Genomic DNA, 237,342 nt, shown 5'->3' with positions numbered 1-237,342 from the left:
ACGAGAAGCTGGATATGAGTCAACACTGTGCCCTTGTTCCCAAAAAGGCTAACAGCATATTAGCCTACAGTAGTAGGAGCATTGCCAGCAGATGGAGAGAAGCGATCATTCCCCTCTATTCGGTACTAGTGAGGCCACATCTAAAGCACTGTGTCCAATTTTGGGCCCCTCACTACAGAAAGGATGTGGACAAATTGGACGGAAATAATCAGGGGGCTGGAGCACATGACTTACGCGGAGAAGCTGAGGGAACTGGGCTTATTTAGTCTGCAGAAAAGTGAGGGGGGATTTGATAGCAGCCTTCAGCTACTTGAAGGGGGGTTCCAAAGAGGATGGAGCTTGGCTTCTTCTCAGTGGTGGCAGATGACACAACAAGGAGCAATGGTCTCAAGTTGCAGTGGAGAGATCTAGATTGGATAGTAGGAAACACTATTTCACTCGGAGGGTGGTGAAGCACTGGAGTGGGTTACCTAGGGAGGTGATGGAATCTCCCTCCTTAGAGGTTTTTAAGGCCCAACGTGACAAAGCCTGGCTGGGATGTTTTAGTTGGGGATTGGTCCTGCTTTGAGCAGGAGGTTAGATTAGATGACCTCCTGAGGTCTCTTCCAACCCTAATCATCTATGATAACCTATTCCAGGGGGTCTCAAACTTTTTTTTCCCATGGACTGCTTGAAAATTGCTGAGGGTCTCGGTAGACCACTTAACGATCTTTCCAAATGTTGTTTGTACCGTTAGCTAACTATTGTAAAGTGCTTTGGATAAAGTGCTATCAATAAAAAAAAAATTAACTTTTTTTGTTCTACAAATAAAAGCACGCTCATATTTTAATATCAGGAGTCTTACCTTTCTAATGTGATGTGCAATGAGCTCAGCCTACACAAGCTACTCAGTGTGTGCCCCTCTCATACTGTGAATTTTTGAGCCTGATGAATAGTTATTGTGTCATTAAATGCAGAGGAACGTGGACTTTAAAGTTACTTCAGCTAACGAAATGCCTCCAGTGAATTAAATGGGGCCATATCCTATCCTGCTTTCTCAGTTTTTGTTCAACTCTGTGTGAAAGTTGATGGGACATGGAAAAGGATGTTCAAGCTTCTATAAAAAAAATAAAAATGTGCTGGTTGCTATTGAGATTGTCCATCTACAGTCTGCTCCAAAGCCCTCTTCAGTCAATGGAACTACCGCATATCAGACCTTGGGCACAGATGAACCTGCAGACAGCCAGAACCTGGCTCCACATACTTTGCCAATCAGACAGACTGCATAAGCTTGTTGGATCCTGCTCCTTGGGTGCTTTTGTGGAGACAGAAAGGGGCAGTAGTTCATTCAGAATCCCTCCCTCTGCCCTGCCGGTCATTCTCACTGTGGTATAAATTGTACCCCAAACACAACAGATGGTCCTGGCAGAGGTCTCATCCAAGATGGCCTGCAGTTCTGGGGTACAAGCTGGGGGTGTCTAGGTGACTCTTACCTATGTCCTGCCTATTTTTTATAGCAGCTCACCCCTTGGTGGGAATGGAGGGACTGTTCAACACAGACCTGGGTCAAATGATCAAAGGTGGCAGAGTGGATTGGCTCCCTGGCCCAGGAGAAGACTGGGACTTTCTTGTCTCCCAAGTGCCCAAGAGCTCTCCACCAAAGGGACAGTCTCCATATCTGGTAGATTGGGAAAGGCACAACCTAGTCCAGAGGTGGGCAAACTACAGCCTGTGGACCACATCCAGACCGCAGGAGCATCCTGCCTGTCCCTTGAGCTCCCGACCAGGGAGGCTAACCAGCCCCCCTCCCCTGCAGCCTCAGCTCGTCGTGCCACCAGTGCTCTGGGCAGTGGAGCTGGGCTACTCTGAGCAGTATGGTAAGGGGTGGGAAGCAGGGGGGTTGGATAAGGGGCAGGGGGTCCCTGGGGGCAGTTGGATAGGGCAGAGGTTCAGGGGGGCAGTTAGATAAGAGTGGGAGTCCCAGGGTGAGGGGGTGTGGATAGGGGTCAGGGCAGTCAGGGCAGAGGGAGCAAGGGGGGTGGATGGGGTCCCAGGAGGGGGCAGTCAGGGGACAAGGAGCGGGGGGTGGGGGTTGGATGGGTTTGAGGTTCTGAGGGGAGCAGTCCAGGGCAGGAAGTTGGAGGAGGCGGGGCCCAGGCTGTCTGGGGAGGCACAGCCTTCCCTACCCAACCCTCCATACAGTTTCAGAACCCCAATGTGGCCCTAGGGCCAAAAAGTTTGCCCACCCATGCCCTAGCCTCTAGCGGCTACTGCTGACAGCCTCTAACCTTATTTGAAGATTTGCACGTGAAGGGATGAAAAGCAAAGCCTGCTGCTGAAGTGTTAACAGCGCAGCACAAGGGCTCTTCCTTACAGAAAGCAAAATCCTGCATATGTACAACTTTCCACAGCTTCTCCATTCAGCTGCACGTTCATCAGGTACCCACATATGTCCATGCTGGCTGTTGGACTGCACCATGCCATGGGCTGTGCGTTGTCCCAGAGGTACACAGTAAAGGGGTTACTGTGACACAGCAAAGACAACAGACTATTCTGTACTATGAGCACGGCTCCCAGGGGAACTACTTCATTTACACTCATCCTACAAAAGCAGCAAAGAATCCTGTGGCACCTTATAGACTAACAGACGTTTTGGAGCATGAGCTTTCATGGGTGAATACCCACTTCCTCAGATGCATGTAATGGAAATATCCAGGGGCAGGTATATATATGTGTGCTAGCAAGCAAGCTAGAGATAACGAGGTCAGTTCAATCAGGGAGGATGAGGCCCTGTTCTAGCAGTTGAGGTGTGAAAACCAAGAGAGGAGAAACTGGTTCTGTAATTGGCAAGCCATTCACAGTCTTTGTTCAATCCTGAGCTGATGGTGTCAAATTTGCAGATGAATTGAAGCTCAGCAGTTTCTCTTTGAAGTCTGGTCCTGAAGTTTTTTTGCTGCAGGATGGCCACCTTAAGGTCTGCTATAGTGTGGCCAGGGAGGTTGAAGTGCTCTCCTACAGGTTTTTGTATATTGCCATTCCTAATGTCTGATTTGTGACCATTTATCCTTTTCCGTAGAGACTGTCCAGTTTGGCCGATGTACATAGCAGAGGGGCATTGCTGGCATATGATGGCGTATATTACATTGGTGGATGTGCAGGTGAATGAACCAGTGATGGTGTGGCTGATCTGGTTAGGTCCTGTGATGGTGTCGCTGGTGTAGATATGTGGGCAGAGTTGGCATCGAGGTTTGTTGCATGGATTGGTTCCTGAGCTAGAGTTATTATGGTGTGGTGTGCAGTTACTGGTGAGAATATGTTTCAGGTTGGCAGGTTGTCTGTGGGCAAGGATTGGCCTGCCACCCAAGGCCTGTGAAAGTGTGGGATCATTGTCCAGGATGGGTTGTAGATCCTTGATGATGCGTTGGAGGGGTTTTAGCTGTGGGCTGTATGTGATGGCCAGTGGAGTCCTGTTGGTTTCTCTCTTGGGTTTGTCTTGCAGTAGGAGGCTTCTGGGTACACGTCTGGCTCTGTTGATCTGTTTCCTTATTTCCTCATGCGGGTATTGTAGTTTTGAGAATGCTTGGTGGAGATTTTGTAGGTGTTGGTCTCTGTCTACAGGTTTTCCCAATAAAGTAATGTATACATTGAAACCTGCCCCATGTGATTTACTCACTCTCTATAATTAAGGATTCCACTAACCCAATCATTATAAGTCCTGCCAAGGAATTAAGAGGCAGTTTATGCACAAACTACTGGATGCAGGGCTAGGTGTCTCCAGGGTCTAAGGTGCCAGTTACTCAAGTCACTGTGCAACTGCACACAATTGAAGTTAAATGGTATTTCATGCTACCACCCAGTGTTTCCACATAGAATAGCAGACAACATTCAACACAAGGATTTTTTTTTGTAAACCCACAATATCACATTCAAACCAGGTTTAATCAGGGCTGCCCGGGGCGGGGGGAGGAGAAGGCAAGTGGGGCAATTTGCACCGGGCCCCACAGGGGCCCCAAGCGTTTTTCAGGGGCCCTGGAGCGGGGTCCTTCACTTGCTCCGGGGGCCCTGGAAAACTCTTGCAGGGCCTGGGCCCCCGGAGCTTCCGCTCTGGGTCTTCGGTGGCAATTCAGTGGCGGGGGGTCCTGGAATGGAAGGAACCCCTGCTGAAGTGCCCCGAAGACCCACGGCGGGGGGGTCCTTCTGCCCCGGGACCCGCTGCCTAAGTGCCGGGTCTTCGGCAGCAATTGAAGACTCCAGGCCCCCTGAATCCTCTGGGCGGCCCTGGGTTTAATTCATTGCTGGTGCTCAACTTCAAATGAAAAACACTGGCAGAAAAGTTTAAGGCGCAGTGGGAGGCAGTGGAGAGGATGGCTCTGGGTCCTGGAATCAGTGTGTACAAATATCTCATATTTAAGTTGTGACCAAAAATAGAGAGACTTTGATGGCCTCATCCACTATTGAATTTTGAAGTCTCCAAGGCAAAATGGTATTTTAGGGCCAGAATCTGTCCTCCCTCACTCAATATAGCTGCTTGCAGAGTAAGATACTGTGCAACATGAATGAGGAGGACAGACTCTGGTCCTTACTGAGAGCTCGGTATGACAAACCTGACAGTTTTTTGTCAGTGATGGCTCTTTTTACAGCAGATGTATAACATGTCTATTTTATAGCCATCATACATTGATATTCCTTGCAAGCCCATTTAACTGGACAATAAACTTATTGGCTAGCTGTTTAAACTCTGTGTCCAGCTTTTACTCAATACATCCAGCTTTCCTTCATACCTGACTAAAATGAAAGCTATTTAACTTGGATCAATATTGTGAATACAGGAGCAGCAGATCCTGATACCTTTACTCACACTGAGTATCCCCTTACTCTGTGAGCAGTCCCATAGGAATCAATGGGATGATACCACTGCCATTTCGCATTCTTTTAAATCAGGCTCCCTTAAGGTGTTTTAAGTCAAGAATGCCGAAAAGAGTGAGAAATCCAAAAATCCCAAGTTCCTTTTGAAAATCTTGGTTATGATCTTGGCCCCCGCCTCCTACTCAGCAGAGCAATGAGGAGGCTTGTGAGGGGTGCTGATGAGTAGGTTGGGGGAGTAGGGGCACATGACAAAATCCATATAATGTAACAAGCCAAACTTGAAACACTAGCAAAAGATGAGAGCAACTATAACATAGCCATTTGCAGAAAAACTTTCCCATTTCTAAGCAAGATTTTTACATCTGGAGTCAACATAGCAACATAATACTAGTAGGCCTCCACAGAAGAGAATTTCTCTTGCATCTTAGCTGGCTAGGCTTGAAGCAGACTGTGTCTTACTAAACGGTCATGCTAATCTGTCCGCATGTGATCACAAATAATTAACCAGGAGAAAGGCCACCAATGTCACCAATACAAGATCTCTGCTCCCACTTTTTAAAATTTATATATTTGGAAGCGGTATTTTCAGCTGGTGAGCAAACGATTTGCTGCCAGTCTGACTGTCAGATGCTCCTACACAGTGTGTGGGGTATGTTATTCCATACCAAAAATCAGCCATACTTTTTCAGGCTTGTTTTAGATTAAAGGAGATGAGCAAAAAAAGAAGGAACAAAAGTAAATTCTCCAAGAGGGAGTACAGTGTGTGTCTCCTCTGCCACAGGTTGCATCTCAACTCAACACGGCAGTTACTCCACACTGCTCCTAGGTATTTGAAAGTATAATCCACAGAAAACTAAGTCATGAGGTATGTTACTGTAAAGTCCACGTGACATCATTAATACTCTACACATGTTCAACGTGACCATTGAGGCAGTGCGGGCATAACCAAATTGCTGAAAACAAATGCTGCTGCTGTACTAAGGCATTTCTGTTCCCTGATAATGCTCTGTCCAGGTATTTATATCAAGACCATAACCAATCTAGGCAATAAAAATCTGATCCAAAGCTCTGTGAAGCCAAATAAGTCTTTCTATTGACTTCAATGAGCTTTGTATCAGGCCCTCAGAGAATTCTGTAGGCAAAATACAGAAGGATTTGTATTCTCCAGCTCTTCCTTTACTTATACTACTTGAGTGTCTAAGGAAGAAATCGTTTTCCATTGTTAACACCATCTTCCCGTTGGGTCATTAGGACACTGTCACGGAAAGGTGAATGCAAAGAGATAGTACTTCATTTCTACTCTGAAGGTGGTGGGATTTTTCTGGGATGCAGGGGGAAGGGAGGGAGCTTCTAATTTGCAGAAGCCAAACTAGCAAAATCTCTGGAATGAAGTTATATGAGAAAAATGATTATTGTGTATGCAGTGTGCTAGTCACTTCACACAGCCGTGGGAAAACAAGGCTCTTGCTCCAAAGAGCCTTTATGAGAATACAATGGGTAAGTGGACAAGGGTTTGGAAATCAAGGCAGTGTGTTCCCCGCTCCTTTGTCCGTATGTTCACTTCTTGGATTGCGATCTCTTTTGGGCAGACACCTGTAATGTTTGTATGTCTGAAGTGCCTAGCATGCTTGTGGGAGCTGGAACAACAGCAATTGGGCCCACAGACAGAAAAGTGACAGTAGAGCTGTCAGGATGGGCTTCCTCTGTCCCCAATCCAGCTGGAGCCAGAAACCACCCACGCCCCCCAAGGCAGAAGGAGGCAGAGCCAGCAAGTAGCTGCTCTGAACAAGGGGCGTCTTGAAGACAGGCTCTTGCTACTACTTCCAGCTAGGCCTAGAGAGACTGACATATCATATCTTCAGGAGATTGGAGCTGCTCAAGCAGCAGATATCTGACCAGCCATGACAGACTCCTGCCTCAATAAACAGCTGGAGACACCAGCTCACTGTGCCTTTCCTAGGAAGAACTGTTCAGTATCGCAGAGTGCTGGCTGGCCATTAGAACAGCCCCCAATAACCAGCGAGAGGAAGGTGCAAAGGAGAGGAGGAGGACACTGTTTAGACAAGGTAGTGGTATGGAATTGGCATGGAGCTAATAAGGAATATGTCTCTCTCTCATGTGGATCACTTTGCTTATTTGTTGCTCTCCTTTCTCTAATCCTCCAGGTGTAACTCAGAGCTGGATGAAATTTTTCGTTCAAACCATTTTTTGACAAAAACTGGCCTTAAAAAAAAAAAAGCCAGAATTTTTTGTGGAATTTTTGAAAAAGAATTTTTCAAATGTTTTGATTAAAAAGAAACAAAGCAAACAAAAAAAATACAACCCACATTCTTTTTTCAAAGCCAAATATACCACCCCTACTTTATCTTCCTCTCCTGCCCCTCCTCTTCCAGTGGCAAAAAGGGAAAAAGGAGATACAAAAAAAACCTAAAATCCCTCAAAATTGGGGGGTTTTGGTCAAAACATTTCCATTTTTTCATGAAACAGATTTAACTTTTTCCAAACCATCACAAGTGTCAATTTTGTCTCCTTTCTTCTTTGGGTAGAGACCTGTCTTGTTACCAGTTTGTAAAGGACCTAGCACCCAGTGGGTGCTAAATAAATAAAAGGACATCAACCAGAGTACATGTATATCTCATAGTCATTTATAACATTTCCCTGGTACCAGGCATGGCAGCCTCTCTGAGCAGCAATGTTAAAATTTTCCTGTATGTGTCCATGACCTTCTGGGCGGAAGGCCTTTCAGCTGGGTTCTTCTTCTTACATGCTGCATGGATGTCGAACAAATGGAACCTGACAATATCACTCCCTTCAACGTGGCCCAAGAAAAAATTGGAGACATCAGGGATTTTCCATATGTCCGTCTTCTCATCGTATGGAGGCATGAGGTCATCTTCAAATGGCACCTCCTCCCCATAAGGCCAAAGCTGTTCAGGAGCTACAAACTCGCCTTGGAGCTCCCGATGGCCACACTTCACCAGCCTGCCAGCACTCTTGTTCACAAGAGGCAAGGCATCCAAGTCATTCACCAGAACATGAAAGTCACTTGTCAGCAGATATTGCGATAACACCTTGTCCAAGTTATTGGAATCACACATTACCAAGGTGCCCAAAGGACTGTTGTGCAAATAATGGATGATGCTCACATAGTCTATTGCGAGCATGAATCTGCGATGCCAAGTATTCAAGCCCTTATATCTGGGAAGGTCCAGCATTTCATTCAGGCTCTTCAGGGAGCCTAACGGGTGATACTGGGTAAGGATTGTGAACTGCTTCTCGCAATAGCCAAGCAGTCTGACAACATACTTGCTCTGGAGAGACTTCATCATCTTCAGTCCATGAAGAAAATCTTCCTTCAGCTCTGAGTTGGCGAGCTGGGAAAGGGATACTTTGTTTTCCTTCCATTCAGAAAGAAAGACCTAAAAACAAAGCAAGAGACAAGCAAAACATTTGGAACCTTTTCATACTGATCAGCAGAAGCTATTATGGACCTGCAGGTAACGGAACATTGCGAGCTATACATTCATGAGACACAGTGCCGTTAAAGGAACAAGTTACACAATTACAAACTAGACTTCAACTGCTACTGAAGTTATTAGGTGAGTCTTTGTATACACCTACATGTTACAGCGGAGTTACTGCTAGCTACACAGCACTGACGTGATAATTCCTGCATATAGTATTTAATGATCTCTTATGCTCCCCTCATGAGCATATGACATGGATTAAATGCAAATCAGCCACTAAATCAAACTGTCTACAAGAGAGAACTTATACAGACCACTCTCTCTCCTGCCACCCTTACTCGATCTGAGAGCTTGCCTACACTACTGCTGCCGGTCGATTTAAGCTATGCAATTTGAGTTACGCTAGTAATAGGGCTGTCGATTAATCGCAGTTAACTCACGTGATTAACTCAAAAAAATTAATCGTGATTAGTCGCACTGTTAAACAATAGAATACCAATTGAAATTTATTAAATATTTTGGATGTTTTTCTACATTTTCAAATATATTGATTTCTATTACCACACAGAATACAAAGTGTATAGTGCTCACTTTATATTATTTTTATTACAAATATTTGCACTGTAAAAATGATAAACAAAATAAAGTGTTTTTCAATTCACCTCATACAAGTACTGTAGTGCAATCTCTTTATAGTGATAGTGTAACTTGCAAATGTAGATTTTTTTGTTGTTACATAACTGCATTCAAAACCAAAAGGATGTAAAACTTTAGAGCCTACAAGTCTATTTAGTCCTACTTCTTGTTCAGCCAATCACTAAGACAAGCAAGTTTGTTTACATTTACGGGAGATAATGCTGCCTGCTTCTTATTTATAATGTCACCTGAACGTGAGAACAGGCATTCACATGGTACTTCTGTAGCTGGCGTTGCAAGGTATTTACAAGCCAGCTATGCTAAACATTTGTATGCCCCTTCATGCTTCGGCCACCATTCCAGAGGACATGCTTCCATACTGATGAAGCTCGTTAAAAAATGTGTTAATTAAATTTGTGACTGAACTCCTTGGGGGAGAGCTGTATGTCTCCTGTTCTGTTTTACCCTCATTCTCCCATATATTTCATGTTATAGCAGTCTCGGATGATGACCCAGCATATGTTGTTCATTTTAAGAACACTTTCACTGCAGATCTGACAAAACGCAAAGAAGGTACCAATGTGAGACTTCTAAAAATTCTTACAGCACTTGACCCAAGGTTTAAGAATCTGAAGTGCCTTCCAAATCTGAGAGGGACAAGATGTGGAGCATGCTTTCAGAAGTCTTAAAAGAGCAATGCTCCGATGTGGAAATTACCTGAACTACCAAAAAAGAAAATCAACCTTCTGCTGGTGGCATCTGACTCAGATGATGAAAACAAACATGAGTCAGTCTGCTCTACTTTGGATCGTTATCAAGCATAACTCGTCATCAGCATGGACATCTGTCCTCAGGAATGATGGTTGAAGCATGAAGGGACATCTTCTAGCACATCTGGCATGTGAATATCTTGCGACGCTGGCTACAACAGTGCCATGTGAATGCCTTTTCTCACTTTCAGGTGAATTGTAAACAAGAAGCAGGCAGCATTATCTCCTGCAAATTGTAACCAAACTTGTTTGGCTAAAGTAGGACTGAGTGGACTTGTAGGCTCTAAAGTTTTACATGGTTTTATTTTTGAATGCATTTTTTTTTTGTATATAATTCTTCATTTGTAAGTTCGACTTTCATGATAAAGAGATTGCACTACAGTACTTCTATGAGGTGAATTGAAAAATACTATTTCTTTTGCTTTTTACAGTGCAAATATTTGTAATAAAAAAATATAAAGTGAGCACTGTGCACTTTGTATTCTGTGTTTTAATTGAAATCAATATATTTGAAAATGTAAAAACATCCAAAATATTTAAATAAATGGAATTCTGTTACTGTTCAACAGCGCAATTAATCACAATTAATTATTTTAATCACTTGACAGCCCTAGTTAGTAACATAACTCAAGTCGATGTAGCTTAGATCTACTTACTGCAGGGTCTACACTATGCTATGTCAACGGAAGACGCTCTCCTGCCAACATTGCTTCCACTTTTTGTTGAGGTGGAGTAGAGAAATTGATGGGAGAGCATTCAGGTTTGAGCGTGTCTTTACTAGTGAAGACCAGCTCTGAGAAGCATCAAAATCTGCAAGCAGTGTTGTTGGTTTCAGTGGCACTTCTTGCAGAGAGAGTAAGTTACCATTCAGTGTAAGTGAGGCAAAATCTGCCTCTATGAGATCATCTCATCCATATTCTGTTTATGCCATCTATAGTCATCATAACTCTCTGTGTTTCTGTAATAATTAGCTACTATGGAGACAATTATCGCAGAAGCAGCATAAGCACTGATAATCAGCCAACAAACCATGTGAACTTTTCCTCTTGGAGATCCACCTACCCAACATGATACTAACCTTTTTCACAGCCCCTTCACCAACACACTTCAGTTTCCTGACTTCCGTATTTATGGCTTCACAAGACAGCCATGGCGAGCAATTTTTCAATGGTCCTAATCTGAAGTACCCAAACGGGCAGAGGCTTGAGTCCACGTCAGGCTGCCTGGTGGTGACAGAGAAATTGTTGAGATGCAAGTACAGAAGAAAATTCAGGAGCAGCACAGCGAGAAGCAGCAGCACCAACAAGACTGGAGGAATTTCCCTTCGGAGCAGCTCTTCTTTAACGTAATGGAGTTTTTTGTCCATGTTGCTATCTTCTACATTCTCTGTAATAGACAAACACCCAGTAAACACAACACTCTTTTGCAACAAAGAAAGACTGGAGACAAATGTTTGGGGGACTTTTTGCAAAACCCTCCCCCTCTAGCCACCCAAATACTGCATAAGATCTTTAAAGAGACACCGTCAGTGTGAAAGTCAGCTGATTTTAAAAAAGCATTAAAAGGCACTTCAAGCTCTACTCCTGCCTCCGCCTCCCCTTGTCCTTTTTTGTGATTTTTACAAACATAGGGCCCACTCCACAAATCTGCTTTGTCCAGGAAATGAAGGCGCTCTGCATGGACCCAGGGAGAGGAAAGCAGAGGAAGGGACAAGGAAGGACTGATGCTGTCATATTGGTGGGGTGCATTCCTCAGTGCTGAGACCACTCTTGGTACTGGTGCACTGTGGGGTATTCCACCACATCCAGTCTGCTACTTCACACAAAGAACTGCTGACAGGCTTATGTCTGTGAAATTGAAAGAGATAGGGACACAGACCACTTGAGTGGGGGACAGGCAGTAAAATTAAAATCCTAAGCATCCAGGGCCAGTATGTTCCTGAGAAGAGCAGAATCTGACTATTAACAAATAAAGAGACTTCAGATTATTAATTCCGTGAACTTTACAATCAAAGTGTATCTGAAATACACTCTCCTGTGCCTACCAGTCACAGAGCAGAGCATGTTTAGGTCCTGCTGCAAGCCCCTTGTAGTCCCTGAACCTAGGCTGAGCCCCATTCCACTGAGGTCAAGGGGGCCTTGGACAGGGGCCTGTCCGAACAGATCAGTGCCTGAGACTGCTGTTACCTCTGCAATATGACAATAGGAAGCATCGAGGGAAGGACAAGGGAGGAAAGGTGGATTGCAAACATTCAAAATACCAAATCAAGTCTATTTAACTACCCCAGTGCAGGAATCTAAACCTGAAACTCCCAAACATTTATTAACAAGTCACCTCAATAGTGCAAAAGGCAAATCACTTCCCCCAAACTGAGGGCCACTACACAGGTCAGCCAGGCCCCTCTCCCTGCCCCATGCACTTGGGAAGAACTCACGGCACCCCACTGGGTTTGGGTTTCTTTGGGATCCATTAGACCCATGCACCTACTGGTACAGGCTCCGGCTCCGGCTCCTCCCGTCCTGTCAACAGGTGAGCTGGTGTCTGTGCCGCGCCTGGCAGGGTGCTCCCGCCCCGGCCCTGCATTCAGTGACGGCCGGACATTAGGGGACCCCTGGAGAGAGGCTGTTACTGCCAACCGAGGCGTGTCGGCCCGATCGGCGTGTGTCACCCCCGCGAGCCGGCGTGACTCCGGCGCAGGCGCCTCACGCTGCGGGTCGGAGCGGGCACTGCACAGAGCTCGCGGAGCCGGAGCCGCCGGTCCCCGGGCCGGGAGTTACCTCAGCTGCCTCCCGGGCCCTGCCCCAGCATGCACCGCCCCGAGCCCGGCTCCGGCCTGCTCCGGTATCAGGGGGAGCCGGGTCCGCCCGCCCGGCCCGGGGCCCGATTCCGCTGCCAGCGCCCTCCCCCTTCCCCGCACAGCCCGCCCCGGGGGCGGGGAGAGCGGAGTCCCTCCCGGCGGCGCGAGGATGGCGGGGCCCGGCCTGGGATGTGGCCCCTCGGCCACCCTCTGGGTGGCGGTGACCGCCCTGAGCGCCGCGCTGCTGGCGCCCGGCCTCACCCAGCCGCACGGTAATGTCCCCCCGATCCCCCTCCCGCTCCTTCTCCCCCCCCGGCTCCTGTCCCCCCCCCGCTCACCCCCCGCCTCACCCAGCCGCACGGTAATGCCCCCCCGATCCCCCCCCGGCTCCTTCCCCCCCTGCTCACCCCCCCCCGCCTCACCCAGCCGCACGGTAATGCCCCCCCGATCCCCCCCGGCTCCTGCTCCCCCCCACTCACCCCCCCCGGCCTCACCCAGCCGCACGGTAATGTCCCCCCCCCGATCCCCCTCCCGCTCCTTCTCCCCCCCCGGCTCCTGTCCCCCCCCCGCTCACCCCCCCGCCTCACCCAGCCGCACGGTAATGCCCCCCCGATCCCCCCTCCGGCTCCTTCCCCCCCCCGGCTCCTGTTCCCCCCTGCTCACCCCCCCCCGCCTCACCCAGCCGCACGGTAATGCCCCCCCGATCCCCCCCGGCTCCTGCTCCCCCCCACTCACCCCCCCCCGGCTTCACCCAGCCGCACGGTAATGTCCCCCCGATCCTGCTCCCCCCCGCTCACCCCCCCGCCTCACCCAGCCGCACAGTAATGCCCCCCCGATCCTCCTTCCGCTCCTTTCCTCCCCTGCTGCTTTCCCCTCTCCCCCGCCTGGTTTGAGCCCGCCCCTGCCTGGCCTGAGGCGCCCCCCCCGCCCGTCTCCCGCTGGCCTGAGCTCCCCCACCCCCCGCCTGTCTCGAGTTCCCTCCCCCACCTTCCTGGCCTGAGCCGTCCCCGCCTTCCTCGGGTTCCTTCCCTGCCTCCCATTTCCCCCTGGCCTGAACCCCCGCCCCCAGGCTGGCGCGTACCCCCATTCTCCCCCCACCTGGTTTTCACTCCGTTCTCCCCCCCCTCCCCGCACGTGTGGCCTGCCCACCCTCTGGCCTGCTCCCCATTCTCCCCTGCTAGCTGGCTCGCTCCTGCCCAGTCTACCCCCTATTTCCTTCTCCCCCACACCTGCAGTTGCCATATGTCCCAGTTTTATAGGGACAGTCCTGCTATTCAGGGCTTTGTCTTATATAGGCACCTATTACCCTTCCACCCTGTCCCAATTTTTCACACTTGCTATCTGGTCACCCTGTCCACACCATCCTGTCTGCTCCTTGCCTTCCCCCATCACTTCATTTGCCCTCCCGTTCCCTTTACCCCTGCCTCCTATACTTTGCCCCTCTCAGTCCCTGCCTCCTTCTCCCTATCTCTGTCTGTCACTCCCTCCCCACTGGAATTTCACACTCCTCTCTCTCACACTCACACACACATACCCCCACCTACCCACCCTCTTCCCCCCAACTCACTGTCTCTCCATCATAGGGTGACCAGACAGCAAATGTGAAAAACTGGGGTGAGAGTGGAGGGTAATAGAAGCCTATATAAGAAAAAGACCCAAAAATTGGGACATCTGGTCACCCTGCTCCATCACTCTCACTCTCCTACCACCTTGCTGTGTCCCTCCCCAGTTTCTGGGGTATTCTCTGTTCTCTGCAGTAGCACTCCCACCCTTGCCTGGATTGGGCTTCACCTCTCCTCCCAAACATGTTTTACAGCTAGAAATGCCTGCCTGGTTTAGAGCAAAGCTCTTTGCTTGACCACAACACAGACGAGCTCCATTGGGATCATCTCCACCTAGGCCTGAACCTGCAGATTACTGCATGTGGGGGGGCCCCTGCTTCTACATATAGCCCCATGGGATTTTGTAGTAGAAAGAGAGAAGCTGGAGCACAGGGCATGGTGTAAAGCCTGAGGCTTGAACCAAAGTCAGCAAAAGCCAGGCCCTGCCATAAGCAAAGGCTTGCTTACAAGTTCACTGTCTGGTACATGAACTTGGCAAAGACATGGTGAGCCATTGCTATAACACAGGCATTCCTAAGAACAGGGTGGATTTGATTTAAATTGATTTAAATCACTAGTCAGGAAGACTCAATTTAATCATGGATTTCTACCTAAAAGTGCATTCTTGATGGTTGTTATAATCTTAATACATATTCTTTACAACTCAGATAGATGTAGGTTTCATTTTTAGATGGTACACTTTATGTATTTTTAAAGTAATTTATTTTGTAAACTTTTCCGATTAGTTTTACAGCTATATCGGAAAATAAATGAATGATTGGTTATTTCATTAACCAAAGGTAATTGAAGCAGATATTTATGAAGTCACTGGGAGATGAACTATCTCCAATTCAACAGGTTAATCATTACTATTTGGAGGATTTTCTAGCCATGCTGTATTAGGAGGAGAACATCACCAGATAGACATTTAAATTGTTTTATTTAATTAAAAACATTGCGTATTCTGGATTTTTTTCTTCAACAGCAAATTTACAGTATTTTAACAAAACAAGCATTTGAATTTAGTTAAACATTCAAGTTTTTTTAAATCAGATTTGTTTTTCTTTAAATTGTTTTTAACTAAAATAGTTAAATGAAATATTTTTAAAAAATTGATTATGTCAGCCAGGTCAACATGAGAAACTTAAAATATTGGCTTCTGTAGCTAAATCAGTTGTCTTCCCCTTCATTTTCCTGTTTGTTCGTAATCTGAAAAAGAAAAACAAGCTTTCCTGCTTTTTCAGGACCAAATGATTTCTCAATTTGGAATGAATTAGTCCAAGGGAAGGAAATATTCTTTCTACAGTGGCAGAAGAAGCTATTGCTGTTAAAAGTGAGATTATCACTTCAACAGTCCCTGAATCCAAGTATTTAAGTGATTTCCACGAGTTCACTCATTTAACTTTCTTTAAAACATCATTAGCAAATATATATTTCTTGAATGGTTCACCCTTAGCTCTGATGTTTATTATAGTTGGCATTATGGAGGGATGGTTGCTGGATGTCCATGTCATAGCCAGCTCCTCTTCTTCAGCAGTTAATGTTTGATCCTGGTACGGAATACTGAGAATATTTGCAAGAAAATGAGCTGGGATAGTGCGTATCCCATTCGTTTTTTTAATGCTTGTGATTTAACTCTGTCATTGCATATTTCTCTTCTTAAGATCTCAGTTCCTTCCAAATTTCAACAGTGTGAACAATAAAACAGCTATTTCTCTGCATTCTATTTCAGGCTACCGAAATAGGCTTCAGGCAGCATGTGTTCAACATCTCTCTTAAACCCAATGTTGAGAACTTTGGCTGTGACAGTGCCATCTATTTTTTCACGATTTTGTTCACAAACTGTCATCAGATTAGGCCAGTTCTTCATATAGTGCTCAAAACAGTCCACTACTGAGTTCCATCACATGTCTTGTGGGCAAGTTAGTTCCTCCCACTTTTTTCAGAGCAGCTTCTGCAAAGTGGTTGTTACAGAAGTATTTTGCAATTTCAACAACATTGGCCTTTATTTCTGGAACACTGAAGTCTTTGGCTAGGAGATTCATCGAATGAGCACTGCAACCATATGTTATCAGCTTAGGACTCTCTTCTAAATTTCTTCTCATCTTGGATACATTTGCAGCATTGTCTGTGACCAAGCTGCATACTAGACATTTGAATTTTTTTTCACAGTTTGTTTGTAAGTATTCTGTTCTTCTTGTAAGTATTCTGCTGTGTGTGCATCTCCTGATGTATCAATTGTTTCTGTAAGGAAGACATTCCCTTCTTCTGTTGTAACACAAGTACATACAACAGGATCATTGTGGACATTACTCCACCCGTGAAGACTTACGTTAACAATTTCACCCTCTAGACCTTTTGCACACTGCTCAATTTCTCTTTCGTACACTTTATCCAGCAGTTTCCTGCGACATCTGCTCTGTTGGGTGAATTGTATACTGGTCTTAATGATTGAACCATGTTAATGAAGTGTTGGTTTTCAATCATAGGGAAAGAAGAGTTTGTTGCATAAGCAAACTGGGCAATTTTTTCATCAGTTACCTCTTTTGTAATCTGCTGGTTCTTATCTCAAAGTTATCTATGGTTGTTTCTGGATGATGGAGATTTTTTTTTCTCTTTTTGCTACAGGTGATATACTGTGACTATGTGACATACATGATGTGACTGAAACACTATCATTGGCAGATAACTCTGAAACTGTATAAAATGATGGTGATCTTGAAGGTGGATAGTCTTCAAAATCCTGTATGTTGAGGATGGAGTCTCCTAAACAAAATAAGTCAATGCAGTTATTTAATTATTATTACCATACTGCTCATTTAGTATTATTCATTGCAGTCACTGATACTCAGAACGACTTTAAAGTGAAATTGTAAAATGAAGACCTGCCTATTTCAGCTATTTATTTTTTTATCACAACTGCATCTAAAATAATAGTGCCATAGAGTAACAACTATATATTTTGCTCAAACATGAGAATTCTAGACTAGTCCAGAAGGAAGACAGGCAGTCCTTAAGAAAGAAGTACAAAATAAAAAAGTTTACCAACCTGAAGATCCTGCATGTTCAGACATGTTCCTTTCATCATCTTCAATGCAGCTTCCTCCTGAGAAGGAACACTTCTTATGATGTTGTTTCATTTGGGCAATCTGGCCTTGCATTTCTTTGTTACACTGTTTGCATTTTGCATGCATGCCTGTCTTACCCACAGGTAGAGGAACTTCATTAAAATATTCCAAACTTGGTCTCTTTTATGGTCTGCCGCCATTACAGTTTTCCCTTCTAGTGAGAGAATGGTATGGTAGATCTCAAATCAATGAAGGCTATGCTCAGAAAGACCTCAAGACTTCTGGAATATGCTGCTCAAATAGTTTCACTTTTGTTTCTACTGTCTGTCCCTCCCTTTTCACATTTATCTCCAGACTTCTTCTCCTTGTCCAGATCTATTCCGCCTGCAACTATCTTCTATTCATCAAACTTTTTGAAACTTTGCACTTTTAGAGAGAGGTAAGGGATTGACTCTGTGTACTCAGATTTGCTGAGGGACAATAGGTTTGAGGTCTGTTATTTCTTACCTCTATATATTATTTAAAAACATGTTTTCTCTTAATGAGCATGTTATCTCTGGAGACACAAATCTACTAAGCACCTCTGATGGTATCTTCTAGACTGAGCACTGAGTCCCATTGGGTAGATAGAAAGATTAACCTAAATAATCTATACAGAAGCCCCTGCAACCCCATAAAATTGGGTCCCTAGTCCATGAACTATTGGAACTAATTTACAAAACTTCCTAAACATTACATGAATATATTCTCATACTATAGAATTAGAATTTATAATCCCTATTCCATGATGATATCTTTGAGCTATAATGTATCTTAATTAAAACTATCCTTAGACAAGTTTTTCCTCAAAAAGCATTTTATCAAAAAAATCAGATTTAAATTTAAAAAATCTGCTTTTTTTTTTAAATCACTGACTTTTATCCACCCTGCCTAAGAAGTACTTGGCACTGGGTATTCATATAGACGCATTCCAGAAGGCTAGTACAGGTACACCCCGGCATAGAGTTGTGACATATATACAGTCCTGGGAGATAGTACAGGAATACATCAACCCCAAGTAAGACAGGGACGCCAAGGCAGGGTGTTGGATGAAGATGTTTTGCTTAATCCAGGTGGTACAAGGTGTAGGGTCAGGAGAGTAATACGTAACTTGTTTGTATCAATGTTTGAAAGAGAAGTCATAGGAGGGGCACTTTTGTTCTGCCTAGGGGACAGCAGAAAGGCCCACTGCTGACTGAGCTGGTCCATTGTCACAGGCATACATGTGTTACTGTACATGTAGAACCTATGAGGCACTAGAACCATGCTTCGTCGGCAATAAACCTGGCCAAGCGCCTTTGCCACTGCCCCAAGTCTGTGGTTTTTCTGGATAGTACTATCAAGGTCTACTGAGCCAGCTATCTGCAGAGCTGGAGCAGCACACAGCGAGAACACACACATATGCCAGCTGACAACAGGTTCTATGCAGTGACAGGATGTGAAGTAACTTGCTGGATCAGAGCCCCAGAGCTCATCACTCAGAAGAGATTCCATCCCCACGCAAAACAAAATGGGACTTCGTATGTATGTTGGGTCTGTCTTCTGATGATTAGATTACTGGATGAGAGCACCCAGTTCGCGAGGAGCAAGTACTACCCATGCACTATCCCTCTCTCCTGCCCCCTTGCTACATCTGTGGGTATGTCTATACTGAAACTGAAAGACATGTTCTTAACTCGGCATTGCCTGCTTGGGTTTTAACAGCAGGGAGGACGTGGCAACATGGTTTTTAACTTGGGCCTAACTGCATTGCATAGAGCACAAAAATTCTCACATCACTGAGCAACATAATTAAGCCAACATGACCCACATTGACAGCACTAGATTGATGGAAGAATTTTGCTGTTGACCTAGCTACTGCCTAATGGGAAGATGAATTAAGTACAGTGATAGGAGAACCCCTCCCGTTGCTGTAGTGATTGTCAACACTGAAGCACTACAGTAGCTCTGCTGTAGCATTTGAAGTGCAGACATAGTCCTGGACCTAGCTATCTCACTTAGGGCTGTGAAAAATGGTGTGACCTATGTGACATAGTTAGGCCAACCTAGCCGTCACTGTAGACACAGCCAAGTTGACAGAATAATTCTACCACGTCTTGGAGAGATGGGTTCTGTATATTGATAGATAAATCCCTTCTTTCGATGTAGAAAGTGGAACAGCTTCAGCGCTGTATCTGTGCCCCTGTAGCCTTCAGTCTATATGCCAATGGTGAGCACTCTTGTTACCTGCCCAGTCTGATTCCCCAGTGGAATAATAGTACTCCGGAGCCACGCTGAGGTGAAGCAGGGCTGGAGAGATGGGGTCTTTCCCATATAATTTCTGTGGTGCGTAGATTCTCAAGTATGAGCCACCATCAATAAGTGAGGATTGGTAAGGCTGCAATATAGTTTCTACTGAGCTGTCATCTGTTAACAAAGTTGCTTTATGTCCTGAAGCGTGTTATGCAGACTTTCCCCTTTCAAAATGTTAACATATGTCTTTCTCCACTTCTGCATCAGATTTATCCAGAAGGAGACCCTTAGGGCTGAAAATTGATCAGGCTTTACTGCTGGTACACAATGAGTTGATGCATGAGAACTTGACAGTCTCCTGGCTTTCTGATTATTGTTACCAGGTAAACAGCCCTCTCCCTTTGTATGCTATGTCAGGTTTTGTTCTAGGGGAAGGCAAGAATGTGGCACTGGACCCAGGGTTAGATTGCAGCTCATGTAGACAATCCTGAGCTTGTGGGCACAATCTAGCTAGCTCAGATAGCAGAGCAGTGAAGCCACAGGAGTGTGAGCTTCATTGTGGGCTGTACAATCCTGCCCAGAACCCTGGATAATTACTCATGGGGCTAGCCCATGCTGCAGTGTGTGCTGCCACACGCCTTCACCGCTCCAGCACCTGCGCTAGCTAGATTAAAGCTAGCAGGGTTGTGTCTGCATGAGCTACAGTCACACCCTCTGACTGCAGTGTAGACAGACCCAAAGACTTGTTCCCCTAAGGGATTGTGGAAATACTTGTGTTTTGAAAGTCCTGATTTTTTGTTGTTCAGTTTTTTCAGCTAGTTATTGGGTGGGCAAAGGATCCATGGCATAGATGGTGGGGAAAGGTGGACATCTTCCATGCTCCCCACAGCCTCCAAAATTTCCCCCAACTCCTTTATCCCTCGTGAACCCTGACCCCGTTCTGGACCCTCAGCCAGTGAATCACAGATACCTGTGCATCCAACGAAGTGGGTATTCACCCTCGAAAGCTCATGCTCCAATACATCTGTTAGTCTATAAGGTGCCACAGGACTCTTTGCTGCTTTTACAGATATCTATGGGACTCATACCCTCAACTATGTCTTGAGGGAAAGAGCAGCAGGATGCAAAAAAAGGATAGGTCTTTCCTTTGGATAATGAGGTTGTCCGTAGTTACTGTACAATTATAAGGATTTCTTTTTAAGTTTGAAAGGTGTATAAACCTTCATGCTTTAGGGCATAAGCTAACCATGGATGACTGGTGAGGGGTTAAGAAGAAAGCTCTCTTATGGTCAGGTTATTCCATAATTACCTCCTTCAGGCTTTCTTATATCTTCCTAGTGCTAGCCCTGTCAGAGACAGGATATTGGGCTAGCTGCTCTGATCTGATATGGCATTTCCTGAGTTCTTAGTGGAGTGTGTCTGGTGTTTTTACATGATTAACTTTCCAGTATTTTAATTTATTCCTGTTTTGTAATTTGTATTTAAACTGTTGGGTTTTAGCCCTTTTGAAAATCCCACCTTGAGTGCCTAACTTTAGGCTCCTATTTTTTAAAATCTTGGCCAATAATTCTTCCTCCAACCGCAGCTCACAGAAGTGTTACCTGCTTGCTGTTGGACAAGCCCGGGCTTCCTTTGTACTTCTCTTTGAATTAAAAAAAATAATAATTTTGCTCTTCCTTGTAAAATCAAGTGGGTTTTTTGTTTTTGTAATCCTTCATCTGTCCTTATTTTCTAGTGCTTGTATCAAGATCTGGTGTCCGTCCCAATGAGCAACACACCGGGAAAGTCCAGCATTGTAGCAGTTGCAGTTGATTCTCAGCATCCAATCACCCTGCATCTCAACGGCACTGGGGCAGGCAGAGAGTTTCCCAGGTTTGTAACTGATCTGAAGATAACGTGTTGAAATAACCCACTAATGCTTATATTTTCTGTCACTTGCCAGCCACTGTCCCTAAAGTCTGTGGCCTCCTGGCCACAGTTATTACTGAGCACTTGGGAAGCTAGATTTGCAATTTAATCTTCATAATACCAACAGTATAAAAATATAATTTGTTACGATAGTGCCTAGCTTGTCCAATCACAAGTTGCACCCCATAGAGCTGTGTGCTGTGCACACACATAGAGACAGAGTTTAAGGCCAGAAAGGACAATTGGATCATGTAGCCTGGCCTCCTGGATATCACAGGCCACTAGGCACCCTCACACTAAACCCAACAACAAAATCAGACTAAAAGTCTATGAAGTCATGGTTCCCACTACACAGTCAATAGCGGAAGAAGTCATGTGACATATGAAGGGTGGAGTGGGTCAAGGGTGGGCTGGAGCATCAAATGGTACAGTAGGGGAAGCCAAACCAATGCTGACAGGAGAAGGGGCTTTGAGAGCTGCTCTGTGGCCAATCAAGGAAATGGCTGAATGAAAAGTGCATTGAAAGCACCAAATCAGGGAGCAGGAGCCAAGCTGCAGTAACTATGGCAACACAGCTAGAAGATCTCACCAAGTAGGAAAAAAGAAAAATCTGGGCACAGAGTGGGGCTTTTTCAGCCCATGTCTCCTTTTGTATGTGCAGGGAGAGGTGGTCACTGCAGCCCCGCTGCAAGGGAGAGCATGGGCCGTGTTCTTCCCAACATGCCCCTACCCTTCCTCCCATAGCCTTGTTTTCATAGCCCTTCCTTTCAGCCCACCTCCCAGCTGGCCTACCCTGTAGCCCAGCAGTGCCTTCCACAGTACCTGCAGGCAGTAGCGATGGCACAGCAAGTCCCAACACAGGTTCCTTTTCCGTCTCCCTTTATTCTTTGCAGGATCCATTATCACTTTGGAGAATTTGGAAACTATTCGCTTGTGGTAAACTTCGGTAGTGGCACCAAGATGATTTCCTGTAACATAATCATCAACGAAAGTCCTGTCAACAGCCATCTCCGTACGTAACGCCTTATGTTCCCCCTTTCCTTGTGTAAATCAAGTTGTGGGGGGTTTTTCTTTCAGGAAATCATCTCATTGAAATTTGCTTTAGCCCCCTTCCTAGCAAATCCTTGAGCCTAATGAACTCCCTGCATCCACTCCCTGTGCTCCTGCTCCCATGCCACAGAGCATCTGTTATCCATTTGGCCTGAGCAGTTAGCCGATATTCAGGAGTCTTGCAGATTGTTCCTATTAGGAGGAGAAATTGATGATGGAGTCAGGTATTTCTTTGATGTGATCCTGTTTATTTATAAAGAATATGCATAGTCTAATTTTTCTGAACACAGTAGGAATCAAACAGCATGAAGCAGTTTCTTGGCTTAGAGTCCCAAGCCTCTTTCAGCCAGCACTCTACCCAAACATTCTCTTTCTTAGCTTTTTTTCAGGGTCATGCTACAGGTGCATCTCTGCCTGCATGTACACTTCCTTGCTACCTTCTCCAGGACATTTTGTGTTTTTTTTCTGCTGCTTCTAGGACACAGACATGCAGCTGCAATCAGATCAATCCCCTACCTTTGTCATGAGACCTCTGGGAAACCCCTTGGACTATATGGCCCAGGCTTGCATGCGGCCCAGTCCTTGGGGGCTAGTTTTCCATTGTTTTAGCTATTACTGAACAAAGGGCCATTTTATTTTTCCCTTATTTAGTCTGAACAGAAGGCAGCTATCAGACCCAACAGCTTCAAAGTGGTATGATTGCCCAACTCCCATCATAACATATCTCTGGATTAAATACAGTGCCTCCAGTAATTGTCTCCGCTACAGTTTTGTCCTTTCTTCTTTCAACTCTGCCTTTCCCTTACTGCACAGTTTGATTTCTCTTCCCTGATGGACTCCCTCACTTACATCCTTCATAGCCCCTTCTCTGGCTTCAATTCGCTCTTCAAATCCACTCCTCTTCGTGTCCCTGCCTCCCTTTTGGCCAGAGATTCTGCTACTTACTTCTGGGAAAATATTGACTCTGTGTAGTGCAGGCTCTTCTCTTTCCCTTTCCTCTGCCAGCCCTGCAATGCCACCACCTTCCCACACTCCGCTACCTGCTCCTTTCTCAGACATTGTATGGTCTTGCATACCTTCTTCCTCCAAACCCTTGATCCTCTCACTTCCTTACCTCCCTAACAGCTGCCTTTCTTCTTCCACTCTTACTTATCCGTGATCTCTTCCTCTCATCCACCTCCTCCTCTTAATATCATCTGTTCCCGTGAATGTCACCAACGAACCCATCTGCATCCTTCATTGCTTGTTAGCTATGCCCTCCTTCCCAGCTTTCTATGAAGTTTCCTGACTCCATGCTTGACTGCTCTTCTGCCTGCGGTGTCTACCCTTTCCACTGTCCTGTCAGTTTCTGCTCTCCCTTGGTGCCAGGGGCAGGCCACACCATATCAAAATGCTCCAGTTGGTTGTGTAAGACTGTCAAATATGTGTGCAGGGTTGTTTCAAAGCACATCAGACTTTTTTCAGTGATGTCTGACTCAGAAGCATCCCAAACAAACAGTGAAAGCTGGATTCAGGAGATACCCAGTGGCACAGCCAGCTGCCTTCCAGGTCTCTCCTCATATGGGGAGGGGGCAGGATATGTGTATATATATATATACACACATACATACATACATACATACATACACGCTTCCATCTCCTAGGATGCCTTACCCCAGCCCAGGACCACAATCTGGCTGCCAGGAAAGACGTTTGCCAGGGCTGGATACTGCCCTGAGCTTTTCCTCACCATGGAGGCGAGAGGAGCTTTCCAGCCTGCCCTGCTCCTGGAGCACCACTTGTGGGCCCTAAAAGCAGAGCTTGCAATGTTTTCTCCCAGAATGCCACTCTGATACCCCTTTCTCTTGCTCTTTGACCTTGATCTGTCACACAGGTATGTCTCCCAGCAAAATGTGCAGTGGCATAATGCTGGCCCAGCTGGTTTCCCTCATACCTTAAGGGGCGGGTACCCCATTAAAGTCTCCCGTGGGCTTCTGTCCTTGGCCTGCTGCTCTTCTCCTGTATCTTACTATTTATTTATATACGTTACATCAGCACGCAGAGGCCTTGACCAGGATTGGGCCCCATTGTGTGCAGTGCTGTACAAACACATAGCACAAACCAGTCCCTGCTCCGAAGAGCTTACAGTCTAAACAGACAAGACAGACACACAAAAGCAAAACATTCAGAAGGTATGTGTCTGCGTTCTGTTTTAAGATTTAGATCTCACTTCCTCCTCCTCCCAAAACACACCCACCCAGCTGGTTCCTCTGCACTCGGTGCGCTCTGCTTCTGCCACAAAGCATTGGGTTTGTTTGTTTAATCTTGTCTGGCCGCCTGTTCTGTTTTATATTAATGCCTGTTGTCTCTCTTCTCTGTGTGTCCCTCCCAGAGCTGTTTCAGTCTCTAATCAGTATCCTTTGCAGTAGGTAATTCTTGAATGTTTCCTATTCCTTTAACTCTAAAGAAACTACACCTGTGTGAAGAAGTGATTTTTATTTTATTTTTTTAATTTCCTGGCCATACCAGAAATTGGGGTGGGTGGGGGTTAATTTCAGGTTGAACAAAACATTTTGTTTTATTTTTGAGCCTTATTAAATGTTTTTTATTTTTAATAAAATTGAGGTAAGTTTTGACATGAAAAGTCATTTCAGATCAAAAAATTGAAATGCTCCAAAAAGGTCAAAGTGAAATGTTTTATTGTTTTGGAATATTTTTCGATTTTGGGGGGGCAAACAAATTGGCAAATTTGTCTTAAATTTATGGAATATTTCAATGCCCCCGAATTTGCATTTTTTTGTTGAAATAGTTTTGACCAAACTGTTTCCCTCAGCTCTGACAGAGACATTCCCCATACTTGCAAATCCATACGTCTTTGACTCCTCTACCTCTTTTACTCCTTACGTTCAGGCTGTTTCTAAATCCAGGCAGTTTTTCCTTTACAACATATGCCACTACCACTACAATTATGATATGTTTTGCCTTGGTTATTTTTATACTGGAATATACAGTCACTGGGTTGCAGTCACCTTTGGTTTTTTGTTTTTTTTGCTGGGGCTTGTGTTCTCACATAACAATACCTAGCATTTTCATCACTAGAACTCAAAGTGCGTCACAGTCTTCAATGTGTACAACAGCCGTAGGGCTGAGGGAGGGAAGTATTATGCCTGTTTTACAGATGGGGAACTGAGGCACAGAAGCTAAGTGACTTGCCCAGTGTCACACAGGAAGTCTGTGGCAGAGCAGGTAATTGAACCTTGGTCTCCCAAGTCCCATGCAAGTGCCTTAGCCCCTGGCCAATCCTTCCTTCAGGCTATGGTACCACTCAGTGAGGTTCCTGTAGCAAGCTGTCGGCCTGATTTCTCGCTGAGTTACTCCAGTTTTACACAGGTATAACGCATTGATGTATCAGGCCCAGAATGCCCATTGTTTTTGTTACCTCAGCTCTGAAGATGTCGTCTTTTCCTGCAGCTATCCTGTATGCATTCCTCATTTATATGGGAGTTCTCAGTATCCTGACAGTGGGACACGTCTTCATGATGTAAGTGGATGTTGTTTGTGAAACATTCCTGTACATGTTAGAGACTCTCTTGGGGGGTTTGTTGTAGATGAAAGGACACTCACTGTTCTTATTTATTTGTATTGCCGTAGCACCCAGGAGCCCCAGTTATGAACCAGGGCCCTTTGTGCTAGGTGCTGTACAAACACAAAATAAAAAGATCCTGCTGTCTCATGAGTACAGACTGGGAGCTGGGCTGTCTTACAGCTGGAGTCTCCTGTTCATTGGAGCTAGACTGATTTGCACCAGCTGACTATCTGGCCTTCAGTTTGCTAAGGTCCAAGCTCTTGATTTACGGATAAGAAATTTATTCCATAGATTAACTGCTGACTGAATTTAGTAGAGCTACTATGAAACAAAGGAGTTAATGCAGGACTGGGTGGCTCACAATATTGGCAATGAAACACGGAACCTTTCACCACTTCTGGTCATGTTGGGTAGTGTCTGAAAGTCTGAACAGTCTGACAGCTGTTGGTGCTAGAGAGACAAGGTGGGGGAGGTATTATCTTTTATTGGGCCAACATGTGTTGGTGAGAGAGACACACTTTTAAGCTTACACAAAGCTCTTCTTCAGAGCTCACTCACCTTGTCTCTAATATCCTGGGACCAGCATGGCTTCAATAACACTGCATACAGCTGTTGGTACTCTCAGTCCAGGGCTGGAGTGCTAGGTGTTTGCATTTCAGTTGGTGGCTGATTGATACTGCTCTTACTGAAGAGCTAGCTGTAGCATATTAACCAACTCCTCACTCTAGAATTCTCTGCAGCTCAGTGCTGGGCCCTGTGCATGGGGTGGAGTGAAGAGACATGCATTACTGCTGCCTGTGCTATGTTTTTTTTCTAGGGATACCTTCTGCCAGGCTGTCATTCTGTAGGCTTTCACCAGCTCTAAAATCACTCCCATGACCGTATTATATTTGTGATGCCTGAATTGTAAATGGAGTTTTATTGCCTCTCATGTAATCCTCGTTTGCTGTATTTTTAGCTGTTCTATCAGACTGTGGCACAGGAGCTGGGATGAGAAATGAATATGAGAATGTAGGCCTGAGTTCAGGAACGTACTGAAGCATGTGATTAAATCCTTGTTGTCATCCCAGGGGACCCCGTTCTGTATTTTGCTTCAGGCAGCCCAACAGTTCAGGCCAGCGTCATTTAATCATCACACAGTTATCAATGCTGATATCCTCCAACTAAATCACAGTGTTGCAAAGTTTAATACAGGGAATGTTTCCATGTGCTTCCAGTACTACGGAGTATCTAGGGCCCTGAATCAGGAAAGCATCTCCTGTTCAGAACAGCAGTTCAGCCCCTGGTTAAGACCCATTCCAGTCAATAGGATTGACGTATGTGTTTAACTATAAGGGCTGAAAAATCTGTTTACATAGCCATCCGTCTTGTGCACTGAATGAGGTGGTCCTGCGTGTAAACGAAAAGGGGGGCAGAAAATCTGAGCATGTGGTGATTGTACCATAGTGTGTATACACAACAGGGCTGAATTAAGATTGCATGAACCACCTTAATTCTGGCACTTTAACTTTTGTGTGTTTGACTTTGCAAGCTTAATAACATTGTACTAATCCAGGGAGGGGACTAGGGATGGGGGTAGATGTTCTCAGGGTCTGGTTTATGTTGCTCCAACATGATTTGATAGCATGTGTTTGTTCTGAATAAGCAATAGAATATGATTTTTTTTTTACTGTTCTTGGTTTGCAGCATTGATCCAATCAGGAATTGGTTTTACAAGAAACTGCACCCAGGAGACACTGATCATCTCATTAATTCTGTGAGTAGTTAGAATGCGTTAAATTGCCGTCCATGTTTTTACACTGAAGCGTTCACACGAACTAGGCCTTTTTGAGATTCAGTAAATTATCAGCCACATCCCCCTCATGAACAGGTTCCTGGGCAATCCTTGAAGTGTGGACAGACAGCTGTCTTCCAGGGCTGGCCAGAGGATTCAGGGGGCCTGGGACAAAGCGGGGGAGTGGACATAAAAAAGGCGCCACCCACAGCGGCACTTGTACGCACCAGGCGGTGCTCCGAGTCTTCAGCAATGGCGGCAGCAGGGGGTCCTTCACTCGCTCCGCATCTTTGGCAGCACTGAAGGACCCACCGCCGAAGTGCCACTGAAGACCCAGAGCGAGTGAAGGCCCACCACTGAAGTGTCGTCGAAGACCCGGTCCACTGCCGGGTGAGTAAAAATTAAAAAGGAGCCTCTAGCCAGGGAAGAGATTTTCAACCAGGGCTCACGGGGCCCCTGCAGGGCCCGGGGCCTGGTGCAAATTGCCCCACTTGCGCTGCCCCCTCTCTCCCGCCTTTCCCCAGACGGCCCTGCTGTCTCAATCTGTGGGGAGCGCTGGAGAGGGCTCAGCACCTATGGTTAATGTATGTGCAGTGGATATATATAACTCTCAGGATACATCTACGCTGGAGCTGTGGGTGTAACGTCCAGCTCAGGTAGACATATATGATTGCGCTAGCATGCTAAACGTCGAAGCGCAGCTGTGACGGGCTAGCCTCACCAGGTACAATCCTGTCCGAGACCCTGGTTGCGTACTCACGGCAGCTAGCTGCTAGCCTGTCCTGCTGCCCTGGCCACACTCCTATTTGTAACAAGCCAATTTCATCAGAGCTAATGTGCGTACGCCTATCTGAGCTGAAAATTACACCTCCAGCTCCAGTGTACGTGTACCCTGTCAGTTACTGCACATCAGGTGTTTTGCGTCTCTTGCTAGTTTCGGTGCAGGAAATATTCCACTGAGAGAATTACCCTGTTGTGACGTGGACAGTGTCAAGAGAGGAAAACTCTGCTGGCTGCTTCCAGCACTAGAGGCAGTTCTAGGCACTCTGAACTCAGGCCTAAAGTTCTGTGATCAGACCAGGGCCTGCAAGTGCTGCAGAGGCTGTGGGCCACATTCTACGCTGTTAAACACTTGCAGATGTGGAGTACAGCTGTTGGAATCACTCTGGATTTACACTGATGTAAATGACATCTGCATCTGGCCTAGTGTACTTTGCCCACACAGGATGAGCACGCTCCAGTGTTATGCTCCCCAGTTATTCTCTTGGGAGTCTATTGTACATGGTCCTCATCACTGGTGGCGTGCTGAGTGCATCAGTTTTATCCACACAGCACCCCATGAGGCAGAGAAGTGTTATCCCCACGCTATTTATGTAGAACCGAGGCACAGGGTAGATTCAATGACTTGCCTAAGGTCACATGGAGTGTATGGGCAACACTGGGATTAAACCCAGCTGTCCTGAGTCACAGTCCAGTGCCCTGCCCACCAGTGATTAAAGAAGTGTGAAGTGTGAAATACAAGGAATCCCTCAGTGGGGAATAAAGAGAGAAATGGGAAGAACAGAATTAGTTATGCTGTGTGAAAATGTCCAGTATCTCTAGGCCTCAGCTGGCAAAGCCACATTCCCCATATGGTCAGGATAGCAAAGGTGTCGAGGCAGTTGCTAGCTTTTCCTCTTGTGTGGTGTTTCTATTCCAAGGAGCTCGGATCCCCAACCAGAGCAGATTCCACAAGCAGTAATGTCCCAGCTACCACGTGGACCGTCTCCCAGCAGCGACTGCGCTCCCTTGACATATTCCGAGGGTAAATTGCAGCCTCAGAGGCTTCTGTACCACTCGCTATAAAGCTCCTCTAGGTTTGAACAAATGTAATTATGGCCAGAGTATGAAATCTTCACCCCCCAGGGATGGTAGAATGTCATGGTATTGGATTTGGGTTTATATGTATGGAGAAGGAAACTGCCTATTAATAGAGATGGCTGGAAATTATTTTTTCCCATGAAAACTTGAGTTTGCAGCAAATAATCAAAAAACAGAATATTTTGGCTGTAAACCAAAATATTTTTGATTGGTAATAGTGTCCTAGTGCCTCATGGGAGTTGTCGTTCTGGTGCCTCATCCTCTTCTATAGAGTGGCTCTTTGGTCAGACTACATCTTCCATCATGCACCATGGTCTTCCCTCTTGGATAGTTTAGGCCATGCGTCATGGCAGTCTTGTGACCCTGGTGCTTCATGGGAAATGTAATCTGGATAGGAAGTTTGCCGTAGAGGAGATGGGGGAGCATGAGGCAACTGAACTATGACTCCCGTGTGGCACTGTGGGGGCATTTCAGAATCAAAATATTTCACTTTTAGGTTGAAAACTCTATTTTTTTTTTTCCAGGCATCCAGGATTTCAACAAAACATTGACATTTTCCATGGAAAGCAGACACTTTTCATGAAAAACAGTGTGTCAAAAACTCAGTTTTCCATCAAAAAACAGTTTAGATGGAAAACTTTTGACCAGCCCTACATATTATGATAACTTCTTCCTCTCCCTCCCTATGAGAATTGTTCCCTGTAGTGCATTTACTAGTATCTGTCCTGTCTGGTTTTGATGAGCCTTTCACCAGTTCCCTTGACAGACAATTCCACAGGCTGCTAGATTCCCATTGCAGGAAGTTTTTCCTGGTGTCCAGCCTCCATTTCCTTTTTCCTGCGTGACTTTTAGTTAGATTTTCCTTTATTGTACTCAGTCATTCTCTTCCCTCCAGGAGGCTTACAAGTAAAAAGACAGCCTCGCTGTTCCCTGCCCTGCTCCTAAATTTCCTGTGTGGCCTTGGTCAAGTTTCTTAACTCTGTGTTCTGATTTATCTGCTCTCTACAATGGGAGGAATGATGCTTTTCTCTTTTTCAGGAGATGGGGTGGGGGCTGAGGACTTGCTAAATGAAGTTGATGGAGTACATGGAATTACTCGGACCAATCTGTGCAATCTCTGGTTTAGAGATCTGACAGCCCCAGGGAGTCCATTTAATGGGGAAGAACTGCAGGATCCTACTTCCTGGGTTTCCTGAAATGTTTATAATTGGGCTGGAGCAATGTGGGGAGCCAGCTTTGTGAACTTATATGGGAATATGAACAAAAATCACACTCAGCATGCTTTGTAATGTGACTTTCAAGTGCTCTCTCCTTCCCTCAGTCAACATCAATTTCCTCTGAATGAAGGTTGTTCACTGATCCCTCAACAACATGCTTGGCTGTTGTGTTTACAGGCTTGCTTGATTGAAAAATGCTTTAACTGGTAAAATATTAAGTGCGTGTCTGTTTCTGACACACACTATTGTTCCTGTGTTCTCATTATTTTTTTGTGTCGTTTTAGGCTCTCTCTCATAATTATGGTATTTGTTAATTACGGAGGAGGAAAATACTGGTTCTTCAAACATCAGAGTTGGAATGGTAAAGTATGGTTCATACATGTAATACAGACCTTAGTCACAGAAACGAACATTCAGGGCCAGAGCCTCAGCTAGCGCACATAGGTGTAGCTCTGCTGACTTCAATGGCTCTATGTCGGTTTACACCAGGAAAAGATTTAACCCCCAGTATCTAGCAGGAGAATAGCTCAAAGCACTGTGTGACTGTTCCTGGTATCAGACAGTCTTGGGAAGGCTCTATATTGTCACATAACCTTTTTGCTTACATCTTTAACACAGCCACACATTTTGAGTGGCTGTGTTCTTATTTAACGCTTATGGTGGTAGGACCTAGAGGTGACAGCCAGGTCATGGTCCCATTGTGCTAGGTGCTGCATAGATAACATTAATGGCAGCCTTGCCCCAGTGATCGTGCTTGATGGTCTCGTGTTCAAACATATTGTGCAGTGCTTATTCATGGTAAATTGTGACGGTCCCATGGCAGAAGTCTTCCCTGTGACACAGCCATTAATTCCGACAGTGTTTGGGCAAACAAACTGAAGGGAAAGTGAAGCAGATACAGTCAAAGGAGTAGTTATTTGTCAGTATCTTTCAGGATACTGCTTAAGAATTTGGTTTACTGAATCACTACAGGCATTCTGCAGTTCCTCCGCAGACTTAGAAAGGAGGGTCGTCATGAGTGCAGTCTTTCAAGGCAATTAAAACTTGTCTATTGATTCCTTTGTAGGCTTAACGCTGGCAGATCTTGTGTTTCCATGGTAAGTGTTTGTGGTGAATATTATTATTTTGTATTATTGTAGCGCTCGGGAGCCCCAGTCATGGACCAGGGCCCTGTTGTGCTAGGTGCTGTACAAACACGGAACATAAAAACAGTCCTTGCCCCAAAGAGCTTACAGCAAAGACAACAGACAGATACTGACGGACAGACAGGGAAATATAAGGAAACAGTGAGACAGTATTGGTCAGCATGATGAACTGTGATCTGAGCACACCAAGAGCTGAACCATTGTCAAGATGAGCAAAAAGCAAAAGAGAGTTTGAAGGAGGATACTCACTGAAAGGAATAAATCATAGAATCGTAGAATCTCATGGTTGGAAGGGACCTCAGGAGGTATCTAGTCCAAACCCCTGCTCAAAGCAGGACCGATCCCCAGACAGATTTTTGCCCCAGTTCCCTAAATGGCTCCCTCAAGGATTGAACTCACAATGCTGCGTTTAGCAGGCTAATGCTCAAACCACAGAGCTATCCCTCCCCTGTGGTAGACTATAAGGGCCACACAGTGGAATGCTGCTAAATTGCACTTCAGTGCACTTAAAATCCATTGGAAAATTGATTTTGAGGTGTATTGTGTTTGCTTATTTTTTTGTTTTTTTAAGCACAGACCAGTGAGAGTCTGCTGCTATGCCAGGAGCAGGGCTAGTCTGAGTGATGTGTTATATGCCCTATGGGCTAGTACAGGGGTGGACAAACTTTTTGGCCTGAGGGCCACATCTGGGTATGGAAATTGTGTGGCAGGCCATGAATGATCACAAAATTGGGGGTTGGGGTGTGGAAGGGGATGAGGGCTCCAGTTGGGGGTGGGGGCTCTGGGGTGGGGCCAGAAATGAGGAGTTCAGGGTGCATGAAGGAGCTCCGAGCCGGAGCAGGGGGTTGGGATGCGGGAGGGGGTAAAGGCTGCAGCTGGGGGATCGGGCTCTGGGGTGGGGCTGGGGATGAGGGGTTTGAGGTGCAGGAGGGCGTTCCAGGCTGCAACCGAGCGGTTCAGAGGGTGGGAGGGGGATCAGGCTGGAGCAGGGGATTGGGGCGTGGGAGAAGGTCAGGGGGTTCAGGCTCTGGGTGGTGCTTACCTCAAGCAGTCCCCAGAAGCAGCAGCATGTCTTTCCAGCTCCTATGTGGAGGCGTGGCCAGGTGGTTCTGCACGCTGCCCATCTGCAGGCGCCACCCCCGCACCTCCCTTTGGCTGCAGTTCTTGGCCAATGGGAGCTGCAGAGCTGGTGCTTGGGGCGGGGGCAGTATGTAGAGCCCCCTGGCTACCCCTACGCATAGGAGCCGCACCGAGTCACAGCACTGGAGTATGTGCGATTAGTCGTGTTTCCCCTGAATAGACCCATTTCACAGCTGCCTGCTTTTCTAGGTTTGTGTTTATCATGGGCACCTCAATTTCGCTGTCACTGAACTCAATGCTGAGGCGGAGATGTTCGAAGTGGAAACTGCTGGGGAAAGCTCTCTGGAGGAGTTTCTTGCTGTTTCTAATAGGCATTGTAATCGTTAGTCCCAATTATTGCCTTGGACCTTGTAAGTGGAGAGAATTCATTTGTTGTTTGCTCGTCCTTTTTGGAATTTGTAGCTTTCGTTTGAATGTGGCTGTTATAGAATGAATATATGATCAGTCCCACCCCATGGACCGACTGTCAGTAGAGGGCAGTTCTGTGCTGTCATAGACCAAGAATGGCGAGCTGTTCAGCTGTGCTGCATAATGCCGGCAGCCGTCTGGCTTAGGGCTGTCTCCTTACTGATATTCATACATTATAAAACCAGAAGGCACCATTAGATCATCTAGTCTGACCTCCTGTGTAACACAGGCTGGAGCATTTCATCTGTTCAACCATTTATTTGAGCCCAGTAACTAACTGAAGCGTATCTTCCCGAGAGACATCCAGTCCATAGGAGACTGGGACCTCCCAATTCTTGCTTCTAGACCATCACGCCCTCCTCTTTGTATCCTGAGAATAACAGCTGTGCTCAGACTGTGAAGTTGCAGGGGAGCGGGAAAGGAAAGCCTGGGGTAGGAAAAATTGTGCTTAAAGGAAGGGGCGCAATGCAAGTGTGTTGCTTGCATTTCATGGGACGGTCCCACCCTGTGCCCTTCTCCCTCCCTGTGCAGTGAGACGGGATGGGGAGGAAATATCCCCCAAGCTGTGGAAGTGGGGCACAAAGTGAGTGCATCACGCACCTCCTCTGGGACCATCCCACCCCACAGGGTCCTAGAGCCCAGCCCTAGCCCGGAAATGTACACAGCAGTGAAACAGCCCTGCAGCCTGAGTCGGCTCGCATGGGTCAGCTGTGGTTTTTTCTTTGCTGTGTAGACATTCCCTGCAGTAGCATGAGTACATGGGCCCTAACCCAGGGGCGGCCAACCTAAGCCTGAGAAGAAGCCAGAATTTACCAATGTACGTTGCCAAAGAGCCGCAGTAATACGTCAGCAGCCCCTCTCTTACGTCGTGTGTGTGTTTCCTGTAGTGTCCTGGGATAATCTGCGGATTCCAGGTGTACTCCAGAGACTGGGATTTACCTACCTTGTGGTTGCCGTCTTAGAACTCGTGTTTGCTAAAGCTGTGGCTGAGAATGATACCTTGGTGAGTGATCCTTGGATATAGCTGGCTTCGATGATGCCTGAGGGGCAGGCTGTAAACACTCGTAGGATACACAGCACCGTCACATTTGCGTCTTGCACATGCAGTCTGTTGTTGGATGGTAGCCTCTCCTGTGCCTGCCACTGTAGTCCTGTCTCCAGCAGCTCTTGTGTGGTTTTAGGAGCCATGCTGCACAAGACTAATATCTGTTTAACTGTACAGAACAGCGCAAGGGGGTTGCTCAGGAACTGAGCAGACGGGTGCATTTAAACAGCTCTGCATGGCTAGCACCAGCTTGGTTGCCGTGTAGAGGATTATAAAGGTCCTTACAAATTGACTCCTTCCTGATCTGCAATCAGTGCCTCTTGGGCCTGGTCTACACTATGCGTTTAAACCGAATTTAGCAGTGTTAAACCGATTTAACCCTGCACCCGTTCACACAACGAAGCCCTTTATATCGATATAAAGGGCTCTTTAAACCGGTTTCTGTACTCCTCCCCGACGAGGGGAGTAGCACTGAAATTGGTATTGCCATGTCGGATTAGGCACAGGAAAATGGAATAGACCACAAATAGACGGTATTGGCCTCCGGGCGGTATCCCACAGTGCACCATTATGACCGCTCTGGACAGCAATCTGAACTCGGATGCACTGGCCAGGTAGACAGGAAAAGCCTTGCGAACTTTGAATTTCATTTCCTGTTTGCCCAGCGTGGCGCTCTGATCAGCACAGGTGGTGATGCAGTCCCAAATCCAAAAAGAAAGAGCTCCAGCATGGACCATACGGGAGATATTGGATCTGATCGCTGTATGCGGAGACAAATCTGTTCTATCAGAGCTCCATTACAGAAGACGAAATGCCAAAGCATTTGAAAAAATCTCCAGGCCATGATACAGAGTCCACAGCACAGTGCTGTGTGACAAGCGTAACGGAAAGCCAAAGAATCAAATGGACGCTCATGGAGGGAGGGAGGGCGTACTGGGGACTCCAGCTATCCCACAGTCCCCACAGTCCCCGAAAAGCATTTGCATTCTTAGCTGAGCTCCCAGTGCCTGAAGGGTCAAAAACATTTTCCCGGGTGTTTCAGGGTATATGTCGTCAATTTACACCCTTCCCCCCCACGAAAGAAAAGGGAAACAAAACGTTTCTCGCCTTTTTTCAATGTCACCCTATGTCTGCTGCATGCTGCTGGTAGACGGGGTGCTGCAGCGCTGAACACCAGCATCCCCTTCTCGATGGTAGATGGTACAATATGACTGCTATCCATCAGCAGCAGCAGCCCGTGAGTGCTCCTGGCTGGCCTCGGTGAGGTTGGCTGGGGGCGCCTGGGTAAAAATGGGAATGACACCTGGTCATTCCTGGCAGATGGTACAGAACGGCTGGTAACCGTCCTCATCATAGCAACTGGAGGCTGAGCTCTATCAGCCTCCGCATTTCGTGTCTAAAGAAAAGATTCTGTATTGCCTGGACTATCATAGCAGCTGGAGGCTTCCTCCCCCTCATTTTATCTCACTAAAAAGTCAGTGTTTCTTATTCCTGCATTCTTTATTACTTCATCACACAAATAGGGGGATAACTGCCACGGTAGCCCAGGAGGGTTGGGGAGGAGGGAAGCAACGGGTGGGTTTGTTGCAGGGGTACCCCCTAGAATGGCATGCAGCTTATCATTTCTGCGGGATCTCTGGGGCTCTGACACGGAGCGGCTGTGCTCTCTGGTTCTCTAGTACACTTGCTACATATTCTAGGCAGGACTGACTCTATTTTTAGACAAAACATAAAGAAGGGAATGACCCAGGGAGTCATTCCCATTTTTGTCCGTGCGCCCCCGGCCGACCTCAGCGAGGCCAGCCAGGAGCACCCATGACAGCAGCAGACGGTACAAAACGACTGATAACCGTCATCTCATCGCCAATTTTCAATTGCAGATGGTGCTATAGCTGGTAACCGTCTCTGCTACCTTGCAAAGGCAAATGAATGCTGCTGTGTAGCACTGCAGTACTGCCTCTGTCAGCAGCATCCAGTACACATACGGTGACAGTGACAAGGCAAAATGGGCTTCATGGTTGCCATGCTATGGCATCTGCTAGGGCAATCCAGGGGAAAAGGGCGCGAAATGATTGTCTGCTGTTGCTTTCACGGAAGACGGATTGAGTGACGACATTTACCCAGAATCACCCGCGACACTGTTTTTGCATTGGGATCTCAACCCATAATTCCAATGGGTGGGGGAGACTGTGGGAACTATGGGATAGCTACGGGATAGCTACCCACAGTGCAACGCTCCAGAAATCGACGTTAGCCTCGGTACATGGACGCACACCGCCGAATTAATGTGTTTAGCGTGGCAGTGTGCACTCAACTTTATACAATCTGTTTTACAAAACCGGTTTATGTAAAATCGGAATAATCCCGTAGTGTAGACATACCCTTGGATTCCAAGGGTGCAGAAAAACACAGGTGTAATTTTCAACTCTTAATTCAGTCCACTGTCCACTTCAGGGCTCCAAATGCCTCCCTCTTCTAGAATTGTCGCATGTCAGTCTGAGCACCATCCTCTGGGCTGGAAAGCGAGGCACAGACCGGGCAGCAATGCCCTAAGAGTGCAGGGCTTTTTTATACTCTGCGAAGATTTTAGCAGAAACACACTAAGCATGCTGGGATGTGACCCTTTCCAGTCATTTACAGTGCTTTTATTTTAACCCTTCTGTTCCCCACCTGAGCCAAGCAAGGGTTTAGTCCATGCTGAATCCGGAGTTTCAAACATCACCCTCTTTACATAGCTAGGATTTGTACAACAAGGAAAAATGCCTTGTTTTCCTGTCTGTGGCTCACAATCTGCTGAAAGGATTTTGCTCAGACTTTCAAAACAAAATCACTTTTGAAAGCAAACCTGGTGAATGTCAGTTTCAGACATTGTGGGTGTGTGAAAACAATGTTACAATGGAAAGCCTTGCAAACTCTGCTGTTATCACTCCCAACCATCTGCAGTGCCAGGGGCTGTTCAAAAGTGAAAGGTGTCTTTTCCCCAAAGACTCAGTGATCATTTGCCAGTTAATATTCCTTTTCCTCCCTACCTCTCAAGCTCGAGACCCCGTATTTTGCCCTGCGGGATATCCTGCTCTATTGGCCGCAGTGGGTTTTCATTCTGACACTGGAAGTGACTTGGCTGGGTTTGACCTTCCTGTTAACTGTACCTGGCTGCCCAAAGTAAGTTGAATGCTTGGAGTCCTTCTTCTTTGGGTACTTTGTGTGGGTCGGGTTATTCTGCTACATAGGGACCATGTTTCAGTCTGACTAGCTCTGAGTCAGTAGGAAAAGGGGGTTTCTCAGTGAAACATCCCCTTCCCCACTTTGCAGTGAAGTAGTTGGCTTTATGTAGAGGACATCTTTATTACTCACCTAGGTAAGAAACAGGTTTAAAATCTCCCTCTGAGGTTCTCCTATGGTCCCCATCACTGTAGTGTCTGAGCAGCTCACATCTCTCTTGCATGTCTCCTCCCTGCACCCATGGGAGGTAAGGAAATGAGGTGCTCTCTTCCTGAAAGGACATCTCAAGAAGCCAGTCTTTTCATATGTGCTGAGCTTTCGGGCTGCTGCTGTTGATGCTTGCTGTCTGCTGCGGCTACATCTCTTCCACAGCTTGTGTGCTCAAGCAGATGAGGACCTCCCCATCACACACACATGGGTCCAAGTAATGACTCCGGGCGTTTCTAGCTGCGACAGCCTGGAACTCTCCATGCTCCTAGAAGTGCCTGGGCTTGTGGGATGCTGGATAGGGGCTGTACTAGGCCTGTTCAAAGTACCTTGTTCAACCTCTATGCCCCTTCTCGATGAGCTGCTTTCTTAGTGCAGTCAGCATTGGAGATGTCCTCACCTGCCAGTGCTTGATCCCCAGCCACCAGCCTCAGGCGCTGACTAGCCATGTGTGGCCTCTTCCTGCCATTCCCAAGTACAGTCTCTGTTTGACATTGGCTGTGGGTCTCATAGTGTCAAGGTGCTGGGTTCTGGGGGATTTCTTGTTAACAGCACCTGGCTGCCCACCACGGAGGTTTCTCATCCACTTATTTCCAAGTGGCTGCAGCCTGAGGGGTCTCTTGGAGCTCCCCTGCGTTGTGCTTACTGCTGTGGGAGTCTGTGAGCATTTCCTTGCCTGGCGGCACTGATGCTGCATTGGTTTGTTCTGTATTCAGCACGTTGTATTCACCCCCGTGCGTCAGGCCAGAGGAAGACTCTGCAGCATAAAAAGCTGGGCTGAGTTCCACAGTGCGTTGTACCTTCCCAGGGGCCCAAGAGCTGGATCTGCGTTAAGGGCAAGGTTGGGCGGTCCTGGGCTTTGGCTGCCCTGGCGCTACAGCTTGTTGGCGGTTGATCTTGTCTTGATTAGCCTGACTCTGGCGCTTGTCTAGTTTGGCTGTGGGAATTGGCAGTTACAGAGCGCACTGGTGGTACCTAGTTGCCTGGAACGCAGAGCACCTGACATTGGCTAGTGTCTCTTCTGGGCTGCCCTTGCCCTTGCAACTTGTACCGGGAAGAGATGTAGTTTGGTGGGTGACCTGATTGCCTGTGGGGGTGAGTTTGTGCTTCAGCAGATCCCTAAAGAGCAGCAAAGCATAGCCTTGTTCATTCTCAAGCCTTTCAACAGTACAGTGCTGCAAAGACCCATGGCCTTTTGCTTCCTTTCCAGGGGTTACCTTGGCCCCGGTGGCATTGGGGATTTTGGAAAATATCCCAATTGCACCGGAGGAGCAGCTGGTTACATTGATCGCTTGCTCTTGGGAGAAAAGCATATTTATCAACACCCATCATCCAACGTGAGTGGTTCTTACTTGCACGTAAACCATTGACTCACTGCAGAGTGAGGTTCTGTGTTTAACATGTCAACAATTTTAATATAAAATTAGCTAAAGTTTTCAAGGAGAAAAAGCTACTTCCTTCTTTAAATGCCAACTCTCCCACCTCATCTGGGATGTGACAGCTAAGACAGGCTCTTCCTTGCTTAGATCTCTCTGAAACTTAGTTGACAACTCTGACGGTGCTACTGTGGGAGGTGGAGAGGCTAGACTTGGGAACTGCTGTGGATGGGTGGGGCTGGCCTATCTGCAGCTAGGCAAGTTCACTGGCAGCTCCTTTACATCAGCAGCACACTGGCCTGGGGGCAGTAGGGAGAGAGTTCTGCTCCAAAGCCCCTTTCCTTGGGCTGTGTTCTGAGGGGGGATTGTAGCACAGCGTAAACAGAGCGAGTTCCATGTGAAGTCTAAGTCTGGCATTGATAACAGTCAAGTGTTGGGAGGGCGGGGGAAATGGCCCTGAGGGGAGAAGGAAGTTCAGGGCTGGGTGCATACCTTTTTAATCCTAAATCTCTTTCCACAAGGCGCTCTACCAAACAACAGTGGCCTATGATCCCGAAGGCATCTTGGGAACAATCAATTCAATCTGCATGGCGTTTTTTGGACTTCAGGTACCGTCTTTGCTTTTTGGACCTACACTGTCAGCAAGCCTTCATCCCTCAGAAACAACGGAAGGCATTTTGTCAAAGGTGGGGGGAGGGGGAAAAGAGCTTTTAGAGCTGGAGCGGCAGCATCTTCTCAAGAGTTAAGGTTGCAGTCACAGGTCCATTATAAACTAGCCAAACCCTCTGAAAACTTCTTGAGTCCAAGTTGGCAGGGCAAAAGGGGGCATTTGGCAGAGGCTTTATATCAAAATTTGAGGTACACTGACCAGCGTTTAAAAAATTGAGGTTTAAAAAAATCAGGTGTTTTGCTCAATTCTTGAAACCCTGGTTTGTCAGATCTGGGGAGGCCTGGAACCATTGTCCCAGTGGTTTGTGGTGAGGCCTGACAATCATTGGTAGCAGCTGGTTGCTCAGGGGTTCTGAAAATAAGCCTAAAAATGGACTTGGGCCATTAAATTTAAGCTCATACTTGGCCTGTGGTGTTTCCATCACCCTCCTCAAATGCACTTAGCGTGGGGAGTGATCTTGTAGTGGCTGACTCTAGATCTGTGTATCTGGACTTAGGTGTAATATCCAACCGCCGTAGTCTGTCAGGTAGAATGGCACACTGCATATCCGTTGGAGGAAAGGAGTTCTGCATTATGCATAGGGTGGCATTAGTTGTGTACATGAGTATGAGTTTGAGGAAGTGGCTACATGGATTGTAGGTGGCTGGATGTTGGAACTGAACAGGAGTGTGTGCCATGAAGGATATAGGAGTGCCTTTGTGTATAATGGTATATAGATGGCATGGCATGGCTATTTAGGTTGGTGAAAATGTTATATTTTGCTTGCCTTAATGGGAACTGCACTTGAGCAGCCTTAAAAGTTGTTTGTGTGGTTACTCATATGGGGTAGAAATCAGAACATTTTTGTTGCTTCTCCTAGAAGAGTTCCTAATCTCGGTCTTCCAGCAGCTTAGCTCTCTGAGTGGTTTAAGCTTCTCAATTCTACAGCAAGTGGCTGGTGGAAAATGCCTGGTATAGTAGGGTAATTTACTGGTTTTTATGCCTTTGTTTTTTATAGGCAGGAAAAATATTCTTGTTTTACAAAGACCAGCACAAGCAGATAATGAGTAGGTTTTTTATATGGAGTGTAGTCATGGTAAGTAACATCTTTTCTTACTGTAGTTTAAATTACTCATTAACACCACATCTTTTCATGCAGTGCAAGCTTTCTGTTTCTAAGGTGTGCTGCAGTGAAAAGTCATATAAACTCTAAACACGTATTATTTCAGGGGATTATTTCTGCTATCTTGACAAAATGCTCTAAAGATGAAGGGTATATTCCTGCAAATAAGAATCTGTGGTAAGTAGAGACATATAAGTCTTTACTATTCAATGTGTGTGTCCATGTAGCTGGAGAGAACGTATTTAACTGTAGCAACATCAATCCATATTGAATGTTCTCTAAATATCCTTTTAAATTCCCACTGAAAATATGTAGGTCAATCTCTTATGTGACAACCTTGAGCTGCTTTGCCTTCCTGCTTTTATTGCTGATATACTACCTTGTGGATGTCAAGAGATGGTGGTCAGGTGCTCCATTTTTCTACCCAGGTCAGTAAACTCAGGCATATTTAGTTATCTGTGATGTAATAGGTGGCTCAGTCCTGTCCTCATCAGTAAAATTAACATTCTGTTGCCATGTCAAGCAGCAAGAGCTGTTGCTAAACTGTTTCCCTTCAAGAATATTTTTGCAATGAAAAAATCTTTGATTAAAAGATCCTTCAACTTTGATTTAATTATAAAACTACACTCTCCACATGTTTCTAGTGCTGTACAGACATTAGCTAATGAAACTGCTGTTGGGAGGCAGGTAAGAATTATTAATCACTCTTTAGCTGTGAAGTCAGAGGGGTAAAGTGACTTATTCAAGGCCACATGGCAAGTTACAAGACAGAAACAACATTAATGCTTAGGATTCCCTTTCCCATAAATGCTCTGCCAGCCCCTGCTGCTGCAGCTTGCTCTTACAATGCACTCGAGTATAGAATTGTTTTCTTTGTCTGTGTTTATTTTAAGGAATGAACTCGATCCTGGTCTATGTTGGGCATGAAGTATTTGAGAACTATTTCCCTTTTAAGTGGAAGATGAAGGACAGTCAGTCCCATGGGGAGCACTTGGCTCAGAACCTGGTTGCAACATCAATCTGGGTCATCATATCGTATTTACTGTACCGGAAAAGGATATTCTGGAAAATCTGATTGGATCCATGACAGGCTCTTCTGGGGCATAAGAAATTAGAGCTGGACTCCCCAGAGATGATGCCATTTCTGGAGGGATTCATTATTAAAAAGGACTCGTGTGTTCAGTTTACATTTCTAGGGAAACTGGAATGAAGACATTCTGGTGACTAAGGGACAGTATCTTACTGGTTAGCCAAAACACAGTAACCTGCATGAGCTGTGTTGTCTGCCTGTCTCTGTATACAGTATTCGGTTTTGGTGCGCAGAGTGCTGCTGATCTACCCTCAATAAACAGACCAACATACTGGATAGCCCTTAACAGCTGAAAGTTTTAAGACAGTTCTGATAATTTGGAGCATCTTTCATAAAGGGAATGGATATAGATACTCTGGGTTATGGTTGTGTGTCTGACACATTTCAAGCCATTACAAACTGACTTTATATGGACCATATAGATGACACCAGAGCAATGGCATCGTTTTATCCACAGTAATTAGATTTACTTCAAGGCCTTTAACTGTCTTTCAAAGCAACACTGCATTGTAGTCAATGGGAACCGGATTCAGCCCCAGCAGGAAGATGGACAGACTAAATAATTTAGATTGAACATCAGTGGCATAAACAAAATGTGATGGGGTGACCGTCACTTCCAGCCCTGCCCATCCTACTTACCTTAAAAAAAAAAAAAAAAAAGTGCTTCTTTCCAAATGAACTTAGCTGCAATTCTCGCACTATGACTCTAGAATAGCTATGGAAGCTACACAAACATTACTTCACAAAAGAAGAATTTTCAAATTTATTTATTTATAAAAATCTGTTTGATCTAACAAACAGAGAGAAAATGAGTTTAAGTATGAACTTCAGTTTACATGTACTCTAGGACACGCAACTAGGACTGAGTCCCACAACATCATGAATGTGATTAGCTTAGAACCGTCCCATTGCAACAGCAGTGTTGTGTTTGGAGTATATAATACAGCCCTCTTCGCTTTCTCAGCAAGACACCCTGCTGCACTGTCCACTCCACTCAGGCCAGTGTCTGAAGTAACAGTATCTTCTCATTAATGCAGAATCTGTGTAACACCACCATCAGATTCTCCCCGCAGCGCGAGACTTGGCGCTCCATAGCCAAGCGGAAATCCTCTTTCACCCCTTTAGTTATTCCCCGGGTTACTGTGTGATGCCTGAAGTCATCAAGGAAACAAAAGATGACAGAGGAGAATTACTCTGAGCAGTAGATGAGGCCTTTATACACAGAGCACTTCTGAAATAAAAGTGCAACATCTACCTTCCAGATCTGAATTCATCTGGGAAGAATTGTTCTCTATACTTTCAAATGTTCATTTGCTTACTTGAATTTTAAACAGTTTTGGGATTTTTAAATGCCTTTAGTTTAATGCTTAAAATCATCAAATGTCACTTGTTTTAGCTAGCAGGCATGTCCACGCACTGTTCCGTGCCCCACCACCACCACCCGTGCTTGTCCTGCATGGGGAAGGAAATCTCTACCAACAACACTTCCCCATTCTGATCACTGTCTCTGCAGCTGGGGGGCAAGGATGCAAAAGAGACTAATAAAAGTTTGAGTTCCCTCCCCAGCAGCAGCAGGGAATTGGACCTGCGCTGGGCTTCTCAAGAACAGCAGCATGAAGCTTATTGGGCTCGTCTGTTTCACTTCACTACTGCTAGTGGGGAAGTTCAGTGGGTGCAGAACTGCACGTACAAGCCTGGGGGAGCTGATCAGACACTTCTTCTAACCCTAGAGGCAGCGAGTGCCTTATGTCTGGTGTCAGAGTGAGGTCAGAGCTGCCAACTTCCTCTGGAGTTGTCTATCAGCTTCCAGGCAAGGATCAAAGGTTTCTTTTGATCACAAGTCCAAGACTCGTACTTGGAAAAAGCACAATGGTTCTAGTACAGCTGCAACCAAAGTGGTTCTAGCCAGAGCAGGTCGTATGATATCAGACTGCCATTTTAAGGTCTGTTTTTGCTCCAGCCCCTCAACACTCACTTCCATTCCACAACTTCAGAGCCCCAACGTCCTGAACTGCTGCCGGCAGAGCACTGTTCTGTAACACTGGGATTCCAAGCTTTACTCTCACTGGGCTTTTAGCCTGGCAGGGGTCCAGGACTGGATACAGAGTTCCTGATCTTGCAGCATTAGTCCCTGCTCAGGGAAGAGGATGAGGGAGTTGCTGTTTAGCAAATACCTCAGCACAAATGGGCTCTGAGGGAAGAGTCCTCGTGGGGGAATCAGTGAATTGCTGGCGTTCAGGGAGTGGGGAGGAACTAGCAGCAACTGCAATTAAAGCAAGAGTGGAAAGAGGCAGCAAACCATACATACCCGGAGCTGGGGCAGGGATCAGCTAAAAGGAAGGATCCAGAAATTGAACCCCCAATGAAGCACTGTCCTAAACCAAAACCAGCTATTTAAGTATTTTATCTCCTACACTGAATCTTTGTATCAACAATTCGCTCCCTCTCAAAGTGAAGAGAAAACTTCCCTGGCTCTTAAAGAAATTAAAAATCAAATCTATTTTAATACTTTACACAGAACTAGCACATGCCACATGTAATGCCACATGGTTCTGCTAGAGCACAACTTAAAGGGAACTAATACCCAGACATCAACTCTTAACATAGTAGGAAATGACTTTGAGATGGGTATCTTGTTAATGGGAACCAGGCACTAACATGCTAACAAGCAGTGCTGAAAATAGAGCTCTGTACATTCAGCTTATGGGACAATTCTGCTTTCCAGTTTCTCAAGCATTGGTAACAGCTGTGGGTTGCACACTCTGCTCTCATCTAAGGCCAGGGCTACACTACAAACCTGTATCCGTATTAGTACGTCGCTCAGCGGTGTGAAGAATCCATACTCCTGGGCAATACAGTTATACTGACCTAATGCTGCATGTAGACAGGGCTATGTCAGTGGGACCTAGGCGGTAGCTAGCTTGACAGAAGAATGCTTCCATTGACCTAGTGCTGTCTACACCAGGCATTAGGTTGGCTTCACTACATCTCTTAGCTACATCTCTCAGGGATGTGAAAAATTCACGCTACGCCAGTGTAAGTTTTCAGTGTCGATCAGCCATCAGGAACACAAAATATCAATACAAAGCTTGCAATACTGAATATTACTAGCAGCATGTGGCAGAAGCCAGTGTTCCTGACTTAACAGCAAGGTATGCATTTAAGAAAATTCTCAACTGCAACCAATTTGGTCACAGAAAAGTTATTACAAGTGGCTCCAATGGGGTAGTAATAAAGTCTTGAGAAGCATTTTAATAAGTTGACTGGACTTCCGTATCATCTGATCAGAATCCCTGTATTTTTGTTTGAACTCAACAGTGATTATTAAATTGAAGAACACACACATTTGGCAACTTATGGAAAAAAATAAATGTTACAGTTGTACAACGTGGTTTCCCAAAGAATGTAGGCACAAATGAAAAAAGAAAAAAAAAGTCATGAATAAAAGTACTGAACAACAAAGAGCTGAAAACCATGGGCAATAAAAACATGTTGACAAAACATAGCACACCATGAGCAGGGTTTTTCCGCTTGGTACCTGTCAGCAGTCTGTATGCTGGGCTGTAGTACAGGTATGAACTCCTGCTGCAGTAACCCCATGGGAGGGCTAGAAGTCCTTTAAAAAACAGCAAACAGCAGCATTCAAACAACCATACTGGCTCCCCCTTGCTGCAAAACAACTCTCCAGAAAGATACAGAAGAGAACTGGAGGGAGATCACAGCACGGCCAACTGTCCAGCTAAAGTAATAGGAGGTGACAAGGCCTTAGCCACCTCTACCCATCACTCTAACACACCCACAATAGACCATTCCAGGGCTTGTCATGCCACAAGTGGGTGGAAATACAATCCAATGTATAGCAGTGCTTTCCCAGATGTTTTCCTCAGCACCCATAACAGTGATTTTAGTCAAGAGCAGCAGGAGGAGACCATTTTGGAAAGCTGAATGGGAAAAGAGAGGATGCTGTAGCAAGAAGAGTGACAAGCTGTTGATCCAGATGTCCGCTCTGTTTTTAAGCAGTACAATGGGGAGTATCAGACAATTTACTTTATGCAATGGAGAACTGAACACGTGTCATTACTTACCTGCAATCTCTCTTCTCTGCAGATTTACATCTCAGCAAATTACCACTCGTAGGCATTTGCTTGTTCACATGGCAATGACAGGAGCTCCCTTAGCTCAATGTTCTATGTGCTAGGACATCCAAGAGACAGCTCTGCGCCCTCCTCCCTCCCAGTGAGGAATTCAGGCTGTGCCAGTAATCTATTCCTTTTGGGCAGGAGGCAAAATTACTCCATAATAGACAGACATTCTTTAAAATGTATACATTAGCAATGCCAAGCAAGAGAATGTTGAGCCATTAGGGAGCAGTAATCTGCTGAGGTAGATCTGCAGAGACCAACAGTTACAGGTTTACCAGAGATACCCAACAAAGCAAAGCCCCATTCCTAGAAACTAAAAAAAGCTGCAAAGATGACTCAGAAGGAAAAACAGTGCAATCAAAATGGCAATACGCTGTGTGCTGTACATACCTTTAATAGCAAGAACAACGCAAACCTTATCTTGGTATATGGAGAAATAAGATACTGCCTCAAACAGAAGGAAACAGTCACAGAGAAGAGAGTTTTGGGGCCCATGATGTCAGGCAGTGTTTGTATAAACTTGAGAAGCAAAATCCCCTTTGGCCTGAGGCTGAATGGAAGCAACGTCGTTCAAAAAACGTGCCGAAAGCACCATGGGGCTGCTTTGCACATCTCTTGAATGGACACAGAGCAGAGCTTGTGGCCTGCAGTAGAACACCAGTAGACCTGCCAGGCTGTAGCAATGAGATGCAGTCAGAAACACAGTTCTTTCCCAGTACATACTGAATTGGTGTAAACTAAAAATAGCTGGTTTTAGCATTCTCCAGGTAAAAGTCTATGGAGCTTTGGCAGAGTTTGTGGAGAAGGGCTTTACTGGGGTAGTCTGATGGATTGGCTAAGACAGAACACTGTCACCAGCGTTGCAAGGAATTCAGAATGCTGGCATCAGCTGCTCTTTGAAGAACTGCATTGGGCACAATGGCCTCAAAGTTCCCTCACTCTATGGGCTAAAGTCACCGCCACGGGGGAAAGTGCCATACCTACATGTAACGAACTCACAGGTATCAAGTGGAGCTTTCAGCAGCTTAGTTAATCAACATTCCATTACACACTGGACTTCAATGGGAGGGGATGCAAGAGAAGAAATGCACAGTGTCCCTCCTGAACGGAACAAAAGGTGACGACTACTCTGGTGTGATACATTTCTTCTGTAGGGCCATGCTTTTAGGATGCAAGCACCTTTGCCGTGCTATGAGCTTGGAATCATCATGAAGAGTACTGCCCACTAAGGCTGCATATATGCCCTTCCTCATGCAACTGAAATGTCATAGCAAGATTATCGAGGGATCCACAGTCCTATTGACTGATACATTACTTCCAGCAGAGGGACTCCTACAAGCTGGTCAAACCTGTTGGCAACAGTATATTTCCTTTCCTGCAGGGCAGCTAGCAATGACTTGTGGGCACTGTCCAACTCCCCACTTACAGAGCTTCTGAATAAAGAAACATCTTGTTCGTCCCTGCTTGCTTATGTAAAAACACAGTGAGTCACAAAATCATGTCTGTCACAGATGGCAGAGACTTACTAGACTGCAATCAACTTCAGATGAATTCATGTGATGCCTCCTTTGCTATTAGCCACTTTTCAGCCAAATCATTGGCATCTTCAGTCTAGGGCATGAGCAAGGCTGGCTCCAGAGCTGGAATGCTGATGATGACGGAGTTAGCTATTTTTCTGTCTAAAGCTCTTAAGTTCTTGAGGAGAAACTTAGCTAGACCACCAAAGAGCATTCACTCTCCAAAAAGTGTGCCCTTTCCCAATGCCCAAGCCCTTTATTTTCTCCAGGAGTCAGGCTTTAGGCAATCTGACTACATGGGAACGCCACACATCCTCTCTCCCTAGAGCTTGTGTGGATTTGTCTCAGCGAGGAGAGGATTATGATAATCAACCACAGAAACCCAACTCCTCGTGCCATTTGGATGCCAGAAGGTCAACATTACGGAAACCTGCACTCAAGGAAGAGCTTCAGGTTCTTGTTAAACTACATGACTTGCTGAAGGGAGCACGTAGAAGGTGATATGTCTATATGCACCAGTTTGAAAAAGTAACAATCCTGCGAGTAAACTTTGGCTAACAGTTACCAAACCAGGTGAAACTTTATAAAAGAGAAGCTTTCTGTGCAATCAACTTGAAGGCTGCAAGCTCAGGACAGCAGGGCTGGGGAACTAGAACCTAACTTGACAATCAAAGATTCAGAGAGGTGGCCAGATCAAACTGCATAGCTACAGAGAACAAAGTCCTTTAAAAAAAAAAAAAAACACACACAGACTAAGCTCAACACTTTAGTTGAAGCAATGGCTTGCGTAATGAGGATTCTGTCATGCACCATTTGTTGGGTGCATAGAGGCAACAAGGATGCTGAAGTCTTGGTGCAGAATGGCATCAGACACAGTTTTAACTTGCAGACTTTGGTGCAGTGGAAGGGGACCTACACAACGTCTCCTGTCAGATCTGTGCCCTCCAGAGAGACGCTGACAGTCTCAGTGCCTGCAATGGCATCTTGACGTGGACTCTTTGGAGACTTTTTGTGCTATCCTTGTAGCTGAGTTAGAAGAATGATCAGAATAAAGCTCTGAAGAGCTCTTCTCAGGAACTGAGAACTTATAGTTAAATCCGTGAGCACATCTGACAGTTCAGCCAGTTTATTTCCTTTCTCAAGCAGAAGACTCCAGGCATGCATGTCAGAGAGACACAGTATGACCACACTCATAATATTTTAAGTTACTGGTTTGCTTTGCCACCTGAAAGACATGAGAAGGAGTCAAAGATATCCAGAATTGTGCTGAGCAAGAAACTCAATGTATCAAGCAATAGGTACAATGCTTGATATCAAGAGATGCTCTGGTGGATAAGAAGCAACATGGCATAAAGCTCCACAAAGGGCAGCCTGTGGGCAGATAAATGAAGGTCCATAAGGAGAAAGCAGGATGGGGGGCCTGTAGTTTGCTGTCTGCATAGGGGGTGGAGGCAGAAAATGCTGGAGAATTCCAGAAAGGATGGTTCTAGCCCCTGCATGCAGCCAGACCTATTGGTCCTGCCTCAGTGCTCCTGGGAGAAGGGCAGACAGTCAGGGAAAGGACAGGAGAATAAAGGTGTTGCAGAAAGGGACCTCCACACCCTGAGAGTGATAACAGTGCAGAGGGGCCTCCAAAAGATGCTTAAAGGAGAGCAGGTGAAGGTGGCATGAGCCCTGGGGACATCAACCTGGACACCACTGCAAGTCTGTGCCTCGGTGTGAGTCAAAATATACACCAGGACAAAGGATATTGTGAGGGGCAGAAGCCATCCAAAGACACATTGCAAAGAAATGTCACTGTCCCCACTGCAGTCAGAAAGGAATTAATTACAGGAGCACAGGAGGCAACCAAGTACCTTAGTAGCAGTGGTGAGAGACACCTCAGCTGAGTCCAGTGGTTTAGAACTTTGACCTAAGGGAACTCATGCTGAGCCCAAGCCAGATGGCTGTCTTGTGAACAGTGAAGTTCTGTACATTACAGCATGAATGTGTTATGTAAGGATCTTGCAATTAGTACATGGATCGCCTTTCATAGAATATCAGAGTTGGAAGGGACCTCAGGAGGTCATCTAGTCCAACCCCCTGCTCAAAGCAGGACCACTCCCCACACAGATTTTTGCCCCAGATCCCTAAATGGCCCCCTCAAGGATTGAACTCACAACCCTGAGTTTAGCAGGCCAATGCTCAAACCCTTTCATTCGTAACTCCAAATTAAAATAGAAAACCAAGGTATTAGAGAGTGGCCCAGCAGCTCATGATGCTAGTGTCGGCGCCCAAACGCTAGCCCCATGAATCTCACATGGAATGGTAAAAAGTCATTTCTTCATTAGGCATTTTGCCCCCCCTCTCATATACCTTTTTAAACCTTCTCCCTTGTGATATGGGCTCACACACCAAGAAAACACTCTGGCCTGGGGTGTGGGACAGTCTCTTGTAAAGTCTTGGTCCTCTGGGCTATGGACCAACTACCACAGGCTGTTCTAGATGAAAGGTAATTCATACCTTCTCTGACAGGTCACATGTCCATAGCATGTGTGTGATCTACAGCAGAGAATCCAAAGGTCAAGATGGCTACCGAAAGCAAATTCAATGTCCCACCTGACCAGACTTGAGAAATTTGGTTTAGAGATAGTGGTCAAAGTTTTCCAACTTGAGTACCTGAAAATGGCACCCAAATCCATACTGAGGCACCTAAGTAAATGGGTTGATTTGCAGCAATGTTGGGCATCCATCATCTGCCTTAGCACTCCTAGGAGCTGAAGTTACTCAGCACCTTTGAAAACCAGGCCACTCAATATTAGGTGCCTAAATATGGACATAGGTGCCTATCTTCAGGCTTGCAAGTATGGACATTCTGGCCAGTATCTATCATGTACTAATGCAGGGGGATGGAGAGCTATGCAAATAGTCAATCAAATAATTCAAAGGGGCGGGGGGGTTTACTTTTCTACCAAGTAGCAGCAAAATTAGACCACCATGGCCTGAAATAAATAGTTCACAAAGGTTGGTTAAACTAGTGGGACACAGTTTCAAGAGTGCTCAGTACCCACAACTGGGGCCAGGTTTCAAAGGAGACATTGAGAAAGTGAGAAATTACATCAGGACAATGGGAGCTGCTGAGTGCTGAGCACTGCTGAAAATCTGGTCCAGTATTTTGTGCAGAGCAGGACTGGAAACTGGTTCTCTTCATTTGTTACTTCACTGCTTCTTACAAGAGCAATAATCAGGGCTAAATGCATGCACAAAGTGATACACATTAAAGGGCATACCAAATTTTGCAATCTGGCTGCCTAAGGTACATCACCAGAAGACTGCAACTGCGGTTGTGTGTCTACATAATATTTTTTAAACACAAATAGTAACGATTTCTATACATGCCTGTATTTCTACCAAATTGTGAAGTACCACCATGAAAGTGAGGTACTTTAACAAGAGGGACCTCGTTTGTTTGTTTTTAATATTAGATGGCCAATGACAGCCGATATACCCAATCAAAAACCTGTTAAATGGCGAGATATTCCAGATTTAGAAACTTGATTCTTGCTATCCGATAGAAGTATTTCCCTGGCCTGTGACAGTTTGAGAGTTTTAAGATACTGACTAGTGAACAGCCAATACAATAAAAGATGACGCTGAGGATCTTGTAATTCGTTGTTTCAAATTTCGTAAGTGAAATATAAAAACCGCAAGATAAAGATAGAATGTTTGGATAAACTCTAGAGTTAAGTGTAGAAATCTGAATAAAGTTATAACTAAGACCCATTTTAGTTTACACTAGGAATGAGATTTTACTCAGAAATATGTTTGAGGAGTAAAGAAAAAATAATCAACTTTCAAGTCAAGGTGCAAAAAACTACCTGCTAGGCAATTAACTGCCATTTATATTGTATTATTCTCAGGACAAGATTTTGAAAAATAGGAGCCTAAAGTTAGTAATTCTTTCCTTGTCATACAGTCTCATTTTCTCCTATCCTAACAGGTCACCATTAGGCTCAGTGGACGTAGCAAACAGTATAACTCTGAAGGAGGGTTTACCTACAGTGGAGCTTGAAGCTCCGTTCAACTGAACAGTTGAACTCAGATGTCACTGCAGATAATCCAGTGACAGAATTAAAGGAATGTATGTAAAAACCACCAGGGGGCTGCATCACAGATGAGAGAGGCATACGCCTCCGCACCCCTACCCCATCTCGTCTTCTCTGTGGGCTGGAGTGGAATGTGACAAACAACATATGAATTTTACCAGCCTAAATTATAAACCCACTGCTATAATCCTTTATCTTTATGGCCAGCGAGGTCTTCCAAGCTACCTTGCCCTCATTGCAGCCTTTGAAGTACATAAACAGTAGCCTGTTTTCCTGAATTTCTGGGCTGAGGAGGAGAGTGACAGGGTGTACCTGGCATTTTCTGCTCCCTGCTGGAGACCCCACCACATTGGGGCACCCCAATGTGTCACTGAGGAAGGTGGGTGGAGGGGAAAGCACAGCATTTAGTTCTCCAGGAGCTGCCTAGAAAGGCCACGCACCATCAGCTGCAGGGCACAGCAAGGAGCAGCAAATTCTTGGTACATCCTGGTTGCTTCTTCCAGTGGCCAGTTCTGGGTGAAGCTGGGAGAGGAGAAGAATCTCCCCATTTTAACCCAAGAAACCTGGCCTGGTTAGCACCTGACTGACTGCACCTTTTGTCAGTCAATGAAACTGTTTTGTTTATTTTATGGATTGTCGGGCGCAGGAAGATCATCCTCAACTGAGTATTAACGTGACTTCTGTAAGACAAGGTAAGTTTGTGAGATGCTCCACTGGCTCAGGCAAGCCCAAGACATAGAGGAATATAATTTCCTCAGAAGGGAAGTGGAAGGTTACAGGCAAAATGCTGGTAGAAAAGGTGGAACTCTGGATTCCCTTTGGGAACCAATTCGGAGGGTAGACTAGATTGCAACATCTAGGGAAAACTAAATGTATGGCAAAGAAACAATTAACCAAGTCACACCAACTAAAACTGCCAGCTTGTAAGAAAGTAGCTTTTGGGATACTTCTCCAATATTGCACTGCTGGGCCCATAAGCACATTCAATATTGAGGAAATAGCTCATTAGGAGCAACTGATCTGTCTGGGTTGTTGCTGCAAAACATCACAGAAATCTTTTTAAGCACAAGTATGACTTTATGTCCTTATATGGAAGGGGTCACCTCACTGCCAAAATTGTCAAGAACCAAAGATGCAGAGCTTCCATAGAGACTTTTCTTGAAACCATTGAGTCAGATGAAGGGACAGCTGGGATGAATACAAACCACTTACTACTGCCTGGATTACTGCCAGGCTCTACAGGGGTACGACAGGAGAGCTGAGCTGATGTTCTGTTCTGCTGGCTGGTGGTAAACAAACAATCTAGCACAGAACTGCTGGGGATGTGGCAAAATTCTGTAGCCTCTGCCTCCTGGAAGAAAGGTGCAGCCCAAATATATCAGAGTGGGGAGTGGTCAGGATCCAGAAATAGGAAGGATTAGTGGGGCAAAAGGAACTAGGCATCTGTACCTGTTTGCTTCCATGATACAGGAGGCAACGTACTACCTGGACAGGAGGCCAACTAGGAAGATTCGATCTCCTGGCTGGTGCAGTTAGAACACTGAGCATAATCGTTACCCAATAAGAAAAGACAGAAGGTACAACAAAATGGGATTAAACTATTGTAATTAACATGAAGCAATGCTCAGGAAGTTCCCAGGTAGCCTAGGGTCTTCAGTGTTACGTTTTACTAGTTCCCTATATATCTGTAAAGCAGGACGGTCTCTCACTTATAGTACCACGTCTGGCACTGCTCTCCGACTGTCAGCATCAGAAAGGTCATCACTTTTGATTAGCTTTAGAACCATGGATCAGCACCACAGATATCCTATTAAATAATAAAACTTATTACATAATAGTTTAGGAAGAGGAGTGAAAAATGTCAGGGCCAAGGTTTGCAAAATCTGAAGCATAAAGTTAGGCTCCTAAGTGCTTATTTAAACACCTAAATTTCTTTAATTTTTTTTTAATAATGACCTGCGATGCAGCTGGGTCAATTTCAGACTATGTCTCATATCCTTGACGAGTGCCCACTGACCTATTTTGACGGCAGGCTACCGGTTCTCCACCTGGCTGATGACGACACCATCCAATATCTGGGCACATTGTGCATACACACAGAGAGAGTTTGGTCAGAGTTTTTGTACGTTCTAAGCACCCACAGCTTCAATGACTTCAATGGAAGCTTAGTGGATGCACAGTACTTTTGAAGGTCAGGCCAGACATACTGAGGAACCTAAATATGGACTTAAGAATCTAACGGTAAGCTCCTGTTTTTGAAAACTTTAGCCTGTAAGTAGTGGGAATATCAATAGCTAGAATATTGTTAACAACATTGGAACTTGGCCAGGACACAAGGTTTAACACCTCAACATTTATAAAAATGCCAGTGGCTCTTTATGACCAATCTTCTAGATCTTCAAAGGCACTTTTGCCTCCAAGACCTTGCTGGGGGCACTGGTCTAGTCTGATTCAAAGGGAAGTCTGCTTCCTACTGACTTACCAGAATGATTTCCTGCAGCAACTTGTAATAAGCAAGCCTGATTCTGCTTAGCTTGTGAGCTCAGATGAGATGAAAACCCATTGGCTCCAGGCAGAGGTTTAAATAAGTTTACTCCTAGTGTAATTTCATACACAGCTCCATGCGAGCTTTCATAACTGTATAAAAGGGGCTTCCCCTTAAAAACTGTAATTATAGTTCTTACCATGTTCTACCTAAGGCCTAAGTAGTTAATACCACCGTTACCGTGCAAGTTTCAGAATGAAAAAGTAATACAGTACCCAGTCAATACCAGCTATTCCGGTGCAACACAATTCAAAAAACACAGTTAGATGAGCTTAAAGTTGAAGTGCACCAAAAAGCCCTGAATTTGGTGGAAGAGACACAAACCTATGGTCTTGTTCGACCTCCTAAATGCTAGAAATAGTGTATCACAAACATACCAGCCGTGGGCACATATCAATCAGACAGACGACCAGAACGCATTTCAGATCATTTGAAACAGACAACAAATAATTTTTCCCCTTACTTGATTAACATTCCTTGATTTGGCAGCAACTCCAGATGAATCTTCCCTCCTTCTTGTGTTCTTAAATAGGCAAATTCCTCCAGCATATCAATATCTGTAGAAAAGGTTCAGGACTTGATGGGGGGAAAAAAATGATAAAACACAGATCTTCATAAAGCAATCTCACCAAAAAAAATGAAGATTGAACCAACACTATACCTGCTGAAAGACCAGCCAGAGATAAAACCATAACACACGGTTCTTTGATATACAAACAAAATATTGGTAGTTTAACATAGTGGTTTTCAACCTTCAGACTACTGTACCCCTTTCAGGAGTCTGATTTGTCTTGAGTACCCCCAAGTTACACCTCACTTAAAAACTACTTGTTTACAAAATCAGACAAAAATACAAAATTGACATTGCACGCTATTCCAGAAAAACTGCTTACTTCCTCATTTTTACCATATAATTATAAAATAAATCAATTGGAATATAAATACTGTACTTACATTTCAGTGTATAGTATGTAGAACAGTATAAACAAGTCATTGTTTGTATGAAATTTTAGTTTGTACTGACATCGCTAGTGCTTTTTATGTTGCCTGTTGTAAACCTAGGCAAATATAGATGAGTTGATATACCCCCTGGAAGACCTCTGCATACCCCCAGGGATATGCATACCCTTACTGAGAACCATTGGTTTAAACACACTTACCATGTTACTAAAGGCACTGAAATATTTTGCAGCTATTTTTAAGGTACAGTGCACCCACACAAGTCAGGATCACCACATCTGTGCAACATAGCATCAAAGTAAATGTAGTCAGGTTAGGATTGAGGAGGAAGTGACACTACATTGTACTGGTGCATACTAGCCCTTTTAAAACCATTGTCTTAGCTTTTCCCCCTCACCTCATTCTCTGGTTTTTTGTGTCTTTTCTTCTTCATATTTACCTTTTCTTCCTTCTCAATTCCTATGTTCTAATTCAGTGGTTTTCAAGCTTTTATTTGTGGACCCCTAAAAAATTTCAAATGGAGGTCATGACCCATTTAGAAATCTTAGACATAGTCTGCGGATCCCCAGAGGTCCACAGACCAGAGGCTGAAAACCACTGCCCTAATTTGCTCCCCACATCTCCCACTTTTGCTGCACCCAAGAACAGAATTTTAGTGAGGGGTCCACAACTGCAGTTAGACCCACCTCGTTTAATAATTTCTGCAATTAGATGCCAGTCTAGTTATACACTTAGCTGACCATGTATGCATTTGACATTTGTGTGCATAAATCAGACATATTTTCTATGAACATGCATACACCTAATTCTGAAAATATGACCCACCATCTGCAAACAACTGCAAAGTGAAAGTGACACGATTTCGGATCTCTGAAGCATGGATACCACATACTTTTCACTTTGCTGCTCCCACCGAGGAGCATAGCTGAAAAACTCCAGCATAATGGCCCAGCGCAACTCTCGATTGTAATGGAAATGCTGAGAGACTTATTTGTAATAGCACAAGCAACTGCCATTTTATACAAACTGAGGCGTGACAGCAATGTAGGGATATATATTTTCCAGGTACCAGCAGCAATCACACATCCATTTTATAGCCAATTCTACTCTGATTTACACTTCATGCATTCCCATAGATTACAAAAGGTTTGTATGGCGCATAATTAAATGCGGAATTTGGTCTCTTGGAAAAGCAGATAAATATTTTCATAAGTGACTATTTCCTACAACCCAGTGGAAGGTTTTAGACGACAAAGAGGACTCTGAATTGTTTTTTGCTGCACTGACAGGTTTTTAATAGGAAAAAGGATACTTGTAACATAGTTGAAAAAATTCTCATACTGGAAGTTTCCCTGCTGACAGATTTTGTTGATGGCTTTCAGGAACAAGTTCTCCCCCCTTGGCCATTCATGCTGAAGCAAAACGATCACGTGACCCAAAGCCATGTCATCCCTGTTATCTGTGAAAGCTCTCAGCTATAAAAACAAACAAAAAAAAGATTCACACTGTATGAATCAGTAACATCACAATAGATTACTACATCCAGTGTCCAAAACTAACAGTGGTGGCAGAGACTATGCACTTATTAATAGTTGCTCAAGTAAGGCAAGATACTGGGATGAGTGAGAGGGCAGCTAGTTGTTGTTGAGGGTTGCTAACATGGGGAAATGCGGAATTCAACCTCTCTTCCTAAGTTAGTCACTTCTGCCCATGTCAAATAGGGAGAGGGAAAGAGGATATTCGTTCCCTCCCAATACGAAGTGCACAAACTGTCCCCTGGTACTAACAAACCACACGTCACATTTTCCTGGATACAAAAAGCTTCAGTGGTCCCCCACCCAGCTGCCAAAACCTCTATCCATTCTGACTGCCAAATGAGTAGCAGAAAAGATACTGTTACCAAGGCACCCTACTAGATGTGGACAAGGAGGGAGCAGTGCCACATCATTTCAGGAACAGTGCAGCATAATTTAGATCTAAAATGCGCATAGAATATGCAGCTTTGACAATAACTTACCTTAAAACAAGCCAACAATAAATGGAGGCAATATGGCATAATAGCTTTACTGGTACATGGCCAAAGTTTTAGATCAGAACCTGTAATAGAGAAATTATATTACATAATTATGCATGTCACATAACCCTATTATTTTGATTAAAAAGTCAGAATGGGAAACGGGAGGCACAAACCTGCAATTACCTAATCCCATGCCTCAATCAGCATGATTAAAATGTAAAATAATATTTAAAAAGCCCATCTTCTTTTCTTCTTTCTCGTGCTATGATTATGTATTCTGCTACACAGTAAAGTGATGTTGATGAGAAGGCATTTACAAGAGACACAGAAGGATAAGGAATAACCATCTCTTTCCACAGTAATAATGCACAGTTTGTTTTCTTTAGGATATAGACAAGCGTGCCCTAAAACTAAGCTGGGTGAAATGCTTGGAGTATTTTGTAATCAGGTTTGTCCTGGTGATACTGGCTCAGGGTGAAACCAGTGTTCTCCTGCTGACATCAGAGATTTCATGCTACAATGCAACATAAGGAAAACTGAAACTTAGTTTCAGTCACTTATATGTGCACTAACATACAATATATATATTGCAACATTTTCCAGAGCAGAGGGTGTAAGGATTTTACTACAATCTACGTCACTGAGAATCTCACAATTCCTCCCAGACCCAGTTGTTCGGAAGTGAAACCCAAAAAATCCCCATACCTTTCCTGAATTTAGACTTCACTTTAGGCTGCTCCTCTTGGGTTTTACCCCCTTCTTGTATGGGAAGTACCATGTAGCACACAAGGTCAAGTACTTTTTCACATGTCAACTACAAAAGAAAATATAAAAATGAATAATCCTGAGATTCTAAATTTGAAATGAAATCCAGATTAATCAGTAACAGAACAATGAATTCGAACTCTTGCAGTAGGCAGCAGAAATAGGAACAGAGAAGATCATTATAAATTATAAATTCTATTAGATAGAGGACTAGTGGGCAAGGTAATCTAATTTGTCTGGACAAAGGGGAAAAGATGTACTATGAATTGATGAAATGACCCCCTTTAACAGTGGATGCTTAGTTCTTTCACAGTGTTTTTTATTTCAACAGTGCAAAAATAGTCTGTTGGTAATTTAAAATGAATTTACTTTTAGAGTTCAAATTGTTTTCACTGTTTCTGGAAGTTTTTAATAAAAATAAGGCTTTTTCCATCTCTGTTTAGAGAAATTATTCCCAAAAAGTCAAAACTGCAATCTGATAGCACTGCAGAAATGCTGTAAACCCCACTCCTAATTTATTAAGAAATAAAAGTGTACAAGGAGGAGATATAATCAGATAAATCAATTTTAAAGAAACCTAAGGATTTCTAATGAAAAAGTTATCTGTAGGGGAGGAAATATGGGCCAGTGGAGAGAGCGGAGGATGGGACTCAGGTGACCTGGATTTTATTCACCGCTTCACCACTGAAATGCCATGTGACCTTGGGCAAGTCACTCCTGAGAGCTCTCCTGCCAACAAAAAACATCCACCCACCATGAGCTGGATGACAAAAGTTTTGCCGACAAAGTGCCAGTGTAGACAAAGCCTAAGTTTTTGGGACATGGAATAATACTGCATTTGTACCCCACATTGTGCCCTGGGCCCCATATTGACTGTGACCTCTATGCACTACTGTAGTAATAAATAATAATAATAATAATAATGTATAAAAAGACATATTCCAAAGCTAAATTGCATTAAGAGGTCACGCCAGATAATATGATTCTCCAAGTCTGCTGAGTTGTCAGGCAGCAACTCTTTTCTATGAACATATTCCAAAAAGTAAGATTATGTTTCCAATAACCCCTTTACCACCACCCAGACGTTCCCCTCACCCCAGCATACCCTTAATCACCTCCATGTGATCAGCGCTAAAAACTAAGGTGAAGCATGTATGTGTCAACAATAAAAAGTACGAATCCTGAGACAAAGGCTGAAATTATCAAACGTACTGTTAAAAAAGGAAGGTAATTCAAAATAAAGTTAATCTAACAAATAACCCAAACTCAAATTCACAGCTACCATATAGAACACATTTCACATGATACACATTTGGCAGCTCTGTCATGCATTCAGGGGGCGTGGGCAGAGATGCAGTGCCCTCCTGGCGTCAGGTGGCATGTCTGATCTCCCTGGGAGCTGCAAGCTAGCCTGTTTCCAGGAGGAGAACTGGCAGATGGAGGGGAAGGTCTGGAGAAGCGAGGCCAGTATGCTGTACTTACTCTGTATTCTCCAAGGGCAAAGTGGCAAGTAGCTAACTGGATAAGTGCTCTCTGATTCTCTAGGAGTGATCCTTGTCCTGTGATCTGCTGCTGAGAATGAGATCCCTGAAGAGCTGCTAAGTGATGTAGGCTGGTAACTGCTTTTTTATACTGACCCTTTTAAAAAAGAATTCAAAAGAACATTAGAACTTCCCACACACAATATTCATAAAGAAATAAAGGCGATAATCCTATCTTAGAAAGTCTCCAAAGCCAAGGTTAGCCAAGTAGTGAAGATTTCACAATGTCATGCTAATTAAGCTAGGACACAGTAAAAGAGGGGTTTGAATGGCACATGCGTGAGCTTGTGACAATGGAAGATATAGGCCTAATTTTGAAATATAAATAAAAACAATTATTCTCTTTATATGTATTTAAATTGGATTTTTAATTAGGTTTGTTTCAAATTAAAATTTGAATTTACAAACATGGTCTCAAGGGCTAACTAATCATTTATTTTGGAGCCATTTAAGTCCACTGAAAAAATCTGTTCACTATATTGGAATGGATCTGCAAGAGTCAAGCACTGAATGTGTCTGCAGTTTTCATGGTATGCGTTGCCCAAAACTGATTAAGCTAAATTGCTAATTTATTTATTTATTGGTAAAATAATTCTAGATGATCAAAGAAAACCTTACTTGTCTCTTTCTCTCCCTATCTTCTTGCATACACAGTTTTTGTACCTGCTTGATTGGAAGAGTCTCTCTTAATTGCTAATTAAACATACAACTGTCTGTAGGGGAAGGACAGATTTTAAGTTATTTAAAAATTCAGAACAGCCTTTTTTATGGCATACTGCCTGAAGAACTGAATGATTTACCGAACAAATACTATACTGTAAGAGTAGGCAAGACTCCAGGCTTGTCTTCACTACCGGGGTAAGTCGACCTAAGTTATACTACTCCAGCTGCGTGAATAACGGTCAGCTTCCCTTACTGTTCTCGGAGAGCTGGAGTACCGGGGTCCACCAGAGAGCACTCTGCCATCGATTTAGTGTGTCTTCACTAGAGCTACTAAATCGACCCCTGCTGCATTGATTGCAGCGCTGTAACAGAGACTAGCTCTCTGTTTTAAATCCAAAAGGGGTTATTCAATCTTCATTTTCATTAAAAAATTATATTTATACCTAAATTGCAGTTTTTAAGCTCTCAAATCCAATGGGTACCCCAATATTTTAGTCATTTAGTCCCCATTCACACCTACGTTGAGGTGACCAGTAGACCAAGAAGTCAGAGCTGCCGGGAATATTTATGCAACAAGACCTAGGGCTATTTCTAGGCAAGTATTCATGGACTCCAGTCTGGAAGAATTCCAGGCCAGGACTAAGAGGGCCCACAAGTGCCCTCAGTGCATCTGACCTGTCAAGACTGAAACACATGTCTGACCACATGGCTGTGTCTGATGGTATCTAGATTTGGCACATTAACCTTTGTTCAGCAGTCAAGAAAGATGGCAGCTTGTGTGCCTAACAAAATGAGGCTTCCTCAGTAGATTTGACCATTTCCTGAACCCGTAACTCCTGTGCAAGACCTGGGGAAACTGCCAGTTCCTAGCATATAGGAGCATCATCTGGGGCCACAAACTCTGAATTTATCCACAATCAGTGTGTGTCTAGAGGGATGGGGGAGAGGGAAAGGTGGGTAAACTCTGTGAAATCCTCTAAGCCAAAGCTACAACCTCTCGCCTGGTAAGAGATATTGGAGACTTGGGATTAGGGCCATAAATTCTGGGCAAATCCTGACTCTGCCAATGGTAGGAAACAACATGCCATCAATAAGTCATGCTCTGGATGGAGCAAGAAACATTTCTGTTTAGAGAAGACGAATTATTAAAAACCTTCCAATTTAAAAGAAAAAAAAAATAGAAGAGGGTAAAAACCAAAACTCAAAAGGGAAAACTAGCTATAAAGCTCTCTCACAGAGCAATTTTCACCTATGGAGACATGCTGATTACCACAGCACCTGAATATGGGAAATGAGAGGGAGAACTAGATTGCTCCGTAGACTGACCCTCTAAGGTATTATTATACATTGTCTTCACTTACTGATGATAATTCAGAACAGACAGACAGCCAAAACAGACAGACAGCCTGACCTGGGTGCACTGGACATTCTGACTTTACACGAGCACATTTCACATTCTAGGTAACCACAAACACTTTATAAGGCATATCGCTAACACTCCGATGGCAGTCCTTGTGCCTGTCATGCCAATTCACCGTGTCGTGGGCATTAGAATGTCAGCCAAGATACAAGGGAGCTAGCTTGTAAACTATGAGGAATGAGTCATGGGACTTTTACCGTCTGTGGGGACAGCCACCCAGCAGGGGCAGTCTTGCAGGGCCCGTAGGAAGCATTACCAATGACACCACGCCAAAAGCTAAACTAATGTATTTCAAGACATTTACCTTGCCCAAAGGCTTATGGATAAGATTTTAGGGGAATCCCATTCTTAACAAGCCTCCAGCACACTGTAAAACTTTGCAGTGAGATGGAAGTAGGTAATACTCAGTCCCACGTCTCCAGGGGATTGGACTAGATGACCTCTTGAGTCCCTTCCAGTCCTACAGTTCTATAAGTAGTACAGTACCAAGCAAGGAGTCAGCTCTCTTATCTATGTGTCCTTCCAAGAAGAGGACTCGGCTGCATTTTTTAGCAAACCTCAGTTGAGTTTAACCTCATCACTCAAGGCCCATTCTAAGCAGTCTTAAGGGAAACCCGGGTACAGAGAAAGGCAAGAACTACTTTGTCAGGATGCTCTTAATCGCTTTCTGAAAAAAAATTTAATTTTCCATTTAAAATAGCAGGAATAACCAAAACACGTGAAACTACTAGGTGACTTTTGTTATAGGCTTATTTACATTGCGATTATAAAGAGAAAATTAAAAAATTGCTCCAAGAAAACCATTCCTAACAGCAAGAGAGCAGCAAAATGCACTGTGTCACTATGGCCTAGTCTACACTTAAAACTGGCATATCTATGTTGGTTAGGAGTGTGACAAGTAACGTAGCTACGCCTGCATAAGTCAAAGAACAGATGCACTTATACTGATATAAAAGTGTTTTTGCCAGTAGAGCTTATGTATCTTGGGAAACTGGAATAAGCTATGCAGAAGTGGTTTTATGCCAGTATAAACTGCGTCTACACTAGAAGAGTCTGCTGGTATGATTATACTGCTATAGGTATGTTACCAAAAAATTTCAACAAGGCCTCAGTCAACCAAAAATCAGATAAGTAAGGGAAAACACGATAGGTTGGTCTGAAACATTTTGAAATTTTGCATTCAAAATACAAGTAAATTAAGAAAATTGTGGGAGATATGGCTATTATTTTTATGATTATTATGTGTTCCTGTTTATTTTATCATTGTTATGCTGTTGGCTAGATGATTCAAAGGTTCTTTCCTGCAGGTGTACCCCTCAGATCCCTCTGCAGGATGGCTGGCAAAGGCTTTCGAAAACCCAACCACCAAACAAACCACCAACAAAATAAGTGTTAATGCCTTTGAAGTTTTGTCTTTGACCAACCTGGACACAACAGCTGAGTTGGGAGGGAAGGGCTTCAGATGGGGAACATGGAACAAAGCACTGTTAAGTAGATAAACACCTGAGGCCCTGAGCTCAAGGGCGGGGCAGTGTCAGCAGGGAAGCAGATAAAACCCCAGTCGCCAGAGGAAGAGGTACCTGAGATGCAAGGGCCTTCTTCAAATGTAGCACAGCAAATACAGTACTGGACTAGGACTCATGAGACCTTGGTTCTATTCCCTGCTCTACTACTAGTCTGCTGGGTAACCTTGGGCAAGTCACGTCACCCTTCTGGACCTCAGTTTCCCCAAATGAAAAATGGGGATAATGATATTGACCTCCACAAAGTTCTTTGGGATCTACTGATGAAAGGTGCTTTATAAGAGGTAAGTATTATTATTTTTATTCATTATTAGGTCAGATATATGCATGTAAGCCTACTGTTGCTCTAACCCAGTGGTCCCCAATGCGGTGCCTGTGGGCGCCATGGCACCCGCTGGAGCATCTATGTGTGCCCACCTATTGGCCCCTGGACAATCAGCCGCCGAAATGCCGCTGAGAAGCGGCAACATCAAGAAGCAGTGCTGTCAAAATGCCGCTGATTTTCGGCAGCGACGCCTCTTGATAACGCTGCTTCTTGGCGGCATTTCGGCAGCAATGCTTCTTGGCCTTGCTGCTTCTCAGCTTTGCTGCTTCTCGGCACCATTTTGGCAGCTGCTTGTGCACGGCCACGCTCCTCAGCAGCTAGTCATCCGGCGCCCACCACACGGAAAGGTTGGAGACCACTGCTTTAACCCTTCTTTACTCTGATTGCTATGTCCTATGGATAAATAAAGACTTTTGGGGGGGAGGGGAGAAGATGGTGCTCAGAGTGACTGCGTTTATCTACTGTTCACAGCTTCCCAAAGGAAATCTCTTGCGTGTGCTAAACTCAGCTGGGCCTGCTAAGGAAACAGTTCATAGACGGGGTGCTTGTAGGCTCTGTGAGTAGGAGAATTGAGGGATTCCACCTTGAGACGAGTGAAGAAACAGGGCTTGCTACCTGAAAGGGTGCGCTAGAGAGAAATGTAAGAGGGATCAAAGATGCAGCTAGCCATGAAACAAATCCATTAGGTCAAGAGGCTATGTAAAAGTCTAAGTCTCATTCTTTCATTTACCTGGTAAATGATCATATCTGTGAGGAAGATTCGTAACCAAAGCCAGGTATCTGTCTTCCATGACAAGCAAATTCTTGTGAATTCTGTGTAAACAATCAGAAAGTAGTCTTAAGAGTGGGAGGGGAAGCATTGCACAACTTTTGTTTAAAAGGCATCTAATAATAATAAAACTGAAAAATAGTAAGACTGAACAAAAACATTTTCAACCTAGGACAATTTCTAATCCACCATGTTTCTATTTATCATGCTGTTCTTCAGGACCAAAGTATTCAACATACCTAAATACAGCTAACTGGTACTATTTGTATGAAGTATTTTTTCAAACAACAAATATAAGACATAAATAAAACACACATTACAATCAGAAAAGAAAAAGACCCAGTAACTATCTTCAAAGAAACAAACTGCTGGGGAAATTATCTGTTACATGTAAATCTTCAGGAGGTTACTAGCAACACCCCCAAACTTAAGGTTTTGGTATTCATTCGGTACTATGTTCTCCCATTTCTCTTTCTTTTCTATTACCACCTATGTGCTACCTTAGTAAAAGCTGCTTTCAAGGAAAGGCAAATGCATGAGTACAGAAGTATGGAGGAACTACAAAAAAAACAACAAATAAACCAAATTCCAAGATAATTGATAAGAAGCCTTATCTAAATTCCCAATCTCAAACCATCCAGGCTTCCAAAATAGAGGGTAATTTCAGAAATACCCTGAACTGTATTTTAACAGTCAAACAATTCTCCTCTACCAAGGAAGCATAAACGCCTGCAATCATCCTTACCTTTATCAAGTGATTCCAGAGAATAGAGAAGCTCCCAGCTCTCTCTTGCCAGTTTAAAGCTCTCTAGGACTTCAACAGAGTTTGCAAGGTCTGTCTTATTTATTGTGATGTGACGACTTCTCCCCTTCCCAGAAGGGTCTTCATCATCCGAACTCTGCTTAAGGATCAGTATAGACAAAACATTTCGCTCTCTTTAATTAAATGTTTTTCAAAAGAATCTTATGGAACTTCTGCAACATTGCGTATAAGCTTCAAAGCAAACAATCCCAGTGCAAATATCTTCATAGTAGACTTTTCACTATTTCTATGCTTAGCATTAATTATATTAAATATTACTAACTCCTTTAGCAAAAAGAAATGAAAAATAGTCGGAAAAATTGATATTTTACTCTAAAAATAAACTATTGAGATCCTTGAGTGCCACGTCATCATAAATAGCATCTCTAAAGAGTTCACTCTGTTACACATTGGTCAAATTGTGGTATTGTTAACTTATTCTAGTGCAAGCTGGGTATTACTGAAGTAAGAGCTAAACCTTCTCAGTCAATCCAAAACCATCATGGCATACTGCAAATCACGTGTAATTCTTCTAAAATGTGTACTTTTACCAACAATGTAATTCTATAAAATAGTATTTTTTTCTCCTATGAAACAGACAGAGTAAACACACAACTTATTACAGGCCAGTTATTATGCAATGGCACTTTGCCTATGGAATTCCTGCCTGAAAACATAGTATAATCAAATAGATAGTAGTCTCAGCTCAGTTCCTTTCACATCATGATACTGGCACTTACAGTATTGCCAGTAAAACTGTTTTGTTCTTGTTGCTTCTAACCAAAAGTCTCTTTCTCTGCATATTTTGGTCATAAACAGAAATTCTTAATGTTCAAAATTCCAAATGCGGTATAATTTCTATTCGAAATAGAATAGTCTAAAGGAGTTACCATTGTCTTCTCTCTTCCTTCTGCAAGTTTCCTCTTTTTATGGATGTGCTTGTTGCGATCAATATCTGTATCACCGTAGACACTGGACACATCCTCAAGGAGAACCAGTGGAACTTGGTTTGGAGCATTTGGCCCTACGTTTAAAAAATAGATTAAACCTTGCTTTAAACTGAACTCACTGACCATTTGCCTGCTTCAAATTTTTTCATTCAGGCATGTTGTGCGGAACAATTTGAAAGTAATTCAACAAAATGTGTCAATGTTTAAAATACCCTGGTAATGCTACAACTTGCTTTGAAGGGAGCTCTATCTTAGAGGTCACATATCCTCTGCCAGAAGTCATGATGATCTGCTCAAAGCTCAGAACATCTTGGAACCCCTTCTAAGGGAGCAGTCACAAGATATGTAAGCGTTTTAAGTATTTTGTCTCCAAGCACATTTACTTTCAACTAAAAGCAATCATTAAATAACGCCAGTCATTTGGTCCATTTGGCCAACCGCCTAAAAGCAACAACCAAAGAAAAATTCCCAAAGAACTCTTTACGGGAAAATGGAGCAGAGCCTTGACAGCCACTGAAGCCTCAAAAGAGGAATGCAGTTGTTTTATCACGAGATTTCCTTAGTACTGTAACTTGCTTATGGGCCTGCTCCTGCTGACTTCAAATGTGTGGGATCAAGCTTTAAGCTGGCTGCTCAAGTCCACTGCCCCTTCCCATGACCATACCTCCAAAGAAGTTTAGTTGTGGGTAAAGGATAGGAATGGGAGTCAGATCTGATTTCTACTTCCAACTGTGCCACAAACTTTCCGTTTGATCCTGGGCAAATCACTTAAGGTCTTAGTGCTTAAGTTTAGTCATCTGTAAAACTGAGATAGGGAAGTATTATCTCCATGTGGCATAGGGTGCTGCCAGTATTTTGAAAGGGGATCCCCAAAAGTGTTTCAGTCCTTAACCTACCAAAAAAACCCCAAAACCTGTATATTAGGGGTTTGCACGCTTGCAGAGAGAAGGATGAAGGAATGGGAAATCTATTTCTCTGTCATCACATTTAAAATCTCTGTCTGCCAAGAAAGGAGGCGATGCATCACCAAAGATAAAATGAACATCCTGAAAATATATCAACCAAAGCATTGATTACTGCCAAAGCCCACAGACAGCCTGAGAGCTTATGAGAGACATGTGAATTGCCCCGCTCATCTCAAACCTCCATCCAACCCCATGTGAAATAGGCAAGAGATGATTAATGGTTGTTCACTGAAGCTCTACATCTCAATAGATGCCACCCCAGTCCATGCACCTGGTGAGAATTCTGATAGATGGAGGTTGTGAGCTGTTGGATCCAGCAGGAGCCATCTTGTGCCTCCCTGCTGAAATATGTAGGCTCTCTCCCTTGTTTCTATAGACATTTCCTTTCTAAAAAAGGAGAAAAAAACCCAGTGACGCAGATAACACCCATGGCATTGCACTCCACCGACATTTGATGGCACAGTAGAAATCAGCAAGAGATGTCACAAAAATATATTATATTACTGAGCTCAGGAATGGACACAGAAGTACCAGAAAGGATGTGAGAGTGAAGCACAGTGCCCAAGGCTTGCATCAAGTTGGGAAAGAATGGAGTCCCTTGGGAGTTCCTTCCCCAACTCTTCTCAGATAGGATGTGTCTGTAGAACCATAGGTAACTCATCTGGGCAGCACAAGACGTCCCCCGTCGGATCCAATAGGCTCAGAATCTTCAAACTACAGAGTTCCTGTCATACCCACTCACAGTAACACAGACCCAAGAGGTGAAGTCCACTAATACTGGTATTGTCAGTGCAGAATTATCCCCATTTTGCAGACAGGGAAACTGTGGCCTAGTAAGGGTAAGTGACTTGGCCAATGTCACAGCAAACACTATGCTAACTAGATCAGACGAATGATTCACCGAGCCCAATATCCTGACACAATTAGTGAATGGTGCCAGGTGATTCAGAGAAAGGTGTAAATCCCCTTTCATGAAAGTTTCTTCAACAACCTGCCCACGCAGGATCACTCTTCCTAACCCCAACCTGCTAGATTACATCCCATGAATATTAAACAAAGGTTTATATTCCTTATACATTTTTATTCTAGCTAAGTGTAGCTGCAGAGGTTATTTGTGTAAATGTCTAATTTTCTCTTGAACCCTACTAAACTCTGCTCCAAGGAGGCTCCTCAGGGACTCGTTCTGTGCCTCTAACTGGCTTGGAAGACTCAGGGCAGTACCATCTCCTCCACACAAGAAACAGCAGGGGTTGGCCTACTCCTCTCCCCACTGAGAAAAGGTTGTTCCTGAGGATCCTGCTCTAGGTCACTGCTCAATCTCTTACCCCTAACATCAAGGAGCTCCAGGGAGGACCCCACTCTGATATACCTAGGTTTCTAAAATATGTGTGGCAACATTGTATGCAAAGTTATGATTCCACTGTAGGGTGTTCAACACATGTTCCAAACTGAGGTTGGCAAACAGTTCTCTCTCAAACACAGGGATGTATGCTCTGCTTAATTTGCATTTAAGCAGTAAACAGAGTCATCAAGAAGGAAGAGAAATAAAGGAAGCGCAAACAGGTGAGAAAAAAGCAGAGGACATCCTTCTCCACAGACTCTGTGTTTCCTGGTACCCAGCTGGAAATGTTTTTCAACGTGGGAAATGAAACTATAAAAAGGAGGGGCAAAAACCCCAAGACACCCCTTCTCTCTCCCTGCCCATCGCATTAAAAATGATTTAGGTAAGTTAGATAGCTTCAAATCACCAGGGCCTGATGAAATGCATCCTAGAATACTCAATTTGCTGACTGAGGAGATATCTGAGCCATTAGCAATTATCTTTGAAAAGTCATGGAAGACGGGAGACATTCCAGAAGACTGGAAAAAGACAAATACAGTGCCCATCTGTAAAAAGGGAAATAAGGACAACTCAGGGAACTACAGACCAGTCAGCTTAACTTCCGTACCCAGAAAGATAATGGAGCAAATCATTAAGCAATCAATTTGCAAACATCTAGAAGGTAACGAGGTGATAAACAACAGCATGGATTTGTCAAGAACAAATCGTGTCAAACCAACCTGATAACTTTCTTTGACAGGGTAACAAGCCTTGTGGATAGGGGGGAAAGCAGTAGATGTGGTATATCTTGACTTTAGTAAGGCTTTTGATACCATCTTCCATGACCATCTCATAAACAAACTAGGGAAATACAACCTAGATAGAGCTACTATAAAGGTACGTGCATGATTGGTTGGAAAATCGTTTCCAGAGAGTAGCTATCAGTGGTTCCTAGTCATGCTGGAAGGGCATAACAAGTGGGGTCCTGCAGGGATCAGTTCTGGGTCTGGTTCTGTTCAATATCTTCATCAATTATTTAGATAATGGCACAGAGAGAGTACACTTAATAAAGTTTGTGGACAATACCAAGCTGAGAGTGGTTGCAAGTGCTTTGGAGGATATGATTAAAATTCAAAATGATCTGGACAAACTGGAGAAATTGTCTGAAGTAAATAGGATGAAAATTCAATAAGGAAAAATGCAAAGTACTCCACTTTGGAAGGAACGATCAGTTGCACACGTACGAAATGGGAAATGAGTGCCTAGCAAGGAGTACTGCGGAAAGGGATCTGGGGGTCAGAGTGGGTCACAAGCTAAATATGAATCAACAGTGTAATGTTGTTGCAAAAAAATGCAAACATCCTTCTGGAATGTATTAACAGGAGTATTGTAAGCAAGACACGAAGTAATTCTTCCGCTCTGCTCAGCGCTGATTAGGCCTCAGCTGGTGTATTGTGTCCAGTTCTGGGTGCCACATTTCAGGAAAGATGTGGACAAACTGGAAAGAGTCCAGAGAAGCGCAACAAAAATGATTAATGGTCTAGAAAACATGACTTGTGAGGGAAGATTGAAAAAATTAGGTTTGTTTAGTCTGGAGAAGAGAAGCCTGAGAGTGGACATGATAACAGTTTTCAAGTACATAAAAGGTTGTTACAAGGAGAAGGGAGAAAAACTGTTGTTCTTAACCTCTGAGGATAGGAAAAAAGCAATGGGCTTAAATTGCAACAAGGGTGGTTTAGGTTGGACATAAGGAAAAAACTTCCTGTCAGAGTAGGTAAGCACTAGAATAAATTGCCTAGGGAGGCGGTGGAATGTCCATCATTAGGGATTTTTAAGAACAGGTTGGACAAACACCTGTCAGGGATGGTCTAGGTAATACTTATGCCTGCCTTGAGTGCAGGGGACTGGACTAGATGACCTCTCAAGGTCCCTTCCAGTTCTATGATTAATGGCACCTGAAGCGACAAAGGACAGATTCGTTGGATTCTGAGAGAAGGGGAACTGGCTTGATTTATATATTATAGCTCACTTTATGTAGAGCTGTTAAGAAATTCTAGATTAAGTAATTACATACACAATATAGCACAAATAGTTTATAATATCAAGCAATAGTCCATAATGAAAGTCGTAAGTGCAATTAGAGACAATTTAAATTGGACTTTCAGCATTATCTATACATTTCATGACTTATGAATGCCCTGTTTTTCAATATTAATAGACATTAATATTTGCAAGGAATCTCTTTGGGATTAAAGAAAACAGGAGGGAATAAACATTGGTAATGGGGCCTGTAAAATCCTTCATATGAAGCAAATAGCTTGATAACTCCCAAACACAGCCTTTCAAAACCCACTTAAACCAGAGCATAAACCATATCCTTCAGCTTTGGGGCCATGTCTAAGAATGTAAATCAATCCAAGCACAAGCAATTCAGAGCATCCTGATTTTTCTAAAATATTCTAGCTCAGATGTGGGCAAACTATGGCCCGCGGGCCACACCCGACCCGGCCCCGGAGCTCCCGGCCCCTCCCTCACACTGGGCTGCGCTCTGGCCCGCCGCTCCAGCTAGGCAGCGTGGGGAGCGCAGCTGGCTCTGGCTGGGTGTCGCGGCTGCGAGCTCCTGCTGCTGGTAAGGGGTCAGGGAGTGGGGCGCTTGGGTAAGGAAGTGGGGGGTTCTGGGGGACAGTCAGGGAGAAGGGGGCAGTTAGATGGGGTGGAGGTTCTAGGGGGGTGGTCGGGGGATGGAGGACAGGGAGGGTTGGGAGTGGGAGTCCCAGAGGGCCTGTCGGGGGGCGGGGATGTGGATAGGGGTCGGGATGGCAGTCAGGGGACAAGGGGCGTTGGTAAGGGGTTGGGATCCTGGGGGGGGGCAGTTAGGGACAGGGGTCTCGGGTGAGAGTGGTCAAGGGATGAGGAGCAGAGGGCTGTTGGATAGAGGGTGGGAGTCCCGGGGGGGGGGGCTGTCAGGGGGGCAGGGGTGTAGATAGGGCATCAGGGCAGTCAGGGGACAGGGAGCAGGGGCTGTCGGGACAAGGAGCAGGCGGGGTTGGATGGGTTGGGGGTTCTGAGGTGGGCAGTGATGAGGCAAAACAGGGGGCAGGCTGTCTGGGGAGGCACAGCCTTCCCTACCCAGCCCTCCATACAGTTGTGCAATCCCGATGTGGCCCAAAGAGTTTGCCCACCCCTGCTCTAGCTTTAGATTTGAGTGAGGGGGAAAACATAGCAAGATTCACACTTTAAACACTCAACCTCTAAATTACTTTAAAAAATTAACATTTTTCTTCAAGGCCATGTTAGTCCTTAAACCTGAATGAGCTATCTAAAACAAGCCACATTTGAACTTTTTAGCTTCAGCTTTTATTGAATTATGCATAAGCATATTTAATAGATCATCTGGAGGGAAGTATTATTCATGTGTTTATAACTCAAACAGCTCAACCGATTTTGTGCAAATTTTCCAACTCATCTCTGGTCTGAAAGCAAGCTGGAAATTTTCAGCTCCAAGAAAGTAAGTTTGATAATATTATGAGCAACAGTAAAAAGGGAAAAATGAGAGGCTGAATGCAAACTAGAACTCAGCCTTAAGTACAGCACTAGGTAGAGATTTAGGTTAAGACATTTACCTTTAGAGGAAATAATTTCTAAAGCTTAAAATAGCAGTTATAGAAGGGTTTTTATATTGTTTATTATCTGAAAGATCTTTACTCATTAGTGTTTTAAAAACTAACCTTGGAAGAGAGATGGCTGGATGTTGCTGACATATTGGAATGCATTCTTAAAGAAGACCAACATTGTGGAATACACTACTTGATTTTTATACTTCGCATGGGCTTCGTTATCAAAATTACTGATGTATCTGCAGAGCTCTTTCATTCTGTGTAAAATATCACCAAAACTTCTAAAGGGTAAGAGACAATCAAAGAATACAATCCATTACAAAGACTTCTAAACTCAAGAAAAGCAAATGAAAATACACATTGCAAATTTAGTAGTAGTTTGGGGAGTGGGAAGGTGATGAAAAGGATGTCACCATCTAGGAATCACTGCCCTAGAAGGAAATACAATGTATTCCGCAGACAATCGGACAAAATTACTGAGCAGCAGTCAGAGATCCAGGTAATTCTGGGGCTTGCATTTCCTTGGAGAAACTGGAAAGTCTTCCCTCTCACAAGTTAAGAAGGATACTAACATACTTAGAGACAAGTAAATAAAACAAGCTTTGGCTACACCAGTAAATCATGCACTGTGGACAACAAGGAACAGGTGAAGATGAACTGATGCAGAACACAATTTAATGGAAGCGTAAGTAAGGGCAAACGCACTGTCTAAATAAGGTGCTGACTGCAGTTTGTTCTAGCCTATGCTTGCAATTCAGTGTTTGTGCCTGGGAATGTTAATGAAGAAGTTCAGCTGCACCCATTGCTGCTGTCTGTCATCACCAACCTAGTAGTTTTCTTAGGGTATGGCTACACTTACAGGTGTGCAGCGCTGGGAGTTACAACTGTCTTGGTACAGCTGTGTAGGGAAAGCGCTGCAGTGTGGCCACACTGACAGCTACCAGCGCTGCAGTGTGGCCACATTTGCAGCGCTGTTGGGAGTGGTGCATTGTGGGCAGCTATCCCAGCGTTCAAGTGTCTGCAACGTGCTTTTTAAAAAGGGGGGGGGGTGGAGTGTGACAGGGAGCGTGGGGGAGACAGAGAGAGTGGATTTTTGGAGCTGACACTGTGTCCGCTCCCTGCCTTGCAAGTTCTAAGGACTGGAAGATACACAGCACCTACCTTCAATCATTTTAAAAGTTTTGACTCCTTCCCCACCCCTCTCTCATTCACTAAATGCAAATTATGCACTCCTAAAAAGCCTTCAGACCACATAAGCAGCTGCTCAACACGGACTCCCCTCTCTCCTCAAGCAAACAGCTGTGAACATTCCAAAGCAGCTGGCTGGAGCAAAGAGCAGCTGTGTTTGTTTTTTAGATAAGTAGCTCCAGGGAGCTCTGAGTTCAGCCATTCTTCCGGGTTGTTGTGGCCAGGAATTCTGGGATACCTCCTAATACCCTGGAGCCAATTACAGCACTTTTGGTGGCCACACTTGATGAGCAGTGCTGTATCATCAGCGCTGCAATTGTTACACCTCAAGCAGACCAGGTGTACAGCCAGCGCTGCAGCCAGGGAGTTGCAGTGCTGGATATGCCTTGCAGGTGTGGACAGTTACTAAGTTGCAGCACTATAAACCCACCACCAGCGCTGCAACTCTCCAGTGTAGCCAAGCCCTTAGTGTAAACCAGGCTACCGAGTCAATCATTATGCGGTCAACATTTACAGAGACTCAACGGAGCCTACATATGTGCTCTGCGTTGTATGCTTTTGAGAAAAATATGGGGCTGAAATTACACAATATAACTTAAAATTCAATTTGTTCTATAGTCCAGTTTACTGAAGAATTGAAAAGCCAAGCTCTCCGAGCAAACCACCATAGGAAAAAAGGACACGTTTCTCACCTTCTTCCTTTATCCATCTGCCATTCACATCTCATTCCCACGACAGACAGTATCTTAAACAGCCTCTCCCAAGGGTCTGTAATCTGGGATGATTTCTCAGTCAGACCTTCTATTACATACTTTTGCGAGCTACGTTTGCTGGGGGACATGAGATCAGAGGTATCTTGTGAACCTAGAAAAAAAGAGGGAAAAAAGTTTTCTCCTTGTGCAGAAATCAAATTAGTTAAAGTCACTATTAGTTTTTAAAAAGAAAAAATAATCAAGTAGCGGAACAGTATATTTGAGTTTTCAGGATAACTATGAAATCCTATCTGAGCAAGGAAAAAGATAAAACCTGATCAGACTTTGGAACTACATGGCACTTCACACACTACAAGAAACCTGATCAAATGACATCCAAGCCTCTATTTCATAAGTAACTAAAGTTATCCACAATTTCACAGAAAACAAACAAGTTGAGACAAATTAAAAAAAGAGTAAGTAAAATCAGGATCAAGACATAGGTGTGTCTCAAAATGTCTCGTCTGAAAGGTCATCTCAACTGTCTCAGATCTCTGTATCTTTGTTAATTTGTGTCAAGCATTCTCCAAATGCAGTTGTATGTAGTTTCTTTTATGTTTGGCCTTATGTTCTAAGAATCAGAAGAGATTTTACTGATCTGAGCGCTATTAACATTGTTTTTCAACAAGGTCTATCATTGTTTGGTGTACTATCACACCAAATCGCACAAGCACAGCAGTGGCAGATCTCGTTAAATCCTTGGACTGGGAACCTCCCAGGAAACCCCAGATGCTACAGAACATGTAGGTGTTGGAATTTAGCAGATGACATTTTTTTCTCCTAGCAACATGCCAAAGCTCCAACATGGTATTAGGGGAACTGTACTGCTGTACATGCCAGCTTTAAGACTTAAACTTAAAACAGAGGCACTGAGTAACAGCCTAGACCTTTCGGCCCCGTAAGCGTAGCCACAAGAGTTCTGGTTTAGGGGAACTAGACATGTAAAGGAGAATATCGGCTTCCTTTTTTAAAAGGAGGGTTAGTTCTTTTCCTTGCAAACAAAATTATAAGCCAAATATACCAGTCACTGTGGTCCACTGTAACAAGCAATTGGGTGCTATTACATTGGAAGCTAGGGAAAGAAACTTTAGACTCCCCCTGCTCACACACATTTATGGAAAATGAGACAGCTATAGAATATGTTTTCCTTAGATTCTACAGTGGTTCTCAAACTTCATTGCTCCGCGACCCCTTTCTAACAACAAAAATTATTACCTGACCCCAAGGTGGAGAATTGAAACCTGAGCCTGCCCAAGCCCCACCACCCTAGGTGGTGGGCCAAAGCAGAAGCCCAAGGAATTCAGCCCAGGGCAGGGGGTCTGTAATCTGAGCCCCATAGCCTGGGCCTGAAGCACTTGGGCAGTGGGGCTCGGACTTTGGTCCTGGGCCCCAGCAAATCTAATGACAGCGTTGGCGACTTCATTAAAACAGAGTCGTGACCCACTCTGGGGTCCCGACCCACAGTTTGAGAACAGCTGCCTTAGAATAATCTTGCTAACCCTCCCATATTCGTTAATCTCACCCTGTGCATAATGCTTGAATAATGAAGGACAGGAATTTATTATGTTGTGCAGGGAATCAAAGAAAGCAAAATCTGTTTCACAGCCTCACTCCAAATATGTCAAAGTCATCCCTGGGCTACTTGTCCTCAGTAGAGATCCAATGGCAAAGAGTTAGGGAATTAACCTGGCGTGCCGTGCACTGCTAAGTTCCAACACTGGTAATGATATTCTGCTAGCCTAAATTCACATCATAGTTTCACATGGATATGAAACTCTTTCCTACCCTGAACTGCTTTGCTGCATTATCTTACTGAAATGGCTGCATTTCATAGTGGATGTAGTGATCCCTATCTTTTACCCTCCTTACAGATTATTTAGTGTTCTGAAATCAAATGAAAGATCCTGTGAAACTGTACAATATTTTTATTACCCCAACTCAGTGGTAGATATTACGTAAAATGAATACCTTATTCAGTTACACTAATTTAGAAGACGATTTTAACGTAATTTGGTAAAAGTGTTCTTACCTTGATACTGGTTTTCCATTTGTGTAGATCTAGTCACATAATTAATATAAAATTCTGCTGCCTTGTTCAAGTACTTGTACAGCAAGCTGGCAGGTAGTCGAACATCAGGGTTGTTAATTATTAGAGGAAGAACATCACAAACTAAGAGGTGAAAAAAAAAGCACATTGGGTTTGGTTTTTCTGTTACTTGTTTTGGTACATAAAGAGTTCAAAATCAACAATGCAAGTTTCCAGAATCTTCTGTGTAGCAAAATATTAACCTCCTGGCATATACAGAGAAATTCAACAAAAACATAGAACACTTTTGCTGAAAAGCTGCAATGTAACAGTGCTTTATTTCTTAGAATTCAGAATGATAACACACAAGAACCTCAAAAGAGAGAGACAAAGCAAGCTGTTCCCTAAATCAGAGAGGCACAACTCAACCTACCTTACTCTAAGTTGGCTCTTTGAAGACTAACTATGAAAGACCCAGATCACACACTTTCTTATACAGCTGTCTAACGTGCAAGCCTTACAGTGAAAGACTGTAATTTTAATACATTTTTCAGTACACCACAGCAAACATCACAACAGTTAGCCACTAAATGCCCCGTGGGTCCTGTCCAGTTTTTGACCAGTTTTAAAATTAGTTCAGACTACAATGATTTTCAAACCAGTTTGAACCATAGAGTTGACCTGGTTTAAGGTGGCCTGATCTGTTTTTTTTCCCCCCTGAATTTGTTCCAAGGTCAGACTGTCCTGAAACCATATAAGCAAAAACTGGTCAGGCTGCCTTAAACTGGGTTTCCACTAGGGCTCTAAATGACTTTCAAATTGGTTAGAAAATTTCCCCTGCATAAATAGATCTTAGGTGTTCACTTCCATAAGAGTATACAGTAACCTAGAATTCAATACATCATTTCAGCAAACAGGTGATATACTAACAGTAGCCGAATTTTTGTGACAGCAAGGTTAAAGATCAGTCCAAGAGTCCTCTGCATATCTGCTGTAAGGACTGCCAACTCATTTCACACAGACCATTCAAACTAAAAAGATTTGTTCGATACCAGCCTAGGCAGACGAGTTCTTAACAGATGGTACCAAGCTTCATCACTTAGTTCTATAATAAAACAGACACACTTGTATTTTCTTACCAAATAATTTCCTAAAGCAATTGACTGGGGATTCTTGGTCCTCAATATTTTCAGCCTCTAATAACGTTTCTCCTAGGCCCACCTGTGTAAGAAGTGGTTAAAATGAGTATCTACTCAGTACTTTCAGAAGTTTTTGGAAATATGAGACTCAAAGCAATTGAGCAAACACGCTCCCATCAGTAGCATTCCGTCATGTAGTGAGATTAGTACACTATGCAATTTTCATTTACATTTTACAGTTAAACAGCAATGTCTTAGTATCTGTGCAGTCAATCTCAGGGAACAGATCCTAAAGTAAAAACACACTGCATTACATATTTCAGTAAGTTCACTGTCTCTCACTCTTCTCCTAAATAAGAAGGAACTGACAAAGCAGTGCAGCAGTATCATTTTTTAGTAAACTACAGTTCATTTTAACACGAGATTACACTCTCTCTCTCCCCCACTGTTTTTTTTTTTTTTTTTACTGTTCTGTCTTACTTTTAACCATGGAATCACCTGTGGACTTTACAAAAAAAGACTGCTTTGTTTTCTTGGGTTAATTTTACACTTACACCTTTCATTTGGGAGTCTGAAGGTATGACAGCAGCACCTGCCTGAAATATCACCTGCAAGTTTGGAGTTAAAAAAAAAAACAAAACCCACCCTCATCTGACAAAGCACATAACGTGGACACAAAGGCATGGGCTGATAAGGTTGTTAACAGCAGAAAGGAGCTAGTTTTCTCTTACCCCATGCTGCACCACAGTCTCTGGGAAGCGTCGTAGGAGCAGCAGTAGCATTTCTGCCCTTTCCAGTGTATTAAAACACTGCTCTGTGGCCTTTAGTAACATTTCACACTGAATTCGACCAGGAAGGGTCTCAAATAAACCTGAAAAAAAAAAAATCAGTTATTGAAATAAAAAGCAATCTATCTGAATTGAGGAGACAGAAAAAAAGCAAAAGAATAATAAATGTTGTCTTGTTGTTCGGTTATAAAAAGCATCCTACGTGCTCTTGCAAGTACTATGATGTTTCATATAGAGAACAGGCACCCGTATCTATGTGAAGAGCAATGTATATACTTTTCTAAGTATATTTCAGGGTACAGTGCCTGGTTAATAAAATTAAATTTTAAAACAATTTAGAAAATTTAAAAGCTACATTATAGTAATGCATGGGAACACTGAAATCAAAACCATTTAATATTTGTTAAGACAGATGGTAGCCTTATCATGAATTCCCATTGAGATTTTTAATAATGAATATTGTATTTAGATAAATATTTTGTTTATAAGAGACAATGGCCTATCATATGAGTCAACAATATGATGCTGTCACAAAAAAAGCAAACGCAATTGTGGGTTGCATTAAGAGAGGCACAGCATGCGAATCATGGGAAGCGACAGTACTGCTCTACTCAGCGCTGGTTAGACCTCAGCTGGAGTGGTGTGTCCAATTTTCATCACCAACGTATACAAAGGATGTAGAGAAACTGGCAAGGATTCAGAGGTGAGTGACAAAGATAATCAAAGGGATGGAATGCAGCTGACGGAACTGGGTATGTTTAGTTTGGAAAAGAGGAGATGAAGTGGGGGGACAGGATAGCAGTCTGCAAATACTGCCATAAAAAGATGGAGAAAAATTGTTCTCTCTTGCCACAGAGGGCAGGACAAGAGGCAGTGGGTTCAAACTACAGCAGAGCTGTTTTACATGAAATCTCAGGAAATATTTCCCAGCTTTAAGAACAGTAGGACAATGGAACAAACTGGGTAGGGAAGTCACGGAATCTCTTCCACTGGAGATTTTCTAGAAGAGGCTGGAGCCATCTGTCTTGCATGGCTTAGACACAACAAATCCTGTATCTTGGCAGGGGGTTAGACTAGATGACCCTTTCTGTCCCTTCTAACCCTATGGTTCTATGATTCTGTATCCTTTATTAAACCCTTAAGAAGGTCAATTTCCAAGAAGGTCTCTTGTCAGTATCAACACACTATGACCATTCTATTGACTGGTGTCTTGTTTGAGTCATTAGAATGAGAGGCAAAAAATCGTGGGCACCTCCGACCCTGTGTAAATGAGAAAAGGAGTCAAGAAGAAGTAGTAGTAGTGAAGTGTCTGGCTAGAAATAAGAGTGCTACATATTCCTTCTCATACATTTTCATGGGAGATATTTATGAATGTTTGACTCTATAATCACTACACAAACTGTTCTCCATGACCTGCTCCCACAGCCTTCGCTAACTGTTCTGGTGCATGTCCTTAGCCAGCAAACTATATTTAGTTTGTCAGATTCAAGTCCTAATTTCACAAGCCACTTGTGGTTCACCAAATCCTCTGCTAGCCACCAAGAGGTTGTTCCCTGGCAAGGGATACTGACATAGGAGTGGAGCTGGTAGTTGCACTTCTCATAGTGCTTCAGCTCCCTGCCCTGCTTCTTCCTCGTGTCTCCTAAACCTACCAGTGGGTGAGTCTCTGTGGCTGAGAGTCACTGTATACAACAGACCACAGATAGTTCATCAGACTAGGACTTGCGGCTTCCAAATCAGCTGTGCAGCCTGGGGTTTTAGTCTTAGATTCCCACTAGACTCCACCTCTGCCAGATGACAGAGTCCTTACCTCTTAAGAACTGAGTCTGCTTATCCTGTGAGTCATTCCTTAATGCTGATGTAATAACATTAATCTCCCTCCACACCACTGGCTGGTCTGGAAAATTCACAAACCTGGAATAAAGGGTCAGGCAAAAAATTAGAATAATCCCAAATTCAGTTTAAAACAGAAAGCTTACTTTGAAAGCACTTGTATGAAGAAATGCAAATGAACATTTTGCTTTCATGGCTGATTTTCTTTTTTAAAGGATTAGTAAGATCTGTGTAGTTTGCCTACAGAAACAACGTAACAACAGCATTAGATCTCTGAAGATCCTTGCACTCCCATCTTACTATAAAAGTACTGTGGAACACAGCATGGAAAATGACGAGTGTTTTTAGAGTTCTACGTTCAGCTAAGTTTACAATACACTTTCAAAAGAGAATTAAGCAAAAGCATTTCTGTTACTTACATGTCATATAACAGTCTGCCGGCTGATGCTGTCCGCTCAGCATTCCTCTCAATAGTGTACATTTCATACTGAAATACAAGAGAATGGAACAATAGCCACACTGTATATCGTCATGTACCCACTTCGTTCTTCCATACTGACACCTGTCACTAACTTGTCATAATGAGCCCATATTTGAATAGTAAATACTGAAAGTACCACAAACAGTATTCAGTTCAGGAACTAAAAACTGATGATAAATATTTTAAACCATATAAAAATCTTACTTTAACAGCTATATGTTTTAATATTGTTAAGATAAATAAGTTGATTTTATCTTCTCTAAAATAAAAAAAGCAATGGCAATACAATTAACTCCATCAATTACACAAGCAAATTTACTCCCAAGGATACTCCTCAAATTCAGTTGAAGTTTTGACAACACCTAAGGCCAATATAAATAATGGAAAACTCCAATGGAAAAGATTATTTTTATACAAATAAACATCCTGCTGCAAAGCCTGAAACCCAAACACTGCAGCACTGTCCTCCTGCAGGAGACATAAAAATTGACTAAACCTACTATAAAAATAATGAAACTGACTGGTCTATTTTCATTGTCTCTGCTGGGTGAAATGCCAAAAGTAACTGAACTTCTACAAAGTTTTCATTTTTAACTGTAGGAAGGTTTAAAAGGCAAACCAAAACCATGATCTTTAACTTGACAATGCCTGTGCAACTTTCAGCATAACACCCATTTTCAGCTGATGGATTGTGACACCCCTACCCTCTTTGGAGTTTGCCAAGGGTTCTCTTTAGTCTTCTGCTGAAGGAATCTGATCAGTTTCTTGCATATCCAAGTACCCACTCTCACCTCCTTCAAATCCCTCTTTGAATCCCACTCCTATGAAAATTTTCTAGGTTGAACTCCTCACTGAGTCCACGCATTCTTGCATCTTCACCCTTGTCCTGTATATCATATCTGTCTGAATTAAACTGTGAGTTCATGGGGAAGGCAGGTTCCAGTCTTTACATTTTCTTTAAGCCACCATATACATTTATGAAGCTGTGCAAATTTAGTACAAAATAAAGGTAAAAGATTATTCAAGACTGCAAAGTGAAAGGGCCAGGTGTTCGACTGGTGTAAATCAACACAGTTCCTTTGATTTTAATGGAGCTATGCCAATTTACACCAGTTGAGAAGTGGGCACAAACTCAAAGGTCAAGAAATGGCAAAGTTCAAGTTAACTCTGTACCTTTGAATGCATGCATTACAATACAGCATTTTTACTATATGATCACATGCTGTTCTATCCACAGGACCAATGCCTCATTCAGTGTGCAGACTACACCATGTACAGTGAACAGGACAGCAGTGCAATATTTGTAAATAAATTATGAGAACAGAAAAGAAGATGAGAGGTGCACACAGTCAACTACATGCAACAAACTTTACCTTGTCAATGCACATTAATTTACTTTCATTTTCTGAATAAATGTGTTATCCTCTCAAATGAGTGAAACCTGCCTCTACACTGTACTCATCTACTAGTCTGTGCAATGAATGGCACCATCTATCCCATGCATTGAGTGACAATTCGTCTCTCACAGTTGGGTACATTCTGTGTAAGTTTATGGTGTATGTTAAGAGATTTATTCCAGATTTACCCTATTGTAATAAAACACAATCTGAACTATAAGGAAGCGTGGATGACAGGTCCCACCACTTTGTTCACTATGCACCACACCAACTCATTTGCTGCATTCTCTCCACTTAAGTATTAATGATGCAAGAGCCTCAGAGAAAAATGAGTTTGTAATAATATAAAGATTGCAGATATTCCAAAACACACAGGTCTGGGAACCATTTGCTGAGGGCCTCCTTCCTAAATTACATACAATAGTTACTTTTTTATATATTATTTTTCCTTGGCAACAGTTGCTGTAATTGTCACAGGAATGTTATTTGTTCATGAATGAGAGAGCTAGTGGGGCCACACAACTGGGAATAGAAAGAAAGGTGGTAAATGACAATCTCTTTTGTGAGTCACATTATGAAAGTTTGAAAAGCACTATCAAAAACACAATGGCAGTTTCTTCAAGTGACATTAAGTTAGGAAATGCCAAAGTTGTCGATGCTTCGCTTTACAGCCTTTGCCCCCCCTGTAATCACTTATGAGCATGCTTAGCTTTTAGCACTAGTAGTTCTACTGAAGTCAAGCATGTGCTTAAGTGTTTGCAGGATCAGGGCTGCATATGTTCTCAATGGAGGTTTTCTATGGCATTCCCTAGTTTGTTTTGTTAAATAAAAAAACGGAAATAGAACCCTGATTATTTGCCTTGACAATGCAACTAGGCGACACAATAATGGCAGAAGTGAAAAAAGTGCACATCCAACTTAGAACAGCCTAATGAATGAGGCCACATCTACACTTAACATTTAAATTTACATAGTTACATCTCTCGGGTTTGAAAAATCCACCTCCTGAGCAATGTGGCTATGCTGACCAATCCCCAGTATAAATGCAGGTAGATTAATGGAAGAATGGTTCTATCACCCTAGCTTTTGTTGCTCAGGGTATGTCTAAACTACTGGATTATTCCGATTTTACAGAAACCGATTTTTGGAAACAGATTGTATAAAGTAGAGTGCACGCGGCCACACTAAGCTCATTAATTCGGCGGTGTGCGTCCATGTACCGAGGCTAGCATCAATTTCCAGAGCATTGCACTGTGAGCAGCTATCCCATAGTCCTCACAGTCTCCCCCGCCCACTGGAGATGCAAGATGGGGCAAAAACAGTGTCACGGTGATTCTGGGTAAATGTTGTCAGACAATCCTCCCTCCGTGAAAGCAATGGTAGTCAATCATTTCGCACCCTTTTCCCTGGATTGCCCGGGCAGATGCCATAGCACAGCAACCATGCAGCCCGTTCAGCCTTCTTTCACTGTTGCCCTATGTCTACTGGATGCTGCTGACAGACGCGGTGCTGCAGTGCTACACAGCAGAATCCCCTTCCCTTTTTCAAGTTAGCAAAGATGGTTACCAGCTCTACTGTACCATCTGCTGCCTTGCAAGTTGACAATGACAGTTACCAGTCATACTGTATGTACCGTCTGCTGCTGTCATAGGTGTTCCTGGCCGGCCTCAGTGAGGTCAGCTGGAGGTACATGGACAAAAATGGGAATGACTCCCCAGGTCATTCTCCTCTTTAAGTTTTGTCTAAAGAGAGAGTCAGTCCTGCCTAGAATATCAGGCAAGTCTACTAAAGAACCAGAGAGGCAAACGGACGCTCCGGGTCAGAGCCCCAGACATCCCGCAGAAATGATGAGCTGCATGTCATTCTAGGGGGTGCCCCATCAACAACGCCATCCGTTGCTTCCCTCCTCCCCCACCCCTCCTGGGCTACTGTGGCAGTTATCCTCCCATTTGTGTGATGAAGTAATAAAGAATGCATGAATATGAAACAACACTGACTTTATTGCCTCTGCAAGCAGAGATTAAAAGGGGGAAGGGAGGGCAGCCTCCAGATACTACGATATTCCAGGCAGGAGTGAATCTCCAGCAGACAAAACTTAAAGAAGAGAATGACCTGGAGTCATTCCCATTTTTGCCAAGGCGCCCCCGGCCGACCTCACTGAGGCCAGCCAGGAGCACCCACGGGACAACGATGATGGATATCAGTCATACTGCACCATCTGCCATCCCTGAGGGAAGGGAAGGGGATGCTGTTGTGTAGCACTGCAGCACCGTGTCTGCCAGCAGCATCCAGTAGACGTACGGTGACACTGAAAAAAGGCGAGAAACTATTTTTTTCCTTTGGTTTCACCGGGGGGGGGGGGGAAGAGAAGGGGGACTGATGACATATACCCTGAACCACCCGTGACAATGTTTTTGACCCTTCAGGCTTTGGGAGCTCAGCCAAGAATTCAAATGGTTTTCAGAGAGTGCGAGAACTGTGGGATAGCTACAGTCGTCAGTCACCCCTCCCTCCGTGAGCATCCATTTCGCTTTCTGGTACGCTTGTCTCAGCTCCTTAAGTTTCACACAGCACTGCGTCAAGTCCCTGTTGTGGCCTCTGTCCATCATGGCCTTGGAGATTTTTTCAAACGTTTTGGCATTTCGTCTATTGGAACGGAGTTCTGATAGAACAGATTCATCGCCCCACACAGAGATCAGATTCAGTATCTCCTGTACGGTCCATGCTGGAGCTCTTTTTTGATTCTGGGACTGCATGGTCACCTGTGCTGATCAGCTCTCCACGCTGGGCAAACAGGAAATGAAATTCAAAACTTCGCAGGGCTTTTCTTATCTACCTCGCCAGTGCATCTGAGTTCAGACTGCTGTCCAAAGCAGTCACAATGGTGCACCATGAGATAGCTCCCGGAGGCCAATACCGCCAAATTGCAGCCACACTAACCCTAATCCGAAATGGCAATACCGATTTCAGAGCTACTCCCCTCGTCGGGGAGGAGTACAGATATTGATATTAAAAGCCCTTTATATCGAAATAAAGGGCTTCGTTGTGTGGACACGTGCAGCGTTATTTCAGTTTAACGCTGCTGAATTTGAAATAAACTCGTAGTGTAGACCAGGCCTTAAGGAGGTGATATTCCTACACAGATGGAAAAAATCTGTCTGTGTAGGCTGCATCTATACAATAGGGTTATATCAGCATAGCTACAGTGCCCCAGGCAGCTGACAGTGAGAGCTCCCCTCTCAGCCCCATGTTCCCACTGTCAGCCCCTGGCAGCCGACAGCGGAAAAGTATTATTTGCAGTAATAAAGTCCATTATTACTTTACCACAATTTTCCATGGCTTTTCTGTAACTCAACCACAACTTGTTGACAATCATCCTGCAATTCAAGTAGGGTCTTAGTAATAATTATCTTTTGTATGCCAAAATTCTTACATTTGGAATTCTGTAATGTATGATTTTATACAGCTGTGCCTTCTTTGACATTGTGGGAACAGAAAGAAGCATCGCCAGCACACAGCAGAGGCTATGTCTCTCACATCATTAACCACTTATTGTTCCTATAGTCCATTTGTGTTTTTACTTTAATTTGTTTCATAGGTTGGAATTTTGTTGTGCTGAAAGCTGAAGAGAGAGGAAAGCATTTGAGCTGACTGGAACTGAAAAAACTTTTGTCTCCATGTTCTTCCCTGTACTCCACGTACTCTGAACTACCACTTCTCTAGTATAGGTTTTTATTTTTCAGGCTAGCTCTAGCAAGAGCATGACTAAGGCCCCCAACCCTGCGAAGGTCATGTCTACAAGAGGATACCAATGAAAGCTCACGTGGATCAACTGAAGATGCGAAGACAATGCATGTAAATTAAAGCACATCAAACCCTGTGTGGATGTGCTCTCAGAAGGAAAGGGGTTCCCATGAATGGCGACTTTACTGCCCTGCGAGAGCAATCCCCAGGGAATTTAACGTGCTGAATTCACACCTTTAGCCGATTCACCTGAGCACCCCTGTGTGGGGCAGCCCTCATGTCACTCCACGAGAGGTGTGCCAGCTCAGGGTGAGGCCTCAGCACAGGTACATCCCTGCAGTATGGGCCCTCAGCCACGCTCCAAGTGGTTTGCAGGCTGCGATGCAGCCAGGTCCCTAAGGTCCCCACCATGGCAATGGGCATGGTATGACCACCCACACGTGGGGGGCCTAGGCCATATGCTGCCACCACTCTCCTCCCCAGAGTTCAGAGGAGGCTGGCTTCAGTGCTACCCTTCAGCTCAGGGCAGAGGAAGGCCCCTGCTGCCATGGCTGGCTCCATGTGGTTAGACCAGCCAAGTATCTCAGATGCTGACTTGGGGAATAGGAGGACCAACACCATCCAAGCTCCCCTGAAACTGCTGCAAGGCTCAGTGGGGAGGGGCTGCAAGGCACAGGGCACAAACAGGGAAGGAGGGCTGCCGCAAGGCACTATGGGAAGGGGATGTGAGGCACAGGGTGCACACAGGGATGGGGGGCTGCTGCAAGGCACTGTGGGGAGGGGGCGCGAGCCGCACGCAGGGCAGGAGGACGGCTGCCGCAAAGCACTGTGGGGAGGGGGCGCGAGCCGCACGCAGGGCAGGAGGACGGCTGCCGCAAAGCACTGTGGGGAGGGGGCGCGAGCCGCACGCAGGGCAGGAGGGGGGCTGCCGCAAGGCACTGTGGGGAGGGGGCGCGAGCCGCACGCAGGGCAGGAGGGGGGCTGCCGCAAGGCACTGTGGGGAGGGGGCGCGAGCCGCACGCAGGGCAGGAGGGGGGCTGCCGCAAGGCACTGTGGGGAGGGGGTGTAAGACACAGGCAACACACAGGGCAGGGGGACTGCCGCAAGGCGCTGTGGGAGGGGTGCGAGCCGCTCACGGCAGGGGGGCTGCCGCAAGGCACTGTGGGGAGGGGGCGCGAGCCGCACGCAGGGCAGGAGGGGGGCTGCCGCAAGGCACTGTGGGGAGGGGGCGCGAGCCGCACGCAGGGCAGGAGGGGGGCTGCCGCAAGGCACTGTGGGGAGGGGGCGCGAGCCGCACGCAGGGCAGGAGGGGGGCTGCCGCAAGGCACTGTGGGAGGGGGGCGAGCCGCACGCAGGGCAGGAGGGGGGCTGCCGCAAGGCACTGTGGGAAGGGGGTGCAAGACACAGGCAACACACAGGGCAGGGGGACTGCCGCAAGGCGCTGTGGGAGGGGTGCGAGCCGCTCACGGCGGGGGGGCTGCCGCAAGGCACTGTGGGAGGGGGGCGAGCCGCACGCAGGGCAGGAGGGGGGCTGCCGCAAGGCACTGTGGGAGGGGGCACCAGCCGCACACAGGGCAGGGGGGGGGTCTGCCGCAAGGCACTGTGGGAGGGGGGCGAGCCGCACGCAGGGCAGGAGGGGGGACTGCCGCAAGGCACTGTGGGAGGGGGGCGAGCCGCACGCAGGGCAGGAGGGGGGACTGCCGCAAGGCGCTGTGGGAGGGGTGCGAGCCGCTCACGGCGGGGGGTCTGCCGCAAGGCACTGTGGGAGGGGGCGAGCCACACGCAGGGCAGGAGGGGGGCTGCCGCAAGGCACTGTGGGAGGGGGCACCAGCCGCACACAGGGCAGGGGGGGGTCTGCCGCAAGGCACTGTGGGAGGGGGGCGAGCCGCACGCAGGGCAGGAGGGGGGACTGCCGCAAGGCACTGTGGGAGGGGGGCGAGCCGCACGCAGGGCAGGAGGGGGGACTGCCGCAAGGCGCTGTGGGAGGGGTGCGAGCCGCTCACGGCGGGGGGTCTGCCGCAAGGCACTGTGGGAGGGGGCGAGCCACACGCAGGGCAGGAGGGGGGCTGCCGCAAGGCACTGTGGGGAGGGGGTGTAAGACACAGGCAACACACAGGGCAGGGGGACTGCCGCAAGGCACTGTGGGGAGGGGGCGCGAGCCGCACACAGGGCAGGGGGGGGCTGCCGCAAGGCACTGTGGGAGGGGTGCGAGCCGCACACAGAGCGGGGGGAGCTGCCGCAAGGCGCCGTGGGAGGGGTGCGAGGAGCGAGCCGCAGACACAGCGAGCGGTCGGGGGGGGGGGGCTGCTGCCCTGACCTGGATGTTGAAGTCGGCCGGGTAGAGGCTCCGCGCCGTGATGAGCCAGGCCTTGGCTGCCCACAGGTCCCCTTGCACCAGGTCGCGGGCCCGCTTCACCAGGAACTCGCAATCCCCCTGCGCCGACATCCTCCGCAGCCACCGGCTGCTTCTCTCTCCCAGGGCGCATGCGCGGAGTACGGGTGCTCACGCGTCACAGCCCACGTGCTGACTCGAATGCAAAGGGAAGCATAAGGCAGCCGCCCAGTGAGGGCTCAACTGCCGTCCCGCCGCGCGCGTGCCTCTGCGGGAAGCCGTATCCGCCATGTTAGCTGCGGGCAGCAGGTGCACTTCCGGGGTCAGCGGGACTCCGGCTCTTGGCCAGCGGGGCTTGCTGCGGTGCCGCGTCCGGCGCCGCGGCAGCTGCCCCGCCGCTCCTCGGCACCCGCCTGCGTGTGACACACCGTACCCCGCCCCAGGTGCCGTACCCCGCCCCGGCGGACACACGGTGCGCTCCGAGAGTTCCGCCCCGTAGCCAGGGTGATAGCCCCGCCCACCCCATCTCCAGGGAGACAGCATTTCCCTCATCACCATGGTGAAAAAGTCCCCACCCCATCACCAGGGTGACAGCATTTCCCCCGTCGCCATGGTGATGGTACCTTTTCTTCCTCTCACCATCACCATGGAGATAAAGCCACCCCATCACCAGGGTGACAGCATCTCCCCCATTGCCATGGTGATAAAGCCCCCACCCTATCACCAGAGTGACAGCATTTCCTCCGTCGCCATGGTGATGGTACCTTTTCTTCCTCTCACCATCACCATGGAGATAAAGCCACCCCATCACCAGGGTGACAGCAACTCCCCCATTGCCATGGTGATAAAGCCCCCACCCTATCACCAGGGTGACAGCATTTCCCCCATTGCCATGGTGATGGTACCTTTTCCTCTCATCACCATCACCATTTAAAACATGATTCCTCCTCTTGTAGTCCCCTCCATTGGCCTTTCTGCAAAAGATCAGACTCTGGATGGTCACAATAGGCCCTTCTGGTCTTAAGAGTGTATGAATTTTGGTAACAGTGCAGCAGCCCGTTCCACCCACCCACCCACCCACGCACGCACGCACGCACGCACACACACACACACACACACACACCCATTCCGTGGTGCTGGCATGGCCCCTTCTACTCCCCTGTTGCCCATTTCAAATCCCCTTCTTAGCCATGATGGTGGCCTGGCAGTGGTCCCATAACCCTCATGGTTCCCTGTGCTCACCCATCCAGCTTGTTGATAAGGGAGTGACACCACAGTGTACAGGTGTCATAAACAGATAAGTAAGAGTTAATAGAACAAAAGTGCTTCATATCTCTTTTGCCTGGAAAGGGTTAACAAGATCAGTGAGCCAGGCTGCCACCTGACCAGAGGACCAGTCAGGGGACAGGATACTTTCAAATCTTGAGGGAGGGAAATTTTTGTGTGCGCTCTTAGTTTTTTGGTTGTTGTTCACTCTGGGGGCTCAGAGGGACCAGACGTGCAACCAGGTTTCTCTCCAATCTCCCTGATACAGGTTCTTATAGATTCAGAATAATGAGTACTAGGTAGATAAAGGGAGTTAGGCTTATGCTTGTTTTCTTTATTTGCAAATGTGTATTTGGTTGGAAGGAGTTCAAATTTGTATTTGGCTGAAAGGAGTTCAACTTGGTATTTTGCTGAAAAGATTTTAATTTGTACTTGTATACTTAGGCTGGGAGGGTATTCCCAGTGTCTATAGCTGAAAGACCCTGTACCTATTCCATTTTAAAATTTACAAAGCTAGTTTTTACTGTTTTTTTCTTTCTTTAATTAAAAACTTTTCTTGTTTAAGAACCTGGTTGGTTTTTTTATTCTGGTGAGACCCCAGGGGACTGGGTCTGGATCCACCAAGGAATTGGTGGGGAGAAAGGAGAGAAGGGGGAGAGAGAGGTTAATTTCTCTCTGTATTAGGATTACTTTCTCTCTCAGGGATAATCTGGGAGTGGGAAAGAGAAGGAGGGGGGAAGGGAAATTTTCCTCTCTGTTTAAAGATTAAAGGAGTTTGAATCACAGTGATCTTCCAGGGTAACCCAGGGAGGGGAAGCCTGGGAGAGGCAACGGTGAGGGAAAGGGTTTACTTTCCTTGTGTTAAGACCCAGAGGGTCTGGATCTTGGGGGTCCCCGGGGCAAGGTTTGAGGGGACCAGAGTGTACCCCACACTGTAATTCCTGGTTGGTGGCAGCGCTACAGGTTCTAAGATGGTAATTGAGCTTAGAGGAATTCATGCTGGTACCCCATCTTTTGGACGCTAAGGTTCAGAGTGGGGGTTTATACCATGACAACAGGAAACATGTTTCTTTGTCATCCAGCATCTGTCATGTGCCCAACCAGGGTAAGACTCTGCCTGCGGTCCTGTCCTTGCTCTTCTTGTGACCCTGAGGGCTGTGGGTTATACCCAGCATTTTCCACTATGACACAGAGGCCTCTGATAGACACCCATTATAGGCACATGTTTAAATCTTTCATCCCAGTACAATTTTATACTTGGAGTCACCTGTATTTTTTTGGTGTCAAGCCCTTTAGAATTGCTCTCAAGCTGCTATAAGGTTTGGTTATTTTGTATTGAGCTTGTCGCCTTTTCATTATAGAAATGGATAGTATTTAAATTGCTTTTGCTTCAGACTGCTCTTCCTGCCATAACTTGATTTCACTATTTACAGGGACTTTTGAAGCATGTTCTTTGTAAGAAAATCCTCTTTGAACTTATTGTGAGTTTGCTGCTTTGTCACCTGTGTATCCCTTGTCAGAGCTGTTCAAAGGTGGACAAATATTGCCACATAGAGCTAAATCAAAAGCCATTCACAAGCACTGGGCCAATGAGGATAATCATCCAAGTAGTGTTGGCCTTACTCTGGACCCTGCTTTGTTAACAGTGATAATTTATGCCAGCTCATGTATTGTAAATATACAGAATAACAGAGCATCATGTGCACGATAAACAAATCCTGCCACAGTGTTTAAAAGGCCCAGTGGGGCAAGTAGGAGACTACCAGCATGGTGTGTACTTGATCCCAATTTTGCTTTTTGCCAAATATTGCTGTACGGCGGACAAAATCAAAAGGTTTTTGGCAGCAGCTAATTACAAAGTCCATTTGTCATGCAGCACCTCTGTCTAATCGGCTGAAGCAGCACATCAGCTGTGCAATGTAAGCGCTCTGCTGTTTTTCATGCACAGATTATAACATCACAATAGAATATACCCACAATAACTGAATCAAGGCCAAGAGTAAGTAGATGCAGCAGTGACGAGGCTGGATAGTGTATCTAAAAGTCATCGGGAACAATCTATCGGTGAGGATGCCAGTGTGTATTACTTAGTTCTGCCATGAATGCAGGGGACTGGACTGGGGGACCTCTTGAGGTCCCTTCAAGTCCTATGATTCTATGTGGCATCAGCTGCATCAGAACACAAAGTGTGGCACAATTATCACTATTCACATGCCAGCCATATCTCCAGATTGTCTCACCTGCCACCCTTACAGCCACGGACAATAGATGTCTGTGGATGGATAAGTGGATTGCATGTATTTTACAACAGCCACTTCTCTGCTAGTTACTAGGCATGTGCTCTGAGTTCACTTGCCACAAAGCAAAAATACTCTGCCACGGAAAGTTGCATGGGGCATCACAGCTAGTGTGGAGGCGCACATGCTCTGTGCAGATGGCCCTGTGTCAGTGGTGGATTCCCAAGATACATGTGGATCTCAGTAATTGTGAAGTCTGTGGGCTGGACTTGGTACTTCTCCCAGGGGGCCAAACTCTGCATCTTCTGTTTACTAAAGAAACTGCAAGGGGAACCTTGTATAATTTTACTTCTCCTGTTCCCCTTCCATTGTTTTCCCATTACATGGGAAGATGTAGGCCAATAGTTACATAGAGAGTCTATAAAGATAACAACTTTATTCATAAAGCAGCAGCAGACAGGAAAAGCTCAATTACTCCAGGGAAACACCCAGAAGTGTCTGAAACCTTGGACTGTTGTGACTTTCTGAATAAATCCTTAATAAAATACCAGGAGAGATTTTGTATGCAGTGTAGTTGTAGCCGTGTCAGTTCCAGGATATTAGACAAGATGGGTGAGATATCATCTTTTATTGGACCTGTGACACAGTAGGGAGCTGGGTGGATTGACCTGGGAATGTCATCTAGTTTTACTTGGACTGTCTGCATGGGGGATGGGAGAGCAGGGGATGACTTTAATTGAGGGACAGTACCTGAGCCAGGAAGGGGGTGAGGCGAGGCGACACCTTTGCCCGGGAAACTGAAGAAAGAAAGAGGGGGAGAGAGCTGGCTGGAGTGTTTATAGTTTCAGTTTGGGCTGGCTGGGAAGATGCAGGGAACCCCAAGTCTGGGGTCTAAGTTCCTTGCCCCAGAGCGGCCTGCTGCGGGGTCCTGGTTGTGCTTACAAGCCCTGCTTGGGACTGTGTTCCTGTCATCTAATAAACCTTCTGTTGTACGGTCTGGCTGAGAGTCACGGTGAATCACAGGAAGTGAGGGTGCAGGGCCCTGACTCCCCCCCACTCTGTGACAGGACCAACTTCTGCTGATGAGAGAGACAAGCTTTCAAGCCACACAGAGGACAAAAGGAAGGTGTTAGTGGGTTGCAGATTGGTGTAATAAACAGTAAAGCCAATGTTTCTGTTCAGTCCATGATTTTTAGTGTCTAGCAGAGTAATGAATGTACTAATCTACAGGGGCAACATTCCCCACCATACTGCCCTGCCAGCATGTCTCGAGTGATTTGAAGATAGGGGAGGGGAGTCTACCTGTAGGGGTAACAGGGCTAGTGCAGTCTCTGTGGCCGATGCAAGTCTTGGCTTCTCTGTTGAGTCTGCAATTAGCAGAAGACGGGAACTGGAACTGACCCACCAAATATCCATAAGATGGAAACAGCATTCAACCCCTAGCCAGCAGAGCTGGATTAAAACTAGTGATCTGCAGATGAAAGCTTGTGCAGCTTATTAGCAATTCAGATGCATCAAGTCTCTCAATAGGTACTAACTTAAAAGGGGATCTATATTACATTAAAAAAAAGAAAAACCCCACAATCAAACTACATTACAGAACATTAGAATTGCAAGATCAGGCACTCACAAGTTAGGCAATGCCAGCATTAAAGCTGCCTGTGGAACATTCGTTCTGCCCCCATGTGCATAAGCATTATGATACAGTCTTTAATTATAAGCCTGTGTTTGCTAGATGATAGTAAAATGTTAGGGATTAAGATCCCAGAGATCTAGTCCTGGCTCAGGGCGCAGAGTGTGGTCTGAACAGAGTTTACAGACAGCATAGCCCAGCATGTTGACTTGACTCATTAAGGATCATAGTGGTCAACCTTTACTCAAGCTAAAATTCCTGAAATCCAGAGCACTAAAACCCCCCGGGGTGTAGTAGCTAGAGCTGATCCTGTGCTTGCCACAGCACTCCATATTTTGGGCTGTGTGCCTCAAATATTTGTAGTCGGTGCTTTGGGTTTCTTTGTCTGGAATTTAAGTGGGTGGCAGTGAATGCATTTATCACCAACTCACTTAAGTGTTACAAGGCAAATTAAAACTGCAGGACGTTTACAAGAATAATTGCTTCCTCACAACTGAAAAGTTGCTGTTTTGTTAAGGAATAGGATATTTTGTTGACATTTGCGAGCAGTTCTGATACTATGTCTGTTTTGCAGGCACAAACGAGGAGGAATGCAGAAGGGCATGTGTGGTTACACCAGAGGGAAGTACTTTATTCATGATAACACAGAAGAAGTGACACAGGCAGTCAACACTACATTCAGGTGAGTGTCCAGTTAACCCCTCCATTTCCTTACTGCACAAGGATTGGGGAACCCATTCAGTGACAAGTTGATGCTGCCTCCAGAGACTGTGGATTCCCTGAGCTCAATCTATGGCACTGGTCCAAAATAAGTTCAGTGAGATAAGTGACATTTCTTTGCAATTGGAACTGTCTGGCTGAATATGGGACCAGTGAAAACCACGCTGGGCCTCCATGCTGTCTCCCGGCACTCTTCCCTGCCAGCTCAACTGCAGACATGCTGCCAATCAGGGCCTGACTTGGCTGAAGCTACTCCAGATGCCTCTTTATGTGGCGGGGTTCTTCAGTGTAGAAAGGATCAACAGAAAAGGTAATGTGGTTTGGGACTATATTACCTTTTCCAGGTGTGTGAAGCTGGCAGTCTCTCTCTCTGGTTCTCCCCTAGGCCCACATGTTCCCTCTTCCTGCACAGATCCTGTGGAGACTCAAGAGGGTTCCATGTAGGTCCAGTGGTCTGTGTGTATGGAGCTGGTTGCAAGATGGGGTATTAATAAGGAGAAGATCACCCTCCTAAAGACTGTAACCTTCATGGACTATTTTTCTCCTGGAAGCTTCTAAAATATATCTTAACAAAGCCCATAGATAGCACTTATCAAAGTGTAACAATTGGAGATATACCTATCTGAGAGCAGACCAGGAATGGTCACTTGCCAGGGTTACCAGGCATCTGGTTTTCAAGCAGAACCCCCGGTTGAAAAGGGACCCTGGCGGCTCAGGTCAGCACCGCCAACCAGGCCATTAAAAGTCTGGTCAGCAGTGCTGTGGGTCTAAGGCACATTAATCCCTACCTGTCCTGGCACCACGCTGCGCCCCAGAAGTGGCGAGCAGGTCTGGCTTCTAGGTGGGGGGCCACAGGTCTTCGTGCACTGCCCCTGCCCCGAGCTCTTGCTCCACACTCCCATTGGCTGGAAACCGCAGCCAATAGGAACTGGGGTGGTGGTGCCTGCAAACAGGAGCAGCGCATGGAGCCTCTTAGCCCCCCACCCAGAAGTCTGACCTGCTGTTGGCTGCTTCTGGGGTGCAGCGTGGAGCCAGGACAGGTAAGGAGCCTGCCTTAGCCCCACTGCACTGCTGATGGGACCCCTCCGAGGTAAGCCTATGCCCCAACCCTGAGCCTTAACCCCCTGCCCCAGCCCTGAGTCCCAAAAACCTGGAACCCCCTCTTGCACCCCAAACCCCTCATGCCCAGCCCCACCTCAAAGCCTGCATCCCAGGGGTGAAAGTAACTTACCGGTACTGCCGGAGTCCTGAGGGCGCGTTGGCCTCATCCAGAAGAGGTGTGGCCTCTTAAGATTTAAAGGCCTTGGGGCACCAGCTGTGGCTGGGAGACCCAGGGCCTTTAAATCAACCACGGGCTCCCAGCTGAAGAGGTGGCTGGGAGACCCCCGGGGGGGGGGGGGGGAACCCTGAGTTTTGCCACACTGGGGCCAGGATTTAAAGGGCCCGGAGCTCCTGCCACTGAGGGCAGCCCCGAGCCCTTTAAATCCTGGCCCCAGCCTGGCCGCCAGAGCCGCGGCCAGGATTCAAAGGGCTCTGGGCTGCCTACAGCTGCGGGGAGCTCTGAGCCCTTTAAATCTCAGCCGTGGCTTACTTTCACCTCTGCTGCAGCCCCAGCCAGAGCCCTCACCTCCCTACACCCCAACCTCCTGCCCAGAGCCCCCTCCCACACCCTGAACCCCTCATCCCCAGCTCTACCCCAGAGCCCAGCCCAGAGCCTGTACCCCTTCCTGCACCCCAACCCCCTGCTCAACCTGCAGCCCCCTCCCATGCTCTGAATCCCTCAGCCCCACCCCCAGTCTGGAGCCCCCTTCTGCATCCCAAACTCCTAATCCCCAGCGCTCCCAGAGCCTGCATCCCCAGCCCAGAGCCCTCCGACACTCCCACACCCCAACCTCCTACCTCAGCTCATAGCCCTCTCCTACATTCCAAATCCCTTAGCCCCAGCCTGGAGCCCCCTCCTGCACCCCAAACCCCTCACCCAGAGCCCATATCTCTACCTGGAGCCCTCATCCCCTCCCACATCAGTGAAAGTGAGTGAGGGTGGGGGACAGTGAGCTATGGAGGGAGAGGGAATGTAGTGAGGTGGGGTGGGGCCTCAGGGAAGGGACGGGGCTAGGGTGTTCGCTTTTGTGCAATTAGAAAGTTGGCAGCCATATTGCTCACACAATGGAGAACTGAGGGGATTTGCTTGTTCAACAGTCCAGATTGTACCCTGGGGAACATCACACCCCCTTGCAGGGTCCCAGATCTCAGGTTCCAGCCTGAGTCCAAACCTCTACACAGCAGTTTTACAGCCTGCAGCCCGAGCCCTGCAGGCCCCAGTCAGCTGACCTGGGCCAGCTGTGGATGTTTAATTGATGGGTAGACATACCCTTAGAGCAGCCGTTCTCAACCCGTGGGATGCATGTGGTCCTATTAGCACACAGCTGCAGCTCAGTTCAGCTGTGTAGTAGAGGCTGGCCCATGTTCTGGGGTCTGGCAGGTTCCCAGCTGCCCGCCCAGAGGGGTCTGGGTTTCCCCGCTGCCTATCACAGCAGGGTCAGGGCTTCCAGTCTTCCCCACATGATAGGAATCTGAGGTCAGGGCTTCCAGATGGCTTCGCAGGGTCTGTAGCTGCTGGCTGACACCACAGGGTTGGGAGTGGGGCAGGGGTCTGGGGCAGCTAGCCCACCCCATATGGCAGGGGTGTGGGCATCCAGCCTACCCCACATGGCAAGGTTCCAGGGTTGGGGCAGCCTGCTCCATGGGGTCGGTTGGATGCCCTGGACCCCATGGTCCTGGGGAAGCCATGTGGCAGGGGTGTGGGATCTGGGGCTGCCAGCCCTTCCCAGGTGGGCTGCCCTGCCACCCACCCTCTGCAGCCCAGGTAACACATCGTGGGCCACATTTGCACTTAAGTAACCCTCCAAACATTAATAATAGGCACAGAGCAAACAGTATGCTACTTAATCTCCTTGTCCATTGTGTTAATGCCAATTCTCCTTTGCTTACATGCGTGATGTTCTTTATCCTTCTCGTACCTTGAGTGAATTTTGTTTCGGTTCACTATGGTTTCTACACCATTACTCATTGATTTCTCAAAATAATTAAAAAAAATCAGTATTGATTTTACAGGAGCTGTCAGTTACTACCCCTGCAGCCTGTTCTCAGCTTGCTGGCTTTATACAAGCTCAGCCTGCCCCTGCCCATCTGGCTCTCATGCAGGTGCAGCCTATCAGGTTAATTGTGCTAACAACCTGCTCTGCCTTTTGTGAGATGGGCCCTCCATTATATTCCTCTCTTTACTTCTCTCTCTTGTGAGAACTGACCATTTATTCCTACTGTTTTCTGTCTTTGAACCAAGTATCAGAGGAGTAGCCGTGTTAGTCTGGATCTGTAAAAGCAGCAAAGAATCCTGTGGCACCTTATAGACTAACAGATGTTTTGGAGCATGAGCTTTCATGGGTGAATACCCACTTCGTCGGATGCATGTCTTTGAACCAGTTACTGATTCAGGAGCGACTGTTCCTTTTATCCCATGACTGCCTATTTTGATAAAGACCCTTTGGTGTGGAACTTCATCAAAGGCTTTCTGAAAGTCCAAAATCTGCCACAAAGAGGAAACAATGGAGTTCTGGAAACAAGGGGGGAGCTGACAGAGATGCTCCGGATCCAGCAGGTATCCACCCCTCTCCTATCAATGTGACAGCCTGGGATGCATGCACAAATGGCAATTTTCCATAGCTTTATAACTTGGATGGATTTTCATGGCACAGCAAATGGCACCTCTCTGACCTCAGGGCTACCCTCCTCCTAATTCCAGTTCTCTGTTCCAAACCCCTGAAGTACTAGAGCTGTTCAAACGTCCAGTCAAACAAAGGTATAGCCCAAAGTACTGATTATTCATTGATCTCATTCTCAGAAATGACTAAACCTTTTTGGATCAAATTTAACAAAAAAAAATTCAGCAGACACCACACATGGCACATTTCAGTCATTGAGGCTGAAATTTCAAAAGTTCTAGGTATCTGAAACTGCTTTATAATAGGAAGTATTAGGCAGCCTTAATCATAGGTATTGCTAATGCCCGTCCTAGGACTGTTGTCCTATTTGTTACTTCTCTTAGCCCTGCCCAGCTATTTGTCCTGGTTCTGTTCCTCCTGCACACACTGGTGAAAGAATTGTTAATTGAATAGTGAATATTCTCTGCACAGCTACTGCTGTGCAAGGCCACTAAAGGCAATTAGTTATACTTGGGCTACCTCCCTGCACACAATGAGTTGGCCAGTTATAATGGAGGGCAAACAACCAGCAAGTGGTCTGTGGAATCTCTAGCACCAAGTAAGAGACACATCATATAAGTATCAGGGGGTAGCTATGTTAGTCTGTATCCACAAAAACAACACTGATTCTGGTGGTACCTTAAAGGCTAATAGATTTATTTGGGCATAAGCTTTCAGAAGAAGTAAGGTTTTTTACCCATGAATGCTTATGCCCAAGTAAATCTGTTAGTCTTTAAGGTGCCAACGGACTCCTTGTTGTTTTTATCGTATAAGTACAGTCCCTTCTTAAAACTATTTTCTAAGCCAGGGCTGGGGAAACTTTTTGACCTGATGGCCAATTGGGGTATAAAAATTGTATGGCGGGCCATGAATGCAGACAAAATTGGGGTTGGGATGCGGGAAGGGGTGTAGGTTCCGGCTGGGGATGTGGGCTCTGAGGTGGGGCTGGGAATGAGGTTTGGGGTGCAGATGGGTGCTCTGTGCTGGGATCAAGGGGTTTGGAGAGTGGGAGGGAGATCAGAGTTGGGGCACGGGGAGAGGCTCAGGGGTGCAGGCTCCGAGCGGCGCTTACCTCAAGCAGCTCCTGGAAGCAGTGACATGTCCCTTCTCTGACTCCTATGCATGGAGCGGCCCCCTACCCTCGGAGCAGGGCCACGCCACGGTTTCTGGGAGCTGTGTGGTGTGCCCCCCAACCCGGCACCCCGTATGGAGCAGGGCAAGCACCAGACCCCGCTCCCTAGTGGAAGCTCATGGCCTGGCTTAAAATAGTCCCGGGCCATAGTTTGCGCCCCCCACCCTCACCCCATTCTAAGCATACACTGAGTAGCCTAAAGGGTGGGTTATGCAGTCAATAGGATTCTCTCCACAAGTTCTGGTAATTCAGTGACAAGATTGCCAGTTGGAATATGCGTAGATGTTTTCTCCACTTCCTATACATAAATAAATACTGCTTGTGTGTGTAACTGTCTTCATGCTGTGTCGGATAGCCAGCTGAATGGCATGCGGACAGAAACTGTCCTTTAGTGATTGTCTCTTGAAGTAGCATGGCTCTTCAAGAGACAAGAGGAGGGGGACTGTATCCAGCCAGCCCTGGGAGAGGATGCTGAGCGCATACTGAAGAGCTGTCTTCAGCCAGGGCTTGCCAGTTTAACAACTCAGTTCACTGTTCCATTTGCACACTGGGTTCTTTGACGCAACAGAAATAGCTGCCTTTTTTTTTTTTTTCCCTTCCTCTTAAATCTGCCTGGCCAATTTAAAGCTTGTGGATTTTTTCTTCCCCCTCAGGGAAAGCTTCTGAGAGGATTTTCTTTTTTTAACAGTTAATTCGATGAAACTGGTTTTTTTTTCACCCACCCCGTAGATTTTGCTGTCAGGAAACATTGAAGCTGAACACAAGGCTTTCATTGCAGGTCAGTAGCTGAACTCCCGACCGAAGCAGTTAACATTCAAGTGTTGCTTTAGCAAGTACCAGAGTTTGCTAGAGACAAGTTAGCAAAGTTGTAGCATTCCAGTCAATGCAAAGCTGCCTTCTTAGTGGAAATTTTAGTGTAGCTCTCCAGCGGTTTGCAAAATTAGTTTGTCATCTTTGTCATGGAGACAGATGGGCCAAATTGATGCCTGTTGTCACTTTATTGAGAATAGTGGTGTAACTCTAAGGGTCAATCTGCCTCTGTGTCATTTAATTACTGTATGGCTTCATTCACTTAGCACTTAGTAAGACCTACAAGGAATTGTCAGGACAGTAATCTTCTTTTTCTCAAGAATTGTATTTTTGAGTTGTAATTTGTTCACTCACTTCTTTTTACCAGTGTTCCTTCAAAAGCCTATTACTACTTTATACAGGCACGCTGCAGGGAAGGCAGTTATATACAATTGTCTTTTTTGTATTTCCTTTTAGTTTTCTATCAAAAGACCTAAAATTAGTTGCATCAGGAAGGAAGGATGTAGGTGTATCGCTGTTGCCTTGCCTCTTTCCAGCCTGTGATTGAGGTAAGTCACTTGTTCTTCTTTCCGTGTCTTTGAAATGGATTCATTGTTGTTCTCCTCTGTACTGCATTTATGGGCATCCTCTTTTTATTTATTTCATTTTTCTCCAGTCTGATTAAAAACAGATGGTTGATCAAGTCAGAATTGTAAAACTGCTTAATTAAATCCTATACTTTTTATTTTAACGTTACCCTGGGTAGTTCCTTCTCCTCCTCCCACCCCCTTCTAGTTATCATCATGGTAAATAGTGTGGCTGTGTGGATATTGTGCTGGGCTGGTCAATTCTCACACCAACTTTGCGAAATGGAAAAGATTTTGACTCCAGTATTCAGCACTTTTCTCCTGTGATGGCTCTCCAGGAGTGTGTAAATTTAATTGGATTGTTTCAGAACACATTGAATATATTTCCTACCAGGCACGTTTTTTAAAAATGACATCTTGAAACTAAACAGGCAACCTACAAAATAATAATTTCCATCAGGCTGTGGATTTTCATTCCCCTCAAAATCCCCTCGGATTATAAAGAAATTCATAACTTTCCAAAATATCAAGTCAATATTGATAGAGCCCAGTTCATGGGACAAATGTGGTGGTGGCATTGGCTCTACACAATTGTTGAAAATAAAATTGTAGTGAAGTGATTAGTCTGAGTGATTAGTCTCTGGGGAATTAAAGAATTATTAACTTAGTTAATTTTCATTTTCAAATGAGTTGAGCTCTGGTTCGCACTGTGGAGGGACTGATTGTCCTTCCAGAGTTAAGATTGCAGCAAGCAAGTTATTATGAGTCAGATTTTGACACGCACTCTGCAATTTCATCATTGTTAAATCAATCCTTTGGGAACTGTACGTGGCACATACTAGCCAGGGAAAGTTTAGTTCAAGGTGAACACTCTGGTGTGCAGAGATGGGGCTTAGGGGGATGGGTCAGAACACTTTCAATTTTGAAAATCCTTCTAGCCCTTTCTTTTGGCTCCTCACATCTCTGAAATGGTTTGCTCGATGACTTCCAAAATGGGCTGGCTGAGGAGAGGTGCTTTTTAGTGGTTCCTGGGAGTTGAGGTGCAGTGAAAATTAGTGAAGGAATTCCAATGCTACAGAGAGCTGTTTTCAGGCACCTATAATATATCATTTATAAATCTCCACATGAGTAACTTAAGAAAAAGATAGTTAAGGCTCAATAGATTTTAGAACTTTCTTTGACATGAAGCCAAATCTTTGCAGCCCTCTCTATCAGATATTTCTGAGGGGGAAAAAAACATATATCCTCTAACTCGAAAGACTAGAAATGCACAATGAAGAACTGCAGCCAGTTCCTCTCTGACAAGTAACTGCATATTCATTATCACACCAACCAATTTCCAATGTGCTCTTGACTTTAATTTTGCCTTCTTAAGTCTTGAAACTCAACAATGTAATCAACTAGTGTCAAAATATCACGCACCTTTTCTGAAATGAATTTTCAACAGAATAGGTCTGAATCTCCAGTGTATTATGCTACTGGGGCTATACTACCTTTCTTATTGCGCCTGTTCTGGGGTGGGGAACGTGCCTCATCCATTTAAAGGGGAAGTGGTGGTGGATGGGGGAGAGGGTGAGGATAAATGACACCAGGGTTCCAAAGCCAGTGCAGAGCTACAGGATCACTGCTGGGGAGTTGGGTGTGTATCTGCAGTTCATTCTCCCAGGATCCAGACTGCACCTTTCTGAAAGAATGCTTAGGTAGAGATTCTAAGAGTTGGTCTCCTCCATAGGTTTTGCTGCAGGAGGGAATGGTTTGCCCCAAATAGGTATGCTTATGATACCGGCTATGTTATCCCTATTTTGGTGACATGGATTGTAGTTGTAAAATGCATTGATATAGCCTATCAGGGCTGGAAGGGACCTCAGGAGGTCATCTAGTCCAACCCCCTGCTCAAAGCAGGGCCAATCCCCAGACAGATTTTTGCCCCAGATCCCTAAACGGCTCCCTTGAGGATTGAACTCACAACCATGGGTTTAGCAGGCCCATGTGCAAATCACTGAGCTATCCCCCCTATAAACACAGCTAGCTAGCTAGCTCATAACATTTTGATCTTCCTTATATAAAATAAAACCTTTACATGCTTCCTTCTGAGATGCTTAGATGAGAATAGCATATGCACATCTGCACTCTTGGGTAAGTATCTATCTCCTTCTCAATCAATTCTATCAGAGGTTTATGCATTCTTTTCCATCTTGCCCTTCTTCATGGTGATAGCAGTAAAATTGGCATGGCTGGTTGGTAATAACTTCTTCCTGGAGTCATGAAATATTTCAGCCTTACGGCACAACTGAATTTGCTTTATGGAGGGCAGTGTGTTGAGGCTGCTAAGCTCCAGGCAAAGCACCTGCTTGTTAAAAAATGGACAGCAGTGCAAAACGGTATGCTGGAGCAGCAGAAACTGCATTGTAGTGAATGTTGATGCTAGCTTCCCGTGCAACCCTATTAAGTCCGAGGACAGGGGACCCGAGAATAGGAGACCAGGAGAAATGTGGAGGGGCAGGGATCTAGGAGGGGGTATAGAGAGTATGTAAGGGGCTGAGAGGGATGTGGACTGGGGGACACATGGAGGGTGGCAAGGAATCAGGCTTCACCATCTTAGAGTAGGGTGTTCTGGAGGTGGGACAACATGGAGTTGGAGGGAGGCAGGAGACTGGTATGGCATGATGGAAGGGACACAAAAGGGGTGTACATAACATGGAGACATAGAGGAAGGTCATAGAAGAAGGCATCAACAGGATGGTCCAGTGGACATGGGTGATCTTGGTTCTATTCCTGGCTGTGCCATTGACCTGCTCTGTGCCTCAGGTTACCCTCACATCCCTTTGTCTGTCTTGCCTATTTAGATTGCAAGCTATCAGGGTAGGGTGCTTTCTCACTGTGTGTTTGCACACACCCACTGCTGTTGGACCCCAGTCTTGGTAAACTCCTCTAGGCACTATTTTAATTATTTAATAAGGAACCCACGAAATGCTATAGAAATAGTCCCCTGGAATTCTGCAGCCAAGAGAAGCCTTTGGCAGAGCTCTGTTCTGCTGCTGGAAGGCTGCAGTGAAACACAGTGTTTTTGCTTCTTCCTACATTTAAGTAAGATCCTTTCATTGTCACTGGAGCACTCCTAGGCTCAAGAGATAAGATTCAGATGAAAATCACCCATTCCATAATTTCAAGATTCCTCTCAGCAGTGATTAGTAACTGAAGACAGGCTTATTCTCCCCCTGGACAGTCTGATCTCTGGCCTTAGAATTTTCTTCCTTCTCTGTCTTGCTGAAGTGTTGAAATAACAACAGCAGCAGCAGCTGCTTCTTCCAGATGTGTTTGGAACTCCGAGCTATGCTGGCATTCTAAATACAGTGACAAGCTGATGCGCCTGAAATGACCACATGTGCATTAAGGAAATTAATGAAGAAACTGGTCCAGGCTTTGCTGGGGTGTTTTTTTAACTTCTTCTTCCAAAAATACTAATGTTGAGTCTCTCTAGCTTAAAAGGTGAATTGCAAGTCAAGGGCAAAATCATTTATTCAGATGCTGATCCTGCTCTCATTAGAACAGGCAGACTGACCAAGAGAGTTGTAATTATTACATCTCCTCCCTAGAAAGTCGAACAAAACCAAAACCACCCGACCTCTTCTATTTACTAGGAATACTGAAATAAATGTATGTTCAGCTGTGTAGAACAAGCTCCCTTCCTCTCATGTTCCTGGAGTCAGAGCAATACATGTCCTGTCCCTAGAAAAAGCAGGCATTGCTCTTTATTCTTGTTAGCCTTGCAGACCCAGAACACCTACAATGTGAGTGAGCTGGATTCTGTTCCATTTTTGTACATCATCAATAAACTTTGTTTACTGCAGATTGGGATACTGTGAGGCAAAGCTGCAGCTGAACCAGGGCTGCTCACATAGCTACAATGACTCACCCCCCTTCTGCAGCATGATGGAGACCTTGGCACATATCTACCGCGAGTGCACCAGGTTGCAAGCCCTTATCCCAGTTCTTCAGATCCTTCTCCTTAGGCTCTGGCTGCACTTCTCTCCACACCTCTTGCAAACCCATTCTGTGGCCCCATGAAGTTGCAAACCTCCTCATTAACCTCCTCCTGGTGCTAGCCAAGGTGGCCATCCACTATATTAGGAGGAGGAGGATGGATGGGGGAAGTGCTCTGCAAATGCACAGCCTCTTTCCAGTCCTCCCGGAAGTCACATCTCTGGGCAGAGTTCCACTGGCTCCTTGGATGCCCTCCAGGAGCAATGGGCGCCATCCAGGGTTCTCTGCTCAGTGTCCCCCTCTGGCTCCTTGCTTTTGACCCTATGACCTCATTCCCATCCCTGTTTTTCTCATTTGTTGTCCTCTGAACACTTTTCATGCCTGGGTCCAGTAGCTCCTCCCCTTAGACTGGGGGGCGGGGGAGCTTTAGATGTGGGTGGGCTTGTGCCAACCCATCCCTGGCAAATCACTAGATACAGTGACTCACCCGTCCAGCAGAACCTCTCGTGACACATTGCCCAGGCACGTTCCAGCAACTCAGCTGCACTAACTCATCCCTCAAGAGAGCCCTCAGTGACTCAGTCCTCAGAGATGGTGCAGCAACCTATTCATAGGCAGAGCCCTAGTTAGATGTCCCCAGTGCACAGGCATTTCATCCTCACCCCACCCTCCTGATGCCTTGTCATGTTACAGACTCCCTAGACTTCCCTCCTGCCCTTGTCTGTGCTCTATTCTGACCCTGCTCCAGCCCTGTTCGTGATCTGCTCCAAACCCTGCACCTGCCCCTGGACCCCCTGATCCTTGGACTGACTCCAGCCCAATTTCAACTTCAGCCTACTTCCAGACTCTGTGATCCTGATGTGGCTTGCCTTTGGACTCTGACCCATAGCCTCTCCCCCTGTCTCAGTGCTGCCCTTGGCCCAGTTCCAACTCAGCGTCCGGCTTCGAAAATGTTCCAGCCACCAGAACTGACTGCACAGAACACAGAGCCCGACAGATAACATGGACTAAGGTTCTACTCAGTATGAGCAAGGCTAAGTTCCACGGGAGTCAGCAGGACTATGCACAGAGTAAACGACTACTGAATGTGAATAAGAGTCCTAAATTCTAGTCAGTTACACTTGTGCAACCCCATTCAGGGCTGAGCCAACTCCTGGTGAAAGCAATCAGTCTTTCCCTTGACTTGTGTGGGAAGTGGATCAGGCCCTAGGGAATGGGGTTGCATAGCAGGATGAACTGGGATGCCCAGGATATCTGATGTTCTTTTTTGGCGTACAACGTGTTTATTCTTATTGATGGTGATGTGTGGGCTGGAAAGAGCTTATCCTGACTTTCTGATCCCAGGCTGTTTACAAGACTGGCAGTTTACAAAAGCTGCCTTTCTGTTTGTAAACTGAGCACATTTGACATGGAGATTGCTAAGCAATGATAAACTTCACCATTTTTGTGGCGTTCCCTTTGAGGGGAGGGATAGCTCAGAGGTTTGAGCATTGGCCTGCTAAACCCAGGGTTGTGAGTTCAATCCTTGAGGGGGCCACTTAGGGATCTTGGGCAAAAATCAGTACTTGGTCCTGCTAGTGAAGGCAGGGGGCTGGACTCAATGACCTTTCAAGGTCCCTTCCAGTTCTAGGAGACAGGTATATCTCCAATTATTATAGAGCAGAGCTTCCTGCCAGTGAGATCTGTTAGTCTATGGAAGGTGTTCTGCCAAGGAAGTGCCGGGAGACCCATCACTAGAGACATTTAAAACTGGATTGAGCAAAACACTGGAAAATATTCTGCAGGGAGTGATCTGCCATTGTCAGGTGGGTAGTATAGATGACTTGATTCATTTCTTTATCAATTTTTATGGTGCATTAATGGAATGGGCCATCCCTTCAATTATTTTCGATGGCTGCATCCTCAGTGTTAGGTTGCTTTGGGAGTACTGAAACACGATCCAACTACCTATGCACGTACATCAGCCCAGTATTCAGGAAGGAAAAAATAACATGGCTATAGTGAAGCCACCTAGAATCCTTCTGAAATGAGACTCCTGAAAAAATATTTGTCCTCCCTCCTCCCCCCTGCAATTTTAAACCGCAGAGAAATCTTTGGGAAAACAATGGGAGTGACTTGGTCTGTGGATGTTTCCCCCCCAGGTAGGCATACACTGGCACAGTTGGCATTCCTAACCATGCAGCAGGCATGCCACTGACAGGAATGGGCATGGCTGGAGCACAGTGAGCTCCAGTGATCCTGGGAGGGTGTTGGAATGACCCTTTGCGACCGTTTGCAAGTTAGAGCAGCAAGTTAGAGCAGCCGTGAGGACCAAGAGGCTGGGCGCGGGTGGGGGTGGGGGAGGGGGGAAGCTATGGTGACAATTTCTAAGCCAGGCCGCCTTGCTTTTGTGTGGAAAAAATCCTTTGGACTTGATCTAAGATCTCTGTGCTACCAAATGTGACAAGTTGCATTCCTTAACCATTAAAATGCAGGCCAAAATTCAGATGGTCCCCAAAGAAATCTGAAGGGGAAGCAAATGAAGAAGAGAATATCCATATTAAAGACCATATCAATCAGAGATAATTCAGAGACCATCTTTGTCTCACAAGTTCCTTCAGCAAGGGGACAGTAATCATCCACTCCGGTGTGACCAGAATCCCAGGGGAACCAGCTGAGGGGTCACTCAATTAGGCTGAGTTGCAAAGAATGGGACAGACAATCCCCAAAGCTGTGGATATTCCAATACTTAGATTTGTCAAGCCGGCACAAAACCTTCTATAATACCTTACTGGTTACCCAGAAGTCAACAACATAGTTCCCTTAAAGTAACCCAACCTCAGGCCTCCACCTAGTCCTCCCAAGTCAAATATAATGAAGTTTACTGAAAATCTTATTCATCACATAAAAAAGTTCTACCGATCTCAAAGGGTCGGACACATTACCTCCCTGGTTAATGAATATTCCAGATCTTGCCCAAATACATGCTTATAGCCAATTCTTATTAACTAAACTAAAATTTATTAAAAAAAGAAGAGAGAGAGAGGTTAGGTTAAAAGATCAGTATACATACAGATATGAGTATAATTCTTGAGGTGTAGATTCATAGCAGAGATGGTGAGCTTTGTAGTTGCAAAGAGTTCATTCAGAATTGGTCCATAGGCTACAGTCCAAATTATATTCAGGGTAGTCCAGTCAGATCTGGGATCTCAATCTTGGGGTTTCAGCTTTCCCTGCAGTGAAGCATCAAGCAGAGCTGAGATGACAGGATCCGGACCCAAGGATCTGTTATACAGTATTCTAGCAGCCACTTGACCGCACAGGCCTGGGTGAACAATAGGCTTTTGATGTAACCTTCTGTCTCCTAAGCACCAATGGTAATTAGTTACACAAATTAACATAGGGCAATTTATCCATTAGGCAGTCTATCACAAACTTCAAAGAGACATACAGACAACGACATTATTTCACCCAAGATTCATCTAAATGTTAATATTCCCTTTTGACCTCTGAATTAATAGTTATAGTGCCAGACAGGAACTGTCTGTTGACATGGCTAGCATTTATGAATACATACATACAATTAGTATCACTTCTAACAACATAGGCTAGAACTTTGAAATGCAAACCTATCTAGCACTGAATGGCCCTCATTGCCATTCGCATACTTTCTAACATGACTTTAAAGATTGGCTCTGGGTTATTTAGCCTGCAAGCTGCTTAACTCTTTCCGGCCATGTGTCACACTTTGTATAAGATTCGTTGCAATTATATAACAGTGATAGCAATAATGATTTGCATGATTATATTCTAATTAGGTAAGGTCACATCCTGTATTCCCTTAGGAGGAACGATTTGCTCGTTCTTCCAGTGTATTATGTCAAAGCAGTGGTTGCTTTGGATTATCACTCAGATCCGATGTAGGATTTTCAGAGGTTTGCCCATCAAACGGATTTTAGTCCAATCCCTGCTCAGAGACTGCTTCTTAACATATAATGCAACAGCTTCTCAAGATCAGTGTGATGCCCCAGGTTCTTCCCCACGGGCTAACTTGACATTGGTCTCAGGGAAAAATGCCCCTTTCTTTGTAACCTATTTCTTAAATGCTGGGTGAGTGAAGTCTGTGGCTCCACAGTTTACTCTCAGGTCAAACTGAAGTTATGCATTGAGATCTTCAGAAACAGAAGCCTGTGGTTAGGTTATAAAGCCATATTGAGGGACTTAAATAAACAACCTGATTTTCAAAAGGGTTAAGCGCCCAGCAGCTTCCACTGATTGGATGGGAGTTCTGAGGGTTTCATCATTTTTGAGATCTGAGTAAGGATTTAGAAGTAAAATTACCCAGAGCACCTGAGTGATTTAAAAACCTGATTTCCTAACTCCCTTGAAAACAGGGCTTAGGCTGAAAATGTTACCTTCAAAACCCAATTTTAGAAAATCTTGGCCACTGTGGTTAGAGCATGATCAGTAAGCACTGTATGTGTCTGATGTCTGTGTCAGTCACTCAGTAGTGGAGAGAGGGTGTTACGGGCTGCAGTCGTGAGAAATCCCCTAGCTACCACCTGAGCTGGAACAAGGACTGTACCAGGGAAAGGATGGGGCCCAGACTAGAAAGGCATCTAGTCTGCGAAAGTGGCTAATTGGGACATCTCTGAGGGTGAAATTTCATCTGTGTTCAGTTACCTACTATATTAGGCTTAGACTTGCGTGTTTTTGTTTTATTTTGCTTGGTAATTTGTTCTGTCTGTTATTACTTGGAACCACTTAAATCCTACTTTTTATACTTAACAAAATCACTTTTTGCTTATTAATTGATCCAGAGCAAGTAATTAATACCTGGGGGAGCAGACAGCTGTGCATATCTCTCTATCAGTGTTATAGAGGGTGAACAATTTATGCGTTTACCTTGTACAAGCTGTATACAGCGTAAAACGGATTTACTTGGGGTTTGGATCCCATTGGGAACTGGGTGTCTGGGTGCTAGAGACAGGAGCACTTCTTAAGCCGTTTTCAGTTAAGTCTGCAGCTTTTGGGAGATGTGGTTCAGACCCTGGGTCTGTGATGGAGCAGACTGATGTGTCTGGCTCAACAAGGCTGGGCTCTGAAGTCCCAAGCTGCCAGGGAGAACTGGCTCAGAGGTACTCTCAGTACATCAGGTGGCAGTCCCAAGGAAGTTTCTGTGACCCAGCCCATCACAAAGGGGTTAAAAGGTCATCAGTTCTGAAGGATGCATTGTGTGGATTTAGGCAGCTCCAATGTATGCTTGGGACTGGACCAAGCTCTAATCAATCCCAGAAGAAGGTGGGCATACATGTGACTTTGCTTCTGTTTCCATCCCATCATTGCTGCGCTGGGTGCAGCTTGGCCAGACCAGAAAATCTGGCCCTGTATCCCTAAAGCTTTGTCAGCATTAGGGATTTTTGTACTGGTGTAGCTATACCAGTGCATTTACTCTCCACACGGGGGGTGAACATTCTCATAGGTACACTGACGTAAAAATCAGCCCTGGGAGTTTCATTTATACTCAATTGTTGACTCCCACTCTGTTCCCATGCACTTTATGTAGGAATAATTGAAAGCATATATCTGCCCAACCCAGCCTCTTTTCAGTTTGGATGTTCTTGTTGCAAAGTTTATACATGGATGTTGACAAGATATACAGTATTGTTTAGTGTGACATAAATAACCTACATTAAAATTGTTTTTTCATAAATTGCCTTTAAATAAAGAGCTTCATAAGGGAAAATATAACACACTTGAATGGTGCTTCAAATGCTAGAGCTTTAGAAATAAATCAATACACACTTTAGATTAACCATTTTATTAGGACAATGGAGGTGGCTGGCTTAGCACCATATATGTTAGGCTGGTTTTAGCTATGGAGGCCTCCAACTTGTATGACTGTGAAATGTGATTTTACTAGTGGTCAAGCCCTGTGGTTTTCTAACACTTAACCACATCAAATATACGTCCCTGGGAATGAACTGCCCCCCAAATATCACAGCTCTCTCCAAGCATTTGTCAGGAAATGGAAAGCACTTACTTAATGCAAAAGGAATGAGAGGAGGGAGTCTCAAAATCATAGGAGAGAGGGAGAAACAACCTTTCCTGCTAAAACTCCTAACAATTAATGTTACTAAGATACCAGTGTTTTTAACTCCACAACCTTAGAGCTGCAAGAGAAGACTTTTTCTAAATGGTGTAGCGCGCATCTCAAGTCGATGAACTATTGTATAAAGAAAGTCTGAGCCCCTGGTCTTTAGCTGTGGCCAAGAAAGAGCTTACAACACACTGTGTGGTGTGTGTGTGTGGGGGGGGGGATGCACACACATCTCTAAAGATGGATTTAAACAACCTTTGTGTTCCTTAGATCCTGAGGTTGCTCTATATCCCATGCACAACCCCTTACCTTGGCTGCCAAAGGTTTCAAGGGGCCAATACATTAGCCAGGAGTTGCTGGGGTCCATGGAATCCCTGAAGATGCACCTTACAGCAGCTGCAGGGATGGGTTTGTGTAGCAGCCACTGTGCCAGCTGTGTGCCACTGGAGGAACCTGCTATGTGGAATGATCAATGCCTGGCTGTTTACACTGCTCTTAAGGTCACTCTTTCCTAGTGGATTGGTACAAAGCAGCCGCACCCCAGGGAGGGTGTGGCCAGGGCCAACTCCAGATTTTTTGCCACCCCCAGCAGCGAAGAAAAAAATAAATAAATAAAACCGCAATCAGCGGCACTTCAGCAGCAGCTCTACCGCGCCGCTTCATTCTTCGGCGGCGAGCCCATTCCTCCGAGAGGGACTGAGGGACCCACTGCCAAATTGCTGCCAAAGACACAGCTGTGCCCCCACTTTTCATTGGCCGCCCCAAGCACCAGCTTCCTGGGCTGGTGCCGGGAGCCGGCCCTGAGTGTGGCCCTGGGATTTTGATGCATGATGTAGATGTTTCTACAGATCAGTCTGCAGATGTGGTGTCTGGTTTTCTTTGCTGGTCACCATTTGCTTCATCTGGTGAATCAGAGAGTCTAGGTCCATGTGGGGAAAAGATTTTTTACTTTGTCGGATACAGAACAGTATATTGATTTCTTACATGCTGGGTTGAAATCCTGCTAACACAGAGCCACTTGAAAGATCAGCCCCCTTCTGGAGTGTGTAGATCTTGGGCTGGTTGGTAGATGGATAATACCATGACCCACACCCACAATACTAAGTCTGGGTGACTTTTGACACTAGATTTAGGAATTAGTGCTTGTGTTATGCTTCGTTTCTAGACTGAGCGCCTGTAAGAGCTGAGTTTTGAAGAATGCTACTGCAGTCTTTCCTTTGGAACCTGTGGGAATTTGAGTGATTTGCATGTTTTTATACTGATCCCTGATTCCAAGGTCTTTGAATTTCTCTGAGAAGTGCAATCTTACTCTCCGATGAGTCTCACCTTTCAGCCGTGCCATGTATTCCTCCATTCTGGCAGTGCAGAGTCCGGCAGTTCCTGAATTTACTTCCACTCTCATTGAACTCTCTAACCAGTGCTTAATTTGTGCCCGTTCAGAGCCCCCGGCACCTCTGGGCTTGGTGCATCAGTTATGAATGTAAAAAGTTGCTTGAGCTCCGGTACCTCTTTCATTACAACTTAAGCACTGTCTCTAACCCCATAGTCAATTGGAGCAGTCAGTTTGCTGGATTTCTTTTCCATTAAATAAGCAATCAAGTCAGAGGGTGCTTGCTTTTTTTTCCCCAGAGAGCAGAGCTGCAGGTGATGTGTCATTTGCAATAGGGTCTAGCATCTTTGATGCAGAGGCCTTCAGCATCTTCCTGACTTTCTGCTTCTGGTACTTCCCAACAGCACAGCAGTGGGCTTCTTCTTTGGTATAAGATGTAAGATTCAAGTTTTAGAGGAGACAGATCAGTGAGAGGAGGTATTGAGGGGGAAGGAAGGCTGAATAACAGGAGTGGGTGTACAGATAGCAGCCTGCACTGAGGTTGCACAGGTGGGACTGAGAGCGTAATTTGGAGACCCTGGAGCTGCACTGGTATAGCTAAAGCTTTAGTACTAACCATGATGCATGTGATGGAAGAATCCAGCATTGCTCTCAGATCCCATGGTGAGGTAGTCCAGAAACAACATCACTTTGCTTGTACAGTGCACATTTGATCAGGAAGTCACTAAGAGAGATGATAAACAGGGGATCCACATGGCATTTTTATAAAGTCACTTCTCAGAGCAGAACTGCACTTTAAAATCCAGTCCCTTCTCTTGCAGAGGATTGTTCTGCATTTGTAGGCAGATGGACTCTATAATCTGAGGATTTTTCGGTCTCTTAATTCGATGAGTCTGTGGAAATAGAATCCTTCAGGAGGATGACGGCATTAGTGGTCAGAGAGGACTACTCCTCAGGGTATCTGTTTATCGTAATGCTTACATATTCCAGTTATCAATAACTACCAGATGCTATTGCAATTATTGGTGGACTGCAGTAATTTCCAGAACTCCTTCCTATCATTTGGTCTGGCAAATGCATTATGAGTTTCCTTTTCAACTGGTCTGGAAATAGCACAGCCCTCAGGGAGGCTAATTTTTGGTAATTCCCTTCTTTCATTAGCATATGACGGCATCAGTGGCCTGCTCCCACTCCCATAGAAGTCAATGCTAAAGGACCCAGTCAACGACCCAGTGCAGGGTCAAGCTCCAGCCTTTCAGAAGGCTAGATTAGCAGCTTGTCAAGTGATATATCTGCTGTCAGGCTTTGGTCAGTCTTCTCCACTGAATTTTGCTCACTTGGGAGAGTCATTTCGTATTCAGGATGAGGTCCTGTTTGGATTTGTTTTAAATTTAACCTTAACTCTGAATTTTCTAGGATTGTCATGCTTGGTTTGGGGGTAATTATAACATGCATGTAATATTTTGTACCCTTAATTTACGGATCTATACTACAGCTGCTTGCCATATTTCAAATTCTGAAATTTCAAATTGTCAAAGTTGAGGAGGAGGTTTTTTTCTTGAGTGGGGCAACATTTTCAAAAGTGAGCTAAACACACAGTGAACGGCCATACTGCAAGCGGAGGTGTGACTGTAGCACAGGTAGACATACCTGCACTAGCTTTAATCGTAGCTTTAAATAGCAAAGACTTGGTGGCACTGGCTTCAGCATGGGCTAGCAAGCCAAGTAGGTACCCAGGATCCCTTCTGGGCTTGTATTTGGGTGGCTAGCCCAATTACAAGCCCATGCCACCACCTGAGACATGAGCATGTCTACCTGTGCTACAAACACATCTTCACTTTGCTGAAGGATCATGATCTCATCTGTGATCTCACCTTTAACTCCAGTTTGGTGTCGTTTCTTGTCTGAGAATATTTCTAAAACCATGTGGAACTGCTGAGCTAGGAGATGTAAAGATATTTCAATACATGCAAAATTCAGTTCAATTAAGTGCTGTTAGTGAAAGCTGTTAGCACCTCCCTCTCCTCGTCTGCTCACCCAGAGCAATGGAAGGAGGTGGAGGAGGAGAACTGGAGGCATTATACGTAGGAAGATAAAAACTGGCCTAGTGAATCCCCCACTGGTACATGGCAGTATTTATCCCATCTGCCACAGTGGGCGATCAGTACTGCTGCAGAGAAAGTCAGTCCCCACCCTGCTTCATATTGCTTCTACCCAGTCCTGCACGGATGAGTATTTCCTTATTGAAGCCTAGCAGGCAGTTAGTCTGAGATTTGATTGGTGGGATTTGGGGGTACAGGTTGTTTGAGGCTCCAGAGAGGGGGCCCCCTCACAGCTTTTTCATCTTAATTTTACTAATAAAGGAAAGTGCCGCTGCGCATCAGGAAACCAAGGGGAAAGTGAGAGGCCATCTCCTGCCCTGGGGAAACTCGGATCCAGGGGAGTTCCTCTCTCATCTGAAGGGAGCTGGGAGAGGACAGCTGGGCTGCACCTTGCCATCAAAAGGACTATAAAGCATGGGCCAGCTTTCCCTGAAGGTGAGTAGAAAGCTGAGGGAGACTCTGCCGAAGGAAGGTTTGGAGCCAGGGGAACAGCTGATAGATTTGCTGTGTGTTACACCTCTCTAGTTGTTCGGGATTATTTGGCCAGCCAAACACAAGCTTTGCATGACCATTTGGGTTCTTTTGTGGAACTCACAGGGCCTCATCCTGAGCTGGTATACACAGTTGAAGCCAGTGTAATGATCCCAATGTACATCAGCTGAGGATATGGCCTACTGAGTATATCATGGGCATAACCCTGGCAATCAACAGGAAAGTTTTGCTAAGAGGTAGGGGGGTTGTTTTCATTTTTCTAAACAATTCCGCTGTGAATTCAGAGGGATTAAGGCCTGGCTACAATTCCCCTTTTCTTATGATGCAAAACTACTAATGTTATTAGTGATATAATTATCTGGCCATTGAACAAAGCCAGCTGCGGTATTTGATTCTGACTTACTGTAACAAGCTAAAGGCTTAAGTTATGATCTTATTGGCTTATGCATCTTCTCTTGCTTGCTCCACTGCAGCTGTAACTGGCTGTTGGTTCCTGATTTTCATTGTGCCTGAGGCAGGGAGGATCTCTTGATACTGCATAACAATACAGTCAGTGGAAAAACTGGATTTTCTTTTTGGTATTTGATGTAGACGTTTTGGAGCTGCAGTGTCCAGCACATTTGTTTAGGCTCTGCGTCTACCGGTTCATGATACCAGAGAGAATTGGCTTGCCCAGCTAAACGATATTCTATTACTGAAGTTCAAGTCATATGCCACAACCATTGCTGCTTTTCCTCTGATCTACCAATTGATTTAGGCTGTCTTCCAGACTAGTTTGCTGACCTCTTTGCCCTGGAGGAAAGATTGAAATCTGTGTGTGCTAACACAGCAGGTACAATTAATGCTTGTTAGCATTTCAGAAATGCTCTGACATTCTTCATCTCAATGCCAAGCAACGATTCTCTCTCTCCTCATGCACTCTTGATCTTTTCTACTCTTCACCCTCTGACAGGTATCTCCAGCCAAACTGGTTAGTGTGGCCAGTAGCAGATCTATGTCAAAAGTTTAGGTCTTTTAGGCTTGATTCAGCAAAGCATTTAAGTATCAGAGGGGTAGCCATGTTAGTCTGGATCTGTAAAAGCAGCAAAGAATCCTGTGGCACCTTATAGACTAACAGACGTTTTGGAGCATGAGCTTTTGTGGGTGAATACTCACTTCGTGAGATGCATGTGGTGGAAATTTACAGGGGCAGGTATATATATGCAGGCAAGCTAGAGATAATGAGGTAGTTCAATCAGGGAGGATGAGGCCCTGTTCTAGCAGTTGAGGTGTGAAAACCAAGGGAGGAGAAACTGGTTTTGTAATTGGCAAGCCATTCACAGTCTGTTTCTCCTCCCTTGGTTTTCACACCTCAACTGCTAGAACAGGGCCTCATCCTCCCTGATTGAACTACCTCATTATCTCTAGCTTGCCTGCATATATATACCTGCCCCTGTAAATTTCCACCACATGCATCTGACGAAGTGGGTATTCACCCACGAGAGCTCATGCTCCAAAACGTCTGTTAGTCTATAAGGTGCCACAGGATTCTTTGCTGCTTTTACAAAGCATTTAAGCATGTGTAAAATTTTAAGCAAGCAAGCAAGACAATTGAAGCCAATGGGATTATTTCCATGCTTAGGGTGACCATATGTCCCAATTTTATAGGGACAGTCCCTATATTTGGAGCTTTCTTATATAAGCACCTATTACCTCCCATCCCTTGTCCTGACTTTTCACATTAGTTGTCTGGTCACCCTATGCTTAAACTTTGCTGGATGGGGGCATCAGATGCTAGTAGGTGAGCTTTGGGGGTACTCATATGGGAGATGCTAAAGTTTTTAATATGTGAAATGAGATGTCCTGGTACAATTAGGGTTGCATCTGGCTTTTGCCTTTGACAGGACCTTAGAAGCTCTTAAGTTAAAAGAGTGACTTATTTACTAATGCCCTCCATATGACCCCACTAGATAACTCCTCCAGTTTGACAACGAACGACTGATAGCTTCTCTTTGGACGTGGTCTTTCCACCAGCTGTGCATCCACCTTATAGTAATTTCATATTTCCCTAATTTGCTTAATTGACACTCATGTCAAAAACCCTATGACAATCAAGATATATCACATCTACAGCTTTCCCCCATCCACTAGACCAGTGGTTCTCAACCAGGGTATCCATAACCCGGGGGGTATGCAGGGGTCTTCCAGGAGTACATCAACTCATCTAGATATTTGCCTAGTTTTACAACAGGCTACATGAAAGGTACTAGCGAAGTCAGTACAAACTAAAATTTCATACAGATAATAACTTGTTTATACTGCTCTATATACTATATCAGTGTTTCTCAACCTGGGCAGTCATGAGTTATTTTATAATTATATGATAAAAATGAGAAAGTAAGCAACTTTTCAGTAATAGTGTGCTGTGGCACTTTTTTGTATTTGAGTTAGTAGTTTTTAATTGAAGTGAAACTTGGGGTGTGCAAGACAAATCAGCCTCCTGAAAGGGGTAAAATAATCTGGAAAGTTTGAGAACCACTGCACTAGGCCAGTAACCCTGTCCAAGAAGGAAATATAGCAGGGCTTCTCACTGTTCATAGCATATTCCAGACTGCAGCAGCACACTTAGGGTATGTCTACGCTACAGGATTATTCCAATTTTACAGAAATCGATTTTTGGAAACAGATTGTATAAAGTCGAGTGCACGCAGCCACACTAAGCACATTAATTCGGCGGTGTGCGTCCATGTACTGAGGCTAGCATCAACTTCCGGAGCATTGCATTGTGGGTAGCTATCCCATAGTTCCCGCAGTCTCCCCTGCCCATTGGAATTCTGGGTTGAGATTCCAATGCCTGATGGGGCCAAAAATTTGTCACGAGTGGTTACGGGTAAGTGTCGTCAGTCAATCCTCCCTCCGTGAAAGCAACGGCAGTCAATCATTTCGCACCCTTTTCCCTGGATTGCCTGGGCAGACGCCATAGCACGGCAACCATGGAGCCCATTCAGCCTTTTTTCACTGTCACTGTATGTCTACTGGATGTTGTTAACAGACGCGGTACTGCAGCGCTACACAGCAGCATTCATTTGCCTTTTGCAAGTTGACAATGACAGTTACCAGTCATACTGTACTGTCTGCTGCTGTCATAGGTGCTCCTGGCCAGCCTCAGTGAGGTTGGCTGGGGGCACATGGACAAAAATGACTCCCCAGGTCATTCTCCTCTTTAAGTTTTGTCTAATGGAGAGTCAGTCCTGCCTAGAATATCAGGCAAGCCTACTAAAGAACCAGAGAGGCAAACAGCCTCTCTGGGTCATAGCCCCAGTCATCCCGCAGAAATGATGAGCTGCATGTCATTCTAGGGGGTGCCCCTGCAACAACCCCACCCATTGCTTCCCTCCTCCCCCACCCCTCCTGGGTTACTGTGGCAGTGTCCCCCCATTTGTGTGATGAAGTAATAAAGAATGCATGAATAAGAAACAGCACTGACTTTATTGCAAGCAGAGATCAAAGGGGGGAGCGGAGGGCGGCTGGCTTACAGCGGAGCAGAGTGAACTGCCATTCTGCACTTGCTCAGCCTATAGCTGAAAATAGGAATCTGTGACAAGCACTAGGATAGAAGCACTGGCTGGACTGAATCTCCATTTGTGTGTGGGCCTTTGGTTGACACTGGTAAAATACAAAATGCCCCAGGATATGTATGTTGGGGGACAGTTCTAAACGGCAGCTTAAATTTTTTATTTGCAGCAAAAGATAGAGGTCTAAGTATCTGATTGTGAGCCCTGGTAGCAAGGAGTAGGCTGGGATAGGCGCGACCGCGCAGTGCTGTTGACTGGGAGAGCAGCCTGAGGCAGAAGCCTCCAGCTGCCATGACATTCCAGGCAGGACTGAAGCTCCATTAGACAAAACTTAAAAAAGAGAATGACCTGGAATCATTCCCTTTTTTGCCCAGGCGCCCCCGGCTGACCTCACTGAGGCCAGCCAGGAGCACCCACGGGATGACGATGACGGATATCAGTCATACTGTACTGTCTGCCGTCCACAAGGCAAGGGGATGCTGCTGTGTAGCGCTGCAGCACCACGTCTGCCAGCAGCATCCAGTAGACGTACGGTGACACTGAAAAAAGGCGAGAAACAATTTTTTTCCCTTTGCTTTCATGGGATGGGGGCTGATGACATATACCCTGAACCGCCCGCGACAATGTTTTTGATCCTTCAGGCTTTGGGAGCTCAGCCCAGAACTCAAATGGTTTTCGGGGAGTGAGGGAATTGTGGGATAGCTATAGTTGTCAGTTGCCCTTCCCTCCGTGAGCGTCCATTTGATTCTTTGGCTTTCTGGTACGCTTGTCTCAGCTCCTTAAGCTTCACACAGCACTGTGTTGAGCCCCTGTTGTGGCCTCTGTCCATCATGGCCTTGGAGATTTTTTCAAATGTTTTAGCATTTTGTCTATTGGAACGGAGTTCTGATAGAACAGATTAATTGCCCCACACAGAGATCAGATTCAGTATCTCCTGTACAGTCCATGCTGGAGCTCTTTTTTGATTCTGGGACTGCATGGTCACCTGTGCTGATCAGCTCTCCACGCTGGGCAAACAGGAAATGAAATTCAAATGTTCGCGGGGTTTTTCCTGTCTACCTGGCCAGTGCATCTGAGTTCAGATTGCTGTCCAGAGCAGTCATAATGGTGCACTGTGGGATAGCTCCCGGAGGCCAATACCATCAAATTGCGGCCACAGTAACCCTGATCTGAAATGGCAATACTGATTTCAGCACTACTCCCCTCGTCAGGAAGGAGTACAGATGTCGATATTAACAGCCCTTTATATCAAAGTAAAGGGCTTTGTTGTGTGGACAGGTGCAGAGTTAATTCGGTTTAACGCTGCTAAATTCGAGATCAACTCATAGCGTAGACCAGGCCTACGTGTATCCTGGGTCCTGCCCCAATGCCCTGTGATGCATTGCTTCATATCCAAGCAATCCTTGTGCTTTCGTCCGCATTTGGCTCCATCTTTCAATGGTTTGTGCCGTGGCTTATGAAGCAGCAAGGAGCAGTTCAACAACAGGCTGAGCAAGTGCAGAATGACTGTTGAGCGTGCTTTTGGCTGTGTAAAGGCCTGCTGGCGTTGCCTATATGGGAGGCTGGACCTAGCTGATGACAATATTCCTATGGTTATAACTGTGTGCTGTACACTCCATATTTGTGTAGAGAAGGGTGAAAGCTTCACTCAGGGCTGGACCGTTGAGTCTCAGCACCTGGAGACTGAATTTGAACAGCCAGAGGCCATGGCTATTAGAGCGGCACAGCGTGGAGCCAAAAGGATCAGAGATACCTTCAGGCAGCAATTTGAAGCTGAAAGCCACTAATATTTGTTGCTATGCTCAGGAGTGCAGTGCTTGTAATGCTAGGAGGCATGGGTGGCAGGTTTGTAGAAATTTTGGTGGTCCCCAGAAACTGCCCCCCAAACTCCACCCCCCACCTGTCTAAGGCTCTGGGAGGGAGTTTGGGTGGGGGGAGAATGTCTGGGGATTAGGGTACAGGGTGCAGGTTCTGGGATGGAGTTTGGGTGCAAGGGGTGGGTGTGCAGGAGGGGGTGAGGGGTGCAGACTTTGGGACGGAGTTTGGGGGCAGACTTCGGGCTGGGGCAGGGGGTGGGTGTGCAGGAGAGGGTGAGGGGTGCAGGCTTTGGGACGGAGTTTGGGTGCAGGCTTTGGGCAGGGGGTTGAGGCATAGGAGGGGGTGAGGAGTGCAGGCTCTGGAAGGGAGTTTGGGGATCACGGGGGTGCAGAGGGAGGGGTGCAGGCTCTGGGAGGGAGTTTGTGGATAGGAGGGGGTGCAGGGGGTGAGGGCTGTGGGGCTGAGGATGAGGAGTTTGGGGTTTGGGGGGCTCAGGGCTAGGGCAGAGGGTTGAGGTGTGGGGTGAGGGCTATGGATGAGGGGTTCATGATGCAGGAGGGAGCTCAAGGCTGGGGCAGAGGATTAGGGTGCGGGAGGATGAGGGCTCTGGCTGGGGCTGGGGTTGAGGGGTTTGGGGCATTGGAGAGCCTCTGGGCTAGGGTGGCAGGGCAGGGTAAGAGCAGCCTCCTGGTGCTCCATGGACCATGGTTAGAACTAATTAATCCTCACAATGCACCCCCAGTGAGGAGGGTAAATAAATATTGCTACCCCCATTTACTGCTGGAGAAAATAAACCACAGTGAAGTTAAGCCCAAGGCCACAGAAGATGATGGTGCTGAAGCCCAGATTAGAACCTAGACATTCTTGGCGGTGAGTGCTGTGCTCCGATGATGCATCTCCCTTTAGATGAGCCCCATGAAACCAGGAAGTGCATAAATGAGCCAATTCTTTCTTTTTTAAAGATTGCTGAACCATTTTTTAACTTGAGGTCTTCAAACCACAATTTGAGGACTTCAGTAACTCAGACATAGGTTAGGGGTTTGTTACAGGAGTGGGTGGATGAGATTCTGTGGCCTGCATTGTGCAGGAGGTCAGACTAGATGATCATAATGGTCCCTTCTGACCTTAAAGTCTATGAGCCTGCCCTGCCATTAGTGTATGGGGGGGCACTAGGACCTGGCCCCAAACACTGGTGGAGCCGGGCCTCTGGGCCTTGAATATTGGTGGAGCCCAGGCACCACGAGTGTATATAACTCACCGCCCCTGCTAGGAGGTGATTGTGACTGGTGCAGATGATGCACTGTGAAGGTTTAAGAAAATTGCCTGTTACTTTTCAGAGCTCTGTCTGCTTTCAGTTAATAGAATAAAGATTGCTTTCAAACCCAAACAATTATTTTATTAAAAAACAACAACCGGAGGAGAGAGACAACAAAAACACATCAGCACTGTGGGTGATGGTGGAAAGGAGGGTCCTAAGAGGAAGTGGGGTCCCGAGATGATTAAAGATTTGTGTCTGTCCAGGGACCATATGCAGTCTTGTCCTTTGGAGTATAGTGCAGTGGGTACTGTACTTCAGCAGGGCTAAACTGCAGCGGGATGGGTGTTGAGTGCAGTGGGTACTGGGAGTCGGCAAGGCTGGACTGTGACGGGGCAGGAGTGGAATGCAGCGGGTACAGACTGGAGCCAGGAGGTTGATAAGTGTGTGTTGGCAGTGTCTGGGGGGCGCATGGGAAAGAGTTTTGTGACAGCAGCTGCAAGGAAGGGTGGGCGCGGAGGTGCTTGGTTTGCAGTGCTAGGAGCGCCTGGACCATGTCTGCTTGCCACTCCATAACATTTAAGAGCTGCTCCATGGCTTCGTTCTGGCATGCCGCATTCTCCTTTTGTTCCCTCTTCTTTCTGTCCTGCTACTCCTTCAATTCTTGTTTTTCTGCCACAGAGTGCAGCATGACATCACGCAGGAGGTCCTCTCTACTTTTTCATGGCTGCTTTCTAATCCTGCGCAGCTATTCAGCCATCTATAACAAAGAGGGAGGCTGGATCTCAAGGCCATATCTGTGAAGCCAAAATGCAACATTTTACAGAAGCTCTGTTGTTTGCAACACAGAGACCACTGTATCAGTGTTTTAAAACACAACCACTATTCACACACCTGTCACTAACTGGCTGACCCCAGGCAAGCACACATGAGCCACGAGACCCCCAAAATGGTGAGTAACCACAGGGGCAGGGGAAATCGCCTGGTAAACGGAGCAACTGTGGTCACCTGGAAAGATGCCCGGAGACCACTGCATGCATTGCCAAGCAAACAGGAAGGGGATTTTCAAAATTTCCAAGGAATTCAAAGGGTGGTGCTGATGGTTGGTCACCTGAGGGCAGGGCAGTAGACTTCAAACCGATAGCCAGAGAGGTAAGAACAGGCATTGTGGGACCTCCCAGAGGCCAATCATAGCGCTGCAATCAACCACGGTTTCTATATTGGCACCACAGCACTGTAGCCATGGCGCAGAAAGCTGTCCGCCTCTCGTCGGAGTATTTTTTTTACAGCGTTGCAACTGCGCCGTTTCTGCTCACAAAGTGCCTTGGCAGTGTGTACACCTCGGGAGTTACACCGCAGAAAGCTGCTTTACTGTGCAGAAACTTGTCAATGTAGACAAGGCCTAACTTGCAGGTCTAAGCAATCATGAGTGTGTTATGCCCACGCTGTGTTCTTCACACCAGTCGCTAGGAAAGAGGCAGACTGACTGATTGTAAACTTCATGGTGTAGGCTCTGGCTGCATTCCATCCCTCTTGGAGACTGTTTCTGATGTGGATCTGTGGACACCGCCTGAGGTCGGCATGCCATTGTGGTTTTGCTATGACGAGCCCTAGGGTGGGGCACTTGCTCCCCCACCCCCAAAATCCATTTCAATCCATCTGAACCACTTTGAACAGCTTTCTTCTATGGTGAATGAGCATTCTTTGCCACCACTCTAGATTTATTGCGTCTACCTCCCATGCCTTTTCCTCCTCCTCTTGTGGTGGACCTTCTGGTTTGACCCTTTTAAAATTCAACCCTTTTCATTGCTGGTGCCTGGTTCAGGGCTAGGGGTCAGGGAAGATTTTCTACATAAATTATGGCTAATGATTTTGCTTCTGGACAATGGGGGCATAAACGAGTGCTCCAAAAAGTGGGTTTGTACTTTGACCAATGGGTCAGTCATCCTTAGTTAAAATAGATTTTATTTCCATCTTCCCCAATTGTGGCACCGGGTCCTTCTGAGCTGGCTATTAAAGAGACACCAGTGTTGAAAATCGCTTTTCCATCTGGAAACGTTGGAGCTGATATTGTTAGAAGCAATCCCCAGAGTACTAGAATAAAGCACAGTACATGCTGTTAATGTGTTTTCTTCCCATATGTTGGTGCATATTGGCAATATGTACAACACTTTAATTAGTGAGAGTTGGATTAAGGGTTGGAAAACAAAACCACCTTCTATTTTTCTACAAATAAACTTACCTTTGCTTAGTTACTGGGCCAGATTTCCCTCCACCCCCACCTCCAAGCTGGTGTAAAATGGCATAGCTCTACTGAAGTTAATGGAGCTATGCCAGTTTAGTCAATAAAGATACTTTTCTCTTAACACAGAACAGTTTACGCTGAGTTAAGCTTTCTAGCTGATTGAGTCCTTAACTTTCCTTTTCTCTGAATGACTGTGGTGCTCCCTTTTTTTGTTCTTTGACCTGATTTTATCACCCCTTGTTACACTGCCCCTAGAACAGATTAAAATCCACCTTCTCCCGGTGTTGGACTATCAAACCAGTGTGACAAACTGGAGGAGGGGAAGAGAGAGGGGAGGGTATCCGGAAGTTCAGCAGCTCAGAAGGCAGTTTTCCAGATCAGAAAACAGCTAGAATATGGAGAGAGTTAAATAAGGAATGATTAAATATACCGGTGAAAAAGGCTGACAGGGTACCTCAGTACCAAGCCAGCTAAATCAGCATTAGGCCCTGATTCTGCTCTTGGATGCACACAGGCCTTACTCACCCACTTATTGCATGGAACTATCTTGAGATAAAACCAGCATGAAGAGATATTTTTCTTTCATCCAACACAGAGGTTTCCATTATAGATGCCCATGCAAGTTAAGCAGCTAGCCCAGAATTAATCAGATACAACAGAAGTGATGCTGGTGGCAGGAGGGAGAAGGCTGCAGTGTGTGTGTGTGTGTGTGTGTGTGTGTGTGTGTGTGTGTGTGTGTGTGTGTGTGTGTGTGTGTGTGTGTGTGTGTGTGTGTGTGTGAGACTCAAGCTGCTCTGGGATTGTACTCCCAAACACTGTCAGCAGGCATGGGTTGCCTATGCAAAGTACATTACTTAGCATTTATCACTGCTGAATTTCATCTGGCATTTTGTTGCCCAGTCACCTGGTTTTGTGAGATCCCTTTGTAACGCTTCATAGTCTGCTTTGGACTGTCTTCTCCTGAGGGAATTCTGAGCCACTGTGCAATGCAGAATTTTGCAGAAATTAATATTGTGTATGCAGAATTTCTTTTCCCCCACAGAGGCTGCGGTGCTGCTAGCCACCACTAGAGCCCACTGGACTCAGCAAAGCCCAGCTTGCACATAGAAGACACTGCTGGCAGGATGGAGAGGGAGCTAGAGGGTTCCTGGCAGCTGCAGTTCCCAGCATGCCCTGAGAGAAGGAGAGGGTGACATGCAGGAAACTCCCTGCAAGCCTGGGACTCTTTCTCCCTCTGGATCCCTTGGCTCTGTGGGAGAGGGGGACAGGTGTCTGGGCAAAGGGGGGTGCGACTGGGCTCTGAGGCGGAAGGGGGTGCAGGTATCTGGGCTAGGGGGGGCATGGCTGGGTTCTGGAAAGGAGGGAATTTGGGTGTATTGGCTGGTGGGGGGGCTTGGGGGATAGGGGTTGTGGGTGTCTGGCCCCCTGGCTGGGCTCTGAGAGGAAAAGGGGGCAGAGAAACAGGAACTGGGTTGTCATAGGGGTTTCTTTAACTCTCTACTCCTGGGGGAATTTTTGTGTATCTGTATTGTTAGACATACTTGCTGAGAGGTATTTTGAAATAAATTACCAAAATAATTGAAACTGGCATGATTATGTAATGTTATTTGGACAAATACAATGTGGAGAATTTTGCAGAATTTTAAAATATTGTGCATAGAATTTTTATTATATTGGTGCAGAATGCCCCCAGGAGGAACTATCTTGAGTCATTTAGTATTGTCTACAAACTTTGCCACCTAAACCACTGTCTACCCCTTTTTCAAAATCATTTATACATATGTTGAACAGCACAGACTCTGCTATTTACCTCTTCCCATTGTGAAAACTAACCACTTATTCCTATCCTTTGTTTCCTATCGTTTAATCAGTTACTGATCCATGAGAGGACCTTTCCTCTTATCTCATGACTCCTTCAGTTGAGCCTTTGGTGAGGCACCTTGTCAAAGGATTTCTGAAAGTCCAAGTACCCTATATCTACTGGATCCCCCTTGTCCACGTTTGTTGACCCCCTCAAAGAATTTGAATAGATTTCCCATTACAAACGATATGTTGACTCTTCCCCAATGAATAATCCTTTCTGTCTCTAATTCTGTTCTTTACTGTAGTTTCAACCAATTTGCCTGGTACTGAAGTTAGGCTTACCTGCCTGTAATTGCAAGGATAGCCTCTAGAGCCTTTTTAAAAAATTGGTGTTACATTAGCTATCCTCCATTCACCTGGTACAGGGGCTGATTTAAGCAATAGGGTCTTACCACAGTTAGTAGTTCTGCGATTTCATATTTGAGTCCCTCCAGAACTCTTGGGTGAATAATCTCTGCAGGTCATGGTGATTTATTACTGTTAAATTGATAAATTATGTTCCAAAACTGCTTCTACTGACACCTCCGTCTGGGACAGTTCCTCAGATTTGTCATCTAAAAAGAATGGCTCAGGGATGGGACTCTCTGTCACATCCTCTGCAGTAAAGACTGATGAAAATAATTCATTTAGCTTCTCTGCACTGGCCTTGTCTTCCTTGAGTGCTCCTTTAGCACCTCAATTGTCCAGTGACCCTCTGATTGTTTGGCAGGCTTCCAGCTTCTGATGGTCTTAAAAAAATTTTGCTGTTAGTTTTTGAGTCTTTTGCTAGTTGCTCTTCAAATTCTTTTTTTGGCCTGCCTAATTATATTTTTACACTTGACTTACAGAGTTATGTTCCTTGCTATTTTCCTCAGTAGGATTTGACTTCCAATTTTTCCAGGATGCCTTTTTGCCTCTAGCTGCCTTTTTTATTCCATTGTTTAGCCACAGGGGCATGGGTTTTTTGGTCATCCTACTCTTTTTTTTTTTTTTTTTTTTAATGTAGGGTATACATTTAATTTGAGCCTCTACTAAAAAAGTTTCCATGCAGCTTGCAGGCATTTCACTTTCATGACTGTTCCTTTTAATTTTCTTTTAACTAGCTTCTTCATTTTCATGTAGTTTCCTTTTTTGAAGTTAAATGGTATTTGGTATTCCACCCCCTTACACACACACCAGTATGTTAAATTCCGATGCAGAGAATTCATTTAGCTTCTCTGCACTGGCCTTGTCTTCCTTGAGTGCTCCTTTAGCACCTCAATTGTCCAGTGACCCCTTGCGCGCACACACACACACACACACACACCAGTATGTTAAATTTCATTACCTTATGGTCATTGTCATCTAGGATGACCAGATAGCAAGTGTGAAAAATTGGGACAGGTAGTGAGGGGTAATACGTACCTATATAAGAAAAAGCCCCCAAAATCAGGACTGTCCCTATAAAATCGGGACATCTGGTCACTCCACTGTTGTCAAGTGATTCACCCATATTTACCTCTTAGACCAGATCCTCTGCGCCACTTAGAACTAAATCTGGTATTGTCTCTCCCCTTGTGGGTTCCAGGACAAGCTGCACCAAGAAGTAATCATTAATGGTGTCTAGAAGTTTTATCTCTGCATCCTGTCCTGAGGTGACATGTACCCAGTGAAAATGGGGTAGTCAAAATCCCCCATTTTTATTGAGTTTTCTAGTTCTGTAGCCGCTCTAATCTCCCGGAGCATTTCATAGTCCCCATCACCATCCTGGTCAGGTGGTTGTCAATATATTCCTACTGCTGTACTCTTATTATTCAGGCAGGAAATTTCTATCCACAGAGATTCTATGGCACAGTTTTATTCATTTAAGAGTTTGCTATATTCAACTCTCTGCTTTCTTTCACATGTAATACCACTCTCCACCAGCATGACCTACTCTGTTATTCCTATATATTTTATACTCATATTACCATGTCCCATTGATTGTCATCATTCCACTAAGTTTCTGTGATGTCTATTATATCAATATCCTCATTGACTACTAAGCACTCAAGTTCACGCATCTTAGTATTTAGACTTCTACATATGTATATAAGCACACAGAATATTTGTCAATATTTAGTTTGTCTGCCTTCATGTGATGTGATTGAATGGGACTCTTTCATCTGACTTTCTCTTCCACTCCTACCTGTACTTTATTAACTTCTATCCTCTGCTCCATAGGCATCAACTTCCTCTGTTCCCAGAGGGTGCTTGACACCCCCCGGCCTCTGCCCCAGGCCCAGCCCCCACTCCACTCCTTCCTCCAAGCCTCCACCCCTGTCTCTTCCTGCCCCACCGCTAAACAGCTGATCCATGGTGGGCGGGAGGTGCTGGGAGGGAGGGGGAGAAGCTGATCCGTGGGGCTGCCGGTGGGTGCTGAGCACTCGCTATTTTTTTTCCATAGGTGCTCCAGCCACAGAGCACCCATGGGGTCGGCACCTATGCTCTGCTCTTTACTAGGATATAGAGAATCCTGTTAATAGATCCTCCCCTAAGGGATGTCTGTCTGAACCATGTGCTCCTCTGCACTTATTGGCTTTCCCCCTGCCCTTTAGTTTAAAGACTTCTCTACAACCCGTTTAATTTTACATGCCAGCAATCTGGTGCCATTTTGGATTAGGTGGAGCCTGTGCTTCCTGTACCTCTTTTCCCAAAAGCTTCCCCAGTTCCTAATAAACCTAAAACCCTTGTCCCTAGATCATCGTCTCATCTGCCCATTGAGACCCTGCAGCATAGGCACCGACTCCGTGGGTGCTCTGGGACTGGAGCACCCACTGGGAAATATTGGTGGGTGCTTAGCACCTATCGGCACCTCCCCACTCCAGCTCACCTCTGCTCCTCTCTGCCTCCACCTCCTCCCCTGAGCACGCCGCCTGCTCACTTTTCTCCCAGTGCTTGCGCCGTGAAACAGCTGTTTTGTGTGGCAAGTGCTGGGAGGGAGGGGAAGGGGGAGGAGAGGGAACACAGCACACTCGGGGTAGAGGTGGAGCCAGGCTGGGATTTGGGGAAGGGGTCCAATAGGGGCAGGCAGGTGACCGAGTTGGGGTGAGAACTTTGGAGAAGGGGTTGAAATGGGGTCAGGGGCAGGGAAAGGGTGGAGTTGGGGCAGGGCCAGGGCCAGGGCCAGGGGGCACGAGCGCACACTGGCGCCAGGGAAAGTTGGCGCCTATGCCCTGCAGTTCTGACTGTTTACCTGGCCCTGGTCATGGAACTGGAAGCATTTCAGAGAATGCTACCATTGAGGTCCTGGACTTTCATCTCTTAGCTAGCTGCCTAAATTTGACCTCCAAGTCCTCTCTCCGATCCTTCCCATATGTACCACGACCACCAGCTTCTCCCTACCACTGCAAATAAGTCTGTCTAGATGTCTTTAGTGATCTGCAACTTCTCACCTGGTAAGCAATTTACAATGCAGTTCTCCTGGTCATCGCAAACCCAACTATTTACGCTTCTAATAATCATGTCTCCCATAACTATTGCCTGTCTCTTCCTAATCACTAGGGCTCCTTCCTTCCCCCTCCCCCCCCCCGAGGAGTAGCCTCCATGCGAGAGGATAACATGGCATCATCTGGAAGGAGGGTCCCAATTATGGGATCATTTCCCTCCTCTCCAGCTTGATGTTTTCCTTCCCAAAGACTTTCATCCTCCTCAGCAGCACAGAAGCTGCCAGATTGGGGGTGGGACTGTTCTACTGCATCCCAGAATGTCTCCTCTGTGTACGTCTCTGTCTCCCTTATCTCCTCCAGTTCAGCCTCTCTGGTCTTAAGAGCCAGAACTCAGTCTTGGAGGGAAATGAGTTGCTTCCCCTGGTTTCACACACACATGCCACCTGCCCACAAGGTAGGTAATCATACTGCTACATTCAGTGCAAAAAAGTGGAAAGCCCCCACTCTGCTGCTGGGCTTCTGCCTGCAGTATTGTTACTCTTCATGGTTTTTTTTATTTATTGGGGGGCAGGGAGGTTATTGGCCTAAGTTTACAGAATGTTTGTCTATGGGGTGTATGTGGCTTTCACTCTCCCTTTCTAAACTCCCTCGCAAATCCCCCCTGTTTGCTGCTTCTGCTTGCTAGCTCCTCTGGTTGCTTAGGAGCTGGCTTCTTAAACTCCTGTTCTCTCCAGGTAGTCCCCCCCCCGCCCCCCCCATCAAAGGATCCTGATGGGATTAGGGATCAAAGGAGAGGGAGGAATCCATCCTGGGAGGAGAAAGAACTTTTTATTTCTTGACCACATCTTGGCAAAATTAAGAGTGATCCGAAAACATAAATCAGATCAGACCTCTGCTGATATGGAAGCTCCGGCCTTGACGACTGTGCAAGCCATCTACCCTCACGCTGCTGAACCAGGATTCAGCTTGTGTGGGGAGGAGGAGGATGGCAGAGGAGTGTCATTCTAGATTCATAGTGGCCCCCAAACATCCATTATTTTTCACCTGTGACTGGAAAGGTCTTAATTAGTCACTTCACCTTAAATGATCCCTTGAAATATGTGTTAACAATTTATGCTAAACAATCTATTCTACCTTATATTTAGCTGTGGCACTCTGATTTCCTTTCCCGAACCTGAAGAAGAGCTCTGTGAATGCTTGTCTCTCTTACCAACAGAAGTTGATCCAATAAAAGATATTACCTCCCCGGCCTTGTCTCTCTAATATCCTGTGACCGACATGACTACAACAACACTGCATGAACCTTCAGAGACTGAACCAAGCCTTCCAATGAGCAAAACTACCTTCTCTAAGCCATTCCAGCTAATTGATTAGCTTACTTAGCATCCCAGGCAAGAGACAGGATTCCTTGTCTCATTTTTTCAGCTCATCAAGTGTCTGTCCAAAGCAGCAGGAATTATACACCACCGCAATTAATTAAGCACATTTTCTCTTTTGCACCACACCTCTCACTCTGCAATATCGCAGTGCAGGAATGAATGATCCTGGTCTAAATGGCAAAATACATGTATGAAACTGGTGTTAATTTCAGCCATCACTGCAGTACCTCTACAGCTTGGCAAGGAGAAACAAGGCTGCTTCGACGTCAGCAGAGGTCTTATTTACATATTCTGATCACTCTTAATTTTGCCAGGCTGTGATCAAGAAATAAAAAGCTTTCTCCTCACAGGATCAATTTCTCCTTATGCATGGCTTCTTCTAGGACTTGGACACTCCCATATATTCATGAAAGAATCATTGTCCCTCCTGCAATTCCTTTTTCTTCTGGTCTCCTCCAGAATACTCTGTAGTTTTGCTTAACACAAACAATTGTTTAATTATGTTAAAATACAGCCACTTTCTAAAGATCCCATCCCACGGGATTCTCGTGCTTGGGCCTTAGTTTCCCAATGCCAGGCCAGCAGAACCCCTACAGCTCTTAGCATTTTGACATCTGCTTGCAGCGGTGGAAGGACTGAATGCAAGCCATACCCATTACTGTACTTCATTCATGTCACCATCATAGTTATAAACTCTGCCCTCCGAATGTCCTGGTCAGTTTCCTCTTGACTGTCTTCAGCAAAGAAGCTCCCATGCTGCATTTCTGCCTGGTTCCAGCTCTTCATTCCATCTCCTTTCTGGCCCCTCCTTCCAGTCGGTTCTGAGCTTTGCTGAAAACGTGAGGCATTTGCTGGTGTTCAGCCCTCTTCTTTGCACCCTGTAAGCAGGTACTATTTGCGGCTCTAGTGCTTTGGGAGCCCCACATCCTCCCTCCAGCACCCCTTTGGCATCTAATTGTTCTCCATGCTTTGAGATTTTCCTTTTGAGGCAAGTCTTTAAAGGAAGAAAGAGGACAACACAGCAACTTCAAGCCATGGCCATGCAGCTGGACTGTGTCTATGACCAACAATCTTATCATCTGACTAGGAAGTAGACATGATCATAGAATATCAGAGTTGGAAGGGACCTCAGGAGGTCATCTAGTCCTTATTAGTGAAATCCTAGAGGGGCATTCATGAGGGATCATCTCTAACCCCTGGGAGGGAGCATCGAGCAATGCCTGTACTGCTGCCTCTGCAGCTGGCTGCCGCTGTCCTCCTGCTGTGGCTGGCCTCCACTGGCTGCAGTATCTCTGCTGCCTCCACCACTGCTTGCTGCTCCCATGACATCCTATTCTGAGGTTCCACCACTTAACCCAGCTCTCAGTGATTTCAGCAGGTCGTGGGGAACCTCACAGCCAGTGCAGTCTTGGTATTCACTGTCCTCATACTAAGGCTTAGCCCCTAGCCCTGATCAGCATTGGTGCCAGCCCTCGGAATCACAAGCCAGAAACAAAGACTCTCAGTTGAGCCTAGTCAGCTCTGGTACACACTGGAGAGGGGCAGGTCAGGTAGTGGCTAGAGCTCTCTAGGCAGCGTCCATATCATCAGGTAGAAACACTTGTCCTCGGCCAATCTCCTCCTCACTGAGGTTTGGCATCCCTACCCGCTGCTTAGCAAGTGAATTTCAGTTCAGTGGGAACCCCTCAATCAGGGCAGGCTAAGCACAGTTCCGCTGCCCTTTACTCATACAGTAAGAATAACAACATTTCATTACCCCTGCATTCAAATACTAAAGTGATTTGTAACCCCAAACCAGCCAAAATTGATCATTTTGGCAAAGCAGCTCCATCGGCTGTGCACCTAGGCAGAGTAGATGTGTCTATGCAAACAAGGTCTGTGCCTGAAGTCTCTGGCTATGGCTACACTTGAAATTTCAAAGCGCTGCTGCAGCAGTGCTGCGAAGTGTGAGTGTGGTCGGAGCGCCAGTGCTGGGAGAGAGCTCTCCCAGCGCTGCACGTAAACCACATCCCTTACAGGTGTAGCTTGCAGCGCTGGGAGCCACGCTCCCAGCGCTGCGGCACTGATTACACTGACGCTTTACAGCGCTGTATCTTGCAGCGCTCAGGGGGGTGTTTTTTCACACCCCTGAGCGCGAAAGTTGCAGCGCTGTAAAGTGCCAGTGTAGCCATGGCCTCTTACGCTAGTGCACCACTGCATGGCGGGGAGAGCTCATTCAGACCTCGCTTACACCTAGCTAGAAAGGTTTTTTCCTAATGTCTAACCGAACTCTCTCTTGCTGCAAATAAAACAATGGACTTGAGCATCATATGTACTGCATATGCTCCTTTGACCCGGGGGACCTGTTGCATTTGACATAGTTTTCCTGTTGCAGAATGATGTGTGCATTTGTAATTCAAATTTGTGCCGAATAGAGGGGAATAATCACTTCCCTCAATCTGCTGGCAATGCTTCTGCTAATACAACCCAATATGCCGTTAGCCTTCTTGGCAACAAGGGCACACTGTTGACTCATATCCAGCTTCTCATCCACTGTAATACCCCTAGGTCCTTTTCTGCAGAACTGCTGCTTAGCCAGTCGGTCCCCAGCCTGTAGCAGTGCATGGGATTCTTCCATCCTATGTGCAGGACTCTGCACTTGTCCTTGTTGAATCTTACCAGATTTCTTTTGGCCCAATCCTCCAATTTGTCTAGGTCACTCTGGACCATATCCCTACCCTCCAACATATCTACCTCTCCCCCCAGCTTAGTCTCATTTACGAACTTGCTGAGGGTACAATTCATCCCATCCATTAGCCGCTTCCTGTCCTGTGTGGTGTGGATGATGCACACCCCATCACATGCTATAGCCTAAATTCTAGTAGCCTTTCTTTTCACTTTCTAAGAGTAAAGGACATTTACAAAAATGGCTGCCAATAGCAAGGCACCTTTAGTCATCAAAGGAGTCTGGTTTTCAGAGGTGCTGGGTGTTTGCAGCTCACATTGAAGTCTGCAGCAACTGTAGGCGCTCAGCACCTCTGCAAATGAGGCCATGTATTTAGGTTCCTGTGTCAGCCAGCAGAGAAGCCTGGAGGTCACACCCAGAGTGTCTGTATGCTGTACATCCCTGGATCAGCAACTCGGATGCTCAGGGTGTGATCTGCATGTTTGTCTTGTGAGCCCTAGCAGCAGAGCATTTCAGGCACCCAGGGTGACATGGCAGGTGGTGACACAAATGTCTCACTGGGCTGGATTGCATCCCAGAAGATGACAACCTGTAAGCCGGTAGGGTCCCCACCGAGCTCCCAGCCAAAGCCGAGTACTCAGAGAATCAAGTGACCACTCCTGGAATATGATTTTATTAACACAGAGGTGTTTCTAAAACAATACTATATGCCCCCCACCTAAGCCTTTCCCAGGGCTGGCTGCTCCTATGGTTCCTTCTCTCAAGGCCTGCCTGGTGCAGATATCTGGACCTATTAATAGCAGGAAAATCCTGCTTACGTAACCAAAATAGGAGTCTTGAAAAATGTCCTAGGTGCCCAACCCTGCCCCCAATATTCTAGGGGAGGGTTAACTTAATTGTTCTGTCCTTCATGCTATTGTAGTGCCCCATTATTCCCCCCGTATGGTTCTCCTTGCTGCAGAAACTGCCCTGCCTCACTTTCCTGGTATTGCGCAGGAAGTCCTCTGCCTCTACAAATTAGGTGCCAGATTGTGCCACTCCACTGCCTTCCAGCTAGTGTCTTAACCTGCAGGCATGCCTAGATGGAGTACTCTCAGAGGATGACATTACTCTACAAAAGTCAGGGAGGCCTCAAATTTGAATTCTCTTTTGTCATTAGTTTTTCCCAAGCACACGAGTTACACTGCATGGGCATCCCAAGACAATGAATTCCATTTATTCATTAGCCTACTTCCCCCATCTCTCTCTAGCCCGCCTTGTTGTCTGCCTACATCCTCAGCCGTATCAATTGTCTCCCCTATCATGAGATTATCTGTGACTATCACACAAAGCAATTTGTATCTGCTTCAAGATTAAGATGTCAGTTAACTTGGGTCTGGGTACTTTTCGCCTTGATATTCTTTGTGTTATATATGACAATGCCTCTATTCCGCAGCCACATTTTAACATTACAGTATTAGAGCTTTAAAAGGGAAAATTTTGAAGGGACGGACATTCAATTGCCCATTCCCTTGATATTCTTTCCCACTTTCCCATCTCCTCTCTATCGCTGTATTCCACACCTTTCAGTCTACTCTTTCCCCTCCTATCTCCACTTACTAGTAAGAAGAGAAGCTGTTTTGTTCAGGGCCGCCCAGAGGATTCAGGGGGCCTGGGGTCTTCGGCGAGTCCCAGAGCGGAAGAACGCCTTGCTGATGAATTGCCGCCTAAGACTCGTAGTGGAAGAAGCTCTGGGGACCCGCTCCAGGGCCCCTGAAAAACTCTCATGGGGGCCCCTGTGGGGCCCAGGGCCTGGAACATATTGCCCCACTTACCCCCTCGGGTGGCCCTGGTTTTCTGATTCATAGTAGAGGGCAAGTGGTTTGACCAGTAACAACCTAGAACCTAGCTTGAAGTGTAAGTGAGCAAAAGGAAACCCTTGCTTGGAGTCTCTAAATTAAATTTTACTGCAATCTTAAAAAAAAATTATGTTTGGAGGAATGAAAACCTCATAGGCTAGATTCTGATACCATAACTCACATTGAATGGAAGTTTAGTTCATGCTTCAGTGTATTTGTATTCCAGCGTTACTGAGATTGGGGTCCCATTGTGCTAGGCACTGCACAAACACAGAGCAATAGACAGTCCCTGCTTGAAAGAGCTTACAGTCTAAATTGACAAGACTGACAGTGTGGGAGGGAAGACACAGAGGTCAAATGACTTTCCCAGGGTCACACAGCAGGTGACAGAACCCAGTCTTCTGTTTCCATCCATAGACAATGCTGCCTTTCATTGAAGTGAGTGGGCACTACCTGCAGAGCAGAGAACAGTGCACTGGGAACAAGTGTGGCAGAATCTGCCCCTATGCTTGTACAGGGACAAATTTAATTAGCCATCTGTTTGCATTAGACTCTTTTCTCTTTTGCTTTTTTATATCCACATTTACTTTTACTGGAATACACCATGTACTGCAGTTCTAACTACTACTCAAAGTGGTTCTATTTTTAGCCATGTAATAATGGATAAATGCATGACTCTTCAGCTAACAAGCCGCTTGTTAGCTTAGATTACTGTCTAATTTGAATTGAATATTACTTTATATATAGAATCAATGATAAATATTAACTAATGTATAAGGTTTTGGATGTAGCAGAGATAGGTTTATAAAATCAAATCAGGAAGAACTTTTCCCATTTCTTTTCTTGTCTTCTCTTCTCTCTCCTGTCTTTGTGTTTTTACTATAATGGGTTATTCCTGTTTCAATGGAAGCCAGCTATCTTCTGAACAAAACCACAGCTTACAGTTGCTGAAGTACTGCATGTAATGTATTGCTCCTGCTTTGTGTTGTGCCAAGGGGCTAGACAGAGACTTCAGGCACAGCCCTGAGTAAGGGGCGGAGTGTGAGCTGTGTCACCCCAGGAGTAACCCTGGGAGGCGCTGTGACACTCAGAAACCCTTCAGAGTCACCATACCATCCATGCTCCTGGAGGGTAATCATTTTGGGCTAGGTTCACAAATGAACTTAGGCCTTGCAATGCTCCGCATCACCACATCTAACTGTTAGGCCTAGAAAACTACTGGGATTCACAAAGCCTGAGTTTGGTGCTCCCTTATAACTTTTAACCAATGGGTAGGGTGCTCATCTGGGATGTGGGAGACCCTGGGTTCAAGTGCCCCCCTCTGCCTTAGGCAGGAAGGGATTTGAAGAGGTATCTCCCACCTCTCAGGTGAGTGCCCTAGCCACTGGGCTATGGGATATTCTGATGCAGGCTCCCTCAGTCTCTCCTGCTAAAGCTGATGTTGTGAAGGCCAAGACTATAACAGGGTTCCAAAAAGAACTAGATAGATTCATGGAGGATAGGTCCATCAATAGCTATTAACCAGGATGGGCAGGGGTGGTATCCCTAGCCTGTTTGCCAGAAGCTGGGAATGGGCAACAGAGGATGGATCACTTGATGATTTACCTGTTCTGTTCATTCCCTCTGAAGCACCTGGCACTGGCCACTGTCAGTAGACAAGATACTGGGCTAGATGGACCTTTGGTCTGACCCAGTATGGCCGTTCTTATGTTCCACTGTGGATAAATAGTCATTGGAGGCAGGGGGTGGGGAGGAGAGAGACAGAGAGAGGGACAGAGTACAAGTATGATAATGACTCTGTGGCTTGGTGGATAGAGCACTCACCAGGATGTGGGAGAGCCAGCATCCAGTTCCCCCACTCGAATGGCTCTTTAATTATTGATCACAGTGGAACAGCTTCAAGAGGAGAGACTGGGGGAGTCCCATAGCAGACTGTCCCATAGCTCAGTGGTTATGTCACTCGCCTGAGAGGTGGCAACTCCCTTCTCCCTCACAGGCAGAGGACAGACTTGAACTCCCCCATTCCAGGTGAGTCCCCTAATCACTGAGCAAAAACTTTTGAGGGAAGTGCTGGTGATCCTCCTCCTTCTGCCCCAGCTGCCTGGCTGTTTTGTGTGAGCTTGTGTCTGGGGCCTGGTCTGCTAGATGGCCTTCAAGTCCACCTACCACATTGGGCCTTGCAGGTGAGTTGGGTGGAGGAATGCCTATCTTCTACCAATTTGTGCATTGCTCTGAGGCTTAGGAGTCCGGATGCCTAGAGGGCTCCTGAGGGCTGTGCATGTGCTGAGAGCCAGGAGCATCGGCACCTAGGGAACTTTACCGCAAAAACTTAGGCCCCAAGTGAGTTTAGGCACCTACAGACTTCGGCAGCAGCTGAGTGGGGGTTTGGTGAATACTAGTAGTGCCCGGCTCTGGGATTTAGGTGCCTAAAGTGTCAGTTATGTGCCTCTGTCCTTTTGTGACACTAGCCCAGCAGGTCTGTACCAGGAGTAAATTTCTACTGTCCATACCGGTTCAGCTACCCAACTTATGGAATAACATTTTAAGGAGGAGATGAAACAAAGTCATAAATTAAAAAGATACAAGTCCTTCGGAGCAAATGCTAGAATCCTAAGGGCATGTTTACACTAAATCTCACAACATACCTCCCAGCCTGGCTCCAAAGACTTGTGTTAGTGGAGCTCATGCTACTGCTCCAAGAATAGTTGTGTAGACAGCAGGGCCGGCTCCAGGCACCAGCATCCCAAGCAGGTGCTTGGGGCGGCAGTCTGTATTTTTGCCTCCAAGCAGCCTGCTGAATTGCTCAGCGGACGGCGGGGGCACTCTGTGTGTCCTTAGGGTGGCAGGCGCGTTTCCGTGGCGACGGCAATTCAGTGGCAGCTTCTACGTTCAGCTGTCCGCGGTGGCGCAGCTTCTGTCTTCTGGCTGAAAACAGAAGCTACTGCCGAATTGCTGCCGCCACAGAAATGCGTGTGCAGCCCTAATGGCACACGGACTGCCCCCACCGTCCACGGTGGCAATTTGGCATGCTGCTTGGGAAGGCGAAAACAGTAGAGCCGGCCCTGGTAGACAATACTTGGACATTGCGGCTCAGGCCGGAGCTCAGGCTCTCAAGGATGGAGCTCAGGGTCTTGAGTCCCTTCCCCGGGGTTCAGAGCCTGAACTTCAGCACAAGCTGGAACAGCTACACAGCTCATTTCAGAATACTAGTGCAAGTCCGTGGACCCGGGCTGGGAGACTCACTCCTAAACGCAGTGTAGACCTGCCCAGAGAGCTGTGAGGGAGCTTAAGAATGAAGTATGAAGTTACAAAAATACTCAATCCCTCATTAAAATCCACTGTTATACTGGAGGATTGCGGGGTAGCAAATATTGTACCAATCTTAAAAAAGAATGGTGGGGTGATCCAGGGAATTATTTACAGGAGGATTCAAAGAAGGATTAAACATTTATATGGCTAATGTGAACATCCACCATTTTGCTTTTATTTATTTTTGTTGTTTTTAATAGTAGGGATACAAACCTTCCTAGTTCAGGGAATAAGCCAACCACTAACTGACAGGGGTTTGGAAGAAATTTTCCCTTTAGACAAGTCATATAAAGGGAAAGTTTCTTCCTAATTGTCAGCTCCAAATTGTCTTCCACCTTCCCCTGATGTTACTGGCTATTATCAGAGATGAGAGATTCTTTACCAGATGGATCACTGGTCCAATCCTGTCTGGCAAATTTCTCTGGTCCAATATATACTTCAAAACAAAGTATTAAATCAGAGGTGCAAAGAAGCAGAGAAAAGGGTTAAACTAATAAGGCTTACACAGTTAGGTCTTACCAAAACTTGCAAGGAATGGAAAAGATTTAGATAAGTTCCACTTATCCCAGGTATTCCTACTTCTGGGCTGGGATGGTCAGACTGTCCTGCTGCAGTTTCTATCTGTCTGTCTCCCACAGCACACCCCCTCTCCCCTGCCAGGGAAGCTGCTTCCCATGCATATCTCCCCACACTTTCCTGTCTTGGCAAGGATTTTTAGCCGGTCAGTGTCCTTTTGATCTTAGGCCCACAACCCTAGAAAAAATAAACCTGTTAACCCGGCTGGAGCCAGGCAGGTAGACATGTCTAATTCAGAGCAGACCTGCTGTTCTCTTAAGAACCCTAGAAGTATTTTCCCCAAGGATATCTCATCTTTAGCCATTGTTTTATTTCCTGTTTCCTCTCCCTAACAGCCACTTTTGATTTAACTCCATGTGGTCAGACAGAATAATATCAAGTAGATAAACTGAGGTACATATAATAGTTATATAAAATAATACAGGTATTTCTCTCGCTCTTTACAATGTTACGCTCAGAAATCCTTGTGTACCGATCAAAGATTGTATCCCTTAGGGGCCAGATTGGGAAACCCATATTCACGCTTACTCACTGGGTGAGCACTTACTCGTTCAGACAGTGCCCTTGAAACCAGAAGGACTAATTGCATGAGTAAGTGTTCCCTGATGTGAGCAAGGGCTCTAAGTGCTTGTTTTTATAATGAATAAATGCTGCATAGCACTTACAAACACCCCCAGAAGAACCAATGATGCAAATACGAGAATGGACGTTTTTAACAGGCTACAGAATCCAGTCACACTTTTTGCTTATTGTTTAGAAAGTAGGCAAACCAGCGAGCAGATGAAATCGTTGAACTGATGTGAAAAAAGAACAGCTATTAGCTGTATCATTCTCTGACTTAAATTGAACTGGGTTTGCTTTGGAAATGGGGTGATTTTACATTCTTCAGAAAGACTGTATTAAAGCTGGGGGAAAACCTATCATGGTGATTGCTTCTTTTCGACTCCTCTAGCATGCATAGCTGTGCCAGCACACATTCTAGCCAATCCTTGTTAAAATAAAAAACATGCTGTCATTCGCAGGCAGGTTTCCATATGAACAGAAACAAAAAACTTGCTAGCATAACCCTCCACCTTGTAAAGAAATCTCTTTCTCTCAACAATTCTGGTAGGCAGTACTTATTTTTCTGCTTTTCATCTACGTCTGAATTTTGGAAATACTAACTTACGTATATTTTATTTCAGGAAACTCTTTGTTTTAGAAGGATAACTGCTCTAAAAATGTTGTCTTTGTGTCCACTTTGAGTCTGACTTGCTATATAGAAAAGTCAGCTACCTTTATGGTGGAATTACAAATGCCATGGCACTTTAGCTTGTTACTGAAGTGTGTATTTGCAACTTTGCAGGTAATGTTAAGCATACATTTTTGTTTGTAATTTTAAGTTGTTGTGAGATGCTGTATTCTTAGGAACCTTTTAGGAAATGTTGATTTGATTGCGGATCATACGTGTCCTGTTTTCCACAGTAAAAAAAAAAAAAAAATCCAGCTGTTACTGGAGAAGGGAAGTTGACTCTCTTCCTTTGGGCAAGGAAGTCTTGATTAGTAAAGCAAGATGTCACCTGGATGAACTGCTGATATTTAACTCTGATTCTATGCTGAATTACTAACAGTTTCAGGAACTTTTTAAAATTCTTTTGTGTAAACTACAGTTATAGATTTGGGTTTTTTTTTTAAATCTGGAGACAGATGAAAGCCAGTAACGTAGGGAATTACCAAAATCTTGGTGCTCCGATAGAATTTAAGACATTTAGGTGACTATTATTGGTACAGTGGGTTATGCAAGTTTGATCTTGGGTAAAATTTTCGAAAGTACATAAGTGACTTAGCAGCCTAAATCCCATTTTCAAAAGTGACTTAGACCCCTACGGAAGTCTAAATACCATTGGCTTCCAGTGATAGTTAGACTGCCAAGGGCCAGATATTTAGGTGCCTAACTTCCATTGAAATCAATGGCACTTAGGTGCCTAAACACCTGTAAAAATCAGGCTCTTACTAAGTCTGTTTTGAAAATGAGACTTAGACGCTTAAGTCTAGCTGTTTGAAAATGTCATTGAAATATTTTTCCACCGGAAAATGCCATTTTGTTAAAAAATTAAGATTTTTCCATGAGAACACGTGGATTCAGAAATGGAAGTTTTTGACATCAGAATGGAACATTTTAATTTTTTCATTTTGAAATATTTTTCATTTAAAAATTTATTTTATATTATATTATTGTAATTTATCAAATAAAAAATTGAAATTGGAACAAAACGTTTCAATTGCCTCAAAGCAATTTTTTTTTTAAATTGTTTTATGGGCAATTTTTGAAATTGTTGGTTTTCTGATTCGAAATAAAAACAAGTTTTGAAGAGTCAGAATTTCTCATAATATGGAAATTCCAAGTTTTGACCAGTTACACTCCTAAATCACTTACATGCTTTTGAAAACTTTACCTCTAGTCATGCTCTTTGTTGGAAGTGAACTATCAAAGATTTCCTAAGGCTGTGCGGTGAGGGGAGCAGGGAGGAAGAGAAAGAAGGAACAGTTTCTTATGTATAGTAGAAGTGAGAATATCCTTTTGGAACAAAAAAACTCAAAATGGATAGATACACAAATACACAATTTTAAATGGAGAAAACTTCTCTCTCTCCTCCAAACCAGCCTTTGCTGATCGGCATTCTTTGGCCACCTCTGTGGTTCATCTGTTTTTTCTCCCACAGTTACAAACTAGTTAGTACAGCTTTCCTGTTTCAGCATTGTCATGAAAGTGAGCAGACAATATCTGTTTATTATATGAGCTTTAAAAATAATGTAGAAAAATGAACCAGATGTCTGAGTATTAGAGCACTCAAGAAAAAGACTCCGCTGAGCTAAAGTAATGACAAGAAGTTACTAAATATCTGGGCTTTTTGTGGCTTCTGCCCTGCCACTCCCCAACACCTTCCCCATCCTGCTTACGGGGGACTGGTGCAGGGAGGCGTAGAAGATAGCTACACTCCCTCTAGTGGCTTTGCACCAGCAGAAATTCCCACTATACAGGGGAATCTCCAGCTAGTGGAAGCATCCTGGAGAACCCAGCCCTGTGTCACTATCCTCACTCCTCTATTGTTCTTTATGGATTGTTTGTTAAAAGGATTTTTAATGAGTATCTAATATGGAAAAACAATGCAAAATCTTTTTTCAAGGCAGTTACTTTAATTCCCTGTCTTCAGCTCCAGCTAAAATGTTGATATGGTGGCATATAATTGAGCGCTATCTGTCACTTCTCTAAACGCACTCTAAAAGTGTACTCAGCATTTCACTCTGCATAGAGGGATGGTTCGGTTTTCCTGCTTCTGGGCATGGCTTATGACATACAAGATCTATTCATTTCCATGTGCTGTGTGTGCCTTGTTCATCCAGGTATGCAGAAAGGCTTAGATGTTTCTTCTGTAGTTTATCTTCCATCCCAAAGTGTACTGAAGTCAATTGAAATACTCACAGGCTTAAAGTTGTGTGTGCTTAAGTACCTTGCTGAATCAGGGCCTAAACCCTGGCCTTATATGTATACTCAGGGTTTATATTTCATCCATGTTCTGGCATAGAACCTTGAACATTTATCTTCTGGTACATTATGATGTAAAGTTGGCAGAATCCCTAGAACCTCTGGCATAAAATGCACTGACTCAGTATATGCAATTTTTAAAACAATTCTAATTTATTAGTAGTTACAAAAACACACACTACAAAGAGAAAAATTGGCTATAAACCATGAACAACAAACCTGCTTCCCCAGATGGACTTTAAGTCCTTCATTTTCTACAAATCCTATCTCTACCAGGCTTTGCTATTTCTGGTAAGATTAGTTCCACCCTGAATACTGGGTTTCCATCATGCCTGGCTCTTAAAGGGGCCACAAATTTCCTTCCTTGATGGAGTTCATCCAGTCTTTCCCTGTGCCGAATCACACTGTAGAGGCAAACAGAGTAGAACATTTTGTGATTGATAGCCGTGGGAGGAAACCATGCTGTGGTTGTGCCTTTCTCAAGGCAAAGGGCCATCACCCCATCAGAGACCAAACTAAAAATATTCCTAAAACCTGTCCCAGGATGATTCCTTCCTTTTAACAGGCAGAGGTAAAATAATTTTGTCTTGTTTCTGAGGTGCCCTATTGCAGCTCCATCCACAATGACCATCCAAGAAACTCAATTTAGCTTGACTTCAACCCTTTTGTAGATGGGTGGCCCTGACTTGTGTCCCAAAAGAAATTAGATAACCATGTATTCTCTTTTAACAAAGCAAGAATGATGAAAATCCGTCTTTAAGCCTCGGGATTCTCTTAAGGTCATTGATATGGTTGATATTGTTACAGAAATATTGCTGTGTGCTCTTCCTTTGTGGGGTGGGGGTTACATTGGACTGGGGGTTCAGCTCTTCTCCGTGGCACACAGATGAATTGAGGTAGCACCCATACATTGGCTCCGCCATGTGAAATCTAATGAAGGGGTTGGCTCTACAGTTTTCCAACAAGGCAGATGTCAGTCAGCCATATCAAACTGCAACGGATCGGCCAAATAGTTTGTTAAATTTGGCAACTGCCAGAAGTTTATTAAAATTTACTCTGGGAACAACGCCAGCCAAATGATTGGGCTAAATTCCAAGTCAGTCAAAATCCAGATTGTGAAAAGTTAAGATGATAAATAATGGTTTGCAATAGTTTGGGAACAATCTAGTTATTAGACCCTCCGATGAGAGGTTGTTAATCAGAGATAGGCATTTTATAGAGAGGCACCGTCATTGTTCCATTCCCATATTTGCTAAGGGCTACAGCATGAGAGGCATCTCTGAGGCAACTAGCCGCACTTTTTATACGTTGTACACATGTTCCTTGGAGCTGGGGAGAAGATGTGCTCTCACACACTGCAGAGTGGGAATGAATGAAGAAAGTGGCTGAAACTTTCTGACAATTTTTTGACAAGTTTGGTGTAATGATGTAATGCCGCATGTGTTGACTGTGGGTATTGAACCTGAGACCTTTGGATCTTTAGGCATGAGCCTCCACTTCTTGAACTAAAATAGCCACCTTTGTTAGCCAGCATGGCCTGCACCCGAAGGGAACAGGGAACTACATGAAGTGTGCTGTTTTGGGATTCTCTGGTTTTCAGCTGTCCATAGCTTACGAGGTGGGAGAAAGCTGGCCAACGCTTAGTTTTTCCAGTGTGAGCAGTGTTTCTCCCAGCCTCCTCCATGTTGCAAACACAGCTTGGAAATGGTGCAAATGCCAGGCAATTCCTATGAAACACTCTAGGGAATTTGGAGTTTCCTAGAGAGTGGTGGGAGTTTGACCTCTTCCACCCACAATTCTCTTAAAAGAACGCCTTAAAATGATGCCTGCTGAAAATCTTCCAAAATACAGCTGGCAAGGAGAGGTGCTGAGACTTATGGGGGACATATCGGGGGCACTGAAGCTCAGTGAGTTTAGCAGAGCGATAGTGTGTCCAGGCGCCTTGACCACAGTTCAACCTGACGATTGTGGATGTGCCCAACTGTCTGTGCTTTGAGCTGTGAAAAACTTTACAAACAGCAGCACTGTGGTGTGAAGGTTGTAATTTAGAGGGTGTCATTAAGATAAAATACTAGCTCATTCTGTAAAGTAAAGCTCATGTTGAATTATATGGGGTGGAGGGACCACACACAGCATCTAAATGGAGATACCTTCTGTTTTGGAGGGGTCTGGCTAGGATTTGAATCATCTCCCCCTAAGCATTTGTTTTTCTTTGCCTTAATTTTGAATGGCTTGACATTCACACTTCTTTGCCTTTCAACATTCTAATAATGTTATTTTATCCGGACAGAGTAAATGCTGCAAACAAAAATCTCCCTGGATTGTAAGATCACTGGGACAGGGTCTGTCCTCTTTGTTAACTACCTGTAGGGTGCCTAGCACACAGAAGGCCTGACCTTTCATTGATGTTCTGTAATAGAAAGAATAACAAAGCTTTTTTTTTCTGGGAATAGTATTTTTTGCTTCTTCTTGTGAAAAATGTTTCTGATATTAAAACCAGCTTGTTTATTGAAGGACGTCCAGAATGGTAGCACGTTTGCCCCTTTGCTGCCTGTGTCAGAGAATTGCTTCAAGAAACATTTAGGCTGTATCTCATCTGAGCAGAGTATGCTCCTGGCCTCAGAACTATAATCTCCTCTGCAACTCTAGCAGACAATGCAGTCAAGATAAAGTTACAGCCCTATCTCACTAACGGGAAACCAATTAAATTAGTAGCACAGGAATATAAAGAGTATTGATGGAAGGAAAAGCAACGTGTTCTACACTGACTTTTTGTGCCTCTCAGAATTAGAAATCCATTACAGTATGTTGAATTTAAAACCGTTGTCTTGACTTCCAGTTTCCTCCCTGGACAAAACTCCACGATAATACTTCCATGGTCAACGACACACTTGTGGGGATTTTTTTATTGTTTTAAGAACCGCATTATATCTTTATTTGGGAGGAAAAGACCCGACCTTAACTGTTACTTATATGAAGAAAACAAAGTAATTGTCTCTCTGTGGGAGGAGTCAGCTACAGAGCATTTTAACACACAGCCACAAGCAGCGACTTCTCCTTCTCCTTGGGGTTACGAAGGGCAGTGCATAGTTTGTCTTTGGTGAAGAACTCTGGCTCCAAAGGTTAAGAAGTCTCTGTACAGTAAGTTTTTTTCTCTCTTCTCCAAGGGTATGGCATATGCTATTTATACTTCAATTCTGGACAGGAAATTTTCATAACTAGCCTTTATCTGCATTTCAGTGCTCTGTTGATTCCAGACCAAGTGTGGTAGAGTTTGAAGTGTCCAGGGGATCAGGGCTGCGTGTCACTGAGAGAGATCAGTATTCTTATGCATAATTTATTTTAGTAGCTTTGTATCCCTTATCTAACCTGTCCTACTGCTTTGTGAATAGAGCAATTATTGCTCCAGGGACAAACCTCTCAGAAAATGAAATATGGGACAGAAAAGAGACTTCTTAATTTTTGTTTAATTATTGCCTGCAGTCAGACCCAAAACCAAAAAAGCTGGAACAACGGAGAGAACACTTTTTAAAGGTATGGGGGTGCTTTCATTTTACATTGTGATGGCAAATGTTCTGTTCTGTGTGTTCATGTTACTCAAACTAACCATATTATCTGTATAGTTTCATGAATGCATTTGGGGCTTTTATGGATTGCACACTAGGAGAAAGGGCCGAGTACAGTGAAGGTACAGTAAATTTATCAAAGGATTGCCTTCTTTCCCCTACCTTCTGTTCAAATTCCTACCCCTCACCTCTGGACAGACAATTTAGACAAGGAAGACAAGAAAGACATGACTCCCATGGAAGAGACTTGGGGGAAAAATCCCTGGCCAGCCAGTTAGAAAAAGTCTGTAAAGATTTTCGGAAGATTTTCTCACCTACTGAGGGTACGTTTATGTTCTTTGCTCCCAGCGGGTCTGATTCTGGACCCCTTATTCATAGTGGGTAGCACCTCACTCCATAGTAGCCCAACTGGCTCCATTTTTCATGTGGGCGTTGTGCATTGAACTGCTGCATTTTGTTAGAATGTTTTAAAAATTCAAGTAAAACGCCAAGTGCTTCAGGGTACAGTACAGTCCTAGCCCCTGGAGGTTTGGCTGAGTGACATGAGCTGGGAGTTGGGGGGCATTATTACTTCCTTGCTGATCTTTTTACTCATAGATACTGACGTGCCATTCATCAGTCGAGGTCTCTCAAACACCTTGCGCCTCCCCCCCCCCACTCCAGATTAATCACAGCTTCTCTCATCCTGAGTCCTTTTACCAGGATTTCAGAAGCTTTAGGGGGATAAAATGAGAGACTAGCAGCAGTCACTTGGGGCAGTGGCAGAGCTGCCAGGGCCCCGAGAGCTGTGGTGTGAGCGGCAGTCACTGTAGGAATTACTCTGCTGAGCCCGTTAAAATATTTAGCATTCTCTGTGTCCCAGGGGCTGGGAGTCTGCCCTGCCCTGCCCTGCCCTGCAGGTAGCATTCCATGTGTCATTGGATCTTCAGTGGAACAGCTGCAGTTTTACTGACAGCATTTTCCTCTGGGCTGACAATGACTTCACAGTGATAACACTAGGTCATGTGATAAATTAGTATTCTTTATACTGCAGAGGGGGGCGGCTTCAGACCCCAGCACTCCAAGCACTGCTTGGGGCGGCATGCTGCGGGAGGTGCTCTGCCGGGTCACCGGGAGGGCGGCAGGCAGCTCCAGTGGACCTCCCGCAGGCATGGCTGCTGAGGGTCCGCAGGTCCCGCGGCTCCGGTGGTCAACCAAAGCCATGGGACCAGCGGACCCTCTGCAGGCATTCCTGCAAGAGGTCCATCGGAGCTGCCTGCCGCCCTCCTGGTGACCAGCAGAGCATCCCCTGCAGCATGCCACCCTGCTTGGGGTGGCGAAATTTCTAGAGCCGCCCCTGGCAGTAGTACCTAAAGAACCTGATCAAGGCCCCTTTGTGCTAGGGGCTGTACGCCATAATGAGAAGCAGGTCTCTGCCCCAAAGAGCTCACAGTCTAAACTGAGGGGAACCTGCTCACCAGAAGGCACAACTTTGGGAATTAGAGGCATTTGTACCTCTCATGGAAAAGTTGTTGTAGAGAGGGTGGAGAGGTTGTGGACAGTCCCAGTATATCTGCTGGGAAAGCCATGCACAGTTTCACAGCCCCCAGCTTGTTCTCAGGGATAGCCATCAGCTCTGTGTGGCCCTCTGACCCTCTTGGGAGCTTCCATTGACTCTGTTCCATGCTCCTAAGACCTAAATGTCCCCTCCAAGCAGTGAGTCCCACTCAGATTTCCACTGGGAATCCTGCTTTCTGTGGAGGGAAGGAAGCCAAGCTGCCCTCCTATTTCCATCCCTAGAACACTCCTCTGGGTCCACAGAACCATGCAGAAGGTCCCTGCACTGTTTGGGGACAGTAGGACTGTGGCTGCCCACTCTACCCCGTAGCAGAGGGTTTGGCCTGCAGTTCTCAGTTTGTTTTTCTTTCTGTGATTCCGTGGTTGGTATTTGGAGCCAAAATTCTGATCTGAAATGCATGGCTCTCTACATCATTTTTAACCTCCTGAGACAAATCCCTTGTCATTTGAAATGCTTCTAAAACGCCACATGCTGGAAGGAAGCAGCAGGGTGTGTGTGTGTATTACCCAGTATTCCATGGAAACAAAATGTGGTCCAGATTCCGCCTCTGAGCAGTGCCTTGTGCTATGAACAGACCCATTGATTATAGTGAGGCTATTCGCAATTTAAGGCCCTCCTCACGTGGGTCAGGGTGGCTGCATCTGGCCCTATGCTGAGAGCAATGCTGTGCACTGCTCTGTGTATGGCATGCAAAGCATATGAAAAACATAGGGGACTACCTGATTCTGTGGTAAGACTGTCACAGTGATCCAGGAGTTCACATTTGTTACTGGCTTGGTGATATCTAATCAGAGAGTACACCATCAGTTGGGGGTGTCTGTCCTGTTTCTGGCAGTCTGCCCTGAGACAGGCAGTCTCAGTGGTGAGCCAGTCCAGACAGCATGATGGTAGCATTAGTCTATCTGAAGCAAGCAGCATTAATGAAATCCCATTGATCATGGCTAGCGAATGAAAGTGTTGAGGCTCTAATTTAATTGCACCCAATATATGCAGGAACATTTCCCCTATTACTCTGTGCTATTAACTGAGACCTGGAAGATCAGCATTTTGGTACCCTAGCTCTTACACCGAAGGCAATGCTGGTAGCCAATTCTATAGTAAAGTAACTAAAGGTTTATTAGCTAAGAAAAGAAAAGGAAGGTTTATTAGCTAAGAGTTATTGAGAGGTTAAAGCAGGTAAAATATATGTATAGGTGACTCACAATCCATAATTTCAAATGGTAGCAGAGATGTAGTAATCTGCCAGTTTCCTAAAAGTCTCTCAGGGCTACCCAGAATAATCCTGTGGATCTCTGTCTTCTCGTTCAGTTAGAATCCAAACTGTCCCAAGGTGAAGCATCTTTCCCTGAATCCATACTTATAGCTTCCTCTCGCAGAAAACAAGCTGCCAGGGTCACTACCCATGTGAGTTCTTCCTTTGATGATGAAGAGTGAGGAATGGTTTTAGTCTTTGACCTCCAATCTTCACTTGTTTTGAAATAAGCACTTTTCTTTTAAAATTCTTCATTTGCATTCCACAAGGCTTCTTTCTCGCATGGTGGGTTATTTAGTTACAGGGGCGTACCCAATGTAAATGTTTGCTATTATATTATAATGAGATATAGATAAATGAAAATAATGTCAGTAACATCTCATTAGTTTTCTTGAAGTTTAAACAGTAAATACACTCTTATACACTTTGAGCTATACTAATACACAAGTAAATTGGCCTGGGGCTTTGGCATGAGCTGGTACCCGTTCTATCAGAATCACAAGTGTACCGGACCCTTGCTAGAATGCGCGTCTATATAGCGCAAACATGCATATAACGCGGTCATGGCCGTGGATCCCAAATTTAATTACTTTAATTATAATTCATTTTAACATGGTCCCTGCATTAATGTGGTACCGCGCATGGCTCCCAAATTTCACATTCTAGCGAGGGTCCGGTGTACTTAATACAATTAGATATCGAGCACCACAAAACACACAGGCATTCATATGTCATTTTATGGAAAACCTGAGATTGCAGTGCACGTGTGCTGCAGCCCAGGCCCCCAGCTGGTGCAAATTTGCATAGTGCCAATGAGATCAGTGGAGCTGTTCTTATTTACCCCTGCTGAGGATCTGGCCCTACAGGTCTAAGGGTAGGTCTACACTGCCGTCAGAGGTGTGATTGCAGGGGTGAGGAGGACTAGCTACCCTCTGTGTTCCTCCTGTCCATATGTGGGTGTTATCACTGTATGCACTGGAGACATTGCTGCTCCTGTTAGTGAGAGAGGATGACACTTCCCTGATTGATTCCTGGGGGCCTTGAGGTCTGCACTCAGGGTCACCTGACTGTTTCCCCAGCTAGAGTCTCTCCATGTTCTGTAATCTGCTACACGTCTTGTCCTCCTAGAGATCCCCCCACAGTTCCTGCTCTAAGCTTGTGGGCTGCTGCCCAGAAAATGGTACCCTGTCACAGAGACAAGTGAGTAGGCCTGGCTCCAGGCACCAACATTCCAAGAAGGTGCTTGGGGGGGCAATCTGCAAGGGGCGGCAGTCCTTGTGTTTTTGTCTCCAAGCAGTGCGCCGAATTGCCGCCGGACGGCGGGGGCAGTCTGTGCGCCGTTAGGGTGGCACGTGCGTTTCCGCGGCGGCAGCAATTCGGTGGCAGTTTCTATGTTTAGCTGTCCGCGGCAACACAGCTTCTGTCTTGCGGCTGAAGACAGAAGCTGCTGCTGAATTGCCGCCGCCGCGGAAACGCGTGTGCCGCCCTAACGGCACACGGACTGCCCCCCCCCAAGTCGTGGCAGCAATTCGGTGTGCTGCTTGGGGCGGCGAAAACAGTAGAGCCGGCCCTGCAAGTGAGTGGACGCTCCTTTCATTTCCTCCTGCCAGCTGTGCAAGCAAGGCAGCAGAAATAGCGCTTGTAGCCTGCAGCCCTTGACTGATCTAATAGGGCTGCTCAAAAAGTTGGACTAATCAAGGAAGCTGATATATTTAAATGAGCAGATGTGACATGTTGTGGGCAATAGGGGACAGTTATGTCCTGTCTGTCTTCCCCACACGCGCTCTCTCTCTCTCCCATACAGCACAGGTCAGCGTGATACCATGATGGAGTTCCCGCAGCATCCATTTCTCTCTTGCTATTGGAATGCTGGTTCAGTGAACAAATCAGTCAGATGATAGAGTATCCTTGAAGTGCATTTAAAGATAGATGTCTAACAAATGAGATTAAAAAATCCAAAAGAAGGAGACCAGGGAGCAGGGCCGGCTTTAGGCCTATTCCACCAATTCCCTCGAATTGGGCCCTGCGCCTAAGAGGGCCCCATGCCCAGTGAGAATCCCTTCCCTGGCTAGAGGCGCCTTTTTAATTTTTACTCACCTGGTGGCGCTTCGGGTCTTCGGCAGCACTTTGGTGACGGGTCTTTCAGTGCCACTGAAGACCTGAAGCGAGTTAAGGACCCACCACCGAAGTGCTGCCGAAGACTCGGAGCACCGCCTGGTGAGTACAAGCCCCACGTGTTGTTTTACATGAGTGGGTTTTTTTTTTTAAGTCATCCCTTCCGGGGCCCCGTCGAAACTGTTCGAATTGGGCCCCGCACTTCCTAAAGCCAGCTCTGCCAGGGAGGAGGGGACCCCCTAGACAAAGAGCTGTATGTTTGAGCAAGCATAGCCATAGATAGGTATTGGAGGGTCAACCAAAGCCCTAGCCTGATGCCTCTTTGAGAACTAAAACGGTGTGTTTATCTAAGACATGGAGATGTAATTTCGGTTTATGCTCTGTTAGCACAACTAATCCTTTCACTGAAGTTCAGCGTATGCCAATGCAGTCAATGGACTGATTGTGCGAAGTGAAGCATACGTACACAGCGGATTTTTATGTACTACATCCAACCATTTCCTGCCCTTGCCTCACTGCCCACTCCCTTCTTTCAGTCCTTTGGCCGCATACGTTCAAGAGTTAAAAATGCCCAAATTAATTCCTGCACTTTGAATAGCTCCCTTGCATTTCAGGAGTCCTGCTTTCATAGCACATCTGTAGGAAGCAGCTGCACTACAGCCATTCACAGAACAAAAGGCAAATTGAAGAGGTAGGCAGTTGACAAATGTGAAAGGAATGAAGAGGTGTTACCATGTTGACAGCACCTAGTACACTATGTGCATTTTCAGTGTGAGTGACGGGAAGTCAATTACAGAAGAGATGATTATGACCAAGGAAGGATTAACTGGAGCTGGGTGAGCGGCTCTTGAGAAAAGATCATTGAGAAAAGGCAAGGAGAGTTTGATCCACAAGCTCCTCTCCGCTCTCTTCGTGCTGCTCTGAATATCTTCATCTATTGCAACAATTCTCCATTGGAAATCACTGGCATTTTGTGGGAAATCTTATAAATATTTTATCAGCAGTTCAGTGTCACTGAAAAAGTAGAGCTGTATTTTTACAACCTTCCCCGCAAACAAACCCACACACCTAAGTGACACCGCACAGCTGTTAAATACTGATTAAAAACTAAAGGGCCAGTCATTTCAGTGGAGAATTGCTGTTGCACAAGGCACCAGGGACAAGAGAGAGATGGGAAGCCAAGGTTCATACTACAGGTAGCTTTTGTGTATTTTCTTTGTGGCTGTGCTTGCAAGACAATTTCACAACCTTCCCATCTGCTTTCTATCCAGGAATGATCATGTGGGAGATGGCTTGAGCAAACAGTCCATAAACTCAGCCTGCTGACTAAAGTCATCTTGAACTGATAGCTTCTTCCTCCATGATTTAAGAGAAGAATGTTTGTACCTAGCTCTTTAAGGTGACCCCCTCGGGTCAGATTGGCAGGAACCTTTGGGTTTTTTTTTTCCTCCTTCCTCTGTGGCACGGGGTATGGATCCCCTTCTGGCATCTTCTGGGCATATCTCACCTAATCTATTTTACCTTGGGCCTTGGTGGCACCTTGAGCCCACCTGTTCTCGGTCTGCGGCACACAGTTTAGTTTCCTGAGGACTGAAATGTTTTGGTCTAACTAAATTATTTGGGTTCAACATAGAGATATGAGGATGAAAGTTAATGACCTATAGGCTGTGATATGCAGGAGGTTAGACTAGGAACCTCCTGACTAGATGATCTGATGGTCCCTTTTGGTCTTAAACTTTATGAGCTATGAAACTCGCATCCACAACTTTTTACTCATTGTCCCTTAAAGTCTGCTCCTACCTCCCTGTCTCTACCTCCATTATATGTACTGGCCTGATCCAGAGCCCGTTGAAGTCCACAGAAAGAACCCCATTGTTTACAACTGACTTTGGGTCAAGACCCAGCAATGGCCCCAGAAGTTGTATTATTCTCATGAGTAAAATATTTTTCTCGGGACCTGTCATTGTGGGGATATTTGTAGCTAGACTGATGCAGCTGCAAGTAACTGAAGACCGTACCACAAGGCAGACATGCAAGGGGGTAGAATTAAGACTAACTCTGATTTCATGACTTCTGAGAGCTTAGCAATGCAAATGTAGAGTGGAGTTTTCAATAGCTCTCAGCTCTGCTCCCAGTGAAGTCAATGGTAAAATACTTCAGTAGCAGCAGAGTTAGGCCAACACTGAATGAGCTGGAAAGTCCCATCCATAATCTTTTCTTCACATAATTTTTTGTATAGCATTTCCTAGGATTATTTTTTTTAAAGAACAAAATAATCAAAAGATACCTCCATTATTTACTTAGACAATTTTATTTAGACACTGCAGAATGCCACAAGAGAAACTGGGGCTGCAAGCCTTGCTGTTTGAAAATGCTATGTACCCTGCACATTAAATCTGGCCAGACATATCACAGTGGGATTGGCTAAGTGCTGAGCTCCTTTGAAAATCTTAATTAGGAACCTGTGTGGAAGCAGAGCTTGCTTGGAAATCTGGTGCTGATTGTGGGTGCTGAGGACTTGAAAATGTGAATTTGTGCTCTTTTGAAAATCTGGTCATGAGTTGGCAGCTGCAGGCTTCCTGAAGTGTTTGTAGGATTTAGTAGACTTTTAGGCCCAGGGGCGGCTCCAGGCCCCAGCACGCCAAGCACGTGCTTGGGGCAGCTAGCTGCGGGGGTGCTCTGCCGGCGCCACTAGGGCGACAGGCAGGCTCCCTTTGGCAGCTTGCCTGTGGAGGGTCCGCTGGTCCCGCGGCTTTGGAGGACCTCCCGCAGGCCGAAGCCACAGGACCAGCAGACCCTCCGCAGGGAAGCCACCGAAGGCAGCCTGCCTGCTGTGCTTGGGGTGGCAAAATGCCTAGAGCCACCCCTGTTTAGGCCCATAACTTTTGTCCATAGTCAGTGGGCTTGTCTCCATGGCACAGCAAGGTGCACTGCTGAACAGCATCAATGTGTTGGATTCATAAAAGATTAGGATTGGAAGGGACCTCAGGAGGTCATCTAGTCCAACCCCCTGCTCAAAGCAGGACTAATCCCCAACTATTTCTTTGCCCCAGATCCCTGAATGGCCCCCTCAAGGGTTGAACTCACAACGCTAGGTTTAGCGGGCCCATGCTCAAACCACTGAGCTATCCCTCCCTCCAACATAGACCCTGCTAGCAGGCAGTAAGAGTTCCCTAGTGTGCTTTAACTGGGATTACTTGGTGTGTCTAAAGCAGGGGTAGGCAACCTATGACACACGTGCTGAAGGCAGAACACTGCCCGAGTCATGGTCACCGGTCCGGGGGGCTCTGCATTTTAATTTAAATGAAGCTTCTTAAACTTTAAAAAAACCTTATTTACTTTACATACAACAATAGTTTAGTTCTATATTATAGAGTTATAGAAAGAGACCATCTAAAAACGTTCAAATGTATTACTGGCACGCGAAACCTTAAATTAGAGTAAATAAATGAAGACTCGGCACACCACTTCTGAAAAGTTGCCATCCCTTGGTCTAAAGTTTCATAGAGGTTAATGCGAGAAGGGGCCCTGAGCTCATTAGCTCATCTACTCTGACCTGCACATCCTGGGCCATTGCATTTCACCCAGCTAACCCTGTGTTGAGCCCAATGACTTTGGTTAAAATAAAGCACTTTAGTCTTCAGGAGACAGAGAACAGGAGAGACCAAGGTGCAGCGAATGCCCGAGGCCCCTGGATGGCAGGGAACTCATGAGGTGAGGCCTGCTCAGATAATCCTAGAAGGCGATCCATGCCTAGGGTGACCAGACAGCAAATGTGAAAAATCGGGACAGGGATGGGGGTAATAGGAGACTATATAAGAAAAAGACCCCAAAATGGGGACTGTTCCTATAAAATCAGGACATCTGGTCATCCTATCCATGCCTCATGCTGCAGAGAAGGCGGGGAGGAATCCCAAGATACCACACGTGTGTGCGATTTCCAAGGTCAGTGCCTTAGCGCCTCACAGATTTAGCATTGTCCACAGCTGACAAGTACTTCACAGCATTCTGCACTGCTTAGGGCTGTACAAGGCACAGCAGGAAATGCTACTGCACATGTGCACGCTTACAGCCCTCGTCTCTTCTCGACCACTGCCCAGACTATGTAGCATATGGATCCATAACTGGCCTTTGTTGCTTGTCTTTCAGGTCACCCTTTGCCGACTACTGCAAGCTGATAAGATAACAATGGGAGTGACTGTGGGGAATGGCGGGTGTCACTCGGCTCACAGCTTCTCCTTTGCAGCTGGGCTCTTAGCACTGTCAAGTATATGTGAGGCTGCAACTGATACTCGAGCGGAGCATGCACTTTAGAAGGAAGCTGCCAAACCCACTCGTGCACGTACATGCATTTGTTTAGGGGCTCTATTTGGACACACACAGCAATGTAGGTGCTGACGTACCCACACCTGCCCCCAGAGAGATGATGGTTCGGCGAGGGCTGAGTCCCTGGCTCCCTCGGATGGTCGTTCTGCTTGTGGTGCTCTGCTCTGCCATGTCCATCCTCTACATGTTGGCCTGTACGCCGAAGGGCATCGATGAGCAGCTTGCATTCCCCAGGGCCAACAGCCCAACAGGAAAGGAGGGGTACCAGGCCATTCTGCAGGAGCGGGAGGAGCAGCACCGCAATTACATCAACAGCCTCAAGAAGCAAATTGCGCAGCTGAAGGACGAGCTGCAGGAGCGGAGCGAACAGCTGAAGAGCCTGCAGGACCACTACACTGACTCGCTGGGTCCAGGGCTGGAGCGCAGCAACCCAGAGAAGACCCCTGCCGACCTGCTGGAGTTCCTGCGCTCCCAAATCGACAGAGCTGAGGTGCACGCCGGCGCCAAGTTGCCCACGGAGTACGCGGCTGTGCCGTTCGAGAGCTTCACCCTGCAGAAAGTATATCAGCTGGAGACGGGGCTGACACGGCACCCCGAGGAGAAACCCGTGAGGAAGGACAAGCGGGACGAGCTGGCGGAGGCTATTGAGTTGGCCCTGGAGACTTTAAACAGCCCAGATAGTGACAGCAATGCAAATCATCACATGTACACAGCCTCGGACTTCATAGAAGGTTTGTACCTGTGGGAACAGGACTCCTTGTTAATGAGGGTGTTTGGTGCTGGTGAAGGTCTCTGGTGTTGCCATCTGGGTGTCTGTCCATCCTCTGTCTATCCACAGAACACACACAGTTCAGGCAGCTTCAGCTACAGCTTCCCAGGGCTATCCCCAGCCAAAGTGCCTCACCCCTGACCTGAAGGGCTACCTCTAGAGATCAGGGGTAATGTAAAGGGCGTTTCTACTCTGAAAGGTGACTTATAAAAATTGCACCTTCTCCCCCCACCCACCATCACAGATCTGCTGTCTGTGTGTATTCCCAGGCTTTTACTCCTGCTAGCACCTCAGAGCCAGTGCAGCAAGGGTGAGTGAGCTGGACTCACTCCTGGCTTTACATAATCAATAACAGAATTGATAGCTAAATTTCAGAGTTTAAGGCCAGGAGGGACCACCAGATCATCCAGCTTGGCCTTCTGTACATCACAGGCGGCCACCAACACCCAAACAGCAAACCCAACAACTGAAAATCAGACCAAAGCATTACAGCCCCCAGGAGACTAAACTATTGTGTGGCACAGGCAGAGAATAGGAGGGACCAAGGTGCACCAATGCCTTAGCTTAGCCCTTAGATCCCAGGTTGAGTTTTCAGGGCTGGCAATTAAAACCAGCTTTTTACTCATCAATTTGAGATGGTGACTGTGACAGTTTCCCCCCAGAGTGCCACCTGGAACCAGGGTACCACTGAGCCCCCCTGACCCACCAGCCTGGGCTCCCTTTATACTGTATTGTTGTGACCAGCCTGCACTTTCACCAGCACACATACAGGTAGGGGCACACTCAGCTGCAGTTACATGCAGATGCTGTGATCAGCCCTTCATGGGAAGGCTCCAGCTCGGGAACTTCCCAGCTACCCAGGCATGCACCCCCTCTGGAGTATAAACCCAAAACTATACCATGTTGCGCAGCACAGGGAACTGTACAGTGTAAGCTCATGAAATTCCCCCCCTCCCTCAATGTGGAGAAGAAAATACAACATCTTTCTGCCCCGAATTATGACTCCCACACACTGGTTTTAGACAAAGCAAAAACAAGTTTATGAACTACAAAAGATAGATTTAAGTGACTATAAGGGATAGCAAACACATCAAAGCAGATTACCTAGCAAATAAACAAACATACAAACTAAGCTTAATATACTACAGAGATTGGATTTGAATAACAAATTCTCACCCTAAGTGATGATACAAGCAGGCTGCAGATTCTGAAGGGGCAAGTTGCTGCACTAGCCCACAGCTTGGAATCCTCAGGTGTTCCATTCACAGGCTAAAAATCCCTTTAACCTGATTCCAACACTTCCCTCAGTTCAGTCCTTGTTCCTTGGGTGTTTCTAGGAGTTTTCTTGGGTGGAGGCATCTGTGAAGAACCAGGATGATGTCACTATTCAAAACAAAAGCATCTTGTCTAGTGGGTGTTTCCCAGATGTAAACACATTTGTAATACAGATACACAGTCAATATTCCTAACTTTGGATTAAAAAAAAAAGATACATGCATACGAATAGGATAATCGTATTCAACAAATTGTAACTTTTCCAATGACGTCTCTCACATGTCACATTTTATCTTGCATAAAATACATCATAACAATGTCTTAATCATATCATAATAATACCACCGTGAAGAACAGGGTGTGCAGTGTCACAGTGAGTATTGAAAGCGAATGGTGCCATGGTTAGCTGAATTTCATGGTGCATTTGTCTGAATGTCTCCACCCATTCGGTCTTGGGCCTCTTTGCTGACTTTGCCAACAAGGGTGCCTGTTCTGGTGGCAGAAGTTTTGTGATGAACACACTTGTTGTTTGTTTTTTGGAAGTGGCCAGGAGCTCAATCAGGATCAAGGACACATTGTTGCTACTTAGCTGCTGCAGAAAGAGCTAGCTAAATATGCTCCCTGCCCTGACGCAGTTCCATTCAGCTAGAGGAATGTGACATATGGATGCTGATTATGATCAAGTACAAAAAATGATATTGACTTTGAGATGTTCAAAGGAGTCTAAGGGAGTTAGGCACCCATCTCCCATGGAGCTAGGCCCCTAATGCCCCTGGTCTCCTTTGAAAATCCCAGCCTTTGTTTACAATGCAAATGAAGATAAGTAATAAAACCTATCTGCTTTCCTCAACTGCCTCTCAAGTTCTTCTTGTTGTAGGGGTCAGAGGAGAGGGTAGCAGCCATATAGATGAGTCTGGGCAGGGTGTTCCACACGTGGGGGACAGTGTGCAGGAAGGAACGGAGAAGCAGCCAAGTCGTGGTTGAGTGTCATGTCAATTATGGAGCTATAGGGTGACCTGAAAATGAACAAGGGCAAGCTGAGTAGTAAGGGACAGAGCTGTGAATGTCAGACTTGCCATACTAAGTGAGACCAGTTTCCTGTCTCCAAAAGGGGCCTGTACCAGAGCTTCAGAGGGAGTGTTCAGAACAGGACAGTTGGAGTGATCCACCTGTCTTCCCCCTCTAGGCTTTGAGCAGGCAGAGGTTTGGGGTCACCCCAAGCATGGAGTTGTGTCTCTGACCATCTTGGCTAATAGCCCATCCTCCATGAATTTATCTAGTTCTTTTTTTGAACCCAGTTATACTTTTGGCCTTCACAACATCCCCTGGCAACAGGTTCAACAGGTTAATTGTACATTGTGTAGAAAAGTAGTTCCACTCATTTGTATTAAACCTACTGCCTTTTAATTTCATTGGGTGAGCCTTGGCTTTTGTATTGTTGGAAAGGGTAAACAACACTACTCTGTTCATTTTTCCACCCATTCATGGTTTTATAGAAGGGCCCTGAAGTCAAATAAAAGATCTATGGCTAATGTGCCAAGTCCATTCCCCTGCCATTACATTGCTAGGGTCATTTAAAACTAGGGTGTGGCCTATGCAGCTGTGACTTGATCTCTAGGATCTATACTGCTTACCTTCGGAGTCGGATCCAGCTAGCATGACAAGACCTGTCCATTACTAGAACTGACTGGGCTCTATAGGTGTTGTTTGATATTATATAGAGGTCCAACCAAATTTTGCAGTTGCAGTATCTGCATGCAGCAGACATTAACACACAGCACATGTAAACATACAGATGTCCTTGCTGGTATTTGGGTTCTCTGTCAGCCTCCTTTCCATCTGTGCTCTGCTGAAGACTTTCCGTCATCTGGAGTAATGCTGCTTGAATAGACCATCAACTTTCTTTTTTGATTACATCCCTATCTGTATCTTAGGATGGCATTTTAGGCCCCTCTACACTACAAACATAGTCATGTTGGGGGAACTGCTTACAACAGCATTGACCCAGCAGAAGCATCATTCTGTTCTCCAATACAGATGGCATCTATCAGGTTTGAGAATCATGCTGAAGTGAGGTCCTGGGTAGGTCCCATCTGCACTGAAAACCAGAACAAGGCTTTTACTCCTGCTCTCCTTTCCTTCGGGCCAAATCCTGGTCTCTTCTACACTGTCACAAACCTGGAGTCACCCCTCTGCAGTCAGTGGAATTATTCCAGCCTTACACTGATGTAAATAGCAGCAGACTGGTGTGCCCTAACAGTGAACTTTGCTGGAGCATGCCTGAATGTACAGGAGGGACATGTAGAGCAGTGCCTGTGCCATGGTGCACAAACCCGATTGGAAAACCTGCCGGAGAGCACAGCATATCTCAGAACAGGAAGTCACACCTGGCAAGGATCTGTATCGGTGCTCTGGGCTGTGTTGCAGCCAGCTGAGTGTCACTGCATGTTATGTTGACAGAGAGGCATGGTAGAAAAAGGAAGAGTTGGCAGTGCTAGAAAGCAACCTCAACACTGGTAATATAGTAGCCCTGGATTCACTTCATTTGTGCGCCTGCATTCCCCTTTTTCTCTTTGATGCCAGTAGCTGTAAAGGAGATTTAAGATGCATGGCTAATTAATCCAGCTGAATGTAAGATAAAGGAGGAAATTTATCTCCTTGCTCTTCTGGTAGTTCGGCTGCAGGCTTCTAGCTGACATTTGGCGAGAGTGCTACATGCCTGCCTTTTCCAGCAGGACCCCTCTGTCCCTGCATCTTGCAGGACAGGAATGCAGATTCAAGAGCACCTTTGTGGGATCCCTGCCTCTCGGTCGAATAGCTTATGAACCCTACAGCCTTTGGGTACTAAGGGATGTTTTCTTCATCTGATCTCGATTAACAAAGGCAGGGCTAACACATTCTCTGGGGTGGTGGAGGCAAACTGTCTCTGCTTTAGTCATTGGTCAGTTGTTATTTTCCCAGCTGCCTCCCCACTGCCAGAGCCTTTCACCACTGCCTCCCTACTACTGGAGCCTTTCCCCACTACTGGGGCTGTTCCCCACTGCCTAAGTCTTTCTGCACTGCCTTTCCCCAGTCTCTCACTGCCAGAGTCTCTCATTGCAACAGGGAAAGGCTCCAGCAGCGGAGAGGCAGTGAGATGCTACGCTGCTAAGAATTGCAATGTAGCTGTGGGAGGCACTGTTTGGGCGTGTAGAGCATTGTACAGGATATATGCCCCGGGGTTCAGGCACGTAGGGCACTCTGCTCTACCCTGCTCTGCTCACGTAAGCCACAGCTCATGGTTTACAGTGCTATTTATACCCGTGCTCGCTGGAGTGCGATGTCTAGAACAAAATGTCATGAAACTGTTTGGCCCAAACCCACTATCGGTATAAAAATTCAGACTGGCTACTAGAGATGATCCAGGCCAGAGTCTCTGCTAATGTGAACAGGTGCAGCTCCACTGATGCCTGCTGAGGATCAGTTGACTGGCTTATTTATGGCATATCAGTGGTTACCTTAAATTCCAGAGCATGCTAAAGCTGCAGGGGAACTGCCTCTCTATTGGAGAGGGGAAGATGATTAGTAATGATTATTGATTATTTATTTGTATTACCAGAGCACCCAAGAATCCCAGCCCTGGCCAGGACCCCATCGTGCTAGGCAGAGCAATGGTACAAGGCCACTGGCTCCCTGAAGTCACCCCAGAGGGCCAGGGCCAGGTGTAGGGGTGTAACGTGTAAGTGAGACTCAGCCGGGTCTAGGCCTTGTGCTGGCTCCCTGCTCAGAGGTGGATTTCCCCCCTTTGGGCAGTGTCATGTTTGGTTGGTACCAGTTTGCTTGGCCTCTCTGCAGGCTGTGCAAGGCTCCCTCTGCCACATGGCAGGGCGGCAGAAGGGCAGAGCAGACTTAAACCCACAGCAAGTAACAGGAGCTACTGTACTGGTAGCATCATTCATTGGCCTAGCTAAGCCATGAATGAGCCCATTGGCCACGCCATTTCTCAGTGGCAGGAGCCCAGGGGTGAAAAAACCCACTTCTTCCTGCTTCCTAGCAAGACAATAGCATGTTAGCTTGCATTTCCAGCACCAAATCACTGCTCCAGGTTAGTTCTGGGGCCTGGCTTAACTGCACAAATGAAGCACTCAGGGCTGACTGAGGAGCATATTTGTGTGCAGAACTACTTGGAAAGTCCCTGATCTCTCTCTCTTTTTTCCCATCCTTCAAGAATGAAAAAATGCTGCCCAAAATTCACGCTGCCCAAAAATCAATGTCCCTGTATCTCTTAAAGGGGGCAGGGGAGGGGACCTGGTGTGCCACTTTTCCATTTCAAGTGCCGATTAGAGTGCTGTGCTGCAGCCCACAGGAGATGTCAGTAACCAGCTAGATTCATTCGCCTGTATGTTCTTGCTGCTCCGTGCCACTCTGGCTGAACAAAGCAGGGGTGAACAGGGTTTACGTGGCCAGTTAAGCCAGGTTTATAGCTGCTTTGTGTCTCTGGAGCAGTTCAAAGCAGCTGGAACCTGCCAGTGAATCCAGGGCTGCCCAGAGGGGGGTGCAAGTGGGACAATTTTCTCCAGGCCCCCATAAGAATATAGTATTCTATAGTATTACAACTTTTTTTTATGGCAGGGGCCCCTGAAATTGCTTTGCCCCAGGCCCCCTGAATCCTCTAGGCGGCCCTGAGTGAATCTGGCCCACTATTGTATTGATAATGACATTTAATGCTTTTTGTCTTCAAACTGCTTCAAAACCACCAAGGAACGAACCATCTTAGCACTCTGTAGCAGCATAGAAAGGGTTCTTTTCCCTGCCTGACAGCAGGGCAAATGGAGGCAGATAGTTCAACGTGTCCAAGGTGGCAGGGTGAATTGGTGTCAGATCCAGGATTAGAATTCAGGGGTTCCTGAGTCTGACTCTTGTGCTCGGGCCTCTTGATGCCATGGAGAAAGTCCTGTCCCCCATTGAAGTCAGTGGGCATTTTGCCATTTGTTTCAGTAGGGCCAGAGTCTCACCCCTTGACTTTCTCTTGGTTATGTAGGCCCAGATTCAGCAAAGCACATGCTTGAATCCTACTGATTTAGACACTTTGCTGAATCTGGGCCTTAATGACACATCAGACGATCTAAAGAAACCTGGACTCTTGGGAGCTGTTTTTACAGCTGGTATCTGTCACCTTTGTTGGCCACACAGAACCCAATCAATGATTTACAGCAATCGCTTGCCTTGTGTGGTGAAAGGTGATAACTTCATCAGGATGGCTCTCTCGGTTCATTCCCTCTCTTCTCATTCATCTTTCACGTGCTGTTACTGAAGGAGAGAGTTTGTCCAAGCAGCTCATTAAATTAAAACGTTTGATGGAAATGTTTCTGCTGCGTGGTTTGGATGTTTTCAAATAAATTAGTACAGCCGCCTCCTCCTCAGTTCCTAGACAGAACCACTTGTGTTTGGAATCTGCATGCCACACTACTTCCTGGTGTTTCGGAGTTAAACTCCTTCTCTGCCGCTTCACTGTAGCCCGAGAATACTTTCCAAAAGTCCAGACAGTTTGACTTCAGTAGTGATATTTGGCAGCGGTTGGAATTTTCCATTTTTCTTGTTCAAAAATTAAAGAGAACCATACCTCCTCTCGTCTGTTGGTAATTTAGCCTTTGTAGTTGCTGTCTGCTATCTTCATCATTTCACACGGAGACTCATGTTGTCTGCTTGTTACAATTCTCTATCTTTTTCTGTTGTGTTCATTGGTTTTCTGCCATGTTTTGGAGTGCTAAGACGTGACAGTGAAAATTACCATATGGATCATAAACCTTTAATGTGTGTAGCATAAGCATGCAAAGGCATCTTCCCATAAGGCCATAGTGAGTCCAGCCAATATGCGTTAATGAGAAACCTGTTGCTCAGTAGGGCAGGGCAAAATTCAGGGTCAGCTTGTTAATTTGCACAGTGGGTAGTGGAAACTGAAAATATTTATAAATCATTCACCTTCCTGAAGGAAGTAGCTAAGAATAGCTATGACACCATCCTAAAACAGTGTGAGCACTTTGGTCCAAAAGAAGTAGTACTAACTCAATGGCCATGCTTTTATTAAAGAGGGCAGAGACCCACAAAAAGCCCAGAACCCCTTAAAAATGCACTTGCTGAATGCATTGTGACTTTGTCCTCAGGGAGAAAGGACATGAGTGATTGTCTAGTAGTTGGGATTTTAAACAAGAAAGTCTCCAGCAAGTCTGATTAACATCTGCGCTCACTCTAGAACAGGTGAGAAGGCAGGGTGAGCTAGTGAAAATGCATCACAAACACTCTGGGGCTCTTATAAAGGAATGAGTTTCTGCCTGAAGGGAGTGGAATCTTCTCTGACTAGCACTGAGTCGAGGGAACGTGTGAGGAAGAACATATGTAAGGTTAATATAAGTTCTGAAAACATTTGAGATTGTAGGGAGAAATGTAAGCTACAACAAACCCAGTTATGGCTCCAAGGGCACGCAACAATAAAAGAGGAGTAAGCTTAGGTCCAGAGAAAACTAAAGCCAAGTACAGTATGTTTCCATTGACATCAGTAGGGCCTAAGCCCATTTTTAAGTGCTTTGCTGAACTGGGGGTGTAACTTTCTTGCGCTGAAGTTATTTTGTTAGGATTCTGTGATTGTATTAGCCCTGGAAGGCAGCACCCTGACTGTTAGCTATTATAACGAAAGCAAGTTTGTCTGAGCTGCAGTACAGAGAGCAGGTCCCTTCCACTTCCACAGCGTGTCTGCACAGTTAGTTCACATAAACTCTGATATTTTTCTTCACGGTCCTAGCTTCTCACAACCCACTATTCCAATTTATTTTTCATCTTCCCATCTGTTTCTGATTAGATTTCAGTTTCTCTTCCCGCACCCCCAAGCTCCTATTTGTCCAGTCCAAATGAGGCTTCCAAGACTCCTCCCTGAGCCCCTATTTTTAACAAAGTGGCAAATCCTTTGTCTTGAAAAACCTGGGACTAATTTGCTTTGGCAGATTACTCCAAGCATTCTGGCAGATCTCAAACATGCTGCTTTGGAACCCAGCAGACATTCTGAAACTAGTTAATGCATTGACAGCAGCAGAAATAACGGATTATCCTGTTCAGATATCAGAGCTGCTGTCTAAGTTTGACAAAACTCGGCACTTTCTTGGAGAAACTTTTAAAGCAATGTTCTTTTAGCAGTACTTGTTTGTAGGCACAGCTCATTTTCAGTAAATTCAAACCCACTTGACCTACACTTTTGAGTCACAGAACTTGTTAAAAAGGTTTTTGATGATTTTAGGCATGGTAATGGCAATGAAGGAATTCCTCAGGGAATTCAAGGAGTCTTAGTACTGAAGCAGAAGGGTGTTCTTATGTTTACATCACTAGATTGTGACTCAGGAGAGGTAGGTTCAACTCCCAGCCTTCCCACTGTGTGACCATGAGTAAATTACTTAATCTCCCTGTGACTCAGTTTCCCAGCTATAAAGTGGGAATAATATTTCCTTCATCTATTTATGGGCTTAATTTAACATACTCTGATTAGTGCCATTGACTTCAACAGAACTACACTCATGCATAATTTTTGCAGGATGGGGAAGCTTGGATTGTAAACTCTTTGATAGCAGGATGTGTTTTACTGTGTACAGCACCTAACACAATGGGGCCCTGGTCTCTGTTGGGGCCTGTAAGTTCTACTGTAATACAAGTCATAAACAACAACAATAATGAGATATGAAAATTGACATCTAGTTGCATGATAAAGCACCCTTCCTTCCATATTAGTGAACTGCTTATCCAAGGAAAACAAATAGCAGGATGGCTACATTGTATTAAACGATCCAATTTCAGCCTTCTTTTCTATTAGAAGTATCTATTTTTCAAATGTATGCAATGTGCTATCAGCATCTCACTAGATATACAGTCAAGATTTAAAAAAGAAACTAATTAAATTAACATAATGTTTAAAAACTAAAGAAAAAAAAACAGACACTAAAGGACCACCTTCCTTCTGATTCCTAATTAAAGCCTTCTTTCTCAAGCCATCCCTTCAGAAAAAGCCTAAATAAATAGATGCACCTTGCAGCATACTCAAAACATCAACAAAGTGCATCAGAATAAGGGAGGAAGGAAATTCCAAAGCCACAGAACCTCCATTGATTCTACGTGAATCCCACCCCCCAGACATATATATTCAAGAACTATAAATTAAAGCCATTCAGGTGATCTCAGCTGGTCAGCTAAAGCACTGAGAGAGAACAGAGGCAGTTTCTAAGATATCCAGAGTCCAAACTATACAAGACTTTATAGATCAAAACTCACCTTGAAATGATTAACTTAATAAAGTGGCTGAGCTGTTAAAAAAACATGGAACTTCTCATTGAAATCAGCTACTACCCTGGAGGGGAGCAAATGCTGAAACTCTTTTATTTCTAAAAAGGGTCTGGGGTGATCTAGGGTATTATAGGCCAGTAAATCATTCTTTTGTACCTAGTAAACTAGCTGCGATTATAATTAAAAATACATTGATAAAACACCTAGACAATGATGATGATACAGTGGGGATAACCCAGCGCAGCGCCTGCCACAGAAAATCATGCCTCTCTAATCTATTAGAATTCTCTGAACATGTCCATAAAATCAGAGATAAAGGACAAGCAGCTACCATCATTTATTAGGGCTTTTTAAAAAACTGTGACAAAGTCTCTCACAAGAGGGTATCAAGGAAACTAAGTAACCATGGGGGCGAGAGGCAAAAATACCATTTGTTCTGGATCAGACGTTGGCTAGGAGACAGAAAACAAAGAGTGCTAAGAAATGGTAATTTGGATAAGGTCATTCATACCAAAATCAAAAAAGAAGGAAACCCCTTTTCCTTGATTTCTTGCAGACCTGCATTTAAGTGTGCATTCTGCTAGCCCCTGGAGTTCCTGTGAGAGAGGCAGAGAAATCCAACTATACTCTTATAATTGCTACAATATTTGTTGCAGCTTTCAAAGTGAATGTAAGAAGTGGGTCTGAGAGAGAATAATTGAAACGCCATAAACCTGGGTAGGACAAAGTGGTTTGCTCAAACACCCAATGTAGGGGTGGGGGTGTCATTCTCAATGGATGAATTCTGAGGCCCGTGGGCCACCTACAGCCCACAAGTCCTTGAAACAGGCCTTTGAGTGGTGCATTGGTTTTGTGCTGGCTCCTCGGCACAGGCTGAATTTCACCCATTAAGTACATAAAAAATAACTTGCCTGCAGGAACCTAATAATACACCCTGAGCATTGGGAAATTGCCATATGATATTCGGATGCTGTTAGGAACGAGACAGGTGCTTTGGCACCATACGTAGTGGTTTATTGAGACAACTCAGGTGAGGAATAAGTTCAGCAGTGCCACCTTGTGGTTCAGCAAAAATTACACTCCAGCTTCATGAGTTTGGTGCTACATGCCCCAGTGTATGGTGTAAAGAGAAGAAATTCACTACAGCAAAGCAATGCAACTAACGCCCCCCAGTGGTATATGGAGACCCACCCAACTCATCCACAGGAACCTGTCCTGACGTGTCCAGGCCATTAACAGTCTCAGTGACAAGGCCCAAGGCTCCATCCATATAGGGGCTAAACCCACAGAGCCCCCGTCCAGACCTGTCTACGTTCACTCATGGGATGTGACCACCTACCAAACTCTAGCTTCTGGACTATCCCTTCAAGGGACCTAAGCAATTCGGGGACACTCTGCCTTTGAGCCTGAAACAATCCTGGCAGAAAAATACTTTTTTCCCTACTCCAGCCAAAGAGTTGAAGGCCTACTACAATACAAATAAACTGGAATTTTCCAAGAAGCCTAAGGATATAATACACCCAGCTTTGGTTGCATTTCAATGGGACTTGGGCTTCCAACTCCCCTAGGCTTCTTTGAATATCTCAGCCATAATCAGTCTTGAAAGTACTTCCTAGCCCCAAGGAAAACTGGGTGTTTTAGGTTTATCCTAGATCTAAAGTGGCTCAAACAGTTTTTGAATTAGCCTCAAGAAAGAGTCCCTGAAATCAATTCTGGCACCTGTCCACACCCAGAGATTTCCTGGCCTCCATTGGTTTGAAGGTCATTACTGTCATACCAGCTCAGTCATACCAGAGATGTCTCAGATTCACAGCTGGTTCCTTGCACTCCAGTGCAGCCAGGTATATGCACCATGGATGGTTTCAGAAGCCAAAGTGGTGATCGCTGCAGCTGTGTGGCAACAAGGGGGTCTTCATGATGACATGCTTGGTCACTTTGCTTACCAGGGTGAAATCCCCTCAGTGAGCATCCCAAGCAAAGGGCAGGGTTCTGTAACATCCTCGCAAACCCAATGGACATTACTACCCTGGCGGGATAAACCTTCCACGTCTCTAGAGAGCATCTCAAAAATGAGAGCTCACCATAGTCACTTTCTCACTCCCTGGTTTCACAATTTAATAAGAAGATGGTGTCTACCAGGACCTTGGACACTTTCTGTACAGGATTTTTCATCTGTGCCGAATAAAAACTCTCCAGAGTGGGGGAAACCTGGTAATGTTGCTTCAGATACTTGTCAGTATCCAGAACCTGCTTCTCTGGGGACTGGATGAATCAAATGTGTGGGGAGAGCTCCTTTTCCCAAATCCTCCTGCCTTTTCCATCCCTGTGGACCCAGTGTTTTCGGGGATGGCTGGCAGCCGTGTGCATTTGGAACATCCTGAAAATTAAGGAGCAGGCATCTAACAAGTTCTACTGTGGATGTGCAAATGGTAATTCTCAGAGACTTGTAATCTGGGTGGATTTTTATGGGAGATACAAAAGTCATCTTCCTAAAACCTGGGACTGTCCCCTGTCAGATTTTGAGTTCTGGTTCAAACTATGGAAGAGCTGGTGCACAAACTGATTTTTTGTCTCGTTTATTTACTGCTAAGTCTAAGTCACAAAAGCCACCTAATATTACAACTTCTTCCTGGGAAATCCAGTTTCATGCTAATGTTTTCCTTCTTTCATACTCTTCTAACAGGCATGTACCGAACAGAAAAAGACAAAGGCACGTTGTATGAGCTTACTTTCAAAGGAGACAGACCGCACAAATTCAGACGAATCGTTTTATTCAGACCATTTGGTCCCATCATGAAAGTGAAGAATGAGAACCTCAACATGGCCAGCACGCTCATTAACATTGTAGTTCCATTAGCCAAGAGAGCCAGCAAGTTTCGACAATTTATGCAAAATTTCAGGTTTGTTTCCTTTTATGGATCTATAGCTATCTTGATATTTTTATACAGTATGATGGCATTTCTGCAAGCACCTGGGATTTTCCCACTAGAAAAAAAATTATTTTTACATAAAATCATCAATTTATCATTTAAAAAAATCCATTTGTGTTTGCTGGGATCAACAGATATTTCACATGAACAGCAATTAGCTTTAGCAGTGGAGACCAAGGGAAAAGGTTATTTTGCAGTCATCAGTGTTTCTGAAGTTGATGCATCATGTACTAGGTATTTCGTTCTATCGGAAACTTGCTATTTCCATCTTTGAGAGAGCAGGTGCCAGAACCACTTCAATGAATGTGTCAGTTTCACTCCCTAAGTAGCACAGGAAGGTTTCTAGAAAATAAGAGTCATTGTATTATCCCTGGACTGCTTGTCGAGGCCTCATCAAAAGGATAGATAGTGACCGAATGGCAATAAGAAATGTGCCTGGACTCAAGAGTGTTCTTTCCTTGTTACTTTTGATCAAAGCTCTTCTTTATGCTCTTCTTTCCCAACATGGCTGTAGCAATTGCAGGAATGGATTTAATCAAGATGTAGCTCCCAGTCAGAACTAAGAATAACCTGCCCAGCGGTGAGCCTTGGATTTTGATAAGAAAATTGAGAGATACCCCTATAACTTAGCTGTGTAGTTGCCCAAGAAGGACACGCATCTTGACAGATACACATATTCTTAGGCCACGTGATTTGCTGTCTCTTAGAGAAACGGAGGTGGGTCAGGTTAGGTAATATCTTTCATCGGACTAACTTCTGTTGGTGAGAGACAAGCTTTCGAGCCACAGAGAACTCTTCTTAGGTCTATCTTGAGAGTTTAGTTTGAGTGAATACTCCTCACACATTTTTCAGGGACATAACTAAACATGCTAGTCCAGGGGTAGGCAACCTATGGCAGGCGTGCCAAAGGCAGCACGCAAGCTGATTTTCAGTGGCATTGACAGTGGCCACTGGTCCAGGAGGCTCTGCATTTTAATTTAATTTTAAATGAAACTTCTTAATTTTTTTAAAAACCTTATTTACTTTATATAAAACTGTAATCTAGTTATATAATATAGACTTATAGAGAGAGACCTTTTAAAAACATTATTGTATTACTGGCATGCGAAACCTTAAATTAACGTGAATAAATGAAGGCTCAGCACAGCACTTCTGAAAGGTTGCCGACCCCTGCGCTAGTATATAGAAAAAATAGAAATGAGGGTACAGGATTTTATTTCCCTCTTTGAATTCCCCCTTCTCTCTCAGCCTCCTGGGGGCTGAGGTAGCACCTGCTGGCTTTAGTAGTTTGCCACACAATTGCTGGCTTTCCTACAGTGGCTTTCTGTCCATCATTCAGGTGACTGGATATGCTATTCCAATAGTGCTCTGCTGCCATAACTCAGGTAAGTACTAGATGACAATTTATAGCCTGCTAATGCAGAGCTATGAAGTATTTTAGGCCCCATCCTGCAAGCTCATTCGAATGGAGCCAATGTAGCTCTGGATGGGTTCAAGGATCTCAATGAAGGGCAGCAAAGATCTCACTAGAGCGGTGCAAGGATCTCAGTGGAGTGGTACCAGCAGAGAATTTTGTTTGCAGAGTCCAGCACTATCCTGCATTCCCAGCTAGAGATGGCAGGTGGTGTTTGGGAAAGCAAACTTCCAAGGGCAATGAATGACTTGTATTGATGTCTGTTCTAGGGAAATGGGCATTGAGCAGGATGGGAGAATTCACCTCACTGTAGTTTACTTTGGAAAAGAACAAATGAATGAAGTGAAAGCAATACTTGAAAACACCTCCAGGTGAGTATGGGTCTACATCGCTGCCTAGTGAGGCATGCTCCTCACACGCACTGACAGCCCGAGAAGCCAGATTGCCTTTCTCTAGCACTGTCAGTAGGGGGATAGATCATCCTCCCTCTCCTTGTGTCAGTCAGAAATTACATTACCCTAATGCTCCCTGATCTGCACTTCTGAATATTGATATTTAGAACCATGGACTTAGGCCAATGTAACTCCCACTCAACATCTGTCACTATGATCAGGCCTGAATTCCTCTAACCTTTGCATGAGCACCTTCTATCTGTTGGCACTGAAACTTAATTTGGAGAAATGTAGGTAGGCTGGGCTTTTCATTAGTGCCTAAGGGCGTTAGATGCCTAAATCTCATTGAATTTCAAAGGGATTTGGGCACCTAACCCCTTTAGCCCTATTGAAAATCCCAGTCTGAAATATTTCCTGCACATAGTGAACTGTCTCTTTCCTTTTCTCCACCTTCATTATGACATGACATTTTTATAAGCAAATGCTATAATATGGTCTAGATGAAATTACTATCAGGTGGATACACAACTGGTTGGAAAACGTCCTCAAAGAGTTGTTATCAATGGTTTCCTGTCAAACTAGGAGGAAGTATCTAGTGGGGCATGACAGGGGGCTGTCCTAGGTTTAGTACTATTCAGGGCTTAAATTCAGCTGGAGGTGTCTGAGCAGAGCTCTAGTAAATATTGTTAAACCCCCAAGGCTGACGCCCCAAGCCCTGCCACCTCCTGTGGGGCACTCTGGGAAATACTTGTTCAGAACTTAAGCCCTGGTACTAGTAAATATTTTCATGAATGACTTGGATAATGAAGTAGAGAGTACATGTTTCAAATTTGCGGATGGCCCCAAGCTGAGAGAGGTCTCTAGCACTTGGGAGGACAGGGACAGAATTCACACTGACCTTGATAAATTAGAGAATTGATCTGAAATCTACAAGATGAAATTCATTAAAGACGTGCAAAGTACTGCACTTCAGAAGGAAAAATCAAATGCATAACTACAAAACGGGGAATAACTGGCTAGGTGATAGCACTGCTGACAGGGATCTGGGGATTATTATGGATCATACACTGAATGAGTCAAGTGTGTGATGCTGTCGTGAGAAAAGCAAATCATTCTGGGATATATTCACAGGAGTGTCATATATCAGACATGGGAGGTAACTGTCCTGCTCTGTTCAGCACCAGTGAGGCCTCAGCTGGAGTACTGTGACCGTTTTGGGGCACTCCTCTTTAAGAAAGATGGGAACAAATTGGAGCGAGGCCAGAGGAGAGCAATGAAAATAAGAGATTTTTGAAAATAAGACCTAGGAGGAAAGTTGGAAAGAATTAGGCATGTTTAGTCTAGAGAAGGGAAGGCTGAGGGGAGTCTGTATCCATTTGAATGGAATAAATGGGCCCAACGAGTCAAAGGTCTGTAACATGACCCTATCACTGACTGTCCAACATTAAACCATATTAAACAAGGTTTGGGATTGGATATACAGAGACTTCAGCCTGCTTAGTACCATGGCAAACACACCATTAAACATTTTTAGCCTTTTATTAAAATACAGAAAAGGAAACAGCTAACGCATTTGAAATATAAAGTAGTATGTTGAGCTTTCATTTTAACCATATCCCATGTTCCTTTCCCTTTAGCTGGAGAGAGTTTTTAGAAGGCGAAAAAAGCCTTATTTGACAGCCTTTTAGACGATAATGACTGTCCTCTTTGGAGAGAAGAGATGAAATTCACTGGAATGGGCTGGAGCTGTCTTTGATGCTGCTGTTGTTAAAGTCTCATTCTGTTTCTTTAATGACCGAACATGACAAACACATACAAAGGGAAGAGGAAAGAACAGCAAAGAGAGAATATGCAGCTTCTGTCCTTGAGTTATTTCAGGAGGCCTTTTTGTTTGGACAAATTCAATCTTCCTGTTTCCTTTTGCTCCCTTTTGCTCCCTTTTCCCACCAAAGTTTGTTGTTCTAGGTTATGGTGACATTTTGTGAACTGTTACTCACTTTTCACAGCTGAGCTCACAGTGAGGTAAAATTTGTAGGCCCTGTTATCATGAGACCTGAGAACAACCTTCAAATATGCAAAGGGTTGTTACAAAGAGACTGCGATCAATTGTACTCCATGTCCACCAAGGGTAGGACAAGAAGTAATCAGCTTAGTTTGCAGCAAGGAAGATTTAGGCTGGATATTAGGAAAAACTTTCTAACTATTAGGACAGTTAAGAACTGGAACAGGTGACGTAGAGAGGCTGTAGAATCCTTGTCATTGAAGGTTTTTAAGAACAGGTTGGACAAACACTTATCAGAGATGGTCTAGGTTTACTTAATCCTACCCCAACCTGGCAGGCTGGACTAGATGGCTTCTCAAAGTCCCTTCCACTGCTACATTTCTCTGGTTCTATCATTAAGAGCTATAAGGAATTACAGAGAAGAAAAGGAGAGAGAGAGAGAGAGAGAGAGACTGCTGAACCAAGATTAAAGTTAAAACCTGTGGTGCTAGCCCAGCTCAGAGCTTTGTGCTTCTTCACGCTGTTTCTGTTATGTGAACGAAACAGAGAAAACAAAATTATTGTGCCTTTTGAAAATCTGGCAGAAGTCACAGTGGGACTGATTCCTTCTGAAAATCTAGCCTTATCTCAGCAACCTGAGCTGTGTAGCTTGAGAGTAGGCTGCCTGCCTACTGCTTCTGTTTTTCTTGTGCTAGAGATGGATTCAGCTAGTGCTGCTTTGGAAAATACCAGGCAGAAATACATGTGTGTAGTTCTGAACATTAGTGAATTCTGTTCATTTTGCATCTACAGTTCTAAGGAGAAAAAGTGTGTAGAGGCCCAGCTTGAAGTAATGGATCTATTAAGTTAACCCTGCGCTGTTGTCAAAGGGCACTTCAGTTTGGCAGTTGATTATTTCTCTGTTATTATGTTGTTTTTATGCTCAAATGGCAAGAAATGGGATTTCAGGAAAAGTTCACAGAGTCATTAGCTTGACTCAAACTGTTCCACAGCCTCAGCTGTACCTAGGTTTCAGATTTCTGTCCTATTCAGTTCTTAGTGCAATAACATCCATTGACGGCGTGGAGGGTGGGGCAAGGTGGGCATTTACTAGACAATTAGGCGGTATGAGACATTCACGCTCAGGAGTGATGTTAACAAACACCTCTGTGGCCCATGTTGGCACGGACAGTTGGTTTAACAATGCGTTAGCGGGTCGTGGTTAATGCTGTTGTTCCAACAGGTTTTTAACTATATCCAGGTGACATGATGGGAAACACAATGGTCCCTTTCTGTGCTGACAGCTGAGTTGTGTTTGCCATGGGGTCTGTTACCATGACTCCTCCAACACAACCTAATTTTCTAGTGGTGACCAGCTCTGGGAGAAAGCGCTCTCTCTTAACACCCCCTGCATGTGATGTGGCTTTTCAGAGGGCAGCTAGAAAGGCCTTTGAAAATTCACCTCAGCGTTACCTGCTCTTGTAGATTATCACCTTCCTAGCCAGGTGACTGTTTCTGGCAGGTCTCGGGATTCTTAGAACAAGTCTGGCCAGAAAGTGGTACCCGAAGGTACATGAGAGATGTAACTGGAGAGAGCATTCATACGGCGTTACGCTAGAACATGGCAGAAGAGGCCAGTAGGGGGACTGTGGATGCTAGGCCAGATGTGAACATACGCAGAACCCCTGGAAAGGGCACAAGCAGTGTGGCTGGGTCTGCCACTAAATGATCACTCACATGGCTTGTCGTTAGGCATATCCCAGGAAGACAGAATGTGCCTCTCTGTTACTTTATTAGCAGCAGGATGATACAGCAGTGCACGTGGCTTCATGCTCATATAGACTAGCCTTCAGGTTTAGTAGCAGCAGCAAAGGCGGGCTGGAGATGCCAGGAAATCTGAGTTGGGTAGAATTAATCAGTGGCACAGCCTGGTCTGCACTCTCCTGATCAGAAAGCTGCTCGTGCATCCTTAAGGGCAAGCCCTGCTGTTCAGGAGTCCTTGGTTCCCACTTCACTGCCAGCGTACAATGCTGGTAGGACAGGGCTGAGCGTGCAGGGAGCCAGGGGCCTGCAGGAGTCAGAGAAAACAGAGCTAACGACCCCAGTGTGTGGCCCTGCCCATACCTCAGTCATGTCAATGATCCATTTCAGTAGGCTAAGCAGCAATTGGAACGTGATGAGACAGCAGTGGAAAAGGACTGGTTTATAAATACCTGCTCAGCGTCATGACCAAGCTACAACAGCTTCTACCTCAGCTGGTGCTGCTGCTGGGAGTTCCTGGCAGGGTGCTGCTGCTGCTGGGGTGATATGTCTGGCCAAGGGGCAAGGACAATGTTAGACCCATCTGCACATGCCAAAAGGGAAGTTCAGAGCAATGGGATGGAAGACAATGGGCAAATCACCTTCTCTGAGCGAGAAGTACAGCCCCCTATTACTGAGCTCCCCCTTAGGTACAACCTCCTCCAGAGCACAGCCTCCAATCATCGCTCTGTGGCTGGGTGGGGCAAGGGACTGACAGAGGTTGATGGAATGCCAGGAAGCGCTTAGCCATTGTGTCTCATGGGAGCGGAATGGGGCCATTCTCCATCACGAGAGGAAGGACGTGGTGAGAGCCCTAATCTGGGACGACTCCTGTGTGATGTCAGACCAGTCACTTAGGCTTGGATCTTCAAAGGTATTTAGGCACCCGCTTTCCGTTGATTTCAGTGGGTGTTACATGCCTACATAACTTTGAGGACCAGGGTCTCAGTCTTTGTGTGCCTCGGTTTCCCACCTGTACAATGGGGATAATAACATCTTCCTACCTCACAGGGGTGTTGAGGGATCAGTACTTTAAAGATTGTTAGGTGCTCAGATTGTAGGTGATGAGGGTGATCATTGTCAGCAGAATTAATTCCTTATTGTTAATTTAACAGAATACTTGTCTTAAACACACTGCCTGTTCAGACCAACTGAAGTGAAAGCACCGCGTTCTTCCAGATTGTATTCCACAGGCATTTTTGACACATGCCTTCTAATGCTCATTTCAGTCCCTCAGTAAGGCTTTGTCTACACTACACAGCTTTTAGCGACATGGCCGTCTCGCTAAAAGTGTAAATGCTGTTTTGTTGACAAAATACTTGCCCCCTCTACGAGTGGGGTTTGCGTTGTCGACAGGAGAGCACCCCGCCGACAACGAGCCATTTACACTGCCATTTGCCGCGCAAAACTTTTGTCCTGGGGGGGCGTGGCTTTTTTACGCACCTGTGAACGACAAAAGTTTTGTCATTCAATTGTCAGAGTAGACAAAGCCTGAAAGTGATTCCATTTGTTTGCCTATTTTGTAAGCTCCTTGGGACAGACACTACAAAACTTCTCTGCGTCTCATACAGCTCCAGCTACACTGTGCTTAACAAATGCTAAGTGATAATAATTAAAAGGAAAATCCCGCCATTTGCAATTAGCAGATACATTTATAATCGGAGAATGATGATGCAGCAGCTTTGCTGTCAAACACAAATAGGATGACAAAGCAGCTGACTTGTGATTTAGCAGCTTGTAGGGTTCTTCCATCTAATGAGATCAGTCACTCCCCACCTTGTGTATCCTGATCGCTAATTAGCCTGGGGATTTAACCAACGTGCACTATCAAAGTGCTGTTTAGTGGTCCTAAAATAATTGAAGATGATCACTTTTGGCATTCTTCCAGGAACTTCAGAGCAGACTGCTAGTGCTTCAGTTAGTTTGGATCACGCCAGGTTTTAGCACAGAAGCTCCAGGAAAAATAGGGAAATGGCTTATGGACCAGGAGTTACAGCAAATAGTCATGTCCAGCCTGTCCATGTGGCTGTGTGATGATTTCATATGCCAGAGGTGCCTTGGTTTTCTGGGGGGAATTAGAGAGTTCAGAGACCCTGACAATCCTGAGCTTGATTTTTCTTTCATGTGCTTTGACTGTGAGCTGGCCAATGGCAGGTCAACCAGATATAGGGACGATGGGATTCTTTCAGCACGGGCACATGCTACAGCAGCCTAAAGTGTCAGGCTACCAGCTCGCTGCAAACCCTTGCAGGGCTAGGTGGGTTCCCTGCCTGTGTGTGTGCTGGTTCTGTAAATTCAGAGCTTGACTTTGCTGCTTTTGTGTCACGCGGCATTCCCCCAGCTCGTATTTACATTTACTTGGGTGAACTTCTTACCTTTCCTGTGTTTCCCTTTCAGACTTCACTACCAGCCTGCTGAGTCCCATTGCTAGCTTACCTGATGGCTGAGCGTGGCATAGTTATTGCTTCATGAGCCTTTACATTTACCATTTCAGGGCCAGGACTTCAGACGGTTTCAGCACCCAGAAGAGCTCATTGTTCTCAGTGGGAACTGCTGGGTGCTGAGCATATTTGAAAATCCAGCTGCTTCAGTCAGGTGCCTCAGTGGGAGCTGAGCGCTTTTGAAAATCTGGCCCCTAACCTCCTGTCTGATTTGGTATGGCATGAAGGCCTAATTTGCAGAAGTGCTGAGCATCCACAACTCCTGCTGGTGTCAGAGGGAGCTGAGTGCCCCCAGAAGATCAAACTCTGAGGCTACATCTACACTGCGATCACAGACCAGCGGCATGGAGTCTCAGAGCTCGGGTCAACTGACTTGGGCTCATAGGGCTTGGGCTACCCAGCTAAAAACAACCCTTTGGGCTCAGGCCAGAATCTGGGCTCAAACCCGATGAAGGGGGAGGGTCTCAGAGCCCAGGTTCCAGTCTGAGCCCAAATGTCTACAGTGCTATTTTTTAGCACTGCCGGCAGCCCAAGCCCTGCTAGCCTGAGGGTATGGCTACATTTGGAATTTCGGAGCGCTGCCACGGCAGTGCTTTGAAGTGTGAGTGTAGTCAGAGCGACAGCGCTGGGAGAGAGCTCTCCCAGCGCTGCATGTAAACCACATCCCTTACGGGTGTAGCGTGCAGCGCTGGGAGCCGCGCTCCCAGCGCTGCTGCCCTGATTACACTGAGGCTTTACAGCGCTGTATCTTGCAGCGCTCAGGGGGGTGTTTTTTCACACCCCAGTTGCAGCGCTGTAAAGTGTGAGTGAGTCAATTCACCTGAGCTCTGAAACTTGGGTCTTTTATTGCAGTGTAGTTGTATTCTGAGTCTCTCAGGGTACGGCTACACTTACAGTTTTGCAGCGCTGGTAGTTACAGCTGTGTTCGTACAGCTGTGTAGGGCCAGCGCTGCAGTGTGGCCACACTGGCAGCTACCAGCACTGCAGTGTGGCCACATTTGCAGCACTTGCAGCGCTGTTGGGAGTGGTGCATTGTGGGCAGCTATCCCACAGAGCACCTCGTCCCATTTTGGCGCTGTGGCTTGTGGGAAGGGGAAGGAAGTGTGCGGGTCTTTCCGCTTCCTGTTCCAACGCCCCGTGGTGCTTTGCTACACATTCCGAGCAGTTTGGCGGCATTGTGAGTCTGCAGCGCAATTTCTGAGATTTTTGTTACAAATGGAGCCTGAGCTGCTGAGGACCTTGCTGATGAATGTTGCCAGCACATCATGCATGGCAGTGGAGCCATTCCTTCAGCTGCAAAGTGACAGTGAGGAGTCAGACGATGATATTGAAACGCCTGATGCTCAAGACTCTCAATTGCTTGTGGCAGTAACAGACGTGCTCAGCACCGTGGAACGGCGCCTTTGGGCTCGGGAAACCAGCACTCAGTGGTGGGATCACATCGTCCTGCAAGCCTGGGATGACGAGCAGTGGCTGCAGAACTTTCGGATGAGAAAAGCCACTTTCATGGCACTGTGTGCTGAGCTCGCCCCTACCCTGCGGCGCAGGGACACGAGATTGAGAGCTGCCCTGCCAGTGGAGAAGCGGGTGGCTATTGCAATCTGGAAGCTGGCAACTCCAGACAGCTACCGACCGGTGGCGAACCAGTTTGGAGTGGGAAAGTCCACCGTTGGAATGGTGCTGATGCAAGTTTGCACAGCCATTAATCGCACCCTGCTAAGAAGAACTGTGACTCTGGGGAACGTGCAGGACATTGTGGATGGCTTTGCAGAAATGGGTTTCCCTAACTGTGGAGGGGCAATAGATGGGACGCATATTCCTATTTTGTCACCACCCCACCTGGCATCAGAGTATGTTAATCGCAAGGGGTATTTCTCCGTGGTTCTGCAAGTGCTTGTGGATCACCATGGGCATTTCACTGACATTTACTCAGGATGGCCTGGAAAGGTGCATGATGCATGCATCTTTCGGAACAGTTCCCTGTTCAGGAGGCTGAGGGCCGGTACTTTTTTCCCAGACCGCAAGATCACAGTAGGGGACGTCGAAATGCCCACTGTGATCCTTGGAGACCCCGCTTACCCCTTAATGCCATGGCTCATGAAACCGTATACAGGGAAGCTTGACAGGAGCAAGGAGCGGTTCAACTACAGGCTGAGCCGGTGCAGAATGACTGTGGAGTGTGCTTTTGGCCGTTTGAAAGCCCGCTGGAGGTGTCTTTATGGGAAGCTAGATTTGGGGGAAAGCAGCATCTCCGCTGTTATATCCGTGTGCTGTACCCTCCATAATATTTGTGAAGGGCAGGGTGAAAGATTCAGTGAGGAATGGACCTCCGAGGTTCGACGCCTAGAGGATGAGTTTGCACAGCCAGAGAGCAGGGCTACTAGGGAGGCCCAGGAAAGGGCTTCAAGGATTAGGGATGCTTTAAGGGGGCAATTTGATGCTGAGAGCCAACAGTAATGTTTGGTGCCTTTGCTGTGCGTTGTTCTACCTTGGGGTACAATATTTACCACTTCCTGCAATAATAAAACATATTGTAAAAGCCATAAAATCCTTTATTCAAAGTACAATACATAAAAGGCCAGGGGGGTTAGGGTGGTGGACTGTACATTCAGAGGTTTGAATATGTCCTGTTTGGATTACTGTTCAATGTCTGCTGCACTTCAGGATTACTATGCTGCAGATTAATGGGGGTGGAGTGCACAGGGTAAGAATTATAGTTATCAGGGCTGGTAGGTGATCATACAGGTGTTGGGGGCAGCTGGAGGTAATAAGAAACTGGCTGCTGGAGAAAGGTGCTTTGTGCAAATACTGGGGAACAAGAAAGAGAGCTTTGGGAGGGGTGTGGGTTACCACGGTACAGATCTGCCTGCATGGCTACGAGAGACTCGAAAGGCTCAGTTTGGCGAGCCAGGAGGCTTATCATCTGCTTTGAGGTTTTTTTGATAGCCAATTCCTTTCTCCTGCTTTCTGTTTGCCTCCATTCATACCTTTTCTCTCTCCATTCCTGCGTCTTCCTACTTTCTCTGTTGTAGTGAATCATAACTGCTTTGATCAATTCTTCTTTTGATTTTCTGGGATTTCTTCTCAAGTTCTGCAAGCGATGTGAGGCCGGTGAGCCGGCTGCATTAGTCAAGGTCACTAAAAAAAACAAACATAGATAGAAACATGTAATACACAGAGGCTACATTGTTTATTATCACACAATGAAGGAGTTTTTAGACTTTTTGTAGCATCCTTCCCACATACCTCACATAACACAGAGAGGCCAGGGAAGCTAAGTCATGGCGAGCAATGGGGTGAGTGTTTCTGCCCCGAGTGCACCTGGGAGGGGGAATTGACCGATGGGTCACTGGGGTTTATCTGCACTGGGTACAGGAGGTAGCTGGTGTCCTGCACAGGGGACAGCAGTGAACAGGAAGGTGGCGAGCTGCTGGGGAAGGGGGCGCGTAACTGCCGGCCTGCTGGTGAGGGGGGGGAAACGCACCGCTGTGCTGGATGCCTGCTGGGAGAGGGGTGGGGGAAGACCGGAGCGCACCGCAGGGCTAGCTACGTGCTGGGAATGGGGGGGGGAAGACCGGAGCACACCGCGGGGCTGGATGCCTGCTGGGAGGGGAGGGGGGGAAGACCGGAGCGCACCGCGGGGCTGGATGCCTGCAGGGAGGGGGGAGGGGGGAAAGCCGGAGCGCACCGCGGGGCTAGCTACGTGCTGGGAAGTGGGGGGGAAGACCAGAGTGCACCGCTGGCTACGTGCTGGAAGGGGGTGTGGAGACCAGAACGCACCGCGGGGCTGGGGGGGGAACGCGAACCTGGCGCCCTGCACTCAAGTATCCCTAAATTCTCAACAGGGTTTCCTACTGCCAGACATATCACTGCTGCGTGTTACCTGGGAAGAGAGGGAGGGTCTTCTACAGCAATGTGGATTCCGCCCTGGCCCCTATGCAGCTTGCCTGTGTGCAGCCATGGTCCCCCCACCCCTCGCTGCACAGTGGATCGGACGAGTTAGCCTGACCGGGACAAGGACCACGGTGGCTCTCCCTATAAACTTGTGAAAGCACATTGCCCACGCTCTGGCTGCAACTTTTCAAGAGATTACCGAGGCAGATTACAGAGACGTGATAGAACAAATCCATGGGCTATTCCACGTTTAGGCATGTATGCAGGCAGCCATAACTCAAACCCTCCTCTCCCAAAACATAAAAATCTGCTTACCCCGAGCACGCTCCTCAGCTTCTTCCTCACCAGCAACTTCCAGCTGCTGCGACTGGCTAGCCTCCTCCTGGCTTGAGAAGAGCTCCTGGCTGCATGCCTCCTGGGACTCCGGGGTGTCTCCCTCCACCCCAGTAGCCTCACTGTCGGCTTCCTCTACACCCTCCCCCACTTCTCCCTGCTCTGAACTCTCCATCGGGCTCCTCGAATTGGCAGTGGGGTCACACCCAAGTATGGCATCCAGCTCCTTGTAAAAACGGCAGGTCGTGGGGGCAGCTCCTGAGCGGCGATTTCCCTCACGGGCTTTGCAGTAAGCACTCCTCAGCTCTTTTATTTTGACCCTGCACTGCAACGCGTCCCGTTCATGGCCCCTTCTCAGCAAGGACTGCGATATCTGCCCATAGGTATCATAATTTCTCCTTCTAGAGCGCAGCTGTGTTTGCACAGCTTCCTCACCCCAAACACTGATGAGGTCCTGCAGCTCAGAATTGTTCCATGCTGGGGCTCGTTTGGGACGTGGAGGCATGGTCGCTGATTGATTGAATGATTGATTGCACTCCACACCTGGCTGAGCAAACAGGAAGGGGATTTTTAAAATTCCAGAGGCATTTAAAGGTGGGGTCAGCTGAGCCTAGGGCAATGGAGTGTGCATGATTACCAGAGAGGCTTCTAAGGTATGCTGGGATACCTCCTTATATCCCGGAGGTCAATAAAAGCGCTGGTGGGTGTCCACGCTTGCTGACCAGCGCTGGAATCCCTACACCCGAGGCTCGACCGGGTGTACAGCCAGCGCTGCAACCAGGGAGTTGCAGCGCTGGCCGTGCTTTGCAAGTGTGGCCACATCCTAAGTTGCAGCGCTGTAACCCCCTCACCAGCGCTGCAACTCTGTAGTGTAGCCAAGCCCTCAGTATTGTTATCCTTGGCTAAGCGTGTTACCAAGAGCTCAGTTTACCCATCACACACTTATCCTCTTTTTCACACACAAGCTGTTTGAAATAATCTGTTTTTCTGCACTAAGATGAGCTCAGGCTATCGGACCATAAGCAGTAAATCCACGTTAGGTTTCTCAAGATGGTTGGATTTAATCCAGGAGCTGTTTTAAGGAATACAGAGTATGGAAAATGGCTGTGTTTATCTGGAGGCTGATCCAGAGTCCGTGGACAGCAGTGAAAGGACTCCCAGTGCGAGCTTTTGTTTTTTTGTTATTTTTTCAATCCAACTCAGGTACACTTTATTTTATTTTAGGCAATGGTACTTAGCATTAATGCACAATGATTTCTCTAAAAATATGAGTGAATATCTCTTTAAAATATTAGTTTTCAAATTTACAACTTGGACATAAAATAGCTAGATGATTGTTTTATTAAAATGCGATCAAATTCCTTCTCTCTTACACTGTTTGCTGGTTTCCTTCACAGCCTATGAATATTATCCCAGATATATTAAAAAAAAAAACCTGCTAAGTATAAGATCTGAGTTACAGATTCCATTCCTATTTTGCCTCGTGTGTCATGGAAATACACCCCCCCATTCCTTTTTAAAAATATGTTGTTCAGTAAATACAATGACATTAATGACGACTTGACTGCCCCTTTTATCTCCTAAACCTCATCTCACATACTGCTGTTCCTCCTAGATCAGCTAACTTCAAGAATTTCACCTTTATCCAGCTGAATGAAGAATTTTCGAGAGGGAAAGGATTAGACATAGGTGCTCGCATTTGGAAAGGAAACAACGTCGTTCTCTTTTTTTGTGATGTAGATATCTACTTCACTGCTGAATTCCTGAACACCTGTAGATTGAACACACAGCCAGGTATGGCTACCCAGGGCATTTACTCCTTTAAACAGACTTCTCTTTATTGTGCAATAGCCTTCACTAATGTGTTCCCTCTTTCAGGCGGGTAAGGCATTCTTAACATTCAGCTCAACTAAGGCTTGTCTGAGGGCTGGTCTACACTGGGGGGGGGGTTGATGTAAGATACGCAACTTCAGCTATGAGAATAGCATCGCTGAAGTCGACGTATCTTATTTTGACTTACCTCCCGTCCTCACAGCGCGGGATCAATGGCCGCGGCTCCCCTGTTGACTCCGTTTTCGCCTCTCGCCCTGGTGGAGTTCCGGAGTCGACGGGAGCACGTTCGGGGATCAATTTATCATGTCTAGACAAGACGCGATATATCGATCCCCGATAGATTGATCGCTGCCTGCCGATCCAGTGGGTAGTGTGGATGTACCCTAAGAGTAAAGACCTATATTGCTGATTGTCACATTTTGGATACAGTGAAAAGAAAAACAAATTGTTGGCTTCCACTATGATTGAATTCCTTGCCTTTGTCACCTTGTTTTCTGGGGCCCATCTGGGTCATTTTGTCAAACTACATCCACATGTTCACATTCTCCATCCAAACCACAACACTCTGAGACTGTGGGCCTTATCTAAAACCCAGGGAAGGCAATGGAACTCTTTCTATAGATTTGAATGGCATTTGGATCAAGCCCTAAGTCTGTTTCCAGTTTCACAGAGAAGCACAAGTTTAATCTAGTTTTAGAGCATCAAACAACTTTATCGGTAATAACTTTCTTTTTTAATCCATTGTGATTTCTAGGGAAGAAAGTATTTTACCCAGTTCTTTTCAGCCAGTATAACCCAGGTATAATATACGGGCACCATGGTTCCATCCTGCCCTTAGAACAGCAGCTGGTAAGTAACTGGCTCTAAAAATGCATGCTTTGAACCATGCATAAAACTTCCCTTCAGGAAGACATCTGTGCTTGCAAATAGAATTTCACCATCTCGAGTCCATTGAGATGCGGTGTGCAGAATACGTAACTTATTGTGTGCGGCGCGTTCTGTAGTAATGTTTCACACTCTAGCAGTTTAGTGAACAGCTTTATCTTAAAGCATATTTGATATTTACATTTGTAAATTAAGAATTTAAATGTAGGCTGTTTGTCTGCCAGAAGCGACATTATGTTGACCAGATCTCACTTCAGGGAGAGTACAGCTCTTGGGCTAATGAACCCCGTCCTTTTCTTAGCTTCCTCGTCTGTCTAAGATAACAAGACTGTTTCCCTACCTTGTGTTTTGTGAGGCCAAATGATGTCCATAAAGAGTTTGGAGCTCATTGGACTGATGGTGCAGGGAAGGTAATTAATCATTTGAATAGACTCCCACAGGCGGTAGTGTGGATTCTCCATCACTTGAGGTTTAAGTTGAAATTAGATGTCTTTCTAAAAGCTAGGCTCTAGCTCAGGGGTCAGCAACCTGCAGCATACGTGCCAAAGGCAGCACGCGGGCTGATTTTTAGTGGCACACCGCTGCCAGCAGGGGTCCCGGCCGCCGGCCCTGCTCAGCCCACTGCCGGCCTGGATTACAGAACCCCAGACCAGCAGTGAGATGAGCCACTCAGCCCACTGCTGGTCTGGGGTTCCGGCCGCCACCCACGCTGCCAGGCTGGCACGTGAAACCTTTTATCGGCACGCAAACCCTAAATTAATGAAGACTTGGCACACCACTTCCCACAGGTTGCCGGCCCCTGATCTAGCTCAACCCCAAGGTGTTCGACTCAGTGCAACAATGGCTGGGTGCTATGCAGGAGGTCAGACTAGATATGATCCTTATGGTCCCTTTTTGCCTTAAAATGTATGGGCCAGAATGTTCACAGGTGTAAATCGTTGTAACCCCATTGACTTCAATCCAGCCCCATGCATGAATAAGGACAAAGAGTTGCTATTTTAAAATGCTGTAATGAGGCATGCAGTGTGAGTTAAGGCCAGGCATCTCTGGCAGGCCAGAGGGAAGGTGGGAGGGAGTGATAGCTCAGTGGTTTGAGCATTGGCCTGCTAAACCCAGGCTTGTGAATTCAGTCCCTGAGGGGGGGCATTTAGGGATCTAGGGTAATAAAAATAGTTGGTGATTGATCCTGCTTTGAGCAGGGGGTTAGACTAGATGACTTCCTGAGGTCCCTTTCAACCCTAATAAAAAAAAACAGTTGGGGAGGAGTCAGAGTGAATCCCCTCTCCAGAAAAGTTACTTTACTTGGGACAGAAATGTTGCTTTGCAGCACTGTTCTGGAAGCAGGTGGCAGAGGTCCAGCTCCTTCATGCTCTTGCTCTGTCATGTGCTGATGTTATAGGAGGTGCTTGAGAATTTGCTCAATTTGCGCACACATAGTCACTGCACTCCTGCTTCTCTCTAAAGAGCCTGCTCATCCAACTGGATCTCCACCCTTGGGCCCACACACGTGCCCCGGCTAAGGTGACCCTTGGAACTCAAACCCAGAGCTGTAGAATCCAGGAATTACGAAGCCTTGTGGCTTCAGCTAGGTTCCCCCTCTGCTCAGGTCCATTCTGACCACAGCCGGTAAAAAGGCCTCCAGAGCTTGGCAGAGCTCATCCCACGTCTGTGTCAGGGTTCAGTATACCCCACCCCCCAAGGGCCCAACAAGAGCTATAAGGTGAGATTTTGAAAAGGGCCAAAAGGCCAGATCTGCGAAGGCATGTAGGCGTTGCTGCACTCAGCGTTGCAATGGCTAACAGATTTAGATGCCTCATTCTCATTTTCAAAAGTGATTTAGGCACTCAAGCCTAAATCCCATCAATTGTCAATGAGATGTTGGCTCTTAGGTGCCTAAATCCTATTTGGAAAATGTGTTATGCTCTTAAATACATTAGGCGCTGCACTGCAGCAACACCTTTACAAATCTGGGCTAAGTAACCGAGGCGCACACGCCCCATTGACTTTGCCTGTTGAAAACGCCATCCCAGGTGTTTTTAAATCCTTTCCTGCTGTTACCAGACTTATCCTGTCTGAGACATCCAACAGTGGCTGGCCATATCCATCTCAGATAGAAGCAGGAGACACTCCTATCAGATGAGGGGGAGAAAATACAAAATAGGGCTTGTTTACAAAGCAGACAATTTGTATGGTGAACAGGAAAAAGCTTTTTCCTCATTTTCAGTGGGATCAGTGAACAGACAACAGATTCGCGAAACTATTCCGTGTGAAATATCATCTGTGCTATTAAAATGAGAGCTTTGAAAATCCATTGAACTGTTTATTCCAAATAAAACCTTTCCTGATACCACCACTGAATTCACACTAGCACTTATCTTTCTGCTGCAGCCTGGCCACAGAACCCCAAGCTTGTCAACACTTTGTATAGAGAAGGAAACAAAAATGTCGTCATAAAACTAAAGTTACACCCCACTGTTCGCTTTGTCAGGACTGCACAAATATTTATAGCTAACATCAGAATTGCACAATGTGATGCCTTCCTCAGAGAAGCATCATGCTATAAAGAAGAGACATTGCCAATATCATTTTTATGTAGTCAGTCATATTTTCATTCCAGATTTCTTCCTGGGCAAATGGCCAGATCAGTGCCATTAAAACAAGAACACTTTTGGCCGCCTACCGTGCTGCTTGCGCAGCTGAGGAAGTAGCCCTCACAAAGCTTTGAAAGAAATTGATTTGTGCTGTAGCGGCTAGTTCTAATGGGAAATTATAGTGCTAATGCATACAGAGAACTTGCTGTAAAGCCACTACTATGGCGATTTCCTGTTCCAATGCAGGCTTGTAACAGGTGGCTTCTTAGTGCCTATTAATGGGTTTGCAGTTTATGGCTATTATAGGGGAAGAAGTGAGATCAGAGATGGATGCAGTAGTGGCAGAAAAGCAAAAGGAGCAGGACTGAAATAAGACCAGGCTAGTACTGAAAATGGAGACATGAAAAGAACCAGAAGGGTGGTCAGTGGGCTACAGGGGGGCTTGCCATCAGGGGTGAAGTCCCAGCTCTGACACAGACATATGTAACCTTGGGCAAGGCACTTAGGCCAAGATTTCCAAAAATAAGTGCCTAATGCCAGGACCCAACACCCATATTTAGGTGGCCAAGTAGGTGGCCTGATTTTCAATAGTACTGAGCACCTGGCAGCTCTGCTTGAAGTCAGTGGGCACTGCTGGATGCTCAGCACTTGAGAAAATCAGGCAACTTACTCAGACACCGCAATACAAACTTAGGCCCAAAACTTTAGATCCCTGTTTTTGGAGATCTTGGTCTTCACCTCCCTGTGCCTCAGTTTGTCATCTGTAAAATCAGGACAATGGCACCTCCGTTGTCTGTCTCATCAACGTAGATGGTTAGCTCCTTGGGGACTGTGTATTACTACATGTCAGTGCAGTGCCTAGCACCATAACACCCTGAACTTGGTTAGCTCCTCTGGTCCCTGCTGTTTTTCAAATAATATTTCACTCTCACAGGCTCTCCTAATTTTTTATGTCAATTTGTAGGAGGTCTTAAGTCATTTTGTTCCACCAGCCAAATTGCGTCTGTAAACAGTGTCACATTAGTACTGAGTCATTTTAGAAGAGCCCTGAAGTAATTTGCTAGTGCATTTTTGTAAACTGTAATCAAAAGGTGCCACCCACCTGTCCCATGCATGAGACTGGCTCACTTCACGATGTATGAATACATCCCCAAGAAAGATTCAGATCTTGTGGAAAATAAGCTGTCATTTAGAACAACAAGCTTCCTGGTTATGAAAATAATCTTCAGAAGGTGACTGTTGTGATGCAGTGTTTTCCTGAGTCTGCAGCCAGCCAGCCTGCAGTTAATTTTAGCAGAAACTTTCAGCTGAAGTCCGCCACTATTGAAGTCAGTTAGAGCTGGGTCAGGCCCTTATCCACTGATAGGGTATAATGCAGTATGGGATAGAAGAAAGTGGGGTGGCTGTCCCCATTCCCAGCCACCCTGTAGGAGTGTCCCTCTTTTGCTCAGGTTACAAATTCTGCTGCTCTGATATAAATGTTCCTTTTTTCCCCCAGGTTATAAAAAAGGAAACTGGATTCTGGAGAGACTTTGGCTTTGGAATGACATGTCAGTACAGGTCTGATTTTATCAACATAGGTAAGAACATGCACTTAACTAAACCTGCTTCAGAGATGCTGGCTCAGATCCTCTTCCCCAGCGCAGCCCCTTTGTGCAGGGCTGGCCGACAACATTTTGGCACCTGAGGCGGGGAGCTCAAATGACGCTTGGGCCAAAACTTTGAAAGGTCTCAATTCTGCCTTCTTCCTGTTCTACTCCTCTCATGGTGCTGCTTTGCTACCTACCCCAATACAGGAGAAGTAACACCTTAAAATGCCTTGTTCAAAAATTGAAAGTAACACTTACATTTGCTGTTCAGGCGTTTGAAAGTTAACTTTTCTTGTCTGCATAGTAAACACTGGCATTTTTATCTGTTTGAATAATCAAAGTGGTGCTTTCCGTGTCTTCTTGGTTACAAAGATTTGAACTGCTTCCTGCTGAAGGTCCACAGTCTGGGCCAGCTCATGCTCTATTGAGATGGTTGCAAGGCTGACCAGCCTCTCCTGTGTCATTATGGAGCGTAGATGTGTTTTTATTAACTTCAGTTTGGAGAAGCTGCGTCCACTGGCAACTGTTACATGAAGTGTTAGAAGTATGCGCAGAGCAACAAAAGCATTTGGAAATAGGGTGGTCATCTTATTCGTGCAGATGTATTCCAGAACAGCCTTTGGAATTGATCCTCCTGAAATGTATCTTGAAAGGGCTTTCAGTTCATCACCTAAATCACTCGCATCAATATCGCACGTCATCATGTGTCAACACTGTCTCTAGTGCCCTGCATTGCTGGTGTAGGACTTCTTCAGGTAGAGTGAGGAGTTTTGGTTTATCATACAACATCCCAAATATACTGCTGTGTTGCTTGAGCTGCACGAAACGTTCTTCAACTGACTGTATTGCACAATCTAGCACCTGGTTAAAGAATTCAACTTTGAATTGTTGTTTGGGGTCTTTTATGGGATTATCCCGTGCCTTGTAATCAAAATGTCATCTTCTTTGGTGACTCTTGTATTCTTGAATGGGTGGGAAAATAGCTTTGGTGTGAAGTTCTTGTGCCAACTTCTATGCACTCTTCAGAATGTTTTGAAATCCCTCAACTGACCAATAAGACTGTAGGTATGACTTTGCTTTGTCCAGTTATCATAGAATATCAGGGTTGGAAGGGAACTCAGGGAGTCATCTAGTCCAACCCCCTGCTCAAAGCAGGACCAATCCCCAGACAGATTTTTGCCCCAGATCCCTAAATGCCCCCTCAAGGATTGAGCTCACAACCTTGGGTTTAGCAGGTTAATGCTCAAACCACTGAGCTATCCCTCCCCCCAAAAATCAAGGAGGGTACTTAAGAGCTGCCTCTTGAAGTTCTTGGGGGATTCCACAGGGGGAAATGATCCCCCCTATGCCTGCTCAGGGACTTGAACCCTGGACCCTCAAAAAACAATTGAGTTCAGCCCCCTGCCTTCACTAGCATTAGTTGATATATCTGGAGCAATAGTACAAGGTCAACACCTTGGAGTCTCTTGCTTACAACATTTATTTCAAACAGTATGTCATGCCACAACACTAAGCCACACAGAAATTTGAAGTTCTTCTTCGAGTGCTTGCTCATATCCATTCCAGTTAGGTGTGCGTGCGCCGCGTGCACATTCGTCAGAAGATTTTTACCCTAGCAACACTCGGTGGGCAGGCAGGGCGCCCCCGGAGTGGCACCGCTATGGTGCCTGATATATACCCCTGCCAGCCCATCCATTCCTCAGTTCCTTCTTACTACCCGTGTCGGTCGTTGGAACAGTGGAGCACGGCTTAGCTGATCTCCACCTCCCTAGCTATTTGCTCATTTATATAGTTACTGTATATATAGTTGGATTTCTATAGTTAGTTCTGTTTTAGTAGTTCTTGTAATAGTTATTGTATATAGTTAAAGAGGATCGGGGGTTAGCTTCTTCTCATCACCCGGTACCAGGGCCCATGCCCGGTTCACCGGGCTTCAAGCTGCGCGCGGCCTGTCATAGGTCGATGCCCACAGGAGACCCTCACGACTCCTGTTTAAAGAGCTTGGGCGAATCCCACTTCGTGGACAAGTGCCGAATTTTTAAGGCTTTCAAGCCCCAGACAAAAAAAGGAACGGGACATTCGCCTGAAGCAACTTTTGATGGAGGCTGCTCTAACTCTTTCATCTTCGGGACCAACTGCGGCACCGGGGACAAGTGTCCCCTCCACACCGGAGCGCACAACTACAGTGAAGGCTCCTCGACACCAGCCTTCACCGGCCCAAGCTCCTGCCCGGCACCGCTCTCTCTCCCCAAGGAGCAAGAGGCATAAGACTCCTGCGGCCCCTGTATCTACGCCGCAGTCAGAGCGTACAACTAAGTCGGACCGCCTGGCACCACCAACTGCCGCGGCACCAAAGACTTCTGCACCGTTGATTCCGGTCTCACAAGAGCCGTCGAATCCAGTGCCTATCAGCTCCCCGGCACATGCCGTGGTCGAGCTTGTCGTGCCCTCCACGCCGGAGACCTTCTCCACAGCACAGGAGCTGATAGCCTTGACGGAGCCCGAGCTGCCTCAACCCCCAGCACCGCTCGTGCGGCTTGTTCAGTCATTGTGTAAGCCCACCATGATGAGGCCATCTTCACCCGGTATCATCGAATGCCGCCGGTCACGATCCAGGTCCCACAGGCACTCTCGGTCCCATCATCAATCCCGATCCCGACGCCGCTCACAGTCCCAGTACCGCTCTCCATCTCAGTACCGGTCATACTCGCGGCACCGCTTGAGATCCCGGTCGCCGTCCCGGTACTCTCAGCACTGGTCCAGGTCCCGGCACCGCTGTACCTCTCACAGCTGATCTCCACACGGAGATTCAAGGCACTGGTCGACCTCCCAGCACCGTGCTGGTCGCAGGTTCCGGTCCCACTTTTGGCACCAATATGACTCCCGGTACCGTTTTCCGATACCACGTAGAGAATGATCGAATGGACACAGAGGCCTGGTCCAATCGGCCTCAGCTCCTCCGTAGCCTTCTCGTCATCCATCCGTCTCTTCCCATGTGGACAGTGCTTCCTATGGGGATTCGGATACACATACTCATGGCCCGGACCACGGACCTCATCAGTGGTCCTTTTGGACCCCTTGGGCTTATCACCAAGCCCAAGGGGTACCGACTGGCCCATCACGCTCCGGTCACTCAGAACACTGCGTGCCAGAGGCCACTGTGAGCAGACCATCCGCAGCTGGTACAGAGGAAACCCGTACCCACGCACCGGAACCGCACGAACTTACTGCTCCGGAGGTCCCCTAGGATCAGGAGTCAATACAGGACCCACTCGTCCCTGGGCTGTCATCCTCCTCTTCTCCGGATGAGGCAGTAGCGGGGACGTCATCATCGGGCCCACCTCCGACTGACCTCAGGTCACACCAGGACCTTCTGCAGCTTGTTGCCCAGAATATCAACTTACTGGTAGAGGAAGTTCCAGAGGTGGAGGACCCGGTGATAAGTATATTGTCGGTGGAGACACCAACTAGAGTGGATCTCCCCTTCATCCGTTCGATCCAGGCTAGAGCAGACACCATCTGGCAATCCCCAGCATCCGTCCCTCCCACAGCCAGAGGGGTCGAACGGGGTGCCTTCCAAAGGGTATGAGTACCTATATGTGCACCCGCCTCCCTGCTCATTGGTTGTACATTCGTCAATGAACAGGAGCGCCACGGCCAACAAGCCCCTGCACCTAAATCAAGGGAGGCCAGGCGAATGGATTTGTTGGGACGAAAAATCTATTCCGCGGGAGGCCGCCAACTCAGGGTAGCAAACCAGCAAGCTCTCCTGAGCAGGTACAACCACAACACCTGGGAGGCGGTAGGGAAATTTGCAGAGCTAGTCCCGCAGGACTCCCACCAGGAATTTACAGCACTCCTGGAGGAGTGGAAGAGAGTAGTGCGGACCTCCCTGCAGGCCTTGCTGGATGCCGTCGATTCAGCGGCTAGAACGGTCGCCTCTGGAATAACCATGCGACGTATATCATGGCTGCAAGTGTCAGGCCTGCCACCTGAACTTCAACATACCGTACAAGACTTGCCATTTGATGGACAGGGCTTGTTCTCACAAAAGACGGACCCCAGGCTGCAGAGTCTAAAGGACAACCGCGTAATTATGCATTCGCTGGGAATGCATATGCCACAGACTCAAAGACGGTCATTCCGCTCCCAAACTCAGCACCCTTACCCCCCGCCTAGGCCAAGACAAGACTTTGCCAGAAGATGAGGTCATACCAACCGCAGACGTCAGTCTGGACCTCAAGGGGGTAACAATTCCTGTCCCACCAAACCAACAGTGGGACTCAAATCAAACTTTTGAGGGTGCGCCCGAGAGCAGTGTACCAATTGCCTCCCAGGATCCCTTTCAGTTCTACAACCACCTTTCCCCGTTCCTCCCTGCGTGGTCCCAAGTAACTTCAGATCGTTGGGTCCTACGCATGGTGGAGCTTGGATACCATCTTCAGTTTATTTCACCCCCTCCCTCCTAACCCCCCTCCTCATCCCTCTTGAGGGACCCCTCTCACGAGCAACTCCTCCTGCAGGAGGTTCGGAGCCTCCTTACAATCGGAGCTATAGAGGAGGTGCCGGAAGAATTAAGGGGCAAGGGGTTTTATTCCCGATATTTCCTAATCCCCAAGGCGGAAGGGGGCCTCTGGCCTATCCTAGACCTGCGAGGACTGAACAAATTCATGAAAAAGTTCAAGTTCCGCATAGTATCCCTAGGAACCATCATTCCTTCCCTGGATCCCGGAGATTGGTACGCCGCTCTCGACATAAAGGACGCATATTTCCACATTGCAATTTACCCCCCGCACAGACGGTATCTACGCTTTGTGGTGAATCATCAACATTATCAGTTTACCGTCCTTCCCTTTGGCCTCTCCTCGGCCCCTCGGGTCTTCACGAAGTGTATGGCGGTCATCACAGCTTCCCTACGTCGTTGTCGAATACATGTCTTTCCTTACCTCGACGACTGGCTTATTTGAGGGACCTCCGAGGCACAAGTCATCAGTCATGTGACCATCATCAAGGACCTATTCATGCGTCTAGGCCTGATAATCAATTTAGAAAAGTCCACTCTGGTGCCATGCTGGACTCCAACCTTGCAACGGCCAGTTTTCCCCTACATCTTTTTCAGGCTATAGTCTCCCTTGTACAAAGACTTCAGAGCTTCCCAACAACCTCTGCCCGCACTTGCCTTGGCCTGCTCGGTCACATGGCTGCATGCACATTCGTCACAAAGCACGCCAGACTGCGATTGTGTCCTCTCCAAACTTGGCTCGCCTCAGCCTATCGTCCAGGCAGAGATGCCATAGACATTATACTCACAATTCCGCCGAGCATTCTAGGCTCCCTCGACTGGTGGTGAACATCATCCCTGGTGTGTGCAGGTCTGCCGTTTCATCCACCGCAGCCCTCCAGATCCCGAACAACAGACGCGTCATCTCTGGGCTGGGGTGCTCACCTAGGGCACCTTCGCACTCAAGGCCTTTGGTCATCCCGGGAGTTGACGTTACACATCAATGTCCGAGAATTGAGAGCAGTCTGGCTGGCGTGCCGAGCGTTCCAACACCATCTACAGGGCCGTTGTGTTGCAGTGTTCACGGACAACACAACGGCCATGTATTACATAAACAAACAGGGAGGGACACGGTCCTTCCCCCTTTGTCAGGAGGTGATTCAACTGTGGGATTTCTGCATAGCCCACTCAATAGACCTGGTAGCCTCTTTTCTCCCAGGAGTCTGGAACACTCTCGCAGATCAACTGAGCAGATCCTTCCTGTCGCACGAGTGGTCCATCCGTCCAGACATTCTCCATTCTGTTTTCTGGAGATGGGGCTTTCCCCACATAGACTTTTTTGCCTCCAGAGTAAACAAGAAATGCCAGGTGTTCTGCTCCCTGCAAGGTCGCTCCCCGGGCTCCCTCTTGGACGTGTTCCTAATTCCGTGGAAAGGTCATCTATTTTATGCCTTCCCACCATTTCCTCTCCTCCACCGAGTTCTACTCAAGCTCCACAGGGACAGAGCCCACCTAATACTGATCGCTGCAGCATGGCCGAGACAGCATTGGTACACCCTGCTGCTCGACCTTTCTCTGACAGACCCGATTCCCCTACCACTCTGCCCGGACCTCATAACGCAGGACTTCGGCAGGCTTCACCACCCGGGCCTGCAGTCCCTTCATCCGACAGCATGGCTGCTGTCTGGTTGAGCCAATCGGAGTTGCGTTGTTCCACCTCAGTGCAACAGGTGCTGCTGGGAAGCAGAAAGCCTTCCACGCGAACGACATATCTCTCTAAATGGAAGCGCTTCTCTCACTGGTGCGCCCAGCATGACCTTACCCCACAGGGTGTATCGGTCCCCATTATCTTGGGCTATTTATGGTCCCTCAAAGAGCAGGGCCTGGCGATCTCTTCTATCAGTGTGCATCTTGCAGCTATTTCCACCTTCCATCCTGGGGAAACCGGCAGTTCCATTTTTTCTCACCCCATAGTTTCCAGATTCCTCAAAGGCTTGGAGCGACTCTACCCTCAGGTCAAACACCGAACCCCTACCCGGGATCTAAACCTCGTATTAGCTAGGCTCATGGGACCCCCCTTTGAGCCTCTGGCCACATGCTCGCTGCTGTACCTGTCCTGGAAGACAGCCTTCCTCGTCGCTATCACCTTGGCTAGGCGAGTCTTGGAACTTCGAGCTTTGACTGTGGATCCCCTGTATACGGTATTCCACAAGGACAAGGTACAGCTGCGACCGCACCCGGCATTCGTCCCTAAGGTGGTCTCTGCCTTCTACGTTAATCAGGACATCTTTCTACCAATCTTTTTTCCGAAGCTGCATTCATCGCGTCGGGAACAACAGCTGCATACTCTGGATGTCCGCAGGGCTCTCGCCTTTTATATCGAGAGGACCAAACCCTTCCAACGTTCGCCTCAGCTATTTGTAGCAGTGGCAGAGCGCATGAAGGGCATGCCAATCTCTTCCCAACGAATTTCATCTTGGGTGACATCCTGTATTCGGGCATGCTGTGACTTGGCTCACGTTCCGACCGCCCATCTCACCGCCCATTCTACTCGGGCTCAAGCCTTATCTGCCACATACCTGGCCCATGTTCCCATCCAGGAAATAAGCTGCACGGCTACCTGGTCTTCCATCCACACCTTTGCATCGCACTACGCATTGGTCCAGCAGTCCAGAGACAATGCCGCCTTTGGCTCAGTGGTCTTACATTCCGCAACGTCTCGCTCCGACCCCACCGCCTAGATAAGGCTTGGGAATCACCTAACTGGAATGGATATGAGCAAGCACTCGAAGAAGAAAAGACGGTTACTCACCTTTGTAACTGTTGTTCTTCGAGATGTGTTGCTCATATCCATTCCAAACCTACCCTTCTTCCCCACTGTCGGAGTAGCCGGCAAGAAGGAACTGAGGGACGGATGGGCCGGCAGGGGTATGTATCAGGCGCCATAGTGGCGCCACTCCAGGGGGCACCCTGCCGGCCCACCGAGTGTTGCTAGGATAAAAATCTTCCGACAAACGTGCATGCAGTGCGCGCACACCTAACTGGAATGGATATGAGCAACACATCTTGAAGAACAACAGTTACAAAGGTGAGTAACCATCTTTTATGTATGTTTCTGGTGATTCCATTTCCCTCTGCCACTTTTCTCCCACAAACAGTCCCTGTCATAGTATTATCCTGTTTGGTGTTTGATAGGCTTTATCACCTCCATGTGACTTTCCCATTGTGTGGCACTCAGTGGTTTCAGGGTCAGAGAGGATGTTCCCAGGTGTTGCTTCAAAATTTGCCGTGGATGAGTTGATGCAGAGAAAAATACATAGATGCTTTGAATTACATTAAAAAATTCAGCAGCCTCACTAGAAGCTGATGCTGCATCAATGACCACCAAGTTCAATGAATGAGAACTACATGGAACAAAAAAAGCTTGAGGGTTTAACTCTCGGATCCGTGTCTGCACTCCTCTGTTCTTTCCTTTCGTGTTGGCAACATTATCATAGCCCTGACCTCTCACGTCAGCTATCGCAATTCCCGTATCCTCCAGCTTTTTAAGAAGCATATTTGTCATACCAGCTCCTGTAGTATCATCAAGGTCAATAAATTCTAGAAAATGCTCTCTGAGAATCACCATTGCAGAGACATTTTAACTAGGTTCTGTTGTTGTTACAAAACGCACCATTAAAGTCATTTGTTCCGTATGGCTGATTCAGGTGTGCAGTCCAGAAAAGCAGAGTAATATCTAGCTGACTTCAGATCTGCCATAATCTTCTGTTTGACTTTTGTTGCCAGTAACTGTATGATCTCATTTTGAATTGTTTTTCCAAGGTAGTGGTGTGTGCACATTTCTTGGGTGGTGACTCTTCTTAGATGCTCCTGGAGTACAGCATCAAACTCGGCCATCAGCTCCACAATTTTAAGAAAGTTTCCATTGTTTGGCACGTAAAGCTGATCTGAAGTGCCACGTAGCAAGCATTCTCACAATGGCAATGAGCCTTTTCAGAACATTTTGCCAGCAAAGAGACTCTGGTGCAATTTTCTTTTGATGCTGATCATCTATAGTAGCCTTTAACCTTAGTCGCATCTCAAGCTCTTTCCACCTATGGAATCATAGAATATCAGGGTTGGAAGGGATCTCAGGAGGTCATCTAGTCCAACCTCCTGCTCAAAGCAGGACCAATTCCCAGCTAAATCACTGAAATGCTCTCTGGTGATTTGCTGCCTTCTCAAGGCATGCCAGATTTCTAGCCAGATTTTTCCAATCCTTTGTTCCTGTAGAACCCAATATGGCTGGAACATTAGAGTGGAAGAGTTTGCAACAAAAACAGTATGCAGCATTCTGGGTTTTTGAGTACATAAGCCATGGCCTCTCCACTTTGTCACCATTCGGGATTTCACGCCCGTAATGTGTTGGATGGAAACTTCTATTTTCATTGTCTTTGGGGAACATGAAGTTTTTCACTTGCTGTGGCCCATGCAGTACAAGGAAGTCCCTCAGGCTACTGCTCAAGTGAGTCCACAGTCCTGGATCATCTAGAATTAAGGAACTAAACTCAGCAGCAGCTGTTTCTTGTGCCTCCACCACATTCTTCACTGATTTACACTTTTCTTCAGGAATGTGCATGGTTCCATCCATTTGAGATGGAGATATGGATGCTGCAGTAGCTGCCAGGTCACCTGCACTCTGACTAACTGGAAGATCAGGCATCTCTTCACCACTCACATCCTCACTGGGGCCGGAAGGCTCAGCGTGAACATTTGTGTCTATGTGTCTCAGGAGAGCTCCTTCCTGCTTAGATAGAAAAACTTCCTTTGCTTGCTTTCTTTTTCTGAATGCTGCCCCAGAGGGGTGTTTTCTTCTTTCGCTCATGACTGCTGTTCTGTGCCAGCTATAGTGGCTCTCAACATTCAGTTGAAGGGGACAGATAAGCAGGCTGGTAGCAGGGCCTGAGTGAGGAAAGATATCAGCGTCTCAAGGCCCTAACTGGCTCCTACTACTTCAGCTGACTGCCTGTTCGCCTCAGGTGGGTTCAGGGAAGCAGCAGGAAACAGGAAGCTCCCTGAGAAGTTGGTGTGAATCAGTCCAGGCTCCTGGGGGTGCTAGAAAGGTACATAAGAGGCTGCTCCACCTCTCTCTCCCTGCAACCCCTGCTGTTTTCTGTTATTCCCTCTCACCTTTTCTCCTGCCTGCCTGTTATCTCTCTTGTGCCCTCCTTCCTCCAGCACAGCACTCCACCATCTCTGTGCATCTAGAGCAGAGAGAATACATATGCACCAGCAGCAGACACAATTTTCTACACTCCGGGTCCTACCGGTGCCCCCTCACAGTCTGGAACCTGAGGCGCCCGCCTCAATTCGCCTCATGGTAGGGCCAGCCCTGCCTTTGCGCCACTCCCCTGTGAAGGGGGCGTGGCCTACCACTACAGTACTATGGCTATTCCTATCTGCTATACGGGGCCCTGGGGGCTGTATCCAGCTGGCACACTTTAGAGCAGCCCCAAAGCTATTCTAAACTACTCCAGGACTCTTTGGGCTCCCCAGCCAACCATTAGTTGTGCCCAGTCGCTATTGGGCACAGCTGAGAATCTAGTTCATTTATACTATTCAGGGCTAATTCCGACTGGGTATCAGAAATGTATTATGATGAAACAGCTGTTTCCAATAGAGTCCTTTTAAAATTCTCTATTTAAAATGTCCCTTGGGCCTTTGCATTTGGAAGAGCTGAGGACAGAGTTGTTGATGGAGAAATCTCACTAGGTATGACAGAACTTCCCTCCTTGACATCTTCAAAGAGAGAGGGTGAAGAAACAGTGCCTGAGCTCACTTCTTTCTGCACTGTTTGCAGTCAGAGCAAGCGCCCAGTGCTTGGTTAACTGGGGTGTGGGGAGAGGAATGGGAGCTCCTGGAGAGCATGGTGAATAGTTTATAGTGAATAGTGGGACCTAGTGACTGTTCCTGGCCCTCGTGCACAGGAGTCCCCTCTCCATCAGATGGGCATTCAGCTGCAGCTGGCGGGAAGAGTAAGGCATAGTTGGCATTTATGCCTGTGAATGGCCCATGGGCCCTCTGCTCTCTGTAGGCATTCACAGCAGGTACCACGCAGCCTGTCAGATCATTATCTTTACCCTGCCAGCCACCAGCTGCACCACTGACAAATCCTGCACCATTGGCTGCAACAGCAAAACTCCCATTGGTTTCATCCCCAACGGCACAAACTCAGCAGCAGCACCTCAAACCAGTAGCCCAGAGCTTTCCTTATAGACACCACCCAATTGCCGCCCTGCGACCAGTGCAGGTGCTGAGAGAGGAGCTGCATATGCTGCCCTGATGGCGACCCAACTCTGACTGTGCAAGGCCTATTTCAGAGCTCAGGGCTCTCCCAGTCCTTCCACCTCTCCTAGTCTCCCATCCCAATTCTTAAACCAGAGTCAGAGTGTGCTCACCTATATACTCTCATCCTGCAACCAGTAGAGACAGGCCCAGAGATGTTAGGGGAGTCCAGAGAGCCCCAGTCAGCCACGTCAGCGTTGCACAGGACAGTAAGCCTGGCTCACACCAGCCTCAAGCTCTCAGTCAACACTCCCCCTCCCACCCCAGAGCTGCTGTGAGTCCAAAAGGGGCAGGGACAGGTGCCTCCTTCCTGCCTCCCCCCCCCCCCTCAACTTTTCCCATTTCATCTTTCTTCTCTCCCCCAACCCCCAAATCGAATGGGCTACCAAGTTCCCAACAGCTGCAGGAGGTGAGTGACATCAAGCCAGCAGGATGGCTGCTGCTTGGCTAGGGCTCTCCTGAAATACTTTATGGCCTTAGAGCCTCAGGAGCCACCAGAAACTCAAGTATCTGATGATCTCCAAGCTCTGGTTGCTCTGACATTTCCTTCTGGTACCAAGAGCGCCTCTGCAAACTGCCAGAAGGGTGCAGAACTGCCTGTCAGAATATGGTGGAGAGGGGGAGCCCTCTGCGTGCCCCAGACGCAGCCCTTCCAGAATGACCGTCTGCAACCCAGTCAGCAAGGTCAGAGCCTGAGCCGCCACCCAGGAGCAGCCGCGGAGGCAGAACTGGGAGATTTGGGGTCGATTCAGGCATTCCAATCTGCTGGCTGCTTTAGCAGCTGAGAGCAGGCACCTAAAAAAAGTGCAGGAGACTGGGGAAGAGAAGAAATAACATTAGAGTCCCAGGCTGTTGAGTTTATGCACAAATAGGAAGGAGTGTCATCTGGCCAAAGCTCTAACATACCATTACACTAATAAGCAGCTTCCTTCCTGACAGCTAGCAGAACTAAATCACTCCCCTCCACCACAACCCCCCAGCTCTATCCCTCTCCTCCATACCAGCCCACACAAACAGACGCACTTTGCAGGGTACCCTGAAGGTCAACACACCTTGGCTAGTTCAGCCCAGATGGGGAAGCTTGTTCACCAGCCCTGCATGGAGGATGTTCTGCCCTTGACTCCAGCAGGAGCTTTTGAAAATGAGAAATGCAAATCACAGGCAGTAATTTTTTCTTCTTGGCTTCCGGTGGCTGACTTGCTTTCTGGCTCTGCTTTGCTTTGCAGAGGTCAAGTCTTATAAAGGAAACGCAATTGCAACCTTAAGCTGAGCTCTCATTTAGGAAACGGAGCATGCATGTAAGAGCTGCTCGATGCAAACACAGAGCAGTTTGGTCTGTGGTGGCAGGTCAAGGGAAACAGACGTCTACAAATGTAGGAATTTTTGGCATTTCACGCTGTTTGCTGAAATTGGTCTAAATGTAAAGTGCACCAAAGCTGACAGCCACAGAGAAGAGCTGGGGTGTAATACGACAGTAGAACCCCTGTTTTATGAACTAACTGGGGACTGAGGCATTCATAAAGCTCAAAACATTCATAAAATTGAACAGCTCAAAATAACAGTAGGCGCAGAGCACAAATTGCTGTGGGTTGCATGACACTGCTTTCTTTTTGTCCTTTCAAACCACTGCCAAGTGAATTCCAAATGTACTGGGGGCATCAGAATGATAGGCTGGCAACCTGTTCTTCACTGACCTCAGTTTCATAATGTGATCTTTTTTCTTCTGGTCAGGAAAATGGTTCATGTAACTGCTCATTTGTAAGACTGGTGTTGGAGGGATGATTTTCCTGGTTGCAATTTCCATGTAGAGCCCATATATTTCTAGCATTATGTCTAATTTTCTTTGCACTAGGTGGCTTTGATCTGGACATTAAAGGCTGGGGAGGAGAAGACGTTCATCTCTACCGCAAATACCTTCACAGCAACCTTATCGTGGTCAGGACGCCTGTCCGAGGCCTCTTCCATCTCTGGCATGAAAAGCGCTGCTTGGATGAGCTGACCCCGGAGCAGTACAAGATGTGCATGCAATCCAAAGCCATGAATGAGGCTTCTCACGGCCAGCTGGGGATGCTCGTCTTCAGGCATGAGATTGAGGCTCACCTACGCAAACAGAAAACCAGCAGCAAAAAGACGTGAAGCCAAAACCCAACCAGTTGGTTGTATTTTCAAAAAGACTATAGCTGCTTAAAGAGTGTGCGGGAGCAGAAAAGCTGGAGCTGGCAGGAAAAGGAAGATAAAAGGAAACGCTTGCACTCCCTTTTCTTGCCTTCCTTAGCAGAGCTTTTGAATATGCCGTTTAGCCTGCTGTCCCCCACTGGCTCATGCCACAAAATTGGAGACAAAGGCAGAGTGAGACGGAAGGTGGTAGAAACCAGTATCTTGTGTTTGATACTTGTGCACCCTAACAAAGGGTTTGTTGCGTTTCATTGAAATATCCACGTGTGATGACAGCTGTCCTGATCCTGCAAAGACTTCTGGCCCTCTTTAATATACTCCAGTGGGGTTGCTCATACACGTAAGTGTTGGCAGGACCGGGCCTCGCATGGCCTATGTATTCAAAAGTGAGGAGTGATTTTAGGGGTCCACTTTGACACACCTAAAAGGAGCCTGATTTTCAAAAAGCATAGAGCACCCACCCTTCAAAAAACACTCGTTACAGGTGGCTCAAATAATATCCACAATCAGTAGTCACATTTGAAAATCTGGGCCAGTCTTTAATAGTTAGACACATTCACATTGAGTTTCCTAGAGATAAGCGCCTAAGAAAAGGCTTTCTAGAATCTAGAAAGCTAAAGATCAAGTAAAATATGAAATTCCAAAATGCTGGAAAATGGTGTTATACTCCACTCTGCACATCAAACCAAAAATGAAAAGCCAGAGCTTGGAGCGTTCTTTGGACTAGTCTGTTGTTCTAGGGAACTTTAAGTATGTGGGTTGGTTTGTTTTAAAGTGAAAATTTTTTTGCTTGTGAGTTATGTGCCGATGTAAGTTTCTTACTTCAGGCCTTACTGAGAAATAGCACAACCTTCCTGTATGTTTTGAAAATGGTTTGCAGTTTAGACCATAGATCCATTTCTCTCACCAGTCAGGTGTCTATCCTGAAACTGGTTACCTGGCTGAAATGCACACCTTCTTTCTGTTGGAGACAGAACGAAGAGAATTCACTTATCTGAAGGAGAACATAAATACTGAAATGAAGGAGAAACTTTTCTATTCCAATAGAAAAAGGAACATAATCTGCAATCCTGATTTAATGAGAGACTCTAAATAATGAATGTTGTACATAAGAGCAGCCATTCTGGGTCAGACCAAAGGCCCATCTAGCCCGGTATCCTGTCTACCGACTGTGGTCAATGCCAGGTGCCCCAGAGGGAGTGAACAGAACAGGTAAATCATCAAGTGATCCATCCCCTGCTGCCCATTCCCAGCTTCTGGCGAACAGAGGCTAGGGACACCATCCCGGCCCAGCCTGGCTAATAGCCACTGATGGACCTAATAGGCACCAAAATGAATGAAGGACGTCTTTGTGACTTGTTTATACCAAAGTATTCAGTATAAACCAAATCTAGCATTATATCCAATGCATAGTGGAGTTTTTTGTAAGAAATATATTTCTATGAAGGATAATTGGAGCTGCTAAGATTCAATATGCTGACAACGTTCCTAAGTGCTTCCCAGAAATTGATCTGCTTTTTAATTTTAAAAGTTTTGTTTGATAGTTGCATCCAGCACTGTTCAAACCATGTCTTATTGCTATCATAAAATATGTTCTTTTCATGCTGACTGTTGTTTCATTCATCATTTTAGATTTTATTAACCAACAACAGAGGCATGGGCTGTCTGGCTGCTTTCCTAGCTTGATCTCATTGTTCAATAGCTTCAGAGTCTTTCAAGCCATTTGGGATACAAACTTGTATTGTCATTATTTGTGCATTTACCAAGTGGAAAGCCATGGGAAGGCAGAGTGTAGGACAGCAGTGTTGCAATGAATAAGATAGGGTTTATACGGCCATTGTACGGTAGGTGAACTACCCACTAACTCTTTGAAAGTGTGCTTTTGCAGGGGAGGACATACTGAAAACACCCTATCGTAAGTACCCTTTTTTACTTGACATTTTGAGTTACAGAAAGTGTGCTCGGTTTTCTTTAAAACTTGGTAGAAACGAGTACTAGGTTCTGTGAGACAAGACCTCAGAACACACCGTTAGCCTATTGAGTTAAAGGGACACCATTCAAATACTTTATCCCTAGACCCTCAGTGTGCTGGAGGAATATCGAATGGGGGGCTTTGGATTCTAATGAGCTATTTTACAAAGGGGTAGCACTGTAATGCTTAGAGGAAGAATTTCAGAGACATTTGTAGGACCTACCAAAACTGTTTGTCTAAGCTTGCTAACACTGCATAACCAGCTGCGCAAGACATCTGTTTTCAAACCTATGAAAATAAGATAGCTAAATCAGTGCACCAGTAGAGGAGAAAGCAACAGGCTTATTTAAATCACACCCTTTGTACACAGCCGATGTCTCCACAGCCCCTGTGAAGTGACTTGAGACTAGGTGCAGTGTCTGAGATAGTGTGCCTCAAGCTTCCGCCCCCCAAAATGTGATTTGCCTGACAATCCTACCCTGCTTGTGCCCTGTGTGTTGGATGGAGCTGAGCACCTTTAAGTCTTAATCTGTCCTTGCCCCTGCAGTAGTATCTTCATCCAGCCCCTTTCATGCCATTGCAGGCAGAGCTTTAAATTGACTGTGCTGTTATCCTGCTGCACCTTGGCCGCAGCACCACTGTTTCAGTCCCTCTGCTGCTCACTGCAGTGCCCCCTTAATGCAGACGCAGCTTTGGAGAGCAATGGCACTGCATGAATGAGGAGGGAAGGAAGGCAGCCAGCACGTAGGGACTGTGCTGTTCTCTGGACGGTGTGATTGATTACAGCAGCTGGAAATTGCAGCTTGCACCTCCCTAGAAGTTAGACAAGGCGAGGACAGGAGCAGGGTGGGGAAGGGGGAAGAGAGAGCAGGATCCTTGTTAATTACACTCCTCCAGCACCGGACATAAAACTGGCCTCTCAGAACAAGCTACAGTGAGACACAATACAGAAAGCATCAGTGCCACAGGGAAAAATTGGTGGGTGCTCTGCACCCACTGGCAGCTCCCAGCCCCATTCACCTCCGCCACCACTCCACCTCCTCCCCTAAGCACGCTGCTGAGTCCTGCTTCTCCCCCTCCCTCCCAGCGCTTGCGCTGTGAAACAACTGTTTCACACTGCTAAGCAGGGGAGGAACGCAGCGTGCTTAGGGAAGAGGCGGGGCCGGGGTGGGCATTTGGGGAGGGGTCCAAGAGGGGCAGGGCGGGGGAGCGCAAGCACCCAGCAGCACCAAGGAACGTTGGCACCTGTGACAAAGTATCCACACTAACTCTACAATGCTAGCTGTGCCCTTCCTCCTACTGGGAACTCCTGCTCCTGCTCCTGCAGAGCTGAGTCCCTGACCCTTTCACCTGGGTGCGCTACTGAGAGAACACAAACCACCAAAGCAAGAATAGGGCTGGAGCTGCCTGGCCTCCCTGCACTGATGGTGGCACATCCTTGGGCTCTGCAGAGGGGCAAAAGGCTCGGAGGGGAAACACCTGGAGCAGCTGCCACACTCATCCTGAGGGCACAGCAAGGACCCAGGCTCGTACCGTGCGCACAGGAAGCCTGTGGTTATGGATACGATTTTGTCACAGTAAAATTAGGCAAAATGCACATAACTTTCATGGCAAAAATGTACAAAATCAGGGTGTGGTGATGGCAAAGGCCTGGTCTATACTACGCATTTAAACCGATTTTAGCAGCGTTAAACCGATTTAACGCTGCACCCATCCACACAACGAGGCCCTTTATATCGATATAAAGGGCTTTTAAAACTGATTTCTGTACTCCTCCCTGATGAGAGGAGTAACGCTGAAATCGGTATTAGCATATCGGATTAGGGTTAGTGTGGCCGCAAAGCGACGGTATTGGCCTCCAGGCGGTATCCCACAGTGCATCATTGTGACCACTCTGGACAGCAATCTGAACTTGGATGCACTGGCCAGGTAGACAGGAAAAGCCCCGCGAACTTTTGAATTTCATTTCCTGTTTGCCCAGCGTGGAGCTCTGATCAGCACAGGTGACCATGCAGTCCCAAATCCAAAAAGAGCTCCAGCATGGACCGTACAGGAGATACTGGATCTGATCACTGTATGCGGAGACAAATCTGTTCTATCAGAGCTCCGTTATAGAAGATGAAATGGCAAAGCATTTGAAAAAAATATCCAAGCTATGATACAGAGTCCACAGCACAGTGCTGTGTGACAAGCGTAACGGAAAGCCAAAGAATCAAATGGATGCTCATGGTGGGAGGGAGGGGGTACCAAGGACTCCAGCTATCCCACAGTCCCTGAAAATCATTTGCATTCTTGGCTGAACTCCTAATGCCTGTAGGGTCAAACACATTGTCCGGGGTGGTTCAGGGTATAGCTCGTCAATTTACCCTCCCCCTCACCCACCCAAAACAAAAGGGAAAAAAATTGTTTCTTGACTTTTTTATATGTCACCCTATGTCTACTGCATGCTGCTGGTAGACACGGTGCAGCAGCAGTGAACAGCACCATCCTCTCCCCTTCCCTCCTGCAGATGGTACAATATGACTGCTATCCATCGTCATCATCAGCCCATGAGTGCTCCTGGCTGACCTCAGGTGAGGCTGGCCAGGGGCGCCTGGGTAAAAATAGGAATGACTCTCGGTCATTCCCAGTAGATGGTACAGAATGGCTGGTAACCGTCCTCATCATAGCAACTGGGGGCTGAGCTCCATCAGCCTCCTCCTTTCATGTCTAAAGAAAAGATTCTGTACTGCCTGGACTATCATAGCAGCGGGAGGCTGGGCTCCTCTCCCCCGCACCGTTTAATGTCCTGCCTGGATTATCATAGCAGCTGGAGGCTGCCTCCCCCTCATTTGATCTCACTAAAAAGTCAGTGTTTCTTATTCCTGCATTCTTTATTACTTCATCACACAAATGGGGAGGATACTGCAACAGTAGCCCAGGAGGGTTGGGGGAGCAGGGAAGCAACGGGTGGGGTTGTTGCAGAGGCACCCCTAGAATGGCATGCAGCTCATCATTTCTGCAGGATCTGACACGGAGCAACTGTGCTCTCTGGTACACTGGTTCTCTAGCACACTTGCCCCATATTCTAGGCAGGACTGACTCTATTTTTAGATACAACATAAAGGAGGAAATGACCTAGGGGGTCATTCCCATTTTTGTCTTTGCGCCCCCGGCCAACCTCACCGAAGGCCAGCCAGGCGCACCCATGACAGCAGCAGATGGTACAGAACAACTGATAACCATCATCTCTCATCACCAATTTACAATGGCATGGCAGATGGTACAGAACAACTGATAACCGTCTCTGCTATCTTGCAAAGGCAAATGAATGCTGCTGTGTAGTGCTGCAGTACCACCTCTGTCAGCAGCATCCAGTACACATATGGTGAGAGTGACAAAAGGCAAAACAGGCTCCATGGTTGCCATGCTATGGCGTCTGCCAGTGCAATCCAGGGAAAAAGGGCGTGAAATGATTGTCTGCCGTTGCTTTCACGGAGGAAGGATTGAGTGACAACATTTACCCAGAATCACCTGGGACACTGTTTTTGTACCATCATGCATTGGGATCTCAACCCAGAATTCCAATGGGCGGGGGAGACTGCGGGAACTATGGGATAGCTACAGGATAGCTACCCACAGTACAACGCTCCAGAAATCGACACTAGCCTCGGACCATGGACGCACACCACCGAATTAATGTGCTTAGTGTGGCCGCATGCACTCGACTTTATACAATCTGTTTTACAAAACCGGTTTATGTAAAATCAGAATAATCCCATAGCGTCGACGTACCCAAAGTCTGACAGAGTGACATTTACACACAACAACATTAATGCACTGTTTTCTTTGCCCTGTCAAAGTAAACTGTGTTGAGTTTACATATGCATGTTGTGCAATCATTTCTCAACCAAAAATAAAGAAAAACTATATACTAGAAATCAGTTATTTTTGTCCAAGTCCCTTTTGCAAAGTGTTGCCATTTTGGTCTGACAAGTTATACCTAGACAACTTGTTATTTAAACGGCATCTGTTGTCCCCAAGCACATTTTTACAAGATGAGAAGGAGGGTTCATCGCCCAGGCTATAGCCTGGTACTGCTAAGCATCGCAGGGTGACTGCTGGCAGAGCTGGGAATCTGGCCACCATGCTGCTCCAGAACTGGAAAACATCCTTGTTCTGCCATTCTTGACCGGCTCCACAGTCAGCCAGATACTCACTCTGTGCTGGAATGCTGGCTTCAAGCAGTGATATATTTTCAAATCCTGTGGACTCACAAATGTCAAGGCTCTGCAAGCTCTGCAGTCTTCAAATTGTGAACAAAAAATCAGTCCAGTTTCAGTTTAAATTACCAGTTCATTTCTCTTCTTCCATGTGGCTTGGGGTTGTTCTGCACAATTTAAGAAAGCCATCAACGCAAAGTCCTTCAGGTCATTTTGAAAAGAGTATCTGGCACCTTACTTCTCAGTAAGTTGATTTGGCTCAAATACACATCCTGCACTGAAGTAACTGGCAGGTTGGTGAAAGCAGGCGGTTGAGTCAGTGGCCATGTATGACTTTTTTTTTTTTAATTAAGTTTTCCGAGAGGGCTGTTTTGGTGCATGTTGGCATGTTTCAGAGCCGCTCTCTGCCCACACCAGAAGCTCAGGCAGGTCATTTTTCACTTGATGAGTATGAACTGTGGGCTCTCCATAAGTTGTAAGCGTGTTTATGAGTCGGGATGCAAACTTTTAGAGCCTGGAGTGCCGTCAGTAACTGCTGAGGATTGGTAAAGAGCAACAATCTCTTAAACACTTGTACTGGTACGCCCATTCTCCTCTGTAAAAAATGAAACGTAATCCTAAGTGTGTTCAGTGTGATGGTTGGAAGGCAGGCTCCCCTCTACCGTGTGGCAAGTGGTTATGCAGCACATACATTTTAAGACCAGAAGTGCCCATGGTGAGCATCTGATTTGCCCTCCTGCTTAGCACAGGACATAAAAACTTCACCCAGTCCTTTCTGCTTCAAACCCATCTCTTGTTGATGGGCTACAGCGCATTATTTTTAGAACGACATCGTCCCTTGATTTGAAGACTTCAGGTGAAGGCGAATCCACCCCATTCCATAGGACACACAACAGAAGTAAGGTGCCGGATACTCTTTTCAAAATGACCTGAAGGACTTTGCGTTGATGGCTTTCTTAAGTTGTGCAGAACAACCCCAAGCCACATGGAAGAAGAGAAATGAACTGGTAATTTAAACTGAAACTGGACTGATTTTTTGTTCACAATTTTGAAGACTGCAGAGCTTGCAAGTTGTCATTAGTGGAGGCGAGGAAGATAATTTATCTGATTTTCATAATATGCACCACCAATCCTGGTACTGATGCTAAGACACGTTTTTAGCATCTCCTCAAGTCTACGCCTTGATATTTCATAGTGCAGCTCTCTGGGACAAATACTACAAGCTCAGCTGTTATGTCAAAGAAAAAGTAGAAGGCCCAGCTACCTTCAGCAGGAGCAGTTAGCTCGGAAATGTGCCTTCAATAAACGGTTACATTAGGGTAAAGAGACTGGGTACTTTATTGGCAGGCATCTCTCATTGTTCACGTCCACACTGGAGTTGAGTAACACTGATGATTAACAGTAAAAGGCTGCCCAGGAGGCTGGATGTAAAAGAGCTCAGGCTCTGTGTGCAAGAGTTAAAACTTCTCAGCCAGATTCCAACTTGGTTTCTTTATTTAACAAACTTACTGTTTCCCTCCATCTCCAAAGGGCATCATTCCCCCTCCCCCCGTGCAGAGGGGCCAGCACAAAGCTTAGTCAGCGAGTAAGCCCCACTGAAGCCCTATATTACGGGATTATGTGGGTTCATGCACTGCACAGGTCTTGTGCTGGCCCCTCTGCATGGGGTGGATTTTATGGTGGACCCGATGCTGCAGCACATCGACCGACCTCTACTCCCACTGACTCCAAAGGATTCAGCCTCTTGCAGGACTGATCTGCAATTATGCACCTTACCACTAGGGGCCAAGTCCCCTCCTTGATGTGGCTTCACCCCCTTTGAACAGAGGCAACCCCTTTCTGAGTTTAAAATACCAATTTCACTGCACTTCTGGCAAACATCCCGCGACATCCCTTTAATGGCAATTTGTGCTGCAGCAGTTGAGGGCAAAATGCAGCTTAATCAGAGACAGCCCAGAGTCATTTACACAAACTATCACTCTACCATGTGGCAGTATCTTCCTTCAACAGGTTTGTTCCTGAGCTAACCCTACAACAATCAAGTTGAAGCTGCTAGCGCTCCTTCATGGCTTGCTAGGCTGCTGAATGCTGCGGCGTGTTGCTGCGAACAGAGAGCAGCGCCCAGCAGTAATTGCCTTTTCGCTGCTTTGCTGCGAAACATTTTCAGATATGGACACTTGTGCGGAGGAGGGGGTCCGTCTCTCGGACAACCGTTCATCTGTTCATTCAGGGGAAGGCCCCGGTTTGTGTCACAAGGTGGGAATGGAGACTTTCACTCAAAAAGCTCAAGGTAGTCAGGTTCCGGGCCCTGTTGGCCACATGGGTAAAGCAGCAGCTCTTTCCCCAAAGAAGTGATGGGCTCCTCCTGTTGGCCAAAGGACATTGGTTAAATGCCACAGTCTGAAATTAACACAGCTGCACTTAGGGGCTGATTGACAGCCTGTTAGGGGCAAGAGACGTCTTTCCATAGACTATGAGCCAGCACAATTGTGACTTAGGCCAATCATCTTTCATTGACATGGTTCGGGCTCAGTTCAAAGCCTGCCAGAGTCAATGCAAGGCTCCCATCGATTTCTGCAGGCTTTGGATCTGGGCCTGTATTGTCTTGAGCGGGCCTCACATCACACTTCAAATGACAAAATCCAACACCCTCAGATTGAGAGGAGCTTTAACACTTGGCTCTGCCTCTTTCTGGGCAGCAGCCTCCTGCCAGCCGGTCACCACTTTGGAGGAGGGACTGTCTTCGCCTCCTGCTGCCCCACAGGTACCGCAAGGCACCAAGCCAGCCGTGATCTACCTCCCCTTGCTTACCAAGGAGTTACAAAAGTGAGCCAATTAACCCAATTACACTGCCCCCCCTTCCCTTCACATGCCGCAGTGTCTCATTCTTCCCCACTTGCTGCTGCGGCTCCTCTGTCTTGCTCTGCTCTCATGAGCTAGTAGCAGCAAATGGATTCTCATCTGTTAAAGCACCGTGCTGGGGCAGGGGTGTATCTAGACACCCAAGGTTTCTCTTTGCTACCAGTGCTGGCTTCGCTAGCAGGAGCGTCTTTTTGAGAAGGGTGGTGTTATTTAAGGGAGTTTCATGCACATCTCATTTAATGTGGGGTGAAATTCACCCCAGGGAGGGGGACCAGATGAGGCCTAAGCAGCATTTAAGTGCCCTGTTCTGAGAATGTAGGTGGAACAATCACACTGGTTTTGTGCCAGCTCTCTGCCCAGAGGTGAGCTTCCCTGAACGCCAACAAATTATTTCTCACTGAAATGGGCTTGAAAACAAGTTTTAATAATTCAGTGAGTTGGCGCTGTCAGTAGGAGCTGTACCTTCACCAAGTGACTCCAGCGACGTGGGAGTCCCGTGGAGACAAGATCTGCTTCCATTCTTGCTTTGAACACCAGGCGAACAAATGGCTTTACAAGTTGGCTGTCTAGTCTGATTATCGCAAGCCAAAAACCAGACTGTAGTGCCCCAGGAAACACCTTCTCAGAGCAGCTGAATGTTTTAGAAGCGCTCAGCTGGTGAAATCCAGTCCTGTGCAGAGGAGCAGCACAAGGCCAGTGGCCCAATAAGCGCCACCTATGTCTTCACGCTAGGACTGACATGCTGCATGACCTGGGTGCTGCACCCCAAACACACATTCCTTCCAGCTGGCCCTCTGCTGACCACAAATGACCTTCATTATCTCCACTAACTGAGACCCTCGGATGGAGCTTGGCACATGAGAAATGCTGACTCCTGAATCCAAAGCAACGGGAAACTATATTGAAGAGACGCCCGGCTCGCTTTACTCCACGCTGCTCTGCGCTACCTTTGCTGCATGCGATGCCTTGCTTTTATCAAATGGAAGGTGATTTATTGCTCTGTAACCCTACAGTTCCCAGCGCACAGTTGGTTCACGGAAGGGAAAATGTAGGGACAGTCCCAAACCATGTACCAAGGTTACCAGAAAAGCTGGTTTGCTGATAAACTTGCCTCTGCCTGGTGGTGGCTTTCATTTGCATTAAGGTAGCCTGTGCTGGGTGTTGTGCAACCAAAGAGACAGCCTCCGCCCCAAAGAGCTTTAGGCCAATGACAAAGATGAATTGTCACTACAAGCATTGAGAGGGGCTCACCTTGTGGTAGTTGACAAGGTCGGCCAGTGTCGAATGCTGCAACTGGTCCACTCCCAGGAAGCTGTAGGAGTTGCTGGAGGCATCTATTAGGAAGTGCTTGCAGCCCTCCGGGGACAGAAGGGAGAGTGCGTAGCCTTTGATTTTCTCACTGACCCGGACCAGAAAGCTCCCGGGCACCGATTTGCTCAGGAGCTCCTCTGCTTGCCTGAGAGTTACGATACCTGCCAAAAGCAAACCAAAGAGCTTACAGGGGAGAAGCGGTTTGGGGACAGTGGAGGGCTGAATGTAACAATGCTAAGACGGATTCTGTTTTAACCCTCTAAGCTAATCCATAGCACTTACATCATGCTGTACATGTCAGAAGCATTTCACAACCTAACCACTTTGCTCCAGGCCAGATCGCGGCCCAGCTCACACAGCTGGGCTAGCAGGAGCTACACGGCAGTCCAGCTTGCATGGCCAGGTAAGGGCGATAAGAAGGGAGGCAGATAAGTACCTTAGCCAGGGCCAGCTTTAAGAACGGCAGGGCCCGATTCGAACACCCAGCGGCAGTTGGGGCTTCGGTGGGACTTCAGCGGCGGGGGGGTCTGCTCCAGGTCTTCCGCGGCATCGAAGGACCCCCGCACCGCTGAAGCCCCGGAGTGGACCCCCCCCCGCTGCCACCAAAGACTTGGAGCAGACCCCCTCCCTGCTGCCGGGTGAGTAAAAAAAAAGACGCCTAAAGCACAGAGCCCTCTTACGCGCGGGTCCCGATTCCGGGGAATCGGCTTAAAGCCGGCCCTGACCTTAGCTAGCTAGATGAGGCTGCTGTTAAAGTCTGCGCATACTGAAGGACATTGGAATTACAGAAGCCCACACTTACCTACGGTTTATACTTCCTTTTAACTGCTTACTCCTCTCCCGGAAGCGCTCTGACAGGCCGAGCCACGTAAAAAGACTGAGCACACGGTTAGGAGAGATGCTCGTGCCTATTCTGTTGTGTACGGAGCTCATTTGTATAACGTTCTTGTTACACCTGCAGTGTCTTTCATTGCACGTTAGTTGGTCCTGTTAGCGCTGGCTGTCCCATCAGCCCAGAGAACAACTCCGCTCACACCCATGTGGGGTGAGTGCACGACGTGTGGGATCGTGACTCAGGAGATGTCTGTACTGCAGTGAGAGGTGTGAGTGCCGCTCGGGCAGGCCGCTAGTTTAAATCCAGTTAGCATGACTCACATCAGTGCAGGCCATGAGCAGGTAGCCAGGGTTACCCCCTTCACTACTATTTTTAGCCACACTACCTAGATTATAGCTAGTGCAGGTAGGGCTGCCCAACTGCAGTGTAAACGTACCCGTAGGTGCAATGTGCATTAATATTACATGATTGCAGATATGCTCTACCAAGCAAACGCTCCTCATAGACTCATAGACTCTAGGACTGGAAGGGACCTCGAGAGGTCATCGAGTCCAGTCCCCTGCCCTCATGGGCAGTCATCGAGTCCAGTCCCCTGCCCTCACGGGCATTGAGTCCAGTCCCCACTCCTCACTGAAGTGCTCACTAAAGGGACCCAATGATATTAACATTGTTACGGTTTGTTGCTTTTGCTTGGTCTAGAATTGTTGGATTAGCTTCTCCATGGCCATCCCACTCACCTCCTTAAGCGAGGACACGTGCTTGGGCTCACTTGTTCCCTTAGTGGTATAATAAATACAATCCTTGGCTATTTTCAGCTGCAGATCTCAAAGTAGTTAACGGAGAACAGTTGGGATCTTTAACCCCACTTTACTGGTGGGAGATGGAGGCAAAGAGGGGAGACATAACTTCCCCAGGTCAATAGCACAGGAACAGAACCCAGGTCTGCTGAATCCCATGCTAGCTCCCTACTCTTGATGGCACTGCCACCTGCCAAGCGCCCTGCTGAGGCTTAGCTTAGAAAGCAGCACCTTGTGTACAGAATGTGGAAGGTCTTTAGGCCAGAAGTATCAAGCTGTGAATTACATTTGCAGTTTGGGCACAAGTTCCCATCCAGAAGAATGGACTAACTGGGAATGCCCTCCTGGTGGGGTGGGAAACATGCCCCTCCTTTTCTGATAGGCTGTCTCCTTGCTTGGCTTTATCACATTAGCAGAGGGGGGCACTGCAGACCCACGGAGTCTGTGTGATTGGCACAACATTTACAAAACAGCTGGCCAGGCCTGATGCTCTTGGTTTGAAATCATTTTCCTTCTCCCACGTGGCTTGCCTGCCAAGGCTGATGAGCCCCGTCTGCCTGATTAGAGGGGCAGAGAGGGGAAGTGACTTGGCCAAGGCCCCACCAGCAGGGCTCCCGAGTGCCAGGCCTGCACCCTTTGCACTGTACCATGCTGCCTTGCTGACTAGATCTCCTTGCTGACAGGGACTATTAGCAAAGCACTCTACAGTCACTTTCTTTAATGGAGTGGAAGAGGTTGGTCAAATTTGTTCCTACCCCCTCTGGGTCATCGCTCTACCCTGCATGCCTCTTGTGCCTTGACACTCTCTTTACGTGGCATCTATTATTTGTATTGTGGTAGGGCCTAAGTGCCCCAGTCATGGACTAGTGCACCGGTGTGCTAGGTGCTGCACAAACACAGAACTAGCAGGCAGTCCCTACCCCAAAGAGCTTGCAGCCCAACTGTCCGCACCACATGACAAATCATCTTTTAGGCCCTGATCCAGCAAGGCACTTAGCACATGGCTTTAAACATGTAGCTGCTCCACAGATTTCAAGTGAAGTTGAAGATCCAGCTGAAGATTTTCCACTAGTGGGAGGCTGGTCATGATGGGCACAACTGAAGGGAAAGGTGCTATCCATGAGTCTGGCAGCAAAGATTTGGCAAAGGGACACTCAATATGATGTGTGAGATGCAGTTTGTACGTGCTCAGTGTGGGTTACTGTTGCGCTCTTGGGGCATGTGCTATCTGGAGACGTTTCTCAGACCGAGAATGGACTGCCTCGGATGGCTTTCCTAAGGGCAGGAGAGGGGCTGGGAAGCTGCGGCACTCACCATGGAACCAGGGTGCTATCCTGTCCGTGGATTTCTCATAACCAGCCCGAAGAGGAAACTGCTCTTCTTTAAACCACCTGACGATGCTCTCCTGGGTGGAAGTGGAGATGGTCCTCTGCACGCCCAGATTCCTGCGGTTTCAAGAGACTCGTGGTTTGTATAGTGAGGTCACACCCCAGAATTCAAGTTCTGTTCTCTACAGGTTGTTCTGCTCTGCTCATCATGGCAGTGTTTGAGGCCCAGAGGCCCAAAGGTATGTAGGCAACTAACTCTCATCAAAATCAATTGCAGTTAGGCACCTAAATACCTTTGAGAGTCTAGGCCTGAGGACCTAAGTTAGCTTTGCCAAAGAGCAGCTGCTTAGATCTTGGGGCATGGATGCTCTCTGGTTAGATGGATTAAAGCTAGCCTAATACGCTGGGAGTCATTTGAAATCATTGTATTATTGGAGCTACCCACATCCATTGAAAGGGGCACTTCTGCCTGGCTTTAGGAGCACATGGAGAATTCTTAAATATACAGCTGGGACAGGAACCGGCAGCTAGAGCCGGCTAGGAGAGGATTTATTCCCTCTCCCCTGGGGAAAACTCTGCTGAATACACAAGTTTGCCAGAACTTCTCTTTGAAATTCCCTAGATTTTTTGCCAAACCCTCAAGAACTTCATTTTTTTAAATCAAACTTCAAATTGACAAAGACGGAGAGAAAAATTGTGAAGATTTCCACTTCGTCACAAAGCCATTTTCCATGGAGAAAAAAAACCAAGGATAATTGTTGGCTGGCTCTACATATCCCTCACTCTCAATTGTTAATCAACATGCCCACTGATCTTCCCCCAGGGCCATCGCACTCACACAGCCTGGAGAGCATGGGGCCCTTGCAGCATGGCTGACAGGTCAGTGATTGGGACTATTCCAAACTAAAGGGAGGACAAGTTCCCAAACCCAGGGGGCACCCTGCCAGCTGTTCCTGTCTTGTGGGGCGCCAGCAGATCCCAGCTGCAAGGCGGATCTCTCAGAGGAGATAGTCCCAGGCCATATAAGGCCGGAAAGGTTCAAACCAATTCTGCCAGTGCAGATCCAGGAGCCCCTAGGGTCACATGCTCCCATAACAAACGACCGGCCAAATTCTGCACCAGCTGCAGTTTCCAGGTAGGTTCCAATGGTGGCCCTGGGCAGTGCACACTTCAGTCGCACATTAACTGGGAGATGGTACATTAAAATGGCTGGGAGTCCTGATACCGTCAGGAGAACATGCACCCTTCTGTGCAGCCCCAAAACAAATCCCTATTGGAGATGGCAGCTGCTAACCCAGCTCTCCCCAGAGGCGAGCTTACAGGGCGGGAGAGGGTCGGGGGCAGTATTTCCCACCAAATGGAACGTGGAGGGAGCAGACAAGGTCCCAGCAGAGCAGCCCGCAATGCTGAGGGAGGCTGCCCATTTCAAGTGACAAGAAGTGCAGGGCTGCGTCTGGGATCTCAGAACAAAAAAGAACCCAGACCAATGGCTCTCAGTGGCTGTAGTCCCAGAATCCTGTGGCATTTTGGTACCAATTAGTGAAGTCAGCAAGAGTGTACCAAGCACCCATCAGCCGAGCTCCATGGAAGTCAAAGATCCTTTCAGTTCACTGGGCTGCCTTTTACAGAACTTGCTGTGGATCTGGCCCAATGTGTTGCACAGCCCCAAAATCTGGGGCTGCCTGTGGAATCTGAGGGAATACGCTGGAGTCACTTCAGGGGGAATATTGCCAGAGGAGCCCAAAGCATTCACTTTACTGAGACAGGCTGCTGGAATCATGGGGTTTACGCCAGCTGACACTGATTTGTATCCTTAATTAAATACTTCAAAGAGACGAAGTCATTATCTTCGCTAATAAGGAATAGATCTGTCATGTCCATAGCACCTTGCCTTGGAAGAGCATGCAGCGCAGACAGATCGTGTCTGATGAAAGGTGTCGTGGTAGTGTATGACGGTTACTAATCTCTAAGGCCTAGGAACACCCCTACCATCCCCGTCCCACAACAGAAAGATCCCAGACCCGTTTATCACCAGGGGCAGTTCTTACCTGTGGGGCCTCCCATTGGCTACCCCAGAGTTTAGGGTTTTAGGCTTGGGTGGAAGGGAAGGACGAGGGGGCAAGCTGCGCTCCTTGCTCCCAAAATTCTTGGAAACTTCGGCTACCTTCCCTTTGCGGATCCCTTGCAGTGACAGCCTGTTGTAGTCGTCCCTGGCCTGCTTTGCAATGGAGCGTCTCCTCTCATCAGCGGCTTTGGATTTCCTCACTGGAACAGAAGGGAAGCTTTGAAACCCACTGCCCCTTTACACACCCCCCAGGCTCCCTGAAGCTAAGTAGTTGCCTATTTCATATGGGCTAGATCGTGTCCTGAGGCCACCTCTAGACCCAGCTCCTCCCCCATCTCCGGTTCTCTCCTGAGGACACCTTGGCTGTGCAGTAATGGGCGGGGGGGTGCAGACAGATTTCGTTACTGGTAAGGGAGGGAATGACAGGAAAATTTTGTGCACCACTGCTGTATAGTCTCTCTCTCACGCACACGCACACACAAACACACGCCAGCGGGGGATTTAAGGGCTGTTGTAGGCTCTCAAACTACTTTTGAAACTGACTAGTTTCCAGGGCAACGATGACCTTGGTAGCAGTGCACTGCTGTGTAGCGCTGACTCCAGAGCTGTGGAACATAGGGTGAAAAGCGCCAAGCTGGGATACGGTGGCATAAGGCTGGCATAAAATGCCCCGGGATAGGACTGATGTCAATGGTATGCTACCGGGGATGGGTGAGGGCCAGTGCAGGCACCTCCTGGGGGTAACTAGTCACCTAAGTAGCCCCTGATTTTCACAGATATGACACACCCAGTTGGGAGCTGCTAGATACTCAGTACTTTGACAATCAGGCCAGTTATTTAGTTGCCTTGGTACGGCCTAACTTTAGGGATCTGGTTTTTAAAAATCCTAGCTTGAAGTGAGACATATTTGTAATACACCATCACCATCTCCTGGACACCCAGGGACACCGCAGCTTCTGGCCCTCAACCACTAACCGTAGGGCAATGCCCCCTTGCAAGGCACAGCAGGAGACACCTGCCCCAGAGCACTAGCAGAGTTCAGGAATCAATATGGAACCAGAGTCCTAGACAGCAGGGGCAGCTCTGCCCTGCCCTACAGAGCCAGCCCCCAAGACACACTGCAGGGCTGAAAGTATCCAAGCACCTTCCCAGCCAAAACTTCTCAGAATTTTTTGTTCCATGAATTTTTTTGACAGTTTGACCTTCTGCTTCAATTCTGAATGGAAACTAATTTCAAAACATCCATATTTCCCATGGGACAAACCCCCCTTTCCAAACCACCTGTAGTCTTCATGCTATAGAGCCGGGTGATGCTGGGCCAGCTTGGCTATCTGGTGACGTTGCATTAATCAAGAGAGGCCCCGTACATCAGTCAAGTGACCAGCTCCAATTCCACAGAAGAATCAGACCAGTTAAAGGAAGGGGAGACGCCAGCATCTCTTACAGGATTCCTGCCACTCGGGATCGTCCTTGTCCGATTTCTGCCCTGACTCCTGGGCCTCCTTCTGGTCGGTGTTAGTCTGCAGCGCCCTCTCCGCAGATGCTCTCATCCCTCCTGGCCGCCTCCTTGCTAAATCCTTCCCCTGTTAGGAGACAATGTGTGTACTGCCTGGTGCCCGGCTTGGTTCCTGCTGACTGCCTTTAGCAGTCTCTGGACTCCAGGGATTCGTTTCTTTAGGGTCTCCTGTGAAATAAGTGGGGTTCCCCAACACACCGACCCTCCCTCCTCCCCACTGCCTGGGAGCCCAGAGCTTCTGGGGTCCATTCGTGGGCAAGGGCTACGCAGATCATCAGGCCAGGGCAGGCTGAGCTCAAGGGGTAGGAAGTGACATGAAGTGACTCTGAAGGCCAGATCCTGAGCTGTGGCCAAGGAGCGCTCCGGGAGGGAAGGGAGGGGGGGTATTTTATCCTCGGCTGGCTCAGGACCAGCTCACTCCTCCACACAGACCAGAGCAGCTGCCAAAGACCTGCAAGGGCCCATTCCAGGGCTCACTGAGACCTTATAATATCCTATTGATTCTTGTTTCACTCACACCCCGTGACACTGCCAGCTTTGCTTTAAGATAAGACGGTTACTCACCTTGTAACTGTTGTTCTTCGAGATGTGTTGCTCACATCCATTCCAGTTAGGTGTGCGCGCCGCGCGTGCACGCCCGTCGGAAACTTTTCTACCCTAGCAACTCCAGTGGGCCGGCAGGTCGCCCCCCGGAGTGGCGCCGCCATGGCGCCCAACATATATCCCTGCCGGCCCGCCCGCTCCTCAGTTCCTTCTTGCCGGCTACTCCGACAGTGGGGAAGGAGGGCGGGTGTGGAATGGATGTGAGCAACACATCTCGAAGAACAACAGTTACAAGGTGAGTAACCGTCTTTTCTTCTTCGAGTGATTGCTCACATCCATTCCAGTTAGGTGACTCCCAAGCCATACCTAGGCGGTGGGGTCGGAGCGAGAAGTCGCGGCATGGAGCACTGCAGTTCCGAAGGCCGCATCCTCTCTCGACTGCTGTACCAGGGCGTAGTGCGAAGCAAAGGTGTGGACCGATGACCAGGTCGCTGCCCGACAGATTTCCTGGATGGGCACACGGGCAAGGAAAGCCAGCGACGACGCCTGCGCCCTGGTAGAATGCGCAGTCACACGGCCCGTAGGGACCTGGGCCAAGTCATAACAGGTCCTGATACAGGACGTAACCCACGAGGATAACCTCTGGGAGGAGATAGGAAGCCCTTTCATACGGTCCGCTACCGCCACGAAAAGCTGGGGGGATTTGCGGAAGGGTTTGGTCCTCTCTATGTAGAACGCGAGAGCTCTACGGACATCCAGCGAGTGGAGCTGCTGCTCCCTGCCTGAGGAGTGAGGTTTTGGGAAAAAAACCGGGAGGAAAATCTCTTGGTTGACGTGGAAGGCTGAGACCACCTTGGGTAGAAAGGCAGGGTGTGGTCTAAGCTGTACCTTGTCTTTGTGGAAGACCGTATATGGGGGGTCTACCACAAGGGCTCGGAGTTCCGACACCCGTCTAGCTGAGGTGATAGCTACTAGAAAGGCAGCCTTCCAAGAGAGGTAAAGCAGGGAGCAAGTAGCTAACGGCTCAAAGGGGGGCCCCATGAGCCGGGACAACACCAGGTTAAGATCCCAGGTTGGAGCAGGGGGACGGACGTTAGGGAATAACCGTTCCAGCCCTTTAAGAAATCTCGACACCGTCGGGTGAGAAAAGACGGAGCGACCGTCCGCACCCGGGTGAAAGGTGGAGATAGCTGCCAGATGGACTCGCAACGACGATAAGGCCAGACCACGTTCTTTGAGGGACCAAACATAGTCTAAGATTTCGGATACCGAAACTTCCATAGGGCGGAGATTTCTCTCTACGCACCAACAGGAGAAGCGTTTCCATTTTGCCGAATATGTGGCTCTTGTGGACGGTTTCCTGCTGCTCAAGAGCACCTCTCTCACAGGCGTGGAGCAGCGCAGCTCGGAACCAGTTAGCCACGCAGGAGCCACGCCGCTAGGTGCAGCGACTGCAGGTCTGGGTGACAGAGAGACCCGTGGTCCTGGGTAATCAGGTCCGGATGAAGGGGCAGGGGAACTGGGTCGGCTACGGCCAAGTCTAGCAGCATGGTGTACCAGTGCTGTCTGGGCCATGCCGGGGCCACCATGATCACACGAGCCCTGTCTCTGCGCACCTTCAGGAGGACCTTGTGAACCAGAGGGAACGGAGGAAACGCATAGTACAGGTGGGTCGACCACTGGATGAGGAAGGCATCCGCTATCGACCCCGGCTCCCTGCCCTGAAAGGAGCAGAACGCTTGGCACTTCCTGTTCCCCTTGGACGCAAAGAGGTCCACCCGGGGATAACCCCACCTCCGGAAAATGGAGAGAGCGACGTCCGGGCGAAGGGACCACTCGTGTGACAGGAAGGATCTGCTCAGTCGATCCGCCAGCGTGTTCCGTACTCCGGGAAGGAAGGAAGCCCTGAGGTAAATGGAGTGGGCTACGCAAAAGTCCCAGAGTCGTATCGCCTCGAGGCACAGGGAGGAGGACCTGGTGCCGCCCTGCTTGTTGATATAATACATGGTCGTCGTGTTGTCCGTGAACACGGCTACACAACGACCCTGAAGCTGATGACAAAACGTTTGGCAAGCAAGGCGGACCGCTCTCAACTCCCTCATGTTGATGTGTAGCCCCACCTCCTCCTGGGACCATAGGCCCTGCGTCCGCAGGGTCCCCAGGTGGGCCCCCCAGCCTAGATCTGAGGCATCCGTTGTCAGGGATACCGAGGGCTGAGACGGGTGAAAGGGAAGACCCGCACACAATACGGACTGGTCCAACCACCAGCCGAGGGAATCTAAGACTTTCTGGGGGACTGTGATTAACATGTCTAGCGGTTGCCTTGGCCTGTAATGACTGATAAGCCACAGCTGGAGAGGCCTCATGCGGAGCCGAGCGTAGTCGGTCACAAAAGTGCACGCCGCCATGTGGCCTAACAGGGTTAGACATGTCCTCACTGACGTCAACGGGGCTGACCGCAAGCGTTGAACGATCGCCGCCATGGTCTGGAACCGCTGCCGAGGCAGCGAGGCCCTGCCCACAGTGGCGTCCAGGACGGCCCCGATAAATTCCACCTTCTGAGTGGGCCTCAGGGTGGACTTGTCTGTGTTTATCAAGAGGCCCAGACTCGCAAACATGCCGGTGATCACGCGGACATGGCTGTACACCTGCTGTTCCGACGTGCCCCGAATCAACCAATCGTCCAGATAAGGGAACACGTGGACACGGTTGCGCCGAAGATGCGCCACGACAACTGCCATGCATTTTGTAAACACCCTCGGGGCCGTGGACAGGCCAAACGGGAGGACCGCAAATTGATAATGACGAGCCCCCACAACGAAGCGGAGGAAGCGTCTGTGGCGTGGCCAAATGGCAACGTGGAAATACACGTCCTGCATGTCGAGGGCGGCGTACCAGTCTCCCGGATCCAGGGATGGAATGATGGTCCCCAGGGATACCATGCGGAACTTCAACTTCACGAGGTATTTGTTGAGCTCTCGCAGGTCGAGGATAGGCCTGAGGCCCCCCTTGGCCTTGGGGATCAGAAAATAGCGGGAATAAAACCCCTTGCCTTTCTCGTTTTCGGGAACCGCCTCTCTAGCTCCTTTGCTGAGGAGCGTCCGCACCTCCTGCCGAAGGAATTGCTCGTGAGAGGGGTCCCTGAAGAGGGACGAGGAAGGAGGGCGGGAAGGAGGAAACGAAACAAACTGCAGGCGGTACCCCGTCTGCACCACGCTTAAGACCCAGCGGTCCGATGTTATTTGGGACCACGCCGGGAGGAAAAACGAAAGGCGGTTGGAAAACGGGGGGGAAGGATCCATAGGGGAAACTGTTACTGCGCCCTCGAGCGCACCTTCAAAATGAAGGCTTAGGACCAGGCGGGGGTTTTGAGGAGCCTTGGTTCTGCCCCCCTTGGTTCCCCGACTGCCTGCGCCTCCCGTTCCTGCCGCGGCGCCTGTAAAGGTCCTGCCGCTGGCGGAACTGGGAAAACGGCCGACGGTGCTGCTGTTGTTGCGGCCTAAAGGGTCTACGCTGTGTCACGGGGGTGTGCATCCCGAGGGACCGCGCAATGACCCGGTTGTCCTTTAAACTCTTAAGTCTGGGGTCTGTCTTATCGGAAAACAGGCCCTGGCCTTCGAAAGGAAGGTCCTGTATCGTGTGCTGGAGCTCTGGCGGAAGGCCGGAAACCTGCAGCCAGGAGATGCGACGCATCGTAACTCCTGACGCGAGGGTACGGGCAGCCGAGTCCGCAGCGTCCAAGGAGGCTTGTAAGGCCGTGCGCGCGACCTTCTTGCCTTCGTCCAGGATGGCCGTAAACTCCTGGCGAGCATCCTGTGGCAGCAGCTCCTTAAATTTGTCCACTGCCACCCAGGAGTTAAAGGCGTATCTGCTCAGCAGGGCCTGCTGGTTAGAGACCCTGAGCTGCAGCGCCCCAGCCGAATACACCTTACGGCCAAGGAGGTCCATCCGCCTGGCTTCTCTGGATTTGGGGGCCGGAGCCTCCTGGCCGTGACGCTCCCTATCGTTCACCGATTGCACTACCAGTGAACCGGGAGTCGGGTGAACATGTAAATATTCGTACCCCTTAGAAGGGGCCATGTACTTCCTCTCGACTCCTTTTGCTGTCGGAGGGATGGAGGCCGGGGACTGCCAGATAGTATTGGCATTGGCCTGGATGGTCCGTATGAACGGCAGGGCGACCCTGGTGGGAGCATCGGAAGAGAGGATGGTGACAATTGGGTCCTCTATCTCCGAGACCTCCTCTGCTTGCAGACTCAGGTTTTGAGCCAATCGCCTGAGGAGGTCCTGGTGCGCCCTGAGATCCAGCGGGGGGGGACTGTTGGAGGAGGTACCCGCCACCGCCTCATCCGGGGAGGAGGATGATGAGACCCCAGGCACAATAGTGTCCAACTGAGGGTCTTCCTCAGCCCTCGCCTCTGTCTCCGGAGCCACAGCGGAGTCCTGCTGTTTGGACCCTTCGTCCCCTTCCGGGGAGGGAGGGGGGCGAGACAAAGAGGCTTCAGGGGCCCTACGCTCCGCAGTCGCCGGCCTAGCAGGGAGCTGCTGGGGGCCCTGGGCCTGATGGTACGCCCAGGGTGTCCAGAATCCCCACTGTTGTGGGCCTTGGTCCTGCAGCGGCGGATCAGCAAACAGCGCCGCCTGCCGGTCGGTGCCCAGCGCATAGCCGCTGTCCGTCTGGGAGGATACGGACGGCTGCCTCGAGGGCCACGGCGGGGCCGACCCTGGATGGTACGGGTCTGCGCGGGCCGGCACGGAGGATCGTCTCGGTGCCGGGGACCGGTGCCGGGAGTCATATCGGTGCCGGGATCGGGACCGGGACCGGGATCTGTCACGGTGCCGGGCGCCGCTTCGGTGCCGGGCGCCGCTTCGGTGCCGGGACCTACTACCAGCTCGGTGCCGGGAGATCGACCGGGACCGGGACCTGCCACCAGCTCGGTGCCGGGAGATCGACCGGGACCGGGACCTGCCACCAGCTCGGTGCCGGGAGGTCGAGCGAGACCGGGACCGGGACCGGGACCGGGACCTGCCACCAGCTCGGTGCCGGGAGGTCGACCGGTGCGGTGAGTAGCGTCGGGACCTGCTCCTGGAGTCGCGGTGCCGGTGACGCCGACTGGAGCCTGACCGCGACCGTCTCGATGCCGACCGTTGCCGCGAGTGCGACCGGTACCGCTGAGGGGAGCGGTGCCGGGACTGCGAGCGGCGTCGGGATCTGGAGCGCCCAAGACGTCGGGACCTGGATCGGGAACGACTGTCTCTGGGCGGTGCCGACATCATGGGCTTGCCTCTGGATACGACCCGCACCGGAGGTACCGGGGGTGGCAGCCGAGTGGGCTCAGTCAGGGCAATAAGGTCCCGAGCCGAGGCGAAGGTCTCCGGAGTGGATGGGACCACTATCTCAACCCCAGATCTCATGGGGGAGCTCGGCGGCACCGGACTCAACGGACCCGCCGGGCCCGGAGTCAACGGTGCTGACGGTGCCGGCGGTGCCGCGGCCGATGTTGAGGCCGGGCGCTCAAGCCGGGTCTGCCTGGCCGGAGTATTAGACTTCGACGGCCTAGGCTCTGATTCCGGTGCCGGAGAAGGTCGGTGTCGGGGAGTCTTCTCGGTGCCGGAGCGATCCGGTGCCGGTGCCGAAACCACGGTCTGCGAAGCCGACGGGTCAAGTGCCGCCTCCATTAGGAGAGTCCGGAGCCTCTGATCCCTCTCCTTTTTTGTCCTCGGCTTAAAAGCCTTACAGATGCGGCACTTGTCAGATCTGTGCGATTCCCCGAGGCACTTCAGGCACGCTTCGTGGGGATCGCTGGTAGGCATGGGCTTCTTGCAGGCCGCACACTGCTTGAAGCCTGGCGAAACAGGCATGAGCCTGACGCCCGGTGCCGGGAAGGGCTAAGCCCCCCGGCCAGGAACTACTTAACAGCTATTTACTAAACTATCTACTTAACAATACTAATTTAACAACTATATAGAACTAGAGATAAGCGATAAACAAGCGATAGAAACTAGGAGAGCTAGGGACGTGGAGGACAGCTATGCCGCGCTCCACAGTTCCAACGACCGACACGGCGGTAAGAAGGAACTGAGGAGCGGGCGGGCCGGCAGGGATATATGTTGGGCGCCATGGCGGCGCCACTCCGGGGGGCGACCTGCCGGCCCACTGGAGTTGCTAGGGTAGAAAAGTTTCCGACGGGCGTGCACGCGCGGCGCGCACACCTAACTGGAATGGATGTGAGCAATCACTCGAAGAAGAACCTCCTGCAACAGGTTCAGAGCAGCTTGTGGAGGAGAGAGAGTCTGGAGTCAGCCTGGAAAAGCTCTTTGGCTGCATCTGCCCTGGGCACAGCTGTACATAGGAAATCTATGAAGCGTTAACATGATGCAATGGCCTGTTGGACAACAGTGCGTCCCCTGCTACCGTCCTGAGTCCCAGTCTTGGAAAGCGGAGATTGGAGGGGGCCAGAGAAGGGCAGGAGCTATTTTATAGCACGACTGTCTGACAAAACTGTAATACTGCGAAAAGTGGGGTTATTTAGCTTGGAGAGGAGAATTAGAGGGGACTCTGCTGCGATGACGGGTGTGCTGAAAAAGGGCCAGCCCTTCCTTTGCGAGCCCGAAACCTGGGCTGCTAGCTGCAGCGTGAGGCCGGCAGTTTGAGGACAAAAGGCATCCTGACGCAGTGTAGAGGCAGTCAGTGGAATTCACTGCTGCAGGGGTTTCAATCACGGTGGGCTCAGACGCTGTCTTTTCCTTTTCTCCGAGGGTGCTCAACCCCCGCTTGCCCCAATGCCTGGCCCCCATTCTGCCCCTTCCCCCAAGGCCCCATCTTCGCTCTGCCTCTTCCTACCCCCCACTCCGCCTCCTCCCTGAGGCCTCCGCCCACTCACCTCCCCCAAACCCCTCCCTGAGCCACCAGACAGCTGTTTGGTAGTGGTTCCGCCCCCTATTGACTGTTGGGAGGTGTTGCGCAACAGCTGATGAGCGGGGTGGGGAACAGCTGTGGCTGAGGGGTGCTGAGCATGCACTCTCATTTTTCCAGAGCACCCACGGAGGCGGTGCCCTGCATGGTGGAGGCCAGAGACATTATGCCTGTCTGGGGTGGGACAATGGTTCTTGCTACCTAGCTTTTAAGAGAGCTATTATGCCGGCTGTGGGTCCGGAGGAGCCACCTAGGCTGGGTGAACGTCCCTGGCCAGCTCTGCCTGCTTGAAGGGCTGCAGAGCAGAATCTAGCCCCCTGCCTGGGCGTGTGAAAAGCACGCGGGCTCACTGCTTACCTGCTGAAAGTCGTACTTCCTTGTCTGAGCCTTGGAATCGGCCAACATCTGCTGCACGTCTCTGCCTTTACTGGGAGCAGCCTAGACGTTCAATGGCAAACAAACCCAGTGTTAGCATTGGAGTTCTTCCCATTCCTCCACGGTCCGTATACACGTCGGCCCAGCTCTGGCCCCCGTGTTGAAACCTCATGCTGGAGGTTTCGTTTAAAATCACACTCTTTTTAATATCTCCAGATAGTAAGAATGCGGTGGCCCTTTTAATGCCCGTCTCACGGCTGGTCCCTGGATGCACTGCTTCCCTCTTGGGAATCTCACACCCGTCATTTATTCCAGACCCTGCAATTCATCATCACATGGGATTGGTCCCCACTCAAGACTGAGGTTTGATTGTGCTAGGCGCTGCACGAAGTGAGAGAGAGTCCCTGCGCTGCTGAGTTTACAGCGTAAAGAGACAAGAGGGGCAAAGGGTGGCTGACAGACAGAACCAGCATCCCCAGCTCAGAGGTGAGGAATTGAGACAGGCATATTAGGTGACTCGCCCTGGGACACACACAGACTGTGTGGCAAAGATGGGACCAGGCCACAGCTCTCGTGAGCCCCATTCCAGTGCCTGAGCCCCAAGCCCAGCCTTCCTTTCTACTGCATCTCACTGAGACTGGGGCGACCCTTAGTCCCTACACCGCGTGTGGTTGGGGGGGGCGGGATTTGAGGACCTCACAACCAGAGCCTTGGACACTCCTGACTTCTGACTTAGAGAGATAAGGAAGAAGGGACCCCTGCAGCCCGAAAGAGCGCTGCACGTATGTGAACGAACCCCCTTCTGCATTCTAGAGCCCTCCCCTCTGAATACAACTCTCCTGCAATAGCCTCTATAACCAAGGCCTACCCATGTCAAGGCCTGGCCATCCTAAAGGCAGTGGCTCTGAATGGAGAGGAAAGACGGTCTCGGGGTTAGGACTCGGGAGACCCAGATTCAAGTGTCAGCTCTGCCACCAACTCCCTGTGTGAGCTTGGGCAATTCACTTAGCCCCTCTGTGCCTCAGCCCCCCAGTCATGCAATGGGGATAACAGCAGTGCCCTACCGCACGAGCTACTAGGAGGATTAGTGTGTTGAAGAGTGAGAGGTGCTCAGATCCTGTGGTGACAGGGACCATGTCAGTACTATGGATCGATAATTGGAAACCGTTGTCTCTGCTTCCTGAGAGAGTTTGCCAGCGGCCAGAATCCCGGTTATTGAGCCGCATCATCGTGGGTTTCTTGTACTTTGAGACAAACACAGCCGAGCTTATCTCTGAACCCTCCTGCACAGAACTGAATGTGCAGGTCAGAGCCACCTTCGTCGGCGTGGGCGATAATGCTCTTCCGGAACTCCACGGTGGGACTTCCTCAGAACCATTATTCCCCCTTAAATACTGACCCAGGCGCCTCTCCCTGCTCTGCTCAGACAGAGTCACGGAAATGGAAAACATGCACCTTTCCCAGGTGAAAAAACAACAACAAAATGCTGAGATGGAGTTACAGATGCAAACCGTTCTCACGTCAGTTATTAGAACAATGGAAATGTAAAAACCAGGACAAGCCTTAGACAGCACAATGCTCACCCCACATTTTGACCTGTGTCTCATCTCAGGGCTGACAGTCTCAGGGCTTGTCTACATCACAAAGTTGCAGCGCTGGTGAGGGGGTTACAAAGCTGCAACTTAGGAGGTGTACACATCTGCAGGGCATCACCAGCGCTGCAACTCCCTGTTTGCAGCGCTGGCCGTACTCCCGTTTTGTCTCGGGTGTAGAGGATCCAGCGCTGGTGATCCAGCACTGGTAATCAAGTGTAGACACTTACCAGCGCTTTTCTTGACCTCCGTGGAATAAGTAGGTATCCCAGCATACCTGAGGAAGCCTCTGGTAATCAAGCAGGTCTCCTTCCCCCGTTTGCTCTCGCGTTCCCCGAACCCCCGAGCAAGCAGGTCTCCTTCCCTGCGGTTTGCTCTCGCGTTCCCCGAATCCCCGAGCAAGCAGGTCTCCTTCCCTGAGGTTTGCTCTCGCATTCCCCGAACCCCCGAGCAAGCAGGTCTCCTTCCCTGCGGTTTGCTCTCGCGTTCCCCGAACCCCCGAGCAAGCAGGTCTCCTTCCCTGCGGTTTGCAGGGGAGTTCGGGGAACGCGAGAGCAAACCGCGGCGAAGCTGGTCTCCTTCCCTGCAGTTTACTCTCGCGTTCCCTGAACCCCCGAGCAAGCAGGTCTCCTTCCCTGAGGTTTGCTCTCGCGTTCCCCGAATCCCCGAGCAAGCAGGTCTCCTTCCCTGCGGTTTGCTCTCACGTTCCCCGAACCCCTGAGCAAGCAGGTCTCCTTCCCTGCGGTTTGCAGGGGGGTTCGGGGAACGCGAGAGCAAACCGCGGCGAAGCTGGTCTCCTTCCCCGGTTTGCTCTCACGTTCCCCGAACCCCTGTGCAAGCAGGTCTCCTTCCCTGCGGTTTGCTCTCGCGTTCCCCGAATCCCCGAGCAAGCAGGTCTCCTTTCCTGCGGTTTGCAGGGGGTTTCGGGGAACACGAGAGCAAACTGCGGCGAAGCTAGTCTCCTTCCCCAGTTTGCTCTCGCGTTCCCCGAACCCCCCTTGAAGCCGCCCAACAGCGCTGCAGTGTGGCCACATCTAACACCACTTGCAGCGCTGGTTGCTGTAAGTGTGGCCACTCTGCAGCGCTGGCCCTATACAGCTGTACTAATACAGCTGTAACAACCAGCGCTGCAAAATTGTAGATGTAGACATACCCTCAGGCGTTTCAGAAAACATTGAGGGGTTTGACAAATCATGAAAGTGTCTTACAAATCACAAGATTTAAAAAAAATTAGGGGGGAGGATTCTTTCCCTTCTGGTATTTGAGCTTTTAGTGATCGTGTTTTAAGCTCCTCTCATGAGAAACAGAAATCTCCTTCAATGAGAAAATAAAGCTAATCCCATGACTTCAGAGCTGAGACTAAGAAAACCACCACATGTTGGAAGACTTGAAATAAAACCCATGAGAGCTGGCAACACTGAGGTCATCTCATGGATGCCTTGCTGTCAACTCAGGCTCGATGTGGCCAAAACCAAGCCTCAAGTTACCTTGCTTTTCTACACTGATGACAGAGCCACATGTGGTTTTAGATACTTGCAATTCTACAGAACAGTAACAACTAAGGACCTAACCCAAACTCCACTGGACTCAATGGAAGTCTTTCCAGTAACTTGAATGGCTTTTGGTTCAGGCTTTAAGCATGCCAGCGATGTGTGTGGATAATAGATATTTAGCTCAGCAGCCTGTTCAGGAGTCCCAGACTGAGAGAGAGTGCTCCATTGTGCCAGGCAGTGCACATGCACAGAGATGAACTGAGAGACAGTCCTTGCCCCAAAGAGCTCACAGTCTAGACAGACAGACAGACAAAGGATAAGAAAGGAAGTATTATAATCCCCATTTTACAGATGGGAGACTGAGGCACAGACAAACAAAGTGACTCTCTCATTACCACAGAGAGAGAGGGTGGTATGGCTCGGAACAGAGCCCTGATCCCCCAAGTCCCATGCTAGTACTTCAACCACAAGACTATCCTTCCTCTCAAGAAGATTGCTCTCCTGAGCTGCATGGCTTCTCCAAAACATAGACAAAAGGAGCCTTAAAAATCAAATGGCTTTTTCCAGTTCACGTTTCAATTTATCAAACACTGGCCCCATTCAGCACAGAGTCCTTGCAACCCCCACCTCGTGAAGTTAGGCACTTCTGAGCAGTGCTAGGAGAACAGAAAACAAGAACCTGAGCACAATCCAAGCTTCTCTCCTTTTTAGCAGCTGTTATCATATCTTCCTCCTTCCTTTTGGCATCTGCCCCAGCCAGGGCTCCTGGCTGAGAATGCAGGGACCATGGTGCAGCCGGTTCAAGGAATGTTTGACTTCCTCTGTGAAGACACCAAGCAGAAATTTTGGAATAGAATCAATAGCCTTCAGCCTTCCAAACTACGGGAAGGAAATTACATGGCAGTGAAGCAATTCCGCAGCCCAGCCGCAGCTCACAGAGATGAGCACTATGTCCATGCTCCTGGGGCTGAGACAATTAAAGTAATCACTCACTGCAGTTAATTGTGCACCCACATGCAGGCAGATACCTGTTGGCATAGAAATCACTCCCGAATATCAGCTGCGGTGATGAGTGTGAGGCTGCCCACCCGAGCTCTCACGGGACCATCCCAGAGCACTGTAAATAGATACTGTTCAAAGGCCATATTTTCAGGAGCACCAGCACAGGGTTGGGGTTAGAGCAGGGGTTGGCATACTATGGCCCATGGGCCACATCTGGATCATGGGACCCTCCTGCCCGGCCCCTGAGCTCCTGGCCCGGGATGCTACCCCGGCCCCTCCCTTGCTGTCCCCCCACCCCCTCCCAGCCTCAGCTCGCTCACTCCACTGCCAGCGCAATCCTCCGGGCAGCAGGGCTGTGAGCTCCTGGGGCAATGCAGCTGCAGAACCTGGCCTGACCCAGTCTCTGTGCTGCGTGGTGGTGGTGGTGTGGCGGGTCACCAGGCAGCGCAATGAAGAGGCAGGGAGCAGAGGGGAGGGGTTGAATAGAGGACAGGGGAGTTCAGGGTGGTGGGCAGAAGGTGGGGGTGTGGATGCTGGTCGGAGGGGAAACGGGATTGGACGGGGGTAGGGGTACCGGGGGGCAGTCAGGAAGGAGGGAGAGTTGGATGGGGTGGCAGGGGGCAGTCAGGGGACAGGGAGAAGGGATGGTTGGACGGAGCAGCGGTCCTAGGGGGGCTATCAGGAATGAGAGGAGGGGTTGGATGGGGCGGTGGAGGTCTGGGAGTGGTCAGGGGACAGGGAGCGGGGTGTGTGGATGAGGCAGGGGTCCCAGGGGGCTCTCAGGAACGAAAGGAGGGTTGGATGGGGCGGCGGAGGTCCGGGGGTGGTCAAGGGACAGGGAGAAGGGGTGGTTGGATGGGGCAGGGGTCCCGGGGGGGCTGTCAGGAATGAGAGGAGGGGTTAGATGGGGCGGCAGAGGTCCAGGGACAGTCAGGGGACAGGGAGTGGAGGTGTGCGCATGGGGCAGGGGTCCCAGAGGGGCCGTCAGGGAACAGGGGGGGTTGGATGGGGGAGGAGTCCTGGGGAGGGGCAGATAGGAGGTGGGGACTGGGCCACCATCCCTCCCCTAACCAGCCCTCCATACAATTTACGAAACTCGATGCGGCCCTCAGGACAAAAAGTTTGCCGGCCCCAGGTCAGTGTGCATGTGGCAGCAGGGCTAAGAGGGGCTCCTGCATGCTGGGAATCAGGGGGCATCTGAAGCCCCCATGTTATCCCTAGTCTGCATCCTCTGCCATCTGCAGATGGCCTGGAACAATGCAGGTGCCCATGGAACCCCCTCCCCTGACTGCCGTGTCAGAGCAGGTAAAACAAACCAACTAGCTCCTTTCCCGAGCACTCAATCCCCCTTTATCTAAACTGATGGTCAAGGTCATCTGTAAATCATTCGTTAGTAGGCAAATCCACTCTCATGATTTGCATACAATGTTAGCAACCAAGCTTCCCCATCCCCCCACCAAGGGGCCAGACCCAACCGAAGATCACTTGGCAGCCTCAGAGCCCTTCCCAGATGGCTCAGGCCTTATCTCCTCAGGGAGACACCCTGCTGCCCTGCCTGGGAGCTGAGGGCCAGGGCCAGCATCTTCAAAGGGCTTGTCCAGGAGGCAGCCCGGGCGCATGATGACCTCCTGAGGTCCCTTCCAACCCAAATATTCTATGGTTCTATGCTCACGTGGAGGAAGGCACAGCCACGGGCAGCTGGTACAGGAGGCAGCAGCCTGCCAAAGGCTTGTTCCCCAGGGTTGGCTTTATTTTCAAACAAGAGCAAATGCACCCAGGGTCACCCACTTAGGGCTTTCCCAGCTTCCACCACCACGGACAGGAGGGCCACACCCTTCCCAAATGGTGCTTCGCCCACACATCGCTCCCTGCCCCCGAGGCAAGAAGCCATACATCTGACTCCTTATAGGCCATGTGCTCACTCCCAGGCACGTGGCCTGCAACTCCAGTGCCCAGTTTTAGGGCCCAAGCCCAGATCTTCCTAGATATACTGGCACAGATATTCCTAGGTATAAATCAGTGGGAATTAGGGCCTAATTACTTGTGAGGATCTAGGCCCAAATCCCTAACAGACACAAGCACCCAAGACCCAGTGCCTCTCTCTGGATGTAGTGTGGGTGGAAGGAGGCTGTAGAAATCCCTACAGACCGCAGGGGAGAAACACACAGAACTTTGCTCCATTCCAGCTCTCCCTTTTAGCCGGCGCTGATTATCATCTATTAAAAAGCACCTTCCGCCTTAGCCACCGGAGGAGCCACCACCTGAGTAACTGCAAACCTGTCCAACTGGCTCCTGGGGCCAGGGCCGAGTGCTGCCTTACCTGGCTTCCCCTGCTTCCTGCTGAGCCCTCCGTGCCTGGATTTCCTCGCAGATCACATCGTAAGGCTTATCCGACGTGTGCTCGCCCATGACCCAGACCCAGACTTCGCTGTCCGCACCGAGCTTCCACTTCACCGACTTCCCGTGTGCTGCAAGACAAACACTCAGGGCACTGGGGGGCAGGGAGAGCTCAGTGGTTTGAGCATTGGCCCCCTCTAAACCCAGGGTTGTGAGTTCAATCCTTGAGGGGGCCATTTGGGGAACTGGGGTAAAAAAATCTGGGAATTGGTCCTGCTTTGAGCAGGGGATTGGACTAGATGACCTCCTGAGGTCCCTTCCAACCCTGATAGTCTATGCTCATGCCCCTGAGACTGAACACACCCCTGTATTTACACACTCCAGTCATAATCTTAGTTTTCAAATGACACCTCTCCAAGCGTATTTTGTACAAACTGCTCCCTGATCAACAACAGGGTGAAATGTGTGTAGCAATGTTCCATGGAAAGTTAGGAACATAGGCTGAAATTGGGACTGATGTATGTTTATCAGACCAGTCTGGGGAGGGGGCAAACTAGTTTCTCAAAGACAAAGGACAAGCTGGCGCCTCTAGCCAGCTGTCATCAACGTTAACTGGCAATCACCTGTCAAGTGGCAGCGAAGGGTGGGCAGGAACAGATCGATTTGCACTTGAACAAACAACATGGAACTGCCTTCACCACAAGCCCCATATCTCCACCCTCACAGCGAGAAGGAATTTTATCTAGCGGTGACCCTCAGGAAAATGCATTTCAAAGGGTGACTGAACTATAAAACATAGGGCCAAACCCCCCTCCTAAGGCATTCTCTCTTTCTCTCCCTCTCACTTCCTCTTTCACCTATGAGACAAAGGTACCTGGGAATTTAGTCAGCCCTGTTGCTGGGAAATGTGAGAAGGGTTTCACCTTGAACTAATCTAGCTGGTTTAGTTACTAGAAAGTGGTTTATCTTTATTTCCTCTAGGAACCATTTATGACTGTAATGCCTTATACTCACTCAAAATCTATCGCCTTGTAATTAAATAAACTTGTTTTATTCACTAATCAAAATGAATCCAGTGTTGTGTGAAAACTGAGCTGTCTGGGTGATTCCAGTTACAGTACCAAACTGGTGTACGCTGACCCCTTACAGGGGCAATGGGCCCTAACATCTGGACTGCCCAGGAGAGGGCTGGACAGAGGACAATGCACATTTTGGGGGAATCTGGGAACTTGGAATGTGTTGGGGTCACCCTGGAGGTGGTTAGCAAGGCTGCTGGAAGCTGGACTGTGGCTGGTGTGTGGCTGGCAGGTTGTGGCTATACGCAGACACTCAGGGTGTGACCTGCATGCTGTCTGGCAATTTGACATGATTTGCCAAGCTATATTCAAAAAGCCCCTCTCAGTTTGAGCAGCAGCAGCCTGAGTCAGATTCGGGTCCCCTCCCCAACAAGTAGGGCCTTACATCACAAGCAGATAGACTTGGGGCAGATAGTCAATGGGGCTATTTGTGGAGTAGGGAGTGATCCCAGATGTAGGGCGCAGGAGCAGACCACAGAGGAGACAGTGTTGTCTAGTGGATAGAGCACTGGACTGGAACTCAGGGGACCTGGACTGTAATTCCAGCTTTGCCACCGGTCTGCTGGATGACCTTGAGTGAGTCACTTCATCGACCTGTGCCTCAGTTTCCCCCTCTGTGACATGGAAATAGCGACACTGATCTCTCTTGTAAAGCACTTTGAGATCTACGGATATAAAGCTAGATAAGGGCTGGGGTTGATGCTTATTATTATGTCCTCCTGGTCATGGACTCCTCCCCTCCAAATCATCTTCATCAAATTCTCTCCCATCCCATTCATGTCCCCTTCTTTGGGGCTCTCTGTAACCCTGCCCACTCTGAGGAGCTCCCTGTGGCTCCTGAAAGCCCATTTCTCCTACTTGCTAATTCCAGGAGAGCATCTGACTGGAGAGTCCAGCCTGGGGAAACAGAGCTGCTCTCTCAGCTGCTAAGACCAGTCTCAGCTGCTCCCTGCCCCCGTGACCCTGAGGCCTCTGGGGAGCGGGAAGGCAGTGGCAGGGAGAGGTATTTCTAAAGGAGGGCTGCTGCAAATGCAAAGCTCAAGGCCATCTGGGCTAGGGAGCCTCCTGAACACTGGGTGTCCTCCTCTCCTGTGACAGACATGCTCCCCACCCACCCATACAGAGCTAGATAGTGCAGCCATCACCAAGCCCATGCTGACCTGCTTCAAAAATCCTTCAACCATCTGGCTTCCTGAAGAGGGTCAAAAGTAACACAGTCCATTAGGCTACACACGGCCTGACGCCCGCTACTGCTTCAGCCGAGAGCGTGGGGCCTACAGAGCACGGCACCTAGTTAATTATTTCTGTTACAGTAGCACAGGAGGCTCTGTTGTGCGGGGGCTCTGCTCCAAAGCGCTCCGTCTAAGCAGACAAGGGAAGCACTATGGGCCCCGTGTTACAGGCGGACATATTAAGGGATTTGCCCAAGGTTACTGAGCGACGGCTAGGACTTGGGCCCAGCTATTAGGGACAACAGTGCAGCGCCTGACTCCCTAGCCTTGGCTGTGCTCATTAGCCACCTCCTCGTAGAAAGATTTTTTCCTGCAGTAACCCTGGCATCCCCCCTGGAGCTGTAATCTGAGCTGTAACCACTTTTCACCCAACAGCAGGTTGCTTGTAACCCGGCACAGCTGTATTTACCAGGCAGCAAGGCCAGCGCTGGGGAGCCAGTTACCTTTCCTCTGGGTCACTTTCTTCGCTGAGTTCTTGTCTGCGGCAGCTTCTGTCTCCTTCCACCGTCTGACCTGCTCCTGCCTCATCTTGAGGAAGAGGATCTGTTTCTGCTCCTCACTGAGCTCTGCCAGCAGCTCAGGATCGATGTACATGTCTGCCAGGATCTGCTGCAGCATGGCCGCGGCTCTGGCACATCAGCACTCCTGGCAACACGCTTCGAAGACAGGATTCTCCTTCCCAGGCCAGGTACAGCCGCACCACCAACAAAAAAATCTCTCCACACCCAAAGCAGGCAGCAGGAACTCAGACTCACCATGGCAATTATAATCCCATCTCTCCACCTATATTAGCTCAGACTTCCTGCACAGATTGAAAAAAGTAAATAAGTAGCTTGCAACCTTCATTATGATTCACGGAAATGACAGGAGATCTGAACTTGCTGGCAGAGCTTAAAGAAACGCCCCGTCCTTGATCGTCCAGGGATGAATTGCCAAGATTTATAATGAGAACATTCTTTTTCTGCCCCAGTAAATTTCACTGATACTGTGTGGAAACAAGTTCCCTGTATCACAAAAATCAGAGGTGTGGCTTACTTTGAGCTAGGCAAACATGCCATTACCTGGTGAGAGAGCAATGACCCAGTGAATCTACAACTTCCTCTCCCTCCCCCTCCACAAAGAAACTCCTTTGGGAATTGACTGGCATACTCCCATTTGCCTAATACAGAATGGGGTGACATGGAGGTTTTGGGAACCTGCTCTGCCCACAAAATCTCTCAAGTTACAACTTTTTTCAGCTAGATGGGCACCAGCAGCACAGCTAGTCCATCTGCCCCAGCTCTCACCAGGACTGAGCAGGCCAGGGTGACCCCCAGGCAGACAAGGCTGGAGCCAGACAGAAGTGGGGAGCGATGTGGGAAAGACAGGGGAACACATTAACAAACTCAGTGGGCACAAGGAGAACCTCTTTCTCCAGAGAATTGTGAAGGCTACGTTTGATCTTTGAACGCTTTAAGGGCTCTCTCCTCCACACTCACGCAGCGTCCCTTGCCCCACACTGCAGCCCCCTCCAGAACTCGCTTCCTACGCCCTGCCTCAGTGGTTCAAATGATAGTCAGCATCGGAGCCTTTCAGAGCAGCTGGCATACTGCTTTCTGCTTCTTGACCCACACACACTAAGACTTTGTCTCCTGAAAGGTTACCTTGGGTTTGCAACCCAGGGAAGCACTCAGCACAAACCCGTCCACCCCCTCTCTTGCCAGACACCCACCGCAAGTGCTCTGCTTCAAGTACTGCTGGGAGTCAGTCAGTCCTCATTTGGGAGTCAGATGCGTTTGCTGAATGGTCCCTTTCTTTTTATCACACCTGCTAGACGTGAGAAGGAAACAAGCTCCTTACCTTTCACAGCCACCTCTTGAGCTAGCTGGGAGAGGCTTGCTGGCCTCGTAAGCAGGCGGTATAGCCCATAGCCACAGGACTCCCCGATGTTTTGCTTTTATTGCTGAGAGGAGGGACTTGGCCAGTTAGGCACCAGAGGACATCTCAAGGGCTGGACAGCATCCTGTGTTCCAACCAGGCTCAGATCTCCCGGAAGCTCTGCAGGTGGAAGTAAAACAGTATCTCAGCTTCAACGTTTTTGTTTTCAAAACAAGGCACTGGTCAGCTCTCATCCGGAGGGTGTGTCCAATTATGCTCACCCACGTCTGAGCCAGCTGGATTCACGCCAAAACAGGTACAGAGCACGTCGACGGAGAGTCCGAGGAATGGAAAACAGCTTGGCTTGTGCAGCCTAGCAAAACGCAGGCTGAGGGGCAGCTGTACAAATACAGCAGAGAGGGGTAAACCCCGGGGAGGAAGAAGAGCTATTAAATGTAAAGGACAATGTTGGCACAAGGACCAATGGGGATAAACTGGCCATGAATCAATGTAGGCTGGGCAGTGAGCAGAAGGCTTGTGTCCATCAGAGGAGTGAGGGCCTGGCACAGCCTCCCCATAGGAGCAGTGGGGCAAACGACCCCACTAGCTTTAGGATGGAGCTGGATACGTTTACGATGGGGATTCATGACAGGGCTACCTGTGAGCGCAGGGGGCTGGATTCACTGACCCAGGAGTTCCAAGCCACTCCTATGACCTTGTGATGGGGTACCCATCCCCCACATGTGGGGAACCTGCCCAGTGGCTCCTGGAGGGTCGTCCTTGTCTAATTAATGATGAAACCCAGCGGGGGTGGCTGGGTGTGCTACAAGCAGAGGAAGTTTAAAGCAGAAGAGTGGCAGGGAGAAACCCTGCAATCACTCCGTGGATAGCAGGGAGTGAGGAGACTCGTAGGAATGGGGAGACAACTGCAGGGTGAGGAGAAAGCCCAGGGAAAGTCTCAGTAGGAAGTCGCCCAGGAAAGTATCAGCACTGGTGGAGTGACGCATGACTGCCTGCCCTAGGGTTCCTGGAGTGGATCCCAGCATAGGACAACAACCTGGGTTCTCCTACCAGCCACTGGCAGGAGCTGTGCAGGCCCTCAAAAGGAGAACTGGACTGCAGGGCCCAGAATGAAGGGCTCAGACGTTTGTTTTCACTGTACTGTCTGTTACCTCAGAAGGACTGGGACTAACTGTGACCGGGCCAGAAGGCTAAGCCATGAGAAGAGGCACCTTACATGCCCCTCCTCTGCTGGGCAGTTCTGCCCCAAACTTGGTCGATTGGGCCTCCTCTGGGGCAGAGTGCTTCCGTGGGGTTGGCGTCCACCACCCCGGTGTCCCCATTCACCTGCAACCTCACACCAGACATGGCGACCAGCTGAATTTAAGCCGATTAGTCAGTGGAGAAAACAAAGTTAAGCAGGAGTCCCTCAGTAACAGCAAGGGAAGAGGGTAGGTTGTGTCTTCACTGAAGCACTACAGTGGCGCAGCAGCTGCGTATTAAGTGTGGCCAAGCCCGGGCACAAGACCAATAGTTAACAAGTACCATAAGGGAACACTGAAAAGAACTTTGAAGAGAAAGTTCAAGAGGGCGTGACACCGTTAAGCAGCAAACAGGTGAGGTCTGTGCGGTCCGCCCAGTGAATTCCAGCCAGCGAGTTTGGTTAGCCGGCCAGCCCCAGTCGATGAATCCCCTTTCCAACCCTAGCCCTAGGCCGGGGAGCCCTACTGACCTAAATAACCACCTAAGGAAAAGGAGCCCTTCCTTTTGTAATCCGAACGCTAGTATGGACAAGCCTCCTAACACGACCCCTAACCCTGTGACAGGAAACCATATTCTTATAACCCTAAACCCAGATTGGGAGCCCTACTGACTCCAGCCCTAACTGTAGGCCGAGAAGCCCTGCTGATCCCAATTCTAGGCCCAAGTTGAGGAGCCCAACACTTTGTAACCCTACACTGGATCTCTACTGAACTAAACTCTAGACTGGGGGTGCCCTCTACTCTATAATCTTAGCCCTAGGCTGGGGTGCCCCACCCTTTGCAAATCTAACTCCTAAACAGGGATCCCTCCTGACCTAATCCTAACCCTACGCCCAGGAGCCTAGGGACCCCTCTGACACTGGCAGACCAGGTGCCAAGCTCATGCCAAGTCGCCCAGGCCTCACTGAACACTGACAATGCACAGCTGGAAACCAGTCTGGCTCAGCTGTCTGTTAGTATACTCAAAATAGGTACTACGTTTATAGAGATGTGTTTAGTGTTTGAACGTTATGAAATGCTTGTAAGCTGTTGCCTGCATTATCTCACTTATAACTTCTGTATCTCATGTTATTAGGGAATGTTTAAGTGTTTGCTCTGTAACTATAGAAGTATTTGCTATGAGATTGGGGGGCGGGGGGGAGAGAGAACCCAAGTCA

The 237,342-nt window shown here is 47.1% G+C and overlaps 5 protein-coding genes across 32 annotated transcripts; 2 read left to right on the top strand and 3 right to left on the bottom strand.

Moving 5' to 3' along the window:
• Positions 1-4,195: 4,195 nt before the first annotated feature.
• On the bottom strand, positions 4,196-22,204 carry POMK (protein O-mannose kinase). 7 transcript variants are annotated; one of them, XM_030565335.1, is made up of 3 exons: positions 22,186-22,204; positions 10,797-11,104; positions 4,196-8,264 (listed from the first exon to the last, which is right to left on the bottom strand). In XM_030565335.1, the coding sequence occupies exons 2-3, from the start codon at positions 11,082-11,084 to the stop codon at positions 7,491-7,493; spliced, it is 1,062 nt and encodes a 353-aa protein (XP_030421195.1). In that variant the 5' UTR covers positions 11,085-11,104; positions 22,186-22,204; the 3' UTR covers positions 4,196-7,490. The 7 variants fall into 7 exon arrangements, with proteins under 7 accessions (XP_030421195.1, XP_030421192.1, XP_030421188.1 ...); XM_030565332.1 differs by lacking the exon at positions 22,186-22,204 and adding an exon at positions 12,496-12,600; XM_030565328.1 differs by lacking the exon at positions 22,186-22,204 and adding an exon at positions 12,202-12,485.
• HGSNAT (heparan-alpha-glucosaminide N-acetyltransferase) lies at positions 12,685-42,583 on the top strand. 5 transcript variants are annotated; one of them, XM_030565324.1, is made up of 18 exons: positions 12,685-12,787; positions 19,723-19,838; positions 21,191-21,327; positions 22,257-22,375; positions 25,864-25,933; positions 27,665-27,734; positions 29,453-29,556; positions 31,114-31,190; positions 31,896-31,926; positions 33,304-33,464; positions 34,410-34,525; positions 37,605-37,729; positions 39,207-39,333; positions 39,894-39,980; positions 41,040-41,117; positions 41,251-41,321; positions 41,460-41,572; positions 42,038-42,583. In XM_030565324.1, the coding sequence occupies exons 1-18, from the start codon at positions 12,685-12,687 to the stop codon at positions 42,217-42,219; spliced, it is 1,887 nt and encodes a 628-aa protein (XP_030421184.1). In that variant the 3' UTR covers positions 42,220-42,583. The 5 variants fall into 5 exon arrangements, with proteins under 5 accessions (XP_030421184.1, XP_030421185.1, XP_030421183.1 ...); XM_030565325.1 differs by lacking the exon at positions 12,685-12,787 and adding an exon at positions 13,005-13,020; XM_030565323.1 differs by lacking the exon at positions 12,685-12,787 and adding an exon at positions 18,726-18,862.
• Positions 42,584-42,985: 402 nt separating this feature from the next.
• On the bottom strand, positions 42,986-88,121 carry INTS10 (integrator complex subunit 10). Of its 15 annotated transcripts, none has more exons than XM_030565314.1 (19): positions 87,827-87,915; positions 85,199-85,387; positions 80,307-80,374; positions 79,865-79,968; positions 77,998-78,137; positions 77,267-77,348; positions 76,131-76,271; positions 74,042-74,213; positions 72,273-72,442; positions 66,199-66,332; positions 65,252-65,417; positions 64,468-64,550; positions 59,748-59,903; positions 58,206-58,314; positions 57,501-57,580; positions 56,796-56,958; positions 54,987-55,080; positions 45,746-45,850; positions 42,986-43,385 (listed from the first exon to the last, which is right to left on the bottom strand). In XM_030565314.1, the coding sequence occupies exons 2-19, from the start codon at positions 85,268-85,270 to the stop codon at positions 43,229-43,231; spliced, it is 2,196 nt and encodes a 731-aa protein (XP_030421174.1). In that variant the 5' UTR covers positions 85,271-85,387; positions 87,827-87,915; the 3' UTR covers positions 42,986-43,228. The 15 variants fall into 15 exon arrangements, with proteins under 15 accessions (XP_030421174.1, XP_030421178.1, XP_030421166.1 ...); XM_030565318.1 differs by lacking the exon at positions 85,199-85,387 and adding an exon at positions 85,090-85,142 and having other exon boundaries at positions 87,827-87,843; XM_030565306.1 differs by lacking the exon at positions 85,199-85,387 and having other exon boundaries at positions 87,827-88,118.
• Positions 88,122-99,237: 11,116 nt separating this feature from the next.
• CSGALNACT1 (chondroitin sulfate N-acetylgalactosaminyltransferase 1) lies at positions 99,238-200,800 on the top strand. 3 transcript variants are annotated; one of them, XM_030565303.1, is made up of 9 exons: positions 99,238-99,368; positions 99,857-99,948; positions 154,008-154,915; positions 167,213-167,429; positions 169,143-169,244; positions 181,330-181,508; positions 182,302-182,396; positions 186,522-186,603; positions 199,290-200,800. In XM_030565303.1, exons 3-9 carry the CDS (start codon positions 154,282-154,284, stop codon positions 199,571-199,573), a joined length of 1,593 nt encoding a protein of 530 aa, XP_030421163.1. In that variant the 5' UTR covers positions 99,238-99,368; positions 99,857-99,948; positions 154,008-154,281; the 3' UTR covers positions 199,574-200,800. The 3 variants fall into 3 exon arrangements, with proteins under 3 accessions (XP_030421163.1, XP_030421164.1, XP_030421165.1); XM_030565304.1 differs by lacking the exons at positions 99,238-99,368; positions 99,857-99,948 and adding an exon at positions 138,863-138,948; XM_030565305.1 differs by lacking the exons at positions 99,238-99,368; positions 99,857-99,948 and adding an exon at positions 144,405-144,508.
• Positions 200,801-207,264: 6,464 nt separating this feature from the next.
• SH2D4A (SH2 domain containing 4A) lies at positions 207,265-235,099 on the bottom strand. 2 transcript variants are annotated; one of them, XM_030565301.1, is made up of 10 exons: positions 234,906-235,099; positions 233,510-233,868; positions 230,742-230,889; positions 228,099-228,240; positions 224,317-224,397; positions 216,429-216,567; positions 214,968-215,184; positions 212,906-213,036; positions 209,900-210,120; positions 207,265-208,151 (listed from the first exon to the last, which is right to left on the bottom strand). In XM_030565301.1, the coding sequence occupies exons 2-10, from the start codon at positions 233,682-233,684 to the stop codon at positions 208,059-208,061; spliced, it is 1,347 nt and encodes a 448-aa protein (XP_030421161.1). In that variant the 5' UTR covers positions 233,685-233,868; positions 234,906-235,099; the 3' UTR covers positions 207,265-208,058. The 2 variants fall into 2 exon arrangements, with proteins under 2 accessions (XP_030421161.1, XP_030421162.1); XM_030565302.1 differs by having other exon boundaries at positions 233,510-235,099.
• Positions 235,100-237,342: the final 2,243 nt, after the last annotated feature.

This window comes from Gopherus evgoodei, chromosome 5 (assembly GCF_007399415.2).
Source record: "Gopherus evgoodei ecotype Sinaloan lineage chromosome 5, rGopEvg1_v1.p, whole genome shotgun sequence".
NCBI lineage: Eukaryota > Metazoa > Chordata > Testudines > Testudinidae > Gopherus > Gopherus evgoodei.
This window is presented reverse-complemented; position numbering and strand designations above follow the sequence as displayed.

Coding starts and splice junctions, on each gene's coding strand:
- HGSNAT (XM_030565324.1), top strand. CDS start 12,685: ATGGCGGGGCCCGGCCTGGGATGTGGCCCCTCGGCCACCCTCTGGGTG. Junction 21,328..22,256: donor GCAGGCAGAGAGTTTCCCAG/GTTTGTAACTGA, acceptor TATTCTTTGCAG/GATCCATTATCACTTTGGAG. Junction 27,735..29,452: donor CTGATCATCTCATTAATTCT/GTGAGTAGTTAG, acceptor TTCTATTCCAAG/GAGCTCGGATCCCCAACCAG.
- POMK (XM_030565328.1), bottom strand. CDS start 12,301: ATGCAGGGCCGGGGCGGGAGCACCCTGCCAGGCGCGGCACAGACACCA. Junction 11,105..12,201: donor GCCGGAGCCTGTACCAGTAG/GTGCATGGGTCT, acceptor TGTCTATTACAG/AGAATGTAGAAGATAGCAAC. Junction 8,265..10,796: donor GTGAAGGGGCTGTGAAAAAG/GTTAGTATCATG, acceptor CTTTGTTTTTAG/GTCTTTCTTTCTGAATGGAA.
- SH2D4A (XM_030565302.1), bottom strand. CDS start 233,684: ATGCTGCAGCAGATCCTGGCAGACATGTACATCGATCCTGAGCTGCTG. Junction 216,568..224,316: donor GGAAGTACGACTTTCAGCAG/GTAAGCAGTGAG, acceptor GTCTCCTAACAG/GGGAAGGATTTAGCAAGGAG. Junction 213,037..214,967: donor GCCAATGGGAGGCCCCACAG/GTAAGAACTGCC, acceptor TTGAAACCGCAG/GAATCTGGGCGTGCAGAGGA.
- CSGALNACT1 (XM_030565303.1), top strand. CDS start 154,282: ATGATGGTTCGGCGAGGGCTGAGTCCCTGGCTCCCTCGGATGGTCGTT. Junction 167,430..169,142: donor CAATTTATGCAAAATTTCAG/GTTTGTTTCCTT, acceptor TGTCTGTTCTAG/GGAAATGGGCATTGAGCAGG. Junction 169,245..181,329: donor ATACTTGAAAACACCTCCAG/GTGAGTATGGGT, acceptor TGTTCCTCCTAG/ATCAGCTAACTTCAAGAATT.
- INTS10 (XM_030565306.1), bottom strand. CDS start 87,955: ATGTCGGCGCAGGGGGATTGCGAGTTCCTGGTGAAGCGGGCCCGCGAC. Junction 78,138..79,864: donor GCAGACTCAGTTCTTAAGAG/GTAAGGACTCTG, acceptor TTTTTTTTTCAG/GTTTATTTGAGACCCTTCCT. Junction 77,349..77,997: donor AGACTGTGGTGCAGCATGGG/GTAAGAGAAAAC, acceptor CTTCTTACACAG/GTGGGCCTAGGAGAAACGTT.